Genomic DNA, 254121 nt, shown 5'->3' with positions numbered 1-254121 from the left:
TATGTGGTGCTGAGGATCGAACCCGGGCTGCACGCATGCCAGGCGAGCGCGCTACCGCTGGAGCCACATCCCCAGCTCACATTACCTTTATTTATTTTTATGAGATACTGAGGATCAAACCCAGTGCCACACACGTGCTAGGCAAGTGCTCTACCAACTGAGCTACAACCCCAGCTCATTCTGCAGGCCTTTGAGGTTGGGACAGGTGGGACAGAGGAGATGGCATATTCATGGTTATGGCTTTTGTGCTTGGCTGTCTCCCCACATTATCACTGGTCTTCCAGGACCTTCTGTCTAAAACAACATATAAACTGTGTTCTTCCTGTAGAGGGTGGGTGATCCAGCTACTGATGATATAAGGAAACCCCCAGATTTGGGACGAGAGCTCAGGCCTTTGGAGGCCTTGGTGTCACTCATATTGTATCTTCAAGAATTGGACAGTGTCCAGACTAAGCTGAAATCAAATCCTGTGACCTGCTTTGTGCTCATATACCACCAACGACCAGTTAGTTCCATGTCTGAACATGCATCTGGGTCCCACATAATAACCAGGTGCCAGGTTCTGCTGCATCAATATCCAGGTCCAATCCCATGTCCTGAGGCTTCTTACCTCCCTATGGCCCCATGGCCCCCATGTGATGCCTAGTGCACTACACAATGAAGGCCAGGTACAGGAGTCAAGTAGGAGATGTGGTTCCACTGCAGAAGTACTGTCCAGGCTCAGATGGCGCCCCCTTCTTGGACCCGACAGTCTCTCTCTCTTTCCTGGATCAAGAGTGTGCCATATGATGATATGGGGTTAGCAGATGTGTTGGAGCAAGAGACTCCACAGCAAACTCTCACATCCTTTGGGGATGGCAGCATGCCTGGCAGGGAGATGGGCTCACAGGGTACTAGGCACACATTGTCTGAGCTGCTGAGCTGTGCAGGGGCACACCTGGGTGGGGCATGGTGGCACATGCCTGAAATCTCAGTAACTGGAGGCTGAGGCAAGAGGATCTCAAGTTCAAGGTCAGCCTCAACAATTTTGCAAGGCCCTGACCCCATTAAGGGGGCCATCACCATACTTGCAGGACTTGGTGATGGTGGTAATTGTGCTGCATTGAATCCTTTGGTGGCATCAGAAGAAACTTAAACCCTAAAACCCTATCTCAAAAAACTAAAAAATAAAAAAAGGACTGGGGATATAGTTCAGTGGTTCCCCTGGATTCAATTCCCAGTACCAAAAAATATTAATAATAAATAAATAGCAGTTAGAAGCAGAGCCATAGCCATACCAGCACTGTGTGGCTATGCAGACCAGCAAGTCTGCAGCTGCAGGATTCCAGTCCAGCACAAAGGTGCCCATTATGAGCAGAACCATGCACAGTGCCTACCACTGCCACTGTTCTCTTGGCACCTGATGCCATCAAAAAATTTTCAAGTAGCACAGCTACTACCATCGCCAAGGCCTGCAAGTCTACTGATGGCCCCCTCAGTGAGGTCAGGGTCTATACTCCCTTGGTTTCCTCATTGTACCCTGTGGACCTTAAAGCTCCATGCAACAGGATCACATAGTAGCTCCACTGGTGCCACCAAGCATGTCATAAGTGGAAGTGGCATGGAATAGAGGATGTCTAGCCAGTCCTCTGGAACCATAATTTACACAAAGTAGAAATGCAAAAGTTCTATGGCTCCAGTCTGGAGGTTAGCCTGCCTGCAGGAGCTTCTGGCCCTGTTTCCAGGAAAGCAAAAGAAAGAGAAAAGCCAGGCAGCAGCCAGCAAGGAACACTGGGGCGTGGGGTAGGGCTCAGCAGCCAAGCCAATGAACAGGTCCCTCTGGCATAAGCGGATGGCATAGAAGCAGTAGAGGCCACAGTCCTTTTGGTCATAGCAGCCTCATGCAGATTCCACAGAGGGGTTAGGCATCATGGGTTCAGCAGCAACAGGGTTTCTAACATTAAAGCACAATCCTGTTGCAGCCCATGCCTACACAGCAGGCCCTCTAGCAGCATCACAGCTGATAATACCAGCAAACAAGTTAGCAGTTCCACCATCTCTGCAAGACCGCAGCTCAAGGTCATCTCCACAGCCAGCAGCCCCACATGACCCTTAGGTTGTCCCCACTGAAAAAAAAAAAAATTGGTCATGGGATTAGACCTCCCCAGGAGCTCCATCTACTCCCTGCCACCCAACTCCATTTGAGGCCAAGAACTACTAGCAAGGGTTGAATGCTGAGCCACATGAAATTGGGAATGGGGATCAACCTACAGGGCTGCCAAGACACTGCCTAACCTCTTATTGCTGCTCCACTTCTCTAAATGCCTGTCTCATAAGTATTTTTGCTCCTCAAACAATTGGAAAATAAAAGAGGCAGCATTATCAGGAGAAAAGTAGTTGTTTTGTGGCACTGGAGATTGAATCCAGAGCCTCATGCATGCAAGGCAAGCACTCTCCACCAGTTACATCCCCAGCCCCTTTTAACTTTGAGACAGAGCCTCATTAAATTGTTCAGGCTGGCAGGGCACAGTGGTACATGCCTATAATCCTAGCAACTCAGGAGTCTGAAGCAGAAGAATCACAAATTTGAGACCAACCTCAGCAAATTAGCGAGACCATGTCTCAAAAGGGGCTGGGGATGTGGCTTAGTGGTAAAACACCCCTGGGTTCAATCCCTAGTGCCAAGAAAAGTTACTCAGGCTGACTTCAAACTTGCACTCCCCTAGCCTCTGCCTGATGGTATTACAGGGTGTGTGCCACCATGCCTGGCTGTAAGAAAGCATCTCACAAGGTGCACGTATAAAGCTGCATAGGCTGTGATGCTGAACAGACCTGCCAATGACTGTGGATGAATAGCTTGGGACAGTTGCCAGGAGCCAAGGTCTCAGGGGTTCTTAAGGGAAGAAACAGCTTGGAAAGATCCAGTATTCTCCCTCTAATATAAAGCCAGACAAGATTAGTTCTGGTCTTGTCCCTTTTTATTTTTTGGTAGCAGGGATTGGATCTAAAAGAGGTGCTTACCACTGAGCCACATCCCCAACCCTTTTTATTTATTTACTTACTTTTGGTACTGGGGATTGAACTCGAGGACACTGGACCACTGAGTCATTTCCCCAGCCATATCCCTGAGTTAATTAGCACCTCACTTTTGCTAAGACTGGCTTTGAACTCACAATCCTCCTGCTCAGCCTCCCCAGCTGCTGGGATTACAGGCGTGCACCACTGTGCCCATCTTATTTTGAGACAGGGTCAAGCCGGCTTGGAACTTGCAATCCTTTTGCCTCAGCCTCCAGTTGTTGGAATATAGGCATGTGACATGATGCCCAGCTCTGTCCTTTTTTTAGAACAGGATCTTCCTCACAGTAGTTTCTTCCTGCTCTGTTCTCCCCAAGAGGAATGCAGATGGTTTTCAAACAGCAAAGACTTGAAAACAGAAAAGATACCCACAGGACCTCCCAACCCCACACCAAGTCCTCCAGTGTCTCCAGCTTTCATACCATACTATTAGCACCAGAGGTTCACAGAGCACCTCTCTACTCCTCAGATGTATTGAGATCTTGATAGTGATGCCAATCAGTCATCTCCATATGGCACTCTGAACCAGTGTGATGACAAGGCAGCCGGCAGCTCCAGAGAGCTGATGACACTAGGGCTTCATGACCCACAGGGAATGAGCTGTGGCTCCACCATCTCCCCTGACTAGAGTACTTTTAGGGTCTTTAATATACAGACACACATTAACATACCAGATGGAGAGGGAGGGAATACCATCCCACAGGATATGGTGGATCAAAGTCACTAAGTCTGCTTATTTATTATTTATTTTTAAAATATATTTAAACAGCAGCAATCACTTCGAAAATGCAAAAAAAAAATTACAATTTTTAGAATAAAATTATAACGTTTATAATGCAGGTCAGGAAGAATTGAAGGTAAAACTGAGAATCAAATCACGCAGCACTGGAGGCAGCTGGAAAAGCCACAAGGCCCACTGGGGACCAAGCTGACAAGAGGTCACAACCTGTGAGGCCCCCACCCCCAAATCATACACCCCAACTCCCCACTGATGGAGCCAGTGTCCTCTGGGTTAGAGAAGGAGAAATGGCAAAGAGATGGCCACTGTAGGGGATTCTCCCAAACCCAGTTCCCCCATCAGGCAGGGACCTGCTAATCGACCTCCTCCATGTTGCTGTAGGTGGGGGCTGGGCGGTCCACAGGGGGGATGAAGCGTTCAGGGGCTGTCCGCGTGGGGGCCACCTCGGGGGCCTGGCCAGGGCCTAGTCCCTGCAACAGAATATGAGGACAGGGGTTGGGGGCTGCCCAGCATGCTGCCTGGCATCCCGGGGGTGCTGGCTCAGAGCGCTGGCACCCAAGGGAGGGCCCCAAGGCAGGCGCAGACAGCAGCGACGTTGAGACAGAGACGAGATTGGGCCTGAATAGTCTCGCTTTATTAACACTTTTAAATACAGGAAGTTGCTTGGGCAGGGCCAAGCCCCAGGCCAAGGGTCAGAGCAGAAGGAGGAATTGGACAGACAGCTGGATGGCTACCCACCCTAGGATGCTCTGCCAGTGCAGGGGCAACATCACCACCCTCTCCCATCAGATGCACACTGAGGCCCAAAGCCCAGAGCTGTTCCCCACCAAAAGCAGGCATGGCCTGAGAGGCAGAGAGGAAGGACAGCTCATTAGCAGCTGCCTGCAGATGAGCTCATCTCCAGTGACTCTGGGATACCAGAGGATAGAACACGTTGAGCACAAGGGCCACCAAAGCTGCCATGGTGCCCAGGACAAAGTACCGAAGGCAGCCCTCGTCTGGTGTGGTAGAGCCACGTGGCGGGGGGCCCACCCAGTCTTGGGGCCCCCATGGGCCCAGGGGCCCCGGCCCTTCAGGCACCAGCTCCTCCTCGGCCTCGAGCTCCTGCCAAATCCGGGAAGCCTACGGTATGTGGAAACGGCCATCAGCACCCAGGGGTGGGAAGGACTGAGTGTCCCTGAGACCCCTGGGCATGACAGTCCTGCCTGGGGTGAATAGGGTTAAAGCCCCAGATCAAGCAGCAGGGAGTAAGCAGGTGGCTAATTTCAAGGCTATTACAAATCCTGTTAGCCTTCTGATCTCCTCCACAGCTTACCAACCCACATGTAGCAGCATCTCATGGGGATGGGTAGTGGGTTACCTGGTTAATATTTTTAGGTCAAGCCTCCCACAGAATGAACTGGCTCATGAAAGATAGGCCTGCCAACCCCAGGGAAATCTCCTGGGGACTGCCCATATCCAGACCACTATCTTCTGAGGGATTTCTCTGAGCCTGACAGAGAGGGGTCAAGGGAGGAGAAGGGCCAGCCAGTCCAGAAAAATGATGTGACTATGCCCACCAAAGGGGCCTATAGCACATGCTGTGAGTAAAAGAGACAGAAGATCCTGAAGGTTCAATGGAGATAGCTGTCACCTCAGCTGTGAGCATGTTGAGGGTAAGAAGAAGAAAGCTGGGAGAGATCACGTATCTAGTCTGTTCAAAGCACATGCCTGGTGAGGTTCAGAGCAGTTGCTTGACCTGTGCTTTTGTGCACACTGTGGCAGTGTGCTGTTGTACATGTGTGCACCTTAGTGAATACCCCTAGGGCACCAGGATGCCTCTGGGTGAAGCTTTAATGTTAGGGAACTATGTCTGCAACTTCTATGAGTTCCAAGGCTCAAAGGGGCTATGGCTGGAAAAGAGAAAGCTGTGCCCCACCCCATCCCTTCTCCACAATCTGAGTTGGCCCCCACTAGCCTGTAAAGCCTCCCCAAGCCTCACCTGGCTAGCAGCAGCCTCAGCTGCAGGGCCTAGGTCTGGGTGGTGCTCAGAGTGACCTGCCCTGGGGGGCCTCTCCACAGGAGAGTTCCGTCGGCGGTAGAAGAGTACATAGGCATAACGTGTCACAACCTGGCTCTCGTCTACTGTCGTCACTGTGCTGTCATCAAATAAGCGCCAGCCTATAGCAGGGTGGAAAGAGTGTGAACACAGCATGTACCACCACCCCTACCACCTATCCTGCTGGCTGTGTGTGCCCTCACCCACGTCACTGCGCTGGCTGCTGCGATCATTGGGCAGGCGTGCGCAGGCAGTGTAGTGGCCACCAATCATGCCTCCATAGTGGTTGATGACAGCATACAGGTCGTAGCTGGGCAACTGCTCCTCTTTCTGACCAATACAGAACTTGCTCAGATCTAGGTTCCTGCAGACCCAATAAAGGAAGGGTGAAACAAATGGTTAGCAGGTGCCCAGGATGCCCTCTGGCCCTTCTGCTCTGCCCACAGGCATGACAAGATCCATCACTCACCGAACCGGAAACTCCACCAAGTCATTGATCTTGTCACGCCAGATAAAACTACGAAAGGAGAAGCGCTTGAGCTGCACAATGAGCACATTTGGCAAGCGCCATAGCAACAGTTGCTTGGAGGCCTCACGGTGCTGTTTGCACTGTGGGCAGTACCTGATAGGGGACAGAAGAAGGTCAGGACCAGCCAATTTCCCTCCCTTGCTGCCCCACTACCTGTCTGCTGCCCTATTCTCACCAGGCCTCCTCAGGTGCCAGCACCTCAGGCCGTGTGAAGAGGTTGAGGCACTGGTCCAGGGTGAAGTGGCCAGCGCGAGCAGCCTCACCAGCAGAGCCTGGGTCCTCAGCACATTCCAGGTCCTTGGAGTCTACCAACACAAACTCCTGCAGGCGCTCATTGTTTCGCCAAACCAGAGCCAGGCTACAGTCATCACCCAACTCCAGTGGGGTCTCCCCTGTAGATAAACAGGAATAGGAGTCATGAAGCTACGGAGAACAGCCACTTCAACCCTTATCCTCATGGCTTCCTCCCACAGCTTCAAACACCTTTATCCTCTAGCCGCTGCTCTCGGTTAGATGCATCAATTTTATAGATGAAGAACTGGGGTGTGTGGGCATTTATGGCTTCACTTGGATGTTGGTATCCTGGCACAGCAGCTATGAGAGAACATGATAGTCAGAGCTCCCTTGCCCACCAGGCTCTAAACAATCTTCCCCCAATCTCCCATCACAGTGCTTGGAGCCCTTAACTGGATCTTACCTTCAGGCCGGGACACCCTCTCGACAGGAGGCAAAGAAGTACCCTCAATAGGCCCACTAGTCAGCATCTCAGAAGAAATTCCACTGGTGCTAGGCACAGGGCACCGATCAGGAGATGCCCACACCTGGGGGACCCCCATATCCCCTTCAGCCACAGAGGTCACCAGCTGGAGCTCAGGAGGCTGAGTGGAGTCCTTCTCGCTGTCCCCAGCCTCCAGGGAGCTATTGGAGAGCAGTGTGGTACAGCCAGGGCTCTGAGACTCCAAGGCCATGCGACCAGGCTGGAAGGGTGGTTGGAATACACTCACAGAGTACCTGGCAATAGACAGTAAGGCAAGGAAAAGTCCTCACCAACCCATCTGGTGCCTCTGAATATCATTTCTCCTCATCCATCCCATCCTAGTTTAACCTCTGGGCACTCACCGGGCATAACCCTCTAGCAGCTGAGCAAGACGGGCATAAGTGAGGCGTGAGGCAGGTACACTGACCAGGAAGGGGTAGCCAATGTTCTCAGGGCGGCAGAGACCCTTGTGGTCAGGCCAATGGGTTTTCTGACAGAGCCTAGAAGGGAAGGGAAGATAAGAATAAGGCTTTACTCCATCTCCTACAACTATATATTGGGGCTAGTCTGAAGCCCTGGAAATTAGGTATGCCAGTCTGCCTCCCCCAGGGTCTGGTGAAGTAGGGTAGCAGGTGGAGGGCTTAAACTATATGTGGTGTCTTTGTGTGGAAGATGGAGAGGAAGAGTCAGGGAAAACCACTGGGTTCCTCACTGGTTGCAGTAGCCCACACGGTAGCACCGGGTACATCGCTTCAGTTTTTCATCCTCTGACTGCTGCTTCCGCTGGCAGGCGGCACACTTGGAGATAGGGACGCTGGGCACCTGGGGGCGCTAACGTGGGTTGTCTGGCTCAGCAAAGTCAGAAAGGAGTGCCCCTACCACCAGGGCCCTGTGCCGTCAGGTTGACCCTCAACTCACCTGTTGTACTTCTAGCACCACTACCCGTTCCTTAGCTAACTCTGGGGACAGCAGCTCAAAGCAGAGAAGCATGTCAGATGGGGACACAGTGTCCAATGAGTGAGAGGGCAGGAATATACGATGGAAGCGATTCTTAATTACCTGGGGACAAAGGACACAGATCCCGTGTGAGGATAACTCCTTTCCCTAGCCGTGACCCAGAGCAGAAAGACTGCCCAGGACTTGAGTCTACAACTTGGTTTATGAGCCAAAAGAGGTATACACCTGTGTTGGCACCAGTCTCAGGGCCCATAGTATAGGTGCTGAAAGAAAAAGTCATGGGCAGGGATCCCCTACACTGGCTCTCCACATTGAAGGCCTCTATCCTGCTATAACTAGTGAGGTCCTGCTAAGACTACAACACATTATCATGGAGAGGCCAAATTTGAGGATCCTCCTCCCCACCCTTAGGTCCCTGACACAAATAGCACTGCTAGGCTAAAGGGAAGGAATTTTGGGGAGGATCTGGGATAAAATGAAACAGCAACTGGATGGAGAACCACAGCAAATAGTAGGACAATCCTGCAGCTTAAGCTTCTTATCTAAAGCAGGAAAGGCACTAGGGTCCACCACAGAAAAGGTTAGTAAACCTGGATGATCAGGAACTGAGGGTACCTCTACCCAATACCTGAACATATACACTCACATGTGTATGTACAGATGCAAGTGACTAGACAACTGTCTATGTTGTAAGTACACAATGCACATCTATATATGTATGAGCCTGGGGAAAAACAGATTTACCTCAGCCAGACGCAGGTTCTCAGGTTTCACATGGACACTCTGAGAGAGGGAATCCAAAACTTCACTCACACTGGAATTTTCCTTGCTAACACTCACCAGGAACTGTGGCAACAATGGGGAAGGTGTGTCAATGGGAAAGGTGGGCCAGTTCTCTGGAATAGCATAGAATAGGAGCTTACTCCTCACCTTGATAGGCTTGCTATGTGGCTCTCGGGCAAAATAAAAGACAGGGAGAACCTTTTGTTTTTGTGGCAAGGGCACCGGCAGATAAAGGAACGGGTCAAATGTGATGGAGACCTGTGGATACAGAAGTGGCATTTGGGTGGCTGCAAAGAGACAAGATGTTGGTGCCCAGATCCTAACAAAGGCCCTCTGATGGCTCTCAGGGCCCTCACTGCCAATCAGCAAACTCTCAGACTTAACACTAGATGCAGCAGGAAGGTCCACCAGGAAAGAAAAATCCCACTTTCCCATTTCTGACAAAATTCCCCTTTTCTGGTAGCTTAGCCATTTTCCTGATTTTCCCTTTACCTGAATCCCACACACCTTTCCGTGTGTGTGTGTGTGTGTGTGTGTGTTGTGATATTGGGGAATGAACATAGTGCTTTACCATTTAGCAATATCTCCAGCCACTTTTATTTTTACTTTTTGAGACAGTCTTGCTAAATCGCCAAGGCTACTCTTGAATTTGAAATCTTCCTGTCTCCAAAGTTGCAGGAATAAACACGTGTACCATCATACCCAGCATCACATGCCTTTCTAATGTTACGCACAACTCTGTCATACCTTACCTCTGTCACACCAAACTGACTTCAAACATCTCTCTTGTCTCAGTCAGGAAGCCTACCTTGCCTGACTTCTTTAGCCCACAGAGGAATCTAAGGCCTCCCTGTAGCTTCCTTGCCCCAATTTTACCCTGTAGCACCTGAAAATGCAGATGTCTCTGAATCAAATTTAACTAGTCAAGCTGAGCCTAACTAGAGGGCCTCTTCCCAAGGCAGCCCATCACACCTTGGCACATACAGGGCACACCAGCTTCGACTTGTACTGGCCCTGAAATAGGTCCACAATGAAAGAATCGTTCCTCATCTTGTGCCGCTGCCATGCTTCCTCAGCCACCACCTGAGGAGGAGAGTGGTAAGAACTGAGGAAACCTAGGAGCTAGGATGCATATGAGGCATATCTACCCTCTGACCTCCTCCACCCCCCCCACCTCATCAGGCCGTCCATCCGAGTCCACGGTTTCCGTGTATGGCTTGTTCTGGATTCGATTCAGGTCCTCATGTAGCCCATCCAGCAGGAAAGCCATGAACTCCTGGGCATCGTGCTGGGCATAGCCTGTGAACTGGCTGGCCTTGCTTGCCACAATGGCCTGGATGCAGGGGCCAAGGTATGAGTGTAAAACTTTAGCACCCACTGCACTCACAGTTGGTTGATCCTCCCCACCCTCTCCAACCAAGGGTGAGAATGGCCACAGATCACCTTCAACTTGGAAGGCTGAAAGGCATGGTGAGTGCCCTTCCACAGGGCCCGGAGCAACACAGCAAAGCCAATGGCCAGACGTCCACCAGTCCCCAGTGGGTTGTTATAGTTGATCTCTGCCTCAAAGGAACGGTCTAGGAAAGCAAAAAAAGAAGTGAGGAATAAAGGTACCCCTTCTGCCCATACCTCAGGCTCATGGCCCTGTTCTCACCATGGAAGAAGTCCCGAAGTTCCCGAGTGTTGGAAAGAGACTGAATGACACTGTTCATGAAGCAAGTGTTGCCTAAGTTGACAAGGCCAGTGAAACCTGGCAGACACACCTTCTTCTCTTCCTCCTCCTCCTCCTCCACGCTATCTCCACTCACAGGGCTGTGGGGCATTGGAGGTACCATACATGTGGGCTTGGGCTGTGGGAGCAAATGGGCCATGAGAGATCATCCCTGAGGCTCTTCAGCCTCCATTCTTGGCCCTTCCCAACCCAAGATTCTCACCGAGGCCAGGTGTGGCTCTGGCTTTGGGACAACATGCTCCAAGGTTGTGCGGGTCACCACACCATCCAGCCCTGTGTCCTCGGATCGAGCCTTGGATTTATCTTTCTCCATAGCCCGGGCTTCCTCCTGGCCTGTCAGGGGGTGAGGGGTACCTCCCGGAGGGGTTGAATCCAGAGGTGTTGGACCTGTCGGCACGGCAACCTTTGCACCACCCACTGCACCTTAAAAAGGGGGAATGAGGGGGCTGGTGGTTAGCAGCATGTGGCAGGGATGGGGGTCACAGTCACGCAGGGTTAGGCAATGAAGGGAGCTCGTGTGCAGACCTCGTGCAGCTGGGGCCTCCAGCCCCCCCCAGCGCTGACTCTGACGCTTATGGAGGCAGATGTCGATGCGAGAGGCCGTGAAACAGAAGGTGCAATGTTCTGGCTCAATCAGGTTCCTGCAGGAAAAGGCTGAGCTCAGGAACTTAGGTAGAGAAAGTATCAGGTTAGACAGACCAGGAGGAAGGAGCCCCAGGTGGGACAGGCACAGTAGTGGAGCCGGGCACCACCCACCTGAGCTTCACCTGCCAACGGAAGATGGTGTGGGGCCCACAGCCCGGATGCAGCCTCAAGAAGTTTCCATCCCTGCAAATGCAGGGCAAAAGGAACAATAAAAACGAAAAAGCATGAGACATATGGTCCCATTCGAGGCATACCATCTGCCCCGGCTCCTGCCCACCACCAACCTGGTCTGGAAGATGAGTGTGAAGTCCTGTTCACGGAAAAGTACTCGAGAGGTATCCCTGTGGATCTCCTTCACGTACACGTGCACCACCACTGAATCCGGGCCCTTCTCATATGAGTCATTCTTGACAAATGCCAGGTTCACCATGGACTCAGGCTCTATGTTGAGACCATGGCTCAGTACCACCCAGGATAGGTTCCAGTCTATGGCTTCTCTACTCCCTAACAGCCCATAATCCTGCAACCCAATTGGGGTTTTGCCTGCCCATCCCCAGCCCCACCTTTACCATCCACCAACGTTGCGGCATCTGTTGCTACTGTCATCTCTTCTTTGACAAGGTCATCTTTCCCAGGGTCTCTGATCTGGGCCACTGCTGGGGAGACTGGGTCATTCCTGGGGGACACTGACTTCTCTCCTGCCAAAAGGGCTAAATTCTTCTCTGAGCCTAGGAGGCAGGTTTGCGGATTCAGTGGTGGTACACAGAGCTGTTCTTCAGCCTCAACCTATTTGTAGCAAGATTGTGGGCAGGATCAGCCCTAGGTCCAACAGGTGGCCCCCACTCCAATCCATACTCCTTCCCCCCATCTCCTAAGACCCAAACAGGCACCTAGTTCTCACCTGGGGGGCTGGATCAGCCAGGAAGGGTGAAGCATCACCCTGGGGTCCAGGGCCATCCCTGGACCCTTCCCCCTCTGGCCCTCTGCAGAGATGTACAGCCCTCTTGGCGCTGGGCCCTGCCTGGGCCCCGGGGCCAGCCCCTGAGCCTACCTCACCACGGCCCTGGGCCCGCTTCTGGTTCCGGGCCTCCTGCTTAGCCCGGCGGGGCTCAGGGCCTGGGTCCAGGGCAATGGGAGACAGTTCCTGCCCATTCTCCTGGCACCGCAGCCTGGGCACCAGCTCCTGGGTCCCTAGAGGTTTCTTCTGCCAAAAATATAATAGTGAGGCCCTGAAGACTGCACTGTGTATCCCCACCCTTCCCTTTACTGGAACTTACCAGGAGAGAGGGCCACGTGAGCAGAGGCACCTTCTTGGGTAATGCCAGCTGTAGGACTCCACCCTTACGGGCCTGAACTTTGGCGCAAGAACTTTCTATTTCAGCATAAAGGACACCACCCCACTGCCGACCACCTAGAGACAAAGTAGCAGCAGTGATGTGGGGTGGAGGATATCAAAGAATTCAAATACGCTATTGTGGTCAAGGCAGATGGACACACCTGGAAGCCGCACCACACAGTTGGTGTCTGTGAAAACAGTATCCACCTCCTCCAGCCGCAAGGGTCCTGCTCCCACACGCAGCTTGACAATTACCTCATTTTCATTCTGTCCCCAATCAAGCAACAACTCTGTAAGGGGAATGATAAAAGATCACAAGGAATTCACAAGCTGCTGATAATAGATCCAACCGAAATGGGACTTCTCCAGATGGGAGCTAAATTCCCAGTACTCCATCTCCTCCCTTAGTATTCAAAAGTCCCATTCATTACTTACCCTCTTTGGTATGCTCCTCTTGTGGATTGGGCACTGACCCTGACAACAAAATAAAGAACAGAGAGGAAATGACGAGGAGCCAGTCCCAAAGACCCTACCACATCAAGACACCATTTTCTGGATCTTAATCAAGGACCCCAGGCTCAAAGCAAGAGCTTTACTCAGGCTGGTATGGGGCCTTCTCTGAGTATCAGACCAAGACAAAGCAGCAAAACAGTCATCTCCCAACCCCCAATCTGTGTGCCCAGTAAGAGGGAAGGAAGGAGGCCATGAACACTCTGGGAATGCCATTCCCACCTCTCCTAGGGTCTCCATCCTTGCTCTCCTGGTTTGCTCTATCCTTCTGCTTCTTCTTACTAGTGGCCTCCTCCAGTCCTGGGGGCCCTCTCCTTGGGCCCGTGGCACTGGCCCCGCCAGACATTCTGAGCCGCTTGGTTGACAGCCAGAGTGTCCCGGGGTCGGCAACAGCGTCTGGGTCAGGGCTGCGGCGCTTTCTTCCTGGCCCAGCTATTTTGGCAACTCTTTGTGGCCAAATTCTCCAACAAGGAACCAACAGCCTAATGAAAAAAGATCAATCATCTCTGTCAAGGCCCAACAACATGCTCCTTGACTATAGCCAGGGCTTAGCAACCCAGGACACTCCTAACTCTAATATCTCCTTACCACTTAAAGTAACCCTGGATACTCTCAGACTATTCTGAAGAGAGAATAAATAATGCAAGTAGCAGCAATCACTTCTGGCCAAGGCTCCTATATACCTGCCATAAAGACCCACAAAGTTGGAAGCCTCACAAGGAGGTGCCAGGTCAAAGCAGTCATGGCCTGGGACCAGGATCCTCCTCTGGACAGGAGCCATGGCTCCAGCCCACGGGCCTGGCTGGTGCTCTAAGTAGGGTGCTACCTTTTTCTTCACTCTCACTTGCTGCTTAGTCACCACTGGAGAAGTAGAAGGTGTAGGAGGAAGGCAGAAAAGGCAGAGACCATCAAGCAGCAGGAAGCCCAGGCTCTGTAACTGAAAGTAGGTCTAGCCCAGTGCAGCCACTACTCAGAAAAGGTCCTGGTGCTAAGGTGCCCCACCTGCCTCCTGTCAGCTCCACCTTTGTTGTGAAAGTGGTTGTTTTATTACTTGGTGTTTCCCCATCCCCAAAGGGATTCCTCTTCTCAACTGCAGAGATGGGCTAACTCCAGTGCTAAGGCATGATGGGCATCCAGCTTGAAATAAGAACATCATCATGTTCCTACCCAAGTCCCTTCACTTATCAGCTCTAAGCCACAGAGACCTTCTACCCAATTTCTAGCAGACCTTTCAGTGGATTCTGGGCCACATATCCATCCAAAATGAAGTTATCAAATCCAGATACTAAAACAAGGGCGGGGAAGAACCATGAATCTTGGATCCCTGGAAGGGTCATGACTGGCCTAAGCAAGTAGCAAGACAGTGACTAGTCTGTTACTGTGGGGGAGGGGCTGGGAACTGGAGGTGGTAAGATACTCTTTCAATAGGCAAAATGTGGCAATGGTATGAGGCAGGTCCAGATTTGGAGAGCGTACACCTCCTTCCGCCTCCTTATATCCAAGGCCCAAGTAGAGGGTCGCTAACCTCCCACTAGGCTCCAGAGCCGTCGAGGAGGGAATAGAGCTGCCTAGAGACCCGAGCTGGCCTTACAGGGCTGCGCAGAGCTACTGACCACAGACCAGCGCCCCAACAGGGCCGCGACCCAGCTCCAATCTTCGAAACCCCACTGCCACCACCTCCTCCAGGAAGCCACCCTAACTCTCAGCTAATCTTCTTTGTGGAGGGAGGCCGGCCCCAGACGAAATGTAACGGCTCCGCCGGCATCAGTAGTCCCGGCACTCCGCGGGGCTCAGAAGTCAGGGCTGGCACAGCCCATGACCTTGAACAGGCCGCCGGGGGCCAGCACAGCGGCCTCTCCGCTGCGACCAAACTGGCGAGTTGCGGCCCGCCCCACTCACCGAGCTACACCACCGCCGCCAGCCCTCTTCGGGCCCTGGCAACCCGCTCTCGATTCCGGTTCCGGCGTCAGGTCGGTTCCGGTTCCGGCGCGCCCCTCCCCCGTCCCGGCCCCGCGGCCGCCGCCTTAGCAGCTGGTTTTGTTTCGACTTTTAGTTACGGCCGCAAGAGGCGGAGCGCCGAACTGGTGACGCACTTCCGGCGGGAGAGGGCTCGCGACAACTGGAAGCTCCGGGGCGGGTCCCAGCGGAGGAGGAGGGGCTCCGATGCTTAAGCAGAGCCAGTGGTCCTGTGGAGGTTCTGCGCAGATCCCGCCCATGCCAAAACAGAGTCCAGACAACACTGTGAGGGTTCACACTGGTTTATTGGGAGCCCTGACAGGCTGAGAGCTTTTTAATGTGAAGGCGGGCAGAGCGAGGCTGGGGACTGGGATAGGTTCTAGACAAGGGGTCACTGGCAAGTGTTGTAGATCTGGACCTGCAGATTGATGGCTTGAAGCACGCTGCGCATCCTGGCCTCCAGCCCGTCCAGCTGGGCAGCCTTGCCCTCCAGTGCACGTTCGTTCTCTTCATAGGTGCCCTCCAGTTCTAGGAGGGGCATGTATCAATTTAGGGGTCCTTTTCCCACAGTCCCACCTCTTTGGTTCCTCCCTGCCACACTTCTCACCCTGTAGTCGCTGCAACTTGTCCTGAGCAGCCTGCAACAGGCCCCGAGCCTCTTCTCGCAGTTGTTCTGCCCTGGCCTGTGCAGCCAGCACACCCTGGGCCTTGCGCTCAGCCAGGGCCCTCACAGTTTGGTATTGATCACCCACTGGGCCCTGCAGCAGCTGTTGATGTAGAAGGCAGCATTGATATGCTAGCCCAGTAGAGGCTCAACCATCATCCCTACCTTCTTCAGCAGGTTGTCTCAGCCTACCTGCTCAGCCTCCCAAGCACGGCTCTGGGCACTGCCTGCTGTTTCTTCAGCTGTAGAAGCTGCCAGACTATTTCCTGCCCGTTTCAGTTTCAGAGCCTCCAGGAGAGCATCCAGTTGCTGAGCCCGCTCACCTGCAGAGCTCAGTGCCTGCTCTGCACCTGCCATTCTTTCCTGTACCTGCCATGAATAGGCCCAGAGTTAAACAGATCTATGGTACATGCCCATAATCTTGCCCCTCTGATGTCCTAGGGAGACTACACCTGGTGCAGAGTCTGCTCTGTATGCTGTGTGTCAGCCACTGCTCTCTGGATGGCACCCTGGGCAGCACCCTGTGCCCGCTGAGCCTCTTCCAGTGCTGCCTGTACTGTTTCTGCCTTCTGTTTCTCACCTTCAGCCCAGCTCCTTGGGAAAAGGGGGAATCAGGGCTTGAAGGTATCAGAATCCCATGTCAGGGATAGGGATCAGGATTGGGGTCAGACCTTGCCCGCTGTGCATCCTGCAGTAGCTGCTCAGTCCGACGCACATCCCCCACAGTACGTGCCAGGATTGTGTCTACATCTGCCAGGCTTCTAACCCGTTCCGCAATCGCACCTGCCAGGTGCTGGATCTGATCTGGTGAAGCTGGGATAGACAGCTCCAGTACTTGTGTAGCCACCATCTCAATGCTATCAGGATCAGCACCCTCCTCTATAGGGACACAGACAAAAGCTTAAAGACAGATTCTTCAGCATGAATATGGGGACATAATCTTGGTGTGGACTCTGGATCATACATGAAATAGGAATTTGTTAATAGGTATAAGGATGTAAGCACAGGGATGGGGACTATACAAAGGGCACAGACCCAGGGACATGGACTGAAGGATCACATATGGGCAGTGATTTAGAGGCTGGACATGGGGTCAGATACAAGACAACTACAAGCCCTGAGACCCACATTAAATCTAAAAAGAACATAGACTCAGGGGAGACTTACGGCTAAGAAAGTCTTTTACACTCTGGATGAGTTCTCGAAGTTCCTGGTTGGCCTGTTCCACCTGTCCCCTGGAAGCATTAGCCTTGTCCAGGGCCTCCTGGGCCCGCTGCTGTGCCTCACCTGCCTGCCGTCGAGTCTCAGCCACTCGGCTGAGGATGCCATCACCTTCTACTAGTGCACGCTGTAGCTCTGCCTGTGTGTGCCGGGCCCGGCCCAATGCTAGGTCTGCTGTGGCTGCAGCCCCGCTGCAGCCAAGACCCCCACAGCGGAGCTGCCCATCCTCATCCCGGCAGCCGGCACCCCCACAAGGGCTGGTAACACAAGGGGCATCCCCTGGGGCCCCACACACCTGCCAGACATAGAAAAAGTTAGGGCTCTGTGAGAATATCCATACTTACCTATCACCCCACCTGACTTGCATCTCACCAGTTCATTTATGACAGTCAAGCTCAGGGTGCGAGCATGGTCAGAGAGTTTGCCCAGTGCTCGATGGTTGGCCAGATGTTTTTGGTTGAAGTCTTCCCTCTGGCCATCCATTAGCACTTCTGTCTGATGCCGGGTATCTGCTGAGTTGCTCACAGAGCTAGGCACTAGCAGGGCTGAGGTATTAGCACGACGTTCTGCCTCTACAGACTGGATATAGGCATGGTGGATGCTGTCATAGGCACCTAAGTTGGGCAGAGGCAGGCAGTCAGCTGAATATCAACCCTGGCCCTCCTGCCTAGTTGACCAACTACTTACCTAAGAAGTTTGAATGCTTGAGCAGGTCCAGATGCTGGTGAAGCTGACGTAGTGTGAGATTAAGTGCAAGTCCATCTCGCTCTAGACCACTGAGTTCATTGTTGGCATTGAAGTTCTCATCCTGCACATCTGTCAACTTGGCCTCCAGCTGAGTCAGGTGCTCAGTGGCCTCCCCAATTTCATGCCTGCATCAATGGATGTCTGTTTAGAGAGGCTTCAGCCTGGTGCACTATACATTTGCCCCATCCCACCATGTATCCTCTAACTCATCCGCACCGCAGCTCCTCTGTGGCCTCCACAAGCTGCATAGTAGAGGCAGCTGAGGTGTTGTGGGCACCCACAATGGCCTGCACCATGCCCAGCTTCTCCTGCATGTGCCAAAAGCTGCTCTCAAAGGCACCCAGCACACCGGTCTGCTGGAGTTCCTGTGCCCACTGCTCCAGGCGCCGTGTACGGGCAGCCAAGTCCTGTACCACACGGTCCCAATCCCCAAAGCATGCATGGCAAGGGTGGCATGAAGGAAAGACACCAGAAAAGCCCCGGGCACACTGATCACAGCGCACACCAGACACGCCTGGGCGGCAGCTACAATGGCCTGTGGATCGGTGACACTGAGGTGTGTCTATTCCACGAGGGTCACAATCACAGGCTGCAGGAAAAGGCAGAACACAGAGTTAGGGCCCCTGTGGAGCATCCTAGAAAGTCCTCCATCCACCCTGGCTCCCCAACCACCTCACCACGGCACTGCAACCCAGGGTCTCCCCAGTGGAGTTCTTGGCACTCTGAACAAGTCTGCCCACCAAAGCCAGCACGACAGTGGCACTGCCCTGTGAACTAGGGTGGAAACAGAGCAGGAGTCAGAGTCTCCATCAGAGGCTGAGCCCCTGAGATGAGGCAGACAGCAGGGACCATCTACCCAGAGATCTACAGAAGGGTTCCATACCTGATTGCAGGTGGGGCCTCTGGCTCGGCTTAGGTGGCAGGCACAAGGCTGGCAGCCGTGGCTACTAGTAAGGTTCCAAAAGTTGGGGGCACAGTGGTCACAGCTAAGGCCTTGGACATTGGGGAGACATGGACACTGCCCACTTCTTGGATCACAATGGCACTGGTCAGTGGATGGGCAATGCTGGGGATCTGTGCCTAGTGGGTTGCAGGTGCAGCCTGTGCCAGCAAGATGAGCACAATATGAAGGAGAGCTCAAACAGTAGAACCCCACCCCCACTATTCCTTCCCATGTATATACTCACGATGACAACTCTGTCGGGCAGCCTGACCATGGAAGCCAGGCTTGCAGTGGGCACACTGTGGCCCTTCTGTGTTGTGTAAACAGCGCACACATTGCCCCGTGTGGGGGTCACAAGCATCAGGGTCCATAGGGTCAATGTTCCCACTGCACTCACATGGTTGGCATCTGCCACCTGGCCTTGATGGATCCCCAAAGTGCCCAGGGGCACAAGCTTCGCACCGTGGCCCTGCCCACAGTCAAGGGGAAACCATGAGTGCTCAGCCCAGCCACTTCACACTGATCCCATGCCTGCCCCCTACCCACTTACCTGTGTAGCCTAACTGGCAGTGGCACACAATGTGCTGGGAGTAGCCATCCCGGTGGCAAGAAGTAGCAAAGTGCCTTTGGCTTCCAGGGCCTTCAGGGCAGGGACAGGGCCGGCACTGGCCCCCATATGGCAGCCGTGGATCCCCATGGAAGCCAGCAATGCACCTGTAGGGAAGTAAAGAAAGAAATGGGTCATCCCCAGGCAGCCTTCCTACCCACCAACCTACTCATAGACTCTCCAGGCTCACCTTTCACAGTGTTCACCCACTGTGTGATCACGGCAGCCCAGGCAAGTGCCTGTGTGGGTGTCACATTCATCAGCATGCCCATTGCAGACACATGGCCGGCAGCTAGGAAATCCCCACTGGCCACGCTGGCAGTGGTCACAACGAAGCCCAAAGGCACCAGTGCGGCAGGGACATTGCCCACTAGTTCCTTCACATAGGCTGCTGAGCGCCCCTTCAGGACTGCACTGGCAGGCTGTGGGCAGTGCAAAGTCTGAACTGAGGGAAAGGGCCTAAGGGGTGTTGGATCAGGGTGGGAAGGTCAGGGAATGGAAGAGAACTGTAAGTGACTCAGGGCTAAGATTTAGTATGGGGTCCAAGGCAGAGTTAGAGGAAGGAAGCAGCCAGATGGAGGAGGGAGAACAGTAGTGGGAAGGAGAGAAAAGAATAGAAGGGAACAAGGGGAGGCAAGTACCTTGACAGCCGATGGGGCCAAAGCCATAGTAGCCAGTGGCACAGAGGTCACAGCGGCGTCCAGCCACTCCAGGTTTGCATTGGCACTGGCCACCATGAGGGTTGCACTCAGAACTCAGTGAACCTTGAGGGTCACACTGACAAGCTGTGGGACAGGGGTGCAAATCAAGCTGGGCCTCCACTTCTGCCCCACCGACCCATGTCACGGGTACTCACGCAGGGCACCGTTGTATATCAGAGTAGACAGGCTAATGAGGAGGGGGGCACAGGCCTCGGAAGGAGGGACCTTGCCAGGCACCAGACCTTCTTCATGACATCGGTAGCGTTCAAAGGTGGCACGGCGCTCCAGGGCAGCAGCATCACCCCCACTGAATATTTCTAGCACCAGGACACGGGGCAGCAGCACCAGCTAAAGAGATGAACAAGAGTATAACTCACATCAAGGACCACATTGGAACTTTCAGAGTAGTGCCATGGGCTTGTTAGCCCTGATACCACCATGAGCCTGCTTCTTCTGTCACAAACCTCTCATTTCCACCACCACCACCACCACAAGACCCATTCCACAGACCCTGCCATCTTGGCTGGTATGGGCAAGAGTTCACCGAGTCAATGAGTAGGTCAGGTCCAGAGTAGGAGGTCTCAGGCTGGGTGCTTCCTCCTGTTCGTAACAGCTTCAGATGCAATTTGTAAGAGGTGCCAGGCTCAAGGCAAATAGGTCTAGGAAGCATCAGGTACCTGGAGGAAAGCAGGAATAAGATAGGAGGTTATCCTTGATCCTCATATCCATCATTCTGGACCTCTCACACCCCATTTGCAGCAACCAAACCTTGGCCAAGGCAGAGACTATGGGTGAGACAGGCTGGGCTGGGCTGGACTGGGCCAGGTTACACCAGGCCAACAGACAGCTGCTGGATACCTCAGAGATCCGTACAGAGGATTCCGATAAACATGGCTCTCTAGAATCATACACCTGGGCAGACAAGCTCATTGGAAACACTCATACAGCCTTTCCCCACTCCACAGCATTTCCCCAGCATAAAAACTTGCCAATTTTTCTTCAACAACTACTTTGATCTTCTGCTTACCCTGACCTACAACCTATAACCTCTGCTCATTTTCAGTAAGACTACATCACTTTCTCTCTGTGTTCCAGGTCATTCCCATCATCCTTTGGTTCTTTTATCTCACTGAAATTCTTTTTTTTTTAAAGACACATTTATTCAGCGTCATGATCAGACTATTACATTTAGCAATCAACAGCATGAGTGCAAAAAAAAAAAAAAAGTCTACATTAAAACCCTTTGTTGGAATGCTTTACACTTTCCACAGAACAGAAAGTAAAATAACCTGTTATACAATTAGTCACAAATACAGTCCTCGAGTTTTTTTGCCCATACACATGAGTATTGTCTAAACCATGTCTTCTTTGTAGCAGCTAGGCCCTGCCACCAATGTGCTTGGCTGAGTGCACAAATCTGTTGTAACCTGTAGCTTCCCTGGCACTTCTCTGGCTCTCCTCTCCTGCTAAGCTTTGTTTCCTGGCAGTATTAAAACCTTCTGCCACTGCCATAGCTACTGCTGCTGCTGGAACCACCATAGCCATCTTGGTTTCGTGGTTTGGCAAAATATTGGCCTCCACCACTGTAAGGTTCAGAGCTTCTGCCTCCAAAGTTTCCACCCTTCATGGGTCCAAAATTTGATGACTGATTGTTGTAACTGCCAAAATCATTGTAGCTTCCACCACCTCCAAAATTGCTTCCATCATTACCAAATCCATTGTAGCCATCCCCGCACTGCCACCATATCCACCACCACCACGACTGCCACCAAAGCCACCATGACCACTGAAGTTCCCTCCATGACCGAAATTGTCATTTCAACCAAAACCACCTCCACGACCACCACCAAAGTTTCCAGAACCACTTCGACCTCTTTGGCTAGATGAGGCAATAGCCATCTCTTGCTCTGACAGAGCTTTCCTCACTTCACAGTTGTGGCCATTCACAGTATGGTATTTCTGAATGACAATGTTGTCCACAGAGTCATGGTCATCAAAAGTTACAAAAGCAAAACCCCTTTTCTTTCCACTGCCTTGGTCAGTTATGATTTCAATAACTTCAATTTTCCCATACTGTTCAAAATAATCTCGTAGGTGATGTTCTTCAGTGTCTTCTTTAATGCCACCAACAAAGATCTTTTTGTTAAGTGGGCCCCTGTCTTTGAGAATCTTCTCGAGACAGATCTCGTTGGTTCCACTACTTTTCCATCCACTTTGTGTGGTCTTGCATTCATGGCTGCATCCACTTCCTCCACAGTGGCATAAGTGACAAACCCAAAACCTCTGGAGCACTTGATGTTTGGATCTCTCATAACCACACAGTCCGTGAGTGTTCCCCATTGCTCAAAATGGCTTCTCAGACTCTAATCAGTTGTTTCAAAGCTCAGCCCTCCGATGAATAGCTTCCGCAGCTGTTTGGGCTCTTTAGGGGACTCTGATTTAGACATGACGGCAGCAGGAAGAGAGACTTTAATGATGCTTTCTCGGCTGCGTCCACCCTGAAATTCTCTTTCAATACCTTAAGTCTTCTCCTAGTTTCCACCTCAATTTTTTTCTTATTTTTGTTTTTGGTACCAGGGATTGAACCTACTGAGCCACATCCCCAGCCCTTCTTGATATCTTATATAGAGACCAGGTCTTGCTGAGTTGCTTAGGGTCTCATTAAGTTTCTGAGACTGCTTTTGAACTCAAAATCCTCTGCCTAAGCCTCCCAAGCTTAGGCCTCCCTCTGGAATTGCAGGCATGTGCCACTGTGCCTGGCTTTCCCCCTCACTTTTGCTTTCTTTTTTTTTTGGGGGGGTGGGGGTGGTACTGGGGATTGAATTCAGAGACACTTGACCACTGAGCCACATCCCCAACCCTATTTTGTACTTTATTTAGAGACAGGGTCTCACTGAGTTGCTTAGTGCTTTGCTGTTGCCAAGGCTGGCTTTGAATTTATGATCCTCCTGCCTCAGCCTCCCAAGATGCTGGGATTACAGGCATACGTCACTGCGCCAGGCTCACTTTTGCTTTCTTGAAAAATAAATTCCTAAGTAGAGACCACTATAGCAAATGTCTTCTCTCTCTAGCCTTCTCCTCCAGCAGACTTCTGCTCCATCCTGTGCCAAGGTCATGAATGACCTCCATGTAACTAAACCCAGCAGCTACCTCTGTTCTTATTTGACTCCAGCATTCATCAGCATGTTGTGAACTCACTGTGCCTTCCTCTTTAGACACACTTTTCTCTTAGCTTCTTCCTTTTTTTTTTTTTTTTTTTGGTGGTAGTGCTGGGGATTGAACCCAGGGCCTTGTGCATGGGAGGCAAGCACTCTATCAACTGAGCTATATCCCCAGCTCCTTCTCTTAGCTTCTTGGTCCCCACCTACACTCCTCTTGGTCCCCGCCCCCAGACCCCTAGTTCCTCCTTCTTTACTAGCCTCTAACACTAGAGTACCCCAAAGCTTGGTTCTAGTCTTCTTTCTCTTTCTCTGGTCATTTCTAGAATGACCCCCTTTATGAGGAGTCTCTAATTTGGCTCCTCCTAGTAATTCCAGACATAGAAATCTAGTCACACACCTCCATGTCCAAGCATTTCAGAACTGCTCCTCCCTATGTCTCCATCTCAGTAAAGAGTCCCACCCCCATCCAAATGCCCAGGCCAAAACCTGAAGTCACCTTTTCACCTTCTCTCACCTCCCTATATATTTAAGACATCAGACCCTCTAGAGCCTTCCCTTTCCTCACTCTCTGTTATACCTTTGCACCACTGACTTTCACTTGTCCAACTCAGCAGTCTTTAGCATATCTCCTAGCTTCTTACCTTGACCCCTTTAAGTCTGTTTTCCACTCAACAACTAGAAGGATCTTTGGGTTTTTGTTTTGTTTTTCTGAGCTATTGGGGACTGAATCCAGAGTCCTTTACAACTGAGTCACATCCCAGTCATTTTGATTTTATTTGAGATATGGCCTCACTAAGTTGCCCAGGCTGGCCTGGAATTCTCAGTCCTCCTGCCCCAGTCTCCCAAGTCACTGGGATTACACATGTACGCCACTGCACCCAAATAGGGGGATCTTTGTTAAACACCAGCAACAGTTGGCAAAATGTTTATAATGGATACAACTAGGTTAATTATGCTATTCTTTCTACTTCTGTGTATGTACCAATATTTACATGATCAAAAGTGTAAAAAGATGTCTGGGGTTGTGGTCAGTGGTAGAGTGCTCACTTAGCATGTGCGAGGCCCTGGGTTTGATCCTCAGCACCACATAAAAATTAAATAAGTGTATTGTATCCAACTACAACTAAAAAATAATTTTTTTTAAAAAAAGTGTAAAAACAGCCACGTTTGGTGGCATATGCCTATAATCTCAGCTACTCAAGTGGCTGAGGCAGGAGGATTGTGAGTTCAAGACCAATATGGGCAACCTAACGAGTCCCCATCTCAAAAAACAAAAACAGGGCTGGGGCTGTAGTTCAATGGCAGAGCACTTGCTTAGCATGTGCTCTGCTTAGCATGTGTGAGGCACTGGGTTTGATCCTTAGCACTGCAAAAAAAATAAGTAAAATAAAGGCATGTTGTCCATACACAAGTACAAAAAAAAAACAAAAAACAGAAAGGGCTGGGGATGTAGCTTAGTTAAGGTAAAGCACCTCTGAATTCAATCCCCAATGTTAAAAAAAAATGTACAAAAAGAGGGTTTGGGATGTGGCTCAGTGATCAGTGCTTGCCTAGCATTCATGAGACTCTAGGTTCAATACCCAGCACTGCAAAGGAAAAAAAATTGCTAACTTTTGGGACTAGACATGCATGAGGCCCTGGGTTCAATCCCAAGCACCAAAAAAAAAAAAAAGTAAAGTGAAAAAGATACATGAAATACATACTACCCAAAATATAATAAAACATTAACCAGATACATGAAATACATACTACCCAAAATATAATAAAACATTAATCAAAGTGCTCTGATGCCACAGCCCCACAACCAACATGACCACCATTGGCCCTTCCTATAGTGACACTGGATGATTTCTAATTAATTATTGCCTTGTCCTCTGTTAGACCTCAGAGAGCAGACTTTATTTGATCTACTTTTTTTTTTTTTTGTACTGGGGATTAAACCCATGGGTGATTAACCCCTGAGCTACAACACCAACCCTTTTTGTTTTTATTTTGAGATAGGGTCTCACTAAATAACTCAGGGCCTCATTAAGTTGTTGAGGCTGGCCTTAAACTTGCAATCCTCCTGTCTCAGCCTCCTGAGCCACTGGGCCATTGTGCCCAGCTGTTTTGTCTACTTTCTTCCTATGACCAGAGCCATGTCCAACAGAGCCTGACAAACAGCACTCAGGAAGAGGCAGATGAATGAGCAGTGGGGTCTTCCAGGTGTTCCAGGTGTCCTTCAAAGATCTAAGGGCTGGCCCCACAAACCCCCACCATTTTGAGTGCTATCATCAGTATCCTCACCTAATGTCTGGTTGTAAAGTCCCTTGGATACGGTCATCCTTGGGCAGCACATGCCCACACGGGCTGTGGGCAGACACAGGCCCTGGACGTTGCACAGTCAGTTCTATCTCTGCCCATTGCTCAGGAACCTGGGGAAAGGTAATGATGGAAGAGATGCCCCATACCCAGAGGTTTCAGCTCCAGGTCAGTTGTCACAGGGTCTGACCTGGGGTTCCAAACGCAGCAGCAGGTCATATTCCATGGCCCTTGGCAAAGAAGTCACCAGGAACTCCAGCACCTGACCCTCCCGCAGCTGCACAAAGCCTGGGCCAGTCCAGGATGGAGTCTCCCCGGTGATTGCCAATCGCTCCACAATATCCAGCACCTGAGAGGTAATGCAGCCAGGGATGGAGGCTCAGGTGAGGCACTGCCTTTTCTGCCATATCTAGCCCCAAATCCTATTTCTTCGGCCAAGGACTCACCCAAGGCTGCATAGCACCCCTATCCCCTCCCAAGACACTATCCTCAATGCAGCCTCTCTAGCCACTCCTACCCACCTGCCCTCGGGCTTCCTCAGCCTCCCAAGTTAGATGGTCCAGGAAGGGCCGGAAGTAACCAGGTTGCACTTGCTCACAGCGCCGTCCAACCATGTGCTGACGGCAGCGGCACTGGCCTGTGGCCTCATCACACCTAAAGGGTGTTATGGTTATTCAAGAATACCCTCTTTTTACCCTGCCCCCTCCCAGGCTCCATTTATAGCACTCACTGAGGATCCAAGGCACCACCTGCATCGCAGTCACAGGGGCGGCAACCAAGTATGTCGTGGCTCAGGCCCCAGTGGCCAGGCTGTGAGGAAATGGTTGCTGGGAGCCAGAAATAGACCCCTCGCCACCCAGTGGGGAGTCCAACCATACTCCTCAGTGTTTACCACCCCTTGGAGAATGCATGGCCTTCAGACTACTGGGACACACCCCTGCCCTCCCAGGCTTCTCATCCAGGACTGGACTCTTAGTTTTCAGTACTCATCCACCAGGATATGGACATTGGTGGCTGAGGGGACCCCAGAACCCCAGTCCTGTGTTCAGGACTCCAGGAACTACAGCTCCCTCTGGTCATACCAGGCAGCGATGGCACCCGCGTCCAGTCACCAGACGCTTGCAGAAACAGGTTCCACTACTGGAGTCACAAGGGGTGCCCCCAGGCACTGTACCCCGTGTATTACACTGACAACCTGCAGGCAAGGAAGCACATCAGAGCTTTGGGGAGCTGAAGCAGTACTCAGGTTCAGCTGAGTCAGGAGGCACTTACGCTGGCAGCCTAGAGGGTCACTGGCACTGAGCCCAAAGAAGCCATCACGGCATTGCTGACAGCGAGTGCCCACCACATGTTTTTTGCAGCGACACTGGCCTGAGACCAGCCCCAGTGCAGGATCATCATGAGAATCACAGCGACCACCATCTTGGGAACCCATAGGATCACAATCACAAGCTGAGAGCAAAAAGAGGTACAAGGTCACCTTAACCCAATTAGTCCAGTATAAGTCCTCTTCTAAACCCCCACCCTAGGTCCCTGGTCTGGTTCCACACTAAGTCCCCCACCCCAATTCCCCATAACCTGGATAGCAAATTGGCTTCCCAGTTTCTGCCCCAGGCTCAGCTTCCCCTCCCTCATGTCCAATCCCAGCCTCACAGCGGCACACAGCTGGGTCCCGCAGATCCTTGGTTGGGTCACGATAGAAGAAGGGCCGGCAGAGCTCACAGTGATGCCCAGCTGTATTGTGCTGACACTTATCACACACGCCTCCACTCACATTGCCAGATGCTAGGTAAACAGCCATGTCAAAGTGGCAGCTGTGGGTGTGCCCGTGACACTCGCACTCTGTGGGAAAGGGGAAAGGCCACTTGAGGGACCAGCTCCTGAGAGTAAGGGACAGAGGACGGGACCCTAGTGCCACCTTAGATTCCTCCCAGAGGCCAGATTTTGATGGTCGTGGCATACAGACTGCAAGTCTTCAACATCAACCTGGACCCCTAGCCCAAGCAGATTATGGAGGAGAGTTGAAGAGGTCACCAGGGATATTAAGCCTGGATACCCTTTAGACATAACCTGAGTATTAAGGGCTTGACCAATCAGCTCTTGGCTCTACCCAGGGCACAGCCAGGCTACAGAGTTCTGGAGCTGTGGGACCAGAGTCTCACTTACTCTTACAGGCATGACTGTGGCCATCTTCAGCTGGATGCCAGGGCAGGTCATGATAGAAATCCTGACACTGCTCACAGTTGAGGCCACGGGTGTTGTGCTTGCAGACACAGGCTCCATGCACCTATGGAAGTGGGCAGATAGATTGTCAAAACTGTCTGGCCATGGGGCTGGGATTGTAGCTCAGTGGTAGAGCACTTGTCTAGCATGTGTGAGGCACTGGGTTTGATTCTGAGCACTGCATATGAATAAGTAAATAAATAAAGGGCCTCATTGACAACTAAAAAAATATTTTTAAAACACTGTCTGGCGGGCTGGAGTTGTGGCTCAGCGGTAGAACGCTTGCCTAGCATGCGCGAGGCCCTGGGTTGGATCCCCAGCACCACATAAAAATAAGTAAAATAAAGGCATTGAATCCAACTACACTAAAAAATAAATTTTTTTAATATTTATTTTTTAGTTTTCAGCAGACACAACATCTTTATTTGTATGTGGTGCTGAGGATAGAACCCAGCGCTGTGCGCATGCCAGGCGAGCACGCTACCGCTTGAGCCACATCCCCAGCCCTAAAAAATAAATATTAAAAAAAAAAAACAACCCTGTCTGGCCATGCCTGCCCCTTCCCCTAACTATATCCCAGCTATCTGAAACTCCTTACCATGCCCTCAACATGGGCTGGTGCCCCTGGGGCTGGTGCACACTGTGAGGCATGTCCATAGCAGAAGCAGTTGCCACGCACAACCAGCTCATACAGGGCATAATAGTACTTCTCTCGGATCTCCCGCCTTGGGTCAAGCAGATTGTCTCCCAGTGTGTGAAGACGAGTCAGGTTCACCCGCAGGTTGGTGATCTTCAATAGGTCTGAGGGGAAAAGTGTTGGGGCCAACTAGCCAGACTGGCCCTTGAAACCCTGTATTCATCCAGGGGCTGCAGCTGCCAAGGTCACCTTGGGAGACCTCTGGTTGACTGCTTCCTGAGCTAAACTAGGCTTGGCACCTGCCCTAGAAAGCACCCAAAATAGTTACTGAGGCCCCAGATAATCTTCATCCAGATGCTGGGACTGTGCCAGGCTGAAAGGGTGGGGCACTCACTCTGAATCCGTGAACTGTAGGGATCCAGGATAGGGATGGCAGGGTCTAACACACGATAGATAACCTAGAGAGGCAGAGAGACCATAGAGATACAGGACCTTGCTGAGACCCATTGCACTCCCTTCCCACCCCTAATTAAAATCTTAACCCTTACCTCGCCTTCAGTGGATGGCTCAATTTCTGAGTAGCGGGACTCACAGACTACATCATCCCAGTGCCGTGGAGGGGCTAATGGAACTCCTGGAAAGTCAGCCCCACAGTCATAGGAGAAATATCGGTACACATGCCAGGTGTGGCCAAAATCGGCTGAGCGCTCCACCAGCATGGCAGCAGGGCGAAATGTCTGGGTGGGGGGCATAGCTGATCAGCAGGCACCAGACCCAAGTCCAGCCCAGGCTATGGAGAGCTCTCCTCAGCCTGAGATTGCCCTCCAGCAGTTCAAAGGCAGGTAGGGATGACCATGAAAGACAGGCAATGACTAAGGAGGGTAGCCACCTCTAATGGGGAGGCCCCAGGGATCATGGGGCCCAGGAAGACAGCATCTGACCCAGCCTGCAATGAGAGCAGCAGAAATAGCATGTGCAAAGGCCTGGAAGTGCACAGATATGTATAGCATGGGGAAATAAAGGCGCCATCCATGCAGTCAGTGCATAACACATGGGCTCAGGACTAAACTGAGGATCAGGGGCTCTGTCCAGGGCAATGGAGAGTCAAGCAGGGTGATTTGGGCACCTTGAAGGTCATAATGAGGTGCGTGAAATGAAACTCAGCCTCCAGGTCCAGCTGGATGGTGACCCTGGGAATACCTGGGGCAGGAGTCGGAGGTCAAGGACTTGAGGCTACTAGTTGGCAGCCTTGCTCAATCCATGCCCCATCCATAGCCTCACCATTCTCTGATTGCCACCAGGCTGCCCGGCGCTGTGGTGCAAAGCTGGTGACCACATTCTGGATGCGATGGCTATATGGGTTGTCTCTAGTAGAGTAGGGGCGCCGAGAATCACACAGGAAACACTTCTTCTCATCCTGGGTTGAGTGAGGGTTAGGATCAGTTCCTCAGGCAGTATGAACCCCACCCTGACCCAGCCTCTCACCTAGACCCCAGCAGCACCTGTAGGTGACTGACAATGCAGTAGGGTTCAGGACCATGCAGGCCACAGGTGGATGAGGCAGTCAGTCTGTCAGCACGGCCCACCAACAGGTCACCTGTGGCTGGGTAGCAGCTTCCTCTTGAACAGCCAGGCACATCTAGAGCTAGGGCCTGGGCCAGTGTGGCCACCAGCACTGAAGACAGTAGGTCAGCCAGTTCTGTTGTTCTTCTATTCTGTACCCCCATCCCATGTTCCCAAGAGACAGCCACCCCAAGACCCACCATCACATCCCACAACCCTTGGTCCTCACCCAGCCCCCTCACCACTTAGAAGCAGGCCCAGTCGAAGTTCCCAGGGCACACCCAGTCCCTGCCGGCCCCTCCCTTCGTCCCCTGAGGCCCACTCCATCCTGAGGGGGAGGAAAACAAGGGAAAGGGAAGATGAAGGGTCTTGCGCCATAGTCCCACTTCATCCCTTCGGGGTCCCATGCTGACCCTGCCCGTGTGGGTCTTTGGCGCATTTCCCTCCGGGCCCTCTGTCGGTCCCAGGGTCTGTCCAGCGGTCCTTCAGCTTGGAGTCCGGCAGCGACTTTGAGCAAAGTTGGGAAGCACGGCAGGAAGGAAACCATGGTGCGGATTCCAGGCAAGCTCAAAACACGTAACAGAAAAACCCCCCACCCCAACCTCTCATCCCCAGCCATTCCGCCCCCACTCACTCCCGCAGGAATCAGATGATCAGATTCCACAGATCTTTATTGTGCCCCTAAGGCCAAATCTATGCAAGGGCCAAGGGAAGGTGGGGGGTTTGGTGCTTTAGGCCACCACAGAAAGAGTGTGCAGGGTGTTGAGGAATGGTAGAAGCAAATGAGAGGTTTCTGATCTGAAATAAAGGGCCAAGCAGCCTGTAGTCCTTGTTATTGGCATCAGCATGGAAATCACTCAGATGTTTGATCCCAGGGTTCCAGCATCAGTGGTGAGACAGAAGGGTGCAAAAAAGGCACCAAATTCAGGGCTGTGGGGAGCTTTAGGACAGCCTGATCTGAACAGGACAGGGGCTGGAGGAGAAATGGGGAAGGCCACACCCTGCCTTAAACACAGCTCCCGGTAGCTCTGCTGCCTCTAGTCATTGTGGCATGTAGGCAGAAGTGCTGCTTTGGTTTCCCAGTATGAAAATGGGCACAGGGTGACGGACTCTAGAGTGAAAAGCCAATAATAAATCCGGATTTTCTTTTTGGCTGTTAATCCGCTCCGGGCTTTCCAGCCCTCTGGACCTTGGGGTTGGAATGCGCGCGACCGGCAGGCGCGCGCCCCACCCAGGCCCCTGGGACCACGGCGGGGGCGGGTCTGGGATGAGGGTTGCAGGGGTGCTGGCCATGTAGTCTGAGGGTCTTCGGGGTGAGTCAGGCTTACTTTGAGCCGCCACAGATCTAACGCATTGTCTGGGACAAGGCAAGGACTGCCCGAAACTGCCAGCCCCTGGCAGAGGTAAACCTGGAAGTTCCTCTGGGACCCACTCAACTTCACAAAGGAGCGTGGGGGTGGGGCAGGCAATCTACTGGACTTCTGGTATCAGCAGAATAGAATCTCCAGTCACCTTAAACTGACTGTTACGTGATTAACCTACGTCATGTGATTAACCTAAGGGGTCTCAGATACTACAAGTTTAGATCACTGACGCAGTGACCCACAAGGAGCTGAAGCAGAAGGATTGCAAATTCTAGGCCAGCTTCAGCAATTTAGTGAGATCTGTATCAAAATAAAAAATAAAAAGGGCTGGGCGTGGTGGCGCAGCCTGTAATCCTAGCAGCTGGAGAGGCTTAGGCAGGAGGATCAGGAGTTCAAATCCAGCCTCAGCAGTGGCAAGTTGCTTAAGCAACTCAGTGAGACCCTAAATAAATACAAAATAGGGCTGGGGATGTGGCTCAGTGGTTGAATGTCCCTGAGTTCAATCCCCATATCGAAAAATAAAAATAAATTAAAAATTAAAAAAATAAAATAAAAAGGGCTGATGCTATAACCCAGTAGTAGTGTGTTCCTGGTTTCAATCCCCAGCACAACTGAAAAAAGAAAAAGTTTAGATCACTTGGAGATAAAGGTCTTTAGGCTTAGGGGCACTAGATGGCCTCAAGGAGTTACAGGATCTCTCTGTTCTTTCAAGGTCAGATGACCAAAACTGGGAATCAAGGGGTCATACAGAGGTCACTCAGGGTCAGTGCATACTCAGTGGGATCTCTGTTTTCTCAATCTCAAGGGATTCCTGGGTCGTTATGGAGTCTCATTGAGTCACCCAGGTGGTCCCAGAGCCTTTGCTGGCATCCATAGATGGCAGCAGTCGGCAGGTGACATAAGCATGGCACCCAGCCACATGTGCTCAAGCAGCTGTGCTGCCTGCTGCTCCAGGGCCTGCAACGCAGCTGCTTTCTTGCCCAGTGCCTGCTCATTCTGTGCCAGGAGGCACTCTAACCCTGAGAATCAGGTCATCTGAACCAGACTTTGATCTCTATGCTCTTCTGCAGCTCTGTCACAGCCACCTGGACCATCTACAGTTAATTCCTAGAACAGATCTGAACCTGAACCCCCACTCTACCCACGTCCTAAAGACCCATTTGTCACTGCCTAAGTTCTTGAGGGGCAGGGACTTAAGAACTGAGATCTTACTTCAGCACAGTGTAGCCAATCTCTAGCCTAAACTCTACTTCCCACTGTTCCAGAGGGGTTCCCAAGCCCCTAATTCCCACTGTTTTGAATCTCACCTTGCCAGGACCCCAATCATGCCCATGGTCCATGATGCCTGTTCTTCTGCCTCTGGGACCTGTCACTGACTCAGGGAAAAACATGTCCTGAGGGCCTAAGCTCCACTGGACAGATACTCCAGAACTGGAGTGATATCAACTGTCAGTGCCATCTGGGCCAGGAACCCTCCTATAAGGGGGAGAGAGGGACAAATATTGGGAGTCATAGAAAGGTCAGATTAAGGTAGGAACTAGATTGAATATTCGCATTGTCAGCAGAGAATGAGGATCACAGCAGTCACTGAACATGGATACAAGGGAGATGAAGGGGACAAATGGGTTATCACCTTCGGTACACTGGCCTCCAGGCTTTGAAGTGCCAACCTTGCCACCCACAGCCCTTGCTCTGCATGAATTCCCTCCTCAGCCAGAACCCTCTGAACATCCAACCATTGGGCCCTGACTTTACCTTCCCTGAAGAGCACAAGATGTTCCATTTGACTCCCTTTTCTGCCCACCCTCTGAGCTCTACCTCCAGTCTCCTGACCCTTCACCTGGTCTGCTGTGCATTATGAAGGATGTCTTCAGCTCTGGGAAGATCCAGGCCCACAGCATCTGGTGCAAGGAAAACACTCTGGATCTGATCCAGGAGGGAGGCAATGCCTACAGCCTCACCCTGCAGGAGGGACACAGCTAGCCCACACCATGACACCAGTGCTACACTTGTAACAGCTGCACCTTCATCCATTGGGAAAGGAGTAGAGATTTTGAACCTGAATTCTGATACCTCACCCAATGAGTTCTGACCCTAACCTCTCATTGCCTCTACCTCACAACAACTACCCAATGGTATACATAAGAAGCTTACAAAAAACAATTGTGAAATTTTCAGAATTTTGCAAATTAGTTGTTAAATGGTATATAGACTGAAATCAGTCATAGTAGGATTACTTACACCATGGAAATTAATAAAGTCCACAAATCAGTCCCCCTGATTCCCAGCCAGTTGTCAAACATTTCGCAGCACACTGGTGCCCCCCACTGATCCCTGGTCAGTCCTACAATACTCCTCATTCTGGTAGGAGTTTCATGTCAATATCCTGGATGGCTATCTGCCCCTACCAGCTGTGAACAGACATGTAACAAATAGACATAAATACATGAGGAAGCACTGGATGATCTCAACAGTTGTTTGCATAGGAGCCATGGCAGCCATGCCTCACAGTCCCCTTGAACAATGTCAGGTTTCCTGTGCCTGGATTCCTTGCTGTGGCCTGGATTTGTTGTAGCTGGTAGGAGACAGGGTAATATGTAAATTGTGTCTCCTACAATCTCATGTCTGAGTGATGGTCTCCTGTGGCTCCCCCCACAGCTCCCTTCCATAGTCCCCATGGCTCTGTACCCACTGCTAATGCTGCTCCAAGGTTGTGACTGTTAAGTTCAGGCTATATGAAAAGTTGTAGAAAGCAATCAGAGCCCACAGGGCAGTGAGCAAAGTCCCAAGGCAAGGGGTTTTCATACCACAGGGTACAAGAAAACAGACCAGCTAAAGTTCCTGATGCTTCTATTCCTGCAAATAAAATGGGAATGCATTCCCCAGATTTCCTGTTGCCTTATACCCAGTATATCCTCGAGAAAGTTCTCACTAGGCAACATCTTTTACAGTAATCCATATCTCCACCCACCATTCCAGGTCTGACTGTGATCTGTGAGTGTGGCATCTGGCCCCTATCAGCCAACTCCTTAATTTTCAACCCCCATATAACTAACTGTCCTTGTGAGCCACCCTGTTCCCCAGAGAATCTTCTCCATCTACTGCTAGGCATACAGACCTGCCTCAGGATGTTATCTGATAGTTCTAAGTGCAGCTGTGACCTGGACTCTGAGCATTATCTCCTGGGAAGAGGTCTGGGCTTCAGCATGTAAAAAGGATGGGAAGGGTGGATAGAAGAATAATCAAAGCTCCGTTCCATGAGATAGGAGCAATCCACCTTCTGTATACTCCAAATACACAGAATAACTGGTCCCTTTCTCCCGTCACAGCATAGCCCCCCTCACCAACCACCCACCTAGCCTACCTTGGGTTCCTGTGGCCCCTTGGGGCAAGGTCAAGCCCTTGACATGATCTAGTTCCCAGGATAAATACTTCCATGCATTCCTGCTGTCTCCTGACCCGTGACTTTCTTTTGGCTACAAACTATTCTGTGGCCCACAGTGTCTAGGTCAATATAGTCATTTTCCTTCTGTGAGGAAAGTGGCATTAGTTTGACCAGTGGTGCTCTCTGATCCATGATTCATGATCTCTGATCCATGATTTCCTTACTCAAGAAAAAACATATGACTCCCATAACAATGACTAAATAGACCAACCTGTGACCCTCTGTATCCCTGACTCTGAGAAGCTGGCTGGAGACTTCCCTCACTCCTAATCCCAGACCCCTTAACTGTGTCCAGCTATCTACTCTTTAAGTTGCTGCAGGGTCCCCATAGGGAGTGAAGGAGACTCTAGGAGTGCCTGTACCTGCTGCAGTACCCCATCCATAGCCTGTCCATCCTGGCCCCATCACCACAGCCAAGAATCCCCTGGCATAGAACAGCCACCTCTTAGGACACAGCTGCCACCTACAGCTGGAATAGAGCCAAGTGTTTAGTCCCAGGAAGTGAAGCAGATAGGACAGAACCTGCAATGTGAGAAGGAACATCTGGAACCACAGGCACAAAACTGGCACCTCAACGCTGAGATACCCTCTCTGCTTAGTCAGGCACCCATGTGTGGTTCACAACCGTGTGAGATGGAACCCTATGGGTCATAGGTACAGACTGCAGGGGAGAGAGAGGCTCACAGACAAGAGCAGAAGGCTTTACTTTCGAGAACCCTGATCACACTAATTCTAGCCTCACCTTTAAGAATGACTTGCAAGTGTAAGAATGCACATCAGTCCTCACCTGCTGAGAACTTCCATGGGCACTGGCTGGCTTCTATCTGACCAGAGAGGCCATATTGCATAGCAGACTTTGTAATTTGTTTTGCTATGCTGGTGATGGAACCCAGGGTCTTGCACATGCCAGGAAAGTGCTCTGCCACTGAGCTATACCAAAAGCATGCACAGCAGCCTTTGAGCCAGAAAACAGCACAAGACTCCAAGGGCTCTACAACCCAGTCAGGGATCAATCAGGGTCAGGAAAGAGCTACCTAAGAGGGTCCTTTATGTGGGATCCTCTGCCTAGTCTTGCCACTTTTTTTTTAAGAAATGTTTTTGCTAGTGTCTCTAAGTTTTTAATAGGGAAGAGCAATAAATGTGTTATGTTCTTCCTCAAGGAAATCCCAACTTCACCCTTGCTACTCCCCATTAGGTAGCCCTGGAGGGCAGCCTCATCCTTCTTTTTTTAGTACTTTTATTTTATTTCTTTATTTATTTATATGTGGTGCTGAGGATCAAACCCAGGGCCTCGCACATGCTAGGCAAGCACTCTAGCTCTGAGCCACAACCCCAGCCCCAGCCTCATCCTTCTTGATGGACTGTATGAATACCCTTCTTGCTTCGGCACTCCTGCTCTTGGTCAACCCAATATCCATCCTGACACTGGTAGTACATGTTACCCACATATCCTGCTCTTCACAAGTATTGGCTTATGACCTGAGAAAAGAGAGTATAGACCAAACAGAAGAAGTAAAGAGCCTTCTTCAGAAGAGAAAAAACACAAATGCTCAGCTAGAGCATACACACATGCACACCCAAGTCTTCTCTTAGCCCTGCTCTTGCCCCAGGCATCACTCACTGTTGCATTTGGCTGAGGGTTTCTCCCCTCCTGCCTTCTCTGGTGTGCCCCGTTGACCAGTTTCCACTTTCCAACATCACCAGTTCTTGTCTTGCATGGGCCCACTGAGTTTTCATCTTCTAATCTATTGTGCTTTAATCCTCCATGTCCTGATCTGCATACCCACTGAGTCTCTATGCCCTCACTCCCATATCTCCCTCACCTCCTGAGTCTAACTTTCACTTCACCATGGATGCAAGAACATGATTCAGGAAGGGTTCATCTTCCCTGTAGCCCCTTCTCCTGTTCTCTCTGCTTCCTAGCTGCCATGAATGGAGCAACACACTTCTATCACACCCTTCCACAATGATATTCTGCGGACCCAGAACAATGAAGTTGACCCATCATGGACCGAACCTCAGAAACTATGAGCCAAAATAAACTTTTCCTTCTCTAAGTTGTTTTGGTCAGGTATTTTGGTAATAGCAATGAAAAGCGGACAAATACAAGGACTCATCCCGTTCACTCACCACTCTTTTCTTGGAAACACTTATTTCCCAAGGCCATCCTGCACTGCCTATGCCTATGCCAATTTTAATCTTCTTCCTGTGCCTCCCTGGCTCCTTCCTAGCTCCCACAACCCCTGACCTATCTTACTCACTGCTTGCCATGACCCACTTACAATAGTTTGCTCACACATTGATACATGGCTGCACGTGGGGTCAGGTTAATGCAGTTCCATGTCCACACTTCCCCAAGGGCTCTACAACTAGTTAGTGTTATGCAGCTATTTTCAGCCACATACACCAGTATTGGTGGTCACATAGACACTCACCAGATACAAGTCACATGCAGTCATAGGAAGGCACATGTTTGCTCACACCTGTCTAATGCCACAGTAGAACAAAGACTTACTAACTGTGATACATTGGCTGTGTTGGGCATGACAGCTACAAGTCTTATAGTCCCAGAAGTCTCCAAGGTCCAGAACAGAGGGGTGCATTGGCTGCAGTCTGCCCAAGTGCAGGTGTACTGTCCACTAATCTGATTGCAGAAGCAGGCTTCAGGTGAGAAGGGAACCACATGGGAACAGTGCCCTGGTGGACCAAAGGTACACCCTGGGGAGAGGAAAGGCTTGGCAGGAGTGGCAGAGGGAAAACCATACCCAGTCTTTTGGAAATATCTTCATCCACTCCACACACGCATTAAAGCCAGCAGTTGCCTGGACACAGAGCACTGCTGTGGAAGCCAGTTCTGCAGTTAGTATATACAGGCCATAGCTATGGTACAAACAGCACTGGCAGTGCCCACTGAGAAAATCATAGGCAGCAGGATCATGGGAATTAATATTATTGTTGCACTGGCAAGGCCAGAATGAGGGATCTTCTCATGGCCAAGGGTAACCAAAGTAATTGGAGGAGCAGCAGTTACAGTGGAGGCCAGGATTGGAGTGTATGTGGATTTCTTTTGGGCCTGTGGGTCACAATTACCTACAATAGTTACATTATAGCCCATCTTCCTGGTTGGGTTGGTCAATTTTTTTTTTGTTGCTGTGAAAAAATACCTGAGGAAAAACAACTTATGGAGGAAGCATTTATTTTAGTTCATGGTTTCAGAGGTTTTTAGTCCAAGGTTGGCTGACTTCATTGCTTTGGGTCTGAGGTGAGGCAGAACATTATGGGACTAAGTTCTACCTTCTACAGTTTCTAACACTTCCCAGTAGTTCATTCAGCTATGAATACATCAGTAAATTAATTAGCTTATAAACTTAAAACCTTCATGATCCAATAACTTCTCCAAAGCACCACCTCTGAACATTGTTACATTGGGGACCAAGCCTTCCACACATGAGCCTTTGGGGGACATTCCAGATCCAAACTACAATACTGGCTTACATTGCCTATAAGTGCCCCTATTTGTCCTCTTTTTGCAAAAAAAGGAACTCTGTAAATATAGGTGTCCAGACTGCAGCTCAGCATATGTGTAGATTTGAATATGAGGTGTCCCCACAAAAAATTAATATTAGACAATGCAGGAATGTTTGGAGGTGAAATGGACAGATCATGAGAGCTGTAACCAAATCAGTAGATTAATCCATCTGATGGATTAGTAATTTGAATAGATTATTAGGTGGTAACTGTGGGAGGTAGGGCATGACTAGAGGAAGTAGGTTACTGGAGGTGTGCTTTTGAGCATTCTATATCTTGTCCCTGGATCATGGTGCTCTTTTTGCTTGCTGGCTGCCATAAGCTGACAGTTTTATTATATCATCACCTTCTGCCATAATGTTCTGCCACACCTCAGGATCAGAATAATGGAGTCAGCTGACCATGGACAAAACCTCTGAAATCAAACTAAAGTTCTCACCCTTTAAGTTGTTCTTGTCCAATATTTTGATCAAAGTGATGAAAAGTTAACATAGGTAGAACAGACAAAGATTTGTCATGTGGACCTGATCAGATTGTGAACAAGTGACTAGCATTGTGGGTTTGCCACTGCCAACCATGCCTCATCTGCATGGCCAGGTACCCAAAGGCAAAGGACATGCCCACTTGTGCTATACACATAGCAGGAACTCCTTAATAGAGGTCATAGCCAGGGTACCCAAGACAAGAGGCAGGGCCAGTACTGCTGGCCCAAGCCCAGGGTAGGGTTTCCATAGTAGTCATCCAAACACCTGGGGACAGTAGCACAAAACACACACACACACACACACACACACACACACATCATAATTTCTTCCCAACATATCCAATGGGAGTGTTCATCTTTCACAGGGCTGATCATTGGTTGATAGCCCCATGCCAGACCTGGCCGACACCTGTAAGTGGGTGGCACAGCTCAACATGCTCATTGTAGGCATAAAGATGGCAGTATGGGAAGCCCCATCAATGGGTGAGACAGTGGTCACGACAATGACAAGCAAGTCCTAGTGGCATATGATATGCATTGCCCACTCAGAGTTATGGATGGCACTGATAGCACTCTCAGCATGGTAGTGGTATTCTGTGGGGAGTGAGAGAGCAATAAACTCATTCAGCAGAAGTAATGTTTGGCTCTTTGGTGAAGGCTCTTTGGTGGACAGGGTCACAGCACGGGATAGCTGCAGCAGGGCCGCACTGTCTGGAAACCAGAATCATAGGGAATGTCAAGTGTTTTGTTTATGATACTCATGATATGGATAACAGAGCATACATCAATCAATAATAAAAATATGTATTACCTGAGATTGCAGGAAAATTCCCAGAATGAGACTAAGGATACAATTAAGACATGTCCCAAAATGTGCTTCAATATCTCTCAGGATACAAATAATAGTGTTATTCCTCAAGTCTAAGCAAGAAGAAATGTTTATCCCATGGTTAATAATTTTCATTAAACCACCACCTGCCCCCGTTCTAAAGCCACAACCTGTGCAACATACATTCTCCCCACCAACAGACCCTCCTTTGTCTTACACAGGAATTTATGATGAAAATAGGAAACACATAGTTAATATTAATGGCAAATGGGTTGAGGTGCAGAGCTTGCCCTTTAGTCAAAGAATATAAAGACATAAGAATTGGTGTACTTTGGGGCTGGGGTTGTGGCTCAGCAGTAGAGCTCTCGCCTCACATGCACGAGGTCCTGGGTTCAATTCTCAGTACCACATAAAAATAAATAAGCGAAATAAAGATATTGTGTCCAACTATAACTAAAAAATAAATATTAAAAAAATAATTGGTATACTTTGACTAAGGATCAAAGAAACTCTTTAAGAAAGCAGTTAATAGGTCATATGAAAAAAGGAAATTACCTTGGAAATTAAAAATAAAATAATGTAAAATTAACATAAATATATTTTAGAGGCACTTCAGAGTAATAGTCTTTTAAGTAATAGACTTTCACTATTTTAAGTGTGCTTTATTGGAATTTTAGTTTAGAAGTAAGAAAGCTTACCAACAATCCTAGGTATGCTTTAAAGTTAAAGATTAATGATATAATTATAGGTATGCTTTAAAGTTAAAAGTTAATAATAGGTCAGGAGACATGTAGTTTAGTTTTGTAGTGTAGCACCTAGTGATTGAGGTAAAAATGTAAAAGCTTAATCATGATTGGCAAAGGTTACAGGAAAATATTTTAAACAATGTACTCAATATCTTAGGTAATCAATATACGTCAGAAAAGATTGTAACTCTTGAAAATTATGTAAATCAAAGAAGTTTCGGGATTTGAGGCTATCCATTAACTACCTGAAAAAACACCTGCAAAAAAGGTATAAAAATAAAGGCGCAGCAGATCCTTCTGGAGTCTGCTTGTAACTTGCAACCTGTCATCCCATCTCTTCTTCTTTCGCCAATGCTACTCATCCTTCAGGACCCCTGGATCCCTGCTGGGGCTGGACCCTGGAAGCTCTTGACCCCACTTTGGTCCAAAAGCTCATCACTGCTCCCAGTAGGCCCAAAGCTCACGTATTCCAGGTATGCAGTGGTCAAAGATATAACCAATGATGTGGAGACAGCAGGGACATTGCCCACCCAGCAAGTCATGCTTGGTGTTCAGAGAACCCTTCAGGTGGTACTCATATACTGGCAAGAAGGGCAAGATCAGATGAACCTCATGGTGCTTCTCCAACCCCTGCCATGCAGCCTGCCTGGTGGAACTTCAGATAGCCCCAGGATTCATAGACCTCAATCCAGACAACTCTTTACACATGGCAGGTGCACAACCTAGCAGGAAGGTGGAAGGCAACAGGTAGGGGAAAGTAAGCCCAGTCCCTGTATGGCCAGGGGCAGTCCCTTGGTCTTGTGTAGGTGGGTTAGGGTAGGCCAGAGGGCACACTGAGACAAACAGAGTGTCAGTATCCTCAACATTCTGGCCCAGTCCTCTCCCACACTGTCTTGGGAATTATATAGACTCTGTCCAAAACACTGAACCTTCAATCACACTGACAACCCCCACCTAGATTTCCTAATCTTCCTAAATTTCCTAACCTTCAACCTCTTCTTCCAGATAGTTCTCTCTGAACACTAACTCTCTCCTCAGCTCCAATATCTGAGCCTTGATTTCTTCTTGCCTCTGATTCTCTGAGACACTAGTAGGCAGCCAGGGGTCAGCTGGCTAAAGGCCCTGCCTGGTCAAGCTCCAACTCAGCTGTGTGCCTGGTAACACAGAAGTATCCCAAATGGAGCTTATGGTAGTGGTGGCCAAGGACATAGGTGTGACATAGACAGAGACCCTTCCCTGCAGAACACCTAAATAAGCACAGCAGCAGAAAGTGGGCAAGAACTCTGGACTTTCGCTCCTTCACCCCAACTCTCAGGTGCTGTCTTACACCTATTGTTGTAGAAGTCCCCAAAGTCACAGTCACAGGTCTGGCAACCTGAGCCACTGCTCAGACACCATAACTCGGACTCTAGGAGAGAGCAGTCAGGTGGAGCAAGGGCAGGAAATCCACATAGGAATAGGAAGGTTAGGGACCTCTGGAGTCATATACTGGGACTGCTTGGAGGGACAAGAAGTGATACAAAGCTTGAATGCTCCTTTGTCTGTGGCTGAGAGGGAGAGGGGAGGCCCTGGTGAATTCCTGTTAGGCTTCTCAGAAGTAGATAAGAAGGAGATAGAGAAAAAGTGAGAGGGATTGGGGTGGGGTAATGAATATAGGATTACAGCCAGAGTTAAATCTATACAAATGGTTTATAAAATTCAATGCAAGAAGTGCTGGGTGTGGTGGTGCATGCCTATAATCCCAGCTACTTATATCCTTGGGTTCAATCCCTACTATCATGGAGTTGGGGGAGAAAGGGATGGAGTTATTCTTTTGGGCTGTCTTCCTCTGTGAAACACCTTTAAATCCAGTGTAGAATACTGTTGTAACATGTTATAACATATTTTAGTCACTTTCTTTTATTCCTAAAGCTCACACCTGAGGGCATATTCTAGTTCAGGTAGCTATGGTGGGACTGACCAAGTCAGTAAATGGCACCCACTATGTGCAAGGCTCAGTCTACAACTTATAGTCACTATTTCTTTTTTCTTTTCTTTCTTCCCCTCTCCACCTCCCTTTTTTGTACTGGGGATTAAACCCAGGGGTGCTTTACTACTGAATACATTCTCAGTCCATATTATTTTTTATTTTGAGACAGGGTCTCATTAAGCTGACAATGCTGGCCTCAAACTTGCAATCCTCCTGCCACAGCTTCCTGAGTCGTCAAGATTATAGGCATACACCACCACACTCAGCTACAGTCAGTATTTCTATAGCCTTATACTTGTTAAACTCCTAGAAACTTGGCACCCAAGTCAAGTTCAAATTAAAGGTGGGTCAAGGTTTGCCAGACAACTGCTCCAGTGCCATCCAGAGACAGTGTTTGCAGTGACCTGTACCGTTACAAGGATGATAGGAATGAGTGCCAGGGGCCTGGCTCTGAGATTTGCACCTGCAGGTTAAGGCAGAGGGCACTTGGATTTCTGATAGGACTGTCACGGGGTAAATGGGACATGTGTTATCAGGTAAATGTTTGAGGGAAGATCTAAGAGGACATGGGGTTGGGGGACTACCCTAAGGGTTGCTCATGCTAGCAGCCCTTAGGCTCAGTGGAACTCATACCATAAGGACCAGGTTGTCAGAAGTCACAGCACTGCCCCCAGACATGGTTTCACAAACCCCCTTCCAGGCCACGCACAGGGTCACAGTTACAGGCTGGATCAGTGGTCAGAGGTTAAGGAAGCAATTAGGTCAGAAGTCACCATGCAGCAGAAGAATCAGGATTAGAGTTGGAACTGGAGGTTGGAGGACCCATGTCTATAGGATCAAGGGGAACAAGAATCCTCTGTAGGCTTACAAGTGGAAGAAGGCCTAGCCTGTGCTGACATAAATTGCACACTCCTCCATTCACATTGCCAGATGACAGAAACGCAGCCATGTCAAAGTGACAACTGTAGGCATGTCCATGCCACTCAATTTCTGGGGCAGAACCTGAGAGGTAGATATAGGGTGGGCTGACCCTTGGCAGGTTTGGCCAGCAGGGTAGGACACGGCACCTACCCCGGCACCTACCCGGGCAGACATGGAGGTGCCTAGACTTGTTGCATGATATGAGTGGTCCTGTTGCAAGTCCTGGTGGCACTCAGTGAACACCAGCTATATGGTGATGATAGATGCAAAACTGTACCCATTCCACTACAAGATGTCCCTTCCATGGTCCTTACCATTCCTTCCACATTGGCTGGGGCCCCATGTGCAGATGTGCACTTAGAGGTATGATCAACTGCTTCTGATCTTGAACTCATAGAGGACATAGTAATAGAAGGGGTGTCCGTTGAGGTCCCCCAGTGTATGCAGTTTGAGGGAAGTTCACATGGAGGATAGTCATATGCTGGAGACACAGAAGGTCAGACTTCAGGTGTCTCACATATCTATGGCTGGGATGGAGGGGAAAGAATGGCAGGCAGTCTCTTATCTCTACATTCTTGCAGTTACCTCCTCAAGCACCCATGCTATGGGATTCCCTATCCATGATCCCCTGAGTGTACCATCCTGGGATAATCATGTTTAATTCCACCAATGCACTTAGAGTTCCCTTTTTCCAGTTCTGATGTTGCTTCTGTACATCCCACTACTTCCTACTACCTCATTCTGACATCTCCAGGTATCTTAAAACTACTTCCCCAAATGCAGTAAAGGATTCCACTTTAAGCCAGTGGTACATGCCTGTAATCCCAGCAGCTCAGGAGGCTGAGGCAGAAGGATCACAAGTTCAAAGATAGCTTCTGCAACTAAGCAAGACACTGTCTCAAAAAAAGAAAAATAATTCAAAAGGGCTGGGGATGCACCTTAGTGTTAAACACCCCTGGGTTCAATCCCTGGTACAAAAAAAAAAAAAAAAATTTTTAAATAATTAATTAAATCTGGGTTGGAGTTATGGCTCACCTAGCATGTGTGAGGCACTAGGTTTGATCCTCAGCACTGCATGAAAATATATAAAAAAATAAAGATATTAAATAATAAATTAAAGGGCTGGGGATGTAGCTCAGTGTTAAGCACCTCTGGGTTCAAAAAAAAAAAAAAAAAAAAAAAAAGGATTTCACTTCTCAGTCCTTCACCCAAACTAGAAATCTGTATATCATCTCATTTAACCACATAAATTATTAGTATGTTTCATTATCTATCAACTGTCTTTCTTGCTTTCATGTTAGCTCCAACAAAAACCTTGTCCATCTGCCACCCATCAAACTGCCTAGAAAATGCCTGACACCACTGTCATGTATTTTATTAAAAAATAAAACCAATTGAAAAAAAAAAAGGAAAGAAAATGTCTGACAGAGGGTGGAGCTTAAAGAACCCTTATTAAATGTACACATGGATGAAGGGATGGGTCTCTGATTCCTCTTTCTGCTCTGCACCTTAAACACAAAGCTGAGGCTTTCTCACGTGTCTTTTCTCTACAGGCCTCTCCTCTTTCCTCTGCAGCTTGCAGATCCAATGTGAGGGCCCAGGATAAGCAGCAAGTAATAGCTGAAATTAAAGTGGGGAGGGAATACCTAGTACATGTAAAGAAGTCTTGTTTAGAATCTGTCCTTCTCTGGCATCCTCCTGGACTGACTCTGCTGGTTATGATTATATAGCTTTCTAGTCCTTTAACAAAAGACTTATTTACAAGAAAGAGTTCATATCCAGAGATTCCTTGATGCCACCTAGAGGCAACTGCAGGGACAAGAGGGACTGACAGGCAAGGATCATGAATCTAGGAGGGCAATGACAGGAGGACCACAACAGGGGAGAGTTATGAGGAGCAGTCATAGAACAGAGATGAGGACAACAATGGGGACAGTAACAAAGGACTACAATAGAGCTCCAAAAAAGGTCCAGTGATGGTTCAGAGATAGGAGATAAATGGAGATGGCTCCCCTTTGCAGTCCCTGTGCTCTAGGGAAACAATAATGGGAAGCCAACACAGGGACCACAATAAAGGACCCTGATGGGGCACAGCTAAGGAAACTGCCCTGCTCTGTCAGTGCAAACCCCCAAGCAGAACCTTACTTCCCTACAGTGTCTGGCTTTGTCCTGACATTCCAACGCACAGGATTACTTGTGTCCTCCACTAGAATGGCAGGGTCTAGAACTTTAAAAATGATCTAAGAGGAGGAAACAGGCTTTGCCTCTAGTTTCACCCAGACCCCTTCCCTTCCTCTCTAGGGTTGAACTTGCCCTGAGTGGAAAGCTCAATGTTCAAGGAATGCTGGTCATAGACAAGGTCACTGACCTTTTGGACAGGGACAGAAGAGAATCCCAGGAAAAAAGTATAAACAATTATTGGCAAAGCCTTGGTACATGTGCTAGGAGTGGGCATGGTCCACTCAAAGAGCAGAGCTGCTGGGTAGAATGTCTACAGACAGGAAGGGGGCCTTGGGTCACCAGGGATACGCATCCTTGGTGACCATCAAGTAGGGAGGCATAGGATCAGCACTTGCTGGGCAAGTCTTCAGGCTGGGGCACTTTTCATGATAATAAAAGGGGTAGAGATATCCTTTAGGTCCAGATGAATGGTGGCAATTTCAACATAGTCAACCTTTGATCTAATCCACAATCAGGCCTTGACCCTAGACTCCCACCTAGGGCCACGCCAGCACCCTTACCACTCTGCCTGCCACCAGGTCTTGTTGCTTCCACAGCCATTCTGGGAAATCACATTCTCCATGTCATGACCTCCCTGGTCTCGAAAGTCATAAAAGCAGCAATTCTTGAGTTGTCAGGGAGGGCCCAAGGAGACTTGACTAGGCAGGAGGTGCAGGTCAGCTTCTTATTCCAAAATATCAATAGCACAGGGTGCTCCCTCCTGCCCCCAGCAATGACCCAGACCCCCATAGGACTCTAACCTACCCAGGACACCCCAAAGAAACTGCCCCCACAACTCAAAGACAGCAGTCTCCAGGGCTCTCACTCTCTTACCTACCTGCAGGGTAACAGACAATACAATACCGTTTGGGGCCATGAAGGTCACAGGTGGATGAAGTTTGAGGTTTTGGTTTACCAACAACCAAGTTGCCAGGGGACAGGTAACAACTGTTGCTTGAGCAGCCAAGTGAGTACACCTGGCACCCTCTGGCCAACTGATCTAGGAGCTGGGACTGGGAGGTGTAGTTTTTTTTTTTTTTTTTTTTTTATGGTACTGGGGATTGAACTCAGGGAACAGTCAACCACTGAGCCACATCCCCAGCCCTATTTTGTATTTTATTTAGAGACAGGGTCTCAGTGAGTTGCTTAGTGCCTCACTATTGCTAAGGCTGGCTTTGAACCTGCGATCCTCCTGTCTCAGCCTCCTGAGCTGCTGGGATTACAGGCATGCGCCACCCCACCCGGCTGTGGGGTAGAGTCTTAAGTAGAAATCTGAAATACCCCTACTTCACCCCATCCCACCAGGAGGCCAGATCCCTCCTCCCCCTCTGCTTGGCCCTCTTGCAAACAACCAACCCTCACCCACTGGTGGCAGCAATAGAAATGGAAGGAGACCCAACTCTACCAGGAGTCATAAATGCTGGGACCTGGAATCAGGCCTGAGGGAAAATACAGAGTGGGTCCCAAAATACAGCCCTTGAAGAGGCAGTGTGGCCCTTAGGTCTTTCCCATTCTCACAATGAAAGCAGAACCCAGAGGGTAAGTAGCATGCAGGATTGAAGGGTTACAGCACAGATGGTTGCAAAGATGTCCTCAGAGTTTGGGGAACCAAGGGAGGACAATACACTCAGGGGAAGGACGTTAATGGTTAATTACTTAGCAGTACCCAGGGGCAGAAGAAAGGGGGCGGGGAACATCTAGAGCTTCTCCACAGGCCCACCACTCAGGGCAACTAGCAATAGTAGGGCTCAGACAAACCCAGAGACAGAGAGGATCTGATTCTCATCCAAACAAAGCTCTCCCCTCCATCCCTGAAATGCTGTCCCCAGGAGCCTTTGGGCAATGTGTCTCCCTCCCTATGTGCTCAGTCACTGCTATATAGCCTGGGCAACCAGTGATGAACCACAGATGGATAGGGCAGCTGGTTGCATTCAAGGCCCAGTCCTCCCTCCAAAGCAGAATGTGCCAATAACACCTGAAATACACAGGTCTGTGATGGGGGGCATGGTGAAACTACCTGGGAGTAAATAAAACACTTGAAAAGCACTGCTGATGAAGCAGAGATGGAAACTCAGATACCCTACACAACTAAAAAAATTCTTTGGTCAGTGAAGGCAGGCTCTATAGTCCTAATTGAATGCCCAGTCCTTTACCACCAACTGGAGAAACAAGCTAGTACATTCTCAGCAGAGGCACTTCAACCCCTTTAAGCTTGGCCCCATTCCAGACAAAGCCAGGGTATCTTTTGTCCCCAGTAGCAGTACCACAAAGTCTCCCTTCCCTGGCCTAAAATACTGCTAGCTGCAAGGTTCCCCACTGAGCTGCCCAGTCCTACTATACGGGGTCTGACTGGATAAAAAATAGGGCAGCCTCAAGGTGAAGTATTCTACCTCACAGTGGCTTTGCCCCTACCCTCGTGAGATGTCTCTCACATACCCACAGAAGCCAGTATCCAAATTCCCACTAGTCTTTCCAGAGGGGCCTATGCTTCCCCTTTCTGCCTTCCTACCCCATCACTCAAACTGACTGGGACAACTTTTCCTATATGCTTAAGCTGGCTTGCCAGCAGCCACACACACAATAAAAGACCATGGAGGGTGGGCAGGGAGACTGGAAGGTGGAAAGGTATAAAACATGATAGATGGAACAGTGGACATACAACTTGAAGAACAAGTCACAGTGCATTACGCCATAAGAACACCCCTCCCACTACCCACCCCACCACAAATCCTCCAGTTTCTGAAAGGAGACTGGTAGCCGCAGGGGCCCTGGAGAGGTACCCAGAATCCTCAAAGTTGCAGAGTCCACAGGCATGGCACACTGTGCCACTGGCCACACACACAGTTGGGCTATTTTCTCAAATATTGCTGTATGAAGGAATCAGGCTGTTGAGTATGGCAGCAATGGCTGGAGCCATATTATAGGAGACAGGTTCACACGGAGTATCTGTTGGGCCCGCTGTCGAACCTCATCATCTGAGGACTGCCTGTCTACCTTTATGGCCCGGAACTTTAGGAGCTTTGCTGTTGCTGACCCCAGCCATGACTTAGGAGATCGGGGCCCCAGCCGTGTTCTCTTCTTAGGATGAAGGTCCTTTGCTTCCTCAGCCCTTTTCCTCTTCTGCCCCACAGTCTCAGAGTAGGTTTTCTGGCCCTTCCTTGCAGTTCTGGCCTGAGCAGATCCCTTTGGCCTGTCCCTGCCCTTGGGCTGGGTCTGAGCTGCTTTGGCCTTGACTGCCTTGGCCTTGGCCTGGACTGCCTTGTCCTTGACTGCCTTGGCCTGGACTGCCTTGTCCTTGACTGCCTTGGCCTTGACTGCCTTAGCCTTGTCCTTGACTGCCTTGGCCTGCACTGCCTTGGCCTTGGCCTGCACTGCCTTGGCCTTGGCCTGGACTGCCTTGGCCTTAGCCTTGACTTGTGCTGCATCAGCTTTGGCTGCCTTGGCATGGGCATAGGCAGCTTTGGACACTGTTTGAGCTGCCTTGGCCTGGTCTGATTTAGTGCTCAGGGCAGAGCCCCCTTTCATTTGCAGATCACTGAGGGAACCAGTGGTTCTGTAAGTCTTGCTCTGGAGCCCAGTGCCTCGTTGGGGTCCAGCCCCAGGGCCTTTGCGAGTCAGACACTTGGGGCCCTTGTTTGTTTTTCTGGGAGCCTTGGGCTGGGGGTTCCCTGGACCCTTCCCTGAACCTTTCCGCAATTTCAGGGGAGAGTCTGCAAGTGAAAGTCTTAGTGACTGTGCTTTGTGCTTAGCACCTAAGCAAGGCATGGGAGTCTTGAGTGGAACCAGAGCCTCAAGGACAACTGAAAGCCGCATAGCAGGGTAGACACTTGGATAGAGGTGAGCAGGGAAGCCCACTGTTGCACCCTTGGCACGGCTGGCACTTGACTGCTTCAGGGAGCTCAGCAGCAGATTGGTGGTAGCATGTTTGGTGAGGGTTGGTGTGGACCCTTTGGCCAGCCTGCCAGACAGTGGCATGGGAAGCAATGTGGCCCTGCCTGAGGGCAGCTGAATGGCAGTTCGGGGAGCACTGGCTGGAGGTGATGTGGCAGCTGGGATCGGGGCACGAGCTTGTAGTTTCGTCTGGCTTGGAGGGTTGGCTGTACATGAACTATACCCATAGACATCACCACTGCGCAGAATGGTAGGTTGGAAGCCATCATCTCGCAGACCCTGTAGAAAGGCCACAAGCTGGGCCTCTGTGGCACTGAGATCCTGGCTCATGGGGTTAAAGACAAGCAGCGCCTCTTCCAGGGCCTTCTTTCCTGCTGTGGAGATGCGAGACCAGGAGTGCACAGCTTTTTCCTCCACATGCTGCACCACCACACTCATGGCATTAGGCACTGCAGATCTGCCTAGGTATCCGTAAATCAGCACTTGGCACCTCCAAGGCAAGAAGAAAAGAGTCAATAAGAATGGCACCAAGATATGGAGCCAAAGCAAGTAGACAGGTCTATCAGCGACCCCATTCTCTATGTCACTGAGGGAACTAGCCACAGTGAGTCATTTCCTGGGGTAAAACCCTAGTCTGATGACCCTCAACCATTTTGAAGTGGGTATTGATTAGCCAGTTTTCAGTAGCTCAGAAGAACCCAACCTGCTGCTGGGCTCCTGGAAAACTTTAAATCTAGTTCATTTTAATTAATTTCTACATTTTCTTTTCCTTCTTTTGAGACAGAATCTTGCTATGTTGTCCCAGCTGGTCCTAAACTTACAGGCTTAAATGATCCTCTCACCTAAGCCTCCCTAGTTGCTGGAACTATAGGTGTGCAGCCATCTAAGGCTTAAAATTTTTCTTTTTTTTTTTTGTGGTTCTGGGGATCAAACTTGGGTCTCTGCTCATGCTGGGCAAGTGCTCTACTACCGAGATAGTGTTCTACCACTACATCCCCAGTCCTTATTAAATCTATATTTTCCTGATGCCAAAAACCTAATTAGATAGCCCTGGGAGCACAAGCCAACATCTCTGTCTTCAATGAGCCTGGTCCAGAAGGTAAGTCACAGGCACCATTAATGCTCTTAGGAGCATATGGTGTAACCAAGCTTAACTTGCCAATAAGTCAGGAAAGAACTCCTGCAAGAGGCAACATCTACCTAGGATGAGTAATGAATAGAAAAGTACCAGGTAGAGGGGCTGGGGATGTGGCTCAAGCGGTAGCGCGCTCGCCTGGCATGCGTGCGGCCCAGGTTCGATCCTCAGCACCACATACAAACAAAGATGTTGTGTCCGCCGAGAACTAAAAAATAAATATTAAAAAAAAAATTCTCTCCTCTCTCTTTTAAAAAAAAAAAAAAGAAAAGAAAAGTACCAGGTAGAAATGAAGATTATACACTGGCTCTGAACTGTGAAAGAGTAAGGCACATCTGATGGGGAGTCTGGGGCCAGGCTGAGTTTAGCTGGGAAAACAGGTCAAGGGTAGGACTGTTTTCCCAGCTCTGAAGTTTTGCCAAAGGGCCCGCACTTACACCCAATGTCCACACTCATCTATGTGCCTCCAGCTGCTGGTGTTCAGTGCTGGTTGGGTGGGGGTGGGGGGTGTCCCTGCCCAGAAGTTCTGCTTTCAGAGGCTACTTGATAGTCCAAATCCTTGCTTTAGAGTCATGGAGACCAACCCCAGGCAAAGACAGAGACTCACTAAAAAGCTGATGAGTAACAGGTACAGATGAAATCTCTAGGCAACCAGGCAGCTTGGGGATCAGGCAGCCAGACCAAAAGCCCAAGGTTTGAAGACAGTGGAAGAAAAAGGCTCTGAATAGGATGGCGAGTCACAAGAACAGCAAAGGCCTGAGACCTCCAACCTCAGAGCTTAGAGGGCAACAGACAGCAGAACATCCCAGAGTTGTCTGGGAACACCCAAGTTGTCCCAGGCTTCTCTGAAGCTGTGTACGTCAGTCATGACTATTATCTAGTACCCAACCCAGTGTTTCAGGGTTCCCATAGGCAAGTGGCAGCTCCCCAGCTGCACTGGAGCATTAAAAGATCAGCTGGGTTCAGGCAGGTCCCTGGGGCCTTGAGGACTGGCTGTACAGATTGTTCCCACCGCTCTAATGGAGCAGATGAAGTCTTCAGAATCCCCTGGAGGAAGTGCCCTAGGGCTCTTTGTTTGGAAACATTCTTGGATCCTCAGGTGTCTGAGGCACTTCCCCTCCCCAGAGGCCGCTCTACAAGCACAATCCTTGCACATGACTTTTAGTTCTTTTATTTATTTATTTGAGGGGATGTAGTTCCCAGGGCAGTGAACTGTATAAAAGAGAGAGGCCTATTCCCACCTGCAACCCCCGGCGCTGATACTAGGATGACCCCGGGGCTCTTCGCCTAGGTCAGTGGGAACCCATGGTAAGGGTCTTCTCGGCTTTCAAGAGGCTTCGCAAACAGGATGCAGCCGGGCCCCGAACTTGCCTTCAAAAGTGCTTCTGGGCCAGCAGGGGAGGTTCACCAAAGATGGGGTCGGGTGAGGCGCCAGACAAGTGGAATGGTGTCAAGGGGCATATCGGGACCCTTTGGCTAGGAATCCGAGTCCCAGGAGCCCAAAAGGAGAAGGCGGGGCAGGGGTCACAGCGGCAATGAAATATGTAGGATGGGCCGTCCTAGCTCGACCCGGACCGTGCAGCCCCAGGGTGGGGTTGCTGAATGGGGGAGGGGTGGGGGCCTGGGCCAAACCAGCGGAGAACGCGGGTCCGGGAAGCGTCAGCCGCCCGGGCCCTCCGCCCTGCCGCCTCGCGGGCCGCCACTCCGCGGCGCGGCTAGGCCCGCGGCTCCAACCTACCGGCGCCGCCGCGGGGACCCAGGATGCGCCTCTGCGCCGCCTCCGATGCTCCAACATGGCCGCCCGCTGCGCGCCGGAAGTGTGCCGCGCTTCCGCTTCCGGGCCCGGGCCCGCCCTAGTGACCCTTGACCCCCGAGACCCCATTTCCCCCCAAAGTCTGGGGGCGAGGCAGATTGGGTACCCGGGAGGACTGCCTGGAGGTGGTGGCCGCGAAGACCGCCACAAACCCGTCTGGTACAATTCAGGAATCTGAGTATCAAAGGCACTCTCGAGCGCAGCCCCAGGCAAGACTACTGAGTCCAGGTAGGGCTGGATTAGGGGGCCATCTGACATCCTAAGAGGCCTTGGTAATGCAGTGACATCTGGGAATGGTTCCTGGCAAGGTCCAGGCCATTTTCCATACTCTGGTCCTCCTGTAGAAATTGACAAAGCCCACTTCTGTCCCAGGCATCTGACCAGAGGATGAAAGGAGTATTCCCTAATAGGAAGTGTCTCAGGGTAGCCCCTATGTTATGCAGCAAAGGTATCTCCTCTGAGGAGAAAAGGCCCTCCTGTCTTCCTGAAAATGGAGCCCACTATACATCAATGAAAGAGTGGTATACCCATGTGATCATAAGTGCTATATGGAAGTCCAAAGATATCCATGTCTAGTCTTTAAACCACAGTATACCGATGTAGGCCTGAGTATACTTACCTAGGCATATGTGCATTAATGTTATGGAGAGGCCCTGGTCCAGCCTCAGCTCATCAATGGCGCAAAAGTTCCACCTCCAATCTTAACACTGCCCAGATCCCCTATCCTTTTGCCTAGGAGAGTGGGACATCAGTCTTTCCATCTGCTATAGCCATCAGAGTGATGGTGATCCACTAACCTTGCAGCACCAAATTAGAGAACTCAGGTCAAAATTATCCCTAGGGGTCTGTGCCTTCAGATGAGGGGTCAGAATGGTCTGCACAAAGTTTGACCAAAAGCTCCATTTGTCAGGATCTCCTGAATCCAGATTGGGAGCCATCATGGGAGTCCTGGTTTCATGGGTGTGACAGTAGGGGCATATGAATTTGGTCAGAGCCTGACACAGAAGGCAGAAATATGGCCACAATTCTTGTACCCTAATCTTTGTAATGGTGCCATATTTGGTAGTTGGGGGAAGGTAGAAGTCTATTAGCAATCACAAGAGGATGGCTAGAAGTTTCTTTTAGGGTCTGGGTACTTGTCCTTTTCCCTTCCCATATGACCTCAGAATCCTCTGGCTGCTTTCTATTTCCTTGTCTTTAGAAGGATTCAGACACTCCTAAATATAAGCACCCACTCCACTCAGCAATGCCCTAGGCCTCACCTGGTGCCCTTAGCTTCCCAGGGTCTCCACACTGATACATAGTCCAGATGTCCAGCAAGAATTGCAAAATCTCCTGCTCCTCTGGGATTAGTGTTTTTAGGCCCTAGAAAGGAAGTGTGGGGTCCCACCGGCCAGGGTCTCATGGGCTACCAACTTGGCATTTCCAATCTCTAACTAGCCTTATCTATGGCCTATATATGGTTGAGAGGATTGGTTTTTTATTCTTGGGCCAATACAATCTTACCGTCTACTTTAGTTGTCTTCCCAAACCAGCAGTTTTGTTCCCCTGTATTTGGCTGGGCCATGGTTATGCAAACAGAAACCATTTCCATGAATAGGAAGAGCTTGACCTCCAGGGATGGCACCAGTCCAGGTATATCCTAGAAAGGAGATCTCTCTGTGGTGATGTCCAGTCCATAGCTCAGGGCAAGAGGGGTAGGTCCATCCTTCTCTGTACCTGTTAATTATGGGAACTAGAGAGATGGGGGGGGGTTGGGGGGTAAGTATCATAGGGTACCTAGCTCCCTGAGGGGGTGATGCCCAGAAAGTCCCACATGAAACTCTGTGGGAGCACTCATCAGAGCACAATTTGACTTGACTGAGACTTTGGCGGATGCCAAAGGCATAAATGGAATCAAACAGGTTGAAGTGTAAAGAGTCTACCTTATCCTGGGAAGATGATCCCAGAATCTATCCTGTTTTCCATTTGGTGCCTTGTATCATCTAAGTAGACTCTGGACCCATACCCGCCTGAGTAGAGAGATCTGGTAGAGATTTAGATGTGAGCGAAGGCAGCAGCCTGGTAGAGATTTCCCCAAGAGCCAGAATGTGAGGAAAGCTGGGGTCAGAGCTTGAGCTACTCCCTGGGTAGGGAAAGGAAGAAGAGCCAGCAAAAGATTCTGAGACACAAGACAAGCAAAGCAGCAAGAGGAAGCTGAGGTCACAAGAGATGAAAATATGTCGGCAAAATTTCAGCCAAGACAAACTAATATGGACTCTCTAGTTTTAGCTTTATAATGATTTTTCAAGAACACTTTTGGGGGGCTGAGGTTGTGGCTTAGTGGTAGAGCATTTGCCTTGCATGTGTGAAGCACTGGGTTCAATTCTCAGCACCGCATATAAATAAATGAATAAAATAAAGGTCTATCAACAACTAAAACAATATTTTTTAAAAAAAAGAACACTTTTGGGGAAGAAGTGGCAACGGATTGAAATGGCAAAAAACAAGGCAGGAGAGCCTATGAGGGTAGATGGCTTGAAGAACTTGACTGGAGGGAAAGGATAGACTAGAGGAATTTGGTCCTAGGAGGTATCTAAAGACAGGCAGCTTGTAAGTACCTAACTTCTGAAAAGGAGGGGATAGGGGCTTGGAGAGGGGAAACCCCTGAAGGGTCCTCAGGGCAGTTAGCGCATTCCATGGGGGGAAGTGCATCAAGTGTGGAGCAAGTCAGGGTGAAGTGGGGTAGGAATTCTAGTCAAGGTCTATGCAGTCTATAACTAGCCAAGGCACCACCATTTCTGTACTGGTCTCTGACTTCAACTGCCATCCCCTGAAAAGGCTGAAGGCTCTCTCTGTGGCCATAGGGAAGAGTTTACCCACAATCTGGAAAGGCCAGAAGTCAGGTAGGCCCCTAAATAGTTCTCCACCCATAACTAATGGGGATTTGAGAATGAGAACCTCAGCTCCCACTGCTCTGTAGGCCCATGTTCTACACTATCTTCTAAAATTCCCAGAAGGATCATGTGATGTGGTCCCAGTTGCCCACAGTAGTAACCTGCTTGATGATACCTTCTTTAGTGGCTGCTTTCCCTGTCTTTTTTTTTTTTTTTTAATTTTTTAGTTGTAGATGGACACAATACCTTTACTTTTTATTTTTACTTGGTTCTGGGGATCGAGCCCAGTGCCTCAGGCATGCTAGGCAAGCGCCGTACCACTGAGCCACAACCCCAGCCCATCCCCTGTCTACTTTCTACTCAGGTTGATGCTCTCTGACTTCATCACCCATACTAATGATATGCACTTGTATCTTTGCCTCCAATCTGCTGTGGGGAAAACACAGACACATACTCACACAATCTGTGAAAGAGGGACAAGGAACCCAGTGCGGTGGTGCATATATGTAATCCCAGCAACTGGGGAAGCTGAGGCAGGAGGATGACAAGTTTGAGGCCCGCCTCATCAGGTCTTTAGTGAGACCCTGACTCAAAATAAAAAACAGAGCTGGGGATGTAGTTCAGTGGTAAAGTGTCCCTATGTTTAATCACCAGTACCTTGAATAAAAGAAAGAAGAAAGAAAAAGAACAAAGCAGTGAACTGACACACTACTGCAAGGACCTCTTCCAGTAGGTAACCTCTGACTTATACAAGTGAGCCCCCAGCTCAAAGACTCAGGTAATATTCTGAATGCTCCAATGCTCCAAATGCTCCAAGGTCTGAGTCTGAGCTAGTTGGGTCCTTGCCACACCAATTTGCTCTCACCTAGATGCAGGCCTTGGAACCTAAAGATGCACAGTCTCAAAAGTACCTTGGGCCCCAGAGTAGCCTCAGTCTCAGACCTCACAGGATGAGACCAGTGACCCACCTGGGAGGGCTTCTGACCTCTGACTCTTCTAGTTCATCCTCTGCTCAGAGCTACTCAAGAATTCCTTCCACCCAGGCCTATGAGACCCTGAGGCCACTGTCTGCTCCTCCATCCCCTGCTGATCTTAATATGCACTACAGGATCTATTCTGCGCCCTGTTTTGTGCCCGGGTTAGGGCAATGAGCCCGCAGCCCCCGAATAGAGACCCTAAGTGGCCTCCAGAGGGCGCAGCCGAAAAGCCGGTAGTTGGGCTCCTCCAAACTCAACTGCTCTGGACTGGCGCCGGCCCCTCAAGCCCGCAGATTCCAGGCCTTGCTTACTCAAGCTGGGTCCGGCTCAGAACGACCCCTCACCATACGGGCGTTGTGCCGCGCTGCCTCATTTCTACTCCCGCCGGGGTCGGACCTTAAATCCTGGCAGGCCCACGTTCCACATGTCCATTTATTTGTTCATTTGTGTGTGTTCGTGGGTCGGTGCGCCCTTCTTCGGCCGCGGCACGTGCAGAGTTAAGGCGGGAGGAGGTTTCCCAGAGCCTGGGGAAGGGGGAGCGAGGGGCGGACCCGGTCCAGCCCCGCCCCACGCCCGAGCGGTGCGGGAGCCCCGCCGGAGCTCGGCTACAGCCCTAGCCAGAGCCGGCGTCAGCGGAGGCGGAACGGCGGACCCCGTGCCCCGGCGGCACGGAACCCCGGCGGGTGAGTCCCACGGGAGCCGCGCTCAGGGGAAGTTTGGGGCGTGGAGCGTAGACCCCCCAAGCGCACTTGCCCAGACCCGCCCCCACCTCAGCGAACTGGAAGTTTGGGGCCAGGAGGAGAACCATGGTCTGAGTGGAAACCCCCAGGTAAAGGGAAAGCTGAAGAACTTGAATCCCGCTCTTAAGGGACTGAGAAGTCCAGCTGCGCATTCCTGCAAGAAACGCCCTGGGTTCTGGTATCCTAGAGTCCTGTGTTCATGAGATTCCCCAAACCAGTACCCCCTTCTTCTAGACGCCAGGGAATCTGCTAGCATGGGAAATCCTTGAGGGTGAACCTCTAGGGGAGTGTGGATCCCTGGCACCCGGCCTCCTGAGCTTCAGATACCCCGGACCCTGGTCTTTTGCTGGCGAGAACGGTTGAACACTGTGAAATGGTGGTGTAAGGATACCCTAGAATCAGACTAGGGACAGCAGGTGGGGGACCAGAATGGATGGATCCCAGGCTGCCCAGGGCACACTGGAAGCCAGATTTAGCAGTACTTACCTCATGCAGAACCAGGATGAGGCTTGTTGAGAGGAAAGGAAGGGCACTGGGCTGGAGAGTTCTGTTCTAGTCACCTTCCTTCTACCTAGACTCAGATTGACTGAGTTGCTCCTAGTTGTTAGCACAGGGGTTGGGGAGGAACATCCCTCATGCCCCCATACAGAGGAGACCACTCTCTATGTCCTCCTTCCCACTCCAGAAGGTGTGCTAGTCAGAGGGGTAGGTCTTTCCCCTACTTTTCCCACCAGTGATTTTAGCCTGCCCTGCCTTCAGCAACAAGCTGTGTCTGTTTCCCTAAAGGATGGTTAGGAAGCCCCGACCCTGTTTTTCCTTTTCTCCTCCAGGTGGAGGCAATTCCCTGGACTGCTCAGACACTCCTCGCATCCTTGGCAGAATCAAGATGAGACTCTATCATGTCTCCCCAGTAAGGCCTACAGCCTGAGCAGATAGCATGGCCTGCCACAGCAGTGAATGACATGGCTGCAGGTGGTGGCTGCACCTTTGCTTGGCAGGTGTTTCCCCCCATGCCCACTTGCCGGGTGTATGGAACAGTGGCGCACCAGGATGGGCAGGTGCTGGTGTTGGGGGGCTGTGGCCGGTCTGGGTTACCCTTGGATACTGCCGAAACACTGGACATGGCCTCGCACACATGGCTGGCACTGGCGCCTCTGCCCACTGCCCGAGCTGGTGCAGCTGCTGTGGTTCTGGGCAAGCAGGTGCTAGTGGTGGGGGGTGTGGATGAAATCCAGAGTCCAGTAGCTGCTGTGGAGGCCTTCCTAGCTGATGAAGGCCGCTGGGAGCGTCGGGCCACCCTTCCTCAAGCAGCCATGGGGGTTGCAACTGTAGAGAGAGGTGAGTGGCTTCCCAAGGAAGGTCTCAAGGTGCCCCAAACCTTCTATTCTGTCCTGACTTGGTCCCTTGCTCTCAGAGACTAGACAAGAGCTGCCCAAACATTGCTTTGCTTCCTGTATCCTCTCATGTCTCCCTCTGAACTGGGCTGTTAACTGACTTTTCTGGCTATGAGGTGGGGACAGAACCACAGACAGGTCCCCAGAATGATAGGAGGTCTCAGCCAACACCCTGCCCCATTCCTCATTTCTAAGAGACAGTAGGGGGGGTGGCCTAATGACTCTCATGGTTATAAATAGTCTTGGGTGGGGGGAGGGAAGCAGGGCCTTGGCTCAGAGCCCAGCAAATGCTTAAGTGCTTAGACTCCCCCACTATATACACATACACACCAGGGATCCTCATATGGACAAAGGCCAAGCTGACCTGGAGATGGTTGCCATGGAAACCCAGTTGACAGGCACATCACCCCAAGACTACTAGACATGCACTTAGCTCATTCTGAGGGCTTAACAGAAGGCAGGAACCTAAGCTAGTGTAAGGGTATGGTGTAGAGGTGCTGGCAGGGAGACTGATGCTGAAGGCCTGTGGCCCGCACCTCTATCCTATAGGCTTAAGCCTTCTCCCAGCCCTGCCCCCACGCCAAGTGATCTCCAATCTTCTCCCTAGACTGAGCTTCATGCTAAGCAGATATTCATATGCCACCAACACCTGGTTTAAATGACCCCCAACAAGGAAGCCCCTACCTTGTGGCCTCCAGGTCTGACCACTGGCCTAGACCAGCCCTGCTTGGATGCCAGACTTGGTTGCTATAGCATCTCCAGGGAGACAGAGCTGGATTATAATTAGATCAGCCGCCTCCTGCTCTTCACTCAGAGGGGCCCTGGCCAGAGCGAGAATCCTACCTCTCCCAGCTTTCACCCCAGATGTGCAGCAGGTTTTAAACAAACACCATGGGTTTCCAGCCACTCCAGGCATGACTAGGGCAGCTGTCAGGGTGGGCTACCCTAGCTAGGCTGGAATGCAGTCTGAATTACTCTTTTTTTATGCAGATGGTATGGTGTATGCCCTGGGAGGAATGGGCCCTGACACGGCCCCCCAGGCCCAGGTACGGGTATATGAGCCCCGCCGTGACTGCTGGCTTTCGCTACCCTCCATGCCCACACCCTGCTATGGGGCTTCTACCTTCCTGCATGGGAACAAGATCTATGTCTTGGGTAAGGGTCTGGGAGATGTGAGAAAGGGGTTTAGAGTCCATCACCATATATTGGTGTGGGAGGGATCGCTCAGTCTGAGATGGCAGGTCTTGAGAAGCTTTGTTGGGATGATCCAGGACTACTCTGAGGCTCTGACTGCTGATGGCCCTGCTGAGGTTGGAAAACCAAACCCCAGTGCCTGAGCAACTGTGTGGTAGATGATCCACATGCGGATGTGCACACAGCTGTGCCTGGGAGGCTGGGGCAGACATATCTGCAACTTGGTGAATGAGGAGCCCATCAAGTTCCCTGGACTCTCTCCCCAAGTGTCCCAATTCCATTGGCAGGGGGCCGCCAGGGCAAGCTCCCAGTGACTGCTTTTGAAGCTTTTGATTTGGAGGCCAGTACCTGGACCCGGCACCCGAGCCTCCCTAGCCGCCGGGCCTTTGCTGGCTGTGCCATGGCTGAAGGCAATGTTTTTAGCTTGGGTGGTCTGCAGCAGCCTGGGCCCCACAACTTCTACTCCCGTCCACATTTTGTCAACACTGTGGAGATGTTTGATCTAGAGCATGGTAAGCAGTGGCTGTCCTGGGCTGTTCTCCTACTCTCTGTGGGACGGAGGGACATAGTGTGTATGTGTGGTTAGATATGACCTCCCCTCTCCTGCAGGGTCCTGGACCAAGCTGCCTCGCAGCCTGCGTATGAGGGATAAGAGGGCAGACTTTGTGGTTGGCTCCCTTGGGGGCCACATCTTGGCCATCGGGGGTCTTGGTAAGTCTTTGTGGGGCTAGGGAGAAGAAGGGAGCCCAAGATAGAAAAGAGTAGCCCCCAGCAAGAACACCCCCTTCTCTAGACACTCCAGAGGTCAGGAATTTGTGATCTCCCTTTCCTTATCTGTGACAAAAGCAGGTTGTGATCTGCCTGGCCCAGTGCCTGACTGGGGGGTCTATGTGCCATCAGGGCTCTAGGAGACAGAAACAAGACAAGCGATCACTGAATGCGTGGCCAAGTGGACAAATCAAAACATGAATGAATGAATGAATGAATGAATGAATTAACAAATGCTGAACAGGGACAATGAGGAGCAAGGCACTTGTAGCCTATCCTGGAGTGATGTCAAGGGCTATTTTTTGGGCTCAGTGAGCAAAAGGGCCTGGAACCCCCTTACAACTTTCTGTCTCTCCTACAGGAAACCAGCCATGCCCTCTTGGCTCCGTGGAGAGCTTCAGTCTTACACGTCGGCGCTGGGAGGCACTGCCTGCCATGCCCACAGCTCGCTGCTCCTGTTCTAGCCTACAGGCAGGGCCCCGGCTGTTTGTTATTGGGGGTGTGGCCCAGGGCCCCAGTCAAGCTGTAGAGGCACTATGTCTGTGTGATGGAGTCTGAAGGCCTGGTTGGGTCTGTTCACTGGAGCAGCTCAGTACAGGAGCAGGTGTCTGTGGCTCCATTTGCTGCTGAAGGAGCTCTATATGGCTGTGGGATGAGGGAGGCATATGGACAGGCACTTGAGGCATTCCCTTGGGGGCTTGGGTTAGGGAGCCTTTGTCTTTAGCATAGGCCAAGCATATGCTCACATCTAACTTTACCACAATTCATTCATGAACCATATCTAGCTCCACCCTTACCCAGGAGCCCCCTAGGCCCTGTGTCCAACAGGAAAGTGGGCTCAGGAGAGAGCTGGCCTTACACCCTGCAGGATAGGCATTGACTATCTCGAGTTAGCCAGAACCATCTAAGTGGTCATTCCTGAAAAATCCCAGCCTATCTTGAAGGTTCCTGAAGACCTAGGTATATTCAGAGAGGGTGAGGGACACAGAGGGAATGGAGGAAAGGACGTAAAAACTGCCAGAGGGCAAGAGGAATTCTGGCTTTGGGCCCTCTACGTTGCTGGTTGTATGACCTTGGGCAAGTCATTTCACCTCTCTGTGCCTCAACATCCTCGTCTGTGAATGAGGATCTCTGAAACCTTCCTACCCTACCTACCTCACAGGGCTGTTGTGAGGATCCAGGAATTTTGGATATGAAAGTAAAAGTATTGCTGAAATCTGATGTGGGGATCCTGGTGTGGACTCCCTGTTACCCTCATGGTCTCTGTCCTCCTTTCAGGGCTTCAACTCTCCCAGAGATAAGGGAGGTCTACAGGAAGCCTCTTGGATCTGGTCTCTATCCCCAAAGTGATCTGGTGTCTCTGCCCCACATAAGCCTCAGCTTTGCCTTAGGTGACATTGGATGACAGCCCTCTTCTACTATCTTGGATGTTCTGGACACAGGTAGGATGACCAGAGAAGAGCTCAGAAAATGAAACTTTACAGGGTTAGGATATACTCCATTCCAAGTCACATTGTCTCTTTAAGGCTTCAGCTCATCTCATAGGGAGGGGTGGTCTGGTGGGTCTCCCTGAGTGCTAGATGTGGGACAGCCATCTCTTGGGCAGGACTGTGGCCACTCACCAAACCTCTCAAGGGCAGCAGTATCCTGGAGGAAGCTGCCAGTCCTTCCCTCTTTCTCCAGCCTTTAATGCCCACAAGTAGGCGTCTCTGGCTTTGCTTTCCTTAAAGCTATACTGAGTACAAGGGGCTCACAGCTGGATTTACTGCAATTTCAAAGAAACATTTGGGTCCCTGGAACCAACTTACCATGGTCATGGTAACTGTCCTGGACTCTTGAGCCTCCTTCAGGCCTTATCCATTCTCACTTGGTGGCAGGGCTCCCCAGGGCAGCACCTCCCTAGCCCAACAGTCATGGACAGCAGTGCCAATGGCAGAGCACCACTGCTCACCAACCCATGAAACTTCTGTGTACAGACAGGTTGCTCTGTTAGCTGTCCTTGTTTAATGCTCCAGACCAGTTTAGACACTCAGAGACCCCACTGTAAAGATAGTGCTGTAGCATCTTGGGTCTTGGGATCCCTGGGAGGTCAGGCAGAATGTTGGTGACCGGTGTTTGGGGTCCTACCTTGTCACTACCACAGTGGCCACCCCGGGATGGCTGGCAGAAGTTTTGCTGGTAGGTGGTGCTCACATGGGGAGGCTGAACCTGCACAAAGTGGACGAGGCGCTGTGGGAAGCTACTGAATCCTGGGCCTGGCCGGAAATCGGACTGGTAGGAAGATTCCAGGGGCTGCTGGCTCAACTCCAGCTCGCAAGGTGCCCAGCGAAGGAAGGTGTGCCGCTGCCAGAGGCGCTCCAGGTCTTTCCGTCTTCCAATTCCCTGCAGCAGGCAGTAGGGGCCCTCCTCAACGGTATGGGCCCTTGGCCCACAGTCTTGGCACCAAGCATTTCCTTGGGCCCCATCTAATCCCAAATCTGTTTGGTGATGCCTAGCCCATACCTGGCCTCCCTGGCCTGTCCCCTGTCCTCATTGGCTTGCCTCCTCAGTGATGGGAACCATTCTGTTATGGAAATGGGGTCCTGAAAATCCAGTGGCCCCCAGCAGACTTGCATATCGTATTGGGGCAAGTTGGCAGAGGAAACCAAAACAGAGGTACCACTCTTAAAAGAATAAGAGATTTCCCAGAGGAGAAATATTGTGGGGGAAATAGGCACTCCTCTGCCTGTTTAAAGAACCCTCCCTTTCTTCAGGATCTTAATTCACTCCACCCTACCAACTGCTGTGTGCTCAACTTCCACTTGGGCTGGGGGATTGTCTCTTCTCTTGCCTGTCTGTAGCACTCACTTTGTCAAAAGAAGTGCGGTTGTCATGCTTGGAGAAAAAGTGTTGCTGTGCTGGTTCCTTGAAAAATAATGAGAAAGAAGGGGAAGGGGGGAAATGATGCTTACCTTCTCCCCCAGATATTGCCTCAGTGTCCATAATGGAGGGAAGCTTCAGGAGCTACCACTTCTAAACTGCTAAACTGTCAACACTCTGAAAGGTCAGAGACAAATTAAAGCAGTACCTTACTCCCTGGATATTTCATTCTGGGACTTTCCCTGAAGCAGTAGTTTCTGAGGCCACCGGTTGAGGAGTGGGCTGAGACATCTATCAGGACATCCTGCCATAAGTGGGGCCCTTTAACACTAGATTGCAAAGCCTTTTCTCTGTCCACACTTACTCCCTTTACAGCATAACCATGCTCTGAACCCTACATTCTATCTGGAACTACAATTTTTGTCTCTAGCTCAAGCTGTCTCCTGAACCCCAGTCTCAAGAGCCAACTGTCTTCCACATTTCCATGTCAACTCTTGATAGTATATCCAAACAACTTTGGATCATCCTCCAGACCCATTCTACCTACAGCCTCTCCCAGCTTAAGCAATGGCAGTTAGGTCCTGTCAAACACCTCAGAGTCCCCTTGGTTCTTTTCTCTCACATTCCACATTCAATGTACCAAGAAATCCAATTGATATTTCCTTAAAAGTGTATCCAGGATCAAATTACTCCTCAGCATGTCCAGACTTTTCTCTGGTCCAAACCACCTTATTTTCTTGCCTGAATTATTTCAAGAGCTTCCTGCCTGGTGTCCCTGCTTTCAAGCTCACCTTACCACCCTAATCTGTGGTCTTCTTAGTAGAAAGAAATTCTTTTAGTACATGAATCAGATCACATCTTGTTTGCCACAAAAGTTTTGCATGTTTTTTTTTTTTTGTTGTTGTTGTTGTTTTGTTCTTAGTTGTAGATGGACAGCAAGCCTTTATTTTATTTTTTTAATGTGGTTCTAAGGATTGAATTCAGTGCCTCACACTGGATTCAAGTGCTCTGCCACTGAGCTACAGCCCCAGCCCCAGTTCTTTGTGTTTGTAACAGCCAGAGTTATAGTAGTAGTTCATGAGACCCACATGATACTGATTTTTCCCTATTGATCCTACCTCCAGTCACAGTAGCATTCTCCCTGCTCCCCAAACATGCCAGATACTTCCTCCTCAGGCCTTTGCTCCACTAGTTTCTTCTGCTGGCCATGGAGTTCCCTTTTACTTACCTCTTGAGAGACATTCCTTTAGTTTTGTACCAGTAGTCCCATCTCCTCAACTCCATGTTTTCTGCTTCCTAACACACTCTATATAATGATATTGCCTGTCCTCCGATGCCTTTCATTGGAACATAAGCTCTTTGCTCTCTGCTTTGCTTACTCCAGCCAGGCATAGTAGTACAAACCTGTAATCCCAGCAGTTTATGAGGCCGAGACAGGAATATCACAAGTTTGATGCCAAACTTGTGATCAACGACTTAGTGAGGCTCTCAGTAACTTAGTGAGACCTTGTCTTAAAATTAAAAAAAATAAAAAGGACTGGAGATATGGCTCAGTGGTGAAGTGCCCTTGGGTTAAATAACCAGTACCTAAATAAATAAATAAATTTTATTTTATTTAGAGAGAGAATTATTTTTTAATATTTATTTATTATTTTTTTTAGTTTTCAGTGGACACAACATCTTTGTATGTGGTGCTGAGGATCGAACCCGGGCCACACGCCGAGTGCGCTACCGCTTGAGCCACATCCCCAGCCCCAATAAATAAATTTTAAAAAGTGGGTGGACCGTAATATCTAGAAAGGTAAAGTAATTTGCCTTGAGTTGAATATCAGATCTGGGACTCAAACACACTACATTATACTAGCTCACATCTCCTTGTACCTCTTCCTCTAATCATGCTTTGTAATTGTTCAATTTATCTCAAACCTAGGCAGCAGTTGATGAAGTGCAAATGAGAAATCACCAAAAAGTCTATAAACCAGAGGAAAACTGCTAGATTTACCACATCTAAAGAATGATGAACAAGAGAGGAGGGGAATTGAGAAAGTAGTTTTTCAATCATTACAATAATATCGGCCCAGCACCATGACACATACCTGTAATCCCAGTGGCTCTGGAGGCTGAGGCAGGAGGATCATGAGTTCAAAGCCAGCCTCAGCAAATTAGCAAGGCCCTAAGCAACTAAGTGAAATCCTATCTCTAAATAAAAATACAAAAAAGGGCTGGGGATGTGGCTCAGTGGTTAAGTGCCCCTGAGTTCAATCCCTGATACAAAAATTTAAAAATTAGCTAAAGAATAAAAATCCATCTTCAGTGAGAGATTATGCTGAAGGGATCAGGTATGGGTTTTTTTTCTTTGAGTTTGTAAGTGTGGGATCTTAAAAATTAAAAAAAAAAAAAAAGTAAGTCACAGAAACACGCATCTCCGCCCCAACACACACACACACACACACACACACACACACACACACGGTCAGGAATGTAGCTTAGTTGTAGAGCACTTGCCTGGTGTGTGGGAGGCCCTGGATTCAATTCCCAGTACCTCAAGTAAAAAAATAAGAGGAGGAGGAGGGGAATCAAGAGGAAGAGGAAGAAAAGAAGGAGAAAGAAAAAGAAAAGAAACAAAGTCTAGCCAAGCATGGTGTTGCATGACTGTAAGCAACTCAGACCCTCAGCAACTTGGTGAGATCCTGCTTCAGAATTTAGTGAGGTATGGTGGCACATGCGTATAATCCCAGAGACTCTGAAGGCTGAGGCAGGAGGATCTCAAATTCAAAGCCAGCCACAGTAATTTAGCAAGGCCCTAAGCAATTTAGTGAGATCCTGTCTCAAAAAATAAAAAGGGCAGACTGGGGTTGTGGCTCAGTGGTAGAGTGCTTGCCTAGCATGCATGAGGCACTGGGTTCAATTCTCAGCACCACATATAAATAAGTAAGTAAAATAAAGGTCCATCAACAACTAATAAAAATATTTTAAAAAATAAAAATAAAAAGGGCTGGGGATGTGGCTTAGTGGTAAGTGCCCCTCTGTGCAATCTTGGGCACAAACAAAAGAACTCAAACAACAACAAAAAAATTATAAATAAGGGGCTGGAGATGTGGCTCAAGTGGTAGCGTGCTCACCTGGCATGCGCGGGGTGCTGGGTTCGATCCTCGGCACCACATAAAAATAAAATGTTATGTCCACCGAAAACTAAAAAATAAATATTAAAAAAAGATACTGTGTCCACCTAACACTAAAAAATAAATATTAAGAAAATATAAATAAATAATTCAAATTGAAAAAGGAGAATGGAGATGCAGCTCAGTGATAAAGCACTCCTGGATTAAATACCCAGTACCCCTCCATCCACACCCAAAAAAAAAAAAGAAAAGAAAGAAAGAAGATCTACATGAAAAGGATGAAGACTAGAAGGAAAATATTTATAAACCACATACCCAATAAAGGATTTGTATATAGAATTTATAAAGAACTCTAACATCTCAACAGTAAAAATACAATCTAATAAGAAAATGGGCAAACAATATGAAGATTTTTTCATCAAACACAATGTGCATCTGAAAAATAACACATTAAAGAATTTTCAACATCACTAAACAATAGGGAAATAGAAATCAAAACTACAGTGAAATATCACTACATATCTACTGGAATGGCTAAAGTTAAAAATAGAGATGTGAGTGAGAATGCAGAGAAACTAGATCATTCATGCATTGCTGGTGGGAATGTAAAAATGGTACAGCCATTCTGGAGAAGAGCTTGACAGTTTCTTTAAAAAAATACATGCAACTACCATCTGACCCAGCAATTGTACTTCTGGGCATTTATCCCAGAGAAATGGAAACTCATGTTCACCAAAAAAATATGTGCACAAATGTTCATAGCAGCTTTATTTATAAAAAGCTCAAAGCTGGAATCAGCTCAGATGTCCAATAAGTGAATGTTTAAACAAATCAATACATATGTGCCATGGAATACTGTTCAGTAATGAACTGAATTTTTGATACACTCAATGGATCTTGGATAACTAGGAAATTATACTGAGCAAGAAAACCTCTCCAAAGGTTGAATATTGTATTATTCCATTTTAAAAAATATTTATTTTTGATTGTTCTTGGACACAATGCCTTTATTTTATTTATTTATATGTAGTGCTGAGGATCGAACCCAGGACCTTGCACGTGCTAGGCAAATGCTCTACCACTGAATCACAACCCCAGCCCCTGTATTATTCCATTTATATAGCAATTTTTCCCAATATTGAGGGTTGAATCCAGGGGACACTTTACCACTGATTTACATTTCTAGACCTTTTTATTTCTTTTAATTTGGGGGGAGAAGGGAGTGCTAGGGATTGAACTCAGGGGCACTCAACCACTGAGCCACATACCCAGCCCTATTTTGTATTTTATTTAGAGACAGGGTCTCACTGAGTTGCTTAGCACCTCACCGTTGCTGAGGTTGGCTTTGAACTCTCGATCCTCCTGTCTCAGCCTCCCTAGCTGCTGGAATTACAGGCATGAGCTACGCGCCCCGGTTTGTTTGTTTGTTTGTTTGTTTATTTATTTATTTAATTGATTGATTGATTGATTGATTTTTGGTATTGGGGATTGAGCTGCATACTACTAAACTACATCCCCTGTCCTTTTTTTTTCTTTCCTTTTTGGTACCAGGGATTGAATCCAGAGGCACTTAACCATTGAGCCATATCCCCAGCCCTTTTTTATTTTGAGACAGGGTCTCAAATAAAGCTTATATAAATAAGCTGCACAGATTTTTTTTTGTTGCTTAGGGCATCACTAAATTGCTGAGGCTGACTTTGAATTTATAGTATTCCTGCATCAACCCCACAAGCTGCTGGGATTACCATGTATAGCTGTTTTTGTTTTTGTTGTTGTTTGTTTGTTATTGTTTGTTTATTTGTCTTTTTTTTGGTGACAGGATACTCACTAAGTTACCGAGGATTTCTCACAAGTTACTGAGACTGGTCTTGAACTTACAATCTTTCTGCCTCAGCTTCCTAGGTTGCCAGCATTATAGTTTTGTGCCATTGCATCTGGCTGTATTTTTATTTTGAGACAGGATCTCACTAAGATGCCCAGGCAGGTCTCAAACTTGTTATCTTCTTGCCTCAGCCTCTGGAATAGTTAGAATTATAGGCATGTGCCACAGTGTCTGCTATATGGCACTTTAAGTGACAAAAATTTTAGAAATGGAGGAGAGATTGGTAGTTAAGATCAGAGAAAGTATGCAAGAGTGGGAAGGAGTTGAGTTGGTAATATAAGATCAGCACCAGGGATCCTTGTAATGTTAAAGATGATAAAATTTGGGGGCTGGGGTAGCTCAGTGGTAGAGTGCTTGCCTCTTGTGTGGAGCACTGTTTTCTTCGATCCTCAGCACCACATTAAAAAAAATTGTTCATCTTCAACTAAATAAATATATTTTTAAAAAGATGATAATATTTTATAGATCTCTCTCTCTCTCTCTCTCTCTCTCTCTCTCTCTCTCTCTCTCTCTCACACACACACACACACAAGTACAAATGAAACTGGGAAATCTGAATGAGATTGCATCAGTATCAATGTCCTGGTTGTGGACTGTAGCTTTGCAAAATGCTAACATTAAGGAAACTGGGAAGTGTAGAGGTGATTATTATTTCTTACAACTGCTTAAGAATCAGTCAGGTACAGTGGCGTCCGCCTGTAATCCCAGCGGCTTGGGAAGCTGAGGCAGGAGGATTGTGAGTTCAAAGCTAGTTTCAGCAGAAACGAGGTGCTGAGCAACTCAGTGAGACCCTGTCTCTAAATAAATTACAAAATAGGGCTGGGATGTGGCTTAGTGGTCAAGTGCCCTGAGTTCAATCCCTGGTACCAAACAAAACAAAACAAAAGAATCCAACAAGTTCCTGTTGACCTCCAATTTTCTCCCCTGTCTCTATTCTCAGCTGCAGAATTGTGCATAGCCTTACAACAAATGGCTCAGTTGTTGGAGATAGCTCTGATTCTGGAAACTCACTATTTCTACAGTGGCAGGATAATATATGAGCCTGATTGGAGTTTTGCTCTCACAATTGTGGGAGCCTGTTGAGAAGAATAATCACACCCTCTCTCCCTAGGCAGTTCTGGGTTTTCTTGCTCTGTTATCTTTGTTTCTAAACTGTTCAGGGCTCCTTTTCTACAGAGGTGGTAAAACCCATAAATAGGAAGGGCTAGAGCTACAATTTCTTTATTTTTATATTTATTTTTTAGTTTTTTTTTTAAGAGGACACAATATCTTTATTTTTTATTTTTATGTAGTGTTGAGGATCGAACCCAGCACCCCATGCATGCCAGGCGAGTGTGCTACTGCTTGAGCCACATCCCCAGCCCTACAATTTCTTTTTTAATAGGACTTGGAGGTAGGTTTCCTGAGAGGAGGCAGCATTTATAAGTTGAGGCTTAAGGACCTTGTAGAGGCTGGACAGTCTGTATTCAGTAGGGTTCTGAGAGAGGAGCCTCTATGTCAAACTGAGGTGTGGGGCTTAGTAGAGACACAGTAGTTATGGCACCACAGATGAAGGACCTGACCTCATCCATGAGTCTGGGACTCTTGTCTGACTAAGGATTACATTTCCTAAGAGTCAGGTAGGTGAAGGCAATTTGGTTTACCAGAAAAATGAAAAAAAAAGTTTTTGTTTCTGAATATCACAGACAAAATGTTTACCTGCCCACTGGGTGTAGTGGCACATGCCCGTAATCCTAGCAACTTACGAGGATGAGGCAGGAGGACTGCAAGTTTGAGGCCAGCCTCAGCAACTTAGCAAGACCCTGTCTCAAAATAAAAAGGACTGGGGATGTATCACTGTGGTAGAGCACTCCAGGGTTCAATCCCCAGGACAAAAAAAAAAAAAAAAAGAAAAAGAAAAAAAGTTTTTAACCTCCCCCAAGCCAAAAGAAGGTAGACGTCACATTTTAAAAGGTCTTTAAACAATAGCCACAATCAACTGAAACCTGATACCTTCAACCAAGCCAAAAATAAGATGTGCACCTTCCCTGGGAAGTCCTTCCTATTAATTAAGATAGCTTTAAATCTAGAAAGAGCCATTTATACAACCTGAGTCCAAAATACACAGATCATGCTACCTGGAGTTACTGATAATACTATAAATTCTCCAAGTCTTCAGTTTCATCATGAACTCCATATCTATACCTGGGGCTGGGTTTAATGGATTGAGAGGTTGTTCTAGTCTCTGGGATGAAAAACATCACTGAGGGCAACTACAGACATTCAGTAGAAAGGCTCTAGGTTCCTTCTATTCCTGTACAAAATTCACTCCATCACCCTCAAAAAGGTAGGTGGCCATCCAGGTGTGGTGGTACATGTCTGTAATCCCAGGGGCTCAGGAGGCTGAGGCAGGAGGAGGATCACAAGTTCAAGGCCAGCTTCAGCAATTTAGCAAGGCCCTGAGCAATTAGCAAGATTCTGTCTCAATAAATAAATAAATAAATAAATAGGCTGGGGATGTGGCTCAGTGTTTAAGTGTCCCTGGGTTCAATATTTAGTATCAATCAATCAATAAATAAATGGGAGGTGGCCCTGATGGGCAGTCTAGGATTGCACTTGGGTATGGTTTGGAAGACAGTGCCAGGCAGACCTTCCAATTGAACATGTTAAGGAAATTCAGGTTGCACAACATGGCAGCCTTCAGGACCCTTCTTTCAGCCTAAGAAAGAAATTCTTGAAGAATCCAAATGACAGTTACAGTTGGACCTCACAAAGGGCGGGGAAACAAGAAGCTGCAGTGGGTGGAGCATATTCTGGGCACTGATACTGGTTCCTATGGATTTTCCTCCCCCATGATCTTGTTCAGGAGGTGGACCTGAGTAGATGTGTCACAGGGTCCCTTCACTCTGGCCACTACAGAGTTCTGGGAAGAGATGAATAAAGAGAGGGAGATTTTTTTTCTAACCCCTCCCAAGCTAGCTCCCACCTGGCTGTCTCTCTCCACTTAGGATCACTGTTCCTCTCAGGGTAGCTCTTGCCACACCTTTCTCTGTGTTTCTGGGTTCTAGGAGCCATGCATCTCCTTATCCCTTTGGGCCCGATAGTAATACTGCCCACTTGATTGTTATCAGACTGTGACACTGCCTTTTCCTAAGGCCTTTACGCCCACTCTTTTTAAAAGTATACCCTCCTGACTTCTCTTGTTTTAAGCCTGCTGAGACCTTGACTGGTAATATACAGTGCCTTCTCCTTGTTTCCAGGCCTGTAATGACAGAAGGCCTACGACCCTGTACCCCTTTACTGTATAGAAATCTGTTTTAGCTACTCTAGGACATGTCTGCCATCTCTCCTATCCAGTCTTGCAGATATGTAGACTAGTATCCAGTAGCCTCCTGTGCTGTTTCCCTGCCTGACTAGGTGTCCTACTCATTCCCAAGGTCCATTTGCCATATACTTTGCTATTCCGGGACAAGAGGGCAACCTTCAGAATTTGGAGCACCCAAGCTAGGGATAAACTTTACGAAAGAAGTATTTAAGCAACAGAGAATATCTTCTGGAGAGAATTTCAGAGGCATTGGCAGAAGAAATAAATGAGTACCTATCATGGGTCCAAGAAGCGGGTGTACTCTGCTGATGTTATTAACATTAGGAGGATAAAGCCCACTCACATGTTCCCTACCCCAGGTCCTAGACCTCAGGGTCCCTCCTGAGGGCTCCAGAGAAGCCAGGTAAAAAGCCCCTCATTGGGGCTCCTGGCAGAATAGAAAAATACAAAGAGGAACACTCCTGGAAAGGGAGATGTGTCCTCATTCATCATTGGGAGAGTTGGCTTCAGCTGTGCTGACCCACCTAGGAAAGCTATGTGTGTGGGGGAAAGGGATACCATTTATTCAGACCTGGACTGTGTGAGGCTGGCTGTAGGCTTTTGTGACATCGAGTATCTGAACTGGAGGGCTGTTCAGCAAAACTGAAGCCTTCCTTCCTGGGTTCTGAAGGCTCTCACCCCTAATTATGCATCCCACTGAGGCTTGGACCCTTCCTCCATCTAGAAGAAACAGTGAGCTATACTGTCCAGTTTGGCACCTGCTCTTCTCTAAATAGAGGGAAGATCTGACATTCCAGGGAAGAGGAACCAAGCCTTCTGTCTTTCCCAGGGTTAGGATGAACCTGGGTGTCAGTCTGATTCTGAAAGGGTTGGTATGAGGACCTTGGGGCCTGGAAGAGGCAAGAAATGGCCCATCTCTTCCTGCCTGCCTCCCACCCCCCACCTTGTACCTGACATCGCTGCAGGAATGTTGCTGGAGGTTGGGGCTTGGCTGCAAGGCGATATTCTCCAGCAGTTTCACTCTTGAATTGGCCTCTGTAGTGCCCATAAAAGCCACTGTTGTGCTATAACAAGGCATGCATGAGGATAAAGCCCACTCACACGCTCCCTACCCCAGGTCCCAGATCTCAGGGTCCCTCCTTTTTACCTGGCTCCAGAGAAGCCAGGTAAAAAGCCCCTCACTGGAGCTCCTGGAATAATAGAAAGAATATAAAGAGGAACACTCCTGGAAAGGGAGATGTGTCCTCATTCATCATCGGGAGAGTTGGTTTCAGCTGTGCTGACCCACCTAGGACAGCTATGTGTGTGGGGGAAAGGGATACCATTTATTCAGAGCAGAGTTCTATGGGCATGTCCACTATTCAGTGGTTTGGTCTTAAGGTGCCTGAGAGGAAGTCCCCTTTGATGTCCTCCCCACAGTGTTAAAAGTAGATCAAGGGTCCCTGAAAATCAAGGGTCCTATGGATCCTTCTGCACCTTTTGACAAAGCTATGAACACTCATTTGCCACATACTTTGCTATTCCGGGACAAGAGGGCAACCTTCAGAATTTGGAGCACCCAAGCAAGGGATAAACTTTCCAAAAGAAGTATTTAAGCAACAGAGAATATCTTCTAGAGAGAACTTCAGAGGCACTGGCAAAAGAAAGAAATGAGCACCTATCATGGGTCCAAGAAGCTGGTGTACTGTGCTGATGTTATTAGATGGATACCCTGTGGATGATCATGTCTGGGAACTCCTATGGTCCAACTTCTTGTCCTGAGTTCTAAGAATGAGTTTATCTGATCCTCTACAGTTATAATCCTGAGCAGAGGAACCTGTTCTGAACATGGCTTCTGTCTACCATAGCAGACTTCTCAACAGGACTGGAAAACCCAAAATCTTTTCATTGCACTGAAGATTAAGTCACCTTACTTGTCTACCTCTGTACTGTTTAGAATCTCTTGCTGTCTATTTAGTTAAGTTCAACAGTATTTACTGGACCTTTAGGGCATAGAGCTGGACCCAGGAAATACAAATAGATGAAAACACAATCACTGTCCTTAGATGTTCCCAGACTGTAAAGCGGTCAAACTCCAGAGTAAGGATGAGGATGTGAATCAAACAATGAACGGGGAATAAATGGGGTGACAAGAGGGTTAGGAGGCTCAGCTGTCTAGCAGACAAGGTTGTATGGAAGGGGACAAAGTATCAGGAAGACTAGGTAGCCTCCAGGGATGACCCCAGAACTGAAGAGGGGAAGGTGGCAGCTCAGGGTTCTCTACCAGCTTGCTGGATGAAACCTAACTTCACCTTCATGACTCACTCAGATTCCATGTATAACCCCAGGGTCAGGGGCCAGGATTAGCTATGAAGTGCACTCTTACCCAGGAGCCTATTAAAGCACTTTGCATCTTTCCGGGAAGGGAGTAGAAAAGACAAACTTTTCTCTTGTCTTTTTGAGGCTACATCTGAGGGAAGAGAATCTGGAGGGGTCCACTTGATGTTGCTTAGTAACAAGAGGAGGTTGTGACTCCACAATGCTGTTTGTTGAGGCAGCACCTGACCTGCTACTCTTTTATCCTTTCTGCTATTTCTTCTCTATAAGAGAAATCTGTCCCTTGCCATTATCAGTCTGCAAGACCCTTATTTAAACATATGGGGATCCACAGTGGAGTTCAGTAGACTCACAGCCAATGAAGTATTTAATAATGTAGTAGAGGCAAATCTTGCATTCTAAAACTATGCGACCATACTGCTAAGAAGATAAATTTTAGAAAGTATGTCATGAATTCAGAAGAAATGTTTAAGAGGCTGATAGCTCTTAGGAGGAAATATAGGCACACACCATTACTCCCGGATCTGTATTTTTATTTATTTTTTAAGAGAGAGACAATTTTTTTTTAATTTTATTTTTTAGTTTTCAGTGGACACAACATCTTTGTTTGTATGTGGTGCTGAGGATTGAACCTGGGCCGCACGCAAGCCAGGTGGGTGCGCTACCACTTGAGCCACATCCCCAGCCCTGTATTTTTAGTATTTAAACCCAGACCTATCACATGAGTTGAGTGGAATTTTCCACTTGTCATCCCGCTGGCACTCAAAAAGTTTTGGATTTTGTATTTTTGGATGAGGGATGCTCAATCTTCATAGGAGAAAAATTTAGCAGCCTGGCAATGGGACAATGAGAAAATTGGGTTATAGTCACTCAATGGAGTTACTATGAAGGGGCTGCAAATATGGGCATCCACAGAAATCAACTCTAAATATGTTGAATCAAAAAGTTGTATAAAGATACACAAAATATATCATTTATGATAGACATGAAAATCAATGCAATGTATTATTTATGGATAGAAACATGAATTTTGGGCTGAGGTTGTAGCTCAGCGATAGAGCAGTTGCCTCGCATGTGTGAGGCACTGGGTTCAATCCTCAGCACCACAAAAAAATTTAAAAAAAAATAAAGATTTTGTATCCATGTACAACTTAAAAAATATTTTAAAAAAAGTATAAATCATGCATAAGAATGATATTAGGGGCTGGATTTGTGGCTCAGTGGTAGAGCGCTCGCCTAGCATGCGTGAGGCACTGGGTTTGATCCTCGGCACTACATAAAAATAAAATAATAAAGATAAAAAAGAGGGCTGGGGATGTGGCTCAAGTGGTAGCGCGCTCGCCTGGCATGCATGAGGCCCGGGTTGGATCCTCAGCACCACATACAAACAAAAGATGTTGTGTCCGCTAAAAACTAAAAAATAAATATTAAAAAAACTCTCTTAAAAAAGATAAAAAAGAATATTAAATCATTACCACATGTAAATAATATAAATGTCCATCAACAACTAAAAATATATAGGATTTTTTTTTAAAGATAGCCCTTTATATTAACTCAATGGTAGAGCACTCCTGAGTTCTTCTATAAACATAAGAATAGTATCAGGGAGAACAGAATGGACCTTCAACTCTGTAATTTTATTTTTTGCAGTGCTGGGATTGAACCCAGGACCCTGTGCATGATAGGCAAGTTCTCTAGCCCTGGACTACACTCTAGTACTTTACAGTATTAGCAATTGAACTCAGGGGTGCTCTACCACTGAGTTAATAAAAAGGGCTATCTTTTTATTTAATTTTTAATATATATTTTTAGTTGTTGATGGACCTTTATATTATTCATTTATATGTCATACTGAGAATTGAACCCAGTGTCTCAAACATGGTAGGCATGCTCTCTACCACTGAATCACAACTCCAGCCCAACCTTTTTTTGAGACAGGGTCTCACTAAGTGACCCAGGCAGCCTCAAATTTGTGGTCTTCTTCCTCAGCTTCCTGATTCTCTGGGATTATAGGTGTGTGTCATTTTTTTAAGAGAGAGTGAGAATTTTAATATTTATTTTTTAGTTTTCGGGGGACACAACATCTTTGTATGTGGTGCTGAGGATTGAACCCGGGCCGCAGGCATGCCAGACGAGCGCGCTATCGCTTGAGCCACATCCCCAGCCCCCCTCCACTGTTCTTTTGGTCACTATGGATCATTTGCATTTTCTAGAATTTTATATAAATAGAATCACACAGTATGCATTCTTTTGTATCTGGTTTTTCACTCAGCATAATTGAGATTTATCCATATTGCTGCATGGAGTTGTTCAGTCCTCATTGTTTTCCTGTTGTTGTCCATTGGATGGATATACCAAATCGTTCTTCCTGGTCTTTTGAATTCTCAAACTAATCAGATTTTTTTTTTTTTTTTGGTACTTGGGATTGAATTCAGGGGTACTCAACCACTGAGCCACATCCTCAACCCTATTTTGTAATTTATTTAGAGACATGGTCTCACTGAGTTGTTTAGCTTTTGCTGAGGCTGGCTTTGAACTCCTGATCCTCCTGTCTCAACCTCCCAAACTGCTGGGATTACAGGTGTGTGCCACCACTCCCGGCCCAATCAGAGTTTTGTTTCCACTATATCTCTGAAAATGTTCCTGCCAAGGTCACCAGCAATTCTCACTCATTTTCTTTGAAACATCAGCAACTTGCCACAGTTGATTTCCTCTTCTTTTGAAATATGTTTCAGATGGCTTCCGGAGAGGCTCACTCTTTGGTGTCTCCGTTGCTGAAGAAAATCCTAAATAAACTGTCTAGCTTTGCCTGTTCTTAGTTGACTAAAATCACTAGTATTGGAAGTTACACAGCTGTGCAATACATTATTAGTCTCCCACTAGTTTTGCTGTAGATGACACTTTTGGTGTGCATTATGATAACAGTTGTCTAGGTTACTTTCAAGGAATTTTAAGATTGTTTTTGTTGAAAATATGAACTCTTCACTTGGGCCCATAGATATGTCATACTTGACATGGTATTGCCTTTGTATTGTGTCTATTTTGCTGTCTTACCTTTGGGTCAGATTTCTACTCAGCTCTGCATGTAGACATGTCGAACATTTGAGAAATATTTTGTCTGAAACTGTAGAACAAGGTTAAATTGACTTGGACTTGCTAACCATCCCTCTCCTCCACTTTTCAAGGCCAATGACACCAGTTGCTATTACCAGAAAACATTAAATTGTAAAAGGATTCAAAAGAGTTGGCACCAGGGCTGGGATTGTGGCTCAGGGTACTTGTCTAGCACATCTGAGGTTCCATCCTCAGCACCACTTAAAAATATATTGTGTCCATCTACAACCAAAAAATAAATATTAAAAAAAAAGAGCTGGCACTTGAATTTCTGGAAGATCTCTGCCTGGTCCCAAAAAGTTCATGAATATTTTCCCCTTTATTAATTTCTCTCTCTCATTATACTTATCCTATATGTGTAACCCATCAAACTCCTCGAATTGAGATGATTTGTAAGCAAAGTTCCCTCTTCATTCTTTGGTCACTAAATAACACCTTTCTGTTTCTCTAACACTTGTCTCTCAGACACTCTTTCCTGTAGGGGATGACATTGCTCCCATCCTTTGCATGCTTTTCTGTCATCTCTGAGGTCTCTATAGTTGTGCATCTTCTAGTGCTCAATTCAATCTCTTTCATCTGTACTCTTTCATTGCTGAACTCATCCTGTTTCATTGCTTCCAAAGTCACCTGGAACCAACAGAGGCAGAGATAGAGCCTTCCTGCCCTACACCCTCTGTCCCTGCCCTTATGCCACTCCAGCATTCAGTAGACCAGAAACCTCAGACAGTGTCTTGCCTCCTTTCTTTCTCTTCCACAGTTCCAGTTTTGTGTCCCCATCAGACCGCAGTGCCTCTTGTCACAGACGCTCCCCATCTCTGCCCTCATTCCCACCATCCAAGCGCCAGCCATGCCCTAGTTTTTGGCCACCTGGTCCACCTTACATGCTGCCTTTGTAAGAGGCACCTCACCATTCTTGGGGTTCAGGGCATCCTTGGTTTTTGCATATGCAATGGGGTGAAGGTCAGGCGACAAGCGGGGAGCGGGAATGAGACTGTGGGGGTGTGAGATAAGTCCCTTATAGTTATGTGTACCAGTGAGGTTATGTGTGGTGGGAGGCAGGCCGTCGGGCTAGGTGCTGGATCATGCAGGTTAAGACCGTTAGGACCGTTAAAACCGTTAGCCTGGAACCGCAGTGGGCGGAGCCCTGTGGATGGAGCGGAATCCTCATTGGTCAGAGCGTGTCCTGGGGGCGGGGCCGCGCATGCTTTGGCAGCTTCAGTCCGGACCAAGCATTGTAGTCAGGACCCTACAGTCTTAGGCCCGCGCGCGACAGCTGCCAGAGGTGGGGACAGAAGGGCTGGGAGGGGTGGAAATGGAATGGGAGGAGGTGGGGGTGGGGTTAGGTTACTATCGGCTCCTTGGGAATAGGTTGGGAATTCCGGGGAACCTCGAGGGATTTCCTGAGACTTTGGCTTCTACACTTGAGACTAACTTTAAAGTCCCTCGTTGCTTTTATTTCCCTGTGGCTGTGAGTCCACTCTGGCACTTGAAGGAAATGACTTGTGTACTCATCTTTGAAGAGCAGTTTTCGTCAGATTCACGAGGAGCTGCGGCTTCCCCTGGGAGAGGAAGAGTCAGCCTGGGAAGTCAGAGTGAATAGGGACCCAGGAAAGTGCACTGGGATTTGGCTTGATTATTATTACGGGAAATTCTTTGGAGGCCTCTGGAAAACATGTCAGAATGTTTTAGTCTAGGAGCTCAAGAGTGTGTCTCCAGCTTGAAAAGAGTCTGAAGATGAGAGTGGATGGCTGTTATTGGCTGAGACTTTCTTTTTTTTTCTACATTGGAGGAGCAGGAGGGTCATTTGGAAGTTCTCACACTAAGATTCGCAGAGTTAGGCCAGGCATGGTGGTGCACGCTTATAATCAATGACTCTGGAGACTGAGGCAGGAGGATACAAGTTTGAGGCCAGCTTCAGCTACTTAGCGAGACCCTGTCTTAAAAAGAAAAAGAGGGTAAAATGGAGAAGTTTATGCCCCTCAGGGACATCCTCTCTGGTCAGGGTATTTTTCCTTTCTTGCTTACCAACCCTGCCAGACACCTTTTTGTAGAAACAGTTGCATTTCTTGCACATGCCTAATCTTTCCTCCCCTTTTGTGCTGCTTTTAATAGGGTTAGGGGTGAGAGGTGAGGAGGGAACCCTGCCCTTGAAAAATTTAAATGTATACATTTAATTCTCATTTACCTTAGAATGACTATCAATTAATAGTGTCTACTAATATCTTCAAGGACATATTTTGGCATATGGGACTTCCTATTCACTGGGAATTTAAAAGCCTATACAGGTAGCATGGAAACAGGCCCAAAAAACAAACACAGGTAATCCTTAGATCTAGTTGGGAGTTTATTTATCACAATCATTACTTTGGTGATGCTGGGTATTGAACCCAAAGTGCTCTACCACATTAAAGATTGCCTTAGGAATAGTTTAGATTCTGACACCCTGGATATAGTTACAGTAGTCCCACTATCCACAATTTCATAACCATAAAAAAACACAGTTTCAGTTATTTATGGTCAACTGCAGTGTCATGAGCAAACTATGGCATCAACATAGACTGAACATATTTGTGTCTTTATACAATGTCAGAATTTGCTGAATAAATTCACAAGCTACTCACTTTCATTAGCTTTAATCGACCAAAATACTCATGGTTCACTTGGTGTCATGGCCAAAGCAAATAACAAATTCTTTTATTCCATGCCAATTTTAATTATTAATCTATAATAAGTCACACATCAAAATTTTCACAATGATATATGGGTTACAAAGGCTAAGAAAGGGTTAATGGTGACCAAAGGGCTTAAAGATGCAGAACTGAGTGTGAAGGCAGAGAGCAGATAGGAATATAGCAGTTAACTGAGGCTGGCTTTTAATTTGTGATCTTCCTGCCTCAACTTGTGGAGTTGCAGGGATTATAGCCATGTGCCATTGTGCCTGGACCTGTCAAAGAATTTGTTCAGAATGCAGAACTGTTCAGGGTACTGAAATTGTTCTAAGCAAGGGTCTAGACAGCAGGCAGTTTTGAAGTGGGCTGTATCAAGCAGGGAGATTAAGCTGAACTAAAGCACTAGGGACAATCAGGAGTTTCTTGCTTATTGATGTTCAAACACATTCACCACCTGGTCTGATGACAGATTGGTATGTGTTGATGTACCACCATCTAGGTGCCTCTCTTTGTATGTGTTCCAGGTGAGGGGGTGCATCATTCAGTGGTCCAGTGTATCTGATAAGCTCAGGGGCCTGATTCCTTTGATATGGGTTTGCTGTGTCCAGGCATCCATATGCTTTGATTTAATCTGATAAATTCACAGGTGGTTATTTTTTTTTACTAGCTTGATTAATTTTTTATCAGTTTGTGCCTTACAATTGTCCTGTGCAGCTGAGGGTTATTCTTTTCAATTAATTTTATATGACCAGGGCCTGGGGTTATGGCTCAGTGGTAGAGTGATTGCCTAGCATGTGTGAGGCCCTGGGTTCGATTCTTAGCACCACACATGAATAAATAAAATAAATGTCCATTGACAACTAAAAAAAATATTTTTTAAAAAATTTGTATGTCTAACATCTGATGGTTATCTGCTTTCCCAGACAAGTTGCCAAGTCATTTAGCCTTAGCACTCAAAATGGAGTAGCTCATGATAAACTACTGCTTTATAAAATGGAGTAATTCAGGGCTGGGCACAGCCTGAAAGCTGCTATTCTATACAAAAGGGAGTTAACACAGAGCAGGGCACAACATGTAGCCATATGTAGTCCAAAAATATTAAATGGGAAGTTCCAGAAATAAGCAATTCAAACGTTTTAAATTATGTGTCATTCTTGTTACTGGAGTCCTTGGGCAAAAGCCTTGTCCCCAGTGGTCCCAACAGACCAGGCTTGGCTACCTGTCCAATATGCCAATCAAAGAGATTAGCTATGGTTAAAGGAAGGAAATTTTTTATTTTTAGTTTTTCCCAACTTATCTACATCCTTGCTAACAATATTTATTTTCTGACTTAAACATTTTTTTTCCCCATGGTGCTGGGGATTGAACTGAGGGTCTTCAACATGCTAAGCAAGTACTTTACCACTGAGCTGTACCCCCCAGCCCTTAAAAATTTTTATTGATGTATTATAATTATACATAATATTGGCATTTATTGTTACATATTTATACATGAACATAATATAATTTGGTCAATTTCATTCCCTCCTACTTTCTGTTTCCTTCCCCTTCTCCCTTCCCCTGGTTCTCTACCTGTGTTCTACTGGTCTCCCTTCTGTAGAATAGGAGCTTTTAATTACTATGACCACACTGGGAAGAACAGATATATAGGTGTATAGTAACCAAAAATCTGTCTTCAAGGGAGTGACCCAGACTTTGAAATTTTATAGAAAAGGGAAACAAAGGCAAGGGTTGGGGCTTCCATAGCTGGGGGTTAGCATAATTGGCAGAGTATATCATTCAGGTCAGGCCATGGTCAGGTTAATCATTTTCTCAGGACTAGTTTTGGAAGGTCATCATCACTTGAGGGGGCAATTTGGTTCCCATCCTGTTTAAGTGGGCAGCCTTCATTCCCTCATGGGGTAATTGTTGTTGTTGTTTTTAATATTTTTTATTTTTTGACCTTTATTTATTTTATTATATGTGGTGCTGAGAATTGAACCAAGTGCCTCATATATGCCAGGCAAGTAGCTAATGCTGAGCCACAGCCTCAGCTGGGGATAATTGTTCTTGCTTAGGAAGTTAATCTGATCCAGCAGTCTATACTCTGGTTCACCATTGCTTGAGGCTAGTTTCAGTTCTTTGTTATAAATACTTATGAATCAAGGGGCTGGGGTTGTGGCTCAAGTGGTAGAGTGCTCACCTGGCCCGTGTGAGGCACTGGATTCAATCCTCAGTACCACATAAAAACAAAATAAAGATATTGTATCCACCTAAAACTAAAAACTAACTAAATACTTATCAATCAAGTCTGTTGTTCATGGAATCAAAGGTAAATTCAGAAGAAAGTAGCTCAGAAGGAAAAAAACAAAAAAGGCAAACTCAAAGAGGGGAAAAAATGGGGCTGGGGATGTGGCTCAAGTGGTAGCGCGCTCGCCTGGCATGCATGAGGCCTGGGTTCGATCCTCAGCACCACATAGAAACAAAGATGTTGTGTCCGTCGAAAACTAAAAAATAAAAAAAATTAAAATTCTCTCTCTCTCTCTCTTAAAAAAAAGGGGGGGGGGAAATGAAGTTGATGAGGTTCATGACTGGGCCCTCCTTCATTCTATTTTTTTGGTACCAGGGATTGAACCCAAGGGTGCTTAACCACCGAACTACATCCCCAGCCCCTTTTTAAATATTTTATCAAGGTTTCCCTGAGTTGCTCAGTGCCCTGCTAAATTGCCAAGGCTGGCTTTGAACTCAAGATCCTTCTGCCTCAGCCTCCCTAGCTGCTGGGATTACAAGCATGCACCAGCCCACTTGGCACTCGTTCATTCTTAGTAGCATGATGCAATCTCTTACTGTCCCACTTCATTCTGTTTAGAATGTGAATCATCTCTTTGGTGTATCCACACTGTATATGCTACCCACCTATTAGTCACTTAGTGGCCTTCTTGGTTATCAATAAGTAACCCTTATTTTATGTGACAGTGGCTGTGAAGTGCAAGAGTAGCAATGCTTCAATTCAGAAATGCAAACAAAAGGTGTAAAGTGCTCTCTTAAAGTGGAAATGTGAGTCTTTCCAATTTAAGGAAGGAAAAAAAACCCCACATATTTCTGAGGTTGCTAAGATACACAGTAAAAATGAATTTTCTATCCATGAAATTGTGAAGAAAGAAAAAGAAATTCATGATAATTTTTGCTGTCACACTTCAAACAGAAAGTTATGGCTACAATGGATGGTAAGTGGTTATGATGGAAAAAGGTGGAATTGATGGGCTGGGGTTGTAGCTCAATGGTAAAGTACTTGCCTTGCATGTGGAAGATACTGGGTTCGATCTTGTGCACCACATAAAACTATAATAAAGGTATTTTGTCCATCTACAACTAAAAACATATTTTTTTAAAAAGGTGGAATGGGGCTGGGGTTGTGGCTCAGTGGTAGAGCATGTGTGAAGCACTGGGTTGGATTCTCAGCACCTGGAAGGAAGGAAGGAAGGAAGGGAGGGAGGAAGGAAGGAAGGAAGGAAGGAAGGAAGGAAGGAAGGAAGGGTCGGTCGGTCCAACAGCTAAAAAATAACTTAAAAAAAAAAGGTCAGGGGCTGGGGCTGGGGTTCAATGTTAGAGTGCTCACCTAGCACATGTGAGGCACTGGATCCAAACCTCAGAACCACATAAAAATGAAATAAAGATATTATGTTCACCTACAACTAAAAAATAAATATTAAAAAAGGTGGAATCCTTATCCTAGTAACTCAGGAAACTGAGGTAGGAAGATTGCAAGTTCTAGGCCAGTCCCTGCAACTTAGATTCTGTCTCAAAAAGGACTGTGAATGTAGCTTAGTGGTAAAGCCCCCTGAGTTTAGTCCCTAAATCCCTAGTACAAAAAAAAAAGGAAAAGGAAAAGGCATTAAATTACATTAAATCATAGGATTCTGTATTATCTGTGGTTTCAGGCATCCACTGGGGGTCTTGGAACATATCCTGCTAGGATAAGGTGGAAACTAGTATATTCTAAACCCTAAGACATGGGCTATAGAAATTTCATCTCAGTTGAAACAGAGATGAAAAATGATAGTGGTTTTATTTAGGTATGGAATAATGACATTAAATAATCACCTTGATGTAGTAATGTGTAATATTGTTTAAATTCTAAGTCTAAATTCTAGAAGGAGGAATTTCTTTAGGGAACAAAAAAAAACTATGTCTTGTATTTACATAAATATACCTCTTCTATTTAATTTTATTTGCTTATTTATTTATTTTTGAGTTGGGGTCTTATTTATAGTGCCCAGGCTGGCCTGAAATGATCCTCCTGCATTAGCCCCCTAAATAGCTGGCTGTACAGATACTCATCACAATGCCTGGCTTGCAGCTCTTTTATTTATTTATTTATTTTGAGTTACTGGCCACTGAACCCAAAGGTATTCTACCACTGAACTTTTATTTTTAATTTTAGAGCTTGTTTGGGGTTTCTATCAGGTGAGCATAGCTGTTCAAATACCATTGACCAAAGAATTGTCCTCTTCTGACAGGGAAGATTGTCCTCTTTGACCTAATGTGCAGTTTCTGTAGGGATGCACATGGTGCAGTGAAGAGGAAGCAGACAGCTTCCTAGCTAGCCAGATCAGCCAAGTCAATCCTAGTGATCAATGGGGTGACAGAAATCTCTGTATATTGCCCTCACATCCTTATTTTTAATTTTGAGACCTTAGGTTGTCTAGGCAGGACTCAAACTTGCAATCTTCTGACCTCGGTCTCTTGAGTAGCTGGCATTATAGGCATGCACCACCACACCCAGTTTATTATTGAGTTTAAGAGATTTTTGCAGGTCTAGGGATGTATCTCAGTTGTAGAGTGCTTGCCTAATTTGTGTAAGAACTTGGGTTTGATTCCTGGTACCAACAAGGGAATTCATTGTATATTTTGTGTACCAATCCTTCATTAGATATTACTTTTTCTGGGCAGTGGCAGTGCACGCTGTAATTCCAGCAACTTAGAAGGCTGAGGCAGGAGGATCTCAAGTTCAAGGCCAGCCTCCATAATTTAGTGAGACCCTGTCCAAAAGTAAAATAAAATAAAAAGGTGTAGGGATTGCTGCAGGGCCTAACCTTGGACTCTCATGGAAGAATGTTTATCTTGCTCATAGGACATTATATTTTGGGACAAAGTGCTGTCAGAACACTGGCAAGAGCAATTTCCTTGCTCCTTTGACAAGGAGTTATTCCCCTGTTGGTGTGGGGTTGGGCTATGTGGCAGTTTTTGGACTCTTGGTGTCTAGACTTCCGTTAAGATGATATGTATAGGGCTGGGGATGTGGCTCAAGCGGTAGCGCGCTCGCCTGGCATGCGTGCAGCCCGGGTTCGATCCTCAGCACCACATACAAACAAAGATGTTGTGTCCACTGAAAACTAAAAAATAAATATTAAAATTCTCTCTCTCTCTCTCTCTCTCTCTCTCTCTCTCTCTCTCTTTAAAAAAAGAATTATCTGTTCCTTGTTAATATAATAATTCCTTGTTACTAATTAAAAAAAAAATGATATGTATATATCCCCTCTGGCCTATCATGACTGTTATATGTAAAGTACATACCCACTATAAAAGCTTTTCTTGCTGTGCAATAAAGCAGATGCTGTTCTCTGAAACCATCTCTAGAGGGGTTTCTCTGTGCCCTCAAGCTCCCCACAGTCAATGTTGGAGGGATAAATCCCCTCAGCAAGGGATATCTGTAGTTTAGTAGTAGCGTGCCCCTAGGTCCAATTCCAGTACTGTAAAAACAAAAGTTTGGAAAGATTTTCTTCTAGTCTGTAGGTTGTCTTCTTATTTCAAATTTCCTTCCTTTCTCTTCCAGCACCCCCTTCCTTGCTTCTTGTTTTTCTTGTGCTGAGGTGAAACCTGGAACTCCATGCCTTATACACACAATGCAAACACTCTACACTGAACTACACCCCAGCCCTCACTTTCTTGAAAATATCTTTCACAGAGAAATTTTTAGTTTTCTATTTTTTTTTTTTTGTTGTTGTTGTTCTGGGGATTGAATCCAGGGGCACTTTACCATTGAGCTACATTCCAGGTACTTTTTTATTTTTTATTTTGAGACAGCATCTCACTAAATTGTTGATGATCTCACTAAGTTGCTGAGGCTGGCCTCGAATTATCCTCTTGCCTCAGTCTCCCCAGACACTGAGATCACTGTGCCCAGCTAGAAGTTTTAAATTTTAATGGAAGTCCAGTTGATCAGTTGTTTCTTTCATGGATAGCATGTTTGGCATTGTATCTAAAATGTTACCACCAGTCCCAATCCCAGAGTCATTTAGCTTTTCCTTTATGTTATCTTCTAGGAATTTTATAGTTTTTGCATTTTATTTAAGTCTAAAATCTGTTTTGAGCTAATTTTTGCAAAAGGTATAAGAGCTATGTCTAAATTTATTTTCTTTTGCATGATGTTCTAGCATCATTTGTTGAAAGACTATTTTTTGATTGTATTATCTTTGCTTTTCTTTCAAAGATCAGTTGACTATATTTAGGGGTGGGTCTACTTCTAGGCTCTCTATTCCATTGATCTTTTTGTCTACTTTTTTGTCTTGATTACTCATAAATTTATAGTGAATCTTAAAACTAGATATTGTTCTCTGGCTTTTACACCTCTTTTATTTATTTATTTATTTTGGTATTTTGGCTCTCTATAAACTTTAGAATCAGCTTGTCAATATTCATAATATAAGTTTCTATATCATCAGCGTTTTATAGTTTTTCTCATATATTTGGCATATGTTTTGTCAGAGGTGTAAGTGATGTTTTAGTACTAATATAAATGTTATTGTTTTTTAATTTCAAATTCTATTTGTTAATTATTGGTATATAGGAAAGTGATTGATTTTGTATGTTAACTTTGTATCCTGATAAGTGATTATCCTTTGTATCCTCAGTATAATCACTTATCAGTTCTAGAAATATTTTTGTTAATTCTTTTAGATTTTCAAAATAGGCAATCATGAGCTGGGGTTATGGCTCAGTGATAGAATGCTCGCCTAGCATGCATGAGGCACTGGGTTCGATCCTCAGCACCACATAATAATAAAATAAAAATATATGTCCACTTAAAACTAAAAAATAAATATTAAAAAATAGGCAGTCATTGTGTTTGTTAAAGGAGACATCTGATTAATTTGCAAAGTAAAATGCTAAAACAACAACTGTTAAATATAAAAACAAGTACTTTGACTTCTTAAATTCCATAAAGTAATATATTTAAACATTATGTGTGTTTTCATAAATGGATAAATGAAAAATGTTTAAAAAAGTAGGCAATCATATAATATGTGAACAAAGACAGTTGTATTTATTCCTTCCCATTCTGGTGCTTTCTATTTCTTTTCTTTTTGGTCTTATTTTATTTTCTAGGACTTCTAGTACAATGTTTGAAAAGGAGTGATAAGAAGGGAAAGCCTTGCCTTATTCCTGATGTTGGCAGGAAATTTTAGTTTCTCACCATTAAATATGATGTTAGCTCTAGGTTTGTTGAAGCTATTCATCAAGTTGAGGACTTTCGCCTTTATTCCTGGTTTGTTGAGAAGCTCTCCCTCACTTTGGTACTAGGTATTCTATCCAGAGCCTTGCATATGCTAAGCCAGTACTCTACCACTGAGTTTCATCTCCAGACTGTTTTTTTTTTTTTTAAATATATTTTTAGACAGAGTATCACTGAATTAATTGCCCAGGCAGACTTCAAATTTTTGATCCTCCTGCCTCAGTCTCCTCAGTTGCTAGGATTACACTCAGCTGCTGAGAGTTGTTTTTTTTTTTAATCAGTGTTGGATTTTGTTAAATGCTTTCTTTTTCTGCATCTATTGATCTGATCATGTAATTTTTCCTCTTTAGTCTGTTAATGTGGTGGATCATTTTTTTAAAAAAATTTAGTTGTAAATGGACACAATACCTTTATTTTATTTATTTATGTGGTGCTGAGGATAGAACCCAGTGCCCCACACATATGAGGTAAGTTCTCTCCCACTGAGCCACAACCTTAGCCCTCATCAATTCGTTTTTGAATGTTGAAACAGCCTTGAATGTCTGGAATGAATCCCACTGGGTTATGCTTTATAATTCTCTTTAAGTTGTTGGATTCTGCTTGATTATATTTTGTTGAGGACTTTGCATGTATTCATGAGTGATGGTGGTCCAGTTTTCATGTAATGTCTTTGACTAGTATGGGGTAATACTGGTCTCATAGAATAAGTTAGAAAGGATCCTCAGAACTTCTATCTTCTGGAAGAGATTGGAGAAAATTGGTATAATTATTTCCTTAGTCTGTTTCAAAGAATTCACCAGTGGAACCCATTTTAGTAATGTAGCTGGGTTTTTTGTTTGTTTGTGTTTGGTACCAGGGATTAAACCCAGGGGCACTTAACCACTGAGCCATATCCCCAACCTGCTTTTTATTTTGAGACAGGGTCTCAGTAGTTGCTCAGGGCCTCTCTAAATTGCTGAGGCTGACTTTGAATTTTTAATCCTCCTGCCTCAGCCTCCGAGCTGCTGGGATTACGCAACACTGCTTCTTGCTTAGCTGGGTTTTTTAAATTTTTTTTTAAGTTCTCATCTCACTCTGAGGTATTTTACTAATTTATTTGCTTGCTAGGAGCAATGGCGCATACCAGTAATCTCAGCGATTAGGGAGGCTGAGGCAGGGGATTCACAAGTTTGAGGGGAAGTTTAGCAAGACACTGTCTCAAAGTTAAAAAAAAAATGTTTAAAGGATCTTGGGATGTGGCTTACAGGTAGAGTGCCCCTGGGCTCAATCACCATTACCATAAAAAACAAACAACAAAAAATACATATTTATTTGCTTTGTGGGAAAGCAATATTGCATTGATTTACAAAGAAGAAATTATCTAAACTCTGTTCAGGAGGGTTGAGACCAAAAAATTAACTGTAATACTCAGTTTCAACTCTGCAGGAACTTTTTTTGCTGCTGGAGTGAATGTGAGAGTTTATGATCTGTTATATGGAGTCCTATGAACTGAGAGCAGGTGAATGTGGTCAGCCCAAGGAAACCATGGATTCATTTGAGAAAGGTAAAGCCAGAGTCTGAGACAGTAATTAAGAAGCAGCTAATAAGTACCAGTTTCCATACCAGGTACTAGATATTACATTTGTTGTTGTTGTTTTGTTGTTGCTGCTGTGGATTGAACCCAGGGCTTCATGCATGTTAAACTTGCATTTTACCACTGCCACTGAGCTACCTCATAGTCATCCTCTTGAATCTTTATCCGAATTCTTTTTTTTTGTTTTAGTACCAAGAATTGAACCCAGGGACACTAAACCATTCATTGAGCTACATTCCCATCCCTTTTCATTTTTATTTTGACACAGGGTCTCACTAACCTTACTAGAATGCTGAGGCTGGCCTTGAACTTGAGATCCTCCTGCTTCAGCATCCCAGAGCTGCTGGGATTGCTGGCATTTGCCATGGCACCAGTTTCTACCCTCCATTCCCCATTCTTTTAAGATAGTTATTGTCTTATGCTCATTTAACTAATGAGGAAACTGAGGTTCAAAGAAGTTAACTGATTTTCCCAAGTTCACTCAGTTTGTAGGTAGAAGAGTTAGGATTTGAATCTTGGTCTGGTGCCTCAAAAGACATAACCTTCCCATTTATTACCTTGCTATTAATACAGGGAAACATTAGAGATGCTTAGTTCTAAAAAGTACCCTCAAACAGCCAATGTTAAGAAACAGACTGGTGTACTTGAAATATCATGACTTATTGTACTGAAGTCACCTAGCTTGGAAACTTCTTACCCCTAATTATTGGAGAGGACTTGAGCTGGTTAATTAGCTTATATGAACTTTGCTCACAAAAAAATGGTGATAACACCTGCCTCAAAAAATCATTGGGAGGATTAAATAAATGTACACTAGCATTGTACCTAGCACACAATACAAAACTGTAAATGGCAGTGCTTATAGCCCCTTGATCTTATGGTCTGTACTTAACATTCATGTAGAACAAGTATTTATAAACACCAAAAAATGCATCTGTTTTTCTAGAAAATTAGAAAAATTTTACATACATTAAAATATTTATTCAGAACTTCTGTTTCATTTTATCTAGGTTAGGTCTGTGTTGAGACAGTGTTTAATGTTTGATGGTTTATTCTACCATATGTGTAGGGATAAAAAATCATATTTCTGATATCACAGTGGTAAAATGTTATCTAATAAATATGAATGATTTTTGAGTTTGGAAAGATAAATTTCTAAATTAGGGGCTGGGATTGTGGCTCAGTGGTAGAGTGCTTACCTAGCATATGCGAGGCGCTGGATTCAATCCTCAGTACCACATAAAAAATAAATAAATACATAAAATGAAGGTATTGTGTCCAACTAAAAAATGTATTAAAATTTCTAAATTAGACTTATAAAATTCAGGCTAGGCCTGGGGTTGTGGCTCAGTGGCAGAGTGCTTGCCTAGCATGTGTGAGGCACTGGATTGGATCCTCATCACCACATATAAATAAATAAATAAATAAAGATATTGTGTCCAACTACAACTAAAAAATATTTAACAAAAAATTCAGGCTGTATGGTTATAATAATGACCTATGGTATGCAGTACTCACTGAGCAGAAAAGCAAAGTAGGTAGAGAAGGTACTGCTTTTAAGAGATGTGGGAAGGCACTTTTATCCAATGCACTCCCTCTTCATCTGACTCCTTAATTCCCCAAATTCTACATCTCTCTTGACATTCCAATATCTTATGGTCTCAGGAAAACTAGTCTTCTTGGGAGAGGTAATGGGTTAAGTCATTCATTGCATCAAGCAATGAAAGATAAGGTATATTGGTTCTTTCCTAAAAGCAGATTATTCATAGGACAACAAGAGAAAAGGGCAAAGAGCAAAGCAAGGCAAATTTCCAGTTTCATAGGTGATTTTGAGCATTCCTTGGTGTCAAGTGGGAATTTGTATATTTTTTTCTTTCTCTTTTTTTTATTTCTTTTTACATTTTTTAAATACTGGGAATTAAACCCAGGAGCACTCTACCACTGAGCTATATACCAAGACCTTTTATTTTACTTTTTAAATTTTGAGACAGAGTCTCACTAAGTTGCTGAGGCTGCTGTTGAACCTGCAGTCTTCCTGCTTCAGACTAAGTCTCTGGAATTACAGGCATGCATCATTGCACCCAGTTGTGTGCAATTTAATGATAGAAGATAACCTATTTTTGGCACATAGGTAACACAAATTTTCATTAACTGGATGGGAATGTAACTGCTGAAATGTCCTCATTTACATGTAGTAAGATTACTAGTAAAATTACTTTTCTTTGGAAAATATTATATCATGTTAACCTTCTTAATTAATATTCCTCTGTTCTTTTAATAGAGATAATCAGAAGAAATGAATTTTAATGTCTGGAACATCAAAGAGATGCTCAGTATTCCTTCAGGCCCAGGGTAAGTTTTCTGGCTATATTCTTTGATACTTAAGATACTTAGGGGTTGTGGTTATAGCTGAGTAGTACAGCGCTTACCTAGCATGTGTGAAGCACTGGGTTCCATCCTCAGCACCAAATAAAAATAAGTAATAAAACAAAATAAATGTATTGTGTTCATCTACAATTAAAAAAAAGAGAGAGTCTTATTGATTCTAGAAAGAAGGTCCCCTTCCTATTGGGTTGTAGTGGTAGAAATGCTCTGTACTATCTCTTCTAATCCTCTGTCACCATTGCTCCTTCTTGTGTCTTTTTCCCATTTATTGATTACAAAAGTGATGTTAATTCATATGTTAACTGAGCAATGACTTTTTACCCTACATTGGGCCTACGGATTGGACCTATGAGAATCAGAGATAGTTCAACATTTGGAACTGACCTTAGTTGGGGCAACTCTATTGAAGTAGTAAGGAATAAAATCAAGTCAGTGTTCATATATATGTTTGATTGTGTGTGCAATTTTTAGGTACCATGGAAATAATAGTCACTCCAGCTTCTGGATGTGATGGTGCCTGCCTGTAATCCCAGTGACTCAGGAGGCTAAGGCAGGAGGCTGAGGCAGAAAGATTGAAAGTTCAAAGCCTCAGCAACTTAGCGAGGCCCTAAACAATTTAGTGAGCCCCTGTCTCAAAATAAAAAATAATGGGGCTGGGGTTGTGGCTTAGCCGTAGAGCACTTGCCTAGCAAGTGCAAAGCACTGAGTTTGATCTTCAGCACCACATAAAAATAAATAAATAAAGGTATTGTGTCCAATTACAACTAGTAAATAAATTAATTAATTAAATAAAAAGGGCTAGGTCTGTGGCTCAGTGGTTAAGGGCCCCTGGGTTCAATCCCAGGTACTAAAAAAGAACATTTAGTCCTAATTGAAAGCAGTTGTAACCATTTTAACTATAGCCCTTATCTTGCTGGCCCTAATTTTAAAATTAGCCAATCAACTCCTCTAATCAGGGCAAAGGGCAGTGCAGTGTTAGGGATATAAAATTGCCCACCCAGGGGTACTTGCTAGCCAGGTTCCCTAGCATGCCTTGTGGCAGAAGTAAAGTTTGCTTTGCCCACATTCTTTCAAACACATGTTTGATTTCTTGCAGAGCCTGAGTATTTCTAACACTGGTTATAATAAAAATGTGTGGCATTCAAAATGTTCTTGTGTGGTGTGTGTTGTGGTGCCAGGGATCAAACCCAGGACCTTGAGCATGCTAGACAAGTGTTCTTCTACTGAGTTCTATCTCCAGATCCACACTCCCTTCTTCCCTCTCTCCTTCCCTCCTCCTTCTTTCTTTTGTTCCTTCTTTCTTTCTTTCTTTCTTTTTTTTTTTTTGAGGCAAGGTCTAGCTAAGTTGCTTAGGGCCTTGCTAAATTGTGGAGGCTGGACTCTCAACTTGCAATCTTCCTGCCCCAGCCTCCTGATTAACTGGGATTAGAGGCCAGGTCCACCATGACCAACTCCAGCTCCTTTCTTGTGCTTCTTTGTACATATTACTGGCCATGTACAGGGGGCTTAAAAGTCAGAGTAAGTTAGCCCTGTGCCCAGGATATTCTGAAGTAAACACTTGTAAATTATGTTTTCATTGTTTAGGTTATATGTCCACTTAATATATTTATCTTGCTTAATTTTAGGGCCACTAAGTCATCTAACTGGAATAATAATCAGACTGATTATACTGCTCTCAGTGATTCTCAGTTCCTCTTTGGATCTCAGTTTTGTCCAGAAAATTCAGAGACCCTGTCAGCACCCTTGGATTTCAGTGCCCACTTGAGACATTCAAAACAGTCACAACAGAATTCTCTGGATGTGAGTCTGATTTCCAGAATTTCTCTTCATGTATTTCATACCAATATATAGTAGAATCATACATTTTTAAAGCTACTATAGATTTGACTTGGTGGTCTGAAGTGAACAAAAAATAATAATACTTGCAATTTCTTCTCTTACCCAAATGATATAAAATACTGTTAGTCCCTGACTGCTTCTAGGAAAAGGCTTATACTGCATACATTTCCTAAGTCTAGTCACACTAATTTTTTTGTGAAAATTTGTAAGAAAAAAATTTACATACAATAGGAATAAATTACATAAATTTTATATTAAATAGACTTTTTCCTAAGAAACTTCACATACTTTGTGGATTTCAATCAACTATACTACATTTATTTTTTTGCGGGGGGCGGTAATGGGGATTGAACCCCGGGGCACTTAACCACTGAGCCAAATCCCCAGCCCTTTTTAATATATTATTTAGAGACAGGGTCTCATGGAGTTGTTTAGGGCTTCACTAAGTTGCTGAGGCTGGCTTTGAACTTGTGATCCTTCTGCCTCAGCCTCCCAAGCCACTGGGATTACAGGTGTGTAATCTGCACCCAGCTACATTATATTATTGATGAAGGAAGAAAATGAGGATTTTTGAGGGCCAAGATAATGAATAAGGGCCAGGAGAGGGAACAGTCTCTTGAATCCTTGAATACAGGAAATGGTTCACCATATGATATCATGACCATTGTCCAATCCATGTCAAACTTATCAATAGGTATTTTAATTCACTAGCAGATAAAATCAGCAAATCTAGTTAAACTTATTCATTTAAAAACTTTAATACATCATCTCAGAGATAGCATAAATAATTTTCTGTTGTTGCCTGTAAATTTATGCAATTAATTTTAAAGCAATCTTAACTGATATTTTAAATATCTTTGCTGGTAAGGTAGAAACCCTATTAATAGAAAGAGTTGTTTTATTGTAAATATAATTTCCTGTTAGACACAGAAATTCAAAAAAGCTACATGCTATATTGTTTTTAGCAATAAGGTTTGCACTTAAATATGATTCTGAATTATATAGAAAATAGTGAATGTTATGCATTTTTATGTGTGAAATGCTATATTGATTTTTTTTGTTCATTTAACAGAGTGAACCTAGTATTTTCACAAAGTACCAGACAAAACCCCAGCTCTTTGCAGGAGATACAAAAGATATAGGCCTATTTTCTCTTCCTTTGCCAGTTGGAAAGTCAAAAGGTCTTTTGACACAGTTTGAGGAGAAAAACAAAAGGACAAAAGATCAATGTGACAGGTATGAAACATTTTCAAGTGAATAAGGCAGCTTGTGTTTTTCTGAGGGAAACAAAAGGGAGTGTCAGTAATCAAAGAATTAAATTTCAATATGATAGCATGTATTAATGTTCTCCAGAGAAACAGAATCAATAAGATTTATATGTATATAGAGAGAAGAAGAGACAGAGACAAAGAAAAAAAGTTACAGAGATTGACTTATTATATGAATTGGCTCATGAGATTGTCTAGACCAAGAAGTGCCATAATCTGCTATCTGCAAGTTAGAGAACCAGGAAAGCCACAGGTATAACTCAGTCTGAGTCAGGAGGCCTGAGAAGGAAGGCGAGTGGTGGCTGCTGGTACAAGTCCTGGAGTTTGAAAGCCTGACAACCAGGGGGCTCTAATGTCTAACAAGATGGATATCCCAGCTCAAGAAGAAGGAGTGAATTTGCCCTTCTTTTATCTTTCTGTTCTATTTGGGCCTTCAACACATTAGATGATATCCATGTACATTGATAAGGGTTATCTTCTGTACTCATCCTACAAATTCACATGTAATCCTTAGACAAAAACCTTCATATACACACTTATAAATAACGTTTCATAAGCTATCTGGACATCTCTCAGCCTATTTAGCTTGACATACAAAATAACTCTTATTCTAGGCATGATGGCCCACGCAGGTAACCCCAGAAACCTGGGAGGCTGAGGCAGAAGTATCGTGAGTTCAAAGTCAGCCTCAGCAATTCAGTAAGGCCCTTATCAACTCAGAGAGACCCTATCTCAAAATAAAAACTCAAAAAAGCGGGGAGGGTGCTGGGGATGTGACTCAGTGGTTAAGTGTCCCTGAGTTCAATCTCCAGTAACAAAATCAATCAAACAATCAATCAAACAAACAAAATAACCTCTGCCTTGTTCTTTTTTTAAATTTATTTATGTTATAGTAGAATGCATTTTGACATATACTACACAAATGGAGCACAACTTCTCATTCCTCAGTCTGTACTTAGTTCAGAGTTACTCCAGTAGTGTAATTATACATGTAAATAGGATAATAATGTTCATTTCTTTCTACTGTCCTCCCCATCCCCATAACCCACCCCTCCCCTTACTCCCCTCTACACAAACCAAAGTTCCTTCATTCTTTCCTATTCCCCACCCCCTACCCCACTATGGATCAGCATCCGCTTATCAGAGAAACCATTCAGCTTTTGTTTTTTTGGGTTTGGCTTATTTCACTTAGCATGATATTCTCTAGTTCCATCCATTTACCTGCAAATGCCATAATTTTATTCTTCTTTAAGGCTGAATAATATTTCATTGAGTATATGCACCGGATTTTCTTTATCCATTCATCAGTTGAAGGGCATCTAGGTTGGTTCCATAGTTTAGCTACTGTGAATTGAGCTGCTATAAACATTGATGTGGCAGAGTCACTGTAGTATGCTGATTTTAAGTCCTTTGGGTATAAACCCAAGGAGCGGGATAGCTGGGTCAAATGGTGAATTCATTCCAAATTTCCTGAGGTATCTATCTCCATACTGCTTTCTATAGTAGTTGTACCAATTTGCAGTTCCACCAACAATGTATGAGTATACCTTTTCCCCCACATCCTAGCCAACACTTATTATTGCTTGTATTCTTGATAAGTGAATTGAAATCTTAGTTTTGATTTGCATTTCTCTAATTGTTAGAGATGATGAACATTTTTTCATATGTTTGTTGATTGATTATATTTCTTCTGTAAATTGTCTGTTCATTTCCTTAGCCCATTTATTCATTGGGTTATTTGGGTTTTTTGCTATTATGTTTTTGAGGTATTTTAAAAATATTTTTTTAGTTGTAGATGGACACAATACCTTTATTTTATTTATTTATTTTTATGTGGTGCCGGGGATTAAACGCTGTATGTACCTCATGCATGCTAGGCAAGCACTCTACCACTGAGTCACAACTCTGGCCCAGTTTTTTTTTTTTTTTTAAGATTTCTTTTTCTTCCTTTTTTTTAACTTTTTTTTTTTTTTTTTTTAACACAATGCCTTTATTTTTATGTGGTGCTGAGGATCGAACTAGGGTCCCGCCCATGCTAGGCGAGCAATCTACCGCAGAGCCACAATCCCAGCCCCTGGCCCAGTTTTTAAGTCCTTTATATATCCTGGATATTAGTGCTCTGTCTGAGGTGGGTGTGGCAAAGATTTTTTTTCCCATTCTGTAGGCACTCTCATCACATTATTGATTTTTTTTTTTTTTTTTTTTTTTTTTGCTGAGAAGAAGTTTTTGAGTTTGAATCTATCTCATTTATTGATTCTTGATTTTACTTCTTGTGCTTTAGGAGTCTTGTTCAGGAAGTCAGATCCTAAGCCAACATGATGAAGATTTGGGCCTACTTTTTCTTCTGTTAGGCCCAGGGTCTCTGTTCTAGTGTCTAAGTCATTAATCCACTTTGAATTGATTTTTGTGCAGGGTAAGAGACAGAAGTTCAATTTCATTCTACTACATATGGATTTCCAGTTTTCCCAGCACCATTTGTTGAAGAGGCTATCTTTTCTCCAATGTATGTTTTTAGTACCTTTGTCTAGTATGAAATAACCATATTTATGTGGGTTTGTCTCTGTGTCTTCTCTTTTTTACCATTGGTCTACATGTCTATTTTGGTAAATACTATGCTATTTTTGTTACAATTGCTCTGTAATATAGTTTAAGGTCTGATATTGTTATGCCTCCTGCTTTACTCTTCTTGCTAAGGACTGCCTTAGCTATTCTGGGTCTTTTTATTTTTCCAAATGAGTTTCATGATTGCTTTTTGTGGTTCTGTGAAGAATGTCATTGGGATTTTTTTTTAATTTTTTTTAAGAGAGAGAGAGAGAGAATTTTTTAATATTTATTTTTTAGTTTTTGGTGGACACAACATCTTTATTTTATTTTTATGTGGTGCTGAGGATCGAACCCAGCACCCTGCACATGCCAGGCAAGCGCGCTACCGCTTGAACCACGTCCCCAGCCCTGTCATTGGGATTTTTAAAGGAATTGCATTTAATCTGTATAACAGTTTTGGTAGTATGGCCATTTTGATTATATTAATTCTGCCTATCCAAGAGCATGGGAGATCTTTACATCTTCTGACGTCTCTTCAATTTCTTTCTTTAGTGTTCTATAGTTTTCATTGTAGAGGTTTTTCACCTCTTTTGTTAGATTGATTCCCAAGTTTTTTTTGTTTGTTTGTTTTTGTTTTTTTGAGGCCATCATGAATGGGGTGGTTTTTCTAATTTCTCTTGCAGAGGATTCATCACTTATGATTAGAAATGCATTTGATTTGTGGATATTGATTTTATATCCTGCTACTTTGCTGAATTCATTTATTAGTTTTAGAAGTTTTCTTATGGAATTATTTGGATCTTCTAAATATAGAATCATGTCATCAGCAAATAGTGATAGTTGGAGTTCTTTTCCTGTTTGTATCCCTTTAATTTCTTTCATCTGTCTGATTGCTCTAGCTAAAGTTTCAAGGACTGTTGAATAGAAGTGGTAAAAGAGGATATCCCTCTCTTGTACCAGTTTTTAGAGGGAATATTTTCAATTTTTCTTCACTTAAAATGATGTTGCTCTTGGGCTTAGCATAGATAGCTTTTACAATGTTGAGGTATGTTGTTTCTACTATCCCTAGTTTTTCTAGTGTTTTGAACATGAAGAGGTGCTGTTTTTTGTTAAATGCTTTCTAGCATCTATTGAGATAATCATATGATTCTTGTCTTTAAGTCTACTGATGTGATGAATTATGTTTATTGATTTCTGTATGTTGAATCAATCTGGCATCCCTGGGATGAACCCTACTTGATTGTGGTGCACTATCATTTTAATATGTTTTTGTATGTCATTTTCCAGAATTTTACTGGTAATTTTTGCACTATGTTCATCAGGGATATTGGCCTGAAGTTTTCTTTCCTTGATGTGTCTTTTTTTTTAATTTATTTCTTTAGTTGGACACAATATCTTTATTTTATTTATTTATTTTTATGTGGTGCTGAGGATCGAACCCAGAGCCTCATGCTAGGTGAGCGCTGTACCACTGAGCCACAACCCCAGCCCCTTGATGTGTCTTTTGGAATCAGAGTGATACTAGCCTTACAGAATGAGTTTGGTAGGGTTCCCTCCTTTTCTGTTTCATGGAATAACCTGAAGAGTATTGGTATTAATTATTCTTTGAAGGTCTTATAGAACTCAGCTGAGAATCCATCTGGTCCCTGGCTTTTCTTAGTTGGTAAGCTTTTGATGGAGTCTTCTATTTCCTTGCTTGAAATTGATCTGTTTAAATTATGTATGTCCTTTTGATTAAGTTTGAGCATATCATATGTTTCTAGAAATTTGTCAGTGTCTTTAGGATTTTCTATTTTACCAGAGTATTAAATTTTCAAAATAGTTTCTAATTATCTTCTGTATTTCAATAGTGTTTGTTGTGATATTTCCTTTTTCATCATGAATTTTAGTGATTTGAGTTTTCTCTCTTCTTTTCATTAGGGTGGCTAAGAGTTTATCAATTTTATTTATTTTTTCAAAAAAAACGAGCTACAGCCCAAGCCCTCTGCTATTTTTAATTTCTAATTTCTAGGTACTCTTTCTCGTTCTCTGCTTTTATAATATAACAACTTTCACTTCTTAAATTCTTAATTTACTTTTTTCATTTTAAAGCTTCCAAGCAATATCCCAATCTTTCTCACATGGAGAATATGGTTCTAGGTTTTTTTGGGTTTTTTGGTGGGAATAGAACTCAGGATCCTGCACATGGTAGTCAAGTACTGTACCACTGAATTACATTCCCAGTCATGAAAATTCTTCTGTTAAAAAGTCAGTCTTGGGGGCTGGGGATGTGGCTCAAGCGGTAGCGCGCTCGCCTGGCATGCGTGCGGCCCGGTTCGATCCTCAGCACCACATAAAACAAAGATGTTGTGTCCGCCGAAAACTAAAAATAAAAAAATAAATAAATATTTAAAAAATAAATAAAAAAAAAGTCAGTCTTGGGGCTGAGGTTGTAGCTCAGTGGTAGAACACTTGCCTAACATGGGATAAAAGTTGATTAACAACTTAAAAAAAAAAGTCGGTCTTACAGAATATCTAACAGAATTAATATGAAGAGTTGTCATATTTGGATATCAAAATTTGATTTTTTATTTGTGTTTTATAGATTAAAGAAGCAAAATCTGTAGAATTTCATTAATAACAGTCGATGTCTTCATCTTTTTAAGAATATGATATTTAGCAGGGCATGGTGGCATATGTCTTATAATCCCAGCTACCCAAGAGGTTGAGGCAGGGGGCTGGGGATGTGGCTCAAGCGGTAGCGCGCTCGCCTGGCATGTGTGTGGCCCAGGTTCGATCCTCAGCACTACATACAAAGATGTTGTGTCCGCCGAGAACTAAAAAATAAATATTAAAAAATTCTCTCTCTCTTTCTCTCTCTCTCTCTCTCTCTCTCTCTTTAAAAAAAAAAAAAAGAGGTTGAGGCAGGGAAATTGCAAGCTTGAAGTCAGCCTGAGCAACTTAATGAGACCCTGTGCCAAAATAAAATAGATAGATAGATAGATAGATAAAAAGAGTTGGGGATGTAGCGCAGTGGTAGACCACTTGCCTAGCGTGTGTAAGACCCTAGATTCAATCCTTAGTACTGGAAAAAAAGGAATGGAATGTTTATTTGAGAAATATGTCATAATTTCTTTTTCATTGAAAATTAATATTTTCCCTAGAATTGTCTGTATATTAATTTCATTATTTTGGTCAACATAATGGTAAGACAAAGATGTGTTTAGGAATTTTGGACTTCTAGAAAAAAAACACTACTTCTGAAGCCAGTGTTGATGTAAAAATGAAAGGTGGTCTTTCCTTCTCTAGTAACTACTTTATTGCTAAAATTCACTCTTTTTTTTTTTTTTTTTTTTTTTTTTTGAGTTTTAATATTTATTTATTTTTTTAGTTATCGGCGGACACAACATCTTTGTTTGCATGTGGTGCTGAGGATCGAACCCGGGCCGCACACATGCCAGGCGAGTGCGCTACCGCTTGAGCCACATCCCCAGCCCAAAATTCACTCTTATTTAAGATATATATATTGTTAATTTTAAAAATAAAAATGTGATTTGCCTTGGAAATGGTCACAATTAACATTCTCCTTTTTTTCCCCCCCCAACTGGCACTGAAGTTTCTCAGGTTGAATCACCAACTCTGATCAGTATTTTGATGCTATACTAGATGGACACCTGCCATATTCATGGAATCAATTCTGTTGCATGTTGTTTCAATATTTCACAAAGCTTTGTTGTTTTTCTTTTTCTCCTATTCTAGTGAGACTCTATACAACTTTGTTTCCCAGGTCAGAGAAAGCATTCATAGGGTAAGTATAGCTACATTTTAAGGAGTCAGAGCATCTTACATCTTAAGAAGTTTAGTAACTATACTGTCTTGACTTTAGTTCTTGTAGAATCACAATTTTTAAGTACCCTTATTGATCATTAAATGACAATTCTCCAAGTTAGTAAAATAAGGCAACAGTCTGTGAATGTTTTCTTAATTTTGGGTTTCTTAGTTGCAGACGTCTGTGGAAAAGTCTGAGGAACATCTCAGTTCAAGAAGCCAATCTATTTTGGATTCTTTGGAGAATGTGGCTAAGACATGTGAGTCTCTCATGTTTGTATTTATCAGCAGAAGGCATCAGCAAATGGTGAACATGAACTTTCTAACCCTAGCCAGGTTTCAAGGAGTGTGATTCCATATAGTGTTTCACATGAGATGTGGGTGCATGAGGTTAGCCCTAAAGACATGGACAGTGGGATCTACCTCTTTGGTCCCACAATGCCTTTGGTGAAGCACTAATCCTTTACCAGGTAACCCTGCTGTCTCAGGGCAGGTATCTCTACAGAGGGTTCTCATCTCACTGCCTGAAGTAAATCAGCAGCCTCCCCGAGTCTCAGATGAATTGGTGGCTGTGCTACCAATAGAGACGCTACCCACTTAGGAGTTAGAAATATTCCAGTCACCTGCTGTCCTTCTTGTTGCCTAGGTTTCAGTGAGAGTTGCTTTTAGTAAATCACAGCATCACTCTCAATTTTAGCTGCAGTTTATAAAAACCCCTGCTCCCTTAATTAGTGATTTAAATGTGATTGAAATCATTGTCTGATTTGAATGATTTTCATTTGAAAAATGAAAGACCACCTTTCATTTTTACATCAAGCATAGGAGACGAATACATATTTCTCCCTAAGTAGAAACTTCTCTAGAACCACTAATTTCTAAAACAAATAGAAAATAGATGACTGTACCTCTGTATCTTTTTTGCATTTGTCTGTTTATTTTTTATTTGAAACAAGTTGAAATCAACTTATTCAAATGTCATAAGATGAATTGCTCATGATTTACAAAAAGCAAAGCCTTGTGTGGCTTAGAAATTAATCCCAATCTGACTGCAAAGAAACACTACTCTGTCTTCTGGCTTCCAACCTGGGTATCCCACACACAGGGCAACTGTACGTTGGAAACTGGTTCTGGAACCCTAGGACTGTTACCCCCATAAGAAATAGCAAGGCAGATAACAGAACCAAATTAAGGATGCTTCCTTGTATAATGTGATAGAATAACTCATTTGTAAGTTGCTAAGAAAAGCACTCTGTTAGTCAGCTTTCTGTTGCTAGGATAAAATATCTGAAGTAATCAACTTATAGGAAGAAAGGTTTATTTTGGCTCACAACTTCAGAGGCTTAAGCCCATTTGGCCCTGTTGCTTTGGACCTGTGGTGGCACAGTTCCACAATGGAATCGTGTGGTTGAAGGGGCTTGTTTACTTCATGATAGTTGGGAAGCAAAGAAAGAGACAGGGAAGAGCCAATTCCTCATACTTCCTTCAAGGGCATGTTTCTGATGACCTATTCCTTCTAGGCTCCCCTCCTAAAGGTTCCACCACCTCCCAATTGTGCCATAGACTGGAAACCAAGCTTTTAACACATGGGCCTTTGGGATACTCTTGCAAACCATAATGCATTCTTGTTTTATTCTGCATTTAAAATTATATGTTCCAGCTACTCAGGAGTTTGAGACCAGTTTGAGACCAGCCTCAGCAACTTAGCAAGGTCCTAAGTAATTTAGCAACACTCTGTCTTCAAAACAAACAACTATATGAAGTATGAAAAGGAGAGTTGCAGCAAATTGTGGTATTTAAGTCCCAGAAAAAGAAATGGAAGTGCCAAAGATCCCAATATGAGATTAAGAAACAGAAAACACCAGAAATGAATTCTGATCTTTGGTCCTTAATGATTCCTTCCTTAACTTTCAGAGAGTAAGACTCAGGAGGACCGACACTGAAAGAGCAAACAACAACAAATATATTGGTATCATATTAATTAGAAAGCCATTGGGCTGGGGATGTGGCTCAAGCAGTAGCGTGCTCGCCTGCCATGCGTGCGGCCTGGGTTCGATCCTCAGCACCACATACAAATAAAGATGTTGTGTCTGCCGAAAATTAAAAAATAAATATTTAAAAAAAAGGATTTAAAAAAAAAAAAAAAGAAAGCCATGGGACTGAGGGTATAGCTCAGTGGTAGAATGCTTGCCTAGCATGCACAAGGCCATGGGTTCAATCTCCAACACCCCCCGACACACACACATACAAATACAAAGAACAAACAAAAAGAACAAAAGGGAAAAAATATAAATCCAGGTCATTCTTGAAAATAGGCACAGGTAGCCTGTTCAGAATTCTTCTTCTTTTTTTTTTTTGTAAGTAATGATCAGGCATAGAAAAGCCAGCTTCAGCAACTTAGTGAGGCCCTAAGCAACTCAGCAATAGAAAAGCAATCAGATAAATCTTCTATCATATGGTGGCCAGGCCCTCACTCACTATACTCATATCAAGAAAAGGAGAAGTAAAGTTATTATGTGGAAGTGCTGTCTTGTATTATGTGCCTTGTACCTTCATAGAGTAAGATCATGAAATCTTTTCTCAGTCACAGTCTGCCTGCCCAGACAGAAGCGTCACTGAAGCCATCTAATCTAACTTCAATTCTTCATCTGATGATACAAAGGACCAACATAATAAAATTATTTACCCTACTTTACTTTTGAGTTTAGGTGGATCAGTTAAGTGGAGCATAGTATTACTTTTATTGAAAATTAATTATCTATATGATCAATAGGAAAGTAAAAAGGAGTAACGGATATCAAAAAAATTAAAATTCATATATAAATCAATATGTTAAGTGTGATGATTAAATCATAAGAAACTAGAAGAAAATGTGGACAGCATTTTTATAATTTTACATTGTGAAAAAAGCCTTTTCAAGCAAACCATAAAAAAATTGTTAAGAGGGGCTGGGGTTGTAGCTCCGTGGTAGGGCGCTCGCCTAGCACATGTGAGTCCCTGGCTTCGATCCTCAGCACCATATAAAAATAAATAAAATAAAAGTATTGGGTCCAACTACAACTAAAAAAATAAATATTTAAAAAAATTGTTCAGAAAGGTAAGATCCACTTATATGAACATGATGAAACAGAAATATCTGTTCACTGTTATGGATAGGTACTATTCATGTGCATAGTTTGCTCCAGGACACATTTGCAGGGGGATGCATCCAGCCAGTGAAAATTGGGAAAGATGTTTCCCCCAAAAGGGAAGAGGACTAACGGGTCTCCTGTTATATAGGGTGGTTCCCAGATCTTTCCTCTTTCTCTCAGCAGCACAGCAGGGAGAACAGAACTAGAGAGTGAAAGGAAAATTGCTGTCATCAGTGCAAATACAGTTTTTTCCTAGTTGCATCTCTCAATTGAGCACTTAAGCTGCTAAAATAGAAATGAATTTTTAAAAATGCTTAACATGTAAAAAGAAATATGGTCCAGAATATAGAAATGGATTTTAAATGGGATTTTTACACAAAAACTAAAAATACCTGATGTTTATAGTCAAAGCAGAAATGACATGAGTTTTCTAGAGAACACACACACACACACTCAGGATTCATAATATATACATGGAAAAATACATAAAATTCCAAAAACTGCTTCAATTAAATCCAGGAAGCTGGGTTAAGGTCTGCATGGAAGAGACTAAATCATCATATGCTTACATATATTGTTAAGGATTTGAGGGTTTTTTATGATTTGTTTGTTGTGCTGGGGATTGAACCCAGGGGTGCTCAGACATTGAGCCACCTCCCCAGCCCTTTTATATTTTTTATTTTGAGGCAGGGTCTTTCTAAGTTGTTAATAGGACCATGCTAAATTGCTGAGGCTGGCCTCAAACTTGTAATCCTCCTACCTCAGCCTTCCGAGTCACTGGGATTGCAGGCATGTGTGACCACACCCTCCCTGTGGTTTTGAGGGGTTTTGTTTTGTTTGTTTTGTGGTGCTAGAGACCCAGTTCAAGTCTTTGTACATGCTAGGCAAGTACTGTACCACTGAGCCATATCCTAAGACCTTGGGTTATTTTCATAATTAAATATTTTCTAAAAAATGGATAGAATTTGGGCTGGGGTTGTGGCTCAGTAGTAAAGACCTTGCCTAGCAAGCACTGGATTCAATTCTCAGCACATGTAAATAAATGAATAAAATAAAGATCCAATCAACAACAATAACAACAAAAAGAATCTGGAGGTAATGAGCTTGATACAAAAGCTCCAGTAAAGAAGAATCCAAATGTGTTTCCTTGGGAACAAGGACAAAATATATGACAGACAGATGCTTTCTGAGCCCTTAATCAAGAATTGAACACTTTGCTTGGTTTTCTTATCCTCTGCTTTTGTGAAGATCAGTAATATCCACTGTTGAGAAAAAACAAAAACAAAAACTTGCTATTTAGGAACTCTTCTAGGGAAGGATAATTACATATGCCTACATGGATGTCTGAAAAATATTTTTGTGTGTTTCTGGGGTTTTTTGTTTTTATTTTTTGGTACCAGGGGTTGAACCCAGGGGTACTTAACCACTGAGCCACATTCACAGCCCTTTTTTTGTATTCTATTTAGAGACGAAGTCTTGCTAAATTTCTGAGTGTCTCACTAAATTGCTGAGGCCACTGGGATTACAGGAGTGTGTCACCACACCTGGCTGGAAAATATTTGTTTAAGAGCAGGAATTCCATACCTAAATAAGTATAATAGTCTCTTTCTAATTGATCAACACATGGAATTGTACTTGTGTTGAGAAGTAGGAGAAATTTGCTTTCTCAAATATTCTTTTTAAATTGAAGAATTTGGATGTAATTTTATTATTGAATTGTTCCTTATTTTTGCTGCAAAGCTGTTACCTCCCTGTATAAAAATAACACCAATCGGGCATGGTGGCACATGCCTGTAATTCCAGCATCTCAGGGGGCTGAGCCAGGAGGATCATGAGTTCAAAGCCAGGCTCAGCAACTTAATGAGGCCCTAAGCAACTCAGCAAGACCCCATCTCTAAATAAAATATAAAAAAGGGCTGGGGATGTGTTGTGGCTCAGTGGTTAAGTGGCCCCTAGGTTCAAGTTCAATCCCCAATACAACCCCTCCAAAAAAAAAAAAAAAAACCCACAAGCATATATATAGCAAAATTATGATAGTAATTATTATTACTATATAATTAAAAAAACTTTTCTCCACTCCCAGTTATTTCCAGTAGGAAGATCATTCAATATTTTTTATACTGGAGATAGGAACTTTTGGCTTAGTGACAATAGAAATGAAATTGAATAAAGCAAGCATGAATATATAGGCAAGATAAGGGGGTAACTAGGGCTTCAACTGAAGTGAGCAGCACCAATGAGGAAGCTGACTACTCTGTGATAGGAGATACAAGCTTTTATTGATTTGTCGCAAGGAGCATGTTTCCAAAAGATGTTTATTCTTATGCAAAATTTAGACTATAAGCAATCATGGAATTGTCCTAGGACTCTTTATAGGTGGTGCCATCATTCTATGCAAATATCCTGGCGTTGTGACTTGATCTGAGCTCTATGTTAGGGCTGAAAGACTTTGGGTACTTGGGCTGATATAGCTCCTGAAAAAGCACAAGGTTGCTTTTTCATATCAGCTCCAACAGGATGTGCAGAGCCAAGTAGAGGCTGACTCAAATGTTAAGGCCGAAAAGGGGACATACATAGCATGAATACAGAAATCCCATACTATTCTCCCATCAGATGTCTGCAGGCTCAACTTAAGAGATGGTGTTCTTGAGGCTGAGGCTGTGGCTCAGCAGCAGAGTGCTCACCTAGCACGTGCAAGGATCTGGGTTTGAACCTTAGCTCCATGTAAAAATAATAAAATAAAGGTATTGTGTTCAACTACAACTAAAAAATAAATATTAAAAAAAAAAAACAGTGTTTTTCAGCAAAGGTGGCCTTCAAATCCCTGAAAAGTAACCTAGGAACCATTATCATCATCATAACCAACATGTCAGAGATATCATCAAAACTGATGTGAATGCCAGGCACGGTGGTGCATGCCTATAATCTCAGCAGTTTGGGAGGCTCAGACAGGAGAATTATGAGTTCAAAGCCAGCCCCAGCAAAAGTGAGGTGCTAAGCAACTCAGTGAGACCCTGTCTCAAAATACAAAATGGGGCTGGGAATGTGGCTCAGTGGTCAAGTGCCCCTGAGTTCAATTCCTGGTAGCCGCCCGCCCCTCCCCAACAACAACAACAAAAAAACTAGTGGCAAACTAATTTAAAGTATTGCCCAGCTGTCTGACCTACAAAATTAGTGACTTTTTAAGTTGACTAAGAGCAAGTGAATCTAAGGCATTTATTTAGGTTTTCCCCTAGTAACAATTTTATCTTGTACCAACATTCTGCTTCTGTGTTTTTATCAGGGTCTCATGATGGGTTTAGGAAAAGAGTACAAAGAGTAGAGAAGGAACATGCTATGCTGTAAAGGTTAATGGTTTGTTGTGCCCAATGTTTTTTCATTGTCCCAGTCTTTGTCTCATATTGTCTAATTTTGACTCAATCCAGGGATAGATGTTATCTTCCTACCTCAGCCTCTAGGTTGCTGTGACTACAGGTGAATGCCACCACTTCGAATGAAAAGTTTTTGTTATTGGGGTTTTTGTTTAGTTTTTCTGATACTAGGAATTGAACTCAGAGACCTAGCACATTCACATTCTAAGCAAGCACTCTACTACAAAGCTACATCTCTAACCCTTTTATTTATGTTTAAGGCATCATTTTTTATTCTTCATTTGTTTACTTCTTCATGCACTTTTAAGATTTTTAACAAAAACGTGTTCATAATATACTTCCAAAATGTTGGTCCCAGGCATCAACAATCCCCCCTTCAAGCTATTGCTGTAATCTTTTTTTTGGGGGGGGTGGGGGTGGGGGAATTTACTAGGGATTAAACTCAGGGGGCACTCAACCACTGAGCCACATTCCCAGCCCTATTTTGTATTTTATTTAGAGACAGTGTCTCACTGCCTTCAGAGCCACTGGGATTATAGGTGTGCACCACCACGCCTGGCTCACTGCTGTAGTCTTTTTTTTTTTTAATATTTATTTTTTAGATGTAGTTGGACACAATGCCTTCATTCTATTTATTTATTTTTATGTGATCCGAGGATCAAACCCAGGGCCTTGCATGTGCTAGACGAGCGCTCTACCACTGAGCTACAACCCCAGCCTCTCATTGCTATAATCTTAAGAATGAGTGAGTCCTTTTTTATTTTATTTTGAGACAGGGTCTTGATAAGTTGCCCATGCTGGCTTTGAATTTATGATCCTCCTGCCTCAGCTTCCCGAGTAGATGAGATTATAGGTGTGCACTACTGTGTACTGCATTTTTCTTTTTCACTTTCACTTTTTTTTTCTGGGTATTGTGCTTTGATGATGCACATCTCCCAGCAGCATTTCGAGAAAAGGTACACGTGATACCTTGCATGTTTGAAATGTCTTCTATTACTATTTGAATTCCTTGTGTTTATTTGGATATTGTTATTATTTATGGTACTGGGATTGAGCCAGGCAGGGCCTCACATATACTAGATTCTAGAAAAGCACTCTACCACTGAGTTTCATCCCTAGCCAACCCCCCCTCCCCCCCCCTTTTTTTTCTGATACTAGGGATTGAAGAACCAGGTGTGCTTAACCACTGAGCCACATCCCCAGCCCTTTTATTTTGAGACAGGGTATTGCTAAGCTGCTTATGGCCTCTCTAAATTGCTGAGCCTGGCCTTGAGTTTATAATCCTCCTGCCTCAGCCTCCTGAGTCACTGGGATTACAGGCATGTGTCACCACACTTTGCTAGCCCATTTTATTTTACTTTTTAATTTTATATTTTATTATTTTTATTTTACTGTGCCACTGGGAATTGAATCAAGAACCTCATACATGCTAGGCAAACACTCTAGCACTGAGCTACATCTCTAGCACTTCTTAAATTTTGAGATAGGATGTTTCTAAATTGCTTAGGCTGGTCTCAAACTTTCAATCCTCTTGCCTCAACCTCAGAATTCTAAGACATTGCTCATTGTCATCAAAGTCTGGACTCGTTGTTGAAATGTCTGATTCTTTTTTTAATCTTTCCTTGTTATTCTGGTAATTAACCAAAACAGTGCCATATACCATAAGATAATTCAGTAAAGTGGAAGAAATTAATAGAAAGTATAATGTGGGGAAATTCCATTTTAAAACCATTACAGAAAATAGTATCTAGGAATAAACTTAACAATGACACAAAACTCATTTTTTTTTCTTGGCTTTGGGTTTTATGTCTTTGTTAGAAAGGCCTTTCCTATTACAGGGTTATACACAACTTCCCTTGTTGCCTTTTGGTAGTTTACTTAATGATACTAAGATTATTAATCTAACTAGAATTTATGCCAATATGAAACAACTGAAATGTAAACCTACTTTTATGATGGGAATTATGTTTTATTTCAACGAGAAACTCTGAAGTAAGTCACTAGAACTTCAAAGATTTTTTTTATTTAGTTACTGGGGATAGAGCTCAGTGGTAAAATAGTTGTATAGCATACACAAGGACCTGGATTAAATCTCCAGCATGGCAAGATAAAAATAGTACATTATTTAATATCTCACACCTATAATCGCAGTTACTCAGGAGGTGAAGGCAGGAGGATTGCCAGTTTGAAGCCAGCCCTAGCAATGTAGTGAGTAATGGTAAGGGTAATGTAGTGGTAAATGGCTCTGGATTCAATCCCAGTATCATACAAACAAACAAACTTTTATTTAGGTACTGTTTGGTAAATCCCTGCCCTTTCCTGTAAGTGATATAAAGAGACAAGAGATAGATGAATACTGTAGTTAGAGCTGAGCATGGTGACACATGTCTGTAACCCCTATGGCTCATGAGGCTGAGACAGGAGGATCACGAGTTGAGGCCAGCCTCAGCAACTGAGTGAGAACCTGTCTCAAAATAAAAAATGGGATGAGAATGTAGCTCAGTGATAGAGGAATCCCCAGTAAAACACACACACACACACACACAAAATAAAATTGTAGTTAAAACCCAGGGCCTATGGGCTGGGGATGTGGCTCAAGCGGTAGTGCGCTTGCCTGGCATGTGCGCGGCACTGGGTTCGATCCTCAGCACCACATACAAATAAAGATGTTGTGTCCGCCGAAAACTAAAAAATAAATATTAAAATATTCTCTCTCGGGGCTGGGGATGTGGCTCAAGCGGTAGCGCACTCGCCTGGCATGCATGCGGCCCGGGTTCGATCCTTAGCACCACATACAAAAAAAAAACAAAGATGTTGTGTCCACTGAAAACTAAAAAAATAAAAATAAACATTAAAAAATTATCTCTCTCTCCCTCTCTCTCTCTCTCTCTGTCTCTCACTCTCTCTTTAAAAAAAAAATTCTCTCTCTCTCTCTCTTAAAAAAAAAAAAAAAACCCAGGGCCTAGCACTGGGAGTGTAACTTAGTGGTAGAGAACTACCCTACACAGGCACTGGGCCCTGGGTTCTATCCCCAGCACTGAAACAAAGAAAGAAAGAAAACAGGATTTATGTACTTCTGAGTACTTCCATTTATTGGGAAGAGTTAAAGAACTCTCATGTTGCCAAATTGTTTTTTAGTCATATAAAATGAAAAAATTTTGTTAAGAATCTTGAAACATTTTAGATAGTTATGAGCAGACAAAAAAAGAATATATTATGTACTATTCCTGGTTATTTATAAATTGTACTTAGTACGCATTTAGATGTATGTGAACTGAAAATATTTGCAGTGTGTTTACCAAAGTAGAAAAATCTAAAAGAAGGGTTTTGAAATAGCCATTACAATTCTTTATTCTCTTCTGATAGAGTTTGAAATGTGCCTGAATAAGATTAAAAAGAACATCTGGCCAGTTGCAGTGGCTCATACCTATAATCTCAGCAGCTCGGGAGGCTTAAGCAGGAGTATTGCAGGTTCAATGCCAGCCTCAGCAACTTAACAAGATCCTGTCTCAAAATAAAAAATAAAAAAGGGCTGCAAGTGTGACTCAGTTAAGTGTCCCAGGATGCAGGGTGGGGTGGAAAACTTCTGATTGTTTCTAAACTCAATCATATTCCTATGATATAAATATAAAGCTCTATGCTTTAATATTCTTTCTTTCTCTCTCTCCCTCTTTGTGTGTGTGTGTGTGTTGCTGACAATGTTAGGCAAGTACTCTGCATGTGAGGCAAGCACTCTACCAACAGAGCTATATCTCACTTTAATATTCTTAACATGATTGTGGTTTTATTTAAGTAATTTCTGATCTCTGTTCTGCACTTTCACCCTGCAGTTTATCATTCAAATCACTGAAACAGTTCTCCTTTTAAAGAGCAAACGCAAGCTGGTGCTGTGGCACAAGCTGGTAATCCCAGTGGCTCAGGAGAGTTCAAAGCCAATCTCAGCAACAGCGAGGTGCTAAGTGTATTTTATGTCTCTAAGTAAAATACAAAATAGGGCTGGGATGTGGCTCAGAGGTCAAATGCTCCTGAGCTCAATCCCCAGTACCGAAAAGAGAGAGAGACAATTCAATCATGCCAATTCTTTGCTTAACTGTATCAGGGTATCAGTCTTAGAATCAAGTCCACAAATCTTGACATGGCACAAATACCCTTCTGTCCAGCTGTGGCCTGCCTCCACTCAGGCTACTTGGTCCCATGCTCACCATGCTTTAGTCATGCTGAATTCATGGTAATTCTTTTGGAACATGCTCTTTTTTACTGTTGGTGCCATTCTTTCCTCCATGATTTAATACTTTAGGTAAAATAGAAATACCTTAGGGAAGTCTTTATTTCATCCCTAAATTTGACTAGTCTGCCTATTACCAGAAAAGGAATTAGTTGGACTAAGGTGGTAGTTGTAGGGAAGAGGGAAGTGACAGAGATACAAGTAGGAATACTCCAAGCTGAGGGAAAGCCAAAGATAAGAAATGGGGAAGGAGAAGTAAGCCCTTGTTAGCCAGTTTAAAGATCTGAACTGCCAAGCATTGTGGCACGTGCCTATAATCCCAGTAACTTGGGAGGCTGAGGCAGAAGGATCACAAGTTTCAGGCCAGCCTCAGCAACTTAGAACCTATCTCAAAATAAAAAGGGCAGTTATGGGTCTGGGATTGTAGCTTAGTGGTAGAACATTTGCCTGGCCTGTGTGAGGCACTGGGTTTGATCCTTAGCACCACATAAAAAATAAAATAAAGGTATTGTGTCCATCTACAAGTTAAAAAAAAAAAAGTTCTTCTCTTTAAAAAAGGCGGGGGGGGGCAGTTATGTTGTAGAGCATCCATGGGTTCAATCCTTAGTACCATAAAAAAATAAAGAAAAATTTGGATTTTGTTCAGTGGCCAGTAGAATGAATGCAATTGAACCAATGTCAGAGGGGGCAGGATAATATGTTTATTCTATAAACATCATTCTTGGGCTGGGGGTGTAGTTCAGTGATAGAGCAAGTGCTCTGAGTTCTATCCCCAGCACCACAAAACAAACAAACAAACAAAAAAACCCCACTCTCATGACAGGGCCCAAGGGCATCAGATTCTCAGGGTCCTCTGTAGATGCCAATCCAGGCTAGAATCTTCTCAGGGAAGGAGGGAAATAGAGGCTGTGAAGAAAGCACTCTGTTCTAGAACAGAGTCTCCTGAGTGCTAGAAGAGAAGGTTCAATAGTCCATGTCAGTGTGGGCAGGAGGTGTATACCACAGTTGTCATGTGGTGAACTGTCATTTTTTTGTATTTAGTGCAAGATACTGCACGGTCCCAGAGTGACCTGATATTTGAGGCAGTGCAAGAGAAAAGCAATGTGGAGCAAGCTATTCTTGAGATACAGAAGAAATTTGAAACTGTAAGTATAAACCCCAACCTTTTCACTAAGACTCGGAGAATTACCTTTAAAGTTGTGAAATTTTGGGCTGGGGTTGTGGCTCAGCAGTAGAGTACTCACCTAGCACATGCAAGGCTCTGGGTTCAATCCTCAGCACCACATAAAAACAAATAAAATAAAGGTATTTTATTTATTTGTTTTTATGTAAAATACAAAATAGGGCTGGGGATGTGGCTACAACTAAAAACTTTAAAAAAAAAGTTGTGAAATTTCAGCAAAGACCAGAGGTCTGCACAAGCCTTTTAGAAAAGAACTTGGGTATAGGCTATTTTCCTTCCCCAGGGTTCCTTGGTAGGATGTAGGGCCCAGGACCCTGCTCCAGAGTATAGTTATCCTTACCCTGTGAGGTACCCTGAAAGGGACATGACTTTGTCCAGTGGTTTGTTCTCACATTTTATTGTGCACTCTGACTTATATTCCATCACTCTCTTTTTCTCACTGCTTTTCCCCAGAGACAAGCAGAGTTTATAGAAATGAAATCCAACCTGGAGAACCTGGAAGTTTTAGTTGCCCAGCAGAGTAAAGACTTCCAGCAACTGTGTGAACAGCTACACAAGCTGAATGTGCCCAGTGTCCTAGCAGAACTGAAGAGATTGATCTTGGTGCCTCAGATACCTGAGCATGTGAAAGACAACACTTCTCAGACTTCACCAAGTCTGACCCAGAGCCTCAATTTCACCAGGCAGGAAAAATATGCCTCTGAGGAGCTGGTTATGTGGCAGTCCCAGGCTCACACTGCTGCAGGAAACCCAAGTACAGGCTCCCTAGTGACTAGGGAATTTGGTATCATGGGTAAGGGAGCAAAGGGTGATGCTCTCCAGAAAGAGGTTGCACTGCCAGCCCTTTGGCCTTGTAAAGGAAATGAGCATGTAAAGGACAAGTCAGTACAGACTAATTGCAAAAATTGGGCAATTACTAAAGCAGATTCCAAGAACCATGGCTCCAGAATCCCAGGCCATAAAGTTCTTGGTGACAGTGACCTGCTTTACCAAGGAACTTCACAGCTCATATCCCTGGATTTACACAACTTTGCAATGAGCATTAAGAATCTCTGCCCAGAATATCAAGCAAAAAGCATATTCTCTTGTGTCCCTAGTGAACAGTTGGAAACTGAACAGAAAGGCAGGACTGTAGAAAGAGGGAGGAAATGCAAAAGGCAGCCGACCAGGAAAACCCAGAGAGGCAGGTTTGCAAGGAAGAGAGAACAAACCCCAAGTAAGACCTGTATTTTCAATTATAAATATCAGAATCCCCAGTCTCCAGTTTCTGATGAACGAATTCCCCCTACGGAGCAGCAGGAACCCCTTGCTCAGCCTCTGCATCTGCGGGGTCCCAGAAGCTCCACAAAATCAGTCTGCCATGTTCTGGGAGGAACTGTCAAGTCCAGTAAAATAGCACCAGCAGTGCAAGGGAGCCTCTCAAAGTTTCCTGAATGTTCTTCCCAAAACAAAGATCTGCATTCCAGTAGCTCCCAGGGGGACCACCAAATGCGCTGGTTCAGTGACCTCAACCTTGGAAATTCAGAGTCTCCTCCATGCAAGGAGACAGGGAAGAATTTGCTCTATGACCTGGGTTTTGATAGCAGTGATGATGACTTCTGACCATCCAACAGTGACTTCAGTTGGTTTATTGAGCTCAGGTAGAAAGACAAATTAGAGAATTCTTGACTGGTTGATAGGGTGAGAGGCCTTGCTAGGAAGGGCTCAGTGGGAGGCAGGGGTAGGATCAACTCTCTGGGTATCAGATGTTGCCTATGACAAGGGCATAACAGACAAATGCATCCTTAATTATTGGAAAGAAATTTGGAGACAGTGATCTCCAGTGGTGATAAATATGAAATAACGGCCTGGTGGTGGGGGCATTGGGAGAGAAGGTACTTGGTGAAAGTGGGGAGAGCTTCCTTGAATATTGTGTAGCAGAGGGGCTCTCATGAAACTGGTACTGTGGCAACATGACTCCCAAACATCATATTTATCATCTTCAAAATATTTCCTGCACATGATCAGTACCTTTCCAGACCTTGGGATTTTTTTCTATCTTGATCTAGTTATATTAGAATTTTCATTGTTTAACCAGTGGGCATATTATACAGGACACACTAAGTCAGTCTTCTGCTGAACAGTATTAAGGCTGCCAACGAAAGAGAGGTAATATGCACAAAACTACTGTTCAGAGCACTATAGTTCTAAGCCACATACATGAGATTTTCTTCCGTGTTTCTTTTGTAATAAAAAATATAAAACCTTTAAAAAGTATGTGTTTTTTTCATTAAGTTTATTGAACTGACCCCTCAGTTCAATTTTTTCTAAAGTTTAAGAAAACAAATTGACAAGATACCATATTTTTATTTTCTAAGGCTCTCATAGATGATTTGAATAAACAACACCCCATTCAAACTGATTTTTTATCCTATTTTCTAAGAAAGTGAAAATCCTCATGGGATGAAAAATTTCAGGATTTGTCCATTTCCAATACAACTCAGTGGCCCCAGTGTAAATGACACTAACCTTAAACCCTAACCCTAACCCTAACTCAGTGACACCGGGGCCACTGGGTTGCAGACTGAGTTGCCAAAAGACTGTTTCAGAAAGCAGTCATTCTTGATTTTTTATTCTTTATTTTCAGGGAGGTGTGTCCCATAAAAATTTGGAGGAGTTGAATTTGCCTGTGACAGACACCCTTGGCATGGGTGTCAGACACCAGCCTAAGCTGTTCTCACTCTCATTTTCAGACCATGGGCCTCCTGTGGTCTGTACTGGGACCCATGGTCAATCACAGTAATTTTCTGAGGCCAAGAAGTTCAGATATGGGTTCTGCCTCAAGCTGCCCTGGCATCTTCTTCCTGTGGGCTACACTGGCTGTCTGCTCACCTGCCCTCTGTGGATTCCATTGCCTCCCCTGATGATTTTCATTGCTAGTGCAAAGAAAGTATGGGAGGAAGAAGTCCAGCCACACCAAGTTTCATCAATTTCCAGAGTGACTACAGGTGCCTATTAAGTGTTAAGAGGGCCCTATACTCTAAATTGAACAGTTTTATATAGTCATTTTAATTCAAAGTTGAGACCCTAATGAGAGAACACCATCAGTATTTTTGACTGTGGTCCTTCTGCCCCCACCCAGTACTGCAAAATTGGACCCAGGTGTTCTCTACTACTGAGCTACATCCCCAGCCTTTCGTATTTTTTGAGACTGTCTTGCTAAATTGCCAAAACTGGCCTTCAAATTTGCAATCCTGCCTTAGTCTCTGCAGTAGCTGGGATTACAGGCCTCTGTCACCATGCCCAGAAACAGTGGCCTTCTTGAAGGGTCTAACTTGAAAATGCCAAAGAAGGATACTCTGTTCTTTGATTCTGCTATGAGTTATGATACTCTGTATTTCTTCAGAAGTATTTCACTTGGTGTAATGAAGTCAAAGTTCGGAGTGATTCAGTGTTCCACAAGTTAGGTGTTTTTGTAGGATGAGCAATAAACTTATATCCTAACAAAGCTAGGTTAATTAAAATTACACTGTTTGTCTTTGCTGATCATCAGGAAAGGATATTCTGTTTCTTAATTTTATTCCAAAGGCCTTTTTTTCTTCTTAATTAACTTCTGTGATTCCTGCCAGACTTGGTGAGCGTGACACAGCCCAGGCATGTCCCTGGAGCATGCATCGTTTTTGGCTCTTCATATGTTTCTAGCTACATAGGTAGAGGTGGTAGGTGGGCGGTCTATGGGCCAGAGCCTGAGAGCCTCCCACAGGCTCCTCCCTCTGTTACAGCTAACTGCAGCACCTGATTGACATTCCAGGATCAATTTAAATGTCATCCACAGAAAAGCTGTTCATGACCTCCCTACTCACCTCCCATTACACTGTTTTGTCTCAGCGTGCCATCTGAAATTTATGTGTTAATTTGTGTATTTGTGTTTCATTTGCCTTGCACAAGAATATTAACTCCAAAAGCAAGAGCAGTATCTTCCCTGTCCCTGCTGTGTCCCCAGTATTCAGGAGAGTGCCTGACACTAGTACACACTTAATAAGTACTTATGCAAACAGTTCCTTGAAAAGTGCAGCCTTTCTATAGCATTTGTTTACAGTTCCCCTTTTCTGTGTTTTTGTCTGTTTTTGGTGCCAGGGCACTTGACCATTGACCCACATCCCCAGCTCTTATTGAATTGCTTAGGGCCTTGCTAAATTTCTGAGGCTGTTTGAACTCATGATCCTCTGCCTCAGCCTCCCTAGTTGCTGGGATTACAGGCATGCACCACCACGCCCAGCGTTTCTTGTTTGCCTCTGGAAGCTTCCAAAGGGCTCCTGATGAGGGGTCTTCTGCAAGATGTCCATTTCTCTCTCCTAATAACTTCTCTCACCCAAATATCCAGAACACAATGGCTTCCCTGCCCTCAAAAATATTAGTGAACCGAGTCCTACAAAGTTTGGGTAGTTTTGAAATTTCTTTATACCAGGCCTTAGGCCAAAATTCTTGATCAAATCAGGCATTTTCCAGACAGCCTAGGACAGAGTCCTTCCACACTAGGGTTGGGATCCATTGTCAGATTTCCTGAGTAAAATTTTGTTCCTTCTGTAAATATTTAGCTAGAACCTAAATATTAATGTTCTCCCACCAATTCCAAGGAGAAAGCAAACTGCCAGAACCTAAAATGGTCTCAGGATGACACAACACAGCCTTTTCAATAATTATCTATGATCAGGTGCACTGGCTTCCCAAGCATCCCCTTCTTTGCATTGTTTTTTGCTACCATATTAAGCATCTTATAACTCAGAGCAGTATCATTCTGACAACAGACAGGTGCCTAGCCATTTCAGGTGAGATTGACCTGAGTTAGGCCCCTTTTGCAAATCCTCTTCATCAAGTCTTTCTGGAATGTTAGCGGCTCACAAGTCCACTGGCAGCAGGATGGTGTTGCTGTTCTATTGGTTTATTCCAGGGTACAAAGATAAAGGATAGGCCCCCATACTGTCTGCTCTCCTGACCCCTTTGGAATCTTCTCTGGGATTGAAAGGGTCCAGGAGAATGCCACCAAGCCAGGGCAGGTTGGCCATTCTCCAACTGAGGGGAGCAGGAGGCAGAGCAAGAGGAATCCTGAGACTCGGAGATGAGAATATAGGTTCCAGTGCCCAGTGGTGTTGTCTCTCTAGCATACAGAAAAAGGCATGGTGTCCTGGTGCTTACCTGGAAAGAGTTCTGAGTCTAGAACAGATCCATGTGACATTTGGATAGGCTGAGGTCGAGGTTATAGTTTCCAGCTCTCAACTGTCTCTCTCTCTGCCCCTACTGGACTTCATTCTTGTCTTATTCCTGTCCTTGTTCCTTGTCCTCTTTCCTTGTTGTGTCATTTCTTCCTCAGCCTTCCCCTCCAGCCCTTCAGCTTTTCCTTTCTAGGAGCCTCTACAAACTCCTACCTTAAGTATTTACTTATTTACGAATTTTATCAATCTGCTTATAATAAAGTTGGTTTATAGTGACTTTGACATATTGGTGGGATGTGGCCATGGGATCTTCATAGACTTACATGGGCCCAGATTCTCATATGCTTTGTGCTGTAATTTAAACTTGCAGTTTGCAGGTTCCAAAGCTCCTATTTATTCTTCAATCTGCCTTGCTTCTATTTTGATTCTGGTAATACAAATTACAGTTTGGTGTTTCCAAGGAAACAATTCAGTGATTGTTTGGCTTGCCAAGATGAACTGCGGGGAGGGAAGCCAGTAATGTAATACATTTAAAAGTTTCTCAGACATGATCAAGGTCAACTATCATATCTCCCTGAGAATGCTTTGGTCCCAGCTCCCTGAAAACCTAAGGAATTTTTATTAAATTATATGTTCTAGGCATCTGTCTCTGCTCCAGTTAAATTCCTGAAGAACTCCCCACATCTGTTCTGAGAAGTTGAGCACACATCTGCCCATAATATTGATGTGGATGACAAATGTAGGAAGGTCTCCTTGGAGCACATCAGAGAACCAGGGATGCAGTGGCAGGAGTGGATGTCAATAGGGATAGGAGGAGCCCAAGTGCTAATCTGGAGACTGGCATGTCAGAGGCTCATGCTTCAACCTGCTGGGCCCAAGGCTATTCCTACAGTGAGAAAAAGTCCCTTGTTCTGGGATCCTAGGATGAATTACCTATTTGGTAATCTGCAATTTTCATATAAAGCCTTTCTTAAAATAGAAGTATACCTGTCTTCTGGCCAGGGGAGAGCCTGAACCCTCCTTCCTCCCCCTCCTTGGGTTGGGTCCTCATTTCCAAGGGCCACAATCTCCACCCTAGGCAGAAAGAAAAAATTTTTCAAATCTTCTCATTGCAGTTTTCTATAATTAGATCTTGATCACCATGAGCAGGAGCCACTTCCTCCTCTGCAATGCCCTGCCTAGGGATGGATCAGACCTGAATCAGTTAATTGAGCTCCTAAGAAATTGCTTTGAGAGCTGGGTGCGGTGGCACACACCTGTAATCCCAGTGGCTCAGGAGGATGAGGCAGGAGGATGGTGAGTTCAAAGCTAGCTAGCCTCAGCAATGGCGAGGAGTTAGAGATCCTGTCATTAAATAAAATACAAAATAGGGCTGGGGATGTGGCTCAGCAGTTGAGTGCTCCCAAGTTCAATCCCTGGTGTAACTCCCCCCGCCCCCCCCACAAAAAAAAAGAAAAAAATTACTCTGTGAATCCTAGTGCACCCAACCTAAAGATCCAGCACCCTCAGGGAAGGGAGCCCCCTTGTTACAGTGTTGCCAAGGCCTCCTGTTGTGACCCCCTGACTTTCTACCCAGTACATAGATACTGGGCTGATTGGGTCTGACAGGTATTGATGAGAATACCCATGGCTAGTTGATTTTAATAAAAACAACTTTAGGGCTGGAATGGAGCTCGGTGGTAGAACACTAGCTTAGCTTGTGTGAAACCCTAGGTTTTATCCCTAGACCATGAAAAAGCAAAACCAAAAAGCTTTAATTTCTTTTTACAGAAGTGATACAGGTTGGAGATAAATTAGAAAATACAAAAAAGACTATACTCCTTTTTGCCCCTCATAACAGGGTTTTGATCATACATATTCTCAAAGACCTGGGATCTATTGCAATTTTTTGTTAAAAACATTTAAAAACTTGGAATAATTTTAGACTTACAGAAAAATTGACAAAGATATGAGCTCATATATACCTTTCACCAGGGCTAACATCTTATAAAACTGTGGTATGTGTGTCAAAACTAGGAAATTGACATTTTGACATTTGGATTTCGTCAGTTTTTCTATTAATGTCCTCTTTCTGTTCTAGGATGCAGTCCAGGATTGCACATTTTGTTTAGTCATTGTCTCTCTTTAATACCTACTTATTTGTGAGAGTTTTTGAGTCCTTGTTTTCTATGACCTTGACTTGAGTTCTGGCCAGGGGGATCCTGTAGCATGTCCTCCAATTTTAGTTATCTGACATTTGTCTCATGGTGACGCACTGGTTGGGGATATAGGTTTTGGTGAATACCATAAGGTGAAGCACTCTTTACATCCTGTTGGGGTATGTGTGACATCTACGACACCATTGATGTTAAATCACTTGGTTAAGGTGGTACCTTCAGGCTTCCTACTGTACCTTTACGATTTTTCTTTCCTTTAGATATTGGGAAAAAGTCACTAAGTCCAGCTCAACCATAAGAGGTGGTAGGGGGGTAAGGAGGTAGGGTAAGGTAATTGAGCTCCTCCTCCTCTATGAGTGTTCATATGTGCTGGTTTGAGATCTGCTTTTATGAAATTAAATGGCCTGACATCTATTCAGATCATTCATTCTTCACCTAAGCAAGGGCAGCCAAGGATGCTGTGAGCACTAAGAACCTGACCTCCAACTCCACAGGCTGTGAGTGCTTATTGAGCATGCTGCCTTCTGTAGGCACTGAGTGGCAAGTAGCCTAAGAAGAGCCTCTGGTTAGCTAGCCTGTCCTCTTCTCCTGCCCCAAGCAAGGCAGTGCCAGTGGCTATAAGTGGGTGGCAACAAATGAACACCCACTAGGGAGGCCAAAAGTACAAAGTGGCCAGAGTCCAGCTGCACCATAGTTTTAAGGGTACAGTCAGGTGCTGGGCTAAACTCTACTAAGGAGTGATTAGTGTGTCTGTGATCTCTGCCTTCACGCCCAAAGAATCACCAGATTTGTGGTGAAAGTATGTGACTGTAGTCTACTAATTAGACCTATTCCAGGGTCACTGGCCTAGAAGCTGACTTAGTGGGCTGTTACTCAGCCACCGGCCTTTTCCCAAGTTCTGATCTGTTCAACACAGTGCCAGCCTCCCCAGTCCCATCTTCCCTTAGTGGGCAGTAACTCAGCCACCGGCCTTTTCCCAAGTTCTGATCTGTTCAACACAGTGCCAGCCTCCCCAGTCCCATCTTCCCTTATTAGCTGGGAAGATAGGCATGTCCCTGAGACTCAGTTTCTGGGAAATATAAAAACTTGCCCAACAGTTTATTAGTTTTCCTGAGAAGACGACATGGTTTTGAAATTTTGTGCAAATAGTTTCTGGTGATGTCTTTTTTTTCTAGGGGTGGCATCGGAGTTCAGCCCTGCTATGCTTTTGCTGTTAGGCTGACCTCGGGAGTGCAGGAGCCTGGCCCCTCCTTCATTCACTGCCCTGTCTTGGCCCAGCAGGGTCACTGCCATGGAATCCACCCATGGCAGCCAGACCTGCAGAGGGATGGATGGATGAGATGTAGGTACAGATCCTGTATCTATCCCTCTCCTCCTACCCTCATCTGGGGCCAAGGTGTCTGTGTGGGGGTACATGGTAGGGAGGCCTCATGGGAACGTCCTGTTAGGAGGGAATCTGCCAGCAACTCTGACGCCAGAAAGAAACCTCTGCAGAGGCTACTCTCTGAACTGAGCAGGTAGTTTGGGACATGAAGAGGCCATGGGGCATATGTAAGAAACAGGGAGCTATGTGTGCAAGGGGAGCCAAATATGTAAGGGGATCAGAGCATCCACACCAAAGTCTAGCTTGTTGTGGATTTTTCTGCATAGGCTGAGCTGGTCTAGGGGTGGGCTGGTACCAGGGGTTGCACAAAGCCCATTCTGGTTATAGCTCCCATACTTTTTCAAGGGCCCAGGCAAAAGAATACCAAGAGATGCAACAGAGTTACAACCCATACCTACCTTTAGGACTAGGTATACTGAGTATTAATCAAAAACAAAACACTGAGTAAAAAAAATATATATATAACAATATGAAATATCTCAAAGCAACAGAATACAAAAACTGGGCTCTCAGCCCAAAAAGCGACACAACTGAAGTTAAAAAAAGGGTGTGGTAATTCAGCTTCTGCCGGCCCTCTGAAAATGCAGCTCCTGATGATCACTGTGGCTGCTTCTGCATAGAGTACCTGATGGCAGCCTCTACTGTAAAGAATCAAAGCTAAAAGCAACTCTCCTTACTCAATTTGGTATTTAAAAGAGGTCATCAAGTTGTAGTCCTCTTCCAAATCCAGAACAGTCTCGATAATATTCTGATCATCGAAAGCCTGCTTAAGGCTGCCAGTGTCTACATCTGAGGACTTCTGAGGGCTCTCGTCCACAAGCAGGGCCCAGGCTTCCTCCTTGAAGGGTGAATCTTGGCAGTGACCACACACACAGTTTAATTCATTTTCAAATTCTAGTTTTCCAGCCAATTCTTCAATAGTTCGGATGCTTGTATGGTCTTAAAGATAAGAACACTCAGCTTTACAATTCCAAGGAGAGGTTTCTAAAGACATTTCAGGTACCAGTTAAAAACCACAAGTGTGAGAGATTGGGCAGAGCTGGGCATTCTTACCCCAGGGCAGACAGGTTGCCAGACTGAATGCCAAAGTAAGGTGGGCTTGGTGTATTCCTTTCAGACACAAATGTTTATCCATCCCCAACTATCTGCCAGTTCCTAAGTTATAAGTGGAAAGACACAGAAATGCACACACTTGTCTTGGCTCTCAGGGAACTCCCTAATTCAGATGAAAACACATGGTGTGAAACAAAAAAGGTCTTCAGGGGAATCAAAATGCTGCCTGCTGCTGGTGAGGGCCAAGGAGATGGCGGGCAGAGGCAGTGATAATTTCAGTTATCTCCTGGGGCTACTGTAGGAGACTAGTCCACTAAGTCATAGGCTGGCAGAGGTTTTATAGCCTAATTTGAGTACCACCCCTCTGTCAGGCTTTCCTCCCATCCTTCATAACCTGGAGACCAGCTTCAAGCAGCACTCAAGACTATACACCCCTTAACTAGAACTATTTGTCCACTGTGTAATATGAATCATTTAAAAAGTCATACAGCCAGGCACAGTGGCACATGTCTATAATCCCAGCAACTCAAAAGAGGTTGAAGAAGAAGTATGGCAAAGGTCAAAATCAGTCTCAGAAATTCAGTGAGATCCTTCCTTGGCAATGTAGAGACCCTGTCTCAAAATTAAAAAATAAAAGGACCGGGGACATAGCTCAGTGGTAAAGTACTCTTGGTTTCAATACCCAGTGTCTGACAAACTGTATACTATTATGTTAACAGTGACTCCCTCTGGGTGGGGGGAAGTACAGGAGAGCTTTTGGCATCAAATGTTCTTTTTTTACTCAGCTGGACTCCTCTCTCTTCCTCCTCCTCTTTCTTTAAATTTTTAGTTGTAAATGGACACAATACCTTTATTTTCATTTATTTATTTTTATGTGGTGCTGGGGACAAACCCAGTATCTTACATGTGCCAAGCAAGTGCTCTACCACTGAGCCACATCCCCAGCCCCTCTCTCTTCCTCTTTGCCTATGTCCTGTTTACTTCGGATCTAAGCTCAAGGACCAAGTCATGGAGGCTGGCATCCTTTGCCTTCGGGGACTCACTATAATTAGACATTTATGAAATGACCTGATTGATGCGTGACCTCACTAGGTTATCAGTTCTGTGAAGAAAGGGACAGAGTTTGACTAATTTGCTGCTCTATGCAGAGTCTATTGTGAGTAGAACAAATCCACCAAATATGGAAAATAAAAAGAGTTCTTATCACCCAACCCCCTCTAAGACATATGGGCCCTCTGCCTGCATAAAGGACCTATTCTCCCAAGAAGACGATGGCCCAACCCTCTGTACTCACCAATCATATCCAGCAGATCCTTTGTGACTTCTTGGCTAGAATTGTTGAGAGGCATGTTTGAGTCAACTTTCAAATCTCTCTCCATATCTTTCCTGTAGCCCCAGGAGGGGGGGGGGAAAGGTGGGGAATTAGATCCTCTTTCAAGAAAATATTGGAGGGGAAAATGTTAGATTACTGTTGACTTTAAATTGTCATTTATGCTGTGATTACAGAGTAATCAATCTGTTAATCAGTGAAGAAATTGACTAATAGCATTATCATAATGACTCATAAGCATCACAGGCTGCATTAATGCTTATGAACATCAATATAAATACTTGAGGAGTTTAGCTTTTATTCCACTGGGCAGCCAAGATGGCAGGACTTTTTTTCCACCCTTTCAGTACTGGGTACTGATCCCAGGGGTGTGCTACCACTGAGCAACATTGCCAGTCTTTTGAATTTTTTGAAACAGTATCTTGCTAAATTGTCCAGGCTGGCCTTGAATTTGTACAATTTTCCTGCCTCAGCCTTCCAACTTGCTGGGATTACAGGTTTATGCCACTGAACCCAGCATATATGGTTAGCCCTGCTCAAAGTCAAGGTGCTTGGGACCAGGCAGTTTGAGAGATCTAGGGGAGACTTAACCTGGTGACAGTTCAAAGACTTCAGGGTAGTGGAGGGGAGCAGAAGCAAGGACAATACTAGGAAGTAGGGCCCAGTAGGGCCTTTGATTCAACTTCTCCCTAATGTAGACAAAGGAAGGTATCAAAGGTTCCAGTACCCCAAGTTCAAACACAAGATGGAATTAAAAAAAAAAATTTAGGATTAAGATTTTTGTTTCTGCAGCATAAAAAAAATGAGGTCATTTAAAAAAATTTTAACATTCATTACTCCTTTGAGTACTGCAAAGTCGTTTCCATGACTGGTTTAACATCCAGAATTGACAACCCAGGCCCTCAACCCAAACACATACACATATAACTTGTTTTCTGGGCTAAATTCTAGAGAATATTTTGTGAGCTTCCCAAACAGTCCTGCAGATCCGAAGAGGAGGCATGAATTGACTCTAGGATCTTCAACAATTTTTTCAGAAACAAGAATCTTCTTAATTGTAATTATTAAACTATCAAATCAGAATCACCTTAAACTTTCTTTTCTCCAGTTTTCCCCATCTCCTGCAGCTCTCCAAAACGGTCTTTCAGGTGCCAAAATGGAGGGGTGCATCAACACATTTTCCTTGCTGGCCAGAGGTTTTCTTTTGGGGCATAAAGCATGTGGTTTTGCATTAACAGGGACATGGTATGGCACAAAGGCAGGGTTCTCCTTCTCAGAAGCACAAGGGGCAGCAGCAAACAGGGCAGTAGAGGAGCAGGCTGCCAGAGGGTGTCCTCTACAGAGAAGCCTGTGCATAGGTAGGGAGAAGGAAAGCGATGTGGCACCTGGCTCTAGCTTCTGCAGGCCTGTGCACTCCTGGGAATGACTGACTCCTTCAAAGGCCCGGTCAATGGCTGCGGTCAGCTCCTTTCTGCATCTTCTTAGTTTTTCAGACATTTTCCCTAAAAGGGACCATGTCTTTATTATGTAATACATTGGAAATGCACAGAGTAACATGAGAATGAGGGTACAGAGGAGGCTGCCAATCAGCCTGAAAGGGGAACTTGCCACACCTTCCTTGGGGTTATCCCAGGCAGGACTGAGTGGGAAGACCCCCACCTGCTCCTCCTCCCTCCTGCCATGGCTCTGTCACACTTTCCCCAGCCTCCCACACTTCTCCCCCAAGTCTATGCTACAATAGCCCACCCGTTTGCCCTGCCCCTGCTCCAACAGGCCATGGGACTCAGAAGCTCCAGCCCTATCCTCACCGAGCAGCGCGGAAACACCACAGCCCTCAACGGTCACTGCGCGAGCTGGACCGCGCGAGCCCGACCCGCGCGTGCCCGAAGCGGGCGGTACCAACCCCCACAGATTAGGTTAAAGGTCAGACAAAAAAGCCCGGACTACAATGTTCTTTAAACCTTCGTGGCCAGCAAGAGCAGCAAAGGCCTGGTATACAGAGGGAGGCAGGATAATGTAGGGCACCAGAATGGGGGCAAGCGGCCAGTTGTGGGGTTTCCAGCAGGGTCAGGGAGAAACCAGGTCTGGAAAGGCCTATTATGAAAATGCATTACCCAAAACCACTGAATGAGAGCCCTTTTCCAGGCTTAACAAATTCCCATGAAGGTTCTGTTCTCAAGTCAACATAGACAAACAACTGGATACTGTACTGGGCAGTTTTGTGAATAGACTTCTTTAAGGGGTGTCTGATCAAAGTTCCACACAGAATCTGTCTCAATTCATCAAAGATAGTGGGGGACAAAACATAACTGTTAGGTTCCACAGGAGGTTGAGAGACCTCAATACTAAGTATTTTCATTTGATTATCAGAAGGAAAGCTGGAAATTCCAAAACGACTCAAAGGAGAAACAAATGGGCTTCAGTGCTAATTTTAGAAAATTATAAACCCATCTCAGGGAACAGCAAAGGACAAATGGACAACATCAAGTTTACTTGAGGCTCGGTTTACTGTGGCCAGACTACTGGGGTGACCAGTATGGGTACCAGAACTAGATATCCAGGAGCTCACAGCAGCCCTGCAAGTGGGTCTTCATGGCTGCACCATATTCAATTACAGTGTGTTTGTCTCCATTCTTTGAAATCCATCAGACATACTCCATTGTGCACCCCCACCCACCCCCCACTTTCAGTTCCACAGGCTTTATCTCACCACCTGTTTAAAAAGAAAAATAATTCAGGCTCTTGAGGAATCCTTCTGAGCAAACAGGGTCTTTTTTTGTCTTCTGCTCAAAAAAGAAGGGAATTTCCTCATCTGGCTTTTTAAATTGAACACAAGCAGTTTTCCAAGTGCCAAAGACATTCTCCTGGGGGATGCTGGGTTCTGTGGGGAGGCAGGGTCGCTGAGTCAGCATCAGTTGGTATCCATGCTGCAAGCCTCATCATCCCCCAAACCTTGCTGTGAGCTGCTTGGCCTGGTCCCTCCATCAGAAGAACCAGGAAAATTGATGAGTGAAGGTGTCTTATAACACTCATCATCCCGTCGCTGGTAGAACAGCACATAAGCGGCTTTTGTCTGAAACACAAGAGGGGAGAATCCATCTACTGGTTGGTAAAATTACCCATTGCCCCAGGTTATTTCTCACTATTCAACACTCTCAAAGATCAACCATCTTGCTCTGGATATCCATACAGAGATGACTAAGAAGGGACTATTACCTGAGGCTGGCTCCTGCCAGGCCAGTGGGGAATGGTGGGTACCCTATGGCATAGAGCCTTGAGGAAAGTTGAGCTTTTCCTTTAGAAAGGATCCTAAACAAAGGGCAGGTCAACTCTACCACATCCAGCTCCCCCTGTCACATGAGAATGATTAGGTAACCAACAAGCCTGAGAGCTACCCTTCTCAGCTTTAATCCATTAAGTCCAGAGACAGAATCAATCCAGTCAGCATACTCACCACAATTTGGTCCTCAGAGGCCAGGGACACGTTGCTATCATCAAAGTAATACCATTTCCCATTTAGTTTGTTTTTTGCATATGCAGTGTCTGTCAAGTAATAAACAAAATACTAAAGAGTCAACTGGCTAGTTTACTAGGCTTGCACTAAATAAATAAATAGCCCTGAAATTAAAAATAGTTTACAGTTTGTGTCTTTTGTTTTTTTAAATAGCATTAAAAATGAATACATTTGAACAGAGAAACTTAAGCAGATGTCAAAAATAATTGTAAGGAAAAATAGCAAGTTATAGAACAGCAGGATATATAACATGATCAAAAATTACTAATGGATGGAGCTGGGGTTGTGGTTCAAGTGGTAAAGTGCTTGCCTAGCACGTGTGAGGCACAGGGTTTAATCCTCAGCATCACATAAAAAAGTAAACTAATAAAATAAAGTTTAAAAATTACTGACAGGGCCCGATTTTCAAACATGCGAAATTTTATTTTCCCAGCCTCTCCTACACTATATGAAGCTGTATGGCTCAGTTATACTCAATGAAATGTATGTAGAAGAGTTGATGGGGGTTCTGGGATATCTGCCTTTCCTCCCCACCCCCCCTTCTGATGGAATAGAATGCAAACATGAGGGCTGGAGACTGAGCAGGCATTTGAAGCTAGAAGGTGATATGGTAAGAATGGAGGGCCAGGCTAGGAGCAGTGGCACATGCTATAATCCCAGCTATTTGTGAGACTAAGGCAGAAGGATTTCAAGTTTCAGGCCTGCCTCAGCAAGTTAGTAAGACCCTCCTTCAAAACAGAACAAAAAGGATAGGGGATATAACTCAGTGGGTAAAGTATTTCTGGGTACAATCTCCAGTATTACTACTACTACTACTACTGAGATGAAAGAGCAGACTTTCAGGCCAATTTCTATATCTTATTAGTACAGGGAGAAAATTTAAAAGATCAGGGCAGTTCTGTAATCTAGTATAAGTATAAATGGAACTGACCCTTTCCAAGGAATCACGTCTTGGGGACCTAATACTGGGTGTGTTGGCAGCAGGCCCAATGCACATGTAGTAGACAGAAATGTAAGGAAATCCAATTCTTCACTTCTATTTCAGTAGCACTTCCCATAAACAAGTAAGAAAACATAAGTTTAATTTTAAAACTAAACCTACATGTTATAGAAATTTTGAGACATAGGGCTGGGGTGTGGCTCAGTGGTAGCATGCTTGCCTGGCATGCGTGAGTCACTGGGATAGATTCTCAGCAACACATACAAATAAATAAAATACAGGTCCATCAGCAACTAAAAAATATTTTTAAAAAATTTTTTGAGACATAAAATAAAGCAAAAAAAAAGGAGGGGGGATAAACAATTCAGTGTCTCTCCTTCCAGTCTCAACCCCCAACAACATTTTGTTTTTTAACTTCACATAGTTGTGATTCCACCTTTTGTAATGATATAATTTTATGTAGCAGTTTTCATGTACACAGTCCATTTCCCCCATGCTATTAATTTTATTTTGAAATGGCTATGAGTGGACAACAGTGCCAACTGTTGATCACCAAGGCAGCTATTAACTTTTCACTGTTATAAAGAGATGAACATCTTTGGGTGTAAAGCTTTCTCTAATGTCAAATCAGTTCCTTAGGATAAATTCCCAGAAACAAGAGTTACTGAATTAAAGAATTAAGAATTTGGGCTGGGGATGTTGCTCAAGCGGTAGCGCGCTCGCCTGGCACGCATGTGGCCCGGGTTCAAACCTCAGCACCACATACAAAGATGTTGTGTCCGCCGATAACTAAAAAATAAATATTAAAAAAAAAAAATTAAGAATTTTAAAACAAAACAAAAAGCATGGTGAAGCAATGGTGTTGAAAAAGCATGTAGCATAAAGCTTGCAGAACTGCACAAGCCAACACCTCAGAAGAAAGCAGCTACCAATACTTACAGTGGCCAACCCCCATGGCTCCATAGTGATTGGACACAGCAATGAGGTCATACACGTAAGGCCTTGCTGACAAGTCACAGACAAACTCAGACATGTTCAGAGCTCTAAGAACAAAACACAAGAATAGCTCTTAAATATTTTAAACTCCGAAAAAGAAGTCAGAGCAGCCCAGCAACCTCTTTCATCTAACTGGCCAGAACATAAGACAGGCACTCAAAAAAACTGTTTGACAAGAAATAGCCAGGCGTGGTACTGCATGCCTGTAACCCCAGGGGACTCAGGAGGCTGAAGAGTTCAAAGTCAGCCTCAGCAACAGTGAGGCACTAAGAAACTCAGTGAGACCCTGTCTTTAAATATAATACAAAAACAGTACTGCGGATGTAGCTCAGTGGTTGAGTGCCCTTAGTTCAATTCCCGGAACCCCTCCCCCAGCCCACCCAACCCCCCCAAAAAAAGAGAGAGAGAGAAAGAGAGAAGAAATAAATGAAAAGACTATGGCAGAGGAGCCCTGGACTTTGTGCTCTGACCACTGACATATTCAGGCCAGAAATTAAGAGAAGCCTCCTGGGTAACTGCCACCAGACCAAATGGAAGGTGAGGGTTTGGAGATAGACAAGAGGACTTCAGCAACTAGGAAGAAGTGGTTATTAATAACAGAATTACAATTGGTGCCATAGTCATTTAAACCAAATACCAAAACAGTCCTCAGAAAGCTTTTTTCCTACAACATCTTATTCTGTTTTTCAGATAGGGTCTTGCTATGTTGCCCACGCTGGTCTAACTCCTAGGCTCAAATAATCCTCCCACCTCAGTCTCCTGAGAAGCTGGGACTACAGGCATGTGTTTACCATGCATGGACTTAAAACACTTCATTCTGAAATTTTCAAGTAAAGATAAGAATTTTACAACAAATACTCATTACCCACCACTAGATTCTCACATGGACATTGTTCCTATATTTTAAGGACCTACCCTACCCTTTCCCTCCAGAAAGCATTTTTAACCTATCTGGTTGGCTTGCTTTCCTGTCTTAGTTACAGTCAATAACCTGGGTCCTGAGGGGACCTGAGAAGATAGTTAGTCCCAGCTGCTACCTCAGAAACAGGACTGTAGCAGGTCTGCACCCTACCTGAAGCCCCAACAATCATCCAGGTCTCTCTGCAGATTGCCCTCTGACCACCTTGCCCCTGTTAATAGAGGTACCACTGTGCTGTACTGCCACTGCTGAGGCCAGGCTCCTTGGGACCAATGATGGACTGGGAAAGGCCAGTTAAGTGGCATCAGGGATTTGAGAGGGGGACCAAGAATAACAGAGAATTAGCAGCCCCCTGAGTCTAGGGAAGGGCTTCTACTGGAGTCTCTTCCCCATGGGAGGATAGGGAGGGGAGCAATTACTACAATCAAAGTCTACCTCCCAAAGCCCAACAACATACATCCTAATTCAGAAAAGTCTTTGGTAACAAACCTCTCAGCAAATCAATGTCCATATTTCCTGCCTGTTTCTAAATTTTTTCCTAACACTTCAGTCATAGGGATTCACCTGACTGGGAATTCCACAACTGTATCAAGCTTATCCCTCCAGTATCTGTTGTAGGAGAAACGTTTGAGATGGACTACCAGGATCTTGGGCAAGGACCACAGGTCAAACTTCTTTGTGGCCTGCTGGTGCTTCTTACAATTGGGACAGTACCTGAAGAGAAAAGAGAAGTCTCTGCTTAGCAGGGGATGAGGGGAGCCATTGCTACCTGGGTACTCATGCTGGGGACACAGCTGTAATACCACAATAGCTGCTATTCTTAAGGACAGATTTTGGGCAAGGACCTGCCTTCCAAAACAGGCCAATGGCTTTCTTAGTCTGGAAAACACAACCCAAACAGAAGGGCTGTTATAGGGCTGGCCATGTGAAAAAGTGGCATGTGCACGTAAAAGAATTTTTTTTAAATTTTTTTTGTTTTAGGTGGACACAATATCTTTATTTATTTGTATGTGGTACTGAGGATCGAACCCAGTGCCTCATGCATGCCAGGCCAGAGCACTACCACTTGAGCCACATCCCCAGCCCCAGTAAAAGGTTTTGGGTACAGATACCAGCAGGTCTCAGATTCTGGAGCACAGAGGTGCCCCTGCCCTGAGAGTGAGAAGGTACATACCAGGGGTCATGCTCCCCAAGGGTCTCCATGGTGGTGAAGAGTTCAATGCAGTCTCTCAGGGCCACTGCAGTCTTCTTCTTCTTCTGAGGCTGCAGCATGCTCATGTGCTTGTCGTAGGCCTATAAGAAAAAAGTGCTAGTTCTGCAGGGGAAACAAGATCTTACTGAGTCAAAACATAAAGGCCTATGAGAGGCTCTTCCTGGAATATACTATACTTTCTGGAGCTTCTGAATATGAAATGATGAAATCAGGTGCTGCCCCCTTCTTCCCCGTAGTACTGGGATTAAATCTAGGGACATTCTACTACTAAGTTATATCCCCAGCCCTTATTTTTATTTTGTGACAGAGTCTTGTTAAGTTGCCCAGGATAGCCTCGAACTTGTGATCCTACTGCCTCAGCTCCCAAATCACTGGGATTATAGGCATGGGCTACTCAGTCCGGCTTTGTTCTTGGTCTTAAATTTGTTGGCTGGGTGCAGTGGCAAATGCCTGCAATCCTAGGATCTCAGGAGGCTAAGAAAAGAGGATCACAAGTTCTAGGCCAAGCTGGGCAATTTAGCAAGCCCTTGTATCAAAATAAAATGAAACAAAATGAAAAGGGCTCAGTAATAGAGCACTCCTAAATTCAATCCCCAGTAACACCATAAAAGAAAAACAAACAAAAAAAACCACACCTTGTTAAACTATTGCCAACTGGTAAGAATATAAGAATATAGCTAATACACTTCCAGAGCAGAAACTAGCATGTATTTCTGACCATGAACCCCTAGAGACCTACCTCAGATTCTTGTTCATCATAGTAAAGGCTCCGGGTTTCACTGTCCCAGTCGATAGCCAGTGTGGATCGAGCTGCAGGGGGGACCAAAGTGTCATTCATTACAAAATGGCCAGCAACAGGAGAGGCTGTCCAAGTGACCAAAGGGAGAAGGGCCTCACTGAGGCAGCAGCAACACTGGTCATTCACCAATGTCCACTGTCAAGAATAAGGGCCGAGGGGCTGGGATTGTGGCTCAGTGGCAGAGCACTTGCCTCGCACATATGAGGCACTGGGTTTGATCCTCAGCATCACTTATAAATAAATTTTAAAAAATGAATGTATTGTGTCCATTTACAACTTAAAAAAAAAAAAGAAAGAAAGAATAAGGGCTGAACTTGGACCAGCCCTTCCAAACCCAACCCCTCAAAGCCTTTGGCACATCAGTGCTACAGATAGGTTCCAAAGACACAGGCAGAGGAGAGAGGACCCTGAGACAGAAAACAAAGTCACCTACACTGTCCCCAGCTTACTGCCTACAGACAGATTCCAGGCTACTGTTTGGGGGAAAGAGGGACAAAGTGGGGGAAACTGAATTGAGGAATCAAAGACTGAAGCTTGAGGAGATGGCTAGAATCTGAAAGGTTCTGTACTACAGAGGATGAAGTTGCAGAGATGACAGAAGTACAGATAGCTAGAGACAGATCCAAAAATATCTCAATGATGCTTTTTTTTTTTAAATAGAAATAAGGGGGGAGAAGATATACATTCAATCAGCAGATATATGAAAAAATGTTCAACATCTCTAGTAATTAGAGAAATGTAAATCAAAACTACTCATTTGAGATTTCATTTCATACCAGTCAGAATAGCAGTTATTAAGATACAGAGAAGGGTTGGGGTTGTAGGGTAGGGTGGTAGGGTGCTTGCCTAGCATGTATGAGGCATTGAATTCAATTCTCAGAACTACATAAATAAAGTAAAGGTATTGTGTCTATCTACAACTAAAAAAAAAAAAAAGAATACAGACAATAGGGGTTGTGTAATGTGGGGCTCAGCGGTAGAGCACTTGCCTAGCATGTGTGAGGCCCTGGGTTCGATCCTCAGCACCACATAAAAACAAATAAATAAAATAAAGGTATTGTGTCCCACTACACCTAAAAAATAAATATTAAAAAAAAAAATACAGACAACAATAAATGTCGGTGAGGATGTAGAGGAACAGGCACACTCATACAATGCTAGTGGGACTGCAAACTATGCAACTAATCTGGAAAGCAGTATGGAGATTCCTTAGAAAACTTGAAATGGAACCACAATTTGACCCAGCTATCTCACTCCTTGGTGTATACCCAAAGGACTTAGAAACTGTGGTATATAATGGAATATTACTCAGCATTAAAAGAGAATAAAATTATGGCATTTGCAGGTAAATGGATGGAGTTGGAGAATATCATGCTAAGCGAAGTAAGTCAATCCCCAAAACCCAAAGGCCGAAAAAGTGGATGCTGATCCATTGGGGCTGGGGGCCAGGGGTGGGATGGGGTAGGTGTGACATGGGAAAAATGGAGGAAGTTTGGGCAAAGGGGAGGGAGGCAGGGAGGGGGTATAGGGGCAGGAAAGATGGTAGAATGAAATGGACATCATTACCCGAGATACATATATGACTGCACATATGGTGTGACCCTAATCGTGTACAGCCAGAGAAATGAAAAGTTGTGTTGCAATTATGTACAATGAATCAAAATGCATTCTGCTGTCATATACACCTAATTAATACATTAATTTATTAAAAAAAAATAAATAAGGGGGGGTTGGTATCTAATTCAGTAGCAGAGCACTTGCCTAGCATGTGTGAGGCCCTGGGTTCAATCCCCAGTTTGTTAAAAAAAAGTTAAAATAAAGCCAGGTGCAGCAGTGCACGCCTGTAATCCCAGCGCCTTAGGAGGCTGAGACAGGAGGACTGAGAGTTCCAAGTCAGTTTTAGCAATGGTGAGGCGCTATCCAACTCAGTGAGACTCTGTCTCTAAATAAAATACAAAATAAGGCTGGGGATGTGGCTCAGTAGCTGAGTGCTCCTGAGTTCAATCCCTGGTACGAACCCCCCAAAAAATTAAAATTAAAAGGAGATATAACTAATAAAAAAGAATCAAAGGAAGGAAGCAAACTAGTTAGCTAGTTCAAGGACATCTAGTTAACCAGTCAATTTCTTTCCCAATGAAGGAAGCCAAAAGGCATGGTAGCTCCTCTCCATAACCATGGAGGCATCACAAACATTGTAGATACCTCTCTCCATCTGTATAACAGTCCCATTACAGGCTCCAAACAATGGAGAGTCTACTCGAGCCATGACAATCTTATACAGAGGATCATATTTTGTGATCATTTTCTGGATCAAAAAGAAGTACGCAGTCAGGCATGGTAGCACACGACTATAATCCCAAAAATTCAGGAGGCTGAAGTAGGAGGATCACAAATTCAATGCTAGCCTAGGTAACTTAGCTAGAAAATGTCTCAAAATAAAATAAAATTAAAAGGGCTAAGAATGTGTCAGAGTACACTTGGTTTCAACCCCCACTACTACAAAAAATTAAAAAATAAAAGAACTGTGGTTGTAGCTCCGTAGCTTCATCCCCCATGAGTATTTATTTAATTATTCATTCTGAATTGTTTTAGTTTGGGGAAATGCTGCTACCAAGAGTGGAAACAGAAGTACCACTAATCCACAGCAATAGTGAGAATAACTAGAGACCTGCTTCCTTCTGAGGTCATTAAGGACTGAGGATAAAAGCATGAAGGGTGGTTGCTGAAAATGTCCTTAGAGGCAAAGATCACACAGGTGTCTGCTCCCAGAGACAAAGACTGTGAAAGCCCAATGCTGTGTCAAGAGCAAGGATTTTTCAAATAGATCCCACGTCCCCAAAACCCAGGTTGAAAAGTCAGAGAAAGTACTTACAGTTGAGTTTGAGTAGTTTTCCATCAGTTGCAAGTGAATTTATGTCAGCTGTTCCATAGGAGTTCACAAGACTGAAGGTAAAAAGTCTTTTGGGGCAGGGTTGGCCCTTGACCTTCTGAGTAGTCTCACTGGGGTCACCTCCTAGCTCATCTTCCCCACTGCCTTCTGTTTCTGAAAGCTGTTCTTTGCCTTCTTCCAGATGCTCCATTTCTTCTTCATCGTCTCCTGTAATACAAATGAAAATAACACAGATTTCATGTCACCAATTCAATGTTAAAATTTTTATTTGAAACCTGTGATGATGTTTCCTTAAAGATTTTGCTCTGTGTATGTGAAACTACATCTACCCCTTTGCACTTACCAGGCACTTGAGTTCACGTGTGACCCTCTCTGAGAAAGAGACAAGATGAGCAGAGTAGACACTTCTTCCATGATAAGGAAGTAGAGACCCAGAGAACTTAAATGAGTCTCCCAGAGCAACAAAGTGATCCAGCAGTCCTGTCATTCTAAACAGAGCCCTACAATACTTGGTAGTCTACTGGACTTCACACCATGTGTTCTCATTCTTTCAACTTCATCATTAGGTCCACAGAGAGAAAAGTACTAAAATGAGATTCACGCTCAATGTTTAAGAAGACTGTACATTAAGAAATACAATTTAGGGGCTGGGGATATGGCTCCAGCGGTAATGTGCTCGCCTGGCATGCATGGGGCCAAGGTTCGATCCTCAGCACCACATACAAACAAAGATGTTGTGTCCACTGAAAACTAAAGAATAAATTAAAAATTAAAAAAAAAAAAAGAAATACAATTTAAAGGCTGGGGCTATAGCTCAGCTGATAGAATGCTTGCTTCGCATGCATAAGGACCTGGGTTCAAGCCCCAGCACCACAAAACAAACAAACAAACAAAAAAAAAAGCAAACAAACCAAAAAACCCTCAAGAAATACAATTCAAGGGGCTGGGGTTGCGGCTCAGTGGTAGAGTGCTTGCCTAGCATGTGAGGCCCTGGGTTCAGTCCTCAGCACCACTTATAATTCAGGAGTCAATGTTCAAATACTATAATGAACACAAATATTAAGCAAAAGTATTCAGTTCCTCTATAAAAAACATGCTGAATGTTAAAATGGAGCCTTGTGGTCATTTTTAACATCAATTCTCACTTTCTAGGACTGTGTGTACCTCACAGAAATCTAGGCATCTGGATCTGCTATTGAGAATTTATACCACTAACTTGAAGATCATTTATGTTTTACAGAAATAAAGTCACTGGTTCACCTAATTTCCCACAAAAAGAGTGACAACTACAATACAGATCAGACATAGCTCCTTGATTAGACATGGACTACTTTTCAGCCCTTGGCCTCTGGGTTTCCTTCAAAAGCCCATCATATTGCTTTTCTGACTGATTTCTTTCCTTCCAAAAGCAGGAGCTTCCTAGAGTCGGCCATCATCTGTGGCTTCCTAGGTAAACAGAAAGAAATGCCCAGGAGAGCCTGTCTCTGCCTTCTGATTGGCCAAGACATGTATCTTCCCTAGGGATCAAAGGCTCACCATCCAAGCTAAATGCAACAGCTGTGTCAACAGAAGTCAGGGCACAGAGGCAGATACAGTGATGAGTAAATACCCACATTGTACTCCCAACAGAAGAGAATTCAAATCCTGACTGCTTCATGACCTCAGCAAGTCCCTCAATCCTTTAGGCTCGGTGCGCCTGAGGTGAAACTCAACTTAAAGAGCCCCCAGATTAGCCTCAAGAAACTCTCTTTGGGGCTAGGGATATAGCTCAGTTGGTAGAGTGCTTATCTTGCATGCACAAGACCATGGGTTCAATCCCCAGCACCACCAAAAAAAAAAAAAAAAGAAACTCTCTTTGGGCTGGGATAGCTCAGTGGTATAGCCCTTGCCTCACATGCATGAGGCCCTGGGTTCCAACCTCGGCACCACATAAAAATTAATAAATAAAAATAAAGACATTGTGTCCATCTACAACTAAAAAATATTAAAAAAAAAAAGAACCTCTCTTTACCATGAGTATGACGCCTTTGAAAAAGAGGGAAAGCTGGCCAGCTACTCTGAAGGTTGAAGCATGAAAATCCCAAGTTTATGGCCAGATTGGGCAATTTAGTTAAGACCTTACCTCAAAAGCTAAAGGAGCCAAGAGACTTTGCACAAGTTCCCAAGAGTGATCTCTGAGGAATCTCAGAGGAACAAGGTCAATTTTGACCAACTAGGTTTTAAACACCTGGCAGGAGAGTATAGCCTAAACACAGTTCTACATGGATATTTAAAAGGAAAAAAAAAATGTTTTGTTTTGTTTTTTAATGTAACTTAAGATGTACACTTGTGTCAGCCCTAGAAAAGTAAATAAAGCTGGAGACTATAAAGGAAGGGTTCTTGTGTGGGAGTGCCCAATAATAATAACAAAGATTGTAGAGTTGCAAGTTTGTCCTAATTTGAGCCTGATCTCATAGACAAATCTTCCTAGCCTCCTACATTGATAAACTCCATCTGTTTTTTCACTGATACAATTATGAGTTACTATCTTCATGGTTTTCAGAGACTGACTAAAATACTAAAAGTAATGCTTTGTTGTCCTGTTTATTATTGTCTGAGCATGACCCCTGACCTGCATATGCTTGTCCAGTCACCTGCCATCAGCCAATGTGAACCTCTAAACTTCTCTGATGCTAAATACCCTTAACTGTCCATGCCCCACCTAATAGAGAACAGGAAGTGACTTGGAGATGTTGTCACCCATTTTTCCATAGAAATGGAATGTAGAAATTAACAGAGAAGAAATGTAACAGAGGTTCACTTTATGCTTTGAATATAGCTCTTGCTGCTCTGCCACTGCAACTTATTTTTTAAAATGGACATGTTTCTTTCTCTTCTTCTCTCCTTGCAACTCCCTAATCTCAGGGGAAACAGAATGACCCTTCCCCATTTTAGACAGATTTATCTGTCCTTGAGTATACATTCACTATAGGAAGGAAGTAATCCAGACTTTGGCAATGGTACCAGAAGATCTCAAAAATGACTAACTACCAAATTAACAAGTGAATTACAACTCCAACAGAAGACACTTGGAATGAGCCTTTGATTCACCTCTTTAAAAGCCCCCTGTTCCTGCTGATGGGCAGAATCATAGCCTCTAGGACAGGAGTCCCCTGCATTTCTCCTTTCCTAGCAAAGCAGAAAACTTTTTTTCCCTTTTCTCAAAAAAAAAAAAAAAAAGGACTCTGACTCAAATTAAATTAAAAATAAAAAGGGCTAGAAATGTAGCTCAGTAGTAAAGTGGCCCTGGATTCAATTCCCAATACCAAAAAGAAAAAGAGAAATCTGGTTAGTCTCAGTCCCCCAGTGCAGGGAAACACTTACCTTCACAGCTGCCCCTGGAGCCATTGCAAGCCCCAGGCTCCAAGGGCGAGAGGCTGAACTCATCAGGCAAAGGCTGTTTTATATAGCGGCTTTAAAAAATAAAAACAAGAAAACATTGTTAGTTTTAACATTTAACTATTTTTCTTCACTATGCACCTAAGTAGTAGTTCATAATTTATTTTCATTTTTATTATTATTGTTATTTATTTTTTGGTACTGGGGATTTAACCTAGAGATGCTCTATTACTGAGCTACACCCACACCCCTTTTTTGCTCAGGCTGACCTCACATTTGTGATCCTTTTGCCTCAGCCTCCCACATAGCTAAGACTACAGGCCAGTATCACCACACGGAGCCAGTAGTTCATACTGATATATTCTGCTATTCGTACAACAATTTACAGAAATAAAAATGCTTTAAAAACATGTAATGGCACAATACTTTTTAATCTATCAACAATTCTATAAAGAATATCTGCTTCTTAGGCGAAATGGCACAAACCTGTAATCCCAGTGGCTCAGGAGGCTGAAGCAGGAGATCACAAGTTCAAAATGTGCCTCAGTAATTTAGTGAGGTCCCAAACAACTTATCAAGACCCAGTCTCAAAATAAAAAATTAAAAAGGGGATGGAGATGTGGCTCAGGGTTTAAGCACCCTGGGTTCAATTCCCAGTACCCCCACCACCAAAAAAAAGTCTGCTTCTTCTATGAATGTCATGTGGGACCATGATTTTTTCAACTATTTCCCAGTAATGCTAATGATCAGGTTTGGAATAATAGTGGAGCACTTCAGAAAAAATATTCAAATACAAAATGGCATCAGAGCATTAGCATTCCTAACACAGGTAACTGACATGATTCCAAGGCCCAGAGCCTTAAGTGCCCAGGTTTGTGGTACCTAAATGTGCCAGATGCCACATCCCAAATGACATCTACTCTGGCCCTTCCAGAAGCTGGCACAGCTGAATTTCTTTTCTTCTTCTTCTTTATTTTGAGACAAGGTCTTGCTAAGTTGCCCAGGCTGGCCTCAAACTTGTTATCCTCCTAACAAAGCCTCCTGATTAGCTGAGATTACAGGTGTGTACTATCACCACACCTTATAGAAGTGAGTACATAAAATCAACCTAGACACTTTATAGGGACTGTCACTACTATTACTAGACTTATCTTGATTTCCAATAACAACCAAAGTATATTCCTGCTACCAACCTGATCCGATCGCAAACAGCCTGGTACAAAAACTCAAAAGTCAGCTTGTGCTTGGGAACAGAAACCAACAGTGGCCTCCCATATAGTACTGCCCCAGAGGAAGTACTCGATGGTCTAGACTTCCTCTCCCTGAAATAGACTGGAAGCGTGACACATTCCGAGCCATCCACACAGGTGCTGCAGACCTCATACCTGTATCAATCATACAAGAGAGCACTTTCAGCAAACAAGTCCCTGTGAGAACAAACATCTGAGCTGCAGCTATGTGTTGGTCAAGACAATCGTTTCTAGGAAAGAGCATCCTTTAGCAGGAAAGGTAGATAAACCATTTCAGGAGCAACGCCAGAGGCTGGGTCAGGAATCCCACAAAGGATCATCGTCAACATCTATATAACTGGACTTAAGTTCAAGCTCCTTCTCCAACGATGGCTTCAAACTCTGTGCGCCTTCAACAGAGACTCAATATGCAAATGATGGCCATTATCTGGACTATTGGGTAAAGGAAGTCAAGTTGATCTTTTGTTACCAAGGACCCTCAGCTTTTTAAACTGAATTCTTGGTGCCCTGCCCTTTAATAAAACCAGGTATAGTATAAGGATGTACACAGAATATTAGACAAAAACTCTTCTTTTCAAACAGAGAACTTTAAAAAGATCAATTATTTGCCATCTTTGTTCAAAAACGCTGAAATAAAACAATCATATATAATGTTAAAAAAAATGAGAGATAACCAAAGAAACTGCTAAATTAAATCAATTACTTTAAAAAATGTGTCTGGGCTGAGGTTGTGGCCCAACGGAGGAGCGCTTCCCTAGCACATGCAAGGCCCTGGGTTCAATCCTCAGCACCACATATAAATAAATAAAGGTATTGTGTCCAACTACAACTAAAAAAAATAAATAAATATATTTTTTAAAAATGTGTCTTACTTGGTGAATACATGGGATTGAGAAGATTTAAGAGATGTTCTGTCCTGGAACAGATGTTACCAAAATTGCTAACAACTGACTATAGAGGGAGATACAAACTTACTGATTCAATTTTTTAAAACTATAACTTCATACAAATTCCCTCCCAGATGCCTGGCAAGTAGACCTGTCTACAGTTTATGCAGGAGGAACTCTAAGAACAACTCACAAAAGTGTTCATGATATATTCTAAGTAGGGATCTGTAGTTCACAATGGTTAAGAGCTGGGCCTTGATTTAGGCTGGCCTAGGTTTCAGCTTCACTGTTGCCATTTTCTGGCTTCAGTGACCCAGTACACCAATATAACTTCTGAGTTTGTTTACTCAGTGGACAAAAGGATTACCTGCTTTACAAGGCTGTAGAAAGAATTAAGTGATTTAGTAGTATGATACATGACATGCTCAAAAAAACATCACGTTACTATTGGTTTTCTTAGGCAATTCATCCCCTCCCCTTCACCCTCCCCTGTATGAGGGACTGAATCACTGAGTACATCTCCAGTTCTTTTTTTTTTTTTTTTTAATTCTTCAGTTGGACACAATATCTTTATTTATTTATTTTTATGTGGTGCTAGGGAACCAGGGCCTCACACATGCTAGGCGAGTGCTCTACCGCTGAGCCACAACCCCAGCCCCTCTTTTTATTTTTTATTTTGAGACAGTCTCTCCTTAAGTTGCTGAGGGTCTAAGTTGCTGAGGCTGGCTGGAACTTAGGATTCTCCTGCCTTGGCTTCCTAAGTCACTGCCACTATACGCATATGGCATCATGCCTGCAAGAGGAGCTATCTTTAAAAGAATTTCTTTTCCTGACGGTTGGCCCTAAAACCCTATGGAAATTCCTTTATTGATGAGATTCTGCAAAGCTCCCTGCAGGGAGATGCACCATTTCTTGTGGGATCAGGTATGCGCAATCACTAGTTTCCAGAACTGAGAGAAATTATGTTAAGGATTTGGAGTCAGCAACAGATATGAATGCTAACTTTCCCATTCCCTGCCCTGTTGCGCAGCATGAGCCTTGGCACCCTCCATTTATAATATCAGGAAAATTATCTGTAAGTGGGAAGGCAGTAAATGGAACCAAGATCTTTTATGTATATGTGGTAAAAACAAAACTATTCTTTTTAGTACAGGTATGGAACCCACGGGCACTCAACCACTGAGTCACATCCTCAGCTCTTTTTATTATTTTTTTTTATTTTGAGATAGGGTCTCATGAAGTTGCTGAGGTTGGCTTTGAATTCACGATCCTTCTGCCTCAGCCTCCTGAGCCACTGCGATTACAGTTATATGCCACCACACTCAGCCAAGAACTATTAAGAGTGACCAAGATATCATAGGCCCAAATATGTAATGGGAAGGGCTCTCTGCATTCCTGTGTCAAAAACAGACAAGCCAGGTGCAGTGGTACATGACTATAATCTCAGTGGCTTGGGAGGCCGAGGCAGGAGAATCGCAAGTTCAAAGCCAGCCTTTGCAATTTAGCAAGGCCCCAAGCAACTAAGTGAGACCCAATATCTAAATAAAATATTTAAAAAGGGCTGTCCCAGTGGTTAAGCACCCCTGGGTTCAATCTCTGATTAAAAAAAAAAAAAGTTCTTCAGCAGAAGCAAGTGTCTGAATGAAAGGTAAAGAGGGAAGACCAGCAAAGGTTGTGGTCCAGTCAAGCTTCTCTGAGAGCCACAGGGCAATTTCATGTCCCAACCTACTGCAACTGGGAAATACACACAATTATCTAGAGCAGTCATGAAGCAGCACTTTGGATGGGTGAGGAGACCAGTACACTGTCACCACAGTGATGAGAAAATGGAATCTCTGAGCTTGCAGAATGTCTGAGCTGCCAACTGCCGTTTATTTCTGAAATGGGGATAATGGTACTCTGGCACCAGCCTGAGAGGCACAGCCTACAGCACAGAAAGGCCAAGATCCACCTATAAAATTGCCCTTCTCATATCTTCCCATGGCCCTTCTCACAGTTACAGTTATGACTCTTCTTGAGTGAGGCATCTCTGACAAAAGGACCATCTGTAGTATGAATCAGCACTCTTAAGAAGCAGCAACTAGTGACCAAAGACTATGTATATGTTGGCAATGCAGCTCAGTAATGCCAGTAGGTACTTATTAGCACTGATGGCTGCCCACAATTCCCTGAATATCCAGATCTTTCCACTGGGGCTTGAAAAAAATGCACACGAACAGACTGCCAGAACTTCGCTGTGGAGACACAAATAAGGCAAAGCCTCTAGAATGTTACCTCTGATCCTGCACCAGAAACTGCTAAGTACTCACACAAAAATGTCATCCCGAGGCATGATGTGGCTTAAACCTTCATCCATTTGGAAAATTTTGTGGAACCGGTGATTATACACATCTGTGACCACCATCTAAGAATCAATAGTAATAGAGAGATTATAGGATGACTCAGGGTACCCCTACATTGCTTAAAACACAGAACAAGGGGAAAAAATGTCCTACTGGAGTGTTATCCCTAAAGAAACTATAATGCAACAAGCCCCACTACTTGGGGCCAAGGTTCAAAGGGGTGCAGTATGGCTCCCTTTTAGTTGCTAGCACTATCCATGCAGGTAACAAGTGCCCTAAAGTAATAGGAATGGTGACAAGTGCTGACCAGAGACTAGCTGTCATCTAGAAGGCTCTGGTGTATTCCACATGGCCTGAAGTCTCCATGCCACTTGAAGCACACAGAGCCCTGCTCCTGGACTACCCCCTGACCATGGGTACCATGACCCCCAGTGAAGGAAAGATTGTGTTTCCCAGAGATGGAAGACACAGTCTCAATTATGGTGTGCATTGTGAGCAAGAACCAGAAGGTGTAAGACATCCAGATATACACTAATAATCACATTTGTGCTGACCAATAACAACTACCCCCCCAAAAAGTAACTACAAGGTTAAACAAATTCCAAAGGACAATGAAGTAACCCTAATAGTCTAAGTGCCACTGATCACCCCGCCTTACATTTTCTGCAGCAATGCCAGACAGCCTGGACAGAGCCTCGCACAGGTCAGAGACGGCCCCCATCAGTGGCACAGTCACACGGTACTGCAAAGGGAGAGATGGTCAAGGTAACAGGGGTACTCTATGGGGCAGGGAAATGACTTGGGAGAAGGAAGTATCATTGGGGCAGAGGCCCTTCCAGAGTCAGTAGATGGAGAGGTCAGGGTACAGATGAGTCAGTAGCAAAGCACCAGAAAAAATAGGCAAGTCATCAAGATGAACACCACTCACTCAAGCAACACAGCATGGGAGCTGAGCCTTCTCTTCCCCTTCTAAAGGCTGCTAAACACTTCCCTTCTTTCCCCTGCTCTCTCTTAATTTTTGTGGTGCTGGGGACTGAACCCAGGGGCCTCATCCATGCTAGGCAGGCACTCTACCAATGAGCTATAACCTCAGCCCACATTGCTTTATTTTATTCTTCACTTTCTGGAGTAGTTTACCTCTCCCTTTAAAGAATTATTAAAATAATACAAATTGCCATCTGGTTCTATAGATCACCTTTTTTTAGAGATAGAAACTAAAAGCACACACCTATAATCCCAATGACTCAAAAGAATAGGCAGGAGGATCTCCAGTTCAAGGGTAGTCTGAGCAACTTAGGAAGACCCTGCCTCAAAATTTTTAAAAAATTGTATTTATTTCTTAAAATTTATTTTTATGTGATGTTGGGGATCAAACACAGTGCTTCATACATGCTAAGCAAGCACTCTACCACTGAGCCACAACCCCAGCCCTAAAAACTTTTTTAAAAAGGGGAAAGGAGAGGGCTGGGATTGTGGCTCAGTGGTAGAGGACTTGCCTAGCACATGTGAGGCCCTGGGTTCGATCCTCAGCACCACCTAAAAATAAACAAATAAAATAAAGGGATTGTGTCAATCTATAACTAAAAAATATATATATTAAAAAGGGGGGGGGGAATGTAGCTCTGTGGCAGAGTACCCCTGGGTTCAATCCTCTACTCCAAAAGGAGGAGAGAGAGGAAAAAAGAAACTAAAGAGAAGACTAAGCAATAAATCAGGATGTGAGCAATCAAGAAAACTGAACACTAAGATACTGGTCACACCTCACATCTGGCCTCTTTTTCTGGCCAAGTTCTTCAAGCTAATCTAAGAACAGAATTGACAAAGGAAAGTACCCTGCTTTGGGTTTCTCAACATTCAGATTCAAGGACCACTTAGCAGATTAATCAGGCTATCACAGTGACATGAATAGAACATGGGCAAAAAAGTGATAGAGAATCCCCTAAGACCTCCACAACAGGTCTTGAATGACAAGGGATTACACCAAGGTCTGATAGAGGTCAACAGCATAAACAGAGACAAACCCAAGTTTCCAAAGCAACAGATGAAAACGATCCCACCAGGGCCTGGAGACCACTCACAGAAAGGGGTGTCATGACAATGCAGATTCTATTACCTGAGTTGGTCTGCAGCAAGGGTCAGCAGGAACAAGGAAGACCTCCATTACTCGATCCTTCTTCATGGGTAGTGGAAGAGTTAGGTAGCAAAATGGGTCAAAGGTGACAGAAACCTTAGCACATTCTGGGCAAACCAAAGTAGATTTGAAAAGGCCATGAAAAGTGTCCACAATCACAGAATCATTCCTCAACCTATGATTCTCCCAGGCTTCCTTTGCCACCACCTAGATGAAAAGAAAAGAGATAAGTAGAACATTCTCAACCTCTCAGTCCTTTTTCCCTACATCTAGAACGAGTCATAGCAAATACTGTGAGATATACTGAGAAGTTGTCTATGTAACCAAGAGTATGTCAAGGCAAGCAAGGCCAGGACTGCTCTTAGCTGTAACATTCACAACAAACACCAGCTCTATGCCCAGTGACATGTTTAATAAGGTGCTGACAGAGAATCTATAGGACACAAGGGGCACTCAGAGTACCATGGGCACAAAGGGCTGACCAGAGCAAGGACTACCTCCTGGGTCCTGTCTTGTCTTTTCTCTCTCCTTCCTTCTTTCATGAATTTTTGCAGTATTGAGGACTGAATCCAGTGGCAGGAGGATTTCAAGTTCAAAGCCAACCTCAGCAACTTAGTGAGGACCTAAGCAACTCAGCAAGACCTTGCCTCAAAATATAAAAAAGGGCTGGGGATGTGCTCAGTGGTTAAGTGCCCCTGGGTTCAATCCCCAGAACCAAAAAAAAAAAAAAAAAAAAAACAGTCCAAGTTATCCAGGCTACCTCAAACTTGAGATCTTTCTGCCTCAGCATCTCAAGTATCTGGGATTACATGTGTATGCCACTGTATAAACCAGAGATTGATTTTAATGAGAGCAGTTACAATCTTAAGGGTTCACTCTACAATTGTTTTGTTTTGTTTTGTTTTTTAACTACAGTTTTCAGAGTGCCCTAGTCTCTAATTAGCCTATGAAATACTAAATAAACTGACTCATTTGTGACATCAGGGCCACCTCCAGTAATTCAGAAAACAAAAAAGGTAGTATAGTAAGCCCCCTTTGACCTGGAATGCATTTCCCTACCAGAGTCCACCCTCCTATCACTATCAACAATGAGAGGCAATGTGAGCCCTGGCACTAACACCCCAAGACCAGAAGATTTCCCCACAATGTCAATAGGAGGCAACTGTTGGATATTATTATGTAGATTGTTTCAATATCATACCGCATCTGGTCGCCCATTGGCATCCTTTGGCTCCAGGTAAGGTTTCTTCTTTACTCGGTTCAGGTCTTCATGCAATCCATCCAGAATAAAGGCTAACAGCTCCTGAGAGTCTTGTTGTTGGTAGCCAGAAAACTGAGGGGCAAAACGTCCCACTTGGGTCTACAACAAAAGCAACTATATTAGAAGGCATAATATATAAAGAACCAGTGAAGTTGAGAGGCAGTGATTATCAACAACAATTTTAAAGAGTTAGCTAGGACATGAGGGAAAACACCACCTACTTGAGTAGCCCAATTAACTCCTAAAGAACCTAACAGAGGTCAATGGTGCCCATCAAAGAGAAGGCTCAGAACAGAGAGCCAGGACAGCCAGGGATTTAGAACCTGGGCTACCACCCTATAATGGAGGTGAGGATCAGCACTCTGAGTAGCCACACCTAAGTACTAAGACAAATCCCTCTCTAATGTCCTTTTCTTTAGTTTAGTCTTAAACTCCAGAACAATGTTAGAAATGATACCTGCATCAGCTAGATGAATCCTCTTGCACATAATAGTCTTCACGTGTCTAGATAATTGACTACCCAGTATTGCTCTCCACAAGCAATCCTTGGAATGTGGACACCAATTAGCAGCAACAGCATTACCTAGGGCCTCAGTATAAATGTACATTCTCAGGCCCAACCCCAGACCCATTTAATCAGAAACTCTAGAGATGGGCCCAGCAGTCTGTATTGTAATAAATCTTTCCAGAGATTCTGATGTATACTAAAATCACTATTCTATACCTGTGTTGTCTAATACCATAGCCACTAACTGCATTTGGCTATTTAAATTTAAAAGAATTAAAATTAAATTCAGGGACTAAAGTATAGCTCAGTGGTAGAATGTGTGCCTACCAGGTGCAAGGCCCTGGGTTCAATCGCCTGCACCAAGAGAAAATAAATAAATAAATATAATTTAAAATTCAGTTTCTTGGTTCTGCTAACAGCTCAAGATGCCCAGTGGCACTTGAACTAGTGCCTGTTACCAGACAGTGCAGATATAAAATATGAGGAAGTTAAGCTGCTCAAACACCCCCTAAATATTACCTGCCAACTATTTATTTATATTAGCTTAAGCCCAGTGTGTTTCACACAGTTCTAGTTTCTTTATGACTTATTATATGAATAATAATTTACTTCTATTTCCCAGGGATTCATATGTCTAAGGGGATGAAAGAGAATTCATTTTCAATTTCAACAAGCTACTTGAGATTTTTTTTTCTTTCTTTCTTTTTCTTTTGTGGTACTGGGGACCCAGGGCCTAACACATATTAGATAAGTGCTCTACCAGTGACCTAAACCCCCAGCCTGAGATTTTCATTTTCTCATTGAGCTAAGATGCTATTTTCTTTTCCTTTTTCTGAATCAAAAACGTGCAAATCTTTTTTTTTACCATGTGCTTCCTGAAAACTCCTTGAACCCCACCAGTGCAGGTTAAGTAGGGTTCCTCAGATTTCAACTTATGGGGACAAGGCACTTTCCCTTAGCAGAGAAGAAGAAAAAAAGAAGAAAAAAAAAAAAAAAAACATTTAGGGCTATGGAAAGCCCAAGCTGCTCCAAGGCCCAGTGAAGTTCATCATCTCCTCCCCAAATCTTACTAGCTGAGGGACCTGAGTGAGAACTGCTCCTCACATCACCTTCTGAGAAAATCAACCCAATTCCTAACTGAGGGGTGGGGTGGGGATAACTCAGACCACAGGGATGTAGGGTTCAGGATCAGGGATCCTGGGAATAGCCTTCACATAATCCTGGAAGTTAAACTGAATTTTTATGGTCTGGGTTTAGGACACTGAATGTAAACACTGCCACCACAGAATATACTATTCTGAGCAATCAAGTGACTCCTGGGGCATCCCAGGCTAGATGTGGGCATTAAGGGCACTTAAGTGTTTGCTAAATGACAATAAAGAAGGTTTCAATATTATGGTGCTTTCAGGATTAGATCTCACCTTAATCTTAAATGAAAGTAAAGGGATGCCTCATTACAACACTAAACCACTCTTCTCAAAAAAGGAAAACAGAAATACATAAGTCAGCTTACTTTGAACATTCGAGGTGCCACGTGAGCATCCCTTCCAGACCACATCTGCTTAATGAGCTCTGCATAGGCCTCTGCAATCTCCCCTTTCATGCCCAGAGGATTGTCTCTGTTGATTTCCGCTTCATATTCATCTTTGAGAAAGTAGTCAGTCAGTGGTGCAGTGTTGCTTAGGCACTGAAACAGAATATGATTAGAGCTTACACCTCTTCAAGTGAACATACAAAAACAAGATAAACCAAGTTCTAGGAGCTGGGATTGTGGCTCAGCAGTAGAGCGCTCGCCTAGCCTGCTCATGGCCCTGGGTTCGATCCTCAGCACCACATAAAAATAAATGAATGAAATAAAGGTATTGAGTCCAACTACAACGAAAAAACAATAAACAAAACAAAAAAAAGATAAGTTCTAAAGGGCCACTAAGGGTCAGCCCCAAGAAAATGAAACACTAAGAAGCTTCTTGGGGGCTGACACCCATAAAGCTGAGGGACCACCTCACAGCAAACCTCCTAAGGACACGGTCCTGGAGGAGCTCACATGCAGTAACAAAGACTTCATCTCTCAAACAAGGTACTTGGGGATAAAAGCTCAATATTTTATCCAATGGAAGATAATAATATTTAGGATAATAATTTTTCAATGGAAGTGACTGGGAAAATTCCAGTTCTTCATGAGAAGACAAAATATAATTAAGAAAAACACAAATGCCTACTAAAACTTAAATATCCTAAGGGGAAAAAAAATGAGGATAATCAGTATAAAAGCCATAAATAATACCATTATATATGTATATATTAATTTTAACTTCAAATTTTAAAATGGGCACTGCAGCCAGGTGTGGTTAATCCCAGTGACTGAGAAGGCTGAGGCATGAGTATTGCAAGTTCAAGTCTAGGCTCAGCAACTTAGTGAGGCCCTAAGTAACTTAGCAAGACCATGTCTCAAAACAATAAAAAATAAAAAGGGCTGGAGATATAGCTCAGTGGTAAAATGTCCCTGGGTTCAACCTTTAGTACCAAAAACACAAAAACAAACAAACAAAATGTTGGACTAAAAGTGTTTCAGATCTGTTTTCAAAGACTTTGGAATATTGAACATGACCAGTCCAAAAATTTTAAATCCAAAATGCTCTGAAATCTAAAACTTTGTGAGCACTCAAGAAATTTCAGAGCTAGATGTGTGGTATATGCTTATTATCCCAGCTGTTCAGGATGCTGACGAAGGAGGATCACTTGAGATAGAGTTTGAGGCCAACCTGGGTAACATAGTGAGAATCTCATAAATAAATAAATAAATCCCCAAAAAATTCTGGAGCAATTTTTTTTTTTTAAAGTTGTAGTTGGACACAATACCTTTATTTTATTTATTTATTTTTATGTGGTGCTAAGGATCACACCCAGGACCTCAACCATGCTAGGCAAGCACTCTACTGCTGAGCTACAACCCCAGCTACAACCCCAGCCCCTTTGGAGCACTTTGTACTGTTCAATTTGTATTTACATCTACAGTTATAAAGTTTCTCATTATTATTACCCTAACTCAACAGCTAAATAAAGTGGAAAGTATAAAGAGCTGAGAAAACATATCAATAAAAAGTCAAATCTCAGCCAGGCTTGGTGGCATATGCCTGTAATCCAAGCAACTTTGGAAACTGAGGCAAGAGGATCTCATGTTTGAGGACAGCCCAGGCAAATTAGCCAGTCTCAAAAAATGAAAAGAGATGGGCATGTAGCTCAGTGGTAGGGTACCCCTGGGTTCAATCCACAGTACCTCCAGGGGGAAAAAGAAAAAAGTAAAACCTCAGGGGTCTTTTCTTTAGTACTAGGCTATTTTGCCACAATGGCAAAAAATTATTTCCAAATCCAAGAGTTACCTAACCTTTAAAAAAAAAAAAAAATCTTAAAAAAAATAAAAATGAGAATTTTCCCTTACCCAAAAAGGCTTGAGTTTTGTACTTGATTTCTGGGAAATAAATATATTTACCCCAGAAGACTATGCCTAATAGGAGTGTGTCTGTGTGGCCTTGGATTATAGCAGATACACTAACAGCATGATTTCTGGTCCAGGGAGCTTACTACACCTGTATAGTCCTAGAATAAAAGCTACCACTGAGGAAAGACCAGCAAATGACTTAAGAGAGTGCTGTGGGTTGCATAAAATCATTCCACTGGGCAATTAATCTATCATATCTATATAAAGAAGCTCCCCCAAAATTATGGCTATTGCAGCTCAGGTGAGATTCCATGGTTGGTAGTACTCTGTGCATCATCATTATATATCAGTGCCAGTAAAGTCATGTGTCCTGATTCCATAGAAAGAGAACAACAGAAGCTCAACCATTTGGAACCCTCCTGGATTCTGCTCTATTTATTTCTCCCCTTGGCTGATTTTATTATGTAACTTTTCCCTATAATAAAGCATTATCATCGGGCTGGGGATGTGGCTCAAGCGGTAGCACGCTCGCCTGGCATGAGTGAGGCCCGGGGTTGGATCCTCAGCACCACATACAAAAACAAAGATGTTGTGTCTGCCGAAAAACTAAAAAAATAAATATTAAAAAAATTCTCTCTCTCTTTAAAAAATTTTAAAAAATAAAGCATTATCATGAATTTAACAGCTTCATATGAATTCTGTAAATACTTCTAGCAAATTATCAAAACTGTGGGTAGTCTCAGGAACCCCCAAATTTGCAGTTGGCATCAGAATTGAGGGCAGTCTTCAGAATTGATGCCCTTCTAACTTTGTAGCTGCACCCTAACTCATTGCAACCCATGTTTATCATAGTACTATCACATTATATATGCCTAATAAATATTTGAAGAACAAGTGAGGGTCCAAAGGGAGGATTTTAGGATTTCTCCAGTGACAGGCATGAGGTAAGCATGGGGTCTTTGGTTAAAAAAAAAAAAAAAAGGTGAACTTTCAGTAAGGAATAACTGAGATTGGTACCTGTTGTAAGTCTCCTTATCCTATCAGAGACCAACCAGATAGGTACTTCAAAACTCTTAGGGAGTTCATAACCTAATGGTTAACAAAAATTCAAAATATTTCTATTGTAAAACCAAACACAGAATTGAATAAGACATTCTGGGCCACAAACACTGTGGAGGCCCTTCCGAACCAACCACTGGGAGCTGTCCTGGCAGAATGCTAAAGCGCTAAAAGTAAACAGGTTGAGGACCCTGAGAAAAGATCCGCTTAGCACTAGCAGACCACTCCCACCCAAGCCTCATGACACCCTGATGTTCAGATGGCAGCTCTCCCCTCTACCTGCAAAGCAGAGTTCATGAAGCAGGTGTTCCCCAGGTTTCCAAGTCCGCAGAGCCCAGGCTGTGTATGAGATGATGGGGGCTCCTGACAATTATATGAAGCAGAGAAGCCAGATCCACTGAAAAACACAACCCATATCAGCAATAAAAGCAAGTGTTGCACACATGACCTCAGGATGCCTTTGGGGGCTCCATTGGGGCCTCTAGAACTTGTGTCTGGTATTAACCCCATGATATAAATTCTCTCTACCCACCTCTTCACACCTCCAGACCTGTACCCTGCCCATGACTTGACATGCTAACAGGTTGTAAACACATCCTTAAGAAGAGAAATATATTTGAATTTTTATATCCTTTGAGAAGGCTGTCAGACTACTTCAGGGAAGAATATTCTGGTTACCAAAATCAAAAGCATGCATCTGCCACAGCCCACCAGGCCACACCCAACCTTGACTAAGCCTGAGTTCATGCATACTCCTTCCTCACCAGTTCTTTCCACCTTGTCTATGCTATCTAGAAGGTGGTCCTGAAAGACTTGGAGAAAGGATCCCACAGGGTAAATAGACAGGGCTCTTCCACAGATGAAAATCATCCCCTTATTGCTATTCTGGCATATGGCCAGCCTATCCTTCCAAAATAAATGCACTGTGCCCCCACAATCACCAGTGATTTAGGCTATGGGGAAAACACCAGCCTATAGGACAATAAGCAATGTAAGTCAGAAGTAGGAGGCACATTTAGACTGTGGGTATGAAAAGTAGTGAGAGACCACCTGCAACGCATTCATAGGGGGAGCTCTGACCCCATGATGCTTAGCCTAACAACAGATGAGAACTCCAGATACAGTCTGCAAATGGACTCAGAGGAAGGGAAGCAAAGTGAAATGGCCTGCTCTTACCCCCTGCTGACACCGGAACTGTGCATCCCAGAGGTGTTAGTGCTATCACCATTTGCAATGGGAGAGGCAGACACTGAGGAATAGGGACTTGCTGATGATTTTGGAGAGGTAGTAAAATTTCTGCTAGGCACAGTGCTTGATCTGGGAGAGAGAAGCAGAAACAATGCTACTGATTTTTTGCAAAGTGCAAGCCCTATTTAATGCCTTAGGACTTTTTTCAAGAAATAAATGTTCTCCATATTCAGTCAGTTAAAATAAGCTGCAAAAGTCCTATTTTTATAATTCTTCAAGATAAATTAAGTTCAGAAATTAATTAATCTTCAGGTCTCATTAGCCTACATGGTCATGTAGGTCATGTACTGAATCTTCCAGTGCAATAAACCACAAGGTTGAACTTCAGGTCATTCTGATTTCATTTATAAATTACAAGTTTTTCTGAGATTTTAAGTCTTACCAGTGAAAGGCACAGAAAAATGGCAATAAGACTTCTCTCAAGGGATGAGATTGTGGCTCAGTGGTAGAGTGCTGCCTAACACACGCGGGGCCCTGGGTTCGATCCTCAGCACCACATAAAAATAAATAAATGGAATAAAGGTATTGTGTCCAACTTAAAAAAAAAAAAAAAAGACTTCTCTCAAAATAGTTGACACAGAGGCATGGTGGTGCACACCTATAATCACAGCAGCTCAGTAGGCTGAGGCAGGAGGACCATGGGTTCTAAGCCAGCCTCAGCAATTTATTGAGGCCCTGAGCAACTCAGTGAGATCCTGTCTCTAAATAAAGTACAAAAAGGGCTAGGGATGTGGCTCAGTGGTTAAGCACCCCTAGGTTCAATCCCTGGTACCAAAAGGAAAAAAAAAAAAAACTTGACAAACGAACTAAGGCTGTAGTTCAGTGGTAGAGCACTTGCCTAGCACAAAGTGAGGCACTGGGTTCAACCCTTAGCACCATATAAAAAATAAATAGTAAAGATATTTAAAAAATAAAATTTATTATTTAAAATACTTGACACAAGTCAGGGGTAGAGCTTCAAACCTGTGATCCCAGTTATTCAGAAAGCTAGGACTAGAGGTCTACAATTTTGAGGTTAGTGTCAGCAAATCAGTGAGATTATCTCATATATCTTTATTAAAAGCCAGTCATAGTAGTGCACACCTATAATTACAGTAACTTGGGAGGCTGAGGCAGGAGGATTCCAAGTTTGAGGCCAGCCTGGGAAACTTAGTGAGAACCTATCTCAAAATAAAAGAGCTGGGGGTGTTGGAGTTGCGGCTCAGTGGTGGAGTGCTCACCTACCATGTGTGAGGCACTGGGTTCGAGCCTCAGCACCACATAAAAATAAAATAAAGGTATTGTGTTCACCTACAACTAAAAAAAGAGCTGGGAGGCTGGGGCTGTAGCTCAGTGGTAGAGTGCTTGCCTAGCATGTGTGAGGCACTGAGGTTTGATCCTCAGCACTGCATATAAATAAATAAATTAAATAAAGGTGTAAAAAATATAATAAACAGCTAGGGATGTGGCTCAGTAGTAGAGTGCCCCTGGGTTAAATCTCTAGTATAGGGAAAATAAGAGATAAAAAGGATTGGGGTGGGGGCTGGGATTGTGGCTCAGCGGTAGAGCGCTCGCCTAGCATGGGTGGGGCCCAGGTTCGATCCTCAGCACCACATAAAAATAAAGGCATTATGTTGTGTCCATCTACACCTAAAAAAATATTAAAAACAACAACAACAACAACAACAACAAAAAAGGATTGGCTCAGTGTGCAGTGCTTGCCTACCATGCATAAGGTCCTGGGTTCAATACCCAGCAGAAGGGAGGGAGGGAGGGAAGGAAGGAAGAAGGAAGGGAGAGAGGGAGGAAATAAATGCCTGACAAATGGCAATTATTTTTTGGTGCTGGGAATCTAATCCAGGAGCACTTTACCACTAAGCTACCCCCAACCCTTTCTTATTTTTCATTTTGAGACAGATTTTGCTAAACTGCCCAAGCTGGCCTCAAACTTGCAAACTTGCCTCAGCCTCTGGAAGCCATTTAAGGGAAATTGCTTTTGGTTTTTTACATTTTCCAAATGTGAGTAATCTCTCTGTTTCAAATTCACATTTCAATGTTTTTCACAGACTCTTATTTCAGATTCTACTTTTAGATTAATTAATCTATAGTTAACTGCCCCAAATCTGAACCTGCTACCTAGTCTATCAATATTATAGACTGCATAAAACAGAAGAAAGCGAATCTTTCGGCTTTGTTTCAAATATGTGCAACTGTGATTTTCCTTCTACAACACTGGTTATTTTTACTATGGGAACAATTTTACTATGATACTCTCCTGCAAAGAAATATATAAGCTGGGTATACACACCTATGATCCCAGAAATGTGGGAGTCTGAGGCAGAAGAATCGCCAAGTTCAAGGCTAGCGTCAGCAACTTTCTGAGATCCCATCTCAAATTTTTAAATAAATAAATAAATTTGTTTCTTTTTTTCTTTATTTCTTTCTCAAGATACTGGTCTCACTATGTTGTCCAAGGTTTTTCTCAAACTCCTGGGCTCAAGCAACCTTCTTGCTTCAGCCTCCCAAGTAGCTGGGATTATAGGCATATACCACTGGACCCAGCTGTCATAAAACTTTGTATTAGAGTATTTCATTAAAAGGTATTTAAGTCATGAATGTATAAAAATCAAAGAAATTGTAACAAGTGAATATGGCTATATAACCAGTACCCAGACCAAAAACAGGGCAGCATCAACCCCCCAAGCATCCTTCCCAGACTTCTTGCAGTCAAAGTTCTTCCCAAAGCTAACAACTAACCTGACCTCCCCAGAGATTATTTTGCCTGTTAAGTTTTATATCAACAGAATCATATAATACATCCTGCTTTATGTCCAATTTCTCTCTTTTAACATTATGTAGAAACTCACTCATGTTGCTGTGCACTGATGTACTGAATTCCACTGTATATGTACACAGCAACTTATCATGTGATTGTTGGAGGACTCTAGATTAACTCCAAAGTTCATGACTATGACAAACAATGCTGTTGTGAACAACCTTGAACATGTCCTTAAGTGAACATGGGATGTGTTTTTGTTAGCTGTATGCCTAGGAGTAGGAAAGTCAAATTGTAGAATATGTATAGTATAAAGTTCTAAAAAATATATATTGGGAATTGAACCCAGAAGTGCTCTACCACTGAACTACAACCCCAACCCCTTTTATTTTGAGACTGAGTCTTGCTAAGTTGCCCAGCTTAGCTTTGAACTTGTCATCCTCTTGCCTCAGCCTCCAAAGTAGCTGGGATTATAGGCATTTACCACTTTGCCTAGCTTTGTTTCTCTCTCTTTTTTTTTTTCTGGCATTGTTCTTTTCTTATCTTGAAATTCTAGATATATATAATTTGTAAGATAGATGTATTGTTAATATCTTCTTTCACTCTGTGGCTTTCCTTTTTACTCTCTGATGAACATAAGATTTTTTTTTTTTTTTTTTTTTTTTTGGGTACCAGGGATTGAACCCAGGGGCACTTAACCACTGAGTCATATCCCCAGCCCTTTTTATATTTTTATTTAGAAACAGGGTCTCACTGAATTGCTTAGGGGCTTGACAAGATGCTGAGGCTGGCTTTGAACTCACAATCCTCCTGGCCTCAGCCTCCCTAGTTGCTGGGATTACAGACATGCACCACCACACCTGGCAATAAATTCTTAATTATGTTGATGATGTAGACTGAAACCAGGGCCTTGTTTATGCACTTTCATCCTCTTGTCCCTGTCATTTTCTCTATGTCTACGACCTCCTTACCTCCTGGTCTTCAACCTCTACTTCCTATCATCCCTCAGGATCTAGCCACACAAAGTCCTGCTGGTTTTCAACCAGGCCTGCTTCAGCTCAGGACATCTGCAGCTGCTGTTTCTTCTGATTAATGATGTTATTTGTTCCTATTGAGTACCTCAATCCATGCTGACTCCCTTACTTTCTAGAGGGCTATGTTCAAATGAATTCTGGTTAAATCTGTCCCATTCCAAAGGCTACAACTCACTAATTCTCTTCCCACATTTTTATCCACAATGTTCGTAAGTCACTGGAAACACACGTTTTTCTTATTTATCTTTTATTCTGCTCCTTGAGATAAAGACTTGGTATTTACCATATCCTCAGTATGAACAACAGTACCTAGTACCATGTGAGGGAGTGGAGAAGAGAATGTACCTCAGGAATTCCACTCTGCACTTACTGCCTATTGGCCACACCTTACTAGAAGACTAACCTTCAGGAAGTCTCAACAAGGCACTGCTCTTTTCCAAAAACTGCCTCTTAAACAGAATCTCTTAGGTCTCAGGGTATGAGAAGGATAGGGAGAAACTAGGCTGAGAAGAGAAAAAGGTGCAGTTAAGTCTCCCCTGGGGGCTGGGATTATGGCTCAGTGGCAGAGCTCTTGCCTAGCACATGTGAGGCACTGGGCTCAATCCTCAGCACCATATAAAAAAAATAAATAAATAAAATGAAAGCATGGGTTCATCTGCAATTAAAAAAAAAAAAAAAGTCTCCCCTGACCAGTATACCCAGCTTTCTTTTGCCCTGAGCTACCAGTTCTGTCTCACAGGCGTAATCTAAACACCTTCTCTCTACCCAGGGGGGTTTCTTTCAGTTATTTGGCATTTTCAGCTTCAAAATGTGATTGACTGCCTTGGTTTGTATATTAGTTTCCTGTTGCAGATGTCACAAATTGTCATAAACTCAGTAGCTTAAAATAACACAGATTATCTGCAGTTATGGAAGTCAAAAGTCCAAAATGGTTCTCTCTGAACTAAAATCAAGGCATTGGCCAGGGTGCATGTGTTTGGGGATGCTTTAGGTACTCCTACAGGCTGCCCATATTCCTTGGCTCATGGCCAATTGAATTTTTCTCACATTTCACTACCTTGAATCTGCTTCTATGCTCATACAATTTTGACTCTCCAGCCTTCCTTTAACTCTTAGGACACTTGCAATTATATTGGATCCACCTACATGATCTCTCCATGTCAATATCATTATCTTTTTCTTTATATGGTACTGGGGATTGACTCCAGAGGCACTTTAACACTGAACCACATCTCCAGCAATTTTTATTTTGAGACAAGGTCTTGCTAAGTTACTTAGGGCCTTGCTAAATTGCAGAAGTTGGTCTCGAACTTGCAGATTCTCCCGTTTCAGCCTCCCGAGTCACTGGGAAAACAGGTGTGCATCCTTAGGCCTAGCTCCTTATATATATATATATTTTTTTTTTAGGTGTAGATGGACACAACACAATACCTTTATTTTTATGTGATGCTGAGGATCAAACCTGGGCCCCACCCATGCTAGGCGAGTGCTCTACCGCTGAGCCATAATCCCAGCCCCTCATTATCTTTATATGCAAAATCCCTTTGTAATCTAATATATTTGTAAAATCTGAGGATTAGAATATGGACATTTTGGGGGGCATTATTTTTCCTATCCCAGCTATTTTTGCCAACTTATCAGGAAACAGTAACTGAGCTTTCTAAGAACCAGAGTCCATGGCTGGACTTCAAGAGATCTGTAAAATCCTTGAAAATGTTTGCAATCTGTAAAATTCCCAAATATTCTGAATATCTATGCATGTTTCTCAAGATGGCTTGTAGTTTTCATGCCATTCAAACGAGCTATGAACATATCACTATATTACAAAGTCCAAGTCCTAACAAAAGGAAGAGAGCAGATCCCAACACTGTCCCTGTAACTATTGGGGCACAGACATAATTTCCCAATCTTACACTATAAGGCAAGTTCAACACTTTTTCCTTTTCTAAGGACATGCACAATTCCATATATTTCATGAATATCTAAAATAACTATGCCTGGAGTCCCAATTTGTTTAATTTATGTGGTACTGAGGTTGGAACTCAAAGGAGGCCTCCCACCAAGCTACATCCTCAATCCTTTATTATTTTGAGTCTACATTCACACTTGTGATCCTCCTGTCTCTTGAGTTGCTGGGATTATGAGCACATGCCAATACACCTGACTAGAGTTCCAGTTTAGTATCTGAACAATACCCCTGTAACCATGAGTAACAGGACACTAAGCAGAGTGGGGTGGGATCAAACTATCACCTTTAAGTCATATAAGACTTCATGCATAATCCCTCTTCTTTTCCCTCACAGTCTCTAACCATAGGTGGAAAAATAAAGGATCTTGAAAAAAATCAAAGTCATCTCTTGGTAGAGCAGTCAATGTCAGATCCTGCCCCTTGTCTTTCTCCTTCTCTCATTCTCAATAAGCAAAGGCTTGTGGCCTTGCTGAGACACACTGACAGTTTCCCTTAGATGAATGCCCAGAATGCTGCTTACCAAGAGCTTGTAGCTTCATCCAATACTAAACTGCATGATTTTTCCATCTGATTCAGAACCATTTTTCTAAGTACAACTGCCTTAGAAAAGAATGTCTCTATTACACCTGTGAGCCCAGCCACATGGGAGAAAACATTCACTTACTTTGACTGCAGGGTCTGCCTGGGCCATGTGCCATCTTCATTTTGGGGCTCAATTACTAGCACCTGAGTGAAAGGGGAAACCAAATGAGGAGAGTGCAATCCACCCCACTCCTGACATGCTTATAGCCAGAAGCTTTTTTGGTCAAATACCCTGGACAGAGCTGCCTGTTTGAGCATAGCCTGGGCCCTCCTACCTGACCCTGGTAGAGCCCAGCATCTTGGATAGTGTTGTCTAGTTTGCTCAACTGCTCGTAGGTGTTGCTCATGTATTTGTTCCAGAGCCGTGTTTCACGCTCCGCAGGGATGTTGAACAGCTTCCGCATCTCCTTCTCGATGGTTGCTAGGGTGTAGAAACATTACTCAGAGCTTTCTACCAATACAAGGCTAAAGACAGCCAAGGCAAACCAATGCTCATCCTCTTTCCTTTTCAGATGCTCACATGTACTTTGGAACAAAAGTTCTGACAGAACCTCGGCCCTCTGGTAACTCCTGAAGGCCTCCTCTTGCACTTGTACACGCAAAAACTTTCCTTAGGCTTCTCTGATAATTTAGGTCATATTTCTAGCACAGATACACATAGAAAGTGAGAAACAGAGTTCAGTGTGATGGCACCTTCCTGTAATGCCAGCATGTAGGAGGCTGAGGCAGGAAGATCACAAAAATCAAGCCCAGCCGGGCAACTGAGCCAGAACTGGGTATATAGCTCAGTGGTAAAGTGCCCCTGGGTTCAATCCCCAATATCGCCACACACACAAAAAAAAGGTAAAAAAAAAAAAAAGCAGTGCTGTGGTAGTGTGGCTGAGTTATAGAGCACTTTCCTAGCATGCAAGAAATCCTAGGTTCAATCCCCAGAACAAAGAAAAAAGAAAAAGTAAGGGCCTGGGGACATAGCTTGGTTGGTCAAGTGCTTGCCTCACAGGCACAAGGCCCTGGGTTCAATGTCCAGTACCATTAAACAAAAAGTGAAGTCAGGCACAGTGAGCTCACCTACAATCCCCGGTACATGGGAAGCAGAAAGAGGAGGAATGCAAGTTAGAGACCAGTCTTAGCAAATAAGCAAGACCCTATCTCAAAATATCTCAAAATAAAAAGGTTCAGGGATATGATTCATTGGTAAAATAATAACAAATTTTTAAAAATTAAAAAAATTAAGGATTCTCTTTGGAGTTAAAACAGATATGGGGGACTGGAGTTGTGTCTCAGTGGTAAAGCACTCGCCTGGCATATGTAAGGCACTGGGTTCGATCCTCAGCACCACATAAAAATTAATAAGTAAATAAAATAAAGGTCCATTGAAAACTAAAAATAAATATTTTTTAAAAAGATGGTTTCAAAGCTAGCTCTGCCACTTTTTTGCTGAAATTGCTATGATGAATAGGTGTGATTGTGTGTGTGCACACATAATGCACATAAACACATATCTTTTGGTGCTGAGGATTAAATCTAGGGCCTTGCATACACTACTGCCACTCAGCTAGCTATACCTCAAGTCCCCTGCTGAGACTTTTTTAATAAGTTATGTTTAACTTCCCTGACTCTTCATTTCTTCATCTTTATTACCATATGACAAATGAGCTCAGTATTCTATAGAACATAATTCCCAGGTTTGGCTCTCTAAAAGAATCTCCTGAGAGCCAGGTGTGGCAGCCCACACCTGTAATCCAACAGTTTGGGATGCTGAGGCAGGAGGATTATGAGTTCAAAGCCAGTTTCAGCAACTTATCGAGGCCCTAAGCAACTCAGTGAGACCTGTGTCTAAGGGACTAGGGAAATAAGTCAGTTGGGAGAATGCTTGACTCTCATGCACAAAGCCTTGGGTTCAATCCCCAGCATCACAATAAATAAATAAATAAATAAAGCAAGCAAGCAAGCAAGCCCTGGTTTGGAAGAAGTTCCTTAAAAAAAAAAAAGAAAGAAAGAAAGAAAGAAAGAGCCTGTGTCTAAATAATATAAAAATGGGCTGGGTATGTGGCTCAGTAGTTAAGTGCCCCTGGGTTCAATCCCCAGTACCAAAAAAAAGAAAAAGAATCTCCTGAACTGGGCTTGGTGGCACAAGGCTATAATCCCAGCAACTTAGGAGGTCAATGGAGGAGGATCACAGTTCAAAGTCAGCCTCAGCAACTTATCAAGACCCTGTGTCAAAAAATAAAAAGGGGGGCTGGGATTGTGGCTCAGCGGTAGAGCGCTTGCCTAGCACGGGCAGGACCCGGGTTCAATCCTCAGCATCACATTAAAAAATAAAGACATTGTATTGTGTCCATCTACACCTAAAAAATAAATATTAAAATAATAATAATAAAAAATAAAAAGGGCTGGGGATAAAAAACTGCTCAGCATATAAACACCCCTGAGTTAAATCCCTAGTGCCAAAGAAAAAGAAGAAAAGAAAAAAGAATCTCCTGGGCAACAGGTTCCCAGGCCAGGACTGGCCTGAGATGATCTGGACCCAGGTCTGAAGATGTGCCGTAGCTTTCCCTTCTATCAGCCACTGCGTCCTGCACTCTCTCCCCAGATATCTAGAACCCCAGCCCAGCTGCTCACCAATGGTGTCTGCCTTGCTGAAATGGCAACTCAGCACCTTGGTAGGGTCGCTGTTCTCACAGAGCTTCAGTTCCAGCAAATATACCTCCACTTTGCAGTGCTTGACAAATAGGCCATGCTCCACAACCTGTAAACAAAAGGCAGGGATGAAGGAGCAGTGGTTCTAAAACTGAACAGTACTGAGAAGAAAGTGTCTCCATAAGACCAAAAGGAAAAACTTTAGTCATCAGTTTCCCTCAGTAATCAGAGATCAAAAGTACAAACTTTTTCGTCTATATGTACAAATTTTTAAAACCATCAGCATTTGTCCTAGGATTTAAGATTTTTTTCCACTCATTAGGACCAACCAGGAGTACCGTGACAGAACCATTAAATCCTAACTGGATTTAATGCCACATCAAGGCTTCCAGGAAAGTCTCAGGACATCAACTTTGCACAGAAAAGTTACTGTAAACTCATTCTTCTTAAAATACATGCCTGATGTAGAAGAATTCTCAGTGGTAGAACACATACCTAACATGTTTGAGACCCTGGGTTCAATCCCCAGCACCATAGAATTAAAAAAAAAAAAAAAGTGGAGGGGGCTGCATTTGGTGATATAACCTGTAATCCCCGCAACTTGGGAGACTGAGGTAGAAAGATTAAAATTCAAGGTAGGAAGATTAAAATTCAAGACCCTGTCTCAAGATTTTAAAATATAGATAAACAAAAGGGGCTGGAAGAGGCTGAGGCTGTGTAGCTCAGTGGCAGAGTGCTTGCCTAGCATGTGTGAGGCACTGGGTTCCATCCTTAGCACCACATAAAAATAAAAACAAAGGCATTCTGTCCATCTACAATTACAAAAGAAATTTTTTTTTTAAAAAAAAGGGCAAGGGGCTGGGAACTTAGTTCAGTGACATTTCATCTACTACATAAAAGGCTGTAGGCTCAATCCCCAGTTCTGCAAAACAAAATGAAATAACAAATTTTTAAAAGTAAAAAAGGGCTGGGGTTGGGGATTTAGCTCACTGGCAAGCCAAATGCCTAGCACAAACAAAGCTCTACGCAATAGTTGAGACCAGTCTCAAAATAAAAAACAAAAAGGGCTAGGGATGTAGCTCAGTGGTAAAGCACCCCTTGGTTAAATCTCCAGTACCAAAAAAACAAAACAAAAATAAAAAAGGCTTACTAATTAGAACAAATTAAATAATTATTTAAAGTAAATAAATAGTAAATAAAATAAAAAGGGTTAGAGGGCTGGGGATGCAGTTCAGTGGTACTGTACTTTCCTACTACATATGAGGCCCTGGATCTAATCTCCAGTAACATCATAGGAGAAAAAAAGAAAACAAAGCTAATTAACTCATCAATTCAGAGTCATACTTGTGCATAAAGCCAGATACTGCACAAAAGGGAAGTCACTGTTCAGCTTTAGGTGAGATCATGATGCTGCTTCCTCCCTTGGAGAGTTTGTCAAATTAGTGACTAAAGAATATATAAATATGTATAAATATATACAGAAATATATATATCATTCTTGGCAGAGTACTCACACTGCAATACTACTGGCATTTAGGAACATCTTTAGAAACCTAGCATGCCCCTAACCTTTTGATCCCTAACCTTTTCAGGAGTTCAAGATAGAGGAAAAAAATAGTTATGGCCCCAAATGACTTTTAGATACATTGTATCACTAAAAAAAAAAAAAAAAAAAAAGAATCACTGTATCAGGACTGCAACTCTTTACTACTCAGCTAAGAATACATACCCAAAAGAGTAAGAATTTTATCTTGTCCCTAAACATCAGCAGACATGTGAGCTCTTGTAATTTCCTGATAGACAGGACAAGAAAACAACCGTGGGAGACAGGGTGATGGTCTTCTTGTGAGTCTTATCTACCAGAGGTGCTAACAATCTGGGATTCTGCCCTGGGGTTTATATTCCCTCAAGAGGATAATATTCTCTGGGTGTAAATGCCTGATTTTTAAAGTACTCAACTATGTGGCCAAAGACCGAAGCACAGAAGTAAAAGTGATGGTGTTTTGCCAGGCATGGTGGCCCACGCCTACAATCCCAGTGGCTCAGGAGGCTGAGGCAGGAGGATCCAAAGTTCAAAGCCAGCCTCAGCAATGGTGAGGTGCTAAGCAACTCAGTGAGGCCCTGTCTCTAAATAAAATATAAAAAAGGGGTGGGGATAAGGCTCAGTGGTTATAGCCCCTGGTTTCAATCCCCAGTACCAAAAAATAGAAAGGTGGTGTTTTACACATATTATCCCAGTGACTGAGGAGGCTAAGTAAGGTAGGAGAATCACAAGTTAGAGGGCAGTCTGAGCAAATAAGTAAGAACCTGATTAGTAAGTTGTGGTGATATATGTCTGTAATCAGGAGGCTAAGGCAGGAGGATTACAAGTCTGAAACCAGCCTCAGCAACTTAGCTGATCAACTTAGTGAGACCCTGTCTCAAAATAAAAAATAAAACGGGCTGGGGATGTAGCTCAGTGGTTGAGAACCCCAGGCTCAAGGCTGGAACCAAAAAATAAATACAAAAATAAAATTTAAAAAGAGCTAGACATGTAGCTCAGTTGTATAGAGCCCCTGGGTTCAATCCCCCAGTATGGAGAGACAAAAGAAAGAAAGCTGGGGATGTGGTTCAGTGCCTAGCATGCAAAAAGGCCCTGGATTCAATCCCCAGCACCACAAAACAAACAAAAAAGGGTGGGTGTGGTGGTGCACACCTATAATTCCAGTGGCTAGGGAGGCTGAGGTAGGAGGATCACAAGTTCAAAGCTAACCTCAGCAATAGCAAGGCATTAAGCAGCTCTACTTTATTTAGAGCAACTGTTTCTAAATAGGAAAGGAAGAAACAAACAAAATAGGGCTGAGGATGTGGCTCAGTGGTTGAGTTGGAGAAAAGATAAAACTTCCAATTTACATTTACATTTCCCCTGAGTTCAATCCCTGGTACCAAAAAAAAAAAAAAAGAAAGGTGGGTTTTTGTTTATTCTGGGTTGTTCTGTTTTGTTTGTTTTTTTGTGGTACTCACTGGAGACTGAACCAAGTGCTCTAACACTGAGCTACATCAGAAAAAATTTAAGACAAACAAGAAGCTGTACATTACTGTAACTCCATATGGCCCAAGTGAACTTTCATAGTCTTCCAGAAAATGCTCTCATAGCACCATTGGACACATCCCATTGGGCAGCTCTGATGTTTGAAGGCCACTCACTGTAACATACTAGGTGAACATCACTCACAATCATAATTCCCTAAAAAGAACCAGAAACCTCCTTTCAACCACTTATGTATGTTCATTTTCCTAAGAAACCAACACAATTTGGTATCCCTCCAGGAGCACCTGCAGATACTGACCATCAGTATTCATATTCATATACTCACTTTTCTGACAATAGGCTGCTGGCCCTCTACACAGCCATACCAATTTAGTAATTTATTCCAGGCCTCAGTTGGAACCAAGACATAGTCCAGTTCATCAATTAAGTGTTCTTTCAAGGTCTGACTCTCAGGATCTGAAAAAGGCAAACAGCATATAACTAACTCATTGTTCTTTTCCCCAGTTAGACTTACATGTTTTGTTTTTTTTTTTTTTCCATACTAGAGACTGAACTAAGGGCTTCACACATGTTAATGAACAACATCCCTAGCCTTTATTTATTTATTGGGTACCAGAGATTGAACCTAGAAGCAGTCACCACTGAGCCATATCCACAGCCCTTTATTTCTTGTTTTGAGACAGGGTCATGCTAAATTGCTGAGGCTGGCCTAGAACTTGCAATCCTCCTGCCTCCACCTCCTGAGCTGTTGGAATTACAGGTTTGTGCCACCACACCCAGCACTTTTATTAATTTTGAGACTACGAAATGTCCCAGGATGACTCTGAACTTCTAATCCTGCCTCAGGCTCCTGAGCCACTGGGATTACAGGCGTATGCCACCACACCCAACAGGCATATGCCACCACCTGTATTTGTTTTACATGACTTTTGTATTTTTCAAGAAATAAGAAAAGTTACCAACTACAAAATTCCAAAATTCTATCAGAGACCTGCCTCCTCTTTGTCTTTAATTAAATTTTCTGAACATTTTATGAGTAACTCTATTTTTCTACAATTAGAGATAGAAGAAAGTTAGATGTAGTGGTGTGCACCTGTGGTACCTGAGGCAACACAGGAGGACTCCATCTAGAAAAAGAAGAGGAGGAGGAGAAAGAAGAAGAGGAGGAGGAGGAAGAGGAAGAAGAAGGAGGGGGAGAAGGAAAAGAAGAGCAAGAAGAGGAGGAGGAAGAGGGAGAGAGGAGAGGAGGAGGAGGAGGAGGAGGAGGAGGAGGAGGAGGAGCAGCAGCAGCAGCAGCAGGGCACAGTGGTGCCCACCTGTAATCACAGCAGCTAGGGACGCTGAGACAGGAAAATTGAGAATTCAAAGCCAGCCTCGGCTACATTGAGGTGCTACACAATTCAGTGAGACCCTGTCTCTAAATAAAAATACAAAATAAGGCTGGGGATGTGGCTCGTGGACAAGTGCCTCTGAGTTCAATCCCCAGTACGGGGGGGGGGGGGGGGGGAACCACAGCGACAAAAAAAAAAAAAAAGAGGAAGAAGAGGAGGAGGAGAAAAGATAAAACTTCCAATTTACATTTCCAAAATGTTTTAGGATTCCAAAATTAAAATAATTAATTTAAAAGTATTTATTTATCGTAAGTCTTAGGAATACCATATTAAAGTCAAATATCATCCTCCCCTGAAAGGATGGGGATGTGACTCAGTGGTAGATTCTTGCTTAGCATGTGTGAAGCCTGAGTTCAATCCCCAGTACTGTCCCCACCCTCCATTCCCCAAAAAAGAGGCACTGAAGTTACATTTATTTCATCAAGACTCAAATAGTACTTTTGCTTTCCCACCCCACCAATGCTACAGATTGAACCCAGGATCTCACACATGCTAGGCAAGCACTCTACCATTGATCCATATCCCCAGTCCTATTTTATTGTTTTGTGGTGCAGGGTATCAAATCCAGGGTCTTGTACATATTAGGCAAGCACCCTTCCACTAACCTACATTATATTATACCTCCTGCCCCTTAGCATTGTCAATGTGTTTTTTGTTTGTTTTTTGTTTTGGGTACTAGGGATTGAAACCAGGGGCACTTTAAAACTGAGCCATATCTCCAGCCCCTTTTTTATTTATTTATTTGTTTATTTTTGGTACCAGGATTGCCTTGCCCTTTTTATTTTGAGACAACATCACTAAATTGTCGAGGCTGGCTTTGAACTTGAGATCCTCTTGCTTCAGCCTCCCAAGCCTCTGGGATTACAGGCATGTACCACCACACTGGCAACATTCTTGGTTTTAAATACTCCAAGTCATAGCTCAGATAGATGGTCCTGGGCAGAATGGAAAGAGAATGCATTTAACATATCAGACATACATTTTATACCTACAACAGAAAGGCAGCAATCCTGGGCTTCAGAACTGGACATCCATGGTCTGAAACATACTCTCTCAAGAAAGGACATAGGGAAGATGGATCACCTTCCACCAAGGATGCTCTCTGCCAAGTCTGTGCCCATCAATATCCACTCTAAGAACAACAGAAAAGTTGAAGGGTACATGCCTGTAATGCCTACAATCTTAGTTACTGAAAAAGCTAAGGCAATTTGGTTGTAGCAGCACACACCTGTAATCCAAGTGGCTTGGTATGCTGAGGCAAGAGGATTCCAAGTTCAAAGCCAGCCTCAGCAACTTAACAAGGCCCTAAGTAACTTAGCAAGACTGTGTCTCAAAATACAACATAAAAAGGTATTGGGATGGGCTGGGGATATAGCTCAGTTAGTAGAATGCTTGCCTAGCAAGCACAAGGTTCAGCACCCCCACACCCCTAAATTCAATCCCTGGTACCAGAAAAAACAAACAAACAAACAAACAAAAAAAACGGCTAGTGCAGAAGGACTCCAAGTTCAAGACCAGCCTGGGTAATTTACAAGATTGTGTCCTAAAAGAAAAAAATGAAATGGCCAGAAAAGTTGGTGCACACCTGTAATCCAAATGGCTCAAGAGACTGAGGCAGGAGGATCACGAGTTCAAAACCAGCCTCAGCAAATTAGCTAGGCCCTAAGCAACTTAGTGAGACCCTGTCTCTAAATAAAATAAAAAGAAAAGACTAGGGATGTGGCTCAGTAGTTAAGTTCCCCTGGGTTCAATACCTGGGAGCCAGCCACCCCCAAAAAATTAAAATTAAAAAATAAAAGGGGTTGGGGATGCAGATCTGGTCAAACATACTGTACCAAAGAGCAGGTAGAAACTTTCAAAAACAGGGAAGAAACCAACAGCTTTCAGTCTCCTCAACCCCAAGTACATCAGTTCTACAAAGCACTTCCCCCTCTAGCTCAATGATAATTTTCCCAAATATGTCATTATTTTGTGAGTGGGTGTGTGGTGGTAGAGATGGAGCCCAGAACCTCAAACACACCCTCTACCATTGAACTCAAACACGTCATTCTTATGACAGTATATGGCGAGCACAGAAATTTAATTGCAATTTTCAATGCAGATCACTATTTTTACTCAAAACTGAATCAATCTGAGGACATAATGCTAAAAAACACACAGAGATCTTCTGTTTTGTTTTTGAGGCACTGGAAATTGAACCCATGGGCACTTCACATCCCTGGCCCTTTTTTTAAATGTTTTATTTTAGACAATCTCACTGGTTGTGGTAGCTCATTCCTATAATTCCAGCAACTCAGGAGGCTGAGGCAGGAGGATTGCTGATTCAAGACAGCATCAGCAACTTAGCAAGACTCTGTCTTAAAAAAAAAAAAAAAAAAAAAATTAAAAGGTCTGGGGATGTAGCTCAGTGGTAAAGCACCCCTGGTTTTAGTTCCCAATACCAAAAGAAAAAAATGCTTGGAACTCTCAATCCTCTTGCCTCAACCTCGAGTATCACTGGGATTACAGATGTGCACCATTGCCAGGCAACATGGGGGCGGGGGGGGGGGGGGGGTACTAGGGATTGAACCCAGGAACACTTATCCACTGAGCTATATCCCCAGCCCTTTTTCTTTTTTTTTAGTTTGAGTCAGGGTCCTGCTAAGCTGCTCAGGGCCTTGCTAAATTGCTGAGGCTGGCTTTGAACTTGCAATCCTTAAGCCACTGGGATCACAGGCATGTGCCACTGCACCTGGCAACACAGAGATTTTAAAATGAGGATTTACTCTCTACAAATTTCTGTTAACAGGCAAATAGAGGAAAATAAGAGCACCATTTGGTATAACACAGGAATTCCATCCGATATAAAAGTAGAGACATAGGTAGAAATGAAAGAAGGGGCTCCCTACAGACAACACCAACAAGAATATGTTCTTCCTGCTTCCCACACTTTCAAGAGTTTCTTCCAGGCCACTTCTATGACCACAGGTAGAAGGCAGCCAGGCTAATGACTGAGCGCCTAGGAAGTAAGGATTTGAACTTCGTTCATCAGAAATCAGTCATTTATGCATTATCAATGTCGAAAGTCTAATGGAATGTGCTTTTCATTTCTCAGCCATAGAGATTACCATTTCAAGCCAAGACTTAGTGACATAAAATTCGGGGCCATAAAAGGAATGCTTGCCCTTAAGAATTATTTTTAGAGCTGATGATGTAGCTCAGTGACACAGTGTTTCCCGGTCTAGCATGCTCAAGGCCCTGAGCTCTGTTCCTGGTACTACCACCAAAAAAATAAATAAATAAAAATAAATAAAAAACAAAGAATTATCCTTTGAAAGGAGTGGGAAGAGGGGAGGGAAAGGGAAGATACTGGAGAAGGAGGCTGAGCAAATTATGTTTATATGCACATATGAATATGGCATAAGGAATATCCCCTATTCTGAATAATTACAATGCATCAATTAAAAATATAAATTAAAAATAAATAGTCATAGGCTGGGTTTGTAGCTCAGTGGTAGAGCGCTTGCCTAGTCCACATAAGGCACTGGGTTCAATCCTTAGCACCACATAAAAATAAAAGTAAAGATATTGTATCCATGTACAACTTTAAAAATATTAAAAACAAATAAATAAAGTAAAAATAATGTGTCCACAACTATAAATAGATAGATAGATAGGTAGATAGATAAATACCATTTAAAAAAAATAGTCAGGTGTTATGGCAACACTCCTATAATCCCAATAAATCAGACAGCTAAGGAAAAGGATCGCAAATTCAATGCCAATCTCAGCAACTTAGTTAGGCCCTAAGCAACTTAGTGAGATTGTCTCAAAATAAAAAATAAAAACGGCTAGGGACTTAACTCAGTGGAAAAGCACCCCTGGGTTGAATCCCCAGTACCAAATAAATAAATGAACCTAGAAAAAAAATTATCAAACAAAAACAAGCAGTCTCCTTTTCAAAATAAAAAGAGGGCCAGGAGCAGTGGCACAGGCCTGTAATCCCAGAAAGATCACAGGCCAGTCTTGGAAACTTACGAAGACCCTGCCTCAAAATTAAAAAATTAAAAAATCTAGGTATGTAGTTCAGTAATCTTTTTTTTTTTTTTTTTCCCTTTAGTGGTGCTAGGAATTGAACCCAGTGCTTTGTGCATGTAAGGCAAGCATTCTACCAACTGAGCTGTAAGTGTTGGTTCTAGGGATGTAGTTCAATGGTAGAGCACCACTGGGTTCAATCCCCAATACCAAAAAAAAAAAAAAAACCAGGGAAAGAGAACACAGTGTGAACATAATGAATGCAATAATTCCTTAGAGCAACTTCAAGGTATAGTGCCATCATCTGACCTACATCAGGAAACAAAGCAAATGACACTATTTACATAATTTAGATCTCTCCTTAAAAGAAAATATGAACTCAAGAACTGCTCATTTTAACAAACATCCAGATTACTGTTAGGCTGTTAGGTATATATAAATTAGGTCTCATACTCTGAAATATGAGACTATTCTCTTTTGGCCCTGATTTTGAACAGAGGTGACAGATCACCTGCCCACAAAGAAATTTACAGTCAGAAAACCTGAGAAAAAACTAACTCTATTATCTCCACACATCTACAGGTATAAGCCAAGCACTAATATGTCACATATTAGTGTCATATGTGCCAAGGTGCCCAGTAGGAGCTGACTGTGGCTATAACTCTGTCTACTAACTTTCCACCTCTTCTCACACTAATTCTATGACAAACATGGCCATCACAGGAATGCATAACAATCTTCAATAGGTCTATACTTTGTCCCACTTCAAAGTTAACACAAAAAGTTGTGGTTCCCCAGGCTGGAAATGTAAATCAGAGTTAGAGCACTAAGCTAGCGCGTGTGCAAGGGAGCAGGTTCCATACCCGGTATCATAAAAAAAAAAAATTCTGGTTCCTGTATTTCAAATTTCAGATGCAATTTCAAAATACCCTATTTCTTTCTTTTGCATATACTAATCTAAAATCTGAGAATTTCAATAGGATTTATACAGGAAAAAAATTAAAATATTAGAAGCATACTCTTGTTAGAAACAGTTAATTTAGCCAGGAACAGTGGCCTGTAATCTCAGCAGGTTGGGATGTTGAGACAAGAGGATCATGAGTTCAAGATCAGTCTAAGCAACTTATTGAGACCCCATCACAATGAAATGAAAAACAAAAAGGGGTGAGGATGTAGCTCAGTGGTAAAGCATCCTAGGTTAAATCTCTAGTACCAAAAAAATTTTAAAAATTAATAAAACAGTTAATTTAGAAAAGAACAGCTTTACTTCTACCTAAGGGTCTGCAAAAACTTCTACTACAGACACAAAAATTGAGGACGCTTGTTTCTATCTCCTCACACTAGGAAAGTCAGGTTCACAGCATCTATGTTACAGATATACATGATCACAAGCGACTGCCCAGGTGTACATTTAGCTAGAAAGCAAAAGTATACTGCACCTGAGAAGAGTCCTGAGTTGTCTATCGGTCCAGGAAACAGGTTATGTTCACCCACATTGTACATATCCCAGCTATCAAAGCCCACATACTTCTTCCATTGCTTGAACCACCTGCTGTCAATAAGATACCTAGAGAAAGAGAACAATTTACTATAGCAAAAAAACTAAGGTGGCAAGTTTCTGCAACTGTTCCCTTAATCTGGGTGTGCAGTGCTAGGGATGGGCCCCTCATATGCCAGGCAAGCACTATACTACTAAGCCCCAGTCACCCTTAATCTTTTCTTTGTTTTTGTTTTTGAACCAGGGACTGAACCCAGAGGCACTTTACCACTGGGCCATAAATCCAACCCTTTATGTTTTATTTTAAGACAGGGTCTCACTAAGTTGCTTAGGAGCTTACTGAGTTGCTGAGGTTGACCTCAAACTTTTTTTTTTTTAATCTTTTTTTATATTTATATAGCTGTAAATGAACACACAGTATCTTTATTTATTTTTATGTGGTGCTGAGGATTGAACCCAGTGCCTCATACATGCGAAGCAAGCACTTTACCACTGAGCTACAGCCTCAGCCCCTTGACCTCAAACTTGAAATGTTCCAGCCTCAAGCTCCTGAGCCGCTGTGATTATAGACGTACACCACTATGCCCAGCCCCCTTAATCTTTTATATGGTCTTTCCACGTTGGGGAATATATAATCCCCACTAAAAACACACCCTCAGCCGAGTAGTACAGTGGCACACAATTATAATCCCATCAGCTCAGGAACCTGAGGCAGGAGGCTCATGAGTTCAAAGCCAGCCTCAGCAACGTAGTGAGGCCCTAAGCAACTTATAGTGAGACCTTGTCTCAAAATTAAAAGAAATAAAAATAAATAGGTGCAAATGTGCTTAAGGGACCCTGAATTCAATCCCCAGTACCAAAAAAAAAAAAAAAAAAAAGGCATTAAGTTGTACTTTACATTGCTTTCTATACTTAAATATAAGCAAATCTGATTATATTTTAAAAGTATCATTATGCTGTTTTATAATCAAGACAGAAGGAGGGGAAACATCTCCAGGGCAACAAAGCACAATTAGTTGTTCTTCTTCTTTTTTTTTTCTTTTGGGAGGGTGGGGGGGTGTGCTGGGGATCGAACCCAGAGCAAGCACTCTACCTACCAACTGAGCTATATCTCCAGCCCAACACCCAATGATTTTAATCTATTAAACTTCTTTTGGGCTGGAGATATAGCTCACTTGTAGAGTGCTTGCCTAGCATGGGTAAACCCCAGAATAAGAGAAAAAAAAAAAATCCTTTGCTTCTTCTGAATATTCTATGTATCATTCTTTGCAGAACAACTTTAAAGGTACCTCTGCATGCCTTGCCTTTCACAATTTGGAAAGTTCAGAATAAACAAAGCTATACCTGAACTCCTCACTACAATGTTTCTCTTCCCTGCTTCAACTCTTCCTAGATATATCAACACCACAATGTTTTCGTAGAATGAGTTAGGCCCGGTGACCCATGCCTGTAATCCTGATTATGTGGGAAACTGAGGCAGAAGAATCACAAGTTGAAAGCCAGCCTATACAACTTAGCAAGACCTTGTCTCAAAATAAAAAATAAAAATGGCTGGGGAACGTAGCTCAGTGACAAAATGCCCTTGTATTCAATCCCAAGTGTCAAAAGAATATTTTTCAATCACATTTAATGCAAAGTCTAGCCCCAGTTTTCTACTTCCACATAGTAACATCACCTAGGCCTCTCCACAACTGGAAAGTATTGTATCTTCTACTAAACATTTATTAAGAAGTCTCATAGCAGCCAGGCCTGATGACACAGGCCTGTAACTCCAGAAAATCCAGAGGTTGAGGCAAGAGGATCTCAAATTCTAGGACAGCCTATGCAACCTAGGGAGACCAGATCAAAAAAAAAAAATTAAAAAGGGATGGGGAAGCCCACTATATTGGCACACACCTGTATCCCATTGGCCTAAAAGTCTGTGGCAGGAGGATCACAAATTCAAACCCAGTCTCAGTAATTTAGCAAGACCCTCTCTCTCAAAAAAAAAAAAAAAAAAGGGGGGGGGGGGCTTGGGATTGTGGCTCAGTGCTAGAGTGTTCGCCTAGCATGCATGAGGCCCTGGGTTCGAACCTCAGCACCACATAAATGTAAAATAAAGATATTGTGCCCACCTACAACTAAAAAATAAATATTAAAAAAAAAATGGACTGGTGATGTGGCTCACTGGTTAAGGGCCCCTGGGTTCAATCCCAGTTACCCCCCCCCCCCCAAAAAAAAAAAAAAAAAAAAAAACTGGGGATGTAGCTCAACAACACATGCCTTGGGTTCAATCCCCAGTAATTTAATAAAAATAAAGTTAACTCTCTTCGCCTTTTTTCAATGTCGTGCAAGCACCGAATTTGGTTCCTCACCATCTCTTCTCACAAGACTTTCAGGAAGAGCAATTTTTGGCCAAGAAGCAAAATCGTCCCATTCCCCAGTGGTTTCGAATGAAAACTGGTAATAAAATCAGGTACAATTCCAAGAGGAGACACTGGAGGAGAACCAAGCTGAGTCAATAAGGAATGACATGAAATGGCGCATGTATTTATCAAGGCTGTGATCATATTTTCCTGTCCACCTGAAAATGTTTGCACTATCTGGAGAGAGACGCAGAAGCCGGAGTACTGGTTTTGGTTGGTATGCTAATATGTGAAATATTTGGAAAAAAAAAATTAAATTTCTTAAAAAACCTTGCTCTACTACATCTTTGACTTTTAACCTTCTATCATGCTCCAGGATCCATGCTACCTTCCTCTTCCACCCCTAGAATTTACTATCACAATTATTTTTTACCTTTGCTTCCAAATAATCTGGGCCTTTCAGACATTTGTTCAGTTTCTGACCTTGACATGTGTTCAGCAATCTACAAGTTACAAAGTTTCTACCTCTGATCTCAACCTATTGAGGGTGATAAACCACAAAATTGCTACCCTGGTTTTAGTTGTAAGGTACAGAGGTGTGTGAAGTATGGACACCTTCGCCAAGGTCACACGGCGACTCTTCCATGGTAAAGGGCTCTCCCACTCTCACGGTCCCCGCGAGCACTCCCCTTTTTCCACACCCTACATCACTTGCCAGAGGCGGTCATGTTCTTGGAGCTATGAATGGGTCAGGACAACACCCAGCACCTCCCATGCTGTTCCTCGGCTGACTCCAGGATTTCACTCCTGAAGACCCAGTATCAGACCACTCAGGGTCACCAGACACCGCCCCCGTCCGTCCCCTACCCAAGTGGAGAAAAGGAGGCCTGACGTGAGGGCCAGAGTTGCGGCCCCAGGCTCTGCGCGACGGAAGGGTGGCCGGGTGCTCACCATTGCGCCCCTCGTTGGAGCGTGGTCCTCATCAAAGCCCCGAGCTCAGACTTCTGGGTCTCTACATCCGGTCGCTCATGGCAGCCTCGGCCTTCCGCCATCTCGCCCGCCACCCCGGCCCAGCCGGCCCGGACATCCGCCCCACGCACGGCGTGCTATGGGACGAGCCCACGCACGCACGCACGCCTGTGCGCGTGCCCACCCCACCTGAGGTCGCTGCCTCGGGCGCAACAAACTTCTGCCATTTTTCCCCCGCCTCCATGCGCCGCCTGTCTCCCACTCTCGCGCGGTGGAGCCCAGAGGAAGACGGAAAAGGGGCGGGAGGTGAGAAGTGGCAGCCAACTTCCTCCGCCCTGCAGGCGGAACCTTGTGCCTGGCCGCTGTATAGCTGACAAGTACCCTTTCCACGACTCAGAATGGCGCCCGCTAAGGTCTTCCAGACCCTTTCCAGCCTGGCGATCTGAAAGAGTCTTAGAGCATGATCTGCGACTTTCAAGCACTCCATCCCGGCCTGGTCCTAATTTAAACTCAGGAGAAGCTCTGGAACTAAGTGTTCCGATTTTCACTTCAAGCCATTCCTTTTTCAGCTGGAGGCCTCTTTAGCTGACCAAACATGAGATCGCAATTCCTGCTCCGGCAGCGTTGCAGGGATTTTCGAAAGTCCTAGCTACATTGAGACTAGACGAGGTGGTCTAATCATTAATAGTACTCTCAGTCTGATCCCATCCACAACTAAAAATCATCTACCCCTGGGCAAAAATGGGTATTCTACCCACAGATACTTGCCTAGTCAGGGAGACAAGCAACCACAAAGGGATGATCCAGATGTGTTCTCTACTTGAGGTGCCCAGGCATCTTCTTTTTTAAGAAACTGGTGCTTAATTTTCATTTTGCTTAAGTGTTTGCAGAAGAACATCTCCAGATCATTCGGGTTGTTCATACCCACTCAGACTCCTTAGTAGTGGTAATTGCAGACCAGTTTTCAGTAGCTGACTGGGCACTTCAGTCTTCAGCAGAGAACTGCTGGATAAGCACAAAGGGTATTTGGATGCTTTCAGACCAGTCTGCAACCTCAGGTTGAGTAGCAGTGAACTCAAAAACTGGAGCAATCCACCCTGAAATTCCTTCCGTGGTCACAACTTTTTCAGCAACAGACTGTTTCTTTTCAATCACTTTAGGATCTCTGTAAAAGTAGAGGTCAGGCATGACCTCCCATGGATGTTCACAGGAGACTTTGCCAAGCATGTACATAATTTCTTGGGTCAGCATCCACCACATCAGACCCACAGAGTGAGTTCCTTATTTAGAATCTTATAGTAAGACTCATCAATTCAGTCTGAAAACAGAAAGGCTAAGTAATGCAAGAGCAGCCCAAGTTCAGCAAGAAATATGAAGAAAGGCAGAAAAAACAAGCCACTTTTCAAATGTTCTCATCTTTCTCAAAGTTGTTGTGCATTAACTTTATAATTTTAGCAAGGATTACTATCAAACTCCATTCATTAGGCCAGAGTGGAGGGTTAGTGAAAAACTTGCCCCTCATGTAGCATATTTCCTGCATTTGTGAGTTTATCACATCCTAATTTGTTCCTGGATAAGATACAATGTCCTAAATGCTGTTTTCCACTCAACCCTGACCACATAAACATACAGCCCTCCTCCTAGAGGGAAAAGTAAGGAGGACTTGCTATGCATAAGTGGCATAGGAGGGTCTCCATTCACTTGTCTAACAGTTCCTGCCATCAAAGAAAAATAAGGCAAATAAGACCCAGTTCCTGCCTATGGTTGTAGCTCAGTGGTAAAGCACCTCTAGGTTCAATCCCTAGTACCAATTTAAAGAAAGAACAAAATTTTAAAGCAGAAAGAAAACAAACAAACAAACAAAAAAGACCCAGTTCCCAAGTTTCCACCCTCCTAAAATCTAATTTAATCATATGGTTTAAAAAAAAATCTAATCTAAATTTTTCCTAAATAACCCAGTGCCAAACAATGTGTGATAAGTGCCATTAAAGGGTATGAGCCAAAGGCTGTATGTAGGAATGCCAGGCACAACCCCAGCTGTTAAAGAAAACCTTTAACTTGATTAGCATTGAGGCATGGTCTTGAAAGAAAGTGTTTGAAGCATAGACATAAGGGTATATGTTACAGGAGGGGGGTTTGGAGAGAGCAGAGGGAATTTCTGAAACAGGCAATGTAGGCTCAGAGGGTAAGGATTAGGCCAGTTGACCTGAGTGAGTACAGACTACTAAAAGAGCCGAAGGGGATCTGAAGCCAGAAAGGAGGCAGAGAAACCTCAAACTTGCCTTAAATGCTTGGAGTTTTGGGAGCAGAGGCAAAATGCCTGAGGGCACTTAACACTCAAGTGTTATAACCCAGAGAGATCTGTTAGGAACCTCTTCCTATGGCTATGACGGAGGACAAACATGAGCTATGTTCAGCTTTAAGGACAGATGGTAGAAGGGGAACTGGCCCAGTGAAGGTCTGGTAGGTCATTTGAGCAAATTTACTATTTTTCTGTTCAGTTTTAGCTAATTGAAATCAATTTGCTCCTCCCTAGGATATATATCTTTATTATTATTTTATTATTTTTTTCTTTCTTTCTTTCTTTTTTCCTACCAGGGATTGAACCCTGGGGTGCTTTACCACTAAGCTACATCCCCATCCCTTTTCATTTTTGCATTTTTTTAAAAAATGTGTGAATATTTGGGCTGGGGTTGCAGCTCAGTGGTAGAGCACTTGCCAAGCATGCATGAGGCCCTGGGTTGGATCCTGGCACCACATAAAAATAAACAAAATAAAAGTATTGTGTCCATCTACAACTAAAAAAAATTTTTTTAAATGTGTGAATATTTGAACAGACTCTTATTTAAAGATATAGACATAGTAATCACATGAAAAGATGTTCAACATATTAGTCATTAAAGAAATGTAAATGTTTTCGCTTTTTCACTGCTGTGACCTTACCTTATTTTTTATTTTGAGACAAGATCTCTATAAATTGCTGAGGGTCTCACTAATTGCTGAGACTGGCTTCACACTTGCTATCCTCCTGAACTCAACCTCCCAAGTTCTGGGTTTCTAGGCATGTGCCACTGGGCCCAGCATGGGACATGTGTCTCATACTGATAACGGAAAGCTTTTGGCATTTAAGTAGATATCAGAGTAAAGTAAATGTGGAATTAAAACTACTTTGAATAACCACATAGCAATTACTCCCCTGCAGATAAGAGTTAACACCCAGCTGGTGTAAGGGTTCTGGGTATAATAGAGTGCTTGCCCAGCACAAGCAAGAGTGAATCCAATTCACTAAGTGATGATGGATCTAGGAATCCAACCCTGGCAAGTCCTTTTCTGTGAAATTCTTTGAAACTATTAAAAATATTATCAAATTATAAACACTACCATTAGGCCTGTTATTTATGGAAAAAGAAATTTGGTTGCCAACATTAGTTCAAAAGCTGTATTAGAGATTGTCTGCTTCCCTTTTCTTTTTTCAGTAATTTCTTATATGCCATTTATGGAAGTCTTGAGGAAGTAGGACAAGTCCTCAGTACTACTAGAAAGGGAGACAAAACCTGACTATGACATTGAATTGAAAATTTTGGAAAATATTTTTAAGCCAGGAACTTTTCAGAGCTATTAAATGACTGCAAAAATATCATGCTGGGGGCTGGGTTGGTGGCTCAATGGTAGAGTGCTTGCCTAGCATGTATTAGGCACTGGATTTGATCCTCAGCACCACATAAAAACAAACTAATGTATCTACCTAAAACTAAAGATACATAAATAAATATTTAAAAAAAAATACCATGCTGGAGGGGCTGGGATTGTGACTCAACGGTAGAGCACTTGCTAGATGTAATGTCACATGTCTATTACTCCAACAACTCAGGAGTCTGAGTCAGGAGAATCACAAGTTCAATGCCAGCCTCAATAATTTAGCAAGGCCCTCAGCAACTTAGCAAGACACTGTCTCAAAATAAAAAGGACTGGAATGAAGGTCAGTGGTAGAGAACCCCTGGGTTCAATCCCAAAGTGCCAAAAAGAATGAAAACCACAAAATTATTGGTTGTTCCTAAAGAATTATTTAGATTACAAAGTTCTGTAGTTTAAATTAAAATGCAAGGAATAGCTGGGTGCAGTGGCACTTGCCTGCAATCCCAGCTGCACAGGAAGCTGAGGCAGGAGGATTTCGAGTTCAAAGCCAGCCTCAGCAATGGCAAGACACTAAACAACTCAGTGAGACCCTGTCTCTAAATAAAACACAAAAAGTGTTGGGGATGTGGTTCAGTGGTTAAGCATGCCTGGTTTCAATTCCCAGTACCAAAAAAAGGAAGGAATAAGACAGCATGACAGTGCCTGCCTATAACCATGGGGCTGTGACCCAGGAGGCTGAGACAATTTAGCAAGAGCCTGTCTCAGAAAAAAGGACTGGAGATGTAAGTCAGTGATAAAGCACCCCTGGATCAATCACCAGTACTGCCCCAGTCAAAAAAAAAAAAAAGGAATAAAATGAACTTCATCTCCAAAGTCTTTAAACTTTCTTTTGGCAGGGGATGTGACTCAGTGATAGAGTGTGATATACTTTCTTAATTTGCTTGAAAAGCAAATTCTAAAAATTGAGAAATATGGCTAGAGAGGGAGCTAAGTGGTAAAGTGCTTGTCTGACATGTGCTAGGCCACCGGGTTTGGTCACCAGCTCCATAAAAACAGGGAAAAAAATTGAATACTGATTAATGTTGTATATCTGTAGTCCCAGCTATGTGGAATTTGAGAGGCTGACGCAGGAGGACCACTTGAGCCTAGAAGTTTGTTCATTTGTTTGTTTGGATTAAACCCAGGGGTGCTTAAACACCGAACTACATCCCCAGTCCTTTATCTTATTTTATTTTTTTATTTTCTGGGTATTAGGGATTGAACTCAAGGGCACTCAACCACTGAGCCACATCCCCAGCCCTATTTTATATATATATATATATATTTTTTTTTTTTAAAGAGACAGTGAGAGAGAGAGAGAGAGAGAGAGAGAGAGAGAGAATTTTTTAATATTTATTTTTTAGTTTTCGGTGGACACAACATCTTTGTTTGTATGTGGTGATAAGGATCGAACCAGGGCCGCATGCACGCCAGGCGAGCGCGCTACCGCTTGAGCCACATCCCCAGCCCCCTATTTTATATTTTATTTAGAGACAGGGTCTCACTGAATTGCTTAGTATCTTGTTGTTGCTGAGGCTGGCTTTAAACTTGCTATCCTTCTGTCTCAGCCTCCCAAGCCACCTGGATTACAGCTGTGTGTCATCGAACCTGGTGAAAAAAAATGTTTATAAGAACTTAAAACAATGAGTATTTGCCTATGTATTTCTACCATTGTAAGAGTGGCCTGGAGGAAATGACGCATGAGGGATTCAACTCAGAAGGAATAAGACAGGCATGGCAGTGCATGCCTATAACCATGGCTCAGGGATGCATTCTCTATTAAGCCACTTTGTTCTAGGAAGACATATAGGCCTAGCAAAGTGCCAGGTCCCAAAGTGGAGCAATCCACCTATTGCTAATGGAGTTCGGGCCACAAGAATAGAAGTGTTAAGGGTGTCTCTGTACAAACCAGTAACCCTAGCTACTTGGGAGGCTGAGGCAGGAGGACAGAAAGTCCAAGGCCCACCTGAACAATTTAGTAAGACCCTGCCTTAAAATAAAATAAATCTTACCTCTGGGCTTAATTCCCAGAACTACAAAACATAGGATCTACTTCGTGGTAGAGCATCCCTGGGTTCAAGCCTCAGTACTACAATAAATAAATAAATAAATAGATAGATACATAGATAGATAGATAGATAGATAGATAGATAGTAAGAGTCAGGCATGGTGGCACACACTTCTTGTGCATTCCTGCGGCTTAGGAAGCTGAAGCAGGAGGAGTGCTAGTTCAAAGCCAGCTTTAGCAAAAGGGAGACGCTAAGCAACTCAGTGAGATCCAGTCTCTAAATAGAGTACAAAATAGTGCTGGGATGTGGCTCAGTGGTTGAGTGCCCCTTAGTTTAATCCTGACACTAATAAATGAATAAGAGCCCTGTGTGATAGCTCATGCATAATCCCAGCAACTCTGAAGGCTGAGGCAGGAAGATCCCAAGTTCGAGGACAGCCTGGGCAACTCACTGAGATCCTGTCTCAAAATAAAGAATAAAAAGGACAGGGTTGTAACTCAGTGGTAAGTGCCCCTCAGTTTAATCTCTAGTACCTAAAGTAAAATAAAATGGGGATGTATCTCGGGGATAGAAACCTCCTGCGCTCAATCATATCCACAGTACTGAAAAAATAAATGAATAAAATAAAGCAGAAGACAAGGGCTGGAGTTGTAACTCAGTGGTAGAGCGCTTGCCTAGCATGTGTGAGGAACTAGGTTTGATTCACAGCACTGCATATAAATAAATAAAATAAAGGTCTATCAACAACTAAAAATATATTTTAAAAACAAACAAACAAACAGAAGACAAAGCAGGAAGGGAGTCAGAGAGTACCTGGCCTGGCTGATTAGTCACATGCTGTGATGGTCATGAGGATTCATATTGTCTGGTGTGTGAACTTTAATCTTTTTCTTTTTTTTTTAAGAAAGAGTGAGAGAGAGTGAGAAAGAGTGAGAGAACTTTAATATTTATTTTTTAGTATTTGGCGGACACAACATCTTTGTCTGTATGTGGTGCTGAGGATCGAACCCGGGCCACACGCATGCCAAGCGAGCGCGCTACCGCTTGAGCCACATCCCCAGCCCCGAACTTTAATCTTTATTTAGTTCCAAATTATACAGTTATTGCCTTGGCTTTATACCTATCTGGGCTTGGCCTTCCTGTTGTACCCTTAGTACATAGTTGGCTAGAAATCACCGAGCACATATGACAGTATTTACAAATAGTTGAGATGGAAATGGGGTAATACTGTTTAGTTACTTCTTGTCTGTGTTTCTTTAACCTGCCCAGGGGATGTGAAGAAGTAAAAGGCTCTAGAAGTATACTTTAGAAAAATTAAATATCTTCTCTGATTTCTTACCTCTTTTATATAAAAATTAGGTACTGAAGAAGGTGAAAGCCTCCCAAAATTGAAATAGGATCACTTTTCTTAATTTGGGAAGTCATGCTGATGAGAAGAGAAGTTTCAGGAGGCATGTACCAGTAACACCAGCTACTTGAGAGACTGAGGCAGGAGGATAGAAAGTACCATGCTGATATACAGATTCCATTCTGGTTTTTCCACTGTTATTAGTCAGTACTGTTTGGGCAGAGAGGATGTGGTACCCTGGGCCCAGGTGTGGCCAGTGTCTTTTCTTTCTCTGATTTTATTACCATCATAGTTTTAACTATGATTAAGTATTTAGATGTTAACTTGTGTATGCTTTAACTTTATTTTTTTAAGTTTTATTTTTGTAGTGCTGGGGATTGAACCCAGGGCTTTGTGCATTCGAGGCAAGCACTCTACCAACTGAGCTATATCCCAAGCCCTATGTTTTAACTTTTTGTGGTGCTGAGGATTAAATCCAAGACCTCATGAATGCTTGTCACTGAGCTATATCCCCAGCCCTTCTTATTTTTAATTTTGAGGCAGAGTCTTGCTAAGTTACCCAGCCTGTCCTTGAACTTGCAGTCCTCCTGCCTCAGCCTCCTGAGTTGCTAGGATTACAGGCATGCATCATACCCCAGCTCAGTAGACATTTCATGCATAAATGAATGGATGAAGTATCCAAGTCTGGCAAAGTGGTGCACATCTGTAATCCTACAGACTTTGGAGACTGAGATAGAGGATTGCAAATTCAAAGCAAGGCCCTGAGCCATTTGGCAAAACCTGTCTCAAAATAAAAAACAAAAAGTTCTGAGGATCTGGCTCAGTGGTAAAGTGCCCTTAGGTTAAATCCCCAGTGCCAAAAAAAAAAAAAAAAAGAAAAGAAAAAGAAAAAAAGAAAGAAAAGAAAAGAAAACCACATTTTCTTGGGTTTTGGGAATGGGTGATGAGGTATGCAAAGTTTGCTCAGGGAAACTCAAGACACATACACACATCACACACTGGGGACAAAGGAAATTTGGGTAACAGGTACTTCTGTAGGGAGATTTGGATCTTGTCTGTGTTTCTTTAACCTGCCCAGGGGATGTGAAGAAGTAAAAGGCTCTAGAAGTATACTTTAGAAAAATTAAATATCTTCCTGGAGCCAAATGATCTGTAGAACTTTAGGATACCACCCAGGATATATTTCATGTGTTGTTTGACACTGTTCCAGTATTAGATATTTAGATCAAGTGGACCTGCTTTGTAATATCCCATCCTGCTATTTGTTTGTTTGTTTCTTTTCTTTGTGTACCAGGGATTGAACCACTGGGTCACAACCGCAGCCCTTTTTATGTTTTGAAACAGGGTCTCACTAAATTGCTTAGGGCCTTACTAAATTGCTAAGGCTTTGAACTTGTGATCTTCCTGCCTCAGCCAGCCTTCCATGTAATTTGGATTACAGGCATGTGCCATAGTGTCCAGACCACCTTCTAGACTCTTAACCAATAGGAAAGCAGACTAGACCATTCACAGATGTAATTAAGACCACCTGGAGCCTGGCATGATGCAGCTCACCCGTAATCCTAGTGACTCCGGAGGCTGAGGCAGGAGGATTGCCAAATTTGAGGACAGCCTCACCAATTTAGCAAGGCCTAAGCAACTTAGCAAGATACTGTCTCAAAACAGAAAATAAAATGGACTGGGTATGTAGCTCAGTGGTAATGCATTTTTGGGTTTAATCCCTAGTACCAGAAAAAGGCTCCCTGTTTTTCTGACAGGAATAAAGATAGGATGGGACTCAGCGGGGAGCAACCTGTTCTTATTCTAACTCAGTTACCTCAAAAGGGTTTCAAAAACAGAGAGGAGGGGCTGTGGATTGTGGCTCAGTGGTTGAGTGCTTGCCTAGGAAGCATGAAGCACTGGGTTTTATCCTCAGCACCACATAAAAATAAATAATATTGTGTTCATCTACAACACACACACACACACGTGTGTGTGTGTGTGTGTGTGAAATAATTTGTATCCAAGAGGGAGGCAAGAGAGAGAGCCAGAGCAGGTGCTGAGGGACCCTTCATCCTTTAGTAATCTAAAGGAATACAGGGCTAAGGGCCACAGCGAAGATCCCTGCTTAGGATTTTTTCTTTTGGTAAGCTGAGCCACATCCCCAGCTCTTTTTATTTTGACAGTTTCTTTCTTCCTAAGCATAGGGCCTTGCTAAATTGCTGACACTGGCTTTGAACTCCCTATCCACCTGCCTCAGCTTCCCTGAGTTCCTGAAATAATATGTGTGCCACAGCACCCAGCAAGATTCCTGCTTAGGGCAAGGGAAGAATTCCTTGAATTGTTTCAAACATAGGAAGGGCCAGGAACCACCAATTAGGACACACATTTTGGGATCCCTGAACCTCAGGACCATACTCCAGACTGAGTGATACTGCTCACATACCTCTTGTCTGCCTAAGCAGAAGCTGTCCCTGCATTGATAGGAAACAGCTCCACAGCTGTCTTTAAAGATTATTGGCAGCAAAGTCAACAAATGGAGGGGTGGGACCTAAGCAGGCCTGAGTCAATAGCAACACTTGGCCTCTAAGATAGGATCCTATCCTAGGCCTGAAGGTGCAATTGCACCTCAGTGCTGGGTTCTAGTCAGGCAAGTTACACTGTACACTATTACTCTGAATATATGAATGGCAGCAACTGGTAAGGCCATCATCATAGCAAATAAAAAACAATTTGGAAGGATCTAGCAAAGTAATGGGAAACTTTTTTCAGCGGACACACAACATCTTTGTTTGTATGTGGTGCTGAGGGCTGAACCCAGGCAGCATGCATGCAAGGCGAGCACGCCACCGCTTGAGCCGCAACCCCAGCCCAATGAGAAACTTAATATTGCACAAGTCTTGCCAGGCATGGTGGCTCAAGCTTATAATCCCAGTAGCTTGGGATGCTGAGAAAGGAGGATGGTGAGTTCAAAGTCAGCCTCAGCAATTTAGCAAGGCCCTAAGCAACTCAGTGAAACCCTGTTTCTAAATAAAATACGAAAAAGGGCTGGGGATGTGCTTAGTGGCTAAAAGCCTCTTAATGTCAAAAGAGGTTATGTGGGCCTAACACTTGGTGAGATCCCAAAGTCTGAATGTGAGTGGGGCCCATGTTTGTGAAGGTCATGTTCAACAAATTCTCAGAAGGGAGAGGCTTAATACTGGGATTAGGCAGTTGGCCTTGTCTGGGTGTCTTCCTCTTTTTCAGAGTAAGGACTTTTGCTGTAACAAAGCCTCAGAAAGGCCTTGTTGAATGTTCTGGCAGAAGGAAAAGCATAGACAGAAGTGAGGCATCCCACATAGGAAAAAATGGATTGCACAGGATGTAGACCAAAGGACAAAGAAGTTCAGATTTGTAGATTAAGCTCTTACCTATATGATAAAGAGGTTGTATGAAAAGTGCCCTCAGATGACACTGACAAAGAACAAACACACAATTCCGTGTCACCCAGCACTTTATTAGTGGTAAAAATTGCCTTGGTCTAGGCAGAGAGGAGGCAGGGATAAACAAGCCCAGCGCCCTTCTATGGGGATTTTCCCGGAAATCAGGCGTTCCTCAATGCAGGTTTAGAGTAAACACCATCATGGATGAAATCCCCACAGAAAGCAGCTGGCAACTGCCAAGTCAGGATACGAAGAGTGTCCTAGGCACTGCTGGGCATCTGAGACAGCAGGGCTTCAATGTCAGGTTCTATGTCGATGGTCGGAAAGCGGCGGCTGTATCTGCGCACGGGCACACCGTCAGGGCCCACCAGGAACTTCTCAAAGTTCCAGGCAATATCATTGCGGCACACCGGAGACCAGATGATGAATTTGGGGTCGGTCATGAGTGCACTGGGGTCATCGCTGGGCATTGGCAGGGCCTCCCGCAGGAATGCGAAGAGTGGATGTGCTTTGGAGCCATTCACCTCGCACTTCTCGAAGAGGGGGAAATTGGGCTCGAACCCGCCACCGGGTCGGACGTACTTGAGGGAATTCAGAATCTCTTCGTTCTTCGCGTTCTCCTAAAGGGAGGCAAGGGCAGCTGGGACTCGGGCCACGAGAAGTGAGCCCTTCAACCCCAAATGGGGAGTTTTTCGATGAGTCACCAGGATGTTGCCCTCCTTGCAGCCGCAAGGAGCACCGGAAGGGAAGCCAGTGGCCCGCCTCTTCACGCAATGGGCCAAAGGCTACCAGGTCTGCGCCCCCAACAAAGACTGCATGCCCACCCTTAACCCACCCCATCCAGCGCACCTGATGTCCAAACTGGTTGCACGGGAAGCCGAGCACGACCAAGCCCCGGGGCCCGAGGCGCTCCTGTAGCTCGTTCATTTGGGTGTAGTCCCGAAGCGTGGTGCCTCAAAGAGAAGCCACATTCTCGATGAGCAGCACCTTGCCCCGCAGAGAGCCCAGACTCAAAGGCTCCCCGCCAGCCAGCGGGCGCGCGGAGAAGGTGTACACTGTGGACTGGGCCGCCATTGTCGCCAGCCTAGTGGCACACATGGCGTGGGTGTCAGGGAACTGAAAGAAGTTTATCAGCACAGTTGGGGGACCCAGGCAGTGCCTTTTAACGGGTCACGGCAAGGTCACGTGACACCTACACTTTTCCGGCCCTCCAGCCGGCTCCAGAGCTGACAGTCCCGCCTCATCCGGCCTCCACCCTCCCCAAGGGCCTCGCCCCTCCCCATGACTGGAACTACCAGGAGGGTGCGGCCCAGCGGAATGCGGTCTTCACAAAAGCCAGGCAGAAGCTAGGGCATGTCTGGTCTGGCTCAAGCAACCCTGCACTAGGCTGGACACCGCTGCCGCGGTTCCCGCCGGGAGCCCTCGAGGCCTCAGAATTCATTCTCAAAATGTTCCTTAGGTTGTGGAGTCCGGCCTGGGAGATTGGCCGCCGCCGTGGAAGCAGCTCATGCACAAACAGCCCTCCATCTTGTACCCTTGCAGTATGTGCCCTACTGTCGCCAGGTACACAGGTTGACTTGCAGCGTTGGTGCAGTCTACAAGGGCTTCCAAGGCAAGTAGTTTTTCAATGAGGCTCTTTAATTTTAGGAAGGTCAAACTGAAGGAGGGGTGGGGCAGGGCTCCATCCTGTAAGACAGTTTTCACTTCCCAATATTGTAGGGCTTTCTGGGGGATACTCATATCCAGGCCTCTGATTTTCCTTCTACCTTTCTGCTCCCAGTACAGCAACACCCTTAGTTTTTCTATTAACAAGTAGTGTCGCTGCCACCGACCTAACAGTCGAAACCTCTTGGGAGTGGAGCTCCCTGCTCAACAGCTCACTATGGCCAAGAAAATTCAGTGGCCCCTTCATGTCTCACTAGGCTCATTCCCACTCCACCCATCCATGCTTGGAAATTCAATGTGACACAGGATAATCATCTCCATGTTCTTGGGAGAAGCCAGATTAGTGCTGAGTATGTGTGTGTGTGTGTGGGGGGGGGGGGCTCTACCCCTTTGCAAACAAGCTGGTATTTTACACATACCCTGAAGGAACAAACCTCTCCAGGGTGAGCCAGGCCAGGAGGGCTGAGCCCATCCTCCTTTCCCAGCCCTGGAAAGAGCAAAACACACACCAGGATACAGGAAGTTTAGAAAACTGCCTTTATTCTATTAGTTGGAAAAATTAACTGGTACAGAAAAAAAGTTTAGTCAGCTGGAGAGAAGAGAAAAACCAAGTGCCACCCATGAGAACTGGTGGTTCCTCTGGGAGGGAACCTGGATACAGTGAGAAGAAAGGAGCATTGTGAATAAGAGCCAGACCCTGCAGTCTAGGTGAGAGGTTATGCCACCTTCAAGTGTCTAATTGTTTCAGGCATGAAACCAAATTCCTATTTAGCCCAGCTCTGGAGAGGGGTACTGGGAAATGTGGGGCCAAAAAAGGGTGATATGGCCATCTTTTATCAGAGAAAGTGACAAAACGGGAATTTTAAAAATGAATTTTCCATCTGACTTTATTTCCAAATACACTTTCTTTTTTAAAAAACCAATACACTTTTCTGTGGGATGACAAATATCAGTATTAGGAAATCCAATTATACAAAAAATACTACATCTAATCTGGGATAGATATATTTATTTTTGGTAACATACATTAAGTGGCACTAATTACACAGTAACTATAAGGTAACTAACAGAGTAACAGAACTGTAACTCTGCCACAGCTGCATGGACATGGGCCTTTCTGGCTGAGTACACTTTCAAACAACTAAATGCCCACCCCAGAGCTATGCCAATGAAATTGGCTGAGGAGTAAAGCTCCAAAGTGATGACTCACCAGATTTCCTTGCAGCTGACAGATGATAGGCAGGACATGTTAGTTATAAAGTAGTTACAGCCTAATTCACAAAAGTTACCGTTTCTCTTTCTAGAAAGAAGCAAGAAGTTAAGAAATTCTTTGAATTAGCGCCTGGTGTGTCAGGTGGAGTGCAGAGAGGGCTGTTAGAGCAGTGTCAGAAGAACTCTGGCAGGTCAGACAGGTTGGACATCATTATTAATCATGGTTTGGCTTCTAAATACTGGTAGCAAGATGACTTCTGATTTGTAATCTTAGGTAAATTATAGATAAATGAAAAAGGCCAGTAATCATATACTAAGATTAATAAACAGCACTTCAAAATTAACCGCATAAGGGCTGTGCTTGCAGCAAGGTTTCACAACACAAGGCACCCAGATTTTTTCTTCCCACGTCTGGCTTGCAGAGCAGCTCTCGTGGCCATTTCAAAAACCTCCCTCACTCCATCTTTGGTCTTTGCTGAACACTCCATGTACCCAAAGGCGCCAATCCTGTTTGCCATATCTCTGCCTTCTTCAGGTTTTACTGGCTCCTAGAAAGCAAAAAAGAATGTTTTCAGCAAATACTGTTAAATATACACAGTACAGAATATTTAAATTCAGGTAAAAGTTTGTGTTGTTTTTTTTTTGGGGGGGGGAGGCGGAGATAGGGTCTTGCTATGTTGTGAAGGCTGGCCTCAAACTCTTAAAAGACTCAAGTGATCCTCTGGATTTAGCCTCCTGAGAAACTGGGACTAACACTACACTGCATCAGAAACCCTTTGTTGTTGTTAAAACCGCCAAACTCCCAGATTTAAACTTGTTTTATGAAAATTCTGGAATTGGTATGCAGTAATTACTCTTTCACCCCACCCCCAAAATAAAATCTCTATTAAGCATATTCTTCTCTGGAAAGTGAGATAAAGAGGGAAGGGATCAAGGGAGTCCTGGAAGATTAAGGAAGGAATCCGGGACAAGCCCTTGGGTCTTCCTGTAATTAGCTTTACAGAGGACCAATGTCCATGGACAGAAATAGGGCCTGCCCTTGATTTTCAGGTAGTAAAACCTCAGTGGCTTTCTTGGGTTGAAGAGATTGACAGTATTTCTATAGTGTGGAAGTTCTACCATTAGGCCATCTGGCTTCTGAGAGGCTGAGATGTCGTCACCACCACCATTACTTCATTATAAAGACATTTGGTTAGGGGCTGGGGTTGTGACTCAGCGATAAAGTGCTCACCTAGCATGTGCAAGGCCCTAGGTTCAATTCTCAGCACCACATATAAATAAATAAAATAAAGGTATTGTGTCCAACTACAACTAAAAAAAAAAAAAAGACATTAGGCTTTCTGTTTGGACTTCTTGCCTTCAGGATTTCCTTATCCTTCAGTTGCCACTAAATTATCTTTGGCCTCACATGAACCCAGGTAATAACTAAAGAGGGAAATCAAGAGCTGAGGGGCTGGGGATGTGGCTCAAGCGGTAGCGCGCTCGCCTAGCATGTGTGTGGCCCAGGTTGGAGCCTCAGCACCACATAACAAGAATGTTGTGTCCGCCGAAAAGCTAAAAAATAAATATTGAAAAATTCCCTCTCTCAAAAAAAAAAAAAAAAAAAAAGCCCGAGAAAGGTCTTGTATTTGAGGCATTGGGTACTGTTGGAATGTTTTCTTCCCAGGCTGATAGTCCTCAGGGGCACAGCTCCTCAAAATAGAGATTCCATGCTGGGCATGATAATGCACACCTGAAATCCCAGAAACTTGGGAAGCTGAAATGGTAAGAACTCAAGTTTGAGGCCAGCCTAGGCCATTTAGCAAGGCCTCAAGCAGCAACTTGGTGAGACCATGTCTCAAAATCAATAAAAAATGGGCTGGGGATGTGGCTCAAGCGGTAGCGCGCTCGCCTGGCATGTGTGCGGCCCGGGTTCGATCCTCAGCACCACATACAAACAAAGATGTGTCCGCCGGGGGGGAAAAAAATCAATAAAAAATAAAGGGTTGGGGAGGCAGCTTAGTAGTTAAACACCCTGGGTTCAATCCCTAGTACCCCCCCCCCCCCCAAAAAAAAGACATTCCAAGGATGGAGGATGTAACTCTGCAGAATGCTTGGTGAGCACTGCAAGAGAAAGGGGAGAGACACATTTCATTTCACAAGACTTTCTCAGGGCTCTTCTATGCAGGTACCAGTCAATGAAGTCCAAATAGATAGAGAAGGATTTCTGGGTCTCTATAAACAACTTTATTTTGAGGGTTTCTGCCAGGTGCCCAAGTTAAGAATGCTATAGGAAGACAAAACCCTATCCTAGAACATGCCTGCTTCATCTTGGCTAACTCCCGCCTTGTGTGCTCATCATTCCGAAGATCCTTCTTATTCCCAACCAGGATGATGGGTACATTGGGGCAGAAATGCTTGACTTCTGGAGTCCATTTTTCTGGGATGTTTTCTGAAAGAAAAATGCACAGAATTTGGGGATACAAATTCCATCTTGAAGAATCTCCAAAAGCCCTAGTTAAATTGCACAGATACTTCCTTTGAGAAGTATTTTGAACACACACCTACTAGTTTCTAAACCACTTGCTTCACATGCACAAGGCCATGGATTCAATCCCTAGCAACACACACACACACACACTCAAAAAGTGTTGTGTTCCTCTGCAGGTGGGGCCAAAGTAAGGACACTGGAGGAGCAAAAGATCCAAAACATTGGTGTCACATGGTATGACTTGTCCCTGAGAGAGGGATCCTCACTGGCCATGCCTATCATTGCTAGCAGATGAATTCAGACCCCAGCTTATAGAAGGTTTCCCCATTCTGGGGTTCTAACTGGCCCAGTTCTATCTTGCTCACAGGCTCAAAGCATAACCTCCACCCCGCAAATTTACTGGTATTTCAAATGACTCAAGAATGACATTGGCAATACTGGGAATTAAACTCAGAACCCTGCACACGATAGGAAGTGCTCTACTATTAAGCTACATCCCCAGCCCTTTTTATTTTTTATATTTCTTTGAGAGAGGGTCTCACTATTTTTTTTTTGACCAGGCTGGGCTCAAATTGTGGTTCTCTTCCCTCAGCCTCCCAAACACCTGGAATGTGCTACCATACCCAGGTATGAAAAATGATTGAAAATAACAACAAAATAATAATAACTGTAATACTAGCTGTAATTTCTTTCCAAAACTGTATCATTCTAATTTTAAAAGGTTGTACAGGGCTGGGGCTGTGGCGCAATGGAAGAGCACTTGCCTGGCATGTGTGAGGCGCTGGGTTCAGCTCTCAGCACCGCAATTAAATAAGTAAGTAAGTAAATAAATAAATAAAGGTCCACTGACAACTAAAAATATATTTAAAAAAAAAAAAAAGGTTGTATATACTTTATGATGGATGAAGGGTCTAAGTTTAACCTCCTATGCCACCTTAGTCATCTCAGTGTTAAGGATAATTTTAAAATTGAGATGACAATAATAATAATATACCAACAATAATACACTATATATAAGGTTACTTTGAGTCAATACATATAAAGTTCTTAGTATGATAATCATTCAAAGTGTACCTACTGTTATCGGAGACTATTTTAAAAATAAACTATTTACTCTCTGACTTCCAAGACAAAATTACCAAAAGGAAAGGGCTATTTAGAATATGGAGGGGCTGGGGATGTGGCTCAAGCGGTAGCGCGCTTGCCTGGCATGCGTGCGGCCGGGGTTCGATTCTCAACACCACATACAAACAAAGATATTGTGTCCGCCGAAAACTAAAAAATAAATATTAAAATTCTCTCTCTCTCTCTAAAAAAAAAAAAAAAATAGAATATGGAAAGATGCTATGTCTTCTGGACTTCTGGATGAAAGACTGTAAGGTAGAGAAATAACACAAGTGAGGGCAGAAAAATCTCATAAACCAATGCTCCATTTTTCAGCATTCAAGATAGATGTTCAATTGCTTCCTTTGCTACAGCAGCTACAGAGTCAATTATATTATGAATGTAATAATTTGAAATTCAAAGCCTTATTGTTGAACAAAGAGATTCCCAAAGAACTGTAGCATCCCAGCTTTTAGAGCAATAATGAGAAAAGGGCCAGCACATCTAACGTGAAACCAAATAGTTTCTGGATGAACCCTATTCTCATTCCTGCATCTTTGGTCAGTTCAGGTGCCATAGTGATACCTTTAAAAGGTAAGATTACATAACTTCCTTAATGCAACCTTTTTTTTTTCCCCCCGGGGGGACGGATGGGGTGAGTGTGTACCAGGGATTGAAACTAGAGGCGCTTAACCACCAAGCAACATCCCTGACCGTTTTTTTTTTTTTTTACTTTGAGACAAGGTCTTGCTAAGTTGCTGATGCTGGCCTCAAACATGTGATCCTCCTGCCTCAACCGCCTTAACCACTGGAATTACAGGCATGTGCCACCAGGCCCAGCTTCCCACCTTACTCTTGATGAAAGGAGAGGTCTTTACCCTTAGCCCCATCTCCTCTGCTAGAGCAGTACTGTATTCCTTCCTTCCTCCTCCTGTCTCATGTCTTGGTGACTCTGTGCCTGCTTTCCCCTCTACCTAGAAAGTCCTTTTTTTGGATATCTATATGAGCCTCCTTCAACTCCTGCTTTTCAAAAGCACAATGAATTATAAAATTTTTCTACTAATGTGACTTTTCTACCTATTGTGGTCTTTCATTGAAAAGACAAACCTTCTTTCCATATTCTAAATAGTGTCTGCCTTTTAGTTATTTGTCTTGAAGTAGGAGAGTGAATAGTTTATTCTTTCAATCTCTGCTTAAAGGTCATCTTTTCAGTGTTATTGCTATTGATCATCCTTTTAAAATAGCAGATCACCATGGTCCAACACTATCAAATTTTTTAAAATTTATTTTTTAGTTGTAGTTGGACACAATACACAATTTTATTGTTTATATGGGGGCTGAGAACCGAACCCAGGGACTCACACATGCTAGGCGAGCACTTTACCACTGAGCCACAACCCCAGCCCCTCAATGTTTTTTGTAATGTTTTATTTTATACTTAGAATTTTTTTTGGTACCAAGGGTTGAACTCAGGGGCACTTTAACCACTGAATGACATCCTCATCCTCCTTAATTTAAAAAAGAGTCTTGCTAAGGTGTTAAGATTGGCCTCAAACTTGCAAATATTCTATTCTCAGCCTCCCACCACTGGGAGGACTGTGTCCACTGAAACCAGCTTGTTGTCCTTTCTTCTTCTTCTTTTTTTTTTTTTTGGTACCAGGGCCAAACTGCTGAGATTAGCTTTGAACTCAAGAACTTCCTGGCTCGGACTTGGAAGGCCTTCCAAGTCCGTGGAATTACATGCCTGGCCACTTGTTCCCCCCTTTGTCTTTTTTGTTTTCCCTTCTGTATAAATTCTATTAGTAGATGCTCAATAATTACTTGTTAAATATATTAAATTATATCCTGTTCCTGGAATTTTGGGCACATAAAATTAGAATGAATTCTGCACCCCCCCCCAATTTTTTGAGGGGCACGGTACCAGGGATTGAACTCAGGGACACTCAACCACTGAGCCACATTCCCAATCCTATTTTGTATTTTATTTAGAGACAGAGTCTCACTGAGTTGCTTACAGACGTGCGTGTGCCACCGTGCCCAGCTGAATTGCCCTTTTGATGAATAATTTTCAAACTTTTTAACCTTTACTTCAGTATGTCAATCCCCTATAACCAATCCCCCCCCCCCCCGCCCCCAGCAGAAATCTGATCATATCAGGTCAAATCACTTTATACTTCTGGATGGCCTTTGAGAATCCTAGAAAGCCAGACAAAAGGAATCTCCCCTCCCCTCCCATCTTCTCTCTCTACCCCATCTACTGTAATTCATTTCTCTCCCCCTTTTTTTTAACCCTTTCCCCTCACTTCCTCTTATATGTAATTTTGTATAACTCATTGTTATAGAATTTATTTTTAAGTTAAATTTTACTGGAACCCATCCAAGCTCATTCATTCCCATGTTTTCTGTGGATGTTTTCATGCTACAACAGTAGAGGTGAGTAGTTATGGCAAAGTTAAATCATGGCTGCAAAGCCAAAAATACTATTAGTTTTTTTTAATAGAACTTTGCCAACCTGAGGTCCTAAGAATCTAGAATTCAGATCAACTGCCAGTGAGACAACAGAGGCTCCAAAAATCAAACTGTTTATAATCACAGGGGTTAGCCAGAAGCAGGGCTAAAACTCAACAGCTTCCTTTCTTTCTCACTAGAGAGTCACTGGCTTGCTTTTATATTATTTTTGATACTGGGGATAAAACCCAGGGTGGCCTCTTGCATGCTACAAAAGTACTCTGCCACTGAGCTACACTATACCCCAGTCATTTTCTGAATTTTAATTTTTGAGACAGGATCTCACTGAGTTGCTAAGATTGGTCTTGAACTTGCATTCTACCACAGGGCTACAACCCCAGCCCTTTTCTGACACATTTTTAACTGAGGAAAATTACTGGTGGTATTCTACCCCCACTCCCTAACATAGGTACTCTATGAAATTCTCTTGCAATGACATCAAGCAAGGGTATAGCATTCTTCTGCACTCAGATGTGTCTGTATATGCGGGAGATCAATCTCTTTGCCTATTTATTTTCTATTTTTCCTCTGTTCCCTAGGGCCTGCCCTCTGTGGAAGGGGCTAGCATAAACAAGCCATGGTGCTAGGTGTGACAGCACACAATTGTAATGCCACCAACTTGAGAAGCTGACGCAAAACCCTGTCTCAAAAGGGGGGGGGTGGGCTGGGAATGTAGCTCAGCAGTATAGTACCACTGGGTTCAATCCCTAGCACTTCAAAAAAACAAAACAAGAAAACCAAGCCATGGATAGTGAACAAGCAGAGGCTAAAAATGTCCTTTGAGAGTAGGAGACATTGTTCACCAATCACCAATCCTCCCAGTACTGGGGATTAAACCCAGGGGCACTCCACCACTGAGCTACATCCCCAGCCATTTTTGGGGGTACCAGGGATTGAACTCAGGGGTACTTGACCATTGAGCCATTTATTTATTTATTTTTATTTTTATTTTTAGAGAGAGAGAGAGAGAGAATTTTTTATTTTTATTTTTTTTTAGTTCTTGGCGGACCCAACATCTTTGTTTGTATGTGGTGCTAAGGATCAAACCCTGGCCGCATGCATGCCAGGCAAGCATGCTACCACTTGAGCCACATCCCCAGCCACAGCCATTTATATTTTAATTGTAGTTAGACACAATGCCTTTATTTTATTTATTTGGATGTACCTTAGTTGGTAGAGTGCTTGCCTTACAGGATCAAACCCAGGGCCTCATAAGTGCCAGGTGAATGCTCTACTACTGAGCCACAACCCCAGGCCCCACAGTCCTATTTTTTGTTCTTTAGAGACAGGGTCTCACTGAGTTGTTTGGTGCCTCGCTTTTTGCTAAGGATGGCTTTGAACTAGTGGTCCTCCTGCAGCAGCCTCCTGAGCCACTGGAATTACAGGTGTATGCCACCATGCCAGGCATCCTCAGCCTTTTTATTTTTTATTTTGGACAGAGTCTTGATAAGTAGTTGAGGCTGGTGTCAAACTTTGGATACTTATGTCTCAACCTCCGGAGTTACGAGGATTATAGGCATGTGCCACTGCCGCAGAGACAGAAGAGGAACAATATTTTGTTCTGAAGGTAGTTTGTCCTTAAAGAATTATATTCTGGATGATGAGAACTCAAAGTCCTCCTCATTCCCATAGCATTTAGTTTAAGACCTTTACGCATGTGTCTGAGATGCCAAATAACTCCATTTTCTATATGATCTAAAGCTCTGCCTCCAGTCTCCAGAGTCTTTTTGCAGTCCCTGAAAGGAAGCCAGGTTAGTCTATAAACCAAATTAGGTCAGGTGTGGTGGTGTACACCTGTAAACTCACCGACTTGAGATGCTGAGGCAGGAGGACTGCAAGTATGAAGCCAGTCTGGGTTTTAGTGAGACCTTGTCTCAAAATAAAAAAGAGCTGGGTGCAGTGGTACACGCCTGTAATCCCAGAGGCTTGGGAGGCTGAGGAAGGATGATTGCTAGTTCAAAGCCAACCTCAGCAAGACCCCTATTAAAAAAGGGCTGGGGATGTGGCTCAGTGGTATAGTATCCCTGGTTCACTCTCCAGTACCACCAAAACCAAAACAACCACAAAACTAAAAATGAAACTGCTGAAAATGACCTAAATGGACCAATGGCAGCAGGGACTACCTGCTGTTTCTCAGTCCTGGCAGACACTGCCTATGGGACTCAATTCATGACCTCGAACAAGTGGCTCAATGTCTTCAATGACCTAGTATTATCATTAAAGTGGGGACAATAATGACAAAAGCACAATCATTCTAACCCTAAGTACTCAAGCAACCAGCAGGCCTTAAAAACCTGTTTGAGTTAATCCCAATATCCCTAGGCCTATCTGCTGCCCTGTCATGATAATGCTGTAGCACCAAGTTAAAATATCACAGAATCTTTAATACAAACTAAAAGCAAATTTTATTTCAGTTTTGGTTCACAGCATGAAGCCAGTATTACTTAGGCTTTTTCTAAAGTATAAAAGCTTTTTCTGAAGTATGAGGCCACCTGTGCTAGTGAAATGGTCAGGCTAAAGTCTCTTATTACCAACTAAGACACTTAAGGGCAAAGATAGAGCTTTTAGGAAAGAAACAGACATGGCTTTAAAAAAGAAAGAGCATATCGGGCGCATGCCTGTAATCCCAGTGACTTGGGAGGCTGAGGCATAAGGATGGTAAGCAAGTTCAAGGCCAGCCTCAGCAATTTATTGAGGCCCTATGCAATTTAGCGAGATCCTGTCTCAAAATTAAAAACTAAAATGGACTGGATATGTAACTCAGTGGGTTCAAGCCCCACATGGGTTCAAGCCCCAGTACCAAAAAAAAAAGAAAGAAAGAAAAAGCAAAGTTAGCAGCCAAGATATTGAGATGTTGGCAGGCAAAAGATTAAATAGGAAGCACTGATAAAATAACAGAGACAACCAAAAATCTTCTCCAAATCTTAGTCTAAGAGATGGCATTGTATCTGAAATCTACCTACTTACAAGATGGATACAATAGTAGTAGGGCTAGAGGTGGTGATCAGTGGTAGAGCACTTGCCTAGCACGTGCTAGGCTCTGGATCCCATGCAACCCCCAGAATTGTAAAGGAAGGGGGAAAAAAAAAAATAAGCACAATACCTATTGGAGACCTAGGCTGAAAAAGGACTCATAACCCCAACCTCTATAGTGCCAGGGCTCCAGGTTTCTGGCCATGATGACTCCACTCTTCTGCAGTTCATGTCTACTTTTCAGCAACTTGATGCCCAGAAAAAAAACTGAAAAAAAGAGATGCCTGCCACATAAACAGGCAGTGACAAACATTAAGCTTCAGGATCACTCACCTAAACTATCAGGGCTGTCAATGGAGAAACACATCAGTATAACATCAGTGTCTGGGTAGGAGAGGGGCCTCAGGCGATCATAATCTTCCTGCCCAGCCGTGTCCCACAAAGCCAACTCTACCTGTGATAGGAAAAACAACCACAGGAGTGCAAAGTTAATCCCACTACCTATTTTAAGAAAAAATAATGTTTATCACAGTACATTTGAACATATCATTCCAAATAATAAAATACAGAAGTATTCATTTTATGAGACTTAAACTCAAATGTAAAGGACATGTTTAAATAAAGTGGCACAATTAAAAATGTCTGATCAAAATACCTTTGTAGCTTATAAGTATTTTATTATAAATAACATTACAGAAGGAAACAAAGTGGGTAGACAGGAAATCAAACTGCAAATAATATTTCACCAGGTTAACAAAGCACACAGGAAAATCACCAGAGTAACTTTTCTTAATACATTTTCATTCAAACCATTTTCTTATTTCATGTCATCTCCTCACTCTCCCCCAGTGTGGAAACACTGAAACAAGTGTGTATTTGAGTTTGTAAGAAAAAATACAAAGCCAGGTGTGGTAGCATACGTCTGTAATCTTAGGGACTTAGGAGGCTAAGGCAGCATAATCCTAAATTTGAGGCCAGCCTTGGCAACTTAGCAAAACAGTGTCTCAAAATAAATTAAAAAGGGGCTGGGGATGTAGCTCAGAAGCAGAGCAAACAACAACAACAACAAAAGCCATTAACAAAATAAAACAAAAACCCCACAAAACCACACCACCACCAACATGCCTAGTGTTAGGCAAGAGCTGAAATCACAGGAAAGGTCTATGGCTCTGCCTTTATTGTTCAAGAAATGGCTGAATGAGTATATCACATAAGGTAGGGAAGTACCCCTTTCACATTTGGGAATATGCTAACCCTCCCATAGTAGGGTGACGCCTGGGTTCTGAACAAAGGTCTCCTTTCACACTGTTCAGCAATGCAGCCAGTTCTATTATCTCTTCTCAGAAGTAGATTTGATATTTAATACTCTCTGCTCACTGGCTCATTGAGGCCCCAGGGATTTCGCTGGTGTATGTTCAGGCATAGTGGCACATGCCTCTAATCCCAGTGGCTCAGGAGGCTAAGGCAGGAGGATTGCAAGTGTTTGTTTCTGGTCTTGCCCCTTACTTCCTCACTTGCCATCTTGCCTTGCTGCCCCCTTCTATAACTCCCTCAATTTGATGCTTCCAAACACTTGAAAGTTTTTGGTTAAATCTCTAGTACCAATGCTTGAAACACCTTTCTTAGGTTTTTGCAGCACAAATTTCACTTTGTAAATGTTTCTTACTTAAAGTTGATGGCTAATGATCTCTATCAACTACAACCTCTGTCATAGGGTATATCACTCTGAATCTCTACAATGTCTACTGAATCAGTGTCATGTATAATATCAGTTTGATATATAGTAATACCTAATCTTTACAACTTTTCTGATTTCAGAATGGTAGAGCTCCTTCACTCCCTGCCAAATCCCATTCTCCTGCCACATTCATATCCCATGGGTGTTCAGTCAGAAACATCCAACCTTGACTGGCTCCTAATAAATGCTTCCAGAGTACAGTGTCTGTCTCTTATCAGCAGTGGCCTTTCTGTTTTCAGCAGGCCTGTTCCTGGGACCAAGAACATTTATCATCTTGCATGGCTCCCTAGGCTCTATAATGAATACTGTTGCATGAACATACCTAGGCAGCTCCCTCTCCTATGTGGGGGCTCCTAAAGTATTCCAAGTAGGCAGCTAACCTGTGATACCTTTCTCCAAATCCAACCACGCTTATTTTAGGGGCCTCATCTTGAGTAAGAGACTCCTTGTCTTACTGTGATCAGTCATGTTCAAAGCTGGCAGCACAAGAAAGATAATCATAAACCACTCTTCAAGGTTTCAAGTCAAGGTCCCTGAAGTCCTATGGGCAAGATCCTAGTTATTCTAAGATGCCCAGGAATGCATGATGCTTCAAAAAGGACAAGAGGTGTTGGGGCCCCAAAATATACATTCTGCCCAGATGGGAAACAAATTTCTTTTGCTTTTTTTGGGGGGTGGGGGGGTGGCAACAAGGAACTGAACCCAGGGATCACTTAACCACTGAGCCACATCCCCAGCCCTTTTTATTTTGAGATAAGGTCTCACTAAGTTGCTTTGAGCCTCATTGCTAAGTTGCTGAGACTGGCTTTGAACCTGCAATATTCCTGCCTCAGCCTCCTGAACCTTTGGCATGACAGGCCATGTGCCACCGTGCGTGGTGGGAAACACTTCTAACTGATGGTTATGAATACAGAGCAAATCTCTGGAGGGAACGTCAAAGGAAAACCATTAATATATACTCATTAGGTTTTGGGGAAATAAGCTACACAAATACCAACCTGACCTTGCTTCTTTCAAGTCAGTGGATCATTCTATGTATGATATAGTAATCTTAGATAAGTGGCTGCTATGTGATAGCAGTCCCAAAGATTTTAGCACACTTTCACTCTCACTCAGTTTGTCACAAATGTGAACTTGGGTTCAATCCCTAGTACCAAAGTTCTGTTAGGGTAGAATTTCTTATATTCTTTTTTTCATTCTTAGCCCAGAAAGGCACCTTTGGGGTTCGCTCTTACTACCATGAGTTTGATTCATCAGAGACTACTTTTCATTTTGATAAAAAAAAACCAAAAAAAAAAAAAACTACAAACTGTAAAAGATTTTTGGGCTGGGACCAGGGGTGCAACCTGTAATCCCAGCAACTCAGGAGGTGAGGTCCTAAAGCAGTTTAGTAAGACCCTGTCAAAGAAAGAAAGAAGGAAGGACTGGGGATATAGCTCAGTCATAAAGAATACCTGGGTTCAATCTCCAGTATTGGGGGGGGGGGTGATGGCTGAGTTTTGAGTACAGTATAGTTTAGCCCAATTCTGATGTTTTTTTTTTTTTACCATCCACAGGTGCTAGATTTGTTGTCTCTGTTCAGCAAAGAATTGAAGAACAGGACACAGAGATAGTAAGCAAGCAGGTTTACTGCAAAAGTGACAGAGACAAACTTCTCCAAAGAGAAGGGGCCCAGAGCCAAGAGTCTGCTGGAGGAGTTTTGGCTTGTTCTTTAATGGCCCCTGAAATTTTCTCCTTTCCTTACCTCTTCCATGTCCATGCTCTCTCCTCACTATTATTGATTAGTATGTCCATGCACCTGTTCTTTTTTTTTTTTTTTTTTAACTGAATTCCCCATTTAGGGACACTCCCCGCTTAAGAGTACAAAAGTGTTTGATTGGGTCCCCTGCTTATGTCCGTGAGCACTTTCATCAACCAGGAAGAGGACCTCATTAGAAAACCTTCTCCACAGGCTGGGGCTGAGGCTGAGCAGTAGCACACTTGCCTGGCATGTGTGAGGCACTGGGTTCAATTCTCAGCACCACATACAAAAATAAATAAAGGTCTATCTTTATTTATTTTTTAACTAAATAAAGACCTTCTCCATGCTCCTTGGTTCTGGTCCTGCCCCTGACCTTCCACTCACCATTTTGTCTTGCTGCCTAAGCCCTTCTATAGCTCCCTCACTTTGATGCTTCCAAACACTTCAATTACTTCACAGAACCCTGATATCACCTAAGCCATTTTACAAATGATAAAGGACCACTGAACTAACAGAAAACCCTATAATGATAACTCTCTGGAATTATAAGCAGCTGGCCTAACCCACTTTTCACACATGATGCCACAAGGAAGGGAGGGATAGGTGATTCTGGGGCAGAAAGGAATGGTAGGTAAAGGAGGCAAGTAAGAAAGGAAATAGAATTATGGAAGCTAATGTATTATGCACATGCCCAAGAGGACTAAACATGTTGTTCTAATTTTCTTTTTATCCAGTTGACCCATTTGCTGGGAGTTGCATTCCTTTTCAGAATATGTATAGGAGGCTTTAAGACTGTCATATCATCAGCATGGAGCCTGAGGAGACCTAGACAACTTCAGAAGGAGGGCCACTGGAAAAGCTAAACCAGAAAACAGGCAGAGGAAGAGCAAGAGGAACCCGAAGAAGCAGCTTGCAGCGAGAAACAGGTGATGCAGTGTCCCGCTGTGCTTCTGATCCCTGCACGTCTGCAACCTGCTCAGTGCCTACTGCGAGGTTGGGCACATTTTCTTCCAGGCTGAGAACCAGTTTGTAGACTCTGGAGGAAAAAAGTAATCCAAGTACAGCAAGGACTATACCAAGGGCTGGATGGTGTTCGGTGACAAGCGACAAGCGTGGCCAAGAGGGTAACAGCCAGTCTGTACAATACTCCCATGGGTACCCGCAGACGCAGCAGCTTCCATTATGACCTGTGGAACCTCAAGTATCTGCACCATTTTACTTGGTCCCACTTCAGTGAATACCTTGCCTTTGAGAAGGCAGCAGAAGAGGTCAAGCATGAGAAAGACTTCGAAGTGTAGAGCGGGGAGAGCACTTCCTTGCTGCTCATGGGGATCCTACCTGCCCATGCTGTTCCTGGGCCGTTTGTCCAGTGTCCCATGGCACAGGAGCTAAAGGTTCAGAAAGCAGCTCGTCCAGGAGGGCGCGAAACGGCTTGCTGGGCTACAGCCCAGGACCAGCTCCACTCCAACTGAGGGCTCCTTGCCAGAATCTTTGGAGCCCCACCACCCTCAGAGAGTAAAGAGGAACCTCCTCAGACAAGGGACTCATGAGGGGTAGGGAGGCCCCTTTCACCTCCTATCGCTGCTCACCTGTCTACTTCATGCTGGAATGATACTGACACCCAGGCAAACATTTTCAGCCTGTTTCTGAGAGCAGGAATCTCTGGTGAAGCCCAGGCATGGAAGTTCTGTGGGCCTTCCCTCCTCTTGCCCAACTCCTGTAATTGCCTGGCTCAGGCACCTTATTCATATTAGCATGATTATGACTATTGCAGATGTCTGGTTAGTCTTGCTTGACTTGGTAGCCTGCTTCTTGCTTAGTAGGATCCCTTAAAAATGCCACTTTCTTGGGCTGGGGTTGTGGCTCAGTGGTACAGTGCTCACCTAGAATGCATGAGGCACTGGGTTCAATCCTCAGCACCACATAGAAATAAGGTAAAGATATTGTGTCCAGGGCTGGGGATGTGGCTCAAGCAGTATAGCGCTCGCCTGGCGTGCGTGTGGCCCGGGTTCGATCCTCAGCACCACATACAAAGATGTTGTGTCCACCGAAAACTAAAAAATAAATATTAAGAAAATTCTCTCTCAAAAAAAAAAAAAAAAAAAAGAAGATATTGTGTCCACCTAAAACTAAAAAATAGATACTTAAAAAAAAAAAAATGCCCCTTTCTTGGCCCCAGGAATGGCCTTTATTTGCAGCTAGAGTAGAAATGGATGGTCCAGGCAGACTTGTTCTGTTTACTGAATATAGTTAAAGAAGCAACATCATTTTATTTAGAAATAGACATAATAGTTAATGGGTTGGGAATGGACTGGGAACCTCCTTCCAAATGCATTTAAAGGGGAAAAAATGCTTTTAGTTTTAAGGGCTATAGTCATTCAGCAGATTTCAATTTTCATCTTGTGTTACATTCATTGACCTTCACTCCATCTCCTTGTCTCATAGCCTCCTTTCAACCTAGATCTTTTTTTCCCCTTCCTATTTAGTTCTTTAGTCCAAAACATTTATCTAGTACATTTATTAAACCATAGTGAGAAACTGTAACAATGGGTGATAATGACCTTGGTGGTTAAGAGTCTTACAGATCACAGAATAAGATAGTTGAGCATCATGGTAGAAGCATATAAGAAACAGAGTTGGGGCCAGGGCAGGACATGCAGTGCTTTCAGTGTGGACCTGATTCCTGATCACCGGCAGCAGAAGTCTTCAAGTCTCCCAAGTTCATTGCTGGAAGCAAACTGGGAAAATGGCACAGTAGAAGTCTGAACAAGTCTGGTTTGCTCCTATGGTTCAAACTGCTTCATAGATGGAGTGTTGGGGCAAACCACTGTAAAGGGCAGATGCTTGGAAGGAAGTTGGAAACAAAGATCCTTCAAGTGCACTTACATGTGTGTTAAGGCTGTAGGGGATTCACAAATACATGCAGAGCAGTCCTGATTGCTTCAAAGAGTCAGGATGAATCATCAGAATGAACTGAAAACCTGGGAGTCACAATAAACTGAAGTCTATGCCCAGTCTCAGATTAAAACATCATAATCCAGCAGGAAGTGCTTGTTGAATGTAATTATAATTTGGTTTTGCTTGTGCTATTTCCTTAGTTTCTTGGTAACCTCCCCCATCCCATTAATGTAATTATCCATGTTTTTTGGAGTAGAGTGGATTCATCCACTTCTTTAGCTGTAAAATGGACATATTGTGATCTTTTAAAAAAGAGAATACGTATAGGAGGTCAAGTAAGAAATTATTTTGACAACAAGAGGGAGTAGAAGATGAATTCCATAAGACCTATGTTCTACTCTTGTTATAGGGCTTCTAGGTCAGACATGGGGAACACTGGCCTTGTTATCAATGACTGGAAATCAAAACAACTGTAGCAGGCTCTTTTATGTTAAAGTCAAGAAACAAAACAAAAAATGTTGCGTGTGGTGGCATACACCTGTAATCCAGCTACTTGGGAGGCTGAGGCAGGAGTGTCACAAGTCTGAGGCTGCTTGGGCAATTTAGCAAGACTGTCTCAAAATATTAAAAAAATTTAAAAAAGCTCTCTCACTGGCAGAGAGCTTGCCTAGTAGGTGTGAGGTCCTGGGTTTAATGCCTAGTACTGTTAAATAAATAAACTTGGATGTTTTTTAAATGTCACAACCCACTGAGAAGCACAATTAATAAGGACCTCTTGAAAAGTAATTTCCTACTTGGATGTGTGTCTATGTGTGTTGCTGGGGACTGAACTGAAATCCTTGTGCATAAAACGCAAGCACTCTACCAACTAAGCTATATCCCCAGTCCTCATACTTGGGCATTTGATGAAATACAGACAGAACAAAAACAGTCTATCCATGCAAAAATGTTCATCTGATTATTATCTATTTTGTAACTAAATTTCAAATATAAATAAACTTAAAAAGAAATCATATACTAAGGCTGCCCCAATGTAAAATACACACAAATGTATAAAGTCTGGACAAGAACAGTTTAAAAATGAATGAAGTTGGTAGGGTGTGATGAAGCACACCTGTATTCCTAGTGACCTGGGAGGCTGAGGCAGGAGGATTGCAAGTTTGAGGCAAGCTCTGGCAACTTAGTTAGACCCTGTCTGAAAATAAGAGAGACCAACACTCTAGGTTCAATCCCAAGTATGGCAAAACAAGAAAAAAGTGGACTAAAATGACATGATGAGAATGGATGACATTTTTGTTATATCTTGTATTTTTTTTTAATATATATCTTGTATCTAAAGACACAAAAAGGTGTAATTCTCTACAGGCTCTCTGAACAGCCTAATATACAGAATGACATCAGAAATTATGGGAAATGTACTCACCTGCTTTCCATCCACTTCAATATCTGCCACATAGTTCTCAAACACTGTGGGCACATACACTTCTGGGAACTGGTCCTTGCTGAAAACTATGAGCAAGCATGTCTTGCCACATGCTCCATCACCAACAATCACCAATTTCTTCCTGATGGCAGCCATAGCTTAAACACAAAACAAAGGTGTTATTTAGAATACATAAGAAGTTACGGCACACGTATTTGTGGCCGTGGGGCACAAGCCTCAGCATACACAAAGTTCTAATACACTGTTCCACTTGGCACCAAAAGACTAAACACAAAACAAGGAGGTCTATTCCTTCCACTTCTATCCAACATAATATACAAGGTTCTGGCCAGGACAATTAGGTATGAACATGAAATAAAAGGCAACCAGATTATAAAGGAATAAGTAAAACTGTCTGATTCATACATGGTATGACCTTAGCAGGGTACAGAGGTACAAACCTGTGATCCCAGAGCTGGGGAGGCTGAGGCACTAAGTAACTCAGTGAGACCCTGTCTCTAAATAAAATAACAAAATAGGGCTGAGGGTGTGGCTCAATGGTAGAATGCCCCTAAATTCAATCCCTAGTACCAAAATATATATATATATATTATTCTATACATGGAAGTCCTAAGAAATCCATTAAAATTTTTTTAGAATATATAAATTCAGCAACACTATGATACAAGATCAACAAAAAAACCAGCAGTATTTTTATACTCTAACAATGAATAATCTGAAAATGAAATATAAAAAATTCATTCATAACATCATTCAGAAAGAATAGTAATAAAATTAGCTAATATAAAACTTAAAGACTCTGAAAAACCACAAAATATTACTAACTATAGCTAAATAAATGAAAAAAAAAGTCATGAATTGAAAGACAACACTGTTAAACATTAATATCTTCCAAGTTAATCCACTGATTCAACATAATCCCTATCAAAATATCAGCTGGCTTCTTTGTAGAAGCCAATAAACCAGTCAGAAAATTCACCTGGAAAGTTATGAACCTAGAATAGTCAAAATAATCTTGAAAAAGAACAAAGTTGTAGTGTGCAACTTTGAGTCTCTTTTCAAAGCTAAGAGAACTCCATAATGTTCTCACTACGTTCCTTAGAACATATCTTCACCATTGAGTGAAATGGTCAGGGCTAATGCCGAGCAGATTGGTTTGTGCCCAAAGTCAAAACAACCATCTGGGTGCAATGGTGCATGCCTGTCATCTCAGCTATTTGGGAGGCTGAGGCAGCAGGATCACAAGTTTGAGGTCAGTCTGGGCAATTCAGCAAGACCATATCAAAATATAAAAATTTTTAAAGGGGATGATGGGAGCTGGGAATGCAGCTCAGTGGTAAAGCACCCAAGGTTTCAATCTCCAGTATGCCCCCCACCCCCGGCCCTGATCAACTGGGACATTATAGGAAGCAAAAAATTAAACAGGAATTTTCTGATTCAAGAAAAAGCCATCTGTAATCACAGGAGCTCAGGAGGCTGAGGCAAGAGGATTGTGAGTTCAAAGCCAGCGCCAGCAATTTAGCAAGGTCCTAAGCAACTCAGACGCTGTCACAAAATGAAACATAAACCAAGCATGGCATCACACGTAATCCCATCGGTTCAGGAGGCTGAGACAGGAAGGTCAAGAACTCAGAGCCAGGGGCTGGGGTGTGGCTCAGAGGCATAGCGTGCCTACCATATGTAAGGCACCTGGTTTGATCCTCAGCACCACACTCTCACTCAGTGAGACCCTGTCTCTAAAGTACAAAGTAGGGCTGGGGATGTGGCTCAGTGGTTGAGTTCAATCCCTGGTACCAAAAAAAAAAAGTAAAATAAAAAAAGGGCTGGGGATGTGGCTCAGTGGTTAGGCACCCCTGGGTTCAAGCGCAGGCACCTAAATAAAGAAATAAATAAGAGAAATAATGACCATCTTTAAACAGCATCATTCCTAGAAGGCACTCAATTAAAGAAATAATCTATCTCATTTTTGTTTGTTGTTTTGTGGTGCTGGGGATGGAACCAGGGCCTTGTGCATGCAAGGCAAGCACTCTACCAACTGAGCTATATCCCTAGCCCAGGAAATACTGTATTTCATTCTAATGTAAAAACACAAAAAGTAAAAATGCCAGGAAACAACAAAAGAGGCTCTACCAACCAAACATTCTATGGAAAACATTTGGCCCAGGAGCAATGTAAAAACCATTTCAACCATCATTGGTGAAAGACAAAGAGCTTATGGGACAAAATAAAAACCTATGGTTCTAGGATTCTGGGGGATGCTGGTCATCTGGTATAAAAGTGGAGCTGTTAACAAGAAGTAAAAAATACAAATGTCGAGAAACCAAACTTGCTATTTTTTTAAAATATCCCAGGAAAAAAAAAATTCACAGAAGTGTCTTTACTTTTCACTTTGCTATAATTCTTTTTTTTTTTTTTAAGAGAGAGAGAGAGAGAATTTTAATATTTATTTTTTAGTTTTTCGGCAGACACAACAACTTTGTTTGTATGTGGTGCTGAGGATCGAACCCAGGCCGCACGCATGCCAGGCAAGCACGCTACCGCTTGAGCCACTTCCCCAGCCCCTCTTTGCTATAATTCTAATACAGTAGGTATACCAGATGATGCCAAATTAAGAAAGAAAACTACGTTGGGCAAGATGGCGCACACCTTTAATCCCAGCAGCTCAGGAGGCTGAGAAAGGAGGATCACAAATTTATAGCCAGCTTCAGCAATGGATAAGGCACTAAGCAGCTCAGTGAAGTCCCTGTCTCTAAATAAAATACAAAACAGGGCTGGGGATGTGGCTCAGTGGCTGAGTGCCCTAGGTTTAATTTCCAGTACCAAAAAGAAAAGAAAGGGAAACTACACTGGGTCCTCATTTTGTAGACTAGGTTCTGTCTCAGACATAATTCTTTAGTGCTCTGACAGGAGATTTACTTTTCTAGGAAGTCAATTATAACTTATCTACTTGAGTTACTTATAAAAGTAAGCAAACGACTATATATTCTGTAATAGTTCTTAATTACTTTATGTTCAAAACTTTTAAATAGCTGGGAGCAATGGTTAATTTCCTGTGATCCCAGTAGGTTGGAAGGCTAAGACAAGAGGATCTCAAGTTCGAAGACAGCCTTAGTAATTTATCAAGGCCCTAAGCAACTTGGTGAGATCCTGTCTTAAAATACAAATAAAATACCAAAAAAATGGGGGGTGGCAGTGGCTGGGGATGTAGTACAGTGGTAAAGCACCTCTGGGTTCAAGCCCCAGTATCAAAAAAAAAAAACAAAAAACTTTTTTTTTTTTTTTTTTTTTGCAGTGCTGTATGCCTGTATTTTCAACAACTGAGGGGGGCTACAGCAGGAGGATTGCCAAATGTATTGAGGCACTTGAGCAGATTATATTAAGTGGTTTCTGCTAACAAAGGAAACAAGATCACCCAGGTGAACCTGAGCATGGGGGCATACACCAGAAGCTGAGGTAGGAATATTGTGAGTGCAAAGCCAGTTAGGGCAATTTAGTGAGACCCTGTCCCAGGATTTAAAGAGGGCTGAGAAGTGGTAGAGCACTTAAGCATGAGAAAACAAAATACTGCCATACATTTCCCACTCAAGTGCAAAATAATTTTAAAATGAGTGTCTAAGAAAAGTAAGGGCTATGTGCAGTGGCCCAAGTAATTTCCATAAATCCTAATTAACAGGAGCAACCAGCTCACTGACTCTCATGGGCCCATATCCTACCCCTCCTTACATAGCACTCTCTATTAAAAGGGCTATGAAGACTAAAGCAAGCATTTCTCCTGGGGTCTGGCATCACAGAAGTCAATCAATAAATGATAGTTATCACTAACTACACATTCTCTCCTATCTAGGCCCACCCAACATCAGGTCCTCCAATACTTTATTGTTTTCTCACCTATGGCCACCTACCCCATCCCCAATCTCTTCCTCTCTACTGTTTCCCTGTACTTAGTTTACAATAGTGTGCAGGGCACTCTTGCACATGCATACTGAGGTATTCCCCTAGCTTCTGCTCCTATTTTAAAACCACATTCATGCTTTCCTTTAGTTACCTTGCTCTTTATGACTTGTTTCAAAAACAAGATATATACTCGCTTTGCTTAAATTCTTCAAATCTGCCTTCTGTCTAAACTTCTATTAACACTTAAAAAGTTATCAATGACCTGCCATTAAAATCTCCCCCCCCCTACATGAAAAAATGCTCACCATCTCTAGCAGTCAGAGAAATGCAAATCAAAACCACCCTAAGATACCATCTCACTCCAGTTAGATTGGCAGCCATTATGAAGTCAAACAACAACAAGTGCTGGCGAGGATGTGGGGAAAAGGGTACACTTGTACATTGCTGGTGGGACTGCAAATTGGTGCAGCCAATTTGGAAAGCAGTATGGAGATTTGTTGGAAAGCTGGGAATGGAGCCACCATTTGACCCAGCTATTCCCCTTCTCGGTCTATTCCCTAAAGACCTAAAAAGAGCATGCTACAGGGACAATGCTACATCTATGTTCATAGCAGCACAATTCACAATAGCTAGACTGTGGAACCAACCTAGATGCCCTTCAATGGATGAATGGATAAAAAAAATGTGGCATTTATACACAATGGAGTATTACTCTGCATTAAAAAATGACAAAATCATAGAATTTACAGGGAAATGGATGGCATTAGAGCAGATTATGCTAAGTGAAGCTAGCCAATCCCTAAAAAACAAATGCCAAATGTCTTCTTTGATATAAGGAGAGTAACTAAGAACAGAGTAGGGTCGAAGAGCAGGAGAAGAAGATTAACATTAAACAGGGATGAGAGGTGGGAGGGAAAGGGAGAGAGAAGGGAAAATGCATGGAAATGGAAGGAGACCCTCAGAGTTATACAAAAGTACATACAAGAGGAAGTGAGGGGAAGGGGAAAAATAATATAAGGGGGACAAACGAATGTCAGTAGAGGGAGCAGAGAGAGAAGAGGGGAGGGGAGGGGAGGGGAGGGGAGGGGAGGGGGGATAGTAGAGGATAGGAAAGGCAGCAGAATACAACAGACACTAGTATGGCAATATGTAAATCAATGGATGTGTAACTGATGTGATTCTGCAATCTGTATATGGGGTAAAAATGGGAGCTCATAACCCACTTGAATCAAATTGTGAAATATGATATATCAAGAACTATGTAATGTTTTGAACAGCCAACAATAAAAAATTAAAAAAAAAAAAAATCTCCCCCCCCCCATTTAACCCAGGGGCACTTTACCACTACCACTGAGCCATATCCCCAGCCCTTTTATTTATTTATTTTTGGGATATGGACTAATTAAGTTGCGGAGGCTGGGTTTGAACTTGTGATCTTCCTGCCTTCTGAGCTGCTGGGATTACAGGCATGCCCCACCAGGCCTGGCCTGATTGTTTTTTTTTCTTATTGCTACAACTTAACTCCCTATCCTTGCTCATCCACATCTAATCATTCCTCCCGTGATTGTTTGCTTGAAATCTCCAGAGGTAGAGAAGTAAGTTTCTCACATATCACTTCTGTGCACATGACTCCCAAACCTACATCACTGTGGCTCTGTTCCCAAACTCCTATCATACCTTAATGATGTGCTCCATTGGTGGTACCTCAGACATCAACATCTCTAAGACATCACTCCAACTCTAACCAAAACTTTTTTCAATGCCTCCAATATTGGTGATAAAAACAGGTTGCCAATCCTAGCCTACACAACTCACTCATGTAGGAAACCCTGGTGTTAAATGATTTTCTTGCTTCTTCTGTTCTCCATTTCAGGTTCTGGAAAATTCTTCGTCACTACCCTCTTTTCATCCCCATAATCATCAGTCCAAGTTCTCAGTACTGCTTATCTAGACAAAAACAAAAGTCCAACTGATCTTGTCTCTTTTCTCCTACCTGCTGAAGATAAATTCCTGATTTCCATGGCTGGGGTACAGCCCATCACACTGATTCTCAATGCCAAAATCAGGTCCTCACACTTCAACCCGGACTTTGGGGTCTTCTAAAACTGTAACAGCCAAATATTTTCTTTTCCCATCTCTTTATTACTTATCACACACGTAGTTCCATTAACTGGTGTTGTATATATCTTCTACCTCAGCTCAAAGAATGCCTTCTCTGAAAATCTTTCCCCTTTCTTCAGTAGGGGAGGGGGGGGGAAAAAAAAAACCTCCTGTCCATCTCAGGTGTTACTTTTTGTTCTAAAGCCCAATTCTGTCCTAAATCATCCACCCCTTCAAATCAGGTGTTGCCTCCAAACAAAATCTTGGATCTCTATTGATGCTTATATTATACAAGTACTCTCCCTTGCCCTCTTATTTCTGTGTGTGGGGATACTGAGCATTGAATCCAGGTCACTGTGGCACTAAGCTACATTCCCAGCCCTTTTTATTTATTTAAATTTTTATTTAAATTTTTGGGTCTCACTATTGCCCAAGCTAGCCTCAAACTTGCCATCTTCCTGCCACAGTCTCCAAAGTATCTGGGTTTACCAACATGCACTACCACGCCCAGCTATAGAACTACTTTTTATTAGGGGTCCTACCCTAAATGAAAATGGTAGGAGTTATATACCTGACTTATATCCATTCCTGTAATGTAAGTTCTCTTAGGGCAAAGACCACTTTGGCTCAGTCTATTCAACCCCAAACTTTTTTTTCCTGGCTGCATTTAATTTGGTAAGGACATGCTGAATAGGACCCACATTTAGAGGAACAAAAGCCCAAGAAAGAAGCATGTTTCCCAAGAACACTGATAAAATATCTTTCTCCCTGATATACTCTGATCAGTCTTCCTTCCTTCCTCCCTCCCTCCCTCCCTTCCTTCTTTCTTTTTGGGTTACATCCCAATAAACACATCATAAGTTGAAAATACTCTAAGCTGAAAACTCATTTCATACACCTGACCTACTGAACATCATAGGTTAGCAACACAGTACACTGTAAAGTATTTGGTTGTTTATACTGGTGATCACATGGCCAACTAGAAGGGGCAGCTTACTGCCTAGCATCATAGAACAGTATCACATTGCATACCATTAACCTTGGAAAATATCAAAATTCTAAGTACAGTTACTACTTGAAAGCATATCACTTTTGTAACCTCCTAAAGTAAAAACTAAATTGAAACCATCATTAAGTCAGGGATCATCTGTATATACTCCCTACCATTACTATATTGTAGTTGAGTCTTAACATGAAAATATCGCCATCAAATGTTGCCAGAAAGCCAGGTAGGACCAGAGCAACAATGCTGGCTCTTACTGCTTATGGTTCAGAGCGGGACAGTATATACTATGTCAGAGCCAGCCTTTCCCTGTGATTTCTAAAGTCAAAATTGAGTTCCCTGGGGCTGGGGCTCAGCAGTAAAACGCTTGCCTAGTACCTGCGAGGTCCTAGGTTCGATCCTCAGCACCACATAAAAAATAAATAAATAAAGGTATTGTGTCCAACTACAACTAAAAAATAAATATTAAAAAAAAATTGGGGCTGGGGTTGTGGCTCAGCAGTAGAGCGCTCGCCTAGCATGTGCGAGACCCTGGGTTCCATCCTTAGCATCACATACAAAAATAAACAAGTGAAATAAAGGTGTTGTGTCCAACTACAACTAAAAAAAAAAAAATTTTGAGTTCCCTGGAACATAAGGCATGCAGTATCAGAAGCTGCTACAACTTCTCACAGCCAAACACATTGAAAAATGAATAAGGTGGAGCTGGGGATATAGCTCAGTAGTAAAGTGCTTACCTCGTATGTTTGAGGCCCTGGGTTCGAATCCCAGCAGTGATGAGGGCTGAGGTGTGTGGGGGGGTGTGGATAAGATGGCCCTGACTTTGATATGGAGCCTGCTTTGGCTCTCATGCCTTGTTTTAATAACTGAACCTGGTGTAGTGGTGCACTCCTGTTATCCCAGCTACTCACAAGGCTGAGGCAGGAAGATCATAAGTTCAAGGCCAGCCTTGGCAACCTAGCAGACCCAGTCTCAAAAGAATAATAATGATGATGATGATGATAGATGGGGATGTAGCTTAGTAGTAAAGTGCCACTGAGTTCAATTCCCATCACCACCCACCCCCTTCACACAAACAGAGGTAACATTCCACAATCAACAAGGAAGTCCCACACTCCCAAAATTACTAATGACCCACCCTATACACACACACACACACACACACACGAAGAATAAAACTGTAAGGCCTTGCAACTATATCTAGAATGCTTGATGTTTTAAGCTACAGCAATAAGGTGGTTGGCATTCAATGGTCTACTTGTGGAAGGTGTTTTTTTTTAGGGGGAGGAGGGTAGGGTGGGGGTACTGGGGATTGAACTTTAGGGGTACCTGACCCCTGAGCTACATTCCCCATCCCTATTTTTTATTTTTAATATTCATTTTTTAGTTATAAGTTGACACAATATCTTTAATTTGCGATCCTCCTGCCTCAGCCTCCTGAGCTGCTGGGATTACAAGCATGTATCACCATGCCCCAGCCTTGTTCCAGTATTTAAAAAAAGAAAGAAAAACAAAATCCACCTAAGGGTGTCTATTAAAAAGTAAAACACAACTTTTTTTGTTTGTCTAATTGAAAATGTACCACAGATTGGCTCTAAGATGGTACTCTTAGGTGGAAGTAATTCAGGGAGATGGGACTAAACCTGTTGCTGAAGACCACAGAACTGAACACAAACAGCAAAAGGTTACCCTTCTAGAAACCATTTTCTTCTTTCCACAAGAAGATAAAATGGGTCTGAACATAATGCCCTCCCAAAACTATAGCAGAGGAGTTAGGTAAAATACCTTGCCAGCCACTGTGGCTCAGGAGGCTGAGGCAGAAGGATCAGCCTTAGCAACAGCTCAATAAAACTCGTCTCTAAATAAATTACAAAAAAGGGTTGGGGATGTGGCTCAGTGGTTAAGTACTCCTGAGTTCTATCCCTGGTACCCAAAAAAGAATGCCTTTTATTGTGATGTGCAAACCTTGGTTTACACAGTCATAATTACTCATTGCAACACCCCATTTCAGGGTGGCTCCTCTGCTGGTATTGATGATGAAGCACTTTCCAAGACACATATGTCACTGACTCCATCAGAATTATCTCCAACTCCAGATGAAGAAGTATGGGCTTTGAAGGGTAAACGCAGCAGCCACATGATACCATTTAGTGATAGGCTGATAATGATGCCTACCATCATCACTAGTGGCTTTAAACGCTACTTCTTCTTTTTAAAAATATTTTTAGACGTTGATGGGCCTTTATTTTGTTCATTTATTTATATGCAGTGCTGAGAATTGAACCCAGGGCCTCACACATGCTAGGCAAACACTCTACCACTGAGCCACAACCCCAGCTTCTTAACCCTACCTACTTCCAGTAGTAGCTCTCTACTCCACTTCTATCCCACTCTTTTACTTAACTATAAGTTCTTAAAAAACAAAACAACAACAAAAAAAAACCACCCTACATAGGGCTGGGGCTATATAGTTCAGTACTAAAGTGCTTGCCCAATTTATTCAAGGCCCAAGATTCAAACCCCAGCACTGAAACAAGACCCTGTCTCAAAAAACAAACAGCTAGGTGCAGTGGTACATGCCTGTAATCCCAATGACTCAGGAGGTTGAGGCCCTAAGCAATTTAACAAAATGCTGTCTCAGAATAAAAAGATAAAAAGGGCTAGGGATGTAGCTCAGTGGTAAAAACAAATAGGTCTGGGGCTATAGCTCAGTGGTAGAGAACTTGGCTAGCACACAGAAGGCACTGGGTTTGATCCTTAGCACCACATAAAAATAAATAAATGAAATAAAGGTATTGTGTCCATCCACTAAAAAAGAAAAAAAAAAAAAATTAAAAACCAAACCAAACAAACTGGCTGGTGAAATAGCTCAGTGGTAGCATACATACCTAGTATGTGTAAGATTTTGGGTTTGATCCCCTAGCACTGCAAAAAAATCCACAAAAACAAAAATACCACAAAATAAAAACCCACAAATAGAACGCATAATTCAATTATATTAATTATATTCATGTTGTATAGTTATCACCACTATTTCTAAAACCTTTCCATTACCCCAAAGGGAAATGTAGGCCATTAAACAGTAACTCCTCATCCTCCCCTCCCTCTCAATTAATATTATTTAATCTACTGTCTCTGAACAGTTCACATAACTGAAATCATACAATATTTTGTCTTTTTTTTTTTCCTGGCTTGTTTTAACTCAGCAAAATGTTTTTGTTTATGTTGTAGTGTGATACAAGAGCTTTAGTACTTTTTATGGCCAAACAATATTCCACTGAGTGGATGAACCACATTTTGTTTATCCACTCATCTGCCAATGGACACTTGGGTGTTTCTACCCCCTCCCACCTACTTATTGTAATAATTCTGCAATGAAATACTGGGATACAAGTACTTGTTTGAGTCTCTGCTTATAAGTCCTTTGAGAACTCTGGAAAGATTTCCTATAGCAGTTGAATTACAGCACATTTCCATCAGCAATGTACAAAGGTTCCAATTACCCATCCTTACTAATGTTTATTTTCTATTCTTTTAAAATTCATACAAAGGGATGGAAATTGCTATCTTGCATGCTTTTGATCTGCATTTTCCTAATGACTAAAGATGTTTAGTCGGGCTGGGGCTCAGAGGTACAGCGCTTGCCTAGCATGTGTGAGGCACTGGGTTTCGTCCTCAGCATCACATAAAGTTAAAAAAAAAAAAAAAAAAAAACAACAACAACATTGTGTCCACCTATAACAAAAAATTAAAAAAAAAAAAAAAAGATGTTTAGCATCTTTTCATGTGCCACTGGTTATTTGTATACATATCCTTTGGAGAAATGTCTATTCAAATTAATTGCCCATTTTTGTTTTGTTTTGTTTAATATTTATTTTTTAGTTTTCAGTGGATACAACATCTTTGTTTGTATGTGGTGCTGAGGATCGAACCCGGGCCACACGCATGCCAAGCAAGCACACTACCGCTTGAGCCACATCCCCAGCCCCCCATTTGTTTTTTTAATTGAACTGTTTCCTTTCACTTTCTTAATAGTGTGCTTTGTGATGAAGTCCAATTTATCTATTTTTCTTTAGCTATTGATGGTTTTGATGTCCTAAGAAACAATTGACAAATCCAAGGTGATGAGAAACCTATGCTTTTTTCAAAGAGTTGTATAGTAAAATTCTACAAAAAAAGCAAGGGGCTGGGGATGTGGCTCAAGCGGTAGCACGCTTGCCTGGCATGCGTGCAGCCCGGGTTCATCCTCAGCGCCACATACAAACAAAGATGTTGTGTCCGCCGAAAACTAAAAAAAAAAAAAAAAAAATTAAAAAATTCTCTCTCTCTCTCACTCTCTAAAAAAAAAAAAAAGCAGCTGATAGGGATTACAATGAATGCATAGATGAAATTAGGGGAGTACCACTGTCTTCACAATATTAAGTTGACTCATTAACATGGATGTCTTCCCATTTATTTAGGTCATTATTGTAACTTTCCAACCCCTCCCCTTTCCTTTTTCTCCTTATTTATACTTAGTACCATAAGTATTTAATTCAGGTGGAGAAGCCTTTTCTCCCACTACTTTGTAGAAGATAAAAAGGAAAATGCCAGAAACAGTAACATTTCAAGCTGTTACAAACTTTGTACTTTATTTTAACATACTTTCCTCCTAACAGCTCTATGAGATAGGCATTAATACATGTTTACAGATGAGGCCCCCTGTCACAGAAATGAGTCCTGAACTAAATAATCTATTCTAGAGTCCATATTGTTTTGTTTTTTATCAGGCTCAGAGGCAAATCCAAGTCCACATTCTTTTTTTTTTTTTTTTTTTTTTTAACTGACATGGATCTTTATTTTTTCTTTCTATCTATATGTGGTGCTGAGAATCAAATCCAATGTCTCACACATGCTATGCAAGTGCTCTAATACTGAACTACAACCCCAGACCCTGAGCCCACATTCTTTTTTTTAAGTTGTTGATGGACCTTTTATTTACTTATATGCAGTACTAATAGTCAAACTCAGTGCCTCATGAAAGTCAGGCAAGCACTCCACCACTGAGCCACAACCCCAGCCCTGAGTTCACATTCTTAAACATTCCACTGTTTGCTTTCCCCCTCATGACAAGAAGTAATCCTGCTGCTTTAGTATACTTTTCTCCTTTGTCTACCCTAGCAAACTGGTGACACTTAAAAAAAAAAAAAATCAATTAATAACTCATGGTAAGTGATTACTCTGAATATTTCTCCTGAGGTTCATGATTTGAGTTTTCGATGCATTTGGTCCAAAGTCTTATGTTAAGAAACTTCTAATCTCATCTTTGTCTAATACTCAATGCAACAATACAGGTTTTGTTTTACTTTGTTTTGTTATGATTCAATCCAGTACCCCATGCATACTACTCAAAGTCTTCTACCATTGAGCTATAGTCCTAGATCAAACAATATGGGTTTAAAAAACTTTCCTGGGGTAGGGGTACACAGCTGTAATCCTAGCTACTCATGAGGCTGAGGCAGGAAGATCACAAGTTATAGGACAGCCTCAGAAACTTAGCAAGAGCTTGTCTCAAAATAAAAAGTGTGCTGGGGATGTAGCTTAGTGGCAGAGTGCTCTTGGGTTAAAATCCCCAGCACCACACACACATACACACACAAAAAAAGTTGTATTTGTTTTCTGCCCTTTTACAACATTTTTGCATGCATTTCTTTAGAATTTCATTTACATATCAGAGAAGAGAAAATGTCGAATATGTGTGAGTTGCTCTGAAGTCATCAACTCTTGGTGCTAGTGTGATTTAAGTCTGTTTTCCCCTACTGGGGAACAGATGATGGCAATCAAGGGCTGTGGCTTTCTAAGCTTCAGGAAGCTCTGCTGTAGGAAGACTGCTAAATGGTGAGCAGCCCTTTTCACACTTCTTTTTACAAGTCTAATTGATCCCCAGTGATGACTACAGACCATTTGCACTCCTGCCCACTTTGCTTATCTGGCTGCACAGTGAGGGAGTGGTCTGTCCATCAGATGTTCCTCAGATATTAAGAGTGGCTAAGCCACAACCACATGTTAACATGTAGTCATTTCATGAAGCAGTCTTTGGTAATTTCCTCATGTTTGTATGACTATGATGTTGACTCACATCTGTCTGAACAGCTTCCTAAAGGCCTTCTGGAGCTAGTGACTAAAGTTCTTCATTTGGCCTAGTTTATTATACTACCTTCTACAGTCTTTCTAGATTAAGACTGGAAATTAAAAATAACTGCTCACTTGACCAAAAGATATTTTAAGGCACTAATGATTAATCTGTCATATTTTTAACCCTCTAGTTATTAGTTTTCAATTAACAAACCAATCCTATTTAAGCAAACATTCAGTTAGCCTTGAGGAATAGCCATATAATGGAATATTATGGCCTTGAACCTTATGATCCTCCTGCTTCAGCCTCATAGGTCATAGAAAACATAGGTTGGGAAAAGATTCATTTTAGAAAAACACCACTGTATCTAAGTAGCCTTAATTCTAATTCATGGGAAGAATATTTGTAATATTCAGTACATAGCTGTTAATAACAAGTTATTTTTGATTCTCCATAATCTCTTCATCATGGTAGAAAACTGCTCTCTAGAATATTCTAAAGGTACTAGTCTTTTTAAGGCTTTCTGTCATATCTGGAGTGCTAAGATGTTCATCCCACCGCACCCCCCCCGCCTTTTTTTTTTTTTTTTAATATGAAGGTAGGGACTACAGAGCTTTCTATACAGTGGGTTGTACTTGCAGATTTTATTAGAAAAGAAGTAACTTCCTGCTTCAATAATTAGACCTAAGGCCTATTCAGAAACGAAAGAAAGTACCACTGAGCCACAACCCCAGCCCAACATTGACTCTTTATACTAAAATTTACAGATAATAGTATCCAACAAGGCGTGCATGGTGGCGCATGCCTGTAATCCCAGCAGGTCTGGAGGCTAAGGCAGGAGGATCTTGAGTTCAAAGCCAGCCTCAGAAACTTAGCAAGGCCTTAAGCAACTCAGCAAGACCCTGCCTCTAATTAAAATAGAAAATAGGGTACAGTGGTCAAGTGTCCCTGAGTTCAAACACCATTATTTGTTAAACTAGTAAAAGTTTCATTTTAGGAAAAAAACTATTTTGTTTAGGCCAGGACAAATTCTAGACAGCTGAAATTTGAAAGAGAGGGTTGCCATTTTTCCAAAGGAAGGCCAAGTGTTACATCCTCCCCACAATCCCAGTAAAATAAATTCTTCATCCATGAATTACTATGGTACTTGAACTACTCAGTGCTGTTTCTCAAATTACTATGTAAGCTTGAATCACCTAATGCTCTCTATTCTGTCAAGAAAAGACTCTTGGGGCTGGGGATGTGGCTCAAGCGGTAGCGCGCTCGCCTGGCATGCGTGCGGCCCGGGTTCGATCCTCAACATCACATACAAACAAAAGATGTTGTGCCCGCCAAAAACTAAAAAATAAATAAATATTTAAAAAAAAGAAAAAAGAAAAAGAAAAGACTCTTGAACCTGGTACTCAGGTTCAAAGCAGCTGTGAAACTTCAGGTAAATTACGTAATTAGGTTTCCCAAAGTACATATCCCATCCATAGCTCATCTTATCCTCTTCCTTCCTGTAAGAAATGTTTAGCTACAGAAATACAGGCCCACAATTCATCTAAAAGCCTTGGAGCCAGGTTTGGTGGCACCTGCCCATAAATCAAGCAACACAGGTGACTCAGGCAGGAGTATCCAAAGTTCAAAGTCAACCTGGGCAACTTGGTAAGACCCTGTCTTAAATTTTAAAAGGGGTGGGGGGGGGAGAGAGATATAGCTCAATGGTAGACTGTCCCCAAGTACAATCCTCAGTATCTCCTCCCCACCATCACTACCACACACCCCTCCAAAAAATAAAAAACAAATTTTGGAACCAGATGTTTCTAAATTGTCTTTTTCAGATTTTAAAAAGGTAACATTCAACAAATGCTAAATATTCATAACATTCCCAGTGGATTAATAGTTCTTCAGTAAAATAAATGAAATACTAAATAGGACATCAGTTCATATCAGGTTTTGCCATCAAATTGAGTGTTTAAGTTTTCAGAATTGTGAATTGCAATTATGAACATCTTTAACGCAAATGACAACATTTTAAAACACGTACATAATCTCTTAATACTTTTTTTGGCGGGGAGGGGCTGAGGATTGAACTCAGAGTGCTCAACCACTGAGCCACATCCCCAGCCCTTTTTTTTTTTTCTTTGAGAGAGAGAGAGAGAGAGAGAGAGAGAGAGAGAGAGAGAGAGAGAATTTTTTAATATTTATTTTCCAGTTTTCGGCAGACACAACATCATTATTTGTATGTGGTGCTCAGGATCGAACCCAGCGCCGCCACGCACATGCCAGGCGAGCGCACTACTGCTTGAGCCACATCCCCAGCCCCCCCAGACCTTGAAAAAGGTTCTTACTGAGTTGCTAAGTGCTTCACTAAGTTGCTGAGGCTGGCTTTGTCTCAATGTTCCTGCTTCAGCCTCTGAAGCCACTGGGATTACAGATGTATGCCACTGCACCTGGCAATACTTTACTTTTTTGCAGTGCTGAGGAATGAACTTGGGGCCTCACAAATGCCAGGGAAGTGTTCTACTCACACCCCCAGCCTTTCAATACATTTAAAATACTTGGGCTGGGGATGTGGCTCAAGCGGTAGCACGCTCGCCTGGCATGCGTGCGGCCAGGGTTCAATCCTCAGCACCACATACAAAGATGTTATGTCCGCCAAAAAACTAAAAAATAAATATTGAAAAAAAAAATTAAAATAAAATACTTTTGCCAGTGCCCTCAAGTCCGATTTTTCCGGGGCTGGGGCTGGGGCTGGGGTTGTGGCTCGGTGGCAATAGCATGTGCGAGGCACTAGGTTTAATTCTCAGTACCACATAAAAATAAAAATAAAATTTTTAAATAAAAAAACAAGTCCAATTTTTCCATGACTAATGTTTTTAGATAAGTGGGCTGAGCCCTTTCTCATGGGGAATTAAAGGAGGCTTTAAATTAGGTATGTTGGGGTTTGAGTGTGGTATGACTAAAATGCAGGATTGATAATAATTTGAATTCTCAACCTAAGTTAGCTGTGTAATTTTTATTTTTAGTTGTCGATGGACCTTTTTATCTTATTTCTTTTTTTAATATTTATTTTTTAATTGTAGATGGACATAATACATTTATTCCTATGTAGTGCTGATGGTCGAACCAGTGCCTCGTGCATGCTAGGTGAGCGCTCTATCACTGAGCCACAACCCCAGCCCCTAGCTGAGTAACTTTTTTTTTTATATTTATTTTTTGGTTGTAGTTGGACACAATGTCTTTTTATTTTATTTATTTTTATATGGTGCTGAGGATTGAACCCAGGGTCTCGTGTGCTAGGCAAGCACTCTACTGCTGAGCCACAATCCCAGCCTGCTGACTAATTGTGACAAATTGTTTTAGAGACTATACATTTTCTTTTTTTTTTAATATTTTTTTTAGTTGTAGATGGACACAATATCTTTATTTATTTTTATGTGGTGCTAAGGATACAACCCAGTGCCTCAAGTGCTCTACCACTGAGCCACAACCCCAGCCCGAGACTATAAATTTTCTATACGTTCTCATATTCACAACAAATTGGCCTCTGTGCTCAACTTTTGAGCTTTTTAGCAATTTTTAGTTTCTTTGGCGTTCAAAAAGACAAAAATGTCTGAGATGATGCTATCGGGTTATAATGAATGCATTATAAAGACATTTATTAGCCAAACATTTTTTATAAGAAGGCAAAAACAAGGGGAAATAAACGAACGGGATAACTATACTGCTTTTGCCAGATCAAGATCTCTACAATAGTTTAGAAAGATAATGAATAAATTTCCATGCAGATAAAATTAGCATGGCAATAAAAAATGACTAATTCAGCACACTTAAGATAATTATAATTTTAACTCATAATTATTTAAAGGGCTAATTATGCAAAAGCAGCATCAATGATTATAAGTTTTCTATCATTTCTCAACCATCCAAAAAGTATAATCTATATAGCATAGTTCTGAACATGACTTAATTTTTACTTTTTTACTGAATTCAGTACTTTAAAAACAGTACTATATACTTGGACATAAGACAATTTCCCTTTCTAGGCGTTTGATAATAAATCAAAATTACAAAATAGGATATTTAAAAAGAAAATGGGCGGGGTGTAACTCAGTGGTAGAGGGCGCACCTAGCATACACAAGGACCTGGGTTTAATCCCAGCACCTAATAGGAAGAGAAGGAGGAAGTGGAAGAGACTTATCTCTGGGACACCCACATATCTCAATTATACAATTCAGTTGTATCTTATTTTTTCCTCTAATTAAATCCTGTGAGGGGCTAGGTTGTGGCTCAGTGGTAGAGTACTTGCCTAGCATGTGTGAGGCACTGGGTACAATTCTCAGCACCGCATATAAATAAATGAATAAAATAAAGGTCCATCAACAATTAAAAAAGAAAAAAACACCTGTGAATTTCATTAAAAAGAATGAAGAGCTTGTTGTATTTGGTTAAAAACTTACCATATTTCTTCTACCACCCCCACCCCACCCCCCACCCTTGCACATCATGCTTAGGACTGAAATCACTATCCTCAGGGCCTTCCCTGAGCTCTCAACTTCATTCAGGCCCCTCAGGTGCTCTCGCTGTATCTCTGCCTCACTCATCATGCCCTTCTCCAAGGTTTCTTCTTGCCATACTCCAGTAATGTAAGAACATTATGTTTTATTCACCACTGTGGGTTAGGCACAGGCACAAAACTGGTGCTCATGGAACAAAGAAGCTAACCAACTTGTAGCACACAGATTTTAAAAAGAAAATGATAACAAGAGCATCAATACAAAACAGTGGTGAGACTACATTAAGACAAACCCCCAGAAACTTCAATTATCTTCGACAGGAAGTGCTCAAATTCAGATCCTTCTTTTGAACTTATATGCTTATTTTAGACAATTCTACTCTAACTGGCCAGTAGCTCACTTCACAACAGTTCAGAAAAACTCATGCTTAAGTAAGATAAAGATGTATGTGTATGTAGCCTAATGACAAAGAAACTTAGTTGTGCTCATGCTGGCGCACACCTGTAATCCCAGCAGCTCAGGAAGCTGAGGCAAGAAGACCAAGAGTTCACAGCCAGCCTCAGCAAAAGCAAGGTGCTAAGCAGCTCAGTGAGAACCTGTCTTTAAATACAATATGAAATAGGTCTGGGGCTGACTCAGGGGTCAAGTGCCATTGAGTTCAATCCCTGGTACCCCACCAAAAAAGTTGTGCTCATAAATGTAAAAACACGGGCCTAAACAGGGGCTCTATGCAGCCTAAAGCAGGCAATAAAACCTCTAAAGGTAAAACTCGAAAATCTTTGAAGCTCAGGGAAGCTCAAGGACTAGACATTATGAAGACAGAAAACAGGACATCCACTAAGAAAACAAATATTTTTTTATATATATATTTTAATTAGACACAATACTTTTATTTCACTTATTTATTTTTATTTGGTGCCGAGGATGGAGATCACTCTACCGCTGATCCACAACCCCAGCCTAGGAAAAAAATTTTTTTTTAATATTAATTTTTTAGGTTTAAGTGGACACAATATCTTTATTTTACATTTATTTGGTGCTGAGGATCGAACCCAGTGTCTAGGCAAGCACTCTACCACTGAGCTACAGCCTCAGCCCCAGCCCCCCAGGAAACAAATTTTAAGGCCTGAAAATTATCAACTATCCACAACCAGATGATATTATTTCATTGGTTTATTGTTACAATTTTTCTACAAGAGCCACTCTTCTTCCCCCAACCTAAATACATATGAATCCCATTGAAAACTCAAAAGATACTCTACAATACATCTTCTTGAAGCAAAGTTATCAGGAGAGCTATAAAACTGAAAATAAAAGTAAAAACTATGGTATTTTTTCCAGGCAGTACTAAAAGTAACCAAACTAGAAACAAATTTTCAAACAAACAATAAACCTGGTTGAAAAGAAGTATAAACTTTTCAAAAGCTTCTCCTTTCTTCAATAGCCTCTGATCCCAATGTCTTCCTTCTTTGTTGAAGGAAGTATACACTGAAATAAATACAATACCTAGTATTGTATTAGATCAGAGGAAGAGAATCCCTAAATTGAAACTGTTTCAGAGATAGTGGTAGAAAACTACCAACTCCAAATTCACCCACCCTTAGGACTGTGACTAGCACAGAGAAGAATGCAAAGGGGAAACACCATTAAACATCTGGAAAATGAAGTTCAAAATATAAAGTAATGGGCTGGAGTTGTGGCTCAATGGTAGCGCACTTGTCTGGCATGTGTGAGGCCCTGAGTTCGATCCTCAGCACCGCAAATAAATACATACATAAAATTAAAGAAGATCCACTGAGAACTAAAAAACACTAGTGTGTGTGTGTGGGTGTGTCTGTGTGTGTATAAAAACGTTATAGGAAGCTGTTCACAAAAGGGCCCAAACCACCTGTCCACAATGAACTTGAGTCTGGTATTGTCATCATTTGGTTACACACATACACATTTTGGTACTGGGGGTTGAACCCAAGGGCACATTGCCATTGAGCTTCTTTCCCCCCTTCTTCCCTCCCTCCCTCCCTCCCTTCCTTCGGACATGGTCTTACTAAATTACTGAATGCCTTGCTAAATTGCTGAAGCTAGTCTTCAACTTACAATCTCCCCTTATAGCCTCAGGAGTGGCTGGGATTACAGGCATGTGCCACTCTGCCCACCATTATTTGGCTATCTTGATCAAGCAGTTACCAGGGGCTTTCCTTTCTACAGAAGATTCTTTGGAGAGCAACAGCCACAGATTTATGGCACATGGAGGTAAGCAGAGAAGGATGCAAAAAACCTCCAATTTACTGCAGTCTAAACTTCAGTCTTTTTGTGAGAAGGGAGGCAAGAAACACATCCTGAGGTAACATACTTTCAGGTTTCCTAAATAAGAGCACCAAATTACCTAACACAAAGTATAAGTATTCCAAGGTTAACCTTAAATAGATGTACAGAGTCAGGATTAAGTATTGTCTATAAAACAATGCTTCTCTGCAGGACTAACAGAAGAATGAACCATGAAATAGCCCCAATGAGCTGTCTAACGTGTCCTAGGATTTTTTTTTTGTAATGTTGATGGACATTTCATTCATTTATTTATATGTGGTGCTGAGAATTGAACTCAGTACCTCACACATGTGAGGCAAGCACTCTACCACTGAGCCACAACCCCAGCCCCCACCCCACCACCAGGATGTTTTGGCAATGGAAATGAGCAGACAGGCATCCTGCATTCTGGAACAAACATTTCAGGCAGGGTCCAGATCCTATTCCTCTCAAGCCTCAACAACTATCTCCCCCACCTTTGGTACCAGGTGAGCACCAGCTCCATGAAGACAATTTTTAAAAACACACCCAAGGTGATTTCCTCATAGGAACTGGATCCCAATTTTGGGAACAGCCAAGTTTAAGAACCATTGTGCTTAAGCACAAGCACCTTAGTAATAAGCCCTGTCCTGGTCCTTCAACAGTTTTTAGGGTGCTACTCCCCCAATCCAAAAAATTCTCTTCCAGCCAAATGTAGTGGTGCATGTCTACAGTCCCAGCTACTCCGGAGATTCAGTCAGCATGACTCCTTAAGCCCACAAATTAAAGATCAGTTAGGCAACATAGCAAACCCCATCTCAAACAAAAAAATAAATAAATCTCTTCCAAACTACAAAATACAAACTGGGTGAAAGGTGAAGGACTAAATATTTCTCTCTCACTGAACCCTCATTGGACTCCATTATCATTACCTTTTTTTTTTTTTTTAAATATTTATTTTTTAGTTCTCAGCGGACACAATATCTTTGTTTGTATGTGGTGCTGAGGATCGAACCCGGGCCACTCGCATGCCAGGCGAGCGCGCTACCGCTTGAGCCACATCCCCAGCCCCTATCATTACCTTTTTACAGAAGAGAAAACTGAGCTACAAAGAACCCACAACAATAAAGTGTCACAATTATAAAATGTCAGAGCTAGGTTTTGTCAGATTCACTCCATACTCTACTTCTCTAAGATACTGTTATTTTCCTTTTCTTAACTTAAGATCTTCAAAAGATAAAGTGTCCTTCTGAATAAACAGAAAAGTTAAACAAGAGATGACAACCAGAAAAGAACTTTTCCATAAAAAGTCGGGACACAGTTTACCAACAAAGTTGCCAAATCGTGTAACAAAATCACCTCCTGGCAAAAAAAAAAAAAGATTACCAAAGTGTTACAACATATACTATCCATCTTAAGATTTACTTTCTTAGGCTGGCAAAGCCCATATTACAAATAGGGCTATGTGAAAATAACCCATGGGGCTTATCTTTGGCCACAGATTAGGGTTTTAAGCCATATCTTGCAATTTATCCAAAAAGGGTATTATCATGCCTTTCATTATTATCATCAATCCACCACCTCCTGTGTTACTGCTCTTGTCCAAGGCACTACCATCTATCAGTGGATTTAAAAAGCCTCCAATAGATTTCCTGCTTCCGTTTTTGCTTCCTTGTAAGCTATTCTACATAAAGTAGAAGTTAGAATGTGGCTCAGTGGTAAAGTGCTTTCCCTGTATGCAAGAGGCCCTGGGTTCAATACCCAGCATCACATACACACACACCCCCTCACATACGAAAAGTCTACATTATCAAAAATATAAATTAGATTAATCACTCTCAGGCCATAAAAATTCTTCAATGGCTTCCCAAAAAATAAACTCTAAACTCACATCTTCTGACTATATTGAGGCAGATGTGGCTCTTGCCTACCTCTATAATCTCACTTTTTCCATTTTCCCTGCTTGCTCTCTAGACTCTACTACTATTCAAGCTTTTTTGCCATTCTCTTAAAAAAAGCAAGTCTATTCTTTACTTATCTATCCCCAGTCTCCCCTACTAGTAGGAAAAACTCCATGTGTGAAGATCTCTTTTCTTCAGATGTATCCCAGAACTGCTCCTAACATACAGTAGCTACTCAGTAACCATTTGTTACTGAAAGAATAATGACAAAACCACAAACTAACTTCACTATCTCTCCTACTATGCCAAAGAGTTCAAAGCCAACAAACTATTACCAGCAAGATGTCTTCACTGCCAGGGAGCTCATCTCACCAAATTAGAATACTTATCCCCTTAACAGCTCACTTTTCCATATACAGAATACACTCAGACCCAAGGAAAACAAAAAAGATGGCCAAATGGTACCAGACCAGGATAATTACCAGGTCATCAATTAAATTAAGAAACTACAATTTCCTTTATTTGCAACCAGTTTAAAATATCTGAAGAGAGGGGCCTGGGTTGTGATTCAGTGGTAGAGCCCTTGCTTAGCATGTGTGAGGCACTGGGTTCGATCTCCGGCACCACATAAAAATAAAAACAAATAAAATAAAGGTGTCGTGTCCATCTACAACTAAATATATATCTGAAGAGAGCGGAGGGTATAGCTCAATGGTAGAGTGCCTAGGACCTATCATGTGCAAAGCCCTGGGTTTGGCCCCAGCACTGCAAAAATAAATTACAATAACTGAAGAGCTCCTGCATAGGCTACTGTACCTACTGTTAATACTTCTCCCTTCCAAACCAGTCTCACTGCCAACCCCTCCAATAAGAGAAAGGATTATCCTCAATCCTCATTCTGTTGACAATTATACCACCTCACAGACAGTACATTGTTAAGATGGCCAAACTACTCAGCTAAAAAAATAAAAAACAGAAGGAGTAAGAAGAAAACACATCCAATCTTGTCTAATTTCAGAAATATATCTTCATCCAAGAAGAAAATGTTGCTTGGAATGAAAGAGAGGAAGTTAGAGGAGTATCTGTTTTACAAAAAAGTTGAAAAATAAAAACAGAGAAAAAGAGTTACAGTAAGATAAAGAACAAGATTGTGCTGGGAGTGTGGCTCAGAGGTAGAACACGTGCTTAAGGATCCAAAGCCCCAAAGTTCAAGCCCAGCAGCAAAACAACAACAAAAACCCTCAAGATTGGCACAAGAGGACCATTAATAGAAATGATGCACCCATATTTCCCCAGAGTTTACATTAATAATAATCTTTTTTCCATAGGGAAAGGGAAATGGAAAAGACTTCTATTTACATACCTTACAAATGTGCTGCAAAATGCACGGCCTGTGACCAAAGTTGTATAAAGTACCTTGAACTTCCCAGATGAAAAGCTATAAAAATATAAGAAATATCAAGAATTATATCTATTCACTTTATAAGGAAAAACAACAAAGGACAAGATGTAAATGGGCTTACCCGAAGTCCAGAAAAGAGAAAAAGTGCATTATTTAACTTACATATCATAAAATATATCATATTTTACACAGTCCTTGGCCTCCATCACTTAACCTTATTTTGCAAACATTATAAAGTTTCCCCTTTAAAAGCAAAAAATTTTTATGTGATTTCCCCCAACATTGTATTATAATTTTTTTTTTCAATTGGGTACGGTGGTACACAGCTGTAATCCAAGCCATTCAGAAAGCTGAGGAAGAAGGATCTCAAATTGGGAGGCCTGCCCAAGCAAGTCAGCAAGACCCTGTCTCAAAAAATGAAAAAGGCTGGGGCCAGGACCAGTGGTGCTCACCTATAATACCAGCAACCTGGGAGGCTGAAACAGGAAGATCTCAAGTTTGAGGTCAGCCTAAGCAACTTAGTGAGGCTCTCAGAAACTTCATGAGACCTGTCTCAAAATAAAAAATAAAAAGGCTGGGGATGTAACTTAGTGGTAAAGTCCCCTGGGTTTAATCCCCAATACCAAAGAAAAAATAAATTAAAAAAAATTAAATAATCAGGGCTCAGAATGTGGCTCGGTGGTAAAGTGCTCCTAGGTTTTATCCCTAACATCATATTAAATCAAACAAAAACCTTTCAAATACATAACAAAGTTAGAGGAATTTTATAGTTATCATATATATCCTGTCTAGACTACAGTGAAAATTTTTTGGGTTTTGTACTAAAGATTATTATTAATGTTTTTGTGTGTGTGGTGGTAGGACTTGAACCCAGAGACTTTTGCATTTGAGGTAAGCAGTCTATCAATTGAGCTATATCCCCAGCCAGAGATTATTTTATTAAAAAAAAAAAAATCATAATAGAACCAGACATGATGGTAATGTAGTTCTAATCACTTGGTGGGCTAAAGCAGGATGATCACTTGAGTTCACAATTTCCAGATCAGTGTTGACAACAAAATGAGACCCTATTTCAAACAAACAATCAAACCAAAAAAGCAAACAAACAAAAAAACCCACAGCTGGATATACAGCTGAGTGATAGGAAGCCTGGCTAGCAAGTACAAAGCCTGGGTTCAATCGCCAGCACCATAAAAATAAGTCAGAATCGACTCAAATTTATACCTACTCAGAGAGTGATTCTAGTTTCTTGGCTTTTACATTTTTTGGTACTAGATATAGAAGCCAGAGGTACTTAACCACTAAGCTATGTCCCCTGCCCCCAACCCCCCCCCCTTTTTTTTGGTACCAGGGATTGAATTCAGGGGCACTCAACCACTGAGCCACATCTCCAGCCCTATTTTTAATTTTTATTTAGAGAAAAGGTCTGAGTGAGTTGCTTAGCGCCTCATCCATTGCTGAGGTTGGCTCTGAAGTCGAAGTCTTCTCGTGTCTCTGCCTTCTGAGCCCCTGGGATTATAGGCATAGTCTCCAGTTATCTTTATAGTTTGAGACAAGATCTCACTAAGTTGCTTAGAAGCTCTCTAAATTTCAGAGGCTCTTCTCAACTTGAAATCCTCCTAACTCAACCTCTGAAGTCACTGGGATTACAGGTGTGCACCACAGCATTGGGCAGTTTCTTGGTTTAAAAAAAAAAAAAAAAAAAAAAATTATCAGCAGAGCTCAGCATAGTTGAGCACACCTGTAATCCCAGGGGCTCAAGAAGCTGAGGCAGGAGGATTTCAAGTTCAAAGCCAGCCTCAGTAACTTAGTAGGACCGTTATCTTGAAAAATAAAATGGGCTGGGGATGTGGCTAAGTGATGAAGTACCCCTGGGTTGAATCCCAGGCACCAAAATAAAAATTTTAAAAAATGAGATCATGTTATTCCCCTGCTTTAAAAAAAAAAAACTAATAACATCTTTTCTCAGAACAAACTCAAAGAACTTTCATGTCCTAAAAGCACTACGTGATCTATCCTTGCCCATCTCTCTAGACTAATTTTATTTCCTACTTTTCCTTTCAACTCCACTCCAAACTTACTTGTTTTTCCTCTTTCCCTTCAAGTGAATTTAAGATATTATCATAATTGTGCTTAAACATATTCTATCCATCCTCATTAAAAAAAAAAAAAAAAAAAACCTGGGCTGGGATTGTAGTTCAGTGATAGAGTGCTAGCCTAGCATGTGTGAGGAGGCAGTAGGTTGGATTCTCAGTACCACACATAAATAAAATAAAGGTCCATCAACAACTAAAACAAAAACCAAAACAAAACTCCAGTTCAGTTTGTTATAAACTGCCTACCCGTTACAATTTAACACTGTATCTTATATTTGATTATTGGCAAATAATCAAAATGCATTCATTTATTGCAAGCACCAGTATAAGCTAAAATCAGTGCCCAGAATGAAGTGCTTCAGTGCCTGATGTTCAGTCACATGACTACCATGATTATGAGTACACAAAACCTTCTCTTACTACTATAGCACCACAGATTAAAAATGAAGTCACTTGAGGGCTGGGGTTGTGGCTTAGCAGTAGAGCACTTGCCTAGCACATGTGAGGCCCTAGGTTCAATCCTCAGCACCACATAAAAATAAATAAATAAAATAAAGGTATTATATCCAACTACAACTACAAAATAAATACTTTTTTAAAAAAAAGAAATCACTTGAGCCAGGTGCGGTGGTTCACGCCCATAATCCCAACAGCTCTGAAGGATGAGGCAAAAGGATCATGAGTTCAAAGCCAGCCTTAGCAACTATAAGAGGTTAGGCAACTCAGTGAGACCCTGTTTCAAAAAACAAAATAGGACTGGGGGTGTGGCTCAGTAATCAACTGCCCCCCTGAGTTCAATCCCTGGTACCCCCACCTACCCAAAAAAGAGTCACTTGAAATAGAAATATTTGAAACAGGGATTTTACAGTAATTGCAATCTATTTTGGAAATTTGATTTATTTATTTACTTATTAAATACAGTTATTTAATTTACTTATTTTTATGTGGTGCTGAGGATCAAACCCAACACACTCTACTGCTAAGCCACAACCCCAGCCCCGGAAATTTGATTTATTCATGTCACAAATATTGAACAGCGAGCATGCCCCCAAAAGGCATGCTACATTCAGACGTTTACCACTAACAAGTTTAAAATACAATCATAGGACTGGTGAACGGAGCTCAGTGACAGAGCACTTGCCTAGCATGCATGAGGCCCTGGGTTCAGTTCCCAGCACCACAAAAGGCAAAATATAGTGGCTTGGGGTATAACTTAGTGATAGAGCATTTGCTTATATGCACGAGGCCCTAGGTTCAATTCAATAACACCATAAAAATAATTAATAAAATACGGTTAGAATATATAGGTACAGGCAAACAGGGAGGACAAAACACTTAGGAACCTTTGTTTCCTCAGAGATAAGGATTGAACCCAGGGTGCTCTACCACTGAACTACATCCCCAGCCCTTTTTATTTCAAGACAAGATCTTGATAAATTGCCCGGGCTGGCATTGAACTTGCAATCTTCCTGCTTCAGGATTCCTAAACAGTTGACTTTACAGGCATATGCCCAGTCTATCTACAGTTTTAAAAGGTCCCTACCAGCCAGGAATGGTGCACCTATATAATCCCAGCTACTCAGGAGGCAGGGCAAAAGATTGCAAATTTGAGGTCTACAACTTAGGGAGACCACGTCTCAAAAGATAATAATAGGGGCTGCAGTTGTGGCTCAGTGATAAGAGCACTTGCCTAGCATGTGTGAGGCATTGGGTTCAATCCTCAGCACCATATAAAAATAAATAAAAGATAACAATAATAATTATTTTAAAAACAAGGCTGAGGATGTAGCTCAACTGTAAAATGCCCCTGTGTTCAGTCCCCAGTATGGGGAGGATGGAGGAGGGAGAAAAAAAAACCTACAAAAGGCAATTTTAAAATCTAGTGATTATGTACCATATATCCTTATCACTAGTAGCAAAATGCAATTAAATCCACTGTGCTATCTATAGAAGCCCATCAAATCCAGAGTAGTTCTTTTAGAAGTTGAAATATCAGTTTTCTCACAGAGTAAACAAATCTCTGGGCTTCCAAGGACAATTAAGAAGATCATCTTCCTGTCACCACTTTGACTCCACCCCAATAACAAGAAACACCCTTGAAGGTCTACCTTGTTTTTAACTCTCCCAATAACTTATGCCCCCACATGACCAGAATAAACTTTTAAATAGGGCTAATGACAAACAGAAAAGGAATTAAGACTATGAAAATATTCAAATGGGCCGGACACAGTGGGGCATGCCTGTAATTCTAGAAGGAGGATCCCCCTATCTCAAGCAATAGAGGAGCTACTGGTAGAGCATTTGCCTAATAGGTACACAAGCGTGGCCCTAGGTTTGATCCCCAGTAAGTGGGGAGGGCACTCCAGTAACACCACTACCACATGCTTGTGCACAGGCAACTGCTTACTTTGATACATGCAGTTTCTCCCCATCCCACCCTAAATCAAGTCAAAAGAGTTGCTTAAAAACACTCTAGCTGAATCTAGTAATGCTGCCTTTGGAGCAGGGAAATCTTGAGCCTCCCTCTGAGCTGGTCCTTCATAAACATCCAAACACTTAAAGCCAGGATTAAGTCAGCAAGGGACCCTGTACATTTAACTATTTCTCTCAACCGGAATACCATCAGGACACTTCAGCTACAGAAAAATGAATACTATGAAAGCTAAAGAAATTTGTTGGCAAGTGAGTTTTTTAGATTCTCTCCAACTATGCACAATATGCAAGGTAAAAAAGAGAAAAATACTTGAGTAAACTGGAATCCCTGAATTTCAGCTGACTCTGGGCCAGCTGTTTGGGAGCACATGAAGAATACCTGACTAGATGTAACATCTCGGGAAGTACTCTCAAGTTTGTGGGCCTCAGTTCCACACCTGCACATGGGATTGGTCTACAAATCCTGAAGATTCCTATTGGATCTAAAATTCTAGATCTATGAAGAAATTTGTTGGTAGTTATATTCTTATTCTCTTTCCTCCAGTACAGAATTTTATTTGAATAGAGCCTGTAAGTTAAGTACTAGACTTTCCAGGCCCTAGGTTCAACTCACCAGCTTTAAAAAACAGAGGGCTGGGGATATAGCTCAGTTGATAGAGTGCCTGCCTTGTTGCCTTGGACCCACAAGGATCTGGGCTCAAACTCCAGCACCACAAAAAAAAAAGAACCCAAGTTCCATCTGATCTATTTCATTTCCCTCAAGAGCCATCACTACCCTACATAAGTAGACAGAACTTCAAAATAACTTATCAAAAAAGATCCTCCAGCTAGTTATGATAGCACTCACCTGTAATCCCAGCTACTCAGTAGGTTGAGGCAGGAAGATCACAAGTTTGAGGCCAGCCTCCACAATTTAGCAAGACTCTGTCTCAAAATAAAATGAGGGGAGGCACCTGGGGATGCAGCTCAGTTGGTGGAATGCTAGAGCTGGAAGCCCTGAATTAATCCCCAGCACCCCTCCTCAAACAAACACACAAACACACACACACACACACACACACACACACGCGCTGGGGATATAGCACTGTGGTAAAGTGCCCCTGGGTTCAAACCCCAGTACCCTCCTCCCCCCAAAAGATCCTTCAATAAGTCATCCTTTACAATTAAGAAAGAGACTTGTATTTTCAGCCCAATGTCACGTGTGTCAAATGTTCAAAGGAATATCTTCAATCTAGCTATGTTGAAGGTGACAATCATCTATCTGCAGAGTACACACTATATTCTGATTACACACCTTCAATAATTTTTTGTCAATATTGTCAAAATACAAAAAACAGAGATAAAAGTTTTAAATAAGGACTATTAAAAAACACGTGGAACCAACTTTGAGGGGAAAAGGATGCCAATTTTCCACTATAAACTACTAATCAAGGTTTTTTAACCAAATTGATTTGGGTATAAATAGTGCAATCTCATGAAGATGACCAGTAACAATCCAATCAGTAACTAAGAACAAGTATGTTTAAATTATTCCTAATTAAGGTAGTGACTTAAGGCTGTGTATAATTACAACTATTTTAATGAAACCTCACTTAAATCATTAAAAAATTTTTAAATGAAAAAATGCCTTTTTCCTCCAATAAGACAGTCCTAACTCCTAGAATTTCAACACAACCTATTACAACACTCTCCAAGAATACAATAAAAAAATGAAATCTATCCAAAGTATAACCATCTTCACCATTATAAATCAGTGGTTCATGTTGCATATTAAATATAAACGGCAAAATGGAGTTGTAAAGAGTTTCTTTATCATTTCAACTCCAACGCTACGCGCGCTTCGCGGCGGCAGGCTACACCGTGCGGTCCTACGCCAGCCCGGAGTCCCCGCCCAACCCTGCGCGGCCGCGAGAGAGGAAGCGCTGGGGAGGGCGGGCGGCTAGGGCTCCACCAGGCCCGGCGGGGCGGGGGAAGGGGCACTGGAGGCGGCGGGGCGCGCTTCCGGAGACTGCGCGGGCGGGGCCATCGCCTCCGGGGAAGGGGTCCGGCCGGGAGTCAGGGTCAGGGTCCAGGGGTTGGAGCAGCCAGCGCGGAGCAGCAGGTGGGGCGCGGCCGCGGCGGGGCAGTGGGCGGGTGGCCGGAAAAGTGCCGAGCGGGCCCCGGGAACAGCGGCGCTTTGAGAGAATCCTCCCGCTCACCTCAGACGACGACTCCGAGTCTGGCCTCTTTGCGCCGAGAACGCCTGTCCGTGAGTCGCAAGCTCTGAGACTAGGACGGGTAGCTCCAGAGACGACCGCGGACTAAGGAAAGAACCGACGGAGGGCGGCTGGCTGCGGGCGGGGAGCGCGAGCGAAGGAGGGCGGGCGGCGGTGGGAGGGCGGGGAGGGACGTGCGCGCCCCCGGGCGCCCAGCGGGCTCGAGCCGGAGCCAGTCGTGGCCCCGCGTGCGGGCGCGCACTCACAGCTCAGCCACGATTGCTCAGTAGCACGTCCACGCCCTAAAAGCAAGACGCCTAACCAATCATTGCTGCCGCGTGGAGCATCACGGGAACTCCGGGGCTATAAAAGACCCGGTTGCTATTTTATGCTTTCGGAGTCACTCATCCTTTAAGTAAGCAGGGTGGGGTTGGGTGCGCTTGCGCAGTTTTAATACTCCTCCCCAAACTGCCAACTCTTCGCGCAAGCGAGTTAGGGCTCCTCCGCTTTTTATTACGCGTGCGCACTGGTGGTCCTGACCCGGAAGACCATACGCCTGCGTGGTAGGGACTGGGGTGACAGTACCCCGGGTGGGGCGCGGGCCAGTCATGGCGGAACCTTGGTCTGGGCAGTCTTTGCATGCTTTGCCGGCCACGGTGCTGGGCGCGCTGGGCGCCCTGGGCAGCGAATTCCTGCGGGAGTGGGAGGCGCAGGACATGCGCGTGACCCTCTTCAAGCTGTTGCTGCTCTGGTTGGTGTTAAGTCTCTTGGGCATCCAGCTGGCCTGGGGTTTCTACGGGAACACAGTGACCGGGTTATATCACCGCCCAGGTGAGGCTCCCTACGAACCTCCGTGGGCTGGCCGACCCACCACCACCACCACTACTAGGCTGTACCATTGGTTTCCATAGAATCTCCTTAGACTACTAATGATCCCCCAAAGAGGCTCATCAGAATTTGTAGTTGTGCATTGACCTGTGCCACCATACCATTTTAATGCCAGAATTCCCACCAGTCCATCCATCACATAGTAACTGTTCCTCAAAACCCTCACCAGATAATACTAGTCCCTTAGAACCCCCACCACTCTCCACCAAAAATAACCGTTCCCTGACCTGAGCTAATGTCTGCCCAGATCCCCATCCCCAGCCTGCTGCAGCTCTGGATGTATTTCTCCAGGTCTGGGAGGCCAGAATGGATCCACACCCGATGGCTCCACGCATTTTCCTTCGTGGTGAGTAAATCTGTCTCTACCCCAACCCCATGCTTGGCAGATAGAGGTCATCCCTGTGTTATTGACAAGAAGGGGGATTCTCAGGGTATCAGTTCGTCAGCTTAGTGTCCTTTGCAGCACTCTTCTAAATTTCTATGCAGAGTTCAAGCTTCAAGGTGGCATGACACCAGTGTCTGGAGAATCATCACCAGCATGCTGTTCAACAACCTGTGGGGTGGTTAGTGGTACTGTCATAATTTTCAGAGATGAAGTGGCAGGTATGTGGGACCAAGCCCTTCACTTGGGAAGTCCCTCAGTTGCCTCTGTTCTAGGCAAGTGCTCTACCCCAATCTCTATTTTTACCACACTGATCTCATTGGCGTCAACCCCCTCATCTGTAAAACAAGAACTAATTTATCAGAGCATTCAGTCACCAAATCTTTGAGCTTCTACCACTGGCAAATGCCACACTGGACCCAGAGAACAAGGAGAACCCAGGTCCGCTCATAGAAGGGAGCAAGAGATTTATAATGGGGGGGGGGGCAGCTGTGCAGAGGCACAGGTGATCAGGGAAGTCATCTCCCAAGACACCTAAGCTGAGATCAAAGGCCAGGGGATGGTTTAGTGTATTGGGCATGGAGATTGGATAAAACAAGGCACACAGGTGATATAAGAATAGATAAAGCTGTCATGGTGGAGTTTGAACATGTAGACATGGAGGGCCTAAGGAGCCATTGAAGGACTGACTCAGCAAGGTTGTGGCCTGAATTTGCCTGGTTGATGACAAATAGATAAAGGGGTCCAAGAGTGAAGGTAAGAGATCATTTAGGAAGACTACCACTGCCCAGCTTTCTGTCTTGGGCAACTAAGGTAGGATGGGTGCTCCATAAGGTAAGGATCCAAGAAAAACAGGTTTGCAGGGGGAAAATGGTAAGCCCTGGGTGGGCTGTGAAAGATCAGCCTAAAGGTCTGAATTATAGTGCAGCTCTACTGAGCCCAGCTGAGTAAAGGGGCTGGGGAGATTATTCTGTCTCTTCTCTTTCCATCTCCTTCAGGGAAATGGCAGCAAATGAACCTCTCAAAACTCACAGGGAATAAGAGAAGGCAGCAGAAGAGTCTCAAGAGGCATCACGAGGTCTGCTGGCTTTTGCAATGGGTCCTGCTGCTACCCAGACCCCAGGGACAACTGCAGGGGGTTTGGAATTGGGGGCAGAGAGTACCCCAATGCTTTCAGGACTGGGCCTCCATTACATTCAGACTTGTTTCCAACTGTCCCAGGTACTGGGCAAGTAAAGAGTTTTCCTCTACCCTGATACGGGTGCCTTAAGGAGAGAAGACATGTTGCTTCTCTCTCCGGTGTCAGCTCAGGAGAAATCTTTGGGTGGGGAGGCCAGTAGTCCCTTTTCTGTCTTATCTTTTTCCTTTCTCCCTTCTTATCCTTCTGGGATGTGACCCCATAGTGATGTATCACTCTAAGAAGCCAGAGGTTGACCAAATCTGAGATTTGTAAGGAAAATCAGCTCTCCCTGAAGCCCTCAATTTCCTGAATTTCTTTGGTTTTGCTTTATTGGCAGAGCACCAGGTAATCCTGGCCTTTTACTCTATGATTACTTAGCTGGCCATTTAAGTAGAAGGCAGAGTATCCCTGCTGGCACCATCCACACTTAAGCACCAAATCCCATCTCCTTCACCCAACCAGAGCTCTCCACGTATGAACCAGGCAAAGGAAATTGTCATTTATCATCTGTCCTCATGTCTCTGCACTTCTTGGGAGAAAGTTGGGTGCCTGAAAGAGAGACCACAAGCTGAGCCCCTGGGTTGGCTTCTCACTCATATTGTTTAAATACCCATGGGATCTTGGGTCTATACCCTCCCCCCCCCCAATAGGAAAGTACTAAGCACTTATAGTATAGTGACTTCCTCATGCCTTGCAACTTCATGATTTTCCACCTTAAACTGGATCAGGGGCCTCATCCTAAGAGCCACAAGCACATCTCAGCCCCTAGAAACCCTCAACAGGAAAGAGCCACAAGCCAGGCAACCTTGGCCTCTTTACAGTGGGCCAGGAGAGGTTCCAAAAGGGTAGATGGCAAATGGCCCTATACAAACACTGCCTCCAGAAAGCATTGTGGCTCTGGACTTGCCTCCTTCCCTAATGGCTGTACTTCTGCTTGCCTCTGCTGGGCCACCAGCTATCTCAGTGTCACACTGCCTGCTTCTTCTGTTAGATGTCACATATCCATCTGGCAGCCTTTGCTTAGGCAGATCTTTTTGTGACAGAGAAACACTGGAAGTGAGACTGCACTGCACTCAAGCTTATGTACCCACTTCACAGCTGTCATCTGGCTTGAAGGATGATGCTTTCTTCATAGCCCCAGACCCATCTGCTGGCACCACCACATATACATTTAGGGTCTCACATTTCACTCCAAGCCCAAGTGAGGATGTAGCTTATTAAACAAAGAAGTGCATTGCTTGTGTGGTTATTCAAACAAGGCAAGTGGACATGCACAGGGGGCAGCTGGTGGGGGAACTGCCGAAGATTTGCAGAGATGAGAGGTGATGCCAGTTCCTTGGAGGAATGGTGGTGGGCACCCAACAAGGACAGTATTCCCATTAGTTCTTATAGAACTGGCTCTCTCAAGTCCTCCCATCTTGGAGGCCAGGAATGCAGGCATTGGGTTGACAACCCAGGAACCCTGAACAATGAAGCTAGAGACCATGGGAAGTTGGAAGGAATAAGCTCATTTAATTTTTTTCAGGAATCAGTAAAGTCTAGTTATGGGTCCCAGGGGTGAAGGTCACCTCAGGTGGTAAATTTGCCATGGTTTGCTACTGGGCAGTGGGCCAAGCCAAATAGGGAATGTGGAAGAGTGAGTCCATGTCTGCTCACCCACCCCCAGGTTTACACATAGGAATAACTAAGCCAATGTTCCATGACTCAAGAATCATTCCTGTACAGGGAGAGGAAGCAGTTTGCATTCATGGAAAGCAAAGTGAAGGAGGTTTGCTAAGCTCACACTGTCCACAGTAATAGCCCTCTGAAATGTGAGAAACTGGTGAGGTAGATTGGGCAGGTATTCTCCCTACAAAGTTGAACTTTTGCTTTATAGCCAGCACTTATGGCAGAGTAGAGTTACTGGGGTTATGAACTGAAATAGGACATAGGGTGAGCTGAAATCAGTGGCATGTATTGGGGTTTAGGGGTAGTCTCAGTGGCCTCCTCAAATAGACTAGAGCCAAATTCTAATTAGCTGCCCACTCCTGGTGAATTCTTCCTCATTATCCTGACTGAGCCCTAATGAATGCCCCCTAGAGGTAGACTTCCAGAGAGGAGCGCCCTTCCCTGGGCCTTTTTCAATTCAGAGTGTAGTAGTTCGTGGGTACAAAGGGCATTTTGCTGACCACAGCCATCTGCTGCTTCCGCCGCACCTCTACAAGCAGCTGTGTTCCTGGCTGACTGTACTTGAAGGGCACATAACCCATTGCCACATTCTTCTTCAGGCAGGGTGAGGGGCAGCCACTGGTCACAGTACCTGTCCAAGCATAGGCCATGTGTCAATACCACCATGCCAGCCCAATACCCCAACACTTTTGGGGAAGGAACAAGGGCTCCCCAGCTTCCCTGGATCACTTACCAATCATGATGCCTTCTGTGCTCAGGATGGGGTTGTGTGCCCGCATTGGAGCCCCCTCACACATCAACCCCACACGCTTCCGCTGCACCTCACCTTTCAGCTGGGGAATAATAACCTTAGCTCCTGGGAAATCCATAGCAGCTCGGCGACGCTTCCCTGGAACATGATACATCAGACCTAAGTCACAGCCTGTAAAAGCCCTGGCCACAAGAGGTCCTAGATACAAGGACCCCAAATGACATTCATCAAGATCATTTGGGCTCTCCCAGGCTGATTCCTCTCTTGCACTGCAGTCAGCCAGCCAACCACCTCCTACCCACAGAAAACCATGCTGAGGGTCTTCAGTTTGTAATGGGCAGAGCCACAGTAGACCTTCAGGGAATGGAGGCTCAGCAAGGCTGAGTCACTTGCTCCAACTGTTAGGAGCAGTTATAAGCCAGCTGACCTCATTAAAGGTCACTCCAACCTGCAGAATCCCTTCAGTGCTAGCCCAACTCACCCAATGTCCAACCAAGGCTGCCCTCAACAGGTGTGGTATGTTCATCAATATCATTCCCATACAGGCAGAGGCCTGCTTCCAGGCGCAGGCTGTCCCTGGCAGCCAGCCCTGCCAGCTTCACCTCTGGGTTTTCCAGCAGAGCCGTTGCCAGGTGGACTGCCCCAGAGGCTGGCACTGAGATCTGCATGGGACACCAGAGAGCAGGTGGTCAGTTGCTCCTATAAATTTTGTACCCTGCACTGCCCTCCATTCACTTGACATACCTCTACACCATCTTCTCCTGTGTAGCCACAACGGGTCACTCGACAGCCAGACACACCAAACACCTTCATCACAGCACTGGTCATGAAGGGTAATTTCCTCAGGTCATCTGCCACACCAGCCTGAAGAACTTGGGCTGCAGTAGGGCCTGGACCCAAGAAGCCAATGATCAAGAGTCCTGGTCCCAGCCCCCCCTCAAAGCTAGACTATAGCCCTTACTCAGTGACTAGAGTAAGTCCTGAGCAAGTCCTCTGAGACAAGATGCCTTTGCCCCTGGTCCAACAATAGTTGGGGGGGGAAAGAAAGATACCTTAGAATTATGGCACACAAATATCATACCATCTACACCTTCATTTTGAACGGCCTCTGTGTTAAGCAGTAGATGAAGCCAAGAAGACAAAGGTTAGGTTCAATCCAGCCCAGACCGCTCACCTTGCAGGGCTAGCAGAGCATTATCCACAATCTCCAGGCCCACATCACTGCCCCTGTTCTTAAGTTCCCTGACCTTGTCCTAAAAAGAAAGACAGAAACACCACACCAGTGTCTGGGACCACTTACTGAGCACCTACGATAGGCTGGACACTGCAGTGTTGAGCAATGAGATACTAGGCTGGTTCCCATCTTAGAAGGTCACACATCTACTAGATGGTAAGGCTGATCTATGCTCAGTTCTGTCACTTCTACCCTCCCCAGAGGATGCTCACTTGGTGACCAGGGTCACTTTTACCTCCCCATGTTCCCTAGTACCCACAACCAAACCCTGGCATGCTTCAGGGAGGACTTGCTCTTGAGTCTTATAGCTATTCATCATTCAGAGCCATTTTCTGAGCCTCTTGTCTGTGACCTGGACAACACGGAATACTGCTTTATGAAAAAGGAAAACAAAAGTGCCTGAAACACAGAAGGGCTATACCTGCATGAGGGCCAAGTCCTTGTCCCAGCAGCCAGCATTGGACACCACATACAGGTGTCCTTCAGAAGTATTGGTCACAATCAAGTCATCTAAGATGCCTCCAGCCTCGTTGGTAAACAGCGACAGTGTCCCCTAGCATCAAAGTGGAGCATTTTTGCTTTAGGTCCAGAAAACCAAAGCCAAGGGTAAGCAGACACCACAAACCCATGAACTTTCATGCCCAGAGCTCAGGCTGTACAAGTTGTAAGGGGCAAGGCTAGATTCAAATCCAGAGTCTTTGATTCTCACGCACCAAGTTTTCAACTCCTCCCCACCTTGGGCAATGCCCTGCAGTACTGAGAATTCCATCTCACGTTTAATCTATGATATCCAATACCTACTGCTTCATCCCACCCAGACAACTCAGCTCATGGATAAAAACCTTGAAGTCCATCTTCATCCCAGATAAACCACCAAAATACTGCAAGGCTGGCCTTAGCCTTCCCATTAAATGGATGAAGAACCTAAGGTTGTAAGGTCTCATGAATCACCTGGGGATCTTGCCAAAATAAAGGTTCTCATTCAGAAGTCTGGAGCAATGTCTGAGAGTATATTCCTAACAAGATCCCAGGAGGCAGTAAGGCTGCTGGCTTAGGGACCATACTTTGAATAGCAAGGGGATAGGAAGCATGAAAGGCCAGAAATTATACATAAAACCTTGGTTTCTGGCCTCCTAGCCTGATGTGATGATGCTGGGACAGCATCCCACAGCTGGCTAGGCATCTGGAAATGACCTAAGATCCGAGTTCCTCAAGACATTAAGGCCCAAGAATCCGTATCTGATCTATGTCTATGTCCTCAAGCTTAAGGCAGGGACCCAGCCTGATTGCTGGCTCGTGACTAAGAACACCCATTGAGCAGAAATAAAAGGGCTCACCTGATTTGGCCTTAGCTCTGCAATGTCTCCAACCACTAAACTCTCCATCAGCTTCACCCGGTCACAACCAAATATCTCGGTCTGGGAAAGAGATCAAAAGCCTTAGGCCACTGCAATAGCTGCATCTGAAAGGCCACTAGACCCTTGCTACTTGAAAGGCTGAGGCAGGAGGAAGATATGTTCGAGGCCAGCCTGGACAATTTAGCAAGATCCTGTCTCAAAAGAATAAAAAATGCTGGGGATGTAGCTTAGTGGCAGAGCACCCTTTGGTTTGGCTTCCAGTAACACACACACACACACACACAAAGCACTAGGCAAGGAGGCATCTCTCAATTCACAAGACAGTCCAACCAAAGTAATTGGTGAGTCTTTCAGTTCTGCACCCCTCACTCCCACTCCCATTTCCCAGCCTAGGGTGTTATTGGACTTAAGGGGGATACAGCATTTTACTGAAATACCCACTTTTCCAAACCAATACCCAACCCGGTGCATTGTACCAGCTCTGGAAAACCCAGGGCATTAAGGTATACAGTTTTAGGTATACAGTTAGCAAAAACAGGCAGGAGAGAACATACACAGATGATCAAGGAAACCCTGAGTTAATCAGCCAGCCCCTTGAGTTTCTTGGCCTTGCCAAAAAACCCTTAGACCTCCAGCTATTTATGGGCTGTCTTTAGAATCCCGCTCCCAGCAAACAAAGCCGAGGAGTGCAACACTGTGGTCGAGGAAGGTCTGTTTCAGCAGCAGACACACTCTCATAGCTCACCTGCAGCATGTGAGAGACATCAAAGAGCGAGCAATGTCGCCGTGTATGAAGGTGCGATTCAATGTGACTTTCCTGGTACTGTATGGGCAGACTCCAACCCGCAAATGCCACCATTTTCCCGCCATGGGCCAGGTGGAAGTCATGGAGCGGAGTTCTGCGGAGCACATCCTGTGGGCAGCCCGGTTTAGTGCCATCAGGGCCCTAGTTCCTGGCTGCATCCCTCCCCCACCCGCCAAAACCCGCAGCAAACCTCCAACACCCTTTATCCCACCTGCGAGCAACTGAGAGGGCGACCTGGGGCCGAGGGAAGCGCCTGCAGGCGAAAGCCCAAAGGGGCCACCATGCTCATAGCCCGCTGCATCGTCGCTGGCAACTAGTGCAGATGGCGTAGAGAGGCCACCACTCTGCCAGGCACGCCGGGAGATGTAGTCCAAGCCCCTACCCGAACAGGTCTTCCCAAGGCGCAAAGGATCAGAAAAGGGGGCGGGAAGCCCCGAGGGCAGGCTGGGATTCAGAGTGCAACCACTCCCAGCAGCCTCAAGTAAGACCTAATCCAGGCGGGTCAGGCAGTCCAGAGTAGACTAGGCTGCCTAGAACCAAAGCTGGAGGCTAGCCCTCCCCCAGCCCTGCCTCCAAAGGGTCAAAGTTTTGCAAGGGGCTGAAAGGCTTGAATCACACATTCAGTACCTCAGGAGTGTAAGGTCAAATGGAGGAATGGAGAGGTCACAAGAAGGTGGAGTCAATCTGGCAGGCAGAGCACCACTGCAGCCTGTCCTCGTGTAGGGTTCTCCAACTATTGCACAGGAACACACAGGCAGCCAGCACAATCATGCATTCCACAAGTATTTATTGATCTTGTCCTGTGCTGGGTACTGGGAACATAGCTGGGAATATCATATGATCCCTGCAACCCCAGGGTCCTCTTTACTCACATATACACACACTGAGGGGTATTGTTTCCTGAACACAGGACTATGGTCATCATCCTTTCAGAAAAAGTTGAGTGGGCTAAGTAAATGACCCTGAAGATAGACACCACCTGCAAGAAGGCTGATGGGTGAGAACAGAGGGTGGGAACCAAATGGTGACTCGACTAAACTTCCCCCAGAAAACTATTATGCCGCATACGTCCAGTTTGCCATGTCTGAGACAACCTGCAATATGCCTTCATAATACTCCCCCAGGGGCAAAGCTAGGAAGAACTGGAAGTAATCAAGACTTTCTCACATGAAGGAAGAAGTGCCTGCATCATTCAACAGTTGGCCCAGGTTGATGAAGTACCTTAGCCTCTTAAAAGGCACCAGTGACTCACTTGGATCCCACCTACCTACCAAGGTTGACCCCTCATGCTGAGCACAAATGCAAAGAACCAACTGAGAAAAGAAACATGGATATGCTTTGAGCTGTGTCAGATGGCACACAGGTTGTAGTTCTCATTTTCAGGCTCCAGTATTGCCAGAGGCACCTGTCCAGGCCCAATGGAACACATCCAGGAGACAGCTCAGGGATCTAGGAACTCAGGATACCTAGATCTCCAGCTTTGCCTGGTAGGCAGGTAGCAGCTGAGTTTAAACAGGAAATTTGTTTTGTAGGAATAACACCAAAGGGAAAGAAGGCCATGAGGGGGAACTGAGGAATGAATGGGGCACCTCTTCATCAAGCTTCCCAATAAATGAGTGCCAAGGGAACAGTAACCTTCTAGGGTTAGATGGAGCAGATTCATCCCAGCCCACTGCAGTCAGGGTAGGGGAACTGGCAGAAGACAGGGGTGTGCTTGTTGGCAGAAGGGGCAGAGGGTGCTCAGGAATTTTCAGTATTTTTAGGGTAGAAGAAGGAATTGTGTTGCAGCCAGATGGAAGACAGAGTGTATCCTTGTTAGGAACTCATGCTGAAGTAATACAGTAAGCCCCAAGAATCTTGAATCTGTAAATGTGGCCCAGTCAGAATGGGCATGCAAGCAACACTTGGAATGCACAGGATACACAATTCTGCCTCTGGTAGCCCAAACCAAGCCTGGATGGGCATTGAAAGGCCAATGTCTCAGCTAGGAGCCACTGCTCAAGTGTAGGAGAGCAAGTTCAGGTCATAACAGCCATCCACCTGCAAACACACACACACAAAAAAAACTATCAGGTCTGACCTGCTCAGGGCAAATGCAAGCCAAACAAGGAAACAGTCACTCACATCAAAACGGCCGATCCTCGTGGAGGTGTGACTTGCCCGGATCATTTCTGTCAGTGCCCACATCTGCTGCACCTCAGAAGACACCCTGCTGGGGTCTGGAAGACCCTGCTCAAAAGGAGGGGTCAGTGGCCAGGAGTCTCTCCCCAGAAGTACCCTTAGAGCTCTAAAGAGGCCAAGATAGCCTATGGAGCCCTCTAGTTAAGATGAGTATTCCAGATGACTTGTGAAACACAAGGCTGGGGCCTGATGTTTGGTAGGCAGCCCAGCCCAACACCAGAGATACTGCAAATCCCAAAATGTTCCCAAGAAAATGTCATAAATTGAACTAAGGGTTTTGGGTCCAGCCCCAGATTCTTATAGAAAGGGCCACCAGAGCCATTCACATGTGGTTCAGACCCAGGGTGAAAGCTTACCTCAGGGAGGGGGATAGGTTGTTCACAGGGTACTGGGTGAGACAGCCACTTGGGGAAGGTCATGGAGGGGCTCTACAAAACAAAGGTATACTGTTCTGAGTAAGGCATAGTGGGATAATTCTGGAACCTGAGAGCAGAGATAAGGGGCCCTGAGCCTCAGACACTGGAAAAATCCTGTTCAAGAGGCCCACAAAGCTCAAGGGAACAGTCAGACTACTAAGTTCTCCTGCTATGCAGAAGGAAGCCCCAGAAACATAAGCAGCAAAAAAGTCTCTTTTGGCTGGATATGGCACATGCCTGTGATCCCAGCAACTCTGGAAGTTGAGACAGAAGGATCACAAATTTGAGGCCAGCCTCAGCAACTTAGCGAGACCCTGTTTCAAAATAAAAAGACTGGGCTGGGGATGTGGCTCAAGCGGTAGCATGCTCGCCTGGCATGTGTGCGGCCCGGTTCAATCCTTGGCACCACATACAAATAAAGATGTTGTGTCCACCGAAAACTAAAAAATAAGTATTAAAAAAATTCTCTCTCTCTCTCTCTTTAAAAAATAAATAAATAAATAAAAAGACTGGGAATGTAGCTCAGTGACAAAGTGCTCTTGGCTTCAATCCCTAGTACCACAAAAAAAAAAAAAAAAGAAAAGAAAAAGGGCTGGGGATGTAGCTCAGTGGTAAAGTGCCCCAAGGGTTCAATCTCCAATTGTAGGGAGGGGATGGAGAAAGTGTGTCCTGACGATTCCAACTCTGAAAATGGTGGGTAGTTCAGTGGAAGTGTCTGCCTTGCATTCGCAAAGCCCTGGGTTCAACTCCCAGTTCCAAAAAAGACAAAAAAAAAAAAAGAACCCCATCAAATGGCCAGGGAATATGGACACAGAGCCCCCACCTTTCCTCACAAACTTCTAGCATTCACATGCAACTAACTTCCATGAAAGACTCCGGAGTCTCACTATCCTCACTCTTTACCCACCCGATCCCACTGCCCCAACTCTTCCAGCCCTACCTGGAAGCCTCTTGGGAAAATGGCTAACCAACAGCTTTGAGCTAGTCACTTACCTTTGGTCCCTGCTGGTAGATCTGCAGCTCCTCCACTGTGAAAGACAGCCACAGTGGTGATGGCTGCCGTAGAATCAGACGCAGCTCCAGTACTCTGGTCATGTCACACAGCATCTGACATATACACAAACAAGAACCCAGAGAAGACCCAATTCACTTCCCAGGAACCTCCCAAACAGCAGTGAGCAAGTGCAAAGGAAAAAACGGTAGTTGTTCCAAGGAACATACCTGGAAGCCACAGCCCAAACAAGTCCCCCCCCACCCCTGTCTTCCCTCCTGGTGTACTGATCTAACCCCCACATCTCTAAGTCCTCATATTGGCTTCCCTGGCCATGCTGAGGTCAAGCTGACCTGGTGCTTGAACAGCGATATATACTCCTGGGCTCCCTCCTCACTGTGTGGATCAGGCATCAGACAGTAGTCCCGCAGGCAAGTCACCCACTTCGCTGGTGAGTGTGTTGAAGTATGCTGACGGACACGAATGCTTAAAAAGGCTGTGTAGTAATTCTTAAATGTGATCTCCTGCAACTAGAGCACACAAAACTCACCATGACAAATCAGGCCCAGAATCTGAAAGGATCAAAGACACTATCTTCTTTCTTTTGAAATGCACTCTTTTGCTAAATGTGTGTGTATGTGTGTGGGTGTGTAGGTATGTATGTGTGTGTAGTGCTGGGGATTGAACCCAGGGCGTTGAGCTTGCTAGGCAAGTGCTCTACCACTGAGGGGCATCCTCAGCCCTGCTAAACAATTTTGTTGTTGGTTTTGCTTTAGTTTTTGTTTCTTTCATTGCTGAAATTGAACCCAGGGACTCATGTATACTAGGTAAGCACTTTACCACAGAGCCACATCTCCAACTCATCTGCTAAACAATCCAACAAGCACCGCTGGGATCCAAACACAATTTTGCTTTTCTAGAAGAACCCACAGTCTAAATGAGTAAGTGCATGCAAACAAACCATGAGTGCAGATCTTGCCATATGTTTAACATGTGTCTGGATACACATCAGAGTCATCCAAAGAAATTTTTTAAAATACAGGTGTCCAGGGTCCACCTCAAACCTACTAACTCAGAATTTCCACTGTCAGGTCCTCTCAATAGTTTACCAGGTGACAATAAGGAAAAACTTGGGAGATAACCACACACTGTAACCCAAAGTGCATGGGGCCCAGAGAGCTGGTGAGGACAAGACAAAGAATGGCTTTCAATGCCAGTCCTTTAGAAATAGGATTTATCCTCTGTGCTGAGCTCGCTCAGTGTTCAGTCACTCTGCCAGCTGATATAGAAATGCAATTGGAGAGTAAAACCTGGAATCATTGGGAGGCTCTAATGAGAAATGAGTTACACCTGACCTCTGACAGGGACTGCAAGAATGGGGAGGCAGGTAGGTTTCACGGTAAATCATTGTTAACTATCCCCAGCTGTGACCAAGGACTGACCTGATCTTTTACCTCTAAGTGTGTGTGTGTGTGTGTGTGTGTGTGTGTGTAGTATTTCCAGTATCATATACCCTACTCTCTGGCACCCTGCTGCCAGTGCTCTTCTGGATGCGGGGAAGAGATGTGGAAGAGAACAGGGCAGAAAGTTCTAATAAACACTATATATTCTATTGAAGAAATAAATAAATGAGTGATTTATTAATTCGTAAGGTCAAAGGGCAGTACAAGAATACAGAGGCTTTCAGTAACCAATTTCTTCTGGGAAACGCCCAAGTTTCCAAGTTGCCCCGCCCAGGCGCCCGGGTCTTGCGCAAGGGGCGTGCTCACCTCGAAAGGCGCAACGCTGGGGAAGGTGACATCGATAACCAGCACGCCAGGCCGGCCTTGGGAAGTCCGTACGTCGCCCACCTGCAGGGCTACAGTGCTTTTCACATGACAGGGCACCGACACGCGGGACATGATGCCAGCAGCCGCGACCAGGTTGAGTCGTCGCTCGGAGCCTCCAACCTTCCTGGCTTCCGAGCAAAGAACCAAGAACTACAACTCCCGGGAAGCCTCGCACTTGGCCAGGCTAGCCAATCACCGGCGTTCAAGGCAGGCCAGGAGTCGGAAGTGCCGGCGGAAGTTTTCCTTTAGCCAATCACGATGGGAACCTTAAAGTCCACTATCCGCTGCGATCTGCAACGGTCGACTTTTTCAGAATCCAAACCTTTATGTCCACTTGTAGCACTTCCAGTCTCTCTGAATCTCTGCTATTTGATTCGGTAGGGCGGTAGCCACTTAACTGTGTATATAGCCATGAACATGAGTGAGCGTAGCGACTGGCCAACTTTAATCGCAAAGATAGATATTAGACTTTTTTTTTTTTTTTTTTTTAAGGGATTGAGGATGCCTGGTGCAGTCGCGCACGCCTGTAATTCCCAGAGAGTAAGGCGGGAGGATCGCAAAGTTCAGACCAAGGAATGGCCTAAAGAAGTTGTACTTTCCAGCCCAGGCCTGGAAACCCTCAGTGATAGGAAATAATCTGTTTCCTCCTAGGCCATTGTCAGGGGAAACAATTTGTAACCTTTAGTCTCCTGGCCATTTTCATCTCTATTTTGACTTAAGCTAATGATTCCCTTACTAGATCCTTCCAGGTTCCTGAGATATTTCCTTTTCAGGAAAGTTTCCCATGCTGGAACAGAGACTTCCCCAAATCCAAGAAGACTACAGGCTTTCTAAGGCATCCAGAGAGTACAGACAGGCTCTGGCCTTCAGGCTCCTGCTGTGAGAGCACAGCCACAAACACAGACTTGTGTAGCCTCTCATTGCAGATAAATCTAACCTCATAGCTCTCTGGTAGGGAACCCCTCCATTGCCTATACTCTGGTAGGTTGACCTTTTCAATATGAATCCTCACTGAGTCCCTCGATTTTATTTATTTTTATTATTATTATTATTTTTAGAATTTTATTTTATTTTTTAATTATTGGACACAACATCTTTGTTTGTATGTGGTGCTGAGGAGAACCCGGTCCGAACGCATGCCAGGCGACCGTGCTACCGCTTGAGCCACATCCCCAGCCCGAGTCCCTCGATTTTAGACCCAAGTACAACTCTTTTAATAAGTCCATGGATCTGGAACATGAATAGCCCCTACCAACAAGTTGGTCAGTACCTTCCACCTTTTCCAACTGGGCACCTTAACTCAAGTTACTCCCACATACTGCCTTCTTCCTTCCTAGCCTCCTCACATTCTACTCTACCCAGGACACTCTACATCTTGCTCTTAACCCACATTTCCACACTTTTATTCTAGTCTTTGTTTTTGTTTTGTTTTGTTGCTGGTATTAGGGGTTAACTCAGCAGTGCTCTAACACTGAACTAGATGCTCAGTTCTTTTTAGTTTATTTATTTGTTTGGGGGGTGAAAGGCGAGTGACTCAACCCAGTCGGATATTCAACCAAGAGATTTCATTGGGGGAGCCGCCGGAAGGGGAAGAAAAGGAGAGGAAGAGAGCAGAGCTTCAGCTTAAGAAGGGTTGCTTGGTGACTTTGCAGGTGCTGATTGGCATGGTAACTCAAGTAGGGCGAGTGGACACTGTGTTCTTTGGGGATTGGTCAAGAAGACTTTTGACTTTGGTGGCCTTTGGAGAGAGGAGTAGGGGTAAGGTATTAAGGTGATGTTCTTCTTGCCAGATGGAAACTTAACTTCAGCAGGGAGAAAACCCATGGGAGAAATAAAACCAAAAGGCAGGGTCTCCCACACACCCAACAGGAGTACCGGGAGTTAAACTCTGGTGTGCTCAACCATTGAGCCACATCCCCAGCCCTATTTTGTATTTTATTTAGAGACACTGAGTTGCTTAGCACCTCTCTGTTGGTGAGGCTGGGCTTTGAACTTTGATTCTCATGCCTAGCCTCCCAGTCTGTTTAGATTGCAGGTGTGTGCCACCACACCCAACATCTTTTTAGTTTTTGAGACATGGTCTAGCTAAATTGCCCAGGCTGTCTTCCAATTTGCAATCCTCCTGCCTTAGCCTCCCAAATAGCTGGGACTCTAAGTGTGTGCCACAATGCTGGGCTCCTAGTCTAGTTTTAAATTTGAATTTTTCAGAATCCTTTCTTAATTCTTGGACTAATTGGGTCATTACACATTGTCATAGTGGTCTTCAGGTTTTATTTTGATCCTCACCTAAAGCCTGTCTCTCACACTGGCTCATGTAGAGCAGAAGGCAGGAATTAAATTTCTCTGTTTAATGACTATGTCCAACATCTTTTAGCAACACGATGGGCACAGTAAGTATATTCCAAATGAACAAATTATTGTTTGATTTTAGGAATTTCCACTTAAAGCCAAAATAGAGTCACCAAGAAAGGACTTACCCTCTCACTTGGCTCCACTAAAGGACAAGACAAAATATATGAAAAAAATGGCTTTTAGATATTACAAATCAGTCACACAAGATTTTTTTTAAATATTTATGTTTTAGTTGTAGTTGGACACAATGCCTTTATTTTATTTACTTATTTTTATGTGGTGCTGAGGATTGAATCCAGGGCCTTGCACATGCTACGCGAGTACTCTACTGCTGAGCCACAACTCCAGCCCTCACACAAGATTTTAAAGACAAGACATGAAATGAACTTAAAGATTATCCCAGCTTAATGTCTAAAGAGTGTTTCCAAGCACAAAGAGGAGGAATCCAGGTGGGATCTGGTAGACTCCTGTGTTGAAAAGGCAAAACTGGATAATTTAAGAAGGTAAAAATGTCTAGAGGCTAAAAAGGACAAAACCCAAAGAGAGATTACTCTGAAGATCTCCAAGGGGTTCCCCTTGAGCCTTCAGCTGAGTAATAATCAGTTCATGCATGTGAGGAAAGTACTCAAAGCCCAGGAAAGAATTACCTCAAAATAAAAAGAGATAATAATCATCAAATCTTAACTCAGAAGCTGGGCACAATGGCATGCACCTGTAATCTGTACTTGAGAGGCTGAGACAGGAGGATCACAAGCTGGAGAGCAGCCTGAGGAATTTAGCCAGACCTTAAGCAACTGAGTGAGATCTCTAAACATAAAAAAGGGCTGGGTATGTATTTCAGTGGTAAAGTACCCCCAAGATTCAATCTCGAGTACCAAAAACAAAATTAAAAAAAAAAAAGTTGTAATTTTGTCCTTTTTTCTTTCCCTTGAGATAGGGAATGATAAGCTAATGACAGACATTCCCTTTGCATGCAAAGTTCAAATGTCTTAAGCCTTAAGCTTTAAGTCCAGAAGATGCACACTCACTCAGACCAAGGTGACCAGATCTGGAACCAAGGCAGGCTTTTCCTGGCTTGGAGTAGATGACTGTTGAGGAGAGGATCTTAGGGAGGAGTTGTGGCTCAGACGAGGCAATTTAAGATCAGTGAGGATCAAGCAGAGGGAATGTCAGGTCCTCATTAGGCTCTCTAGCTCCAGTGCATCCTTGTTTCGGCTGGCTGAATCCCTGTTCATTTGCTCTATTATTTATACTAAATTTGGGGGGTTTGACCCCCCTTTCAACCTTATCAGCTACCACCAGATTTCTCAGTGACATCATATACCTTGGGATCAGAATCATCTAGTCTGGTGATCTCCACCCTGATCTTCTGGCCTTTCCCTCTTATCAGGAGAGGACAGCCTGCCAGGGGCTTCACTCTGTTTATCAGGGTGAGGGGAAGTAACTTGTTTGAGGCCATACTGGAAGGCTCTGAGGGTGTGCCTAGTGAAACTGCAGGTTTCAAACTGGAGTTTTTAAAATGGAGTTGCTTAGGCTCAGGCCTAAGGCCATCCTCACACTGTCTCAGAATAAAAAGTGTTGGGGAGATAACTCAGTGGTAGATAGCTTTTGGGTTCAATCCCAAATACAGAAAGAAAAAAAAATTAGAGTGCATGGTACACACCTGTAAGCCCAATGACTCAAGAGGTAGGAGGATCACAGGTTCCAGGCCAGCCTCAGCATTTTAACAAAGCTCAAAGCAATTTAGTGAGACCCTATGTATCTCAAAATAAAAAATAAAGAGACTAAGGATGTAGATCAGTGGTAAAGCACCATAAGTTCAATTCCCAGTACAAAAAAAAAAAGAATAAAGTTGAGACGGGCTTGATGACACATGCTTATAATCTCAGTGACACAGGAGGCTGAGATAAGGGGATGGAATGTTTGAGGCCAGCTTCAGCAACATCGGCAGACCCTGTCTCAATTTTTTAAGAAACGGGCTGGGTGTATACCTCAGTGGTATAGTGCCTCAGGGTTCCAGTATCATCAGATAAACAAATAAATACATAAGGAATGAAGTTGTATACTTATCTCATACCATGTACAAAAATTAACATCAAAGACATAAGTGCAATATCTAAAACTATAAAACTCTTATAAGAAAATTAGATGTAGGGGCTGGGGATGTGGCTCAAGTGGTAGCACTCTCGCCTGGCATGCGTGCGGCCCGGGATCGATCCTCAGCACCATATACAAAGATGTTGTGTCTGCCAAAAACTAAAAAAAAAAAAAAAAAAAAAAAATTAAAATGTTCTCTCTCTCTCTTTAAAAAAAAAAAAGAAAAAAGAAAAGAGAGGCTGAGGCAGGAGGATCTCAAGTCTAGGTCACTCTCAGACATTTAGCAAGGCCCTAAGCAACTTAACCAGATCCTATCTCAAAATAAAAGATAAGAAGCCTAGTGTGGTGGCACAGGCTATAATCCCAGCATTTCGGGAGGCTGAGGCAGGAAGATCACAAATTCAAAACCAGCCTCAGGGCAAGCCTGCAATCCCAGTGGCTGGGGAGACTGAGACAAGAGAATTGGAAGTTCAAAGCCAGCCTCAGCAATGGCGAGACGCTAAGCAACTCAGTGAGACCCTGTCTCTATATAAAACACCAAATAGGACTTGGGATGTGGCTCAGTGGTAGAGTGCCCCCCCTCAGTTCAATCCCTGGTACCCATCCCCCCAAAAAAAATTAAAAAAAAAAAAACCAGCCTCAGCAATTTATCAATTTATCAAGGCCTTAAGCAATTTAAGGTGTCTGTGTCTCAGGATAAAAAGGGCTGAGGATGTGGTTCAGTGGGTAAGGTCCCCTGTGTTCAATCCCTGAACTAAAAAAAAAAAAAAAATTGGAGATGAGAAATGTGTCCAGCTTCCTGTCTTCCTTCATTATCATATTCTTTAGAGACCTTCTTAACTACAAGCTTTCCAGGACACTGATTAGTGTTTAACCTACCATCAGCTCAGCCTGGGGTTCTTTTGCTCAGTCCTAGGAAAAAAAATCACAAAAGGCAAATACCAAACAAATAAGAATTTAATGGTTCTTATGCTCAAGCACAAGGGAGACAGCACACAGAATAGGGTTCCCTGACTAGCTTGCTTTCCTTCCTTCCTTCCTTCCTTCTTTCTTTCTTTCTTTCTTTTTTTTTTGTTCCAGAGATAAACCCAGGGCAGGGGAGCTTAACCACAGAGCCACATCCCCCAGCCCTTTGAGTAAATTACTAATGCTGGCTTCAAACTTGGAATCTTCCTGACTCAGCCTCAGCCTCTCAAGTCTCTGAGATTATAGACCTGTACCACTGTGCTCAGCCCAGCGCATGGTACATTTCTGATAGGACTTGTGGATGGACTTCAGTTGCTTTATCCTCTTGAGTGGGGAAGGGTTCAATCCACCCCAGAAAGGTGACCATCATTGTTTCTGAGCAATATTAAAAAAAAAAAAGTGAGTGGAGCCATTTTTAAGTTACAAAATCACATGGTTAAAATGTAACCATTTTTCCTGAGTGGTACATGTCTGTAATCCCAGAAGCTCAGGAGACTGAGGCAGGGGGATTATAGGTTTGAAGCCAGCCTTAGCAATTTAGCAAAGCTGTATGCAACCCAGTGAGACCCTGTATCAAAATAAAAAAGTAAAAAGTACTAGAGGGTTGGGGTTA

At 43.8% G+C, this 254121-nt stretch overlaps 13 protein-coding genes and 2 pseudogenes across 50 annotated transcripts; 4 read left to right on the top strand and 11 right to left on the bottom strand.

The window, feature by feature from the left end:
- Nucleotides 1-3782: 3782 nt before the first annotated feature.
- Nucleotides 3783-15132, bottom strand: Usp19 (ubiquitin specific peptidase 19). 20 transcript variants are annotated; one of them, XM_058574817.1, is made up of 28 exons: nt 14980-15132; nt 13303-13562; nt 13006-13044; nt 12732-12860; nt 12512-12645; nt 12136-12438; nt 11798-12020; nt 11519-11675; nt 11346-11417; nt 11115-11230; nt 10792-11012; nt 10512-10707; nt 10301-10434; nt 10032-10190; nt 9830-9940; nt 9005-9115; nt 8819-8920; nt 8036-8176; nt 7830-7948; nt 7480-7617; nt 7058-7371; nt 6844-6954; nt 6536-6752; nt 6301-6453; nt 6035-6195; nt 5775-5953; nt 4776-4915; nt 3783-4263 (listed from the first exon to the last, which is right to left on the bottom strand). In XM_058574817.1, the coding sequence occupies exons 2-28, from the start codon at nt 13424-13426 to the stop codon at nt 4257-4259; spliced, it is 4011 nt and encodes a 1336-aa protein (XP_058430800.1). In that variant the 5' UTR covers nt 13427-13562; nt 14980-15132; the 3' UTR covers nt 3783-4256. The 20 variants fall into 20 exon arrangements, with proteins under 20 accessions (XP_058430800.1, XP_058430801.1, XP_058430803.1 ...); XM_058574818.1 differs by lacking the exon at nt 4776-4915; XM_058574820.1 differs by lacking the exon at nt 4776-4915 and having other exon boundaries at nt 10792-11006.
- Nucleotides 15133-15322: 190 nt separating this feature from the next.
- Nucleotides 15323-30352, bottom strand: Lamb2 (laminin subunit beta 2). The gene is made up of 33 exons (XM_046431260.2): nt 30218-30352; nt 30047-30132; nt 29744-29916; nt 29523-29658; nt 29368-29441; nt 28790-28978; nt 28636-28699; nt 28203-28405; nt 27548-27668; nt 27035-27223; nt 26654-26833; nt 26464-26576; nt 26112-26191; nt 25903-26035; nt 25572-25730; nt 25367-25494; nt 20464-20596; nt 20075-20267; nt 19860-20003; nt 19409-19640; nt 19162-19325; nt 18856-19080; nt 18552-18769; nt 18346-18442; nt 17885-18257; nt 17609-17793; nt 17294-17535; nt 16868-17216; nt 16372-16579; nt 16153-16294; nt 15893-16069; nt 15644-15803; nt 15323-15564 (listed from the first exon to the last, which is right to left on the bottom strand). Exons 1-33 carry the CDS (start codon nt 30349-30351, stop codon nt 15428-15430), a joined length of 5541 nt encoding a protein of 1846 aa, XP_046287216.2. The 5' UTR covers nt 30352; the 3' UTR covers nt 15323-15427.
- On the bottom strand, nt 20603-23276 carry LOC124084249 (heterogeneous nuclear ribonucleoprotein A1-like; annotated as a pseudogene).
- A 9924-nt stretch (nt 30353-40276) lies between the features above and the next one.
- On the bottom strand, nt 40277-52205 carry Ccdc71 (coiled-coil domain containing 71). 4 transcript variants are annotated; one of them, XM_046431629.2, is made up of 3 exons: nt 52075-52205; nt 48692-49691; nt 40277-48604 (listed from the first exon to the last, which is right to left on the bottom strand). In XM_046431629.2, exons 2-3 carry the CDS (start codon nt 49637-49639, stop codon nt 48191-48193), a joined length of 1362 nt encoding a protein of 453 aa, XP_046287585.1. In that variant the 5' UTR covers nt 49640-49691; nt 52075-52205; the 3' UTR covers nt 40277-48190. The 4 variants fall into 4 exon arrangements, with proteins under 4 accessions (XP_046287585.1, XP_058430844.1, XP_058430843.1 ...); XM_058574861.1 differs by adding an exon at nt 50430-50544 and having other exon boundaries at nt 40277-49691; nt 52075-52157; XM_058574860.1 differs by having other exon boundaries at nt 40277-49691.
- Klhdc8b (kelch domain containing 8B) lies at nt 51621-64647 on the top strand. Of its 5 annotated transcripts, XR_009225618.1 has the most exons (8): nt 56256-56685; nt 57573-58080; nt 59127-59291; nt 59618-59842; nt 59940-60041; nt 60460-60569; nt 61377-61540; nt 62242-64647. XR_009225618.1 is itself a non-coding variant. In XM_046431637.2 (6 exons), exons 2-6 carry the CDS (start codon nt 57705-57707, stop codon nt 60654-60656), a joined length of 1065 nt encoding a protein of 354 aa, XP_046287593.1. In that variant the 5' UTR covers nt 51621-51644; nt 57573-57704; the 3' UTR covers nt 60657-61319. The 5 variants fall into 5 exon arrangements, 4 of the variants coding, with proteins under 4 accessions (XP_046287593.1, XP_046287592.1, XP_046287590.1 ...); XM_046431637.2 differs by lacking the exons at nt 56256-56685; nt 61377-61540; nt 62242-64647 and adding an exon at nt 51621-51644 and having other exon boundaries at nt 60460-61319; XM_046431636.2 differs by lacking the exons at nt 56256-56685; nt 61377-61540; nt 62242-64647 and adding an exon at nt 52225-52377 and having other exon boundaries at nt 60460-61319.
- Nucleotides 62088-73657, bottom strand: CUNH3orf84 (chromosome unknown C3orf84 homolog). Its single transcript, XM_046431640.1, has 4 exons — nt 73631-73657; nt 72216-72329; nt 62946-63002; nt 62088-62501 (listed from the first exon to the last, which is right to left on the bottom strand). The coding sequence occupies exons 1-4, from the start codon at nt 73655-73657 to the stop codon at nt 62088-62090; spliced, it is 612 nt and encodes a 203-aa protein (XP_046287596.1).
- A 13446-nt stretch (nt 73658-87103) lies between these two features.
- Nucleotides 87104-114439, top strand: Iho1 (interactor of HORMAD1 1). 2 transcript variants are annotated; one of them, XM_046431627.2, is made up of 8 exons: nt 87105-88402; nt 90714-90784; nt 92443-92617; nt 93729-93892; nt 100207-100255; nt 100448-100535; nt 112041-112144; nt 112636-114438. In XM_046431627.2, exons 2-8 carry the CDS (start codon nt 90729-90731, stop codon nt 113782-113784), a joined length of 1785 nt encoding a protein of 594 aa, XP_046287583.1. In that variant the 5' UTR covers nt 87105-88402; nt 90714-90728; the 3' UTR covers nt 113785-114438. The 2 variants fall into 2 exon arrangements, with proteins under 2 accessions (XP_058430778.1, XP_046287583.1); XM_058574795.1 differs by lacking the exons at nt 92443-92617; nt 93729-93892 and having other exon boundaries at nt 87104-88402; nt 112636-114439.
- A 4668-nt stretch (nt 114440-119107) lies between these two features.
- On the bottom strand, nt 119108-125648 carry CUNH3orf62 (chromosome unknown C3orf62 homolog). Its single transcript, XM_046431552.2, has 3 exons — nt 124385-125648; nt 123262-123353; nt 119108-121853 (listed from the first exon to the last, which is right to left on the bottom strand). The coding sequence occupies exons 1-3, from the start codon at nt 124852-124854 to the stop codon at nt 121588-121590; spliced, it is 828 nt and encodes a 275-aa protein (XP_046287508.1). The 5' UTR covers nt 124855-125648; the 3' UTR covers nt 119108-121587.
- A 137-nt stretch (nt 125649-125785) lies between these two features.
- Nucleotides 125786-174449, bottom strand: Usp4 (ubiquitin specific peptidase 4). Of its 5 annotated transcripts, none has more exons than XM_046431545.2 (22): nt 174282-174435; nt 170927-171054; nt 164408-164538; nt 161034-161160; nt 158687-158832; nt 158494-158555; nt 152000-152140; nt 151103-151220; nt 147839-148012; nt 145758-145916; nt 144539-144763; nt 143084-143167; nt 142393-142487; nt 139140-139331; nt 137932-138020; nt 134551-134775; nt 131619-131689; nt 130841-130959; nt 130231-130380; nt 128691-128794; nt 126752-126840; nt 125786-126370 (listed from the first exon to the last, which is right to left on the bottom strand). In XM_046431545.2, the coding sequence occupies exons 1-22, from the start codon at nt 174380-174382 to the stop codon at nt 126209-126211; spliced, it is 2892 nt and encodes a 963-aa protein (XP_046287501.1). In that variant the 5' UTR covers nt 174383-174435; the 3' UTR covers nt 125786-126208. The 5 variants fall into 5 exon arrangements, with proteins under 5 accessions (XP_046287501.1, XP_046287503.1, XP_046287502.1 ...); XM_046431547.2 differs by lacking the exon at nt 174282-174435 and adding an exon at nt 166462-166605 and having other exon boundaries at nt 170927-171057; XM_046431546.2 differs by lacking the exon at nt 152000-152140.
- Nucleotides 174450-184785: 10336 nt separating this feature from the next.
- Gpx1 (glutathione peroxidase 1) lies at nt 184786-185905 on the bottom strand. Its single transcript, XM_046431351.2, has 2 exons — nt 185582-185905; nt 184786-185352 (listed from the first exon to the last, which is right to left on the bottom strand). The coding sequence occupies exons 1-2, from the start codon at nt 185828-185830 to the stop codon at nt 184993-184995; spliced, it is 609 nt and encodes a 202-aa protein (XP_046287307.1). The 5' UTR covers nt 185831-185905; the 3' UTR covers nt 184786-184992.
- Nucleotides 185906-186920: 1015 nt separating this feature from the next.
- On the bottom strand, nt 186921-234607 carry Rhoa (ras homolog family member A). Of its 4 annotated transcripts, XM_058574909.1 has the most exons (8): nt 234414-234607; nt 233063-233139; nt 228139-228234; nt 227648-227722; nt 204465-204622; nt 196998-197118; nt 189910-190040; nt 186921-188157 (listed from the first exon to the last, which is right to left on the bottom strand). In XM_058574909.1, the coding sequence occupies exons 5-8, from the start codon at nt 204618-204620 to the stop codon at nt 187984-187986; spliced, it is 582 nt and encodes a 193-aa protein (XP_058430892.1). In that variant the 5' UTR covers nt 204621-204622; nt 227648-227722; nt 228139-228234; nt 233063-233139; nt 234414-234607; the 3' UTR covers nt 186921-187983. The 4 variants fall into 4 exon arrangements, with proteins under 4 accessions (XP_058430892.1, XP_046287309.1, XP_046287308.1 ...); XM_046431353.2 differs by lacking the exon at nt 228139-228234; XM_046431352.2 differs by lacking the exons at nt 228139-228234; nt 233063-233139.
- On the top strand, nt 199263-203789 carry LOC124084454 (activator of basal transcription 1-like; annotated as a pseudogene).
- Tcta (T cell leukemia translocation altered) lies at nt 234605-238094 on the top strand. Of its 3 annotated transcripts, none has more exons than XM_046431347.2 (3): nt 234605-235241; nt 235546-235644; nt 235785-236672. In XM_046431347.2, the coding sequence occupies exons 1-3, from the start codon at nt 235019-235021 to the stop codon at nt 236066-236068; spliced, it is 606 nt and encodes a 201-aa protein (XP_046287303.2). In that variant the 5' UTR covers nt 234605-235018; the 3' UTR covers nt 236069-236672. The 3 variants fall into 3 exon arrangements, with proteins under 3 accessions (XP_046287303.2, XP_058430891.1, XP_046287305.1); XM_058574908.1 differs by having other exon boundaries at nt 235590-235644; nt 235785-236048; XM_046431349.2 differs by lacking the exon at nt 235785-236672 and adding an exon at nt 236679-238094 and having other exon boundaries at nt 234616-235241; nt 235590-235644.
- A 258-nt stretch (nt 238095-238352) lies between these two features.
- Amt (aminomethyltransferase) lies at nt 238353-244623 on the bottom strand. Of its 2 annotated transcripts, XM_046431346.2 has the most exons (10): nt 243304-244623; nt 242888-243068; nt 242617-242784; nt 241851-241931; nt 240935-241066; nt 240454-240532; nt 240024-240169; nt 239761-239941; nt 239262-239417; nt 238353-239159 (listed from the first exon to the last, which is right to left on the bottom strand). In XM_046431346.2, exons 2-10 carry the CDS (start codon nt 242975-242977, stop codon nt 238981-238983), a joined length of 1212 nt encoding a protein of 403 aa, XP_046287302.1. In that variant the 5' UTR covers nt 242978-243068; nt 243304-244623; the 3' UTR covers nt 238353-238980. The 2 variants fall into 2 exon arrangements, with proteins under 2 accessions (XP_046287302.1, XP_046287301.1); XM_046431345.2 differs by having other exon boundaries at nt 242888-243310.
- On the bottom strand, nt 243447-248252 carry Nicn1 (nicolin 1, tubulin polyglutamylase complex subunit). Its single transcript, XM_046431350.2, has 6 exons — nt 248034-248252; nt 246618-246794; nt 246267-246380; nt 245214-245285; nt 244801-244905; nt 243447-244716 (listed from the first exon to the last, which is right to left on the bottom strand). The coding sequence occupies exons 1-6, from the start codon at nt 248163-248165 to the stop codon at nt 244675-244677; spliced, it is 642 nt and encodes a 213-aa protein (XP_046287306.1). The 5' UTR covers nt 248166-248252; the 3' UTR covers nt 243447-244674.
- Nucleotides 248253-254121: the final 5869 nt, after the last annotated feature.

The sequence above is a fragment of the Marmota monax genome, unplaced genomic scaffold (genome assembly GCF_021218885.2).
Source record: "Marmota monax isolate L192 unplaced genomic scaffold, Marmota_monax_Labrador192_F-V1.1 WCK01_AAM20220418_F8-fsc00022, whole genome shotgun sequence".
In the NCBI taxonomy this organism is placed as follows: Eukaryota; Metazoa; Chordata; class Mammalia; order Rodentia; family Sciuridae; genus Marmota; species Marmota monax.
The sequence above is the reverse complement of the archived record's forward strand: the minus strand, read 5'-3'. Positions and strand labels throughout refer to the sequence as shown.

Coding starts and splice junctions, on each gene's coding strand:
- CUNH3orf62 (XM_046431552.2), bottom strand. CDS start 124,854: ATGTTACTCTGTGCATTTCCAATGTATTACATAATAAAGACATGGTCC. Junction 123,354..124,384: donor TGGAGAAAAGAAAGTTTAAG/GTGATTCTGATT, acceptor CTGGGGCTACAG/GAAAGATATGGAGAGAGATT. Junction 121,854..123,261: donor GGATCTGCTGGATATGATTG/GTGAGTACAGAG, acceptor CTTATCTTTAAG/ACCATACAAGCATCCGAACT.
- Ccdc71 (XM_058574860.1), bottom strand. CDS start 49,639: ATGAGTGTGGTGGTGCAGCATGTGGAGGAAAAAGCTGTGCACTCCTGG.
- Klhdc8b (XM_046431637.2), top strand. CDS start 57,705: ATGGCTGCAGGTGGTGGCTGCACCTTTGCTTGGCAGGTGTTTCCCCCC. Junction 58,081..59,126: donor GGTTGCAACTGTAGAGAGAG/GTGAGTGGCTTC, acceptor TTTTTTATGCAG/ATGGTATGGTGTATGCCCTG. Junction 60,042..60,459: donor CTTGGCCATCGGGGGTCTTG/GTAAGTCTTTGT, acceptor TCTCTCCTACAG/GAAACCAGCCATGCCCTCTT.
- Rhoa (XM_058574909.1), bottom strand. CDS start 204,620: ATGGCTGCCATCAGGAAGAAATTGGTGATTGTTGGTGATGGAGCATGT. Junction 197,119..204,464: donor TTGAAGTGGATGGAAAGCAG/GTGAGTACATTT, acceptor TTCCTATCACAG/GTAGAGTTGGCTTTGTGGGA. Junction 188,158..189,909: donor AGTTAGCCAAGATGAAGCAG/GCATGTTCTAGG, acceptor TTTGCTTTCTAG/GAGCCAGTAAAACCTGAAGA.
- Usp19 (XM_046431279.2), bottom strand. CDS start 13,426: ATGTCTGGCGGGGCCAGTGCCACGGGCCCAAGGAGAGGGCCCCCAGGA. Junction 13,045..13,302: donor GGATGGAGACCCTAGGAGAG/GTGGGAATGGCA, acceptor TTTTGTTGTCAG/GGTCAGTGCCCAATCCACAA. Junction 12,439..12,511: donor TCACGTGGCCCTCTCTCCTG/GTAAGTTCCAGT, acceptor TATTTTTGGCAG/AAGAAACCTCTAGGGACCCA.
- CUNH3orf84 (XM_046431640.1), bottom strand. CDS start 73,657: ATGCAAAGTGCTTTAATAGGCTCCTGG. Junction 63,003..72,215: donor CATTCCTGCAGCGATGTCAG/GTACAAGGTGGG, acceptor TTATTTTTCAAG/GAACCAGCACAGCAACACTT. Junction 62,502..62,945: donor ACCGCACTTCTTTTGACAAA/GTGAGTGCTACA, acceptor ACCGTTGAGGAG/GGCCCCTACTGCCTGCTGCA.
- Tcta (XM_046431347.2), top strand. CDS start 235,019: ATGGCGGAACCTTGGTCTGGGCAGTCTTTGCATGCTTTGCCGGCCACG. Junction 235,242..235,545: donor CGGGTTATATCACCGCCCAG/GTGAGGCTCCCT, acceptor ATGTCTGCCCAG/ATCCCCATCCCCAGCCTGCT. Junction 235,645..235,784: donor TCCACGCATTTTCCTTCGTG/GTGAGTAAATCT, acceptor ATTTCTATGCAG/AGTTCAAGCTTCAAGGTGGC.
- Usp4 (XM_046431545.2), bottom strand. CDS start 174,382: ATGGCGGAAGGCCGAGGCTGCCATGAGCGACCGGATGTAGAGACCCAG. Junction 131,690..134,550: donor AAAACTACTCAAACTCAACT/GTAAGTACTTTC, acceptor TCCCCCCTGCAG/CTCGATCCACACTGGCTATC. Junction 128,795..130,230: donor GTTGTGGAATTCCCAGTCAG/GTGAATCCCTAT, acceptor TTTTGTTCTTAG/AGCTCTGAACATGTCTGAGT.
- Amt (XM_046431346.2), bottom strand. CDS start 242,977: ATGCAGCGGGCTATGAGCATGGTGGCCCCTTTGGGCTTTCGCCTGCAG. Junction 242,785..242,887: donor GCCCTCTCAGTTGCTCGCAG/GTGGGATAAAGG, acceptor GGCTGCCCACAG/GATGTGCTCCGCAGAACTCC. Junction 239,942..240,023: donor CAGGAGAAGATGGTGTAGAG/GTATGTCAAGTG, acceptor TGTCCCATGCAG/ATCTCAGTGCCAGCCTCTGG.
- Iho1 (XM_046431627.2), top strand. CDS start 90,729: ATGAATTTTAATGTCTGGAACATCAAAGAGATGCTCAGTATTCCTTCA. Junction 90,785..92,442: donor AGTATTCCTTCAGGCCCAGG/GTAAGTTTTCTG, acceptor GCTTAATTTTAG/GGCCACTAAGTCATCTAACT. Junction 93,893..100,206: donor ACAAAAGATCAATGTGACAG/GTATGAAACATT, acceptor CTCCTATTCTAG/TGAGACTCTATACAACTTTG.
- Lamb2 (XM_046431260.2), bottom strand. CDS start 30,351: ATGGTTTCCTTCCTGCCGTGCTTCCCAACTTTGCTCAAAGTCGCTGCC. Junction 15,804..15,892: donor GTGCTTGGGAGGCTGAGCAG/GTAGGCTGAGAC, acceptor CTACATCAACAG/CTGCTGCAGGGCCCAGTGGG. Junction 15,565..15,643: donor CAAGTTGCAGCGACTACAGG/GTGAGAAGTGTG, acceptor TGCCCCTCCTAG/AACTGGAGGGCACCTATGAA.
- Nicn1 (XM_046431350.2), bottom strand. CDS start 248,165: ATGTCCCGCGTGTCGGTGCCCTGTCATGTGAAAAGCACTGTAGCCCTG. Junction 246,381..246,617: donor TATCGCTGTTCAAGCACCAG/GTCAGCTTGACC, acceptor TGTATATGTCAG/ATGCTGTGTGACATGACCAG. Junction 244,717..244,800: donor CGAGGATCGGCCGTTTTGAT/GTGAGTGACTGT, acceptor GTGTGTTTGCAG/GTGGATGGCTGTTATGACCT.